Source organism: Pongo abelii, chromosome 6 (genome assembly GCF_028885655.2).
Source record: "Pongo abelii isolate AG06213 chromosome 6, NHGRI_mPonAbe1-v2.0_pri, whole genome shotgun sequence".
In the NCBI taxonomy this organism is placed as follows: domain Eukaryota; kingdom Metazoa; phylum Chordata; class Mammalia; order Primates; family Hominidae; genus Pongo; species Pongo abelii.
In genome coordinates, this window is record NC_071991.2 from 4,712,806 (window position 1) to 4,958,684 (window position 245,879).

The window sequence follows — 245,879 nt, forward strand, 5'->3', positions numbered from 1 at the left end:
AATTCTGTTTTTACCACGTCAGTAACAGAGGTCACAATTTTATACCTAGCTAATGGTTCTTTGGATCAAGTTCTTTCTGTTAAAATAACTTGATGGTTCTTGAGTTCATGCTTTTTGCTTCACAGTCACCTCTAGCACTGAGCCGACATCCCATGCAGTGAAAGATGGAAATGGTGTTTGAGAGCCACATCTGCCCCTTTCAAAGAGCTTTCCGCTGGGATGACCAGTTGTCCCTGATTGTGCAGGACTGAAGAGTTCCCCAGGATGCAGGACTTTTGTGGCTGAAACCAAGAAAATCTGGGCAAACAGGGATGAGTTGGTCGCCCTAAACTCTGTGACTTCTGCTTAAACACATTGACTGTAGCTATTTCTATGGTCACTTTGCTCACCTCTGGCTTCAAGGAAGGCTGGGATATGTAGATGTAGGTTTTTAGCAGGGCTGATTATCACCCCAGTCAAAAACAGAGTCCTGTTAATTAGAAGGAAGGGCAGAATGGATATTGGAAAGGCAGCTGGTGGTCCTGCCCTTTAACTCCAGATAGCAATCATTAACCACCCCGCAACATTGCCTGAGATCACATGGCTATCATTAGAGATGTGACAAGAAGCCAGGTCTTCTGCTGGTGGCCCCCATAGGATACACTGCCTATTTCTCTCTTTCAAACAATTACTCGTTTCTGGCAGCCAAGAAAGAAAACCATTTCCATATGTTAGCATTTTCAATCTTCAATGACTAATTATATTCCAAAGGTGAGAGGTTTATGCAGGAAAGCTTCCCACCATGTCTTGGCCAGTTACCGGGTGAAAATGGTCACCAAATGGAACCATGGCTATTTTACATACACACCATTTTTATTTCTGTGTTTGCAGTCATGCTTGGCTCTTTCTCAGTGGGAATTCTGGTTTTAAGATTTTAGTTTTGGGCTGGGGGCAGTGGCTCACGCCTGTAATCCCAGCATTTTGGGAGGCCGGGGTGGGTAGATTGCTTGAGCTCAGGAGTTTGAGACCAGCCTGGGCAACATGGCAAAACCCTGCCTCTAAAACCAGTACAAAAATTGGCAGAGCATGGTGGAATGTGCCTGTAGTCCCACCTGCTTGAGCCCAGGAGGCAAAGGTTGCAGTGAGCCGAGATCGTGTCACTGAACTCCATCCTGGGTAACAGAGTGAGACTCTGTCTCACACACATACACACACACACACACACACACACACACACTCTTTAGCGCAGATTTTAGTATTTTAGTTTTGGCCGGGCATGGTGGCTCACACCTGTAATCCCATAACTTTGAGAGGCCACAGTGGGCAGATCACTTGAGCTCAGGAGTTTGAGACCAGCCTGGACAACATAGCAAGACCCCATCTCAATTTAAAAAACAAAACAAGACTAGCCTGGGAAACATAGCAAGACCCCATTGCAATTTTTAAAAATTGTTTTAGTTTTGTGATGGGTTCAAGAATCCTGTGTCTTGTACTCTCTTTTTATTTGGTGTTTATCTGGTTGTTTTTTTTTCTCAAACATTAAGTATTGTTTTATCCTAGATGTCTTTATTCTAGGTTCTCTTTGGTACCTGCATTTACTCTCATTGACTTGGTAAGAAAATGTTTGTTTGGGAGGATTCCAAACGGTTAAATCCATATGCTGGCTCACTTTCATTTCAACAGCCAGGTGCTTCGGCAGTATGGCATTAATATACATAAAAAGAGGGAGGCAAACTTACGTCTCATAGATTGAATCTTTTTTACTAACTTTGGAAGACTCTCTTGGCCAGCTTGGTTTGTTCCTTTGAATCATGAATACGATAAACTGCAGAGGGAAAAATATGATCAATAGGTATCAGCCAAGGGATGCTCAGCCTTGTAGATTTCATGTATATTTTGTGACCTCCCCATAACGCATCATCATTGGAGGCTGCATATCTGCAAGGTACATACAAAATAGGCTGCATCTCATCTGCCTTCAATCACCACAGCACCGTGTATGTTTAGTACAACCACACTTCTTATAAACAGCCGAACAACAGGCTGGAAGCCAGGGCTTCTCAAATTCCATTTCCTTCTCTAGGATACGAATTTCCTCATAGATGTGGGAAGCTACGTTTCCTCTTTCCTTTCCTCTCACTTCAAAACAGTGAACATGTGAATATATATTTAGAGTAGCATGAGAAACAAGCAGTTCCTACATCTTGCATGTAATTCACTAATGTCCAATTTCATTTTCTCTCCTTGTCTGCATGTAATTCCTTCTTTCCTGTTCAGAGCTCTGAAGATTTGTAATTAAACTCCTACACTTGGTTTTTTTTTTACTTCAGCTCTGATTATAATTTTAGGTTGAGCCATATGAAAGTAATGACAATTAACCACATGTGACCTTTTTTTTTTTTTTTTTTAGATGGAGTCTCGCTCTGTTGCCCAGGCTGGAGTGCAGTGGCTCCATCTTGGCTCACTGCAACCTCCACCTTCCGGTTCAAGCGATTCTCCTGCCTCAGCCTACCGAGTAGCTGGGATTATAGGCGCCCACCACCATACCCGGCTAATTTTTTTGTAGTTTTAGTAAAGACAAGGTTTCACCATGTTGGCCAGTCTGGTCTCCATCTCCTGACCTCAGGTGATCCACCCGCCTCAACCTCCCAAAGTGCTGAGATTACAGGTGTGAGCCACCACGCCCAACCCTCATATTTGACCATATTTGAATGGCAGTTGTATCTGATTCAACCTAATTATAAGCTGCATACATTGAGATTGTGCTTATATTCACAGCACTGCACCAAGTTTTTACACATATAACCCCCAGTTAGACTGCAGATTCACATAAAGTGGGGAAACTGAGGCATGCATGGAGATTAAGTGATTTGACCAGGGTCGTGCAGTTAATAAGTGTTGGAGCTGCAGTTAAAACTCAGGGATCTGGCCAGGTACGGTGGCTCACACCTGTATCCCAGCACTTTGGGAGGCCGAGGCAGGTGAATCACTTGAGGTCAGGAGTATGAGACCAGCCTGGCCAACATGGCAAAACCCCATCTCTACTAAAAATACAAAAATTAGCTGGGAGGGGTGGCATGCAACTGTAATCCCAGCTACTCAGGAGGCTGAGGCACAAGAATCATCTGAACCCGGGAGGCAAAGGTTGCAGTGAGCCGAGATCACACCACTGCACTTCAGCCTGGGCAACAGAGTGAGACTCTGTCTCCAAAAACAAAAACAAAACAAAAGAAACGGAGGTCTCCCTATGTTGCCCAGGCTGATCTTGAACTCCTGGCCTCAAGCGAATCGGCCACCCAAAGTGCTGGGATTACAGGCGTGAGCCACCATGCATGGAAACTGGTTTCTTTGGAGAAGGGTCTGACTTCCTTATCACTGTTCTCACACCTCTCAAACACGTGGCTATTTGTCACTTCTGGGTAAGAGGATGTGCCATACGGCAGGACCTTATGATCTACATTAAAAAGCTGCTTACCATAAATCCACTTAAAATGGAAATCAAAACGTTTTAATTCTGTGAAATTTTGTGAGATTTGTGGGGAAAAAAAAAAATATGAATCAGACTTTACCTAGAAAGATGATTCCAATAAGTTGGTTTAACTTATGCTTCACTGAATTTAGTTCCTGCAAAATTTTTGCTAACTTTTAACAGCTGAGACAAAATGCGCATCTCATATAAATCACCCATTTTAAATATACAATGCAATGGCTTTTGGTATATTCACAGATCTGCACATCCATCAGCACAGTTTATTTTAGAACATTTTCTTTTTTGTTGTTGTTGAGACAGAGTCTCACTCTGTCGCCCAAGCTGGAGTGCAGTGGTATGATCATGGCTCACTGCAACCTCCGCCTCCGGGGCTGAAGCGATCCTCCTGCTTCAGTGTCCCAAGTAAACAGGACTACAGGTGAGCACCACCAGGCCCAGCTAATTTTTCTAGAGATGAGGGTCTCGCCATGTCACCCAGGCTGGTCTCGTACTCCTCGACTCAAGCAATCTGCCCGCCTCGGCCCCGTAAAGTGCTGGATTACAGGCGTGAGCCACCATGCCTAGCTTTACAACATTTTCATTATACCAAAAGGAAATTCCTCGCTCTTTAGCTATCACCTTCATCTCCCACATCCCCATCCCAGCCAGCCCTAAGAAACCACTAATCTGCTGTCTCTGTGGATTTGCCTGTTCTGGACATTTCACATAAATGGAACCACACACTAGGTGGTCCTTTGTGATTGGCTTACTTCACTTAGCATAATATTTTCAAGGTTCATTCATACTGTAGCATGCATCAGAACTTCAATCCTGTTTATTGCCAAATAATATGCCACTGTAGCCAGGTGCAGTGGCTCACGCCTGTAATCCCAGCAGTTTGGAAGGCCGAGGCAGGTGGATCCCTTAAGGTCAGGAGTTCGAGACCAGCCTGGCCAACATGGTGAAACTTTGTCTCTACTAAAAATACAAAAATTGGCCAAGTGTGGAGGCGGGTGCCTGTAATCCCAGCTACTTGGGAGGCTGAGGCAGGAGAATCGCTTGAATCCAGGAGGCAGGGGTTGCATTGAGCCAAGATCGTGCCACTGCACTCCAGCCTGGGCGACAGAGCAAGACTCCATCTCAAAAAATAAATGAAATACAATAAATAAAATTGCCTACTTTGACTTGGAATCGGAAGCCTGACTTTTTAGGTTCTTTCATCAGATCGCAAAGAAACCAACTGCCATTTCCACTGCTGAAGTCTCTCAACAAACATCACTGTGCATTGGTCTGGTCACCAATGGGTGTGTCTTTCCCACAAGTTCTTCCCACATTCTCAATAAAGAAGCAGGAATAATGATTGAAATTTTTCTTTTGGCCAGGCACGGTGGCTCATCCCTGTAATCCCAGCACTTTGGGAGGCCAAGTCGGGTGGATCACAAACTCAGGAGTTTGAGACCAGCCTGGCCAACACAGTGAAACCCCGTCTCTACTAAAAATACAAAAATTAGCCGGGCGTGGTGGTGCATGCCTGTAATCCCAGCTACTCAAGAGGCTGATGCAGGAGAATCGCTTGAACCTGGGAGGTGGAAGTTGTGGTGAGCCAAGATCGCTCCACTGTACTCCAGTCTAGGCAACAGAGCGAGACTTCCACCTCAAAAAAAAAAAAAAAAAAAAAATTAATTAATTAAATTACATTAAAAAAGGAAAAACAAATTTTTAATTGGTCTCTGCCAGGAAAAAAAGTAGCTTCCACTTAGCAATCAGCTTGTTTTTATCTTACGGAGAGTTAACCTCATAAGCGAACATGTTTCCTTCCTTGTTTGGGCTGCTAGTTAGCTCAGAACCAAAACTGGAATCCACCTCTCCCAACTACATTAAACTTTACGGTTTGTATTTTGTGTACTCACTATATGCATGGCTTAATCTTATATTTTGGTCAGTATTTCTCTGTTTTTCAGTTTTCTCATTTACTGATCTACTTTTATATTGTTGTATGTATGTATCTGAGTAAGCAATCAGAAATGCATTTTTTAAAATTTGAGTTCAGATGAACTTAACCACCATGATGCAATCGGCAAAAGTCAGACTGTGGGAAACTCTAATGAGCAAATGACCCAGTTTCTTGAAAGGGGAAGAAAAGGAAATGGATAGGGAAGCCTAGACTAAAAGCAATTACAAGAACCCTCATACATTGTTCTTGGGAATGTCAAATTCTGCAGCCGCTTGGGAAAGCAGTCTGGTAATTTCTTCAAAAGGTAAACATATACTTAGTATGTAACCCAGCAATTCCATCCCTAGGAATCTAACTGGAGAGAAATGAAAACACACGTCAAAGACTAGTCTATGAATGTTCATAGCAACTGCATTATTCATAGGGCCAAAAACTGGAAGCAATCCATGTGTCCATCGAGTCGTGGATTTATTCTTTTTTTATATATTTTACTATTTTTAATTTTTTTTTTTTTTTTTTTTTTTGAGACAGATTCTCACTCTGTTGCCCAGGCTGGAGTGCAATGGCATGATCTCAGCTCACTGCAACCTCCACCTCTCAGGTTCAAGCGATTCTCCTGCCTCAGCCTCCCGAGTAGCTGGGATTACAGGCATGTGCTACCACACCCAGCTAATTTTTGTATTTTTAGTAGAGATGGGGTTTCACCATGTTGGTCAGGCTAGTCTTGAACTCCTGACCTCAAGCAATCCACCCATCTCAGCCTCCTGAAGTGCTGGGATTACAGGCATGAAACACCTGAAGTGCTGGGATTACAGGCATGAGCCTGGCCCATTTCTACTTTTCTACCAATTTACCAAAATTTCTACCAATTCTACCAAAATTAGCTGGGCGTGATGGTGGGCGCCTGTAATCTCAGCTACTCGGGAGGCTGGAGCATGGCTTGGACCCAGAAGATGGAGGCTGCAGTGAGCTGAGATCCAGCCATTGCACTCTAGCCTGGGTGACAGAGTGAGATTCCATCTCGAAAAAAGTAGAAATAGTCAAGGAGAAAGCAGATGCTGGAGTGAGGATTGACTGCAACTGAAGAAAAATTTTAGGATGATGGAGGTATTCTTTTTTTCTTTTCTTTTTTCTTTTTTTTTTTTTTGGTGAGACAGGGTCTCCACCCAGGCTGGAGTGCAGTGGCACGATCATAACTCACTGCAGCCTTGAACTCCGGGGCTCCACCGATCCTCCCACCTCAGCCTCCCAAGTAGCTGGGGCTACAGGCACACACCACCAGACCCAACTAATTTTTTAAAATTTTTATTTATTTATTTATTTATTTATTTATTTATTTATTTATTTAGAACTGGAGTCTCACTCTGTTCCCCAGGCTGGAGTGCAGTGGCACAATCCTGGCTCACTCAGCCTCCACCTTCCAGGTTCAAGCCATTCTCCTGCCTCAGCCTCCCCAGCAGCTGAGATTATAAGCACTTGACACCACCCCCTGCTAATTTTTGTATTTTTAGTAGAGACAGGGTTTCACCATGTTGGCCAGGATGGTCTGGAACTCCTAACTTCAGGTGATCCGCCCCCACCTTAGCCTCTCAAAGTTCTGGGATTATAGGCATGAGCCACCACACCCAGCTTAATTTTTTTATTTTTTGTAGAGAGGCAGAGGTTGCAGTGAGCAGAGACTGCACCACTGCACTCCAGCCTGGACGACAGAGTAAGACTCTGTCTCAAAAAAAAAAAAAAGTTTTAAAAGACAAACTGCCAGACATGGTGGCTCACACCTATAATCTCACCATTTGGGGAGGCCAAGGAAGGACTGATTGCTTGAGGCCAGGGGTTCGAGAGCAGCCTGGGCAACATAGGGAGACCCCCTATCTCTACAAAAAATACAAAAATTAGGCCAGGCACGGTGGCTCATGCCTGTTAACCCCAGCACTTTGGGAAGGCCGAAGTGGGCAGGTCACCTGAAGTCAGGAGTTCGAGACCAGCCTTGCCAACATGGCAAAACCTCGTCTCTACTAAAAATACAAAAAAATTAGCCGGGCATGGTGGCGCATGCCTATAATTCCAGCTACTCAGGAGGCTGAGGCAGGAGAATGACTTGAACTCAGCAGGCAGAGGTTGCAGTGAGCCGAGATCGTGCCACTGCACTCCAACCTGGGCAACAGAGTGAAACTCCATCTCAAAAAACGAAACAAAACAAAACAAATTAGCGGGCCTGGTGGCACGTGCCTGTAGTCAGGAGGACCACTAGAACCCAGGAGGCTGCAGTGAGCTACGATCGCAGCACTGTGCTCCAGCCTGGGTGAGAAAGCAGGACCCCATCTCTAAAATAAATAAATAAAGATAAACTAAAGAGTCTTTTAAAAAACAAAAATGAAGCTCCGGAGCACAGGTCACTGACGACATCTGGCTGGAATGAGGCAGTGAACATCTAGTTTTCGCCTGCTCAGCATTCATTTCCCCTTCTGCTAACAGGAGTCAGGCTTTGCTTTAAGGAGTGGCCAGCCCTTCCCATGCAGCCTTCCACAGTCTGCCCCTCAAGGTAATATACACCGGTCCACCCTTAGCCCAGGCCTGGGCACAGAACCTCTGCTAAGCCGATCGCTGCTTGGGATCCCTCGGGGATTCCAGATTCCAGTCTCGTATAGAATGATGCAAGAAGGGAAGAGCTCAGAGCGGACTGATCCCTGTGGGGCATCCTGAGACACCAGCCTTGGGTTTTTGCTGCTGAATCCCACAGCAGCCCTGACTCCTGTCTTTTCTGAAGCCTGAATCTTGGCATTCTTCTGTTATGTGAACTACAGGCTAATACATTCCATTTTTGTTTAAGTTGGCTGGGGTTGGTTTCTGTGGCTGAAAACCACAGCACCCCATGGCAGAGCCTCTGCGGATCATCAGCTATTCTGTGTGCTTCTTTTCCTGGCCTGTCTTGGGCTGATACAGCTACACGCCCAGAACCCCTTGGACATTAAGACTTACACAAGCCGTGAGCAGGGCATGGTGGAGTGAGCCTGTGGTCCCAGCTACTCAGGAGGCTGAGATGGGAGGATCATTTGGGCCCAGGAGGTGGAGGCTGCAGTGAGTTATCATTGCACCACTGCACTACAACCTGGGCGACAGAGCAAGACCCTGTCTCAAAAAAAAAAAAAAAAAAAAAAAAATTTCAGCCGGGCGTAGTGGCTCACGCCTGTAATCCCAGCATTTTGGGAGGCCAAGGTGGGTGGATGGGTGGATTATTTGTGGTCAGGAATTCAAGACCAGTCTGGCTAACATGGGGAAACTCCATCTCTACTAAAAATAGAAAAATTAGGCCAGGTGGGGTGGCGCACGCCTGTAAGTCCAGCACTTTGGGAGGCTGAGGCAGGTGGATGACAAGGTCAAGAGTTCAAGACCAGCCTGACCAACATCGTGAAACCCCGTCTCTACTAAAAATACAAAAATTAGCTGGACGTGGTGGCGCACACCTGTAGTCCCATCTACTTGGGAGGGTGAGGCAGGAGAATCGCTTGAACCCAGAAGGCAGAGGTTGCAGTGAGCCAAGATTGCGCCACTGCACTCCAGCCTGGGCGACAGAGTGAGACTCCATCTCAAAAAAAAAAAAAAAAATTGGCCGAGTGTGGAGGCGGGTGCCTGTAATCCCAGCTGCTCGGGAGGCTGAGGCAGGAGAATCGTTTGAACCTGGGAGTGGGAGGTTGCAGTGAGCCGAGATCTTGCCACTGCACTCCAGCTTGTGCGACAGACCAAGACTCTGTCTGGAAAAAAAACAAAAAAAAAATTCCATGGGAAGCAGTAGCAGGGTAGGAAAATGTAAGCAGTAACGAATGAATTCCTGGAGGCTCCGGATGGACAAGTCTGAGTGTTAAAATCTCCAAGGGGACCCAGCCCTAGAGGGCTCTCATACTTTTGTGTTTTGCTCTTGAAGCCCTACCAGATTTTTACAGTAAAGATCAGAGAAAAACAAAGCCAAACCCTCATGCTTCAGCAGAGGGAAGCAGAACACAGACATTTTGAAATACACCAGAGCGCTCTGCTATTCTTTCCAAGGCCTGCCCTCAAGGAAAACTATCTTACCAGAGCCAGATGGATGGACTGGGGGCGTACCAGAGACTAACCAATTATTAATCTTGAATATGCCTTATTGTCCTCATTTATAAAACCGGGGTAATAGCTATAACCTCATAACGTTGTTGTGAGGATGAAATGATGAATGCTTGCAAAATGCTCTGAGCGGTGCCTTGGTACACAGCACCTGCTTGATATACATGTGTCTGACATCATCATTATTATCATCATCCCCTGCCCCCAGATGGGGCAGAGATGTGGACATCGGAGCAACTCTGGATCCCGATGGACGTCCAGTCCTCAAACTCAGTCCAGTCCTAGGGTTCCCAGTTGAGCAGCTTTTGGGAGCTTCTGTGAATCTGGTGTTTGGGCTGTGATGATTCTTGCTTTTCTCGTTTCCAAATCTATTCTTGCCAAATAAGCTGCATGTCTTGAGGTAACATGAGTGAGTTTCTGAGTGTCTCACACCCTCATTGACATTCTCTCTCTCTCTCTCTCTCTCTCTCTCTCCCCTGTCTCTAAGACAGCATTTGTCTCTGTCATCCAGGCTGGAGTGCAGTGGCGCTGTCACAATTCATGGCAGCCTCAACTGCCTGGGCTCAACTGATCCTCCTGCCTCAGCCTCCAGAGTACTTGGGCCCACAGGCACGCACCACCACACCCGGCCAATTTTTTAAATTATTTGTAGAGATGAGATCTCCCTATGTTGCCCAGGCTGGTCTCAAACTCCTGGGTTCAAACAATCTCCCTGCCACAGCCTCCCAAAGTGCTGGGATTACAGGCATGAGCCACTGCACCCAGCCAACATCATCCATTTTAATCCTCATTTTATAGTAAGGGAAACTGAAGCCCCGAGAGGCCAATAACTTGTCTGAGGTCACACAGCTTGTTAATCACGAAGCTGCCTCCAAAATTTACACCCCTCCCGTGGCACCATCATGCTGCTTTGATTTAACATAGCGATGCAAGCATCTCAGCCTGTTTTGCTTAACCTCTCCATCCAGGTTAGGGATGGACTGACTCAAATTGCTTCTATTGTTATCACTAGTATTTTGTATGGCTGTTGAATAAATGTATGGAACATCAACTGCCCTCATTAACTCCCCTGCTGGTATCCACACCCCTGTGTAGTCCCCTCCCATACTGAATTAGGCTGACTTGTGTAAACACTAGGCAGAACTAGACTTCCGGGACCAGATCATAAAAGACCCTCTGGCTTCTCTTTGCTCTTTCACGAAGTCCTTGCTGCAAGGGAAGCCATGTTGTGAGGATGCTCAAGCAGCCCAGTGGAGAGGTCACATGACCTCCCACCAATAACAGCACCAACTTCCCTGGTGTATAAGGGGCCACCTCAGAAGTGGAGCCTCCAGGCTCAGGTAAATTTCAGCTCCAGCTAACATCTTGATGCAACCTTACAAGAGACCCCTGAGCCAGACCCACCCAGCTGAGTTATTCCTAAATTTCTGAGCCACAGGAACTGTAAGATGATAAATGTTTACCATTTAAAGCCACGAGGTGAGGAGTCATTTGCCACGAAGCAATAAATGAGTAACATATAACACTTCTGTCTTTTTTCCAAGTCCCAACGCCAGTATATTTCATCAGGAATATTTTTCCCCATGCTTTGGTTTGAACATGTTTCCTGTGGTGTCAGAGTCAGATGTATATTTTCCTGAATTGGTGTTTAAGAAATATGTATGAGTTCTAAATGACGGGGTGGCTGTGAAAGAAAAGCAAGTTCACCTGTTGGAAGCAAGCTGAGGAAACAGGGTTCATCTCTCTTAGATTTTTAGGCTATGGTCTCGAATGGATAAGGAAGTGTTTCCACAGAAGATAATTCTGTGCCTTACACACAGGCACACACATGCATACACACACACACATACATGTGTGCACACTCATGCATGCACACACATGCACATATGCACACACACACGCACACATGCACACACACACGCACACATGCACACACACACACACTTTTGGTCTCCTTGTCTTTTGCAATGATACCAAAGTGCAGTACTTTTCAGGAATGGTCAGAGTTTTCATCACTGTGTGATGAGAAATCCTAGAGACTCAGTAAACAGGCAGGAAGCAAGACTGGGGACACAGGAAGGATCCTCGGAGGATACAGAAGCCGTAGGAGGTGACATTCAGTGGACAGGAAAAGGAAGAGGATGAGAAGACAGAAGAATGGTCCAAGTTCCCCGATCATTCGCCAAATAGCTACTAAGCTCCAGGTCTTCAAAGATTTCAGATTCTGAGACTTCTGTTTTGCTTCGTCAGCCTGCTTTCAGACTCAGCCAGTGCTGGGGTTCAGGGAATTCCATAAAGACCCTTTCTTGTGATGGGGCTGTATTCTGCTGCCTTGCACATGTCCACCTGGGAGCAATGGTCAAACCAAGGACCCTTTGGGCTTAAGGCAGAAGAATGACCCCATCATCGCTTCTTCGTGGGTCTTGTACAGCTACTGTGTGCTCGGCACATGGTGCATGGTGTGATTCCTAGATTTTGGAAGAAAAAGGAAAGACAAGGTGGAGGAATAGCGCAGCTATACCTCATTTTCTAGAGCAGCACCGTCCAATAGAACTTTCTGCAGTGATGGAAGTGTTCTTCCTCTGCACTGATCAATACGGTAGCCATTAGCCACCTGAGCCTAGAGGCTTTGCTTCTGAGGTGGCCCCTTATACACCTGGTGCTGTTATTGGCAGGAGGTCATGTGACCTCTCTACTGAGCTGCTTAAGCATCCTCACAGCATAGCTTCTCTTGCAGCTAGGACTCCATGAGAGAGCAAAGAGAAGCCACAAGGGTCTACTAAGCACTTGAAATGTGGTGCCTGCCATGGAGGAGTGGAATGTTTAATTTTATCTAATTTTAATTAGAGTGTAAGTTTAGGTAGTCATATATGGCTAGTGGCTTCTGAATTGCATGGCACAGCTCTTAGGCCTTGGTTTGGGTTTATAAACACAGTCTCTCTAAAGATTTATAAAAACTTTTGGCAGGGCATGGTGGCTCACACCTGTAATCCCAGCACTTTGGGAGGTCAAGGCGGGTGGATCACCTGAAGTCAGGAGTTCGAGACCAGCCTGGCCAACATGGTGAAACCCCGTCTCTACTAAAAATACAAAAATTAGCCAGGCATGGTGGCGGGTGCCTGTAATCCCAGCTACTCGAGAAGCTGAGGCAGGAGAATCACCTGAACCCAGGAGGTGGAGGTTGCAGTGAGCCAAGATCCCACCACTGCACTCCAGCCTGGGCAGCAGAGCAAGACTGCGTCTCAAACAACAACAACAACAACAATAACAAACAACAACAACAAGCTTTTAAATTGGCCAGGCACTGTGGCTCACTGAGTGTAATCTTAGTACTTTGGGATGCTGAGGTGAGAGGACTGCTTGAGCCCAGGAGTTCAAGACCAGCCTGGACAATATAGTGAGACCCTGTCTCTACAAAAAACAAATGTTTTTAAAACTAGCCGCAGCTGGGTGCGGTGGCTCAAGCCTGTAATCCCAGAACTTTGGAAGGCCAAGGCGGGCAGATTACTTGAGGCCAGGAGTTTGAGATCAGCCTGGCCAACATGTTGAAACCCCGTCTCTACTAAAAATACAAAAATTAGCTGAGCATGATGGCGAGTGCCTATAATACCAGCTACATGGGAGGCTGAGGTGGGAGAATTGCTTGAACCTGGGAGGCAGAGGTTGCAGTGAGCTGAGATCACTCAGACTCCATCTGGGGGAAAAAAAAAAAAAAAAGAAAAAGAAACTAGCCGGGCATGGTGGCACGTGCGTGTGGTCCCAGCTACTCAGGAGACCGAGGTGGGAGGATTGCTTGAGCCTGGGAGGTCGAAGCTCCAGTGAGCTATGATCACGCTACTGCACTCCAGCATGGGTGACAGAGTGAGAACCTGTCTCAAGAAAAAGAAAAGTGGCTGGGCGTGGTGGCTCACGCCTGTAATCCCAGCACTTTGGGAGGCCGAGGCAGGCGGATCACGAGGTCAGGAGATCGAGACCATCCTGGCTAACACGGTGAAACCCCGTCTCTACTAAAAATACAAAAAAAAAATCAGCTGGGCGAGGTAGCAGGCGCCTGTAGTCCCAGCTATGCAGGAGGCTGAGGCAGGAGAATGGCGTGAACCCCGGGGGGGAGCCTGCAGTGAGCCGAGATCACGCCACTGCACTCCAGCCTGGGCAACAGCGAGACTCCGTCTCAAAAAAAAAAAAAGAAAAGAAAAGAAAAAGAATAAATCCACTATTATATTTTTGTACAAGTTTTTGTGTCAACATAAAGTTTTCAGTTCACTTGGGTAAACAGCTAGGAATGAGATTGGGGGATCTTGCAGTAAGTGTAGCTTAACATTATAAGAAACTGCCAAGCTGTTTTTCAAAGCTGCTGTACCATTTTTTTTAATCTTTTAAAAAATATTTATTTATTTTCAGGCAGGGTCTTGCTCTGTTGCCCAGGCAGGAGTACAGTGGTAAGATATAGCTCATTGCAGCTTCTACCTCCTAGGTTCAAGGGTTCCTCCTGCCTCAGTCTCCCACATTGCTGGGACTACAGGCATGTTCCACCACATTCTGATAATTTTTTATTTTTTATAGGGATGGGGGTCTCACTGTGTTGCCCAGGCTGGTGTCAAACTCCTGGCCTCAAGCAATCCTCCTGCCTCGGCCTCCCAAAGTGCTGGGATGACAGGCACGAGCCCCCACACCCTTCTAGCTGTACCATTTTGCATGCCATTGGCAACGTAAGAGAGTTCCAGTTGCTCCACATTCTCACCAACAGTTGCTATTGTCAGTTTTGTTTTCTAAGGAATGTTAATAGTTGTGTAGTGATAGCTCGTTGTGGTTTTAAGTTGCTCCCTAATAATAACATTGATCATCTTTTCATATGCTTGCTTGTCACCCATACTTTTTTTTTTTTTTTTTTGAGACAGAGTCTTGTTCTGTCTCCCAGGCTGGAGTGCAGTGGCACGATCTCGGCTCACCACAACCTCCACCTCCTGGGTTCCGGCGATTCTCCTGCCTCAGCCTCCTGAGTAGCTGGGACTACAGGGGCCTGCCACCATGCCCAGCTAATTTGTGTGTGTGAGTGTATTTTTAGTAGAGATGGGGTTTCACCATGTTGGCCAGGCTGGTGTCAAACTCCCGATCTCAGGTGATCCACCCATCTCAGCCTCCCAGAGTGCAAGCATGAGCCACCGTGCCTGGCCCCATATACCTTCTTTGGAGAAGTATCTGTTCACATCTTTTGCCTAATTTTTAAATTAATTAATGTATTTTTAGAGGCAGGGTCTCGCTCTTGTTGCTCAGGCTGGAGTACAGTGGCACAATCATGGCTCACTGAAGCCTCGACCTCCCAGGCTCAAGCAATCCTCCCGCCTCAGTCCCCCGAGGAGCTGGGACTACAGGCATGTGCCACCACACCCAGCTAATTTTTGTATTGTTGTAGAGATGGGGTTTCACTATGTTGGCCAGGCTGGATTTGCCGATTTTTTAATGGACTGTTTCTCTAGATATTTTATTGCCTCTTTAACAATAAAATTAATTAAACTCCCTCTTTCACACAGCCTTAACTTTGTGTAGTGGTCTTGTGGATGGCTTACTGCCTTGGAGTTAATTTTGTTCCTTCTCATTTCTGCTACCAGCTTCACAGGCTTCTGCTAAGGTAAGAGCCTGGGTATGGTGGAGCTTGAAAAGGTTAACTCACTCTTCCTTTGTAACCCCCTTTTTTTTTTTTAATGGAGTCTTACTCTGTCACCCAGGCTGGAGTGCAATGGCACAATCTCAGTTCACTGCAACCTCCACCTCCTGGGTTCAAGTGATTCTCCAGCCTTGCCTCCTGAGTAGCTGGGATTACAGGCGCGTGCCACCACACCTGACTAATTTTGTATTTTAGTAGAGATGGGGTCTCACCATGTTGGCCAGGCTGGTCTCAAACTCCTGACCTCAGGTGATCCCACCCTCCTCAGCCTCCCAAAGTGCTGGGATTACAGGCATGAGTCACCACGCCGGGCTGCAACCTTTTTACTTTTCTTTTTTGTTTTGTTTTTGTTTTGAGACAGAATCTCATTCTGTCACCCAGGCTGGAGTGCAGTGGTGTGATCATAGCTCACCACAGCCTTGACCTCCCAGGCTCAGCCTCTTGAGTAGCTAGGACTACAGGTGTGCGCCACCATGCCTGGCCAATTTTTGTATTGTTTTGTAGAGATGGTGGGGGGTCTCGCTATGTTGCCTAGGCTGGTCTGCAACTCACGGACTCAAGCAGTCCTCCTGCCTCAGCCTCCCAAAGTACTGGTGTGAGCCACCGGGCCAGCTATTCTTCTTTTTTTGAGAGCATGCTTTGTGAAACAGCTTTCACATGCCCTCTGGACCTGGAGAGAGTGAGAGAAGAATTCAGTTTCTAACATCTTGGTTGGTCAATGCCTTTTTACTGGTCCTTTTTAAACCTTCCCTGTGGAAGCTACCAATATATCCAATGACTGACTGCGTAAGGAAAAAGGAATGGCAAATGATTAAATCCATGTCTGGACTTGTCAAGGTCACAGGGAGTTGGCCTCATGAACTCCTTGCAGTATTATTGTACAGTGTTTTGCTCCTTGGGGAAAAACATCATCTAGGTTTGTCAGTTTGTGCACAATTCTTTCTTTGTTTCTTTTTTTTTTTTTTTTTGAGATGGAGTCTTGCTCTGTCGCCAGGCTGGAGTGCAGTGGCGCGATCTCGGCTCACTGCAACCTCTGCCTCCCCGGTTCAAGTGATTCTCCTGCCTCAGCCTCCCAAGTAGCTAGGACTACAGGTGCACGGCACCATGCCTGGCTAATTTTTTTGTATTTTAGTAGAGACAGCGTTTCACCGTGTTGTCCAGGCTGATCTCGATCTCCTGACCTCGTGATCTGTCCCCCCTCACCCTCCCAAAGTGCTGGGATTACAGGCCTGAGCCACCGTGCCCAGCCTCTTTCTTTCTTTTCTTTTCTTTTTTTTTTGAGACAGGGTCTCATTCTGTCCCCCAGGCTGGAGTGCAGTGGTATGGCGATCTTGCTCACCGCAGCCTCGACCTCCGGAGCTCAAGTGATCTTCCAGCCTCTGTCCCCTAAGTAGCTGGGATCACAGCCATGCGCCACCACACCTGGCTAATTTTTTGTATTTTTTGTAGAGACAGGGTTTCACTGCATTGCTCAGGCTGGTGTCAAACTCCCGACTTCATTTGATCTATCCACCTCGGCCTCCCAAAGTGCTGGGATTACAGGTATGGGCCGCCTTGCCTAGCCTACAGTTTGTTTTTTTTTTTTTTTTTTGAGACGGAGTCTCGTTCTGTCGCCTAGGCTGGAGTGCAGTGGCGCAATCTCAGCTCACTGCAATCTCTGCTTCCCAGGTTCAAGTGATTCTCCTGTCTCAGCCTCCTGAGTAGCTGAGATTACAGGTGCCCACCACCATGCCCGGCTAATTTTTGTATTTTAGTAGAGACGCGGTTTCACCATGTTGGCCAGGCTGGTCTCAAATTTCTGACCTCAGGTGATCCCACCCGCCTTGGCCTCTCAAAGTGCTGGGATTACAGGCATGAGCCACCACGCCCAGCCTACAATTCTTTATATTTAATATTGTTAGGCCTATGGTGCCTGGAGGTACATACATGCCTCTTTTCATTAAATAAATCTGTCAGTAAGAAGTCAGAAGTCATCTCAGTGAGTCCAAAGGAAGAGACCGTATGAGGAGATTGTATGTAAATCTCTCTCTTTACAATTGTGGTAAAATACACATAACATAAAATTTAACATGTTAACCGTATTTTTTTTTTTTTTTTTTTGAGACGGAGTCTCACTCTGTCTCCAAGGCTGGAGTGCGGTGGCGCAATCTTGGCTTACTAAAACCTCTGCTCCCTGGGTTCAAGTGATTCTCCTGCCTCAGCCTCCTGAGTAGCTGAGATTACAGGCGCACACCACCACGCCCGGCTAATTTTTGTATTTTAGTAGGGACGGGGTTTCACCATGTTGGTCAAGCTGATCTCAAACTCTTGAGCTCAAGTATCTGCCTGCCTCGGCCTCTCAAAGTGCTGGGATTACAGGCATGAGCCACCGCGCCCGGCCATCTGAACCATTTTTAAGCGCACAGATCAGTGGCATCAAGCACATTCACAGTGTTGTGCAACCAACACCATCACCCACCTCCAAAATGTTCTCATATTCCCAAACAGAAACTCTGTCCCTATTTGACAGTAACTCCCCGTCTCCCCTCTCCCAGTCCTCGGCACCCAGCATTCTACTTTCCGTCTCTATGAATCTGACTGCCCAAGGGACCCCATAGAAGTGGAATCACATTTGTCTTTCTGTGACCAGCTTATTTCACTGAGCATAATGTCCTCAAAGCTCATCACTTCACATGTCACGTATGTCAGAGTTTCCTTCCTTTTCAAGTCTGAATCATACCCCACTGGATGTGGTACCACAGGGGTAAACGCACACTTGGATTGCTTCCACCTTCTGGCTTTCATGAATAAATAATGCTGCCGTGAACACAGCGTGCAAGGATCTCTTCAAGACCCTGCTTGCAATTCTTCAGGGTATAAACCCAGAAGTGGAAGTCTGCATTGCATCTTATGGGAACTCTAGTTTATTTATTTATTTATTTGTTTATTTATTGAGACAGAGCTTTGCTCTATCACCCAGGCTGGAGCGCAATGGCACGATCTCGGCTCACTGCAACCTCTGCCTTCCAGGTTCAAGCAATCCTCATGCCTTAGCCTCCCGAGTGGCTGGGACAGGTGCACACCACCACACCCAGCTAATTTTTTTGTATTTTTGGTAGCGACAGGGTTTCACCGTGTTGGCCAGGCTGGTCTGAAACTCCTAACCTCAGGTGATCACCCACCTCAGCCTCTCAAAGTGCTGGGATTACAGGTGTGAGCCACTGGGCCTGGCCTAGTTTTAACTTTTTGAGGACCCTCCATGCTGTTTCCCACAGAGGCTGCCCTGTCTTCCATTCCCACCAACAGTGTGTGTAAATGCCTTTGCAGGAAATCAGTATCTCCTGCATCCCTCTGCTTCTCTGCACCTCTCTCCTTTTGCCTCTCTCGCTGGTCTCCAGCTTCCTGAGCAACCTCCGCCGTCACTCTGACCTATTTCCAGTTCAGGATCCCCATGGCAGCTAGAGTGACTGCATTTCAGATACTGCATGTTGGTGTGCCTGCTGTCTTGCACTTAAAGCCCCTCAGTGGCTTCCCATTGCTCTCAGATCAGCCCCAGATCCTATAGGACCCACCTCAGCCCTTCTTCCATCCTGGTTCAGCTGAACATGGCCACTCGGTTCCACACAGTGACCACCTGCCTACCCTCCACGGCCCATCCTTCCTCCTGTATCACACACAGTTCCCTGGCAGGGGCACTGCCCTCACAGTCCCACGCCACTTCCCTAATCAGGCATCCCTTAGACCTCAAGGAGGAGCCCCCTGACTCTGTTTACCATCCCCCCACCTCAATCAAGCAGGTACTCTAGTTACTGCTCCTGCAAAAAATGCATTCCTTGGCCAGCCACGGTGGCTCACGCCTGTAATCCCAGCCCTTTGGGAGTCCGAGGCAGGCGGATCATGAGGTCAAGAGATCGAGACCATCCTGGACAACATGGTGAAACCCTGTCTCTACTAAAAATACAAAAATTACTTAGGCATGGTGGCGCACACCTGTAGTCCCAGTTACTTGGGAGGCTGAGGCAGAAGAATCACTTGAACCCCGGAGGCAGAGGTTGCAGTGAGCTGAGATCGCACCACTGCACTCCAGCTTGGCAACACAGCGAGACTCTGTCTCAAGAAAAAAAAAAAATGCTTTCCTTGCCTCCCAAACACTTATCTCTCCATGCACATATTCAAGACTGAGAGATGAGATTAATACCTATTTCAGTCCCAGACTGGAGTGTGAGTGTGCAGGTCAGGGAAGCTCCCGCCTTAGACAGGCCCAGTCTCTCGTCTACACTTGCACGTCACCATGCACCAGTCCCTCACCGGATGTATCACAGCTGTGACTTGATTTTACTTTTACTAGGATGTGTCTTTGATTTATGTCTGTATCTCCCCCTCGAATATAAGCTCCACCAGGGTGGAAACTGTGTCTCCTTTCCCACCCTTAATAATTCGTAAATGAGGGAAATGTGGAAACTGCACCGCCTTTTTAGAGGAACCTGAATTGGTAATGGAGGACCAGGCTACTGAAGTCGCAAAGGGATCCCAATGATGCCCACGTTTTCCACTCCCTGTTTTCAGCTAAGATTTCTCTCTGGGGTATTCTCTCAGATCTGTCTTGCCTGGATCTAGCGTATTGAATGAGTGAAGGGCTTCAAAAAGAGAGATAGGCTGGGTGTGGTGGCTCACGCCTGTAACCCAGCATTTTGGGAGGCTGAGGTGGCAGACTGCTTGAGCCCCAAAGTTGGAGACCAACTTGGGCAATATAATGAGACCCCGTCTCTATAAAAAAATTGTAAAAAGGCCAGGTGAGGCAGCTCACGCCTACAACCCCAGCACTTTAGGAGGTCGAGGCGGGTGGATCACCTGAGGTCAGGAGTTTGAGACCAGCTTCACCAACATGGTTGAAACCCCGTCTCTACTAAAAATACAAAAATTAGCTGGGTGTGGTGGCAGATGCCTGTAATCCCAGCTACTTGGGAGGCTGAGGCAGGAGAATCGCTTGGACCCGGGAGGCAGAGGTTGCAATGAGCCGAGACTGCACCATTACACTCCAGCCTGGGCGACAGATTAAGACTCTGCCTCAAAAAAAAAAAAAAAAATTAAAAATTAGTTGGGCATGGTGGCTCATAGTCCCAGCTACTTGGGAGGGTGAGGTGGGAAAATCACCTGAGCCCTGGAGCTTAAGGCTGCAGTGAGCTATGATCGTACCACTGCACTCCAGCCTGGGCGACAGAGTGAGACCCTGTCTCAAAAGAAAAAGACAAGAAAGAGAGAGAAGGAAGGAAGGGAGGGAGGGAGGGAAAGAGAAGGAAGGAAGGAAGGAAGGAAGGAAGGAAGGCAGGCAGGCAGGCAGGCAGCCGGGCGCGGTGGCTCCCGCCTGTAATCCCAGCACTTTGGGAGGCCGAGGCGGGCGGATCACCTGAGGTCGGGTGTTCAGGACTAGTCTGACCAACATGGAGAAACCCCATCTCTACTAAAAAAATACAAAATGAGCTGGGCCTGGTGGTACATGACTGTAATCCCAGCTACTTGGGAGGCTGAGGCAGGAGAATTGCTTGAACCCAGGGGGCGGAGGTTGCGGTGAGCCGAGATCGCACCATTGCACTACAGCCTGGGCAACAAGAGCGAAACTCCATCTCAAAAAAAAAAAAAAAAAGAAGGAAGGAAGGGAAGAAAGAAAGGAAGGGAAGGAAGGAAGGAAGGGGAAGGGAAAGAGGGAAGGGAAGGAAGGAAAGGAAGGAAGGAAGAAAGGAAAGGAAAGGAAGGAAGGAAAGGAAGGAAAGAAAGGGAGGGAGGAAGGAAGGAAAGAAAGGAAGGGAGGGAGGAAGGAAGGAAAGGAAGGGAGGAAGGAAGGGAGGGAAGGAAGGAAGGAAAGCGAAGGGAAGGAAGGGAAGGGAAGGAAGGAAAAGGAAGGAAGGAAGGGAAGGGAAGGAAGGAGAGGAAGGGAAGGGAAGGGAGGGAGGGAGGAAGGGAAGGAAGGAAGGAAAGGAAGGAAGGAAAGAAGGGAGGGAAGGAAGGAAGGAAAGAAAGGAAGGGAGGGAGGAAGGAAGGCAGGGAAGGAAGGAAGGAAAGCGAAGGGAAGGAAGGGAAGGGAAGGAAGGAAAAGGAAGGAAGGAAGGGAAGGAAGGGAAGGGAAGGAAGGAGAGGAAGGGAAGGGAGGGAGGGAGGGAGGAAGGGAAGGAAGGAAGGAAAGAAGGGAGGGAAGGAAGGAAGGAAAGAAAGGAAGGGAGGGAGGAAGGCAGGGAAGGAAGGAAGGAAAGCGAAGGGAAGGAAGGGAAGGGAAGGAAGGAAAAGAAAGGAAGGAAGGAAGGGAAGGGAAGGAAGGAGAGGAAGGGAAGGGAGGGAGGGAGGAAGGGAAGGAAGGAAGGAAAGGAAGGAAGGAAAGAAGGGAGGGAAGGAAGGAATGAAGGGGAAGGGAAGGGAAGGAAGGAAGGAAAGGGAAGGAAGGAAGGATCAGGGATTCAGGGATGGATCTCAAGTGGTCTTCAGCTACAGTAGAGTATGATGACGTTTAATCTGAGGGCTTAAGAATGATCAGGCCTGGCACTGTGGCTTACATGCGTAATCCCAGTGCCTTGGGAGGTCGAGATAGATAGATCGCTTGCGACCAGGAGTTCGAGACCAGCCTGGCCAACATAGCAAGACCCTGTCTCTATAAAAAGTAAACAAATTAGCTGGGCGTGGTGGCACTTGGGAGGCAGAGGCAGGAGGGTCACTTGAGCACAGGAGGTGGAAGTTGCAGTGAGCTATGATTTTGCCACCGCACTCCAGCCTGGGCGACAGAGCGAGGTTAAAATATAAACATATGTATTATATATAATACACACATATTTTATCTTCTATCTTACACTTTAGGGTTGGGGGCCTGAAGTGGCTGGGGCGGGGACACTGCTGAGGTCATCCGTCCCTTTCCCCAATGACCCAGGCTCAAAACTTTCCGGCTGGGCATTTCGGGGGTCCCCTGTTCCCCTCGGATGGAGGAAAGGGTGCCCGCCGCCTGCAGCCCCGCGGGGAGGGGGCGAGATGCGCCGGGCCCAGCTCTCCGGGGGAACCGCCGGCCCTGCCGGCACAGGCCTCGCCCCCAGCCCCCAGCTGGCGCGCGCCGCGTGGGCTGCGCTGGGCGGGACCGGCGGGCGGGCGAGGCGAGGCGCACAGTGGGCTGGGAGGCTCCGCTCCGCGCCGGCGCGATCTGGCCCGGGTTTCCGCGCCCGCCCAGCGCCCCGGCCTCCCCGCCCCCCGCGCCGGCGCTGCTGCCGCCGCCGCCGCCGGAGGCCGCTCGGAGCCGCGCGAACATGGCCGAAGTCGGCGAGGACAGCGGCGCCCGCGCCCTGCTCGCGCTGCGCTCGGCGCCCTGCAGCCCCGTGCTGTGCGCCGCAGCCGCCGCCGCCGCCTTCCCCGCGGCCGCACCCCCGCCGGCCCCCGCGCAGCCCCAGCTCCCGCCCGGGCCGCCGCCGCCGCCGCCGCCTCCGCTGCCTCCGGGCGCGATCGCGGGCGCGGGCTCCTCCGGGGGCTCCTCCGGGGTATCCGGGGACTCCGGGGGCGCGGGCGCGGCGCCGGCCCTGGTGGCCGCGGCGGCCGCCTCGGTGCGGCAGAGCCCGGGGCCGGCGCTGGCGCGGCTGGAGGGCCGCGAGTTCGAGTTCCTCATGCGCCAACCCAGCGTCACCATCGGCCGCAACTCGTCGCAGGGCTCGGTGGACTTGAGCATGGGCCTGTCCAGCTTCATCTCGCGGCGCCACCTGCAGCTCAGCTTCCAGGAGCCGCACTTCTACCTGCGCTGCCTCGGCAAGAACGGCGTCTTCGTGGACGGGGCCTTCCAGAGGCGCGGCGCGCCCGCCCTGCAGCTGCCCAAGCAGTGAGTGCCCCCCGCGACCCCCGCCGCCCGCACCCGGGGCTCACCCACGACCTCGATCTCTGAGGCCCGGGCCTGGGGATCCCCCTCCAGCTTCCTCGGCCTCGACCCCCACCCCCGACCCACCCCCGGTAACCCCCGAGCGGCCTGGACTCCGGGGTCAACCCCGACCCCCGCCTCCTGGGTCCCTAGGGTCACCCCGTCCCCGATTCTGGAGGCTCCGGCCTGAGGATCTCCTCCACTTTCCGGGGCCTGGATACCCCGTCGCTCCCGACTCCCACCGGCCTGGACTCTGGGGTCAACCCCGACCCACACCTTGCGGTTCCTGGGGTCACCCCTGACCTCATCTCCCACCGGCCTGGGCTCCTGGAGCCACCCATACCCCAAGCCGATCTAGCTGGGCCTCTTAGACCCCTGACCCAGATCCCTGCTGCCCCCCAACTCCCATCGACCTGGACTCCGAGGTCATTCTGAACTCCCACTGGCCTGGATCCCTGGGGTCATCTACGTCCCCACCCCGCCTAAACACGCAAGGTCAACCGCGACCCCACTTCCTAGGCCACCCCGGAGTCACCCCTGACCACTAACCCCACAAGCCTGGGCTCGCAGGGCCACTCCCACCCCAGCTCCACCCAGCTGGGTTACTGAGGTCACCCTGACCCCAGTCCCTGCTGCCTGGGCCTAGGGATCACCCTCAACCCTTCCAGGTCACCCTGGACCCCCACCAGCTTGGACTCCAGGGTCACCCCAGCCTGACCTGGTTCTCAGGACCACCCCGGACCCCCACCAGCCAGGGCCTCAAGTCACCCCAGTGCCTGATCCCTGCCGGACGTCCTGGACCCCAGTGGCCACCCCTGACGCTGTCTGGTCTGGACCCTTGGGCCACCCCCACCCCATCCAGTCTGGGTCCTGGGGGACCCCAACACACCCACCGAGGACAGTGGGAGGGTGTTGCTCCGGGAAGTGCGAGGTCCCTAGGAGTGTGGGCTGTGCTGAAGGAGCAGAGGCCTGGCGGGGAGGGGCGAGGACAGGAAGCCCGTGCCTCAGTTTACCTCCCCAACGAGTGCTCCTTGGATGGAGTATCGGGACCCCAAGGGTGAATTAGATTCCCCTGGGCTCGAGGTCGTCAGGGCAGAGAGACCTAGCTGGGCCTGGACGGCTGCCCAGGCCTGTCGGTGCCTTTTCGTAGCATCCCGTGGTCACCTCCCGCCCATTCCGGTTCCCTCCTTTCCAGCTCCACCGCCCTCCGCACCCTCTGCTCTGCCCCGGACCTCAAGGTCTGTTGATCAGGAGAAAGCCTGTTTAATTACTCATTTCCTCTGGAGCCACTTTCTTTTTCTATTTAGTGATTGCCTCTAACTCATCACCAGTGTTTATATTTCTTCAATGTGGTTCTTGTTCAGGGTTGTCTGTCTAATTACTCCCTTTTATAAACGCCGTGCGTCTGGGGAATTTTTGCTGGGGTAATTCCCAGGGCCCAAAGTTTGTGTCTGTAAACTTCTCCCCTTTTTTAGAGTCTTGGCATGTTTGGTTACAAATATAGCATTGAATAATTTAAAATGCAACATCAACAATGACTCACTCCCTCTTGGGGCGTGAGAGGGGAAGTATACCTTATTCTAACCGTGCTGAAAGGTGTGCATTTTGGTAAAGTCAGAACTCAGGAGATAACAAAGTTGTTCTTTGCCTCAGTTATTAGTGTGTTCTCTCTCTTCCATAACCAATACACTCTCTGTTTGGGGCCATTAAATGCATTTCCAGGCCACTCTCCCCTCCAGTAAGAAAATGACAGGTAGGCTCCCCAGGCCCCCCTTAGAGGCCTGCTTTACAGACGCACCTTTATATAACTCAGGTTCACTAAGTACTTCCATTAAACAGTCTTGTTTTCAGGTTTCCTGCCCCGGCCGTGGAAACAGGTACACTCCCGAGTCAGACCCAGCTTTAGTGAATCTTGAAGGAGGCTTTCACGGTATTTTTTTTTTCTCCTAACTCAAGCAGAAAAAATTTCGACCTCAAATCGTCTACGAATAGGCCAGTAGCAAGCCTGTTATTTATGAGATGTTATCAGTGTATACAGTCCTTGCACATTTATGCTCCAGGGAGCTCGTGTTCTCAGTGGGTGCATTACCAGGCATCGTGGTGGAGCTGTCAGGCTACACAGATGCCCGCCGGCTGACTTGGTGCATTAGATGTGCGTGAAGTGCTCGGTCCACTGTGCCTGTCTGTTTTTATTTGACTTCACCTGCACATATGAGCAATATCTATGTAGGCAGCAATGTAAAATTTACAAGAACAAAGCAAATGTGCAGAAGGAAAAACATTTAAGTGGATGTCCATGTCCACCCTCCTAGAAAAGAGCTATTTGCTTTTTTTTTTTTTTTTTTTTTTTTGTCATGGAGTCTCGTTCTGTTGCCCAGACCGGAGTGCAGTGGCTCACGGCAAACTCCACCTCCCGGGTTCAAGCGATTCTCCTGCCTCAGCCTCCTGAGTAGCTGGGACTACAGGTGCATAACACCACACCTGGCTAATTCTTTGTATTTTTAGTAGAAATGGGGTTTCACCGTGTTAGCCAAGATGGTATCCATCTCCTGACCTCGTGATCTGCCTGCCTCAGCTTCCCAAAGTGCTGGGATTACAGGCGTGAGCCACTGCGCCCGGCCTCACTTTTTCTTTTTCTTTTTTTTTTAATTTTAGAAAACTTACACCTAAGCAGTCACATATGTAGAACAGGCTGTCATAAACTTTTTTGGTTAGGTAAAGATTCCTAAGCCTGGCCGGGCTTAAGCCTGGACTACAGGCTCACGCCTGTAATCCCAGCACTTTGGGAGGCCAAGGCGGGTGGATCACTTGAGTTCAGGGGTTCAAGACCACCCTGGCCAATGCGGCAAAACCCCGTCTCTACTAAAAATACAAAAATTAGCCGGACGTGGTGGGTCGCGCCTGTAGTCCCAGCTACTTGGGAGGCTGAGACAGAAGAATCGCTTGAACCCGGGAGGCGGAGGTTGCAGTGAGCTGAGATCACGCCACTGCACTCCAGCCTGGGCAACAGAGCAAGACTCCATCTCAATAAAAAACAAAACAAAAAACGATTCTTAAGCCTATTATGTTGAAATTCATCAAGAAATTTTAAGGATTTCAGCGCAAAGAAGTTAGATGCGTAAGTTTTTGTCACCCTGAATGGGAAATTCATAGCCAAATGTCAGGAATTACTGTCTGTTTTCTCTCCGGGTTTGGTACCTGGTATTGCCACTGCTACTGGAAATTGTGAATTTCTTTACTGTAAACTACAAATTCTCTTGCTGTGTTGGAATGTGATTGCCTTGGACGTGCTTGGATTTGGTGGGAGGTCTGTTGTATTGGTGCCCACACCATCTTCCAAAGCTGTGTCGTCTGGGGCCACCCTCTTCACCTTGGGACAGGTACATGCCACACACACTTCCAGTAGAGTTCCCACTCAGGAAGGATGCCAGAATTCAACCCCTATTTGTTACTGGAAGTATATAATTCCAAATCTTCAGTATTTTTAATTATTGGCGGGGAAAAAAAAATGACTTGTGACCCAGCTTAGAGCTGATCTTGCTCCACTGGGTGTCTGACGCTACGCGTGGTGGGTAAGCTTTTCACCAGAGCTCCCAGGCACAGGGGGAGTGTGCGTGGATTCTGATTCAGGTTCGCTTGGTGTTGACTTGGAGGAACTGCCTGGATCTCCGTCATAGCGTTTCTTCTAGACCATAAGCTCCCTGTGGCTGGGGCCGAGAATTTATGATCTTTCACCAGAGACCTAGTGCAGGCACTGGCTCCTATTAGGTACGCAGCAACTGAGTTCTGTTTGTTGAGTGAACAAATTAATGACTAAATGAATTTGCGGCTTCCGTAGGAGAAAAACAGCGTCATCGATTTAGCCTGGTGTCCTAAAAGGGGACCATGAGCCTGTCATGGGGGGAATTCAGACAGCCTTCTTCGGTTACGGGGAAGAGGAGGGGGTGAGGTGTGTGTGTGCACATGTGTGTGTGCTGTCATTCTTGATGCCACTTAATTTTTTTTCTTTTCTTTTTTTTTTTTTTTGAGACGGAGTCTCGCTCTGTCACCCAGGCTGGAGTGCAGTGGCACGAACTTGGCCTCTGCAAGCTCTGCCTCCCAGGTTCACGCGATTCTCCTGCCTCAGCCTCCCTAGTAGCTGGGACTACAGGCGCCCACCACCACGCCCGGGTAATTTTTTGTAGTTTTAGTAGAGACGGGGTTTCGCCGTGTTAGCCAGGATGATCTCGATCTCCTGAACTTGTGATCCACCTGCCTTGGCCTTCCAAAGTACTGGGATTACAGGCGTGAGCCACCGCACCCGGCCTTTTTTTCCTTTTTATATAGTTAATGTGTCCAACTGAATTCTTGGTTTGTTTGTTTGTTTTTGTTTTTGTTTTTGTTTTTTTGCGACAGAGTCTCACTCTGTCGCCGGGGCTGGAGTGCAGGGGTGTGATCTCAGCTTACTGAAACCTCCGCCTCCCAGGTTCAAGCGATTCTTCTGCCTCAGCCACCCGAGTAGCTGGGATTATAGGCGCATGTCACCATGCCCGGCTAATTTTTGTATTTTTAGTAGAGACAGGGTTTCACCACGTTGGCCAGGCTGGTCTGGAACTCTTGACCTCAGGTGATCCACCCGCCTTGACCTCTCAAAAGTGCTAGGATGACAGGCATGAGCCACCGCACCCGGCCCCAACTGAATTCTTGATGCCACTTAATTTTGAATTTCAGTTACCCAATTCAAAATTCAAAAAATTTGTTTTCCTCATGAACCTGAGACCCTGTGCATATCCCATACTGGCTCTTCCCTCTTTCTCTAAAGCCTTTTCGCCCAGTATTTTTATAGTAAATGTGGATGGCTTGAATAATTACAATGAGAACAAGACTTCTATTTGTGGTAACTTTGAGTGGTAAGATTCATATGGTTGTCTTTTTTTCTTTATACTTTTCTGTGTTTTCCATGTTTTCTGAAGTGAATGTGGTTACTTTTTTAAATTATTTTTTAATTTTGTAGAGACAGAGTCTCACCATGTTGCCCAGGTTAGTCTGGAACTCCTGGCCTCAAACGATCCTCCCACATTGGCCTCCTGGTGTTGGGATTACAGGCGTGAGCCACCATGCCCAGCTGCTTTTTTAAAAACATACTTTTTATCATGGACAATTTCAAACAGACATAGAGTAACAAGCTTCCACATGGCTGTGGCCGGCTTCAGCAGCTATCATCTTGTGGCCAGGCTTGTTTTATCTCCACCCCCATTCACCTTTCCCCCTCGCCCCAGTTATTTAGAAGCAAATCACAGATGTCATCTTACTTTGTCTATAAATATTTCAACCAAAATTTCTAGAAGATAAGAATTCTTTAAAAAAAAAAAAACCACAGTGTCATTATCACACCTAAAAAATGAATAATCATTTCTTACTGTCCTCAGATAATCAGTGTGTAGGTTTCTCTTACCATCGGCATGGTTGTTTTTTCTTTTCTTTTCTTTTTTTTTTTTTTTTTTTTTTGAGATGGAGTCTTGCTCTGTCGCCCAGGCTGGAGTGCAGCGGCACTATCTTGGCTCACTACAACCTCCCAGGTTCAAGCGATTCCCCTGCCTCAGCCTCAGTAGCTGGGATTACAGGTGCTCGCCACCACACCCGGCTAATTTTTGTGTTTTTAGTAGAGATGGGGTTTCACCATGTTGGCCAGGCTGGTCTCGAAGTCCTGTCTCCAGTGATCCGCCCGCCTCAGCCTCTCAAAGTGTTGAGATTACAGCCCCCATGCCCGGCACCCTCCGCTTTTTTCTCATGGGGTCATTTGTTCTGTGTAGTTCCCCACACCTGCCTTTACAGATTGGATTCTGCCAGCATCCATTGACTATGTCCCTCCCCCTTGTCATTCCTGTAAACTCGTTACTAGACCCGGGAATTCCATTAGACTCAAGTGTTTTGCTTTGCTTTTTTGCCAGAACTGCCTTCTAGGTGGTGGTGCACGCAGAGGTGAAAATGTCTGGGTGTCCCCCCCAATTTGTAACTTCAGCAGCTTTTGGTGGTCATTGCCTGGATCCTTTAATTTGTTCTCACCTGTACTTTTTTTTTTTTTGAGATGGAGTTTCACTCTTGTCACTCAGGTTGGAGTGCAGTGGCACCATCTTGGCTCATTGCAACCCCCGCCTCCCAGGTTCAAGCAATTCTCCTGCCTCAACCTCCCGAGTAGCTGGGATTACAGGCATCTACCACCACGCCTGGCTAATTTTTGTATTTTTAGTAGAGAGGGTGTTTCACCGTGTTGCCCAGGCCATTCTTGAACTCCTGACCTCAGGTGATCCGCCCACCTCAGCCTCCCAGAGTGCCAGGATTGCAGATGTGAGCCACTGCACCCGGCCACCTGTACTTTTTTGTAGTTCATTTTGGCTGCCAGCGTCGGATACGTGGCTGGGTTGCCGTGCTCCACCTGCTGAGAGGCGTATTGTGAGTGGCAGGTGTTATGGATCACAGCCTCTGCATATGTGCCAGCAGAAAAAGTAATTGTAACCACCAAAGCATTTTACTACATAAATGTTTTAGCCCTATAAAAACATCCGGAGATCCTTTTGTCGTTCATGAGCATGACAATTGGGTGTTTTCACGCAGCGTGTGAGATGTGCCACCCTGGAACCTTGTTACAACGTCGCACATTACCTGTCTGACCTGAAAAATAATTAATAAATAAAACATACGGAAGCCAGTTTCTCATGGCTATTTCCAACTGGTCATTTGAAGAATATGGAATTAGTTATACAATTAGTTATACATTGTATAACCATCATAAAATTAGTTACAGATTGACATGACATTATCTTGAAATTAATGGGAAAAGTGCCCCAGACCTGGGGAAGTCGAACGCCCCACTACGTGGCATCAAGGACGGTCACGGCATTCCTCTTCTCCTGGGGTTTTCCCACCCTTGTCACTGCCCTCACCCAGTCCCCTTAGGTGACCCAGCGCCTCGGTGGGTCATGCTTGGCTAGTGCAGGAGTGGGCGTATGTGCTGAGCTGGGCTTTGCACTTGGGACAAGAAAGGGTGTCGGATCAGTCTCTTTCCAGCGGGTAGACGTGAAAACTCAGGTGGTGCTGTCTCGCTTCTCCCCGTGAAGGATCAGCCTGCAGTGCCAAAGGCGAAGGGAAGAGCTGTGATTAGGGAGGGTTGGTCTCTTAGTGAAGGAAGCTACAGAGGAGACAAAGATGGGCATCAGGCCCGACTCCTGAGACCTGGTGGCCCCAGGACTGGAGAGGAGCAGATCCAGGTGCAGGATATGCTGAAGGAAGGAACGTTCCCGTTGGGTGATGGTTTTGAGCCGGAGCCGGGGAGAACAATCACTGCTGCAGAGGTTGGAGGGGGAGCCGCTTCGCAGAACGGGGTGAAGCTTTAGTTTCAGTCCGGTTGGATCTTGATAGCCAAGAAATGAAATGCGGCATTTCCAAATAAAGGCTTTATTCTTGGTGTTTTGCTAGTTGGCAGTTATTGTGTATCACATATATTTGTTCCAAGTTAGACTGTCAACTTGTTAAAAGTTACTTTAAAAAGCTCTGTGGGCAAGTAGCAAGTACATTGGGTCGATGTTAAAAATATGAGCCACTTTCTAGTATTTGGTGTACGCTGAATTTTTTGGGCTTGCCGCCCATTTAAGAAAACTTACATAGAATTTTAAAAGTCAGTCTATGAGGAGGGTGTTGTCATGTAGTATTATTGAACTGAATTTAGAATATTTGCATGAAAGCCTTTGTCACACTGATGGAGAAATAGGGTTTGTGGGTGCTAAAAGTGTAGGATGTAGCGGTGTTCATATTTAGTACTTTTGAAAAAGACGCAGCTATGTTTAAAATTATGTGCTGAAATGAGACTAAAGCATTTGATTTGGAGATAGAGTAATTTACGATTTGCTGTTTTTGCATCTTGTGAATGTCAGAGGATAAACTTGCTAAATTAATGACAACTCAAATTGCAGCAATGCCTCATTTCCATAATTACCCTACATTTAAAGCATTTCATATTAAAATGAGAGGATTATATAAAATGCTTTTAGTTTGATTTCCTGGAAATAGGCCCCTGCATCGTGACTTGTTGGGCGATCTTGTACTTAATTTTCATTGCGACTATTACTTTTCACGAGTTTCTAGTTTCCTGGTAAAATGTTGCTGGGTAATTAAAAAGGATAAAAAACAGAATGTGCGTGTGAGTGTAGTTGGTGAATTTATAAAGCGAAACCAAGAAGGCGTGCGGCGTGCTGCCAGGAATCGGAGGAATCAGGGTTCAAGAACTCGCCTCACCTGACCCATTTCTACAGTGTTGACGATGTATGTTTTCCTCGGATGCTGTGAAGATGAGTTTGGGCATGTTTTGCTTTACTTAAACATAACAGTTCCATCATTAAATCATGAACTGCTTGCAAAGCGTAGCTTTTCTCTCCTAAGAATACTTTTCAGGAAGTAGACAAACTCATCAGTAGACATACAGAGAGCCTCCCTCTGTCTCCCAGGCTGGAGTGGCAGTGGTGCGATCTCTGCTCACTGCAGCCTCCGCCTCCTGGGTTCAAGTGATTCTCTTGCCCCAGCCTCCCGAGTAGCTGGGGTTACAGGTGCCTGCCACCATGCCCAGCTAATTTTTGTATTTTTAGTGGAGACGGGGTTTTACTACGTTGGCCAGGCTGGTCTTGAACTCTTGACCTCAAATGATCCACCCACCTCGGCCTCCCAAAGTGCTGGGATTATAGGCGTGAGCCACCACGCCCGGCCCAGGCTGTTATACATGATTTGATTAAGAAGAATCTCGTCTGCACTCAGTACTGCATTTAACCTTGCTGGGAAAGGGGTGAACTGTCTTCCATCTGTTTCCTCAGAGGACGCTGAGCTCTGATCATGTTGCCGCTCTGCCCAGAAACCTCAGTGGCTCCCGTGTACCCAGGGGGAGAGGCCCTGCCCTTCAGCAGAGACCCTGGTATTATGAAGCTGCTCCCCTAACCTGTTCCCCTAAGTGTCAAAGGGCATGGTTCTCTTTGGGCAGAATGGCTGCTGGACATTCTCTGCTTATACCAGCAATTCCCAGATTTGTTTTAGTCTCAGGGCCCTTTTATACTCTTATACTCCTACATATTACTGGGGACCCCAAAGAGCTTTGGTTTATATGGGCTATGTCTGTTGATGCTGACCGTATTAGAAATTAAAATATACATATTTATTTATCTATTCAAAAATAGTAATAACTCTATTTCAAAAATATTTTTATGAAAAAAAAATTATATAGCCCCCCCCACCCCAAGAAAAGAATAAGAGGTTTTTTGGTAGAACTGTAATGTCTGGCTTAATAGAAGACAGCTGGAATCCATGGCTGCTTCCGCTTTTAGTCGGCTGTGATGCGTGTTTAGGCTGAAGTACATGGAGAAAAGCCAGCCTCCTGCAGATACGTAGTTGGAAAAGGGAGTATTTTTGTAGCCTTTTCAGATATTGTGGATGTTCCTTGATACCTCACTAAAACCTGACAAGGGGTAGTTTCTTTTTTTGTTGTTTTGTTTTGAGACGGAGTTTTGCTCTGTTGCCCAGGCTGGAGGGCAGTGGCACAATCTCAGCTCACTGCAACATCCGCCTCCTGGGTTCAAGCAGTTCTCCTGCCTCAGCCTCCCGAGTAGCTGGGATAAACAGGCATGTGCCACCACGCCCAGCTAATTTTGTATTTTTAGTAGAGACAGGGTTTCATCATGTAAGCCAGCTGGTCTAGAACTCCTGACCTCAGGTGATCTACCTGCCTCAGCCTCCCAAAGTGCTGGGATTACAGGCGTGAGCCACCGCGCCCGGCTGGGTAGTTTCTTTTTATTTATTTATTTTTTTGAGACAGCGTCTTGCTCTGTCGCCCAAGCTAGAGTGCAGTGGTGCAATCATAACTCACTGCAGCCTTGACCTCCTGGGCTCAAGCAGTCCTCCTGCCTCAGCCTCCCAAGTAGCTGGGACCACAGGTGAGCACCACCAGACCAGCTAATTTCTTTTATTTATTTATTTATTTTTGGTTGAGACGGGGTCTTGCCGCGTTTCCCTGACTGGTCTCAAACTCCTGGCCTTAAGTCATCCTCTGCTATGATATCCGTAGATGTTTTATACTGTGTTACGTTAAAACCTATTGCTCTTTCATTTTGAATGAGTCTTTTGCCACCCCTGTGTGATTTTGTAACATCATACATTGGCCATTGGGAAGAATATTGATTGAGTTATGCAGATCTTCTAATGTTAATTATACAAAACAAAGTCTGTTTTATCCTGAGGTTCAGCTGATAGTTAATTAAACTTGATCCCTTCGAACCCAATAAACTCTGTTTTTAAAAACAGAAATCTTTTATAGGAGCAGGCTTTTTGTAGTCAGTTAATTTTTAAAGCTGTTTTAAAAGTTGAGTGACACGGCATATTTTAAATAGACTTTTTATAGAGCAGTTTTAGGTTCGCAGCAAAAGCATATTTTTATAGAAATAAAGTTACATAATTTAGTCATTGGCCTTGTTAGCATCTTGTGATATGACTTGGCTACATTTAGTATATTTTTTTAAATGTGCAGTAATTTTTTGATGATTTAGGGTGGCACAATTCATCCTGTTAGTTACTGCCATTATTTTCCCTGGGGGCCTCTGTCGCCCAAGCCGCTCTCTGATGGTGCCCCTGGCCTTTCAGCCATGGATGTGGGTGTCCCCTCCCCTGGAGAACAGCAGAGTGATGGGGGAGGTGGGACAGGGTTGGGGTGTCCCAGGTGAGTCCTGGAGTGAAGTCAGTAACAGAATTTGTCTTGGTTTTTTTTGTTTGTTTGATTGATTTTGAGACGGTCTTGTTCTGTCGCCCAGGCTGGCCTTGAACTCCTAGGCTCAAGTGATCCTCTAGCCTCTGCCTCTCAATGTGCTCAGGTGTGAGCCACCTCATCTGGCTGCAAATAATCTCTTTAAAAAAATAACAAAAGTGTTTTTTTTTGTAGAGACAAGGTGTTGTTGTCCAGGCTGGAGTACAGTGGCATGATCACAGCTCACTGTAACTTCTAATTCCTGGGCTCAAGCGATCCTCCTGCCTCAGCCTTCTGAGTAGCTGATACTACAGGTGCCTACTTCCATGCCTGGCTAATTTTCTTTTTATTATTTTTTATAGAGATCAGTGTCTCACTATGTTGCCCAGGCTGGTCTTGAACTCCTGGGCTCACATGATCCTCCCACCTGGGCTTTCCAAAATGTTGGGATTATAGGCCTGAGCCACGCGCCCAGCCAGAATGTGTTTGTATGGAGACATTGTTGTGTGGGATTTTTCATGAAACTTTTCTAGGTTTTTTTTGTTTTGTTTTGTTTTGTTTTTTACTTTGGAACATTTACATCAAAATAAGCAGACTTTCTGAAAAACTATGCCACTTTGGATAAACATAAAAATTCATTTTCTCCCTCCCCAGTCTGATAGGAACTCTTGGAGGAAATTTCTCTCTCTCTTTCCCTTCTCACTATAAATCACAGCAAATCAGCAGTACACAGAGAATAAAAGCAATCTTCTGCCTGTTCTGAAAAAGCTTTGCTTTTTGTGATTTGTATCACGAGGGTGAAAGGTCCTTACTGTTTTTCCAGACCTACAGTTGTGATAGAGGCTCCTCCCAGCCCCGCCCATAGACCCCAACAGTGCCCTGTCTCACAAATGGATTCTGGGTCTTGGTCTTTATTTTTGTTTTTGTTGGGGGCAGCATATGGAACCCAAAAATAATATCGTAGCCTAGATTTGGAGCTTTGTGCCAGCCTTGTCTGTAGGATGACCCTTGTGGGTCTCACCTGGTGATTGGGAGTCCACAGGGGTCAGTTAGTAGCAGGGAGCTGCAGGGCGCCTGTCAGCAGAGACCATCTCATTCCCCAAACCCAGGAGCCAGAGGGACTGACGCCTGGATAAATGCACAAATCGCCCCAGGTGGGATTAATCGTCTGTAGAAAACCTTCCCAGAAATACACCCTCCCATCCTGTGACTTGGATACAGTTTACTGTTGAAATTAGGGAACCTCCTGTGCCTTACCAAGAAGCTGTGGCTGGAACTTAGTCAATGAAAAATGATTTGTAAACTTAGTAACTCTTTGGAGCTGGCTTTGAAAGAATGTTTAAAATGATAGCTGATACTGCCAGACAACAGAACAGGCCGGTGTTAGCCATGAGGCTCCAGAAGAAGGAGAACTGCATAGTTTGTGTCCGCTACCTCTGCCCTTGGGATGGAGCCATTCTGTCTGCTTGGCCGTACAGCCCTGGCATTGGGAACAGTGATTCATCGCCGCTTGATGAAAACATCTTTCCCTTAAGAACATCCACCTCCCTCGGGTTGGAGTCCATGTTAACCAGGGAACACTTGCAGCCCTAATTTGGTTCCTAAGCTGCAAGAAGATTCTGCTAGAATATCCAGCTTCCTTTGCAATCCTCTTTTTCTCCGTAAATTGTGGTGTGGACAGATTTTACAGGCCTGCCTACCTTTGGATTGGCCAATCAGGGATGCCATGGCGAGTCTAGAACTTTCTGTGGTGGTAGAAATGTTTTATATCTGTGCTGTCCAACATGGCCGCCACTAGGCATGTGTGGCTGTTGAGTGTTTGAAATGTGGCTCAAGGCCGGGCGCGGTGGCTCGTGCCTGTAATCCTAGCACTTTGGGAGGCCAAGGTGAGAGGATCACCTGAGGTCAGGAGTTCGAGACCACCCTGGCCAACATGGCGAAACCCCATCTCTACTAAAAATACAAAAATTAGCTGGGCGTGGTGGCACGTACCTGTAGTCCCAGCTGCTCAAGAGGCTGGGGCAGGAGAATCACTTGAACCTGGGAGGTGGAGGTTGCAGCGAGCCGAGATCGCGCCACTGTATTCCAGCTTGGGCAACAGAGCGAGACTCTGTCTCAAAAATAATAATGATAATAAAAATAAAATGAAATGTGGCTCCAGAACTGAATTTTTCATTTGGCTTTAGTTTTTTTTTTTTTTTTGAGTCAGGGTCTCACTCTGTTGCCCATGCTAGAGTGCAGTGGTGCAATCATGGCTCACTGCAGCCTCTAGCTCCCAGGGCTCAGATGATCCTCCCACCTTCTCAGCCTCCTGGGCAGCTGGGACTACAGGTGTGTGCCACTACACCCTGCTAATTTTTATATTTTTTATAGAGACGAGGTTTTACCATGTTGTCCAGGCTGGTCTTGAACTCCTGGGTTCAAGCAGTCCACCCACCACAGCCTCCTAAAGTGCTGAGATGATATGCGTGAGCCACTGCGTCTGGCCCTGGCATTAGTTTTTAAGTTAAATTGAAGTGGCCATACACGCTGCTGCTTGGCAGTGCCCTTGAAGAGTTAGAGGTCTGTGAGTTCCCTGGTGACTGTTCATGGCCACTGCCTCAGTTTACCCCATTGACCTCAGTGGTACAAGTATGATTTTCTGCAGTTGGCTTTGAGGTGGAAATGATCGGGAAGGTCTGGTCAAGGCTATGGGACTTTGCAGACCTGCTGAAGTTGTCTGTGGTCACAAGGTGTCCTAAGGCAGAGAGCCTGCCCACCAGACCCGTGTTAAAGTGTCTTTATGAAATGTCTTGTGGCATGGCATGGTGGCTCCCACCTGTAATCCCAGCACTTTGGGAGGCTGAGGCGGGTGGATCACCTGAGTCAGGAGTTCAAGACCAACGTGACTAACATGGTGAAACCCTGCCTCTACTAAAAATACAAAAATTAGCCAGGCGTGGTGGCTCATGCCTGTAATCCCAGCACTTTGGGAGGCCAAGGTGGGAGGATCACATGAGGTCGGGAGTTCGAGACCAGCCTGACCAGCATGGAGAAACCCGTCTCTACTAAAAATACAAAATTAGCTGGGCATGGTGGCGCATGCCTGTAATCCCAGCTACTTGGGAGGCTGAGGCAAGAGAATCGCTTGAATCCAGGAGGCAGAGATTGCAGTGAGCCGAGATGGCACCATTGCACTCCAGTCTGGGCAACAAGAGCGAAACTCCGTCTCAAAAACAAAAACAAAAACAAAACTCACAAAAATTAGCTGGGTGTGGTGGCGTGCACCTGCAATCTCAGCTACTTAGGAGCCTGAGGCAGGAGAATCTCTTGAACCCAGGAGGTGGAGGCTGTAGTGAGCTAAGGATGCACCACTGCACTCCAGCCTGGGTGACAGAGCAAGACTCTGTCTCAAAAAAAAAAAAAGTCTTGTGCTGAGTCTGACACCTGACATACGTTAGGAGGGGAGGCTTCCATTTGTCCCTGTCTTAAACCTACTTCTTGAAGCGAAAGCAAAGAAGCAAATCATCTGAGAGGAGATTCCGATGGATAATAAAGAAGAGGGACAAGCTTGCTGATGTAGGGGGAAATAAATCGTTGAGGCCCTATCTAGCTTGGATTTACTGTGTGTATTGGCTGTGGGTGGATTACATATGAGCTCATAAATATTAATATTTTGCTCATGTCCTTGCAGATTTGTAAATTCCTTGATAAGCAGGTGTGTGTGCGTGACATGTGTCTGTCGTCTACCCGTCACAGGGTTGTACCAGGTAGCCTTTGCTTAATAAGCCCTTGGAGTACTCGTGCTTTGAGCTCATGGGACTTCCCCGGTGGTCATTAAGCATTGGTGTGAATACCGGGTATCTCCGTCTCCCAGAAGCTGCGAGTCCCTCGAGGGCAGGGGCTGGTTCCTTCAGGAGGCATTTCGTTCTCAATGCCTCGCCCAGTGCCAGTGAAGACACACTTCCAGGTGTCATCTGCTGTAACCTGCTAGCTCTCCTAACAGGTAAACCCCAAAACCTTGCCCGTGGAAAGTCCACAGTAGATGTTTCTGAATGGTGGGCAGAAAATGCCTCCTTCAGGCCAGGCGCGGCGGCTCCCGCCTGGAATCCCAGCACTTTGGGAGGCTGAGGTGGGTGGATCACTGGAGGTCGGGAGTTCGAGACCAGCCTGGCCAACATGGTGAAACCCTGTCTCTACTAAAATTACAGAAATTAGCCGGGCATGGTGGTGTGCGCCTGTAGTCCCAGCTACACGGGAGGCTGAGGCAGGAGAATCCCTTGAACCCAGGAGGCAGAGGTTGCAGTGAACCGAGATCATCTCGCCACCGCACTCCAGCCTGGGCGACAGTGCGAGACTCTGTCTCAATAAACAAAAAAAAGGAAATTCCTCCCTTAAGGTGCGATTCAGGGACCCAAGCTGCCACTGTCTGGAGTCCGGCGGCCTGGGCACGGCTGTGCCTGCTGCAGTGCTGTCTGCATCTGGAGGAAGAGAGGGAGGCTTAGGCGAGGCCAGGCTCAGAAGCAGCAGATCTCACTTCCACTCAAGCCAGTGACCAGAGCTCAGTCTCCGGCCACCCCAAGGGAAGGCAACGTGCTCAGGAAGAAGATGACAGTGGCCCGCTGAACAGGTAGCCGGTGTTCATGGCCAACTTTTCAGATCAAGGTAGCCAGCTGCAGCCTGTGGACCAGACCCTGCCAGCTGCCTGTGTTTGTAAATAAAGTTTTATTGGAATACACCATGCACATTTGTTAAGTGCTGTCTGTGGCTGCTGAGCTGAGCCGGAGACCATGTGGACCCCAGAGCCTGTGTTATTTTCTTCTGGCCATGCCCATTGGCCCTAGGCCACAGACTTCTACTCTTCCACATCAGTGCATTTCACCCTTCAGCAGCACCTTTTATTACCAATTTCTCTCCACATCGATCCGCCTGTGTTTCTTATCATGTTGAATCCTGGGTTTTGGGAATATGAACAGGATCTTTTTTTCTTATTATTTTCTAAAGGTTAGTGTTTACATACAGGAAAGGTAGGCTGTGTGTGTGTGTGTGTGTGTGTGTCTTTGGTATGAGTTTTATAGTAACTAATTTTTTTTTCTTTTTTTGTTTTGAGATGGAGTCTCGCTCTGTCATCCAGACTGGAGTGCGGTGGCACGATCTCAGCTCATTGTAACTCCACTTCCTGGGTTCAAGCGATTCTCTTGCCTCAGCCTCCCGAGTAGCTGGGATTACGAGGGTGTGCTATCATGCCCGGGTAATTTTTGTATTTTTAGTAGAGATGGGGTTTCACCATGTTGGCCAGGCTGGCCTTGAACTCCTGACCTCAAGTGATCCTCCTGCCTTGGCCTCCCAAAGTGCTACTTTGGGACTACAGTTGAGAGCCACTGAGCCCAGCCCTAATTTGTTATTAAAGTTTTACGTTTTGAAAAAGTTGCACGCCTCCAAAAATGTTGCAAGATGAGTCCAAATAACTCCTGCATGTCCTCTGTCCAGATTTGTTCATTTTTAGTGCTCTGCCATGTTTAGCATTTTCTCTATATATGTATGTTATCTGAGAGTGAGATTTTATATATGTATGTGTGTATATATATATCATGCCCTTTTTCTTATACCACAAGATGCACTTCTTAAGAATAAGGATTTTTTTTTTCTTCTCGCTTCATCATATGCAAGAATAAGGATATTTTATTCATGCCCACCCCAGGACACCCAAAAATGGGGTGGAGGATATTTTACATAATCACAGTCTGTTATTAAATTTAGGAACATTAACGATGATCCCATATGATCAGCTCGTGTGCAGTCCACGTACCTCTTTGTTGTTATTGTTGTTTGAGATAGGGACTCCCTGTGTCACCCAGGCTGGAGTACAGTGGCACGATCATAGCTCACTGCAGCCTCGACCTCCCAGGCTCAAGTGATCCTCCCACCTCAGCCTCCTGAGTGGCTGGGACTACAGGCATGTGCCACCACGCCCTGCTAATTTTTTTTGTGTTTCTAGAAATAGGGTTTCGCCGTGTTACCCAGGCTGGTCTCAAACTCCTGAGCTTGGGTGATCCTCCCACCTTAGTCTTCCAAGTAACTGGAACTATAGGCCTGTGTTACCACACCCAGCTAACTTTTTATTTTTTATGGAGATGGGGTCTTGCTGTGTTGCCCAGGCTGGTCTCAAACTCCTAAGCTCAAACAATCCACCCACCTCGGCCTCCCAAAGTGCCGGTATTACAGGCGTGCACCACCATGCCCGGCCCACATACCATTTTTGCCATTTGTCCCAGTATCGCCCAGTGCAGGGCTTTGTCCCCAGCTCAGGCTCCAGCCCAGGATGGAGTTTGGTGTGCTGCTGTCCTGCGTTTTTAGTCATCTGAATCTGGGACAGTTCATCAGCCCTTCTTTGTCATTATTGACCTTGACATTTTTAAAAACAGGCCAGTTATGTTCTGGGCTGGCTCTCCACGTACATTTGTCCGATTTGACAAAATCCCAGCTTCACTCAGGTTGAGCATATTTGGCCGTGGGACTCGTGGGGTCCTTATCCACAGGGTTAGTTTTGTTTTTTTTTTTCGAGACAGTCTCACTCTGTCACCCAGGCTGGAGTGCAGTGACACGACTCGTGGAGTCCTTATCCACAGGGTTAGTTTTTTTTTTTTTTGAGACAGTCTCACTGTGTCACCCAGGCTGGAGTGCAGTGACACAATCTCGGCTCACTGCAGCATCTGCCTCCCGGATCAAGCGATTGTCCTGCGTCAGCCTCCTGAGTAGCTGGGATTACAGGCACCTGCCACCATGCTGGCCTAATTTTTGTATTTTTAGTAAAGACAGGGTTTCACCATGTTGGCCAGGCTGGTCTCGAACTGACCTCAAGTGATCCACCCACCTCAGCCTTCCACGGTGCTGGGATTACAGGCATGAGCCACCACACCTGGCCTCACAGGGTTAGTTTTGATCACTCGGTTTAGGTGTTGTCTGGCTGGCTATTCCACCAAAGAGTTGCTGGTTTTTTTCTTTTGTAATTAAGTAATTTTTGAGATTCAGTACAAGTGTAAAATAGTAATTTTCTATCTAGTCACATTTACATTTCTGGTAACAGTTTTTTAATTCACGTGCTTGCGTTTCCTGGGTCATAATCCTCATGTGCGAATAATACTTCTCTTTGTTCCAGTATCTTAGATCTCATTTCTTTGTGTTGTCTGGTTGAATCAGTTAGGACCTCCAAATAACATTGACCAAGTACCATGATAATGGGCTCCTTCTTGTTTCTAGCTTGGAAAGAAACGCCTGTGAAGCATTTCAGAGTAAATATTGCTCTGGCTGCCTGAGAGCCATTTCCGTCAGGAGGCCTTCCCCGGTGCCTGGCTGAGCTTAGGTCCCACTGGTGTGCACTGCAGCACCCCACGGCACCCTGTGTGGCCTGTCGTTGTTTGTGGTTATATTTATCTGCGACATCCTGAGTTTTGTGGGGGCAGGACCACCACGTTTTTCTTGTTTATTGCATAACCTCAGTACATACCAATATGCTTGGCACATAGTTGGCACTTTGTAAATAATTGTTGGCAAAATGAATAAACAAATAGGAGAGATCTGAATGCAAAAATAACCTGGTGTAAGAAAGTGATCAGAAGTTCCATTAGCTTAGCTTCTAAAGGTCTGGCTTTTGCTGAGTGCCCTTGGGCAAGTGGATTGACCCCGAGCTCCTGTTTGCCCATCTGTAAAGTGGGCACACTTCCTTTCTCATAAGTAATTGTGAGAATTACTAGAGATACATTAGAAGTATTTACTGGGCCAGGTGTGGTGGCTCAGTGGGATTATGCCTGTAATCCCCTCCCAGCACTTTGGGAGGCCGAGGTGGGAGGATCGCTTGAAGCCAGGTGTTGAAGACCAGCCTGGGCAACATGGTGAAACCCCGTCTCTACAAAAATTACAAAAATTAGCCAGGCATGGTATCTTGCCCCTGTGGTACGAGCTACTCGGGAGGCTGAGGGGGAAGGATCCCTTGAGCCCTGGAAGGTCAAGGCTGCAGTGAGCTATAATCGCACCACTACACTGCAGCCTGGGCAACAGAGCAAGACCCTGTCTCAAAAAACAAACAAACAAACAAGTACTTACCTCAGTGCCTGGCACATAGACAGTGCTGATAGATAAACATCCTACATACATGTATCTGTGCTGCCGTCATCGCTGCTGTTACTGTCAAGGATGTATTATTCATCCTGTGATGTCAGAAGCGGAGTTTGTTGCAGGGCAGTGGGAAATGGCTGCAGTGCTTTGAGCTGCTCACGGTGGAGCAGACTGGCCCTCAGGTCTGCTGAGCTCCCTGCCCCAGCCTGTTCCAGCAGGGGTGGCCGCTCACCAGCAAGGCTGTCATTCCTAGACAGCATCTTGCACTGACTGGAGAACGGGCTTCCTATCTCCAAGCTCCCTGCAGCTCTGAAGGCTGCACGATCAGAGCTGAACAGTAGGGGTTTGTTTTCTTGTGTTTTTCTGAGCTGCTTATCTAGAGAATGGGATCTCAAAGGACGGGGGACTGGAAGAGACAAACTCAGGTTTTACCTTTACTTGGTTTGAGTAACGTTTGTCGGGTACAGAGACTGGCCAAAACTTAGGGAGGACACTGAGATAAGAAGGTTTGATCTCAAAACAGTCCTCAGTTTTAGCCACCGTGCCCAGCCAATTCATATGTATTTTAAAGTATTTTTTAAATGTGGAAAAGTACAAAGGATATGTAGCAAGTTACTATTGACCAGGCATGGTGGCTCACACTGGTAATCCCAACACTTTGGGAGATTGAGGTGGGAGGATCCCTTGAGCTCAGGAGTTCGGGACCAGTCTGGGCAACATAGCAAGATTCTGTCCCTGCAAAAAATAAAAAGTAAAAGGCCGGGCGCAGTGGCTCACGCTTGTAATCCCAGCACTTTGGGAGGTCGAGGCGGGCGGATCACGAGGTCAGGAGATCAAGATCATCCTGGCTAACACGGTGAAACCCCGTCTCTACTAAAAATACAAAAAATTAGCCTGGCGTGGTGGCGGGCGCCTGTAGTCCCAGCTACTCGGGAGGCTGAGGCAGGAGAATGGTGGGAACCCGGGAGGCGGAGTTTGCAGTGAGCCGAGATCGCGCCACTGCACTCCAGCCTGGGCGATAAGCGAGACTCCGTCTCACAAAAATAAAAATAAATAAATAAAAAGTAAAAAATTATCTGGGCATGGTGGTGCTTGCCTGTATTCGCAGCTACTTGGGAGGCCGAGGTGGGAAGATCGCCTGAGCCTGGGAGGTTGAGGCTGCAGTGAGCTGTGACTGTACCACTGCACTCCAGCCTGGGCAATAGAGCAAGACCCTGTCTCAAAAAAAAAACCCCAAAAAGCAACAACAAAACCAAATCGTATTTTGTACCCACTAAGAATCAGTGCTTTTTCACATTTTGTCACATTTTTTCAAGCCCTTTTTAAAGAGACACATGACAGATAAAATTGTCTGCCTTCCCCTCCCGTTTCTGTCCCTTCTCCAGAGGCAGCTCCTGGAGGAATTTAACCCTAGACCTCCTGCATATGTCACATATACATGTAGACATCTAAGAGGCATTTGTTGTTTGTGGTTATTTTTTTTTTATTTATTTTATTTTTTTGAGATAGAGTCTCACTCTGTCGCCCAGGCTGGAGTGCAATGGCGCAATCTTGGCTCGCTGCAACCTCTACTTCCCAGGTTCAAGTGATTCTCCTGCCTCAGCCTCCCGAGTAGCTGGGATTACAGGCACGTGCCACCACGCCTGGCTAATTTTTTTGTATTTTTAGTAGAGATGGGGTTTCACCATGTTGGCCAGGCTGGTCTCAAACTCCTGACCTCAGATGATCCCACCGGCCTTGGCCTCCCAAAGTGCTGGGATTACAGGCGTGAGCCACCGCACCTGACCAGCATTCATTGTTTAGTTCGTGCGAGTTTTCAGGTTTGCGTTAGTGGTGTCGTGACATCTTCTTCATGATCCTATTTGTGTTTTCCACTTCTCTGGAAAGACCGCTTCATAGGTTGGTGCCATCAGACATGCGTAACCCTAGTGGGTGTAGCCCCTCATCCTGGACGGGGCCTTGACGGGGCCTCTGGCTTCCTCCCCTGCCTTCCTCTTCTCAGCTCTGACCAGAGGGGATGGAAGCTTGTGTCCCTCTGGGGGACAGAGCCTGCCCGCCCTACCCAGCTCGGGTTCTGGGTTCCTGTGTCCCCGTCCCCAGGGCTGCGTGTCCTGCTCGTCCTCCTGAGCTCCTGGCCTGTGTCTCCTCCCGAAAGGCCGTCCTCAGCTCCCCCTGCCAGGTCCGGTTGGGGACCGAGACCCCTGGTTGCTTGCAGTGCTGGGTGAGAGCGCCTCTGTGTCGGGGGCTGGGCTGGGCTGGGCTGGGCTGGGAAGACTGGCTCTCTCAGGGGATTCCAGGGCAGGCGGCTGGGAGGGCGTTTCTGAGGAAGCGCTGTTTTAGCCGAGGTCTAAGTTACAGGCAGGAGCTGGCAATGACGAGTCAGGGAGACAGACTTCCAGCCATTGGGCCTCTCAGCTCTGGGATGAGGGGAGGGAGGAGGAGGACCAGAGGGAGCAGAGCATTTAGGATGTGGAGTGGGTAGGGTGTGGTGACAGCCTGGCTCTCAGGGCAGGGGAGGACAACTCGCTGAAGTTAGTGGCCCCAAGCCATGCAGGGCTGGTGGCGTCCAGCACAGGGCAGGATCCTGGCGTCCTGGCCCCGTAAGGCTCCCCCAGGGTGGCCCGACCCTGCTGCGCAGGAGGGAAAGAGCCACAGAGAGTTAAAGGTGCCCAGGAGACTTGGGTACGTTTTGCTCATCTTAGGGTTGGGGACAGAACATCACTAAGAATTGTTTTTATATCTGGCAAAACTAAAAGCTTGAATATTAAAACCAAATGATCCCGGGGAGAGCTGCAGCGGGGGACTGGTGCGCCATGCAATTCACATAGCGCTGCTCGGGCGACCAGGAGGCCCTTCGGTGCCCAGGAGGCACTTTCAGAGCATCGTGACTAGATAAAAGTAGGTGAAAATGGACTCGCAGCCTGCCGAGAGCTTTAGAGAGACTCCCCTAACAATGATTTAATCTGGGGAAGGGAGAAAAGTAACATGTGGCAGTCATATTACATCACGACCATGAAGGCTAAATGCTCCCAGTCACTATAAATACAGAAAACCAAACCTGGCAGGAAAAAATGCGTGTATACGTACCTCTACGTGTGGAAAACTGGCTACCGCATGCTTAACAAAACTTGGGAATGAATTACTACTCATGGTGAGGCTTCCGATCAGTGTCTAACCCTGGTAGCGTCTGCCAGTAGCCACACCGAAAGGGTCTACCAAGGGTACACTATGGGCATTTTTCATTTAAAGGTGAAAGATTTTTAAAAATGCATTGCTAAGAAACATCCCTGGCCGGGCGTGGTGGCGCACACCTGTAATTCCAGCACTTTGGGAGGCTGAGGCAGGTGGATCACTTGAGGTCAGGAGTTTGAGACCAGCCTGGCCAATGTGGTAAAACCTCGTTTCTACTAAAAACACAAAAATTAGCTGGGCGTAGTGGCGCACGCCTGTAATCCCAGCTACTCGGGTGGCTGAGGCAGGAGAATCACTTGAACTCACAAGGTGGAGATTGTAGTGAGCTGAGATCACACCACGGCACTCCAGCCTGGGCAACAGAGTGAGACTCTGTCTCAAAAAAAAGAAAAGAAAAGAAAAGAAAAGAAACATTCCTTTCATCAAACAAGAAATAAATATTTTTCAAAAATAAAAAAAATGCTCAAAGGATTACTGGGTACTTTGTGAATAAATGTTTTCCCTATTTTGGAATTGGATGAGCTAAGCTGGGATCCATGCAGCAGGAGGGATTGCCCTGTGTCCTAGGCAAGGCTGACATCAGTGACAGCAGCGTCAGGCTGTGCTCAGATCATGGGCCCATCTGTAGTTATACTTTTTAAATTTTTTTTCTTTTTTTGTTTTTCTAGAGACAGAACCTCACTGTGTTGCCCAGGCTGGTCTCAAACTCCTGGCCTCGAGTCGGCCTCCCAAACCAATCTATGTTTTATTCTTTTTTTTTTTTTTTGGAGACAAAGTCTGGCTCTGTCGCCCAGGCTGGAGTGCAGTGGCACGAACTCAGCTCACTGCAACCTCCACCTCACTGGTTCAAGTGATTCTCCTGCCTCAGCCTCCCGAGTAGCTGGGACTACAGGCACATGCCATCACGCCCGGCTAACTTTTGTATTTTTAGTAGAGACGGAGTTTCACCGTGTTGGCCAGGCTGGTCTCGAACTCCTGGGCTCAAGTGGTCCTCCCACCTTGGCCTCCCGCAGTGCTGGGATTACAGGCATGAGTGATCATGCCTGGCCTTAAGTGAGAATTCTTATGTGTCATTTCCTTCTGTCTTTCTCTCTCTCTCTCTCTCTCTCTCTCTCTCTCTCTCTCGTCGCCAGGCTGGAGTACACTGGCGCAATGTCTATTCACGGCAACCTCTGCTTCCCAGATTGAAGTAATTCTCCTGCCTCAGCCTCCCAAGCAGCTGGGACTATACAGGCTTGTGCCACCACACCTGGCTAATTTTTGTATTTTTAGTAGAGACGGGGTTTTACCACATTGGCCAGGATGGTCTCGATCTCCTGACCTCGTGACCTCCCCGCCTCAGCCTCTCAAAGTGGGATTACGTGTGTGAGCCACCGCCCTGGCCCTCACGTGTCATTTCTTTTTGTAGAAACCAATTTTAAAAGAAAGCCAATTTTAAGAGCTCAGCTTTTAGGTTATATATCTATATAAACTATATCATTTCAGACTTTCAAAATTTTATATATATATATGCAATCCATGCTTATAGAAAATTGAAAAATACAGAAATGTGAGCAAGAGAAAAGCCACATAGAACTCTCCACAAAGGTGACAGCGAACGTCATTTCAGCGCGTTTTCCTCCTGTTTCCTTTTAAAAAGATCTATAGCGGAGACTTGGCTGAAACCTTGTATTTGCATATTCACAACGGCTGGTGATCAGAATCACAACTGGTTAGGGGCTTAAATACTTAAAATAAAATACCTCTTTTCTGTGAATGATCTGTTTAAGTGGGTAAAGTGCTCTGCCACCCTAAGTTAGGAGTTTATATCTGTGACACTCCTTCCCTCCAGCTAAACAGCAAGGGGAGGCGGTTAGGGAAGTTCCAGGAATGCAGCCTCTGGCCCCAGAGTGGGGTGGGGCCGTGGACGCTGACAGTTGGGGGCCCAGCGGGGACAGTCCCAAGCAGCATGGCTGGGTGTCTGTGGTTCCCTCCTATCAAGAAGGAACCTCTCCATCCTTCTTCAACGTGGGCAGAATCCTGACACCCACCCCACCAGCTGGATGAGGTAATGCTGACAGTCACCAAAAAGCAAAATGTGATTTACAGTTCTGTCTAAATTGTTTTCGGAGTGCAGAAATGTAAAGGAGGTCTTCATCATCCTCGTGAAAGACACATCACAGGGTGAAACGTTCGAAAGCTATGTGAATGAGGCATGATTTCCTTTGTCAGTATCAGCCAGGTCATCGCTGACCCCGGAGTTGGGCTGACCTTCCTTGGCCGCCTGGATGCCGACCCCCGATGCCCTTGTAGCCTGGAACCGCTGGGTCAGCCTGTGCCTTCTCCCTCTCACCCCTCCGGGACTTCTGAGTTCCTTCTCCAAGGAGGGCTGTGCCCTAGACTTCCGGGCCACTTCCCTCTACCCTTCTCCAGGAAATAACTTAGCTACTTCATGCCCTAATTGAATTCCATTGCATTTTCTTCTTAAAAGACTAAAAACTAACGGTTGCTTCCTGCCTTTGTCCGTAACAGCCACCTTTCAATCGTAGAGAAGCAGCGATGTCTCCCCTCCGGGTTTCCCATGATGTCACGTTGCCCTCTGTTACCACCCCTGGTGCCGTGGACACAGACATTGCCCAAACGCTAACGGAGAGGGAAGAGGCGCGGGGAGCTCAGGGCGTTCGGGTGGTGTTCTGGTTGGGGGGACGCTGGTAAAGAGCAGGTCTGGCTCAGTGCTTATTTCAGGGAAAACTCTTGTGATGAATGGGCCATCCGGGATAAACAGATGGGACTGAGAGTGCAATTTACATAACAATTAAGCTAGTTTAGTACATCCTGCAATGCTGCTGAAACCAGGCCTCTCCCTGGGCGGGCTTTCCGTGTTATTAATCTACTTTATGACCCAGTTTCCCCAAATGGATAATTTCGCCTTGGTAGTGTTAAGATGTATTTAGCGACTCAGGTATCTGCAGCAGCGAGAGGGTGGATGTGGGAGTCGATGAATTGTCTCTTACGCCTTCCTCTCCGGGTGTGCGTGGAGAAGGCTGCCTCACTGGGTCTTTGCAGTTGGCATGTTCCCCGGTGCCATTCGTATCTGATTCATGCGTGTGCAACCAATACTCCATTTTCACTTTTTCTTTTTTTGAGATGGACTGTCTCTCCGTTGCCCAGGCTGGAGTGCAGTGGCAAGACCTTGGCTCACTGCAACCTCTGCCTCCTGGGTTCAAGCAATTCTCCTACCTCAGCCCCCCAAGTAGCTGGGATGACAGGGGCCTGCCACCGTGTCCGGCTAATTTTTGTATTTTTAGTAGAGATGGGGTTTCACCATGTTGGCCAGGCTGGTCACGAACTCCTGACCCCAAGTGATCCACCCTCCTCAGCCTCCCAAAGTGCTGGGATTACACCCATGAGCCACTGCGCTCAGCCTGTTTTCACCTGTTTTGTGAAATCTGAGTAAATGTGGAGGGAGAGAGTGCCCTGGCGCTGGGGTACCGCCTAGTAGCTGGTGGGGAATGAACTGGAAGGATGAGACCAGTTCCTTTTCCCAGCCTGGAACCTGCCCCACCCTCCAGGAGTGCTTGGAATGTGCTCTTTGAAGGGCCCGAGTCTTCCACCGAATAAAGGCTTTTTCAGATGCTGATTTTGGTGCTGATGCTGTGCGGCTTTGTTTGGGTTCAGTTTTTATCCTGGCTGGCAGAGAGGTCTCTAAAAATGAGTCCCCGTTGCTTTGTAAACATGACCTAGTTGCCGCAGTGACCCCAGCCACCCTTAGGAAAACTGGAAGCCCCTGTGGACCGGGATCCGGCCTCCTTCGTCCAGGGCTGCTGGTCTGGGGGAATCTCACCCACGGTAAATCAGAGTGGATCTTGGGAAGAGACCACTTCCTTGGGAAAGGTTGATTAGGTTAAACTCTAACTTGACCTTCAGTTATCCAAAGTCTCTCTCCAGGGTTAGGGTGGAATTTTATACGGCAGAACAAGAACTAAGATGACCGAGTTTAAGAAATTGATATCATAAAAGTAGAGCAATTTGCTCCCAATGGTATAAACTTGTGTGTGGCCTGGTAAGGAGAGTTCTCCCTGGTGTTTTTGTAGCTTCAGCGGGCGGGGAGGCTGTTCCCTTCCCGGGGCTCCCAGCCTGGGGTGAACTTCATTCCTGCCAGCTTCTCGGTGTCTGGGTGGATATCAGTGGCCGTCAAGTGCTGCTTTTAGAAAAGAGGCTGGTAAGGTGGCTCACGCCTGTAATCCCAGCACTTTGGGAGGCTAAGGCGGGCGGATCACCTGAGGTCAGGAGTTCAAGACCATCCTGGCCAACATAGCGAAACCCCATCTCTACTAAAAATACAGAAATTAGCTGGGCGTGGTGGCGTGCGCCTGTAGTCCCAGCTACTGGGGAGGCTGAGGCAGGAGAATTGCCTGAACCCGAGAGGTGGAGGTTGCAGTGAGCCAAGATCGCCCCACTGCACTCCAGCCTGGGCAACGAGCGAGACTCTGTCCCAAAAAAAAAAAAAAAGAAAAAGAAAAAGAAGAAAAAAGAAAAGAGGCTGGTGGGACAGTGTAGCTCCTGGAAGCCTCGCGTGGCTGTTGCTGTGCACACTGCGGGCCCGAGGCCCCAGGATCCCCCCATGCCTAATCCACGCTATTTGCTGCCTGGCATCCCCACCCTGTCACCCCGAGAATCCCCACTGCACGTTTTGGATCTGTCCGGGATCCCTCCTTGTTAGGCCAGGTCAGTGTGAGGCCGCCTACTGTGCCTCCTTCCCGATGTCACGTTGCTGCGTCCACGAGCCTGGCTTCCGCTTCCATTCTCAGGGTCTGGACAGGGCCAGGCTCTTCCCAAGCGCACAATCCACGTAGGCTGCTCATTTGGACTCGATGTCTCCGAGCAGCTCGAGGCTGGCCCACCGCTGCTGGCCCGCGACCCCTGTTGGCAGATCGAGGCTGGTCCATGACCTGGGCAGGCGGACCTTATCCGGGAGCCCTGTGCACAGTTGGTTTTGCAGCAGGCCCTTGTGGTCTGCTAGAAAAGGGGAGGTTGCAGAAGATTTTAACTTTGTTAAAATCATGAACTGATTTTGCCACAGTAAAGTGTAATTCACATGATACAAAACGTCAAATTGTGTTTTACGCCATTGGTTTGAACACTGGAGCGGTGAAGTTCCACAGTGTAATGATAATTCTTGGCGTTGAGTGACCTCACGATGGGCTGTCCATCTTCTTGCTGTTCAGCCAGCAATTCACTGTCTGTAAAATAGGTCCAAAAGCCGTCCCCACCTCCGAGGAGGGAGAGAGGATCGAATGAGTTCACTTAGAACAACACGTGACATATTTGAACACGGAAGCCTGTGTATTAGGCGTTAACATTGTTCCTGTGTGAAGGGGTAGAAGAGCAGGCAAAATCCATGATTTTTAAACATTAAATTGTGTGGCGGTCAGTTAGTTCAGAACCACTTCTTCTTACGGTTTTACTTGTATTGTCAAAAAATTTCCCAAAATTCAGTTTCTTGGTTTCCTCATCTGAATGAGAAGGTTGGCACTTAAACAGAATCTGTGACTTACTGTTTTGATGATTTTGGACGAGTAGCTCATCCGCTCTAAGCCTCAGTTTCCTCAGTCGCAAACAACACAAATGCCTGCTTCCTTTCTAAGGTAACAGAGGTCTCAGAAAGTACAGGATAGGCCAGTGTACTGGCTCACGCCTGTAATCCCAACACCCTGGGAGGCTGAGGCAGGAGGATTGCTTGAGCCCAGGAGTTTGCAGGCGGATCACCTGAGGTCAGGAGTCTGAGACCAGCCTGGCCAACATGGTGAAACCCCGTCTCTACTAAAAATACAAAAATTAGCCGGGCGTGGTGACGGGCGCCTGTAATCCCAGCTCCTCCGGAGGCCGAGGCAGGAGAATCGCTTGAACCCAGGAGGTGGAGGTTGCAGTGAGCCATAATCACGCCACTGCACTCCAGCTTGGGCGACAGAGTGAGACTCCATCTCAAAAATAAATAAATAAATAAATAAATAAATAATAAAAAAATAGCCATGTATTTTGGAGAAATGGGTGCAGCCAGGTGTGTGGCCTTCTGCCCCTTGTGGGACCACAAGGGAGGGTCACATTCAGGACGAGGGTGTGGTGGTGGCTCCGCAGCCCCAGCGGTGCCTGTTCTGGGCTGGTCTGCACGGGCCACGATGCTGTTCATAGAAGCTGAGCTCAGTTGGAGCCACCAGTTCCCACCACTGGGAATTACGGCCATTCCACATCGTGGATTTTTCCCATTTGTTTGTTTTCAGCTTGTTGTGACTCTTGTTCCTTCTCCTCGTCTGTGTAGTTCCTTCTGGGTAAAGATGTGTCTGTCAGCATTACCTGTTGACACTGTCCTAGCCACTGGGTTCTGGGAAGCCCCATCACGGTGCCTGAGCTTCACGGAGTTGCAGAGCAGCCTGGCTTTAGAGAACGCTTAGAGAAGACGGAGATTGATGGAGACGGCCGTCCATCAGCTGTGCAGGGCCAAGCTGGGCCTGGATCCTACTTAGTCTCCCTGACTTCTTCTACTCAAGCAGGATGTCCGTTCCTGATGCCTTGCCCCAGGCAGCATGTGCTCAGCTCTGCTCAGGAAGTGTTGTGCTGGTGTGCCCTCCTGGGTCTCAACACCTGGGGTTGTTTGCACAGGGTGGGAAGGCTGAGTGTCCTGGGAAGTGTCCATGGGATGTATCAGTCAGGGAGGCTGGGCGCAGTAATAAACACGCCCAGCATGGAAGGGCTTCCTGTAAGAGGGTGTGGCAGTCCGGGGGTGGGTCCCAGCCAGCCGCCAGCTCTCCTTGGAGTGATTCCTGGATGTTGAGGAGGGAGAGATCTGGAGTTAAGGAAGATGTGACCTTCTCAGTGGCCCTCAGACGTCTTGGCAAGTGAAGGGCGTGAAGAGGCGTGCCCCGTCCCATGGCCACTGGAGAACTGTCAGAAGCTCCTAGAGCAGTTGGATGAGGAGATCAGAGCGGGTCTCAGGAGGGGAAGTCCTCGGTATCATGTGGATGGGCAGTAGTGAGAATAATTACTAAGGGCGTCATACCCTCTCGTATCTGCATCACCCATAAGGGGTGGGCAGTGGTGCTGCCATGTCTTGTCAGGAGGCCAGCTCTGTGTCACCCACCAGGCTGGGCCCAGCCACAAGTCGGCAACGTAGTGCCTCCAGGGCAGATGCCACAGACCGTGGAGAAGCAACGCAAGGTCAGAGAGAAAAGATTGCGGCCGGCCGGTGTCGAGGCGGGGGACCCGTGAGCTGGGCCTGGAGCTGAGGCTGAACTTGATGGACTATGACTCGAGTTGGGATGGGGCAGGGACTCCGGGGGAGGGGCGGAGGGCAGGTGCTGCCGAGCAGGAGGGAGGACACGGCAGGTCACGGAGCCCACCAAGTCCGAAGCTGGAAGTTCAGGTTCTTTGATATTCAGAGGTGGATCATCTGTGCTTATTTTTATTTTAATCAGTCTCTCATTTTTTATCCACCATCTAATTGTGACAGCTTATTTGCCTTTATACCATAAGATGGGGAGGAGGGTCGAGATGAAATCCAAGCATCGTTTCCCTTCCCCGACGGTCGCCTCCCTGGGGTGAGACGTTCGATGTGTCAGACTTCATCAAGAGCATCTCCCGCCTCGGTGCAGTAATGGACTTGGAAACGATTTACTCCGGCACTTGGTTCCTGTCTCCATAAATGCGGCTGCTTTAAAGGGAATGTAAAAAGGGCTGTAAATTGGTATTGATTGCCGGTGGTCTTGAAGAACCCGAACTGAGGATTGACCGTTCCTTGGAGTGAAGGCTCCGCATTCAAACGCCTTTCACCTTACATCATCGTAATTGAGAAGGGAAAGGAGACGTGTTAGTTTCAGTTTGATTATTTACCATCAAGGCATAAACACTTCTCAGAGGCAGCTGAACCCATTTATCCTGCCCCGCGCGCTTACTTGAGAAGGAACACGGAGAGTTGTTGGAATCAAACCACCGCTCTCTGAATTCTGGGTGTATTATTGCAGTCTCGAAAAGACTGGTCATGTTTGTCTTTAAGTGTACCAGCGATCAGGCTTCTCATTTTACACCTCAAGGGTGTCCGATCCTCTTACCTCGCTCATCTGTTGCTCTCTCAGATAGGAGATACTTGGTTCTGTTTATGCTGCAGAGTGTGTTCAAATCCGTTTATGATTAAACACTGCTCAAACAGCCAGGGCAGGGTTTATTGACACACAGCGGCGTGATGAGGACGGAGTGGTAGGGGATGAATCATTGCTCTCTGTTCTGTTTATTTCCAGTTGACAAGAGGTGACATTTATTTTTAAATCGTGCTCAGAGCTCTGTGACTTCTGCAGAACTCCAAACGAGATTTCATTTTTAAAACAGAGTAAGAGGGAGGATAATGACCAATACTGGCAAAGGGGGCATCCCTTCTTCCTGGCCCCCTTAGGCCGATAACTCCACATCTGGAGCTCATAGATAACTTTGGTTCAGGTCATTTAATCCAAGTACATTTGTGGCTTGAAAAAAGAATTCTTTTCCTGCCCTATTAATTTGTTAGTTACTTACATTTTGAAATAGTCAACAAAGTTCATAACTCTGGTCACAGCCCATTGTGTAATTTTAAAGTCGTTGAAAATTATTTCTTTTCTGTACTGATCGTAACAGTGCTCTGAGCCAGGCCCCAAGCTAGGCTCTGGGGTTGGGGCAAGCTGGGATTCCCGCTGCACTGGGCTTGGTGTCGTGGAAAAAACGAAAGAATTAGACCACGGTGCAGCCACCGCAGCTTCTGGGCCAGGAAAGCCTTGTGAGGTCAGCTCCCTAAACAAGAGAATTTGCATAACCACCGTGTTTTCTTTTCTTTTTTTTTTTTTTTTTGAGGTGGAGTCTTGCTCTGTCGCCAGGCTGGAGTGCAGTGGTGCGATCTCGGCTCACTGCAACCTCTGCCTCCCGGGTTCAGGTGATTCTCCTGCCTTAGCCTCCCGAGTTGCTGGGATTACAAGCACGTGCCACCACGCCCAGCTAATTTTTGTAATTTTAGTAGAGACAGGGTTTCACTGTGTTGGTCAGGCTGGTCTCCGACTCCTGACATTGTGATCTGCCTGCCTCGGCCTTCCAAAGTGCTGGGATTACAGGTGTGAGCCACCGCACCCAGCCCCGTGTTTTCTTTTGATTTCTTTTTTCTTTTCTTTTTTTGGAGACAGAATTTTGCTCTTGTTGCCCAGGCTGGAATGCAATGGCGCAGTCTTGGCTCACTGCAACCTCCACCTCCCGAGTTCAAGCGGGTTCTCCTGCCTCAGCCTCCCAAGTAGCTGGGATTACAAGCATGCACCACCACATCCGGCTAATTTTTTGTACTTAGTAGAGACAAGGTTTCACTATATTGGTCAGGCTGATCTTGAACTCCTGACCTCAGGTGATCCACCCACCTCAGCTTCCCAAAGTGCTGGGATTACAGATGTGAGCCACTGTGCTCAGCCTCTTGATTTCTTACCCATCTTTAAGATGGTTTTTTAAGTTGTCTATTCTTGAGCCCTGAAAACTGGCCTGTAACTCCCCAATTGTCACCTTTACAAGACAGAACAAGGAGAGAACAGAGATCATCTTTTCACGTTGACCCTATTTTCACTGTGTGTGTTTGTTGAGACAGTCTCACTATGTCACCCAGGCTGGAGTGCAATGGCGCTATCTCTGCTCACTGCAGCCTCCCCTTCTGGGGTTCAAATGATTCTCTTGCCTCAGCCTCCCGAGTAGCTCGGATTACAGGTGCGTGCCACCATGTCCGGCTAATTTTTGTTTAGTAGAGACAGGGTTTCGCCATGTTGCCCAAGCTGGTCTCGAACTCCTGAGCTCAAGCTATCCGCCCACCTCCACCTCCCAGAGTGTTGGGATTACGGGTGTGAGCCACCAGCCTGGCCCCTGTTTTCACTTTGAAAGGAAAAGTTTAGGTTTAAAGACATTACTTTTGTGTGTGAAAGGAGGAGTACTTGCTTGCTTTGCTTTGTTTTTTCAAGGCACATCTTAAGGATTTTGGCTTACATATTTTCTAAGTAGGTGTTACATTCCCGCAGTTCAAAACTCAAAAGGTAAGCAGTTAAAAATTTGTTTTGTGTTTTTTTCTCTCTCTCATCTCAGTTTCCCTCCTTAGAGAATCAGTTCCCAGTGTCTTGTACAGGAAGGGCATAAAACCCAGATGTTTTGTCCACCTGAGTCCGATTTCTCCAGAGAGCTGCGATGAGCATCATGCTTTTGTGTGCTTTTGGGAAGTCTGCATGCACGTGGAGTTGTGTGTATTCGGGGAGCGTCTTGTTGTAACGTGGTTCTGCATCTTTTCCTTGGTACAGAACAGAAGCCACACACCAGCAACAATCAGAGGTTACATAGGCTTGGGGTGTAGCTTTTCTGATCAGATGAGTTTCACGGCTTCAGTACAGAAAATATTCAAAGCAAGTGCAGCTGGAATTGTGATATAGTGCACGGTGGAACTGTGATACGGTACATGGTGGAACCGTGACGATACGGGGCACGGTGGAACCGTGACGATACGGGGCACGGTGGAACCGTGACGATACGGGGCATGGTGGAACTGTGACGATACGGGGCATGGTGGAAGTGCGATGATATCGGGCATGGCGAAATTGTGATACGGTGCATGGTGTTTTGTTTCAAGGAGAGATCGTAAGTCATGGCTTCAGTTTGCTGGCAAAGTGTGTCTCAGAGTAAAACCGATAGGATCAAGCCCAAGTGTTCAGGGGGCTCAGCTGTGGGCGGCCCGTGTACAGGAGTGGGATTGCACGGTGGTCCAGATTGTCTGTGCACCCATCCCTGCCCTGCCTCCCTCCTTCTGGGGGGTTGGCTGGAACTCGGGCCCCGCTGGCTGGCGGCAGGAGCTGGAATGCCCGAGCTCTGAGAAGCTCTTCATCTATCAGCAGTCAGCTTTCCACTTAAGCAGAGCCAAGTTTAGAATGAATGAATAGGATATTTTGAAATGCTCTGGTGTTGTGAAATATGGAACTTTGCGAGTTCTTGCGGCCATCCCCTTTGTTCCCTGCCGTGACTGACTGGCAGGAACCAGGGCTTGCCAAGTCAGTCTGTAGTGCACGCTGTTAGATTGGTTGTCATTGGCCAAGCCAGCTCCAGGCACCCTGAGGTTCCCTCACAGCGAATCCACCAAAGAACGCTCCCATCCACAGCCGGCTCTTTGAATGTTTAAAGAAATGTAGGAAAAGCAAAACTCACAAGACAATCCTTCCAGCCACTGGTCACAGGATGGCCGTTGCTGAACTTCAGCATTGGCCACCAATATCTGCTGTCTGTGCTTAAAGGATCAAAAATGCAGACCTCAGCCAGGCGCAGTGGTTCATGCCTGTAATCCCAGCATTTTGAGAGGCCAAGGTGGGCGGATCACTTGAGGTAAGGCGTTCAAGACCAGTTTGGCCAACATGATGAAACCCTGTCTCTACAAATTAGCCGGACATGGTGGTGGGTGCCTGAAATCCCAGCTACTTGGGAGGCTGAGGCAGGAGAATTGCTTGAATCCAGAAGGCAGAGGCTGCAGTGAGTCGAGATTGCGCCTCTACACTCCAGCCTGTGCAACAGAACAAGACCCTATCTACAAAAAAAGAAAGAAAGAAAGAAATACAGACTTCAAGGTGGAGGATCACTTGAAGCCAGGAGTTCAAGACCAGCCTGGGTAACATAGCAAGACACTGTTTCTACAAAGAAAAATGTTTTTGTGGTCAGCTGGATGTGGTGGCACGCACCCATAGCCCCAACTACTTGGGAGGCTAAGGCAGGAGGATCACTTGAGCCTGGGAGTTCAGGGCTGCAGTAAGCTATGATGGCACCACTGCACTCTAGCCTGTGTGACACAGCAAGGCCCTGTGTCCAAAAAAAAAGAGAAAAGAAATACAAACCAGCAGAGTGGGCCACCTCCAAAAAGCCAGTACAGTGGGAGGGGCCCCAGATGTGTCACTGTGGCCCGCCGTGGCCACGGGCAGGGCCAGAGCCTGAGCCTGGGTCCTTCTCAAGACCCAGTGCTGGTCTTGGAAGCGGGTGAGTACAGAGGCCAGTGAGGGCACGGCAGGTGCCAGGTGGATGTGCTCCTTGGAAGCTGCGTGAGAGGGCTGTAGGCGTCTCCATTTTACTGGTTTGGAGCTGGCTTACATAGGCATCACAAAACAGATGTCTACAAGTTTTCATTTTATGAACTATTTTAAGCTGATTGCTTGATTTTTCTTTATCTTCATATAGATGAAAATTGGTTGGTTTGTGTCTGGCTTGTATGTGCAGCACATCCCCAGGTGAAGGGCAAGTTGTACCTGGTGGGAGGCGGTGGCTGGGAGGCGGTGGCTGGGAGGTGCATGGCTGGGAGGCGGTGGCTGGAAGGTAGTGGTGGGAGGCGTGTGGCTGGGAGACACGTGGCTGGAAGGTGGCTGGGAGGTGTGTGGCTGGGAGGCATGTGGCTGGAGGTGCATGACTGGGAGGTGTGTGGCTGGGAGGCATGTGGCTGGAAGGTGGTGGCGGGAGGTGCATGACTGGGAGGTGTGTGGCTGGAGGCATAAGGCTGGAAGGTGGTAGCGGGAGGTGTGTGGCTGGAAGGTGGTGGCTGGAGGCGTGTGGCTGGAAGGTGGTGGCGGGAGGTGCATGACTGGGAGGCATGTGGCTGGAAGGTGGTGGCGGGAGGTGCATGACTGGGAGGGGTGTGGCTGGGGAGGCATGTGGCTGGAAGGTGGTGGCGGGAGGTGCATGACTGGGAGGAGTGTGGCTGGGGAGGCATGTGGCTGGAAGGTGGTGGCGGGAGGTGCATGACTGGGAGGGGTGTGGCTGGGGAGGCATGTGGCTGGAAGGTGGTGGCGGGAGGTGCATGACTGGGAGGTGTGTGGCTGGGAGGCATGTGGCTGGAAGGTGGTGGCTGGGAGGCATGTGGCTGGAAGGTGGTGGCTGGAGGCATGTGGCTGGAAGGTGGTAGCGGGAGGCGTGTGGATGGAAGGTGGTGGCTAGAGGCGTGTGGATGGAAGGTGGTGGCTGGAGGCGTGTGGATGGAAGGTGGTGGCTGGAGGCGTGTGGCTGGAAGGTGGTAGCGGGAGGCGTGTGGATGGAAGGTGGTGGCTGAAGGCGCATGACTGGGAGGGGTGTGGCTGGGGAGGCACGTGGCTGGGAGGCGGTGGCGGGAGGTGCATGGCTGGGAAGCAAGTGTCTGGGGTGCGTAGCTGTAAGGCAAGTGTCTATGAAGCGCATGACGGGAGGTACTCCACCCTAGCCCCAGAGGCAGGGCCCTTCCCTGCACCTGACCTCACTGCCCGCCTGGTCCTGGTGGCCTCCTTGTCTCTCCGAGCATTGCAGCTTCATCTGCGCGAGGAGGCGCTTGAACCCTGCCTCTAAAGGCTGTTTATTCTGAAGCTTTGCTGCACCGTGTATGTTTAGTTACAAACACACTAGTCCATGCTCCAGGTGAAGACTGACCACCGCTGTGTGTTGCCCACGTCTTTGGGCTCTGGTCTCAGATTGGGTGATGGTTTTCTATTGTAAAAGTGGGAGAATATTAAGCATCTTTGCCTCGTCACGTTTTCTTCCTGATAAATGTCCACAGACCCTGGTTTATGTTTTTCACTCCCCCTGTGTGCCATTTTAGTGTTGAAGGAAAGGAAAGTGGGGGTCACTGCCCCTGGGGGCCCTCTTGCCTGTGTTCCCACCAGCTCCATGGACACACTTTCCATTTGGAAACAATTACAGATTCACAAGGAGCAGCCGATGTGTTGCAGAGAGTTCCCTGCACAGCCCACCACCCTCCTCCAACGCTTCCATCAGCATCACAACTGGGAAGTTGGCATCGGTGCAGTGTGTGTGGTTCCATCATCTCGTCCCGTGTGGCTCTGTGTGACCGCCACCTCGGTCACCACACAGAGCCATCCCCACCACAGTGGTCACGCAGCCATTGTAACCCTGGCAACCAGTAAATGCGCCTCCATGGCTGCAGTCTTGTCGTTCTGAGAAGGTTTTGGAAGCGGGCTCGTCCGCAGCTCCGGGCCATCTTTCTAAGTTGTGGGCCTCAGGAATGGATTCCTTTTTATTGCTGACATGCCACTGGGTGGAGGTTCCCCTGTTTGTTTAACCCCCTTGTCTACTGAAGGACATTAGTTTTTCCATTTTTTTGGCCTATTAAAAATACAATAGCTGCTATGAGCAACCATGTTTAGGTTTTGAGCGGACCTAGGTTTCGCTTGTCAGGGTAAATACCCAGGAGTGCAGTGGCTAAGGCCTGTCCTCAGCATAGGTTTTGTTTTTAAAGAAACTGCGGACCTCGCTTTCAGAGTGGCTGCCACATTTTACCTTCCTTCCACCCATATATGAGAAGCCCAGTGTCTCTGCAGCCTCACTAGCATTTGCTGTATTTGTTTTAATTTTAGCCATTCTGATAGGTATGCAGCTTTTGTTTTTTTGTTTGTTTGTTTGAGACGGAGTTTCACTCTTGTCACCCAGGCTGGAGTGCTATGGCACAATCTCGGCTCCCCACAACCTCCGCCTCTGGGGTTCAAGCAATTCTCCTGCCTCAGCCTCCCGAGTAGTTAGGATTATAGGCACCCACCACCACGCCCAGCTAATTTTGTATTTTTAGTAGAGACGGGATTTCACCATGTTGGTCAGGCTGATCTCGAACTCCCAACCTCAGGTGATCCACCCACCTTGGCCTCCCAAAGTGCTGGGATTACAGGCGGAGCCACCACACCCCGCCTTATTTTTTTTGTTTTTTGTTTGTTTTTGAGACAGGGTCTCACTCTGTTGCCCAGGCTGGAGTGCGATGGCACAATCATGGCTCACTGCCGCCTTGAACTCCTGGGCTCAAGTGTTCCTCCTGCCTCAGCCTCCTGAGTAGCTGGGACTACAAGCGTGCACCACTATGCCTGGCTAATTTTAAAAAAAGATTCTTTTAATAGAGATGAGGTCTTGCCGTGTTGTCCAGGCTGGTTGCAAACTCAGCCTCAAACGATCCTCCTGCCTCTGCCTCCCAACGTGCTGGGATTACAGGTGTGAGCCACTGTGCCTGGGGAGTGTGTAGCTGTCTTAGCTTTGTGTTTCCCTAATAGCTAACTACACTGCACATTTTTTTTTTGACAGAATCTCACTCCATCACCCAGGCTGGAGTGCAGTGGCGAGACCTTGGCTCACCGCAACCTCTGCCTCCTGGGTTCAAGCAATTCTCCTGCCTCAGCTTCCTGAGTAGCTGGGACTACAGGCATGTGCCACCACGCCCATCTAATTTTTGTATTTTTAGTAGAGATGGGGTTTCACCACGTTGGCCAGGCTGGTCTCAAACTCCTGACCTCAGGTGATCTGCCCACTTTGGCCTCCCAAGGTGCTGGGATTACAGGCTTGAGCCACCACGCCCCGCCTGCACTGAACATCTCTTCATGTGCTTATTTACAATCTGCAGAGGCTCTTCAGTGAAATACCTCCTTGTGTGTTTTGTCCTCGTTCTAACTGAATTGTTTGGTTTTTATACTGAATTTTGAGTTTTTCCTGTATTTTAGATAGGAGTCTCTTCTCCCAGCTTGTGACCTGTTTATCCTCTCATTGGATGCCTGTGCCCATCCAGAGCTTTACATTTTGATGACGTCCGATGTGTTGAGTTTTTTTTTTCTTTTATAGATCCTGTTTTTGGTGTCATGGCTAAGAACTCTTCACCAAGCCCCAGGTCCTAAAGGATTTTTTGAAATTTGAATAGTTTTTCCCTCATTGGTTTCTCCCTGGCTGCCTTGTTTCTGATTTTCAGAAGCCTGGTTGAGTTTCTTCAGGTTCATCCTGGATGGGGCTCACTCATCTTCAGTCTGTAGGTTTATCATTCTGGCCAAATCTGGACATTTTTCAGCCATTATTTCTTTGAGTGTTTTTCGCCTCATCCGCTTTCTGTTCTTCTTCTGGGATTCAGTGACATGCATGGGAGAGGTTTTGTTGTGTATGGTCTAGTGTGTCCCTGAGACTCTTAAGACTTGATTTTCAGCCTCTTTTTCTCTGTTGTTCAGGTTGGGTAATCTTTACTGTTTCAGCTTCAAGCTCGCTGATTTCTTTCCTCTGGCTTTTTCATTCTGCGTGAGCTCATTCATTGAGGTTTCATTTCAGCTGCTGTACTTTTTAGATCTAAAATTTCCCCCGTACCTCGGTGGGGATGGGCAGCCTGTGGCCAACTTCAATGCTGGCAGAGCCAGGCCGGGGAGGCTCCAGCCTCAGCCCCGTCTCTCCCCAGCAGGCAGATGCTTCCTGAGAATTAGGCAGACCTGTTGGAAACTGGCTTTGTATGCTGCGTGCCTAGCTTTTTACTTTTTTTTTTTTTTTTTTTGAGACAGAGTCTCACTCTGTTGCCCAGGGTGGAGTGCAATGGCGCGATCTAGGTACAATGGCGCGATCTTGGCTCACTGCAACCTCTTCCTCCTGGGTTCAAGCGATTCTCCTGCCTCAGCCTCCTGAGTAGCTGGAATTAGAGACGTGCACCACCACACCCGGCTAATTTTTGTATTTTTAGTATAGACGGGGATCCATAAAAGAAAAAAAAAAAACTCAACACACGTATTGGTCAGGCTGGTCTCGGACTCCTGACCTTATGTGATCCGCCCGCCTCGGCCTCCCAAAGTTAGCTTTTTACCTAGGTCTTTTTTGTCCTTCAGTTAAGTTTTGTAGTTTTCTCTGCATGGGCCCTCTGTGCCCCATCCCTTTCTTGCTTTACTCTGTCACTGTTACCGTAAGTGCTTTCCCAAGTCAGCAGCCTCCCTCTGCGTGTCAGGGCCCTGGAGGAGGTTCTCCATTCAGTCTGCACACTTGGCTCAATGCAGCAGCTCAGACTGGAGCTTGGATCCTGAGCATCGTGGGGGCTTTGCCTGTGTGTGGCAATGCACAGGGGCCTTGGAAACCCCCTGGAGCTCCCCAGCCTTGAGCTGCCGGCCTGGCCCTGTGTTGCTGCAGCCCACAATGGTGCAACTTTCTGATGACCTCGGTGAGAAGCGACCGTTCCCTGCGAACTCCAGCCTGTTTCCTGCAGGTGAGAGTGGCTCAGTAAAATGCCTTGAATTCTAATCTCCAGCCGTCGGCTGTCAATTAACCTAAACTTTAGAAAGAACTTTTTCTGAAACTTTGAGAATAAGAATAATTCTAGCTCTCCACTGATAAGAACTCACAGATGGCAGCCTAAGAAGGACTTTTCTCTTCTCTTTTTCTTTCTTTTTTTTTTTTTTTTTTTTTTTGAGTCAGAGTCTTGTTGTGTCACCTAGGCTGGAGTGCAGTGGTGCAATCTTGGCTCACTGCAACCTCTGCCTCCTGGATTCAAGCAGTTCTCCTGCCTCAGCCTCCCAAGCAGCTGGGATCACAGGCGTGAGACACCACGTCCAGCTAATTCTTGCATTTTTAGTATAGACGGAGTTTCACCCTATTGAGCAGGCTGGTCTTGAACTCCTGACCTCACGTGATCCTCCCGCCTCGGCCTCCCAAAGTGCTGAGATTACAGGTGTGAGCCACCACGCCCGGCTTGTTTTCATTTTAATATTTGAGTTTTGTTTTTCCAGATTAGATTTCTCAAATGTAAATGCATCCCTTTCTCGTGCAGCAGTAACGGGGACACGCACAGCCATGTTACTTTCTCCCAGAGGAGGCAGCCGGGGTGAGACGGGTGAACCCACTGCATCCCATATCCTCCACCCATCCCAGCGGCCTCCTGCCTGTGGGCGGGACGTGCTTGAGGAGGGGACTTTGGTGGGGCCTTGGGCTCTTGGTCACATCCTGCCCTGATTCAGAAGATGGCGGGGCAGGAGGTATCTGTGTCTCAGCAGATGCTGGATTTCATGTTCACGGCCACCTGGAAATAAGTGCCAGCACCATGCAAGCTGGCTTTGCATTCTCTGCCTTTCCTGAGCGTCCCTGCCTCAGATTCCCAAATCTGTTGTTCTAGAAACTCTCTAAGGTTTTACCCAGGTTCCCATTGTTGCCTCTTACGTACTTTGGCTGTCTGTATTTCCTAGGCTTAAAAACCATTCTCCTGTGAAGAGGCCTTCTGTGAGATCCTGGCCAGAGGAGGTCCCGTGGCCAAGCGGCGGTGGTGCCGGACATACACGGCAGGGCAGTGCGCTGCTGAGTACCAGTGGCCTCAGCACGGTGCCAGCATGCTGGGACGGGTACACTTGTGCCTGTTAACCACACGCCTGCCTGCAGCACGGGCACACTCGTACACAACCGGCACACATGCACGTCAGCCGCACACTCATGCACATTCATGTGCTGTCTCCAGTGTTTTCTGAGAAACGGGATTTTCCCTGGGTGAAACGAGGAAGTTGTAGGAGACCCATCTCAGATGCTCGGGTGCACATCTGGAGAGAGTCAACCGCCCAGCATGGCTTTTGGCTTTGAGGAATTCTGTTCCTTTGCTGCCCCCTTGGCCACAGGCCTCCACAGCCCTCTGCTGCGTCTCTGCTCCTTCTCCATCCCTCTCTCGTTTGGGCTCCAGTTCCCGCAGAATTGGCATCCAGGTGAGGTGCCTGTGGGCAGAGCTGTCTATGGGAGATGGTGTGGTCAGAGGCAGGGCAGTCATTGTAGGAAGAACCCCCAGGAGCAGGTGGCCGATGCAGGCACCTTCAGACCCGAGATCCAGACAAGAGGCAGCGCTGGGTTCAGATCCCCACACCACCTGTATTGGCTTGTGATCCCGAACAAAAACCGGTATTCCCAAGCCTGTTGACGATGATGGTAATGGCACCGTGCTCACTCCAACACCGTGGCTGTGAGCGGAGCAAGCTTCAAAGCACTGGGTGCAGGGCACCTGCTCGCAGGCACCCGTGGGGTGGGTGGACACCCAGGGCGGCTTGCACGTTGCACGTCCCCCGGCTCAGCACCGAGCAAGTGGGCCTGGACCCTAAAGGATGTGGCTGCCGCCTGACTCCAGAGTGACAAATATAGCAAAAGAGCTTGTTGGTAAATACTGCCTGAAAACATTGGCTTAATTTGTCTTCTCAAAGCTGTTTTTGTTTTCTGTGGGGGTTTTTTTTTTTTTTTGGACGTTCCCAGCTGACTAAATTTGCATTCTTCCTTCAGGGACCATCTTGGAATAATCTTGCTCAGCTGAATAATGTTGCAGACTAAAAATAGCAAATGCAGCCCCGTGCCTTCCTGTCGCCTCTCGGGTCCATCCATCCCGTCAGCCCACGGTGCCTCTACAAACACAGGTCCCTCCTTGCCGTGGTACAATCACCACGGCACAGGACTGAGCGTGGAGACTTGCAGCAGTGCAGGAAGCTTTTCCTTTCTCTCAAAACAGTTACTACCAATGTTTGTTTGTTTATTTGAGATAGGGTCTTGCTCTGTCTCCCAGGCTGGAGTGCAGTGGTGCAATCATAGCTCACTGCAGCCTCAACCTCCTGGGCTCAAGCAATCCTCCCGCCTCAGCCTCCCAAATAGCTGAGACTATCAGTGTGCACCACCACACCTGGCTTGACTTCTTTGTATTTTTGGTAAAGATGGGGTCTCACTATGTTGCCCAGGCTGGTCTTGAGCTCCTAGGCTCAAGCGATCCTCCTACCTCAGCTTCCCAAAGTGCTGGGATTACAGGCGTGCGCCTCTGTGCTCAGCCTATTCGATTTTTAAAACCTTAAATGACCCTGCGTCTTCTGCTGCCTACTTTTTCGAGGGCTTTTGGTACTTTGGATTGTTAAGTTGTGTGAGTGAACATGGTAATGATCTTGCCATAGCAGCTCTTGGTGCTCTGACTGGCTGCGCACCAGGCAGTGCCCGAGACCTCCCTGCTCCCAGCTGGGATTCTGTGCACATCCAGAGTTTGTGTTTTGGGGGTTGTTGTTTTTCTTTTTCTTTTTGAGATGGAGTCTTCCTCTGTTGCCCAGGCTGGAGTGCAGTGGTACAATCTCCGCTCACTGCAACCTCCGCCTCCTGGGTTCCGGCGATTCTCCTGCCTCAACCTCTCAAGTAACTGGGATTACAGGCACCCACCACCACGCCCGGCTAATTTATGTATTTTTTGTAGAGACGGATTTCACCATGTTGGCCAGGGTGGTCTCGAACTCCTGTTCTCAAGTGATCCGCCTGCCTTGGCCTCCCAAAGTGCTGGGATTACAGGCGTGAGCCACTGTGCCTGGCTCAGAGTTCACTTTTTCTTCGGTGGGGAGCTCTGACTTATTTCCCTCTCTGAAGCCAAGCATTTCTATTTTGTCCAAATGTGTCAATCAGGGGTCTGTGCCTTGTTGTGTGTGTGTGTGTGCAGCATGGCTCCACGGCCCCCATCCTAGACTGTGGTCCAGGCCAGGGCTCTGGGCTCAGCAGACAGCCGGGCTGCTTCCACTGGTCTGTGAAGCTTCTGTCTCAAGTCTCAAGGTGGCCTCAGTTTTCAGCATGGTTGCCGGTGCCCCGGTCATTATGTTTCCATTCCAGGCGAGAGAGAGGAGGGAGGGATGGTGGGTGGTGATCCTCTGGGTAGCTCTCTGCCCACCTCTTCAGAGACTCCCACGAGGGCTGTGCTGTAGGCCACACCCACTTTGCATTGCTGGCCCCCAGCTGCAAGGGGAGCAGGAAAGTCATCTTTCAGCTGAATGCGTGGCCACACAGAAAAATAGTGGGGACAGGGAGAGGAGAAGTGGGTTTGGGGGGCGCTCCGCCCTCCTAACCCTGCCTGCTGCCCTCTGTCCCCAGCAGGAGCTCCCCCAAGCCCATCCGTGCGCGGTGCACCCGCCACCCCGAGCGCCCTCCGTTCCCACCTTGCCCTAAACCTCACTGTGCTGTGCACGCTCGCGGTTCCTGCAGGCGTGTGTTCTCTCTCTGAATTGGTTTCATTGCACTGAAAATTGGGGTCGCGTGGGTAGATCGGAGCTGCCTCTTGAGAACAGCAGTGCCCAGGCTTTGGCCCAAGAGGCCAGAACGCCCCTTGGAGCACCGACCCCATCGGCTCCGGGAAATGCAGCGAGCACAGAGCCTAGTCGGGGGCGCTGCTTTTGTTCAGAAAGCAGTGGGGGTGATGTCATTGGATTTTTTTTCACTGCTATTGCCCAAAGTGAAACTGGGCTTAGTTGTTGTCTCAGGAGCCCAGCCAGCCAGGGGGACACGGCCTCCTGCCCACAGGCAGAGGCCCGGGGCCAGATGTCTGCTTTCTCTTTCGTCCGCAGGAGTGAGGAGCAAGGACCTCACTGCCTTCGCGCGGCTAGGCCCCTCCGGCCCGTCTTTGTGAACTGACTCGCCGGGACTCGCCCATGCTCCGGGCCTTTGGCTGTGTTGGGAGGACAGGAGCTCTACCGCTTGGCAGCGGACACACCCAGGCTGCAGACTGGCCCAGTGGGTGGCGATGCCACTTACATGTGATTTCTCAATCTCCGTCAACTGCCGTGGCTGCCTGGGCTGGGCTGCCCTGTAGGTTTCAGTTCTTCAGGGAAACAGGCTGGGAGCCAGGCGAGGTGCCCGCGCTCAGAGGGGTAGGGAGCCAGGGGCACATGTGCTGGGCGTGGGCTGGGGCCTCTGGCTGGTGGGGGTGTGTGTTTGGGCCTGGTGGGATTCCCCATATTAGGAAGGTGTGCTGAGCTCGGCTGCGGTGGCTGAAGCAAGGAAGTGATTTGTCAAGCCATTTAGACACTGTCCCTGTTTTCTTTCAACAAACAGAACTCTTTTTTTTTCTTTTTTAGGCAGCGAAGACCTTTTGCTCTCTGTTGGGATGTGATTGGGGTTTGCATTTGGGGGCTCTCTTGAGCTTTGCCACTGTCTTCAAAGATGGTATCTAAAGGGAAAGTGTTAAAATAAATAACTTTGAATTTGGATAGGAATGTCTGTGTGGTGAGGGACAGGAGGCTTCCGTGTGTTTCACTAGAACGTTCTTGTTCTTGGCCAACGAATGCTTTTACTTAGGAACGATGAGACCCGTGCTGCAGACCATCTGTTGGAGCTGGCCGTGGCGGGATGGCAATCACCTTCCTGGCAGGCCCCTCCTGGGCTCTGCCCTCTGCTTCTGAAAGCGTTTCCTCCACCAACTTTAGCAAAACTGGGCCTGGCAGATCATTTGAAGTCAGGAGTTCGAGACCAGCCTGACCAACATGGTGAAACCCTGTCTCTACTAAAAATACAAAAAAGTTAGCCGGGCACAGTGGCGTGTGCCCGTAGTCTCAGCTACTCAGGAGGCTGAGGCAGGAGAATCGCTTGAACCCGAGAGGCGGAGGTTGCAGTGAGCCAAGATTGTGACATTGCACTCCAGCCTGGACGACAGAGCGAGACTCCATCTGAAAAAAAAAAAAAACCGGGCCTGGGCCTTGGAGGTGCCTGAGTCCAGAAGACAGACAGCAGGAGCTCAGGCCTGCCATGTCGCTCTTGTTTCTTCTCCCCTCTGCAGGGCGGCAGCTGCTTTGCCCTCAAGTCCTCTCTTTTTGCCCACTCTATTCATAGGGGCAAATGATAACACAGGCGCTTTCCCTCAAACTCCATGTGTTCATACATCACCAGAGTGTTCAGAGAAGTGGGATATTTTGGTGAGTTAATCTACTTAATGTGCCTAGCACACAGTACCTGGTATATATAATAATAGCAGATGTTAGTTGTCAACTACTAATTTTAATTTTTTTTTTTTTTTTATAAACGGGTTCTTGCTCTGTCACCCAGGTTGGAGTGCAGTGGCACAATCATAACTCACTGCAGCCTTGAATTCCTGGGCTCAAGTGATCCTCCTGCCTCAGTCTCCTGGAGTAGCTGGGACTACAGGCATGCACCACTATGCCAAGCTAATGTTTTTATTTTATTTTTTTGTAGAGACGGGGTCTCGCTCTGTTGCCCAGGCTGGTTTTGCACTCCTGGCCTCAAGTGATCCTCCCAAAGTGTTGGGATTACAGGCATCAGCCACCGCTCCCAGCCTGTTATTATTATAGAGTTTCATGTTAAGGTTTGCAGGTTATTCTTTTACTTTATTTTAAAATTTTATTTATTTTTTTGGCAAGGGCGTCTTACTCTGTTATCCACGCTGGAGTGTGATGGTGCAATCTTAGCTCACCGCAACGTTCGCCTCCCAGGTTCAAGTGATTCTTGTGCTTCAGCCTCTGGAGTAGCTGGGATTACAGGCGTGCAGCACCACGCCCGGCTAATTTTTATATATTTAGTAGAGACCGGTTTTACCATGTTGGCCATGCTGGCCTCGAACTCCTGACCTCAGATGATCCTCCTGCCTTGGGCTCCCAAAGTGCTGGGATTACAGGCTTGAGCCATGGCACCCGGCCTGATTTTGCAGGTTGTTCTAAAGTGCGGTGTTTCTCCTTGCAGGCTTCAGTGCTGAGGGCGGCCTGCTGTCCGTCCCCGCGGCAGACTGGGCCCTGCCCCACTAGCCCGTCACTCCTTGAGGTCACATCAGAGTGCTCGCTCCTGGGTGGGAACCAGCACACGGAGGAAACACTTTACCAGAGTAAACGAGATTATAATTTGTTTGCCAGAGAACCTCTCCTGTGGCCACGCCTGAGCCTCTCCTGGGTCTGTCTGTGGTCCTCACATTGGTGCTTGGACACCTGTCCTTCGGGAGGGGAGGAAAAGTGGCCTGTAAAATGGAGACAGTCGGTGGCGTGTGTTTGCCGATTGCATTGGCATTGGTATAGACAGATATCGATCACTGCACAGACAGTTCCAGGGGCCCTCCCCCAGCCATGTTTAGTGGCACTGACCTCGGGCAGCCGGGCCACTAGGACAGCAACCAGGGGACTGCCCTGGCCCTGGATGGCAGCCGGGACCGGCTCAGAAGCTTCTATTTGGGGCAGTCCTGTTGGCAGCCCCCCGCCTTCAGTGGAGATGTGACACGACTTTCTTGCCTGCCAAACGTTCTCTGATTATTTGGATCATCGATCCTAACACAGCAAAGGCGGTATTGTTGCTGTCCTTTCAAGGTTAATCCAAGATCAGAAAAGTCTAATCATTTCTCTGTGGTTTTTGGAATTTCCAAAGAGCACCCAGATTTTAACCCTCAGTCCTCGGGGTTGTCCGGCTGCGGCCGTGCCGCTGTTGAGCCTTAAGCTCATTCCACCTCACATATAAACTTGTTTCTATGCATTTACCTCCTGGGAGACTCCACATTCCTGAAAGAACTGCATGGTTATGTACTCTTACTCGTGTGCACTAAAGTGCACGTGCTGTGTGTGTACTGACCCTCTGCCCTGTGGGAGCCACGTGCTGTGGGGAGAACAGACCAGCAGCAGATGGGACTCCTCCTCCAGGAACCTGCTCCCAGCTAGGCATGGTGGTGCAAGCCTATACTCCTAGCACTTTGGGAGGCTGTGGCAGGAGGATCGCTTGAGGCCAGGAATTTGAGGCTAGCCTGGGCAACATAGTGACACAGTGAGACCACGTCTCTTTTTGAAAAAAAAAGAAAGAAAGAAAGAAAAGAAAACGTATTCCTCCTAAGTCGGGCCTGAGAGTGAGTGTGGGAATTCAAGGAAGGCGGCCTAGATAGAGAAGGGGACCCTGGGGAACAGTCTTAGAGGACGCAAAGTCTACGCAGATAAACCAGCATCTTGTACTTAGTATCAGTCAGGTGGCCAGTGAATAATGACTGCGTGGAATGACTGTGGACAGCATTTGAGATCTGCAGATTAAGCCATTTTGACTTCCCAGAAGCGTTTTCTTAAATCAGCGTAGAGACAGAAGATGGAAGATAACTTGAATTGCTCGTCGCAAGCAAGCTCTGCCCGGGTCAGCCCCAGAGGGTTGCAGAACGCTGTGTCTGTGTCCGCTGTCTTAAAGAGTCCAGTCCATCTTTACGCGATCTTTTTATTTCTGTTTAAGCCACACAGCGTGGTGGGGAGCGGAGGTCATTTCGCAGCCTAATCTCCGATCCTCAGGATCCTCTTCGGGAGCAGCGGGCAGTGGCTTTCTCCTGGGCCAGGCAGGGTTGTCTGGGGAGTGGAATGTCTGCTAGAAATGCAGATCGCTGGGGCCACCGCCGTTTGGCCGTGTGAGTCATCTGGGGGTCCCTTAGCCTCCGCAGAGTAAAGCTGTGGGAGTCACCGCGGGTCCCCATGGTGGGATTGGGAAGCAGTCACCTACCAGATGAGCGTTGCTTCCGCGAAGGGAAAGGGGGGTGATTTTGAAGGAGCTGTGAACACCGAGGGTGCCGTCTTTGCCCGTGCTGCCGTGGGGTGCTCAGGACTGCTGGGCCCCGGGAGCCCCACCCGGCAGGACACACACCTGAGCCCCAGGGAGGGTGGGTGGCCATGGCTGTGCTTGGCCGCCTCTGTGGGGCTCCATCCTAATTCAGTGAGGTCTCTCGCCACCTTCCTCCAGGGTCTTCTTGAGACAGAGGCCGAGACTTCAGCTTCAAAAAGTAACCCTGGCTGGGCGCGGCAGCTCACGCCTGTAATCCCAGCACTTTGGGAGGCCAAGGCAGGTGGATCCCCTGAGCTCAGGAGTTTGAGACCAGCCTGGCCAACATGGTGAAACCCCGTCTCTACTAAAAATACAAAAACTAGCCAGGCCTGGTAGTGGGTACCAGTAATCCCAGCTACTCGGGAGGCCGAGGCAGGAGAATCGCTTGAACCCGGAAGGCGGAGTTTGCAGTGAGCTGAGATCCAGCCACTGCCCTCCAGCCTGGGCGACAGAGCAAGACTCTGTCGAAAAAATTTAAATAAAAAAAAGAAAAGGAAAAAGAAAGCCCGGCTTCGGTCAGACCGTTGTCTGCAATTTTCACCGCGTGTCACCGACTCGGCGTATGGGCTTGAGTATCTCACTTTCTTTTTCCAAATAGGACATGCTTATTTGCCTGATTACAAAAATAGATGCATTCTCCCTATTTAAAAAAATTAGGCCCTATGAACACATAAGAACTTATAAACACTAAAACTGTTACCGTGTTTTAATTCACACACCCCACGCACACCCCCACGTTGTTGTCACTGCGAGAACGGAGGGCCCGGAGCCGAGTACACTCGGCCAGGGTGCGTGATGAGCAGGCTCAGAGCTGTGTCCCTGACCACACTGCTACCCAGCTTGCCACCGCTGTCAGCCGTGGGGCTCAGGAGAACAAGGTTGCGGCATGGACCCAAAAGTGGAGTCACGGTTGCAGCTTTGGTTCCTGGAGGAGGGACGCAGGCCCAGTGGAGAGGGCGTGGTTTGCAGGCACCAGTGCTAGTTCTGTCTGTCGGGGAGGGGATGGACGTTTGTGTTGCTGTCAGGGACCTTGCTGACCCAGCCCCCGCCCCGCCTTCGAGTTTGTGTCTTATTTTCCGAAGCCGCCACACTTGAGACGTCCTTGCTGCGGGTTCATCTGTAACTTGTGTCCCTTCACTGCCTTGTACTGCTCTTAGCACGCTGGCAAAGACGGGGTCTCTACAACAGAGAGGCGCCTATGGCCGCAGCCACCTGTGTTCGTTTTGTGGGTGTCATAAATAAATGCCTTCCATTTTTAATAGAAAGACAGTATTTTAGGTTAAAAAATTTAAGGTTGTCAGAATTCTCTGATTTGGGGATTTTATATGTTAACGACGCTTTCAAAACCATTTCCTGAGGACGGGCGCGGTGGCTCACTCCTGTAATCCCAGCACTTTGGGAGGCCGAGGTAGGAGGATCCTTTGAGGCCAGGAGTTCGAGACTAGCCTGGGCAACATAACAAGACCCTGTCTACAAAAAATCAAAACCATTTGCTGAACAGTCTTATTTCTTGGAGGAGTTTAAGCAAACTGCAGGGCCTCTGGCATTCCAGTTTCAGGCCTTATCTGACGTGACCCACCCTGGGACCATCACCTGACTTCCTGTGCCTGCACAGAGAACTTGCTGGTAGGAGGCAGTGAAGGGCCTCCGAAGTGGTGGGTGGGCATCCCTGCAAGTCATGCTCTGTTGTTCCCCAGCCTTCCCTTGAGACTCTTGGGGGCCTGGGCCCTGCAGGACGTTTTCCCCCTGCCTCAGAGCCAAACCACTTAGCAGAACCAGGCGAGCCAGGTTTAATACTTTATCGGGTTTCCTAAAGACGCGTTGCAGCCTGCAAAATTTGAAAGTACCTGTTAATGAAGTATGTAACAGCTTTTGCCTCCCATTCTTGAGTCTTTCATTTCTTCAAGGACATGGTAGCAACATTTAAAGGACCTTTTGAAAAGAGAGAGGTGGCCAGGCACAGTGGCTCATGCCTGTAATTCCCAGCACTTCGGGAGGCCAAAGCGGGTGGATCACCTGAGGTCAGGAGTTCAAGACCAACCTGGCCAACATGCTAAAACCCCGTCTCTACTAAAAATACAAAAATTAGCCGGGCATGGTGGTGGGCATCTGTAATCCCAGCTACTCGGGAGGCTGAGGCAGGAGAATCGCTTGGACCTGGAGGTGGAGGTTGCAGGATTGCACCACTGCACTCCATCCTGGGCAACAAAGCGAGACTCTGCCTCAAAAAAAAAGAAAAAGAAAAGAAAAGAGAGAAGCCTGCTATAACACCATCCTTATCCAGGGCTGTTTTCATTTCTCCTTCCAGTCCTTGTCTAATAACAAGAATAACTGAAGCAAATTTTCAGTAACCGCTTGCTATGTGCCAGCCGTCCGGTCAGGACTGATGTTCACCGCATGGAGACCTGAGGCCACACGGAGGCCGGGCTGGCCAGAGCGGGGCTCAGATCCAGTGACTTGCCCAGGTGCCCCCAGGGCATCTGAGCAGCCCAGGCTCCAGCCAGGCAGGTCTGACTTCAGCTCCCTTGCCATGAGCCGCTGCACTGTTCCACTTGGTCTGCTGCTGAATTTATCAAGCTGTTGTAAACGTTTCCATATTCCCCCATGCATCAGTATTTAGCGAGGGCTCCTTATGTGTGACACGCCCTGTGTGCATCTGATGACGTTGCTTGGAATCGTTTGTTCAGTCCTCACAAGAACTCTGAATATGCACCGTCATTACCCCAGTTTCGCTGATGAGGGAAACAAGGCCAGTGCATGAAGAGACTGACCAAAGATCCTGGTGCCAACAGTTCTCCATTCATTCATTCATTCATTCACCGCATAGTCCACTGCAGCCTCCGCTGCCCAGGCTCAAGCCATCTTCCCTCCTCAGCCTCCCAAGTAGTTGGGACTATAGGTGTGCGCCACCACACCTGGCTAATTTCTTAAACAATTTTTAGAGACAGGATCTCACTGTGTTGCCCAGGCTGATCTCAAACTCCTAGGCTCAAGCGATCTTCCCGCCTCGGCCTTCCAAAGCACTGGGATTACAGGTGTGAACCACCATGGGATACAGGCATGAGCCACTGCGCCAGCCAATATGCATAGTTTTAAATGGCCATAGTAACACAAGGCTTCAAACAGAAGTCCTCAGGTCTCACTTCGCAGAGGCAGCGGCTTTTAAAGCATCCTGATTAACAGTCTGAGCTGCTATTCACTGAGTTTTCGCCCTGTTGTAGACACACATGGCTTTCTGTTAGAGAAGACAGGGTCTGGCTCTCCTGCTGCCCCTCCTCATCCGGGAGCCGCGGGTCCACGCCGCACGCCCCTTGCGTGTGTGCCTCTTTCCCGTAGCGCAGTTTCTTTATCTTCTTACTCGTCCAGCGTTCTCTGTACCTATTGTGAACTGATCTCTGGATGCTGACACACCTCTAGAACTCCGCTCAGCAGTTGGGTAACACGACATTCCTGTCCTTCAGTTCTCCTGGGAACCATCTCCTGAGAGCCCTGGCTCTCTCCTGCACAGCTCTGGGCTCCTGCACAGCTTCTGTTCTGGGGCTTTTCACCCTCTTCCTGGATTCTTTCAGTTAGGATGTAGTTTTGATTTTGCAACAAAGGTCAAAAATAACAAGCACCAAGTTTGTTTCTTTTTTACGTGACGGTCTTTTTTTTTTTTAAATTTTATTATTTTTTTATTTCAAGCTGGGGTCTTGCTATGTTGCCCAAGCTGGTTTCAAACTCCTGGGCTCAAGCAGTCCTCCAACCTCATCCTCCCAGAGTGCTGGGATTATAGATGTGAGCCACCATGCCCAGCCACACGTGACCATCTTAATGTCAGCTATGACCTGGAGGCACCAGACTTTTTCTATTACGTTGCTTGTTGTCCCGTTATGCAGTGCGCCTTTATGGCCCACCGTGGCTGCTCGGCACCTGCCATCACAGCAGTATCCGGCCATTGGGAAGGGGAGGAGTGAAGAAGGCCCTTGGTTCCTCATATAGACATGACCCATTTGTATCCCATTGACCAGCTCATAGTCTCATGGTTGCAAGAGGGGCGGAGAAACATGGTCTTCAGTTGGGTGGGCGTTTCTCTGTCTCCATGTTTGCTATAGAAGCAGGAGAGAAGGTGCTCTGGGAACGACAGTCTCAGCCACAGTCCAGGAAGCTGCCCAGTGTCCTCATGGGAACTGCATCCTGCAGGTATCGCTCGTGAAAACCGGCCTGGCGTCTTCTGGCCCTTGCTCTTGGGTCTGCTGTGTCTCTCACGGGAGTGGTGGCTGCTCTGAGGTCCCCGAAGCTGCAGGCTGGGTGGGACGGTGGGAGCCGTTCCCTGGTCTTTCCTCCGGCTGACGTCCTCTCTCTGGCTGTCATAACCAGCCCCAAGGGATTGTGGAAGCCACAGGAACCTCCCGGCACGTGCCAACCCTGGACTTCCCCCAGAGCTCCTCTGGGTGGCAGGTGCTGGCCACGCAGGGTCTGCCCTCCAGGTGCCGCGGGTGAAGCTTCACCTGGCGCAGGGAAGGCCATCAGACTTCCAGCTCGTCACCCGTGTCCTCAACCCCTAACCACGGAAGCAATGCCTGTGTTTTAACCTTAGTGACCGCGCAGCCCTGCTCCTAGGAGACACGCGACTCCACAGCAGTTAGGAGACAGCAGATGCATTCCTGGAGCTGCTGAGAAGGAGCAGCCTGTATGGGGTGACTCTAACTCAAGCCGTAGGCCTCCCAGACAGAGCCTCTGAAGCTCCTGTTTTCTTTGTCCTTCCTGGGACAGGTCTCATCCAGCCTATTCCTTTTGACGTTTTCTGAGTCACTTTAAACTGTGCAAGGTTTCCTGTTTCCCCTGGACGTGGCTCTTGTGGCCCTGGCCTTGGTGGGCAGGTGCAGGGCACGCTCCCTCCTTGGGAGGATGAGATGCTCTGTGGCTTCCACCGCTCCCCAGATCATCTGCTTCCTTCGCGCCCCGCAAACTCCTTTGCCTCAGTCCCTGTCTTCCTTGATGGGGAGATTCCCCAAGTGTCTGTTCCTGTGGAAGGGGAGGCGGCCCCCCACCCCTCCCGCTGCCCAAGTGTGTGTGGGCATTGGTGCATGGGGTTCCCTCCCTGGGATTTCATGGGGGGCTCAGGAAGGCTGGGTCTCAGGCTTTTCTCCTGGGCCATTGTCTGTTGACAGCTGGGCTCAGCTCTGGAAGCTTGGGGGGCCGAGAGCCTCCGGTCCTCCTGCAGAATTTCAGGTCACAGGGCTATTTTTGGTGTGAGATGTCACTCTCTGCTGCTTCTGTGTCGGGTGCCCTCGTCCAGGCCTCGGGTTCACCCCCTCCAGAAAGTAAACCCATCCTTCTGCTGGGAGAGACGGGGCGAGGGGACAGCAGTGGACAGGAGCGATCTGTCACATTCATTTTAAAAATCGCCTCTGGAAGCTTTCACGGGTTCTTCCTTCCCTCTCTGGTTATTTCTCTGTGTCTGAAATGATGACAATTGTATTTATATTTATATCATCGAGAATTAAGTGAGCTATTTTTATTTTCCTGACAGCTTTCTGTTTGGCCGGGCAGGTGGTAGGATTCGTGGCCTAAGGAGGGGATGGGAATGAAGGCACGTGACATGCCCCAAGTCACTCGGGCTCAGCACTGGTGGAGCGGTGGCCAGTTCCAGCTCGCTGTGTAGAGAGGGCTCTGTGGTCTGAGGCTGAGCCAGGCAGTGTCATCTCCAACCAAGTCACCAGTTTGGCCCAACTTCCAGGAGCCATCAGCTTCTGGGTGGACCTGGGAAAAACCCAGGGCTGGAGTAGACCCTCAGTGTGGGAGCTTTCAGGCAAGAATTCTCCCCAAAAACAGCTTGCCTGAGATCGACTGCACATACCCTACAACTAACCCTTTCCATTGTTCCAGTCCGTGGTTTTCAGCCATTCGCAGAGTTGCGCAGCCACCAAGTCAGCCTCGGAACATTGTCTTGACTCTAGAAAGAAGTCCCGCAGCCCTTAGTCATTTTCCATCCCCGCTGCCTGTTCCACCCGTCACTCCAGCCCTAAGCAACCACTAAGCTCCTTTCTAAGTCGGGCAAGAATGTTCTGGAGAGATTTCCTCCACAGATGGGCACTTGCTCTTACAGGAACCTCTCTGCCGGGCTGGTGGACGGAGATTTCTACCCTGTGGACACACTTAACCTTAGCAGAATCTCCACCGGTCAAGACCAGCAGTGTGTGTGGCTGGGTTTAAACCACTGTGCAGCACCTTCACGATGCAAAACGTGCCCGTTCAAACTCCAGCTAGAGTCCTGCACCTCCATCAAGATATTACAGGGAGAGATGTAACTGGCAAACTCCGTGAGCACGCTGGGGAAACATCTATTTAAAAATCAAGCCGGGTGCGGCAGCTCACACCTGTAATCCCAGCCTTGAGAGGCTGACGCGGGTGGATCACTTGAGGTCAGGAGTTCAAGACCAGCCCGGCCAACATGATGAAACCCTGTCTCTACTGAAAATACAAAACTTAGCTGGGCGTTGTGGCACGTGCCTGTAATCCCAGCTACTCAGGAGGCTGAGGCAGGAGAATCCCTTGAACCTGGTAGGCGGGGGTTGCAGTGAGCCGAGATCGCACCATTGCACTCCAGCCTGAGCGACAGAGCGAGACTCTTTTTCAAAAAATAAATAAAATAAAATCAAGTAGCATGCTTCATAGCATTTTCTCCTCCTCCTAGTAACGAGGACACCTGCCTCAGGACAATCACTGTTACGGCAGATACTATGAAAATATTTATTGGTAAACTTTAATTGGAAAACTACTATTACAGTAGGAAATTGTCTGTGATCTATAGATGGTATTAGATCCCTAGATCCCTGCCTGTCCTATAAAACATCATTTTGTTTTACTGAAAACTCAATATTTATGTACATATCATCTAGAATCAGTTTTTTTTTTTTTTTTTTTTTTAAGATAGAGTCTTGCTCTGTTGCCCAGGCTGGAGTGCAGTGGCACGTTCTCAGCTCACTGACATGGCCGCCTCCTGAGTTCAACCAATTCTCCTGCCTCAGCCTCCCGAGTAGCCGGGATTACATGTGTGTGCCACCATGCCTGGTTAATTTTTTGTATTTGTAGTACAGAGGGGGATTTTGCCTTTTGGCCAGGGTGGTCTCGAACTCCTGACCTCAGGTGATCCGCCCACATTGGCCACTCAGAGTGCTGGGGTTACAGGCCTGAGCCTCCGTGCCCAGCCTATAATCAGGTTTTTGAACTGGAAAGCACCTTTGAGATGGTGTCTTCTATTCCAACCATTCTGTTTTCTTAGCAAACATCATGGAAGCGCAGAGAGGTTAGATCGAGTGGTTCTAAACCAATTTTCTCTTTTGGTGGCGTTCACCTTTGTCACAAATCCCCACACCTTACGGCTCTCATTCCTGCTACAATTTGCTCTTTGAAGGGGAGAAGTCAAGCCTGGGAAGGCCTTTCCACCCCACTGGAGTTGGGGAGTGATTAGCCCAAGGTCAGACGGGCTCTGGCTGGTACCTGGCTTTCAGGTACCAGTCCAGAGGGGGACCATGCTCCTCTTCTGTGCGTGTGTGCGCATGTGTGTGTGCAAATGTCTTACCAAAAAACACCTCTTCATGTCTTAATATCCAAACCCCGATCTCCAGGATCCCCTTCTTCTTGTGACCTCAGTCATGGGCCAGAAGCCACATCTTCTTTCTACTTGGCCTTGATGGCTGCAGCGTGATCCGATCCCATATTAACACAGGGACTTTCACGACACAGAAAGTCAGAGGTCTCAACTGTGCCCTTCTGACAAATAGGAGAACATGGTTTGTTTCGTTGATTTGCAGTGGTTGAGGGAACTGGAGAAAAGAGACAAATGGCAAGGGCCATAGAAGCTATCTTTAAACATTTGTCGTCATGACTGCCATCGTGTCCAGCGCTGGTGGAATGGGTAGGTGTGTGTGCGTGGGTGTGTGTGCGTGCATGCATGCATGTGTGCGTTCATGTGCATGTGTGTGCATACATCCGCGCGTGTGCGTGCATGCGTGTGTGTGTGTGTGCATGTGTTGATACAGACATGGACACTGTGTTCATTCAGCACCGTCGTTCACAGCTGGAGTTCACCTTAGGTCCCCTGCCTGGACCCTCAGCCAGATGCTGGCCCCAAACCTCTCTCCTTGCTTCCCTAGGTCAGGGACACCAGGCCCATCCTCAGACACGAGCTTGGGTGGATGTCGGCTCTGGGACCCACAAAAGCTAACAGCCCCCAGGACTGAAGAGCCCTTGGGCTTCATAGAGCATCTTAGAAAATGGATGATGCAAGGCCGGGTGTGGTGGCTCACGCCTGTAATCCCAGCACTTTAGGAGGCCAGGGCAGGAGGATCACTTGAGGTCGGGAGTTCCAGACCAGCCTGACCAACATGGAGAAACCCTGTCTCTACTAAAAATACAAAATTAGCCGGGCGTGTTAGCACATGCCTGTAGTTCCAGCTACTCAGGAGGCTGAGGCAGGAGAATCGCTTGAATCCAGGAGGCTGAGGTTGCGGTGAGCCAAGATTGCACCATTGCACTCCAGCCTGGGCAATAAGAGCCAAACTCTGCCTCAAAAAGAGAGAGAAAAAAAATGGGTGATGTGGCCCAGCACGGTGGCTCATGCCTATAATCCCAGCACTTTGGGAAGCCTAGATGGTTGGGTCACCTGAGGTCAGGAGTTCGAGACCAGTCTGGCCAACATGGTGAAACCCCATCTCTACTAAAAATAGAAAAATTAGCCGGGCGTGGTGGCGCGTGCCTGTAATCCTAGCTACTCAGGAGGCTGAGATAGGAGAATTGCTTGAACCCAGGAGGTGGAGGTTGCAGTGAGCTAAGATTGCGCCATTGTATTCCAGCCCAGATGACAGAGCAAGACTCTGTCTCAAAAAAAAAAAAAAAAAAAAAGAAAAAAGAAGAAAGAAAATGGGTAATGGAGCTTTCTAGTCAAAATACTGATGCAGGAAATCTCCACTGGGCTGGACTGAAGAAAGTGTAAAGGACATCAGACGTTCCTCGCAATGTGACTTAAGAGGACAAAATTGTGGAGTATTTTCAAATAGCCTTGGGCTGCCCTTCTGAACCTTGGGGGTGACCGACCACCCACCCTTATCCCCCAAGATTCACTCGCTGGGCCGTGCCTCCCAGACAGCTTCTCATCCTGGAAACAGTCTCAGAGTCCCTTTTGTGTTTGGAAATAGAAACCTGGTGCCCACAGGCCTGACAGTGCCTGGCGCTGAACGATGCGGCCCGGCCTCCTTGGGGAGGCCCACCCTCCTCTGACCAGTGTCTCGGGGAGAATCAGGACTGGCCCAGTTGAGCCAGCTTAAGTGCCTGATTTTCTCTCTTCCATGTGGACAGCCTGGCTAGCAGAGCTATGGGAGGAGCCGCACATTTGTAATGCTGAGTCACTTCCTTTGAAGCGGGTCCCTGGGAAGAAGACGCAAGAGGACCCCCTGCTGACAGCCAGGCACCCTTCGTCACCCTCTGACCTGCTCCTCAGTCCTGTCTTTCAAAAATGCTTTGACGAAGAGCAAAGAGACTTTCATATGAAAGAGGGATGTTTGCACATGTCCATGCAGGATTTTAGGTAGATTTACTATTTAAACATTGCCGCATGTTTAAAAACACAGTCAGGCATAGACCCAGCAGCCTGGTGCTTCATGCAGGTTCCACTACAAGAGACCTTAGCATCTCTCAAGTATTGAATCACTTTGCCTGTCCTGAATACCTTCTGTACTCTGAAAAGCGCATTATCACCGGTGGCTTATGTACATTCTTTCTTACCCCACCTCCCACAATTTTAAACAAGAGCCTTTGCCAAACAGCTGCGCTGGCAGCCAGCGTTGCTTATCTCCGTGTGGGCAGGCTGCTGCTTTACATTGTTTCTGTTTTTGTTTTTGTTTTGTTTTGTTTTTAACTGAGTCCTGCAGTTAGCAACTTGATAGTTGCTGCCTCATCAGTTTAGAAATTGAAAGGTGAGCTGGATAAGTAATGCTCGGCTTTGTAAAAGGTGGCAGTTTCTTCAAGCCAGATGAACCTTGGATACTGTTCACAGCACACTGGTGTTGACTCTGACGCTTGTGGCTGGCTTTGTTTGCACTTGGTCGTCTCCAGTAGAAAAACCGAGGCTCACGGTTTTAAGCCCAGAACTGATGGTGAAGCCAGTCCATTAAGCTCTGGGTGGATAATGCACGCTTTCTGCGACTCCCGCCTGCCCGAGCAGGGGTGGAATTGCTCCTTCTGTCACATCTTCTAGGCAGTGGCAGGGAATCATCTTGAAAATGTCTGCATAGGTGGCTGCCGTGCTATTTCAGTCTTCCAGTGTGTCCTTTGAGAGGTGGTAGATCCCACCTGGGTGCCACAGCAGTTGCCCTAGCAGACAGGAAGTAGCCGTGTCTGTCTGGAGCCTGCGTGGGAGATGGCATCAGCGGCACTTGTCTGGGGATATTTATATCTCTTCTGTTCTCATGCACAGTAGAAAGACAACTGACGGCTGGGCACAGTGGCTCTCGCCTGTAATCCCAGCATTTTGGGAGGCCGAGGCAGGTGGATCACCTGAGGTCAGGAGTTTGAGACCAGCCTGGCCAACGTGGTGAAACCCCGTCTCTACTAAAAATGCAAAAAATTGGCGAGGCGCGGTGGCTCACGCCTGTAATCCCAGCACTTTGGGAGGTCGAGGCGGGCGGATTATGATGTCAGGAGATCGAGACCATCCTGGCTAACACGGTGAAACCCCGTCTCTACTAAAAATACAAAAAATTAGCCAGGCGTGGTGGCGGGAGCCTGTAGTCCCAGCTACTCGGGAGGCTGAGGCAGGAGAATGGTGTGAACCCAGGAGGCGGAGCTTGCAGTGAGCCGAGATCGCGCCACTGCACTCCAGCCTGGGCGACAGAGTGAGACCCCCTCTCAAAAAAAAAAATAAATTAGCTGGGCATGGTGGTGGGCGCTCGTAATCCCAGCTACTCAGGAGGCTGAGACAGGAGAATTGCTTGAACCCAGGAGGCTGAGGTTGTGGTGAGCTGAGATCGCGCCATTGCACTGCAGCCTGGGTGACAGAGCGAGACTCCCTCTCAAAAAATAAAATAAAATAAAAAAATAGAAAGACAAGTGACTTCCAAATAAGCCAAAGTCTCAGTTCCTAAGTGTCCTGATAAAAGCATCGAAACTGCTCCCTGGGGCCCAGGTTTGAGAGTTACGGTCCGGTTACTTAGACACACGGACACGCACCTTCCCTGGGTGTTGGCGTCTTCTTGAGTCTCCTCCTGCGCCTCACACCCGCTCCTCCTCCCGTTGCAGGTGTACCTTCCGTTTTCCCAGCACGGCCATCAAGATCCAGTTCACGTCGCTCTACCACAAAGAAGAGGCCCCAGCCTCCCCGCTCCGGCCGCTGTACCCACAGATCTCCCCTCTGAAGATCCACATCCCGGAGCCGGACCTCCGGAGCATGGTCAGCCCCGTCCCCTCCCCGACTGGCACCATCAGGTGAGCAGCCCCCCAGCCTGCCCTTGGGCCCCCAGGAGAGAGGGAGATGATGCGAGTGTGCCTGTCGTATGCAGCACCGGGCTCCAAATCTCTCTGGAAAACTGCACATGGCATGGAAATACAGAAAGTGTTGTACGTCCATCCGGGACCTGGCTGAAATCTCTGTGAATTCTCTTACAAAGGGAAGAATCACTACCTGATCATCACTTTTCCCACTGGAAGTTTTACATATTAGGGCTTGTTAAAGCAAGCACAGGTTTTGTGTTGTTTTTTTGTTTGTTTTTTTAAAGGACGTTGAAGATGGTTTTTTTGTTTGTTTGTTTTGAGACGGAGTTTTGCTCTTGTTGCCCAGGCTGGAGTGCAGTGGCGCGATCTCGGCTCACTGCAACCTCCACCTCCCGGGTTAAAGCGATTCTCCTGCCTCAGCCTCCCGAGTAGCTGGGATGACAGGCACCTGCTACCACGCCTGGCTAATTTTTTGTATTTTTAGTAGAGACAGGGTTTCACAATGTTGGCCATGCTGGTCTCGAACTCCCAACCTCAAATGATCCACCCACCTAGGCCTCCCAAAGTGCTGGGACTATAGGCGTGAGCCACCATGCCCGGCTGAAAATGTTTTAAAGTAATATTTGTCCACCAGGATTTGGTGAACTTTGTTTCTTTAAGCTTCATTTGTGAAAATTCTCTATGACCTTTTAGAAATTAATCTAGATTTGAAGAAAGTCCTCAAACTTCCTCATCTCTGGCATGTTATACAATGATAAGCCCCTGAGTAGGGGTTGCAGGGTGAAAAGTATAAACAGAGTTCTGTGTAGGGAGTGCCGGTGAGCCCTGGACTGAGTCACACACGAACCTCAGGCGACAGCCTGGATGCATGGCACACAGCCCTGGCCCTGGTCCTGTCATACAGGGATGCAAAAACAGTTGTGTACTTGAGGCTGGAGGGTTCATACATTCTTTAATGATTTACCTCTTCATTGCGGACATTTCTAAACGTGGCTGGCTTTTCTCTCCCCGCTGCACGTCTGTGGCCCTGAAGATGCGTGACCGCGCATGGTTTGGTGCCAGAGCTGTGGGTCCTCCGCAGCACCAGCAGTTTCTGCGTTGCTCGTGCGTCACCAGCAAAGGTCACCCCAGTGGAAAAAGCAGATCACATCTTAGGGCTGTTGTGAACATGGTGTTGACCTCACATATACCCTGAAAGGGGCTCAGGGCCCTCGGGGACATCTGTGAAGCACATTCTGGGCATGCTGGTCTGTTGGAGTGAGCGCCGTGGCAATCCCGGGCCGGTCACATCAGTCCCTCCCTGTTGATCTGCGCACTCTGCTGAACCCCGGCTGCACCTTGGCTTGCTTTTTTCTGTTTTTCCTCTTGCAGCTGTAGGAGAAGAAAGGGCTTTTGTTTGTTTTTCAGAGACAGCGTTTCACTCTGTCGTCCAGGCTAGAGTGCAGTGGCGCAATCATAGCTTGCTGCAGCCTCCCAACTCCTGGGCTCAATCGGTCTCCCCACCTCAGCCTCCCAAGTTGCTGGGACCACAGGCATGCACCACCACACCCAGTTAATTTTCTTATCTTTTGTAGAGACAGGGTCTTGCTATGTTGCCCAGGCTGGTCTGGAACCCCTGGGCTCAAGAGATCCTCCCTCATCCACCTCCCAAAGTTCTGGGGTTACAGGTGTGAGCCAACACACCCAGCCCATACGTGGCCTCCACCTTTTCAGGGTCCACAGTTAGAATTACACACTGGCTTCTCTTGGAACGCAGCCATCAGGGGCACGGCTCCTCTACCCTGCTTTGCCGACAAGTTACCAGTGGCCTCCTACAAGTTACAAGGTGGGAATCATCTCCATTTGAGTTGCCTGGAGTCGGCCTCCTTTTTTGGGAGTGTCTCTCGTGGAGAGAGACGTTCAGGGACAGTGCTGCTGCGGAAAGGCGAGGCCCCGGGCTCAGGCCGGGCATGGTCACCTGTGTGACTCTGTGCGGTCACTTCAGCCCCCCCACCTTCCCGGGCCCGGTTCTCGCCTGTGGAGCCAGTGCTGTGACGTCATGACTCTCTGGGATGATGATGATGATGATGATGGTGAATCCTAAGTGACTGAAAGCCTGGTGTGTGCTCACCTGGCCCTGTGCTGAGCAGTGCACATGCAGTATTGTATTTAGTCCATAGAGCTTTATGAGAGAATGTTCCAGAAGTAGATAGTGATGATGGTTATTCAATTTTGTGAATATCCTAAAATTCACTTTAAAGAGTGAACCGGCCGGGCGTGGTGGCTCACACCGGTAATCCCAGCACTATGGGAGGCCAAGGTGGGCGGATCCCTTGAAGCCAGGAGTTCAAGATCAGCCTGGGCAACATGGTGAAACCCCGCCTCTACTAAAAATACAAAAATCAGCCAGGCATGGTGCCACATGCCTGTAATCCCAGCTACTCGGGAGGCTGAGGCAGGAGACTGGCTTGAACCCAGGAGGTGAAGGTTGCCGTGAGCTGAGATCACGCGACTGCGCTCCAGCCTGGGTGATAGAGCGAGACTCCATTTCTAAGTAAATAAATAAATGGTGAATTGTATGTTATGGGAATTGCATCTGAAGAAAGCAGTTGAGCACCGTATATGTACTTAAGTCTTCACCTAGTACCACCTTAAAGGCGCTGTAGAAACAGTGGCCAAGACCAGCTCACGTGCTAGTGGGAGCTCACACCAGAAGAGGCTGGTCCTGCTGCTTTTGGGGTGGGCAGCAAAGGCCTCAGGTCCAGAGAGAAGCAGACCAGGGAGCGATCCGGGGTTCCTGGGGAAGGGCTAGGCCAGCGCCCCCTGCCTTAGCCTGGCGGTGGGTTATTAATCAGCAGGTTGTAATCCAGCTAAACAGAAACTTTTTTTTTTTTTTTGAGATGGAGTCTTGCTTTCCTCTGTCGCCCAGGCTGGAGTGCAGTGGCGTGATCTCGGCTCACTGCAGCCTCCACCTCCCTGGTTCAAGCAATTCCCCTGTCTCAGCCTCGAGAGTAGGTGGGATTATAGGCACATGCCACCACGCCCGGCTAATTTTTGTGTATTTTTGGTAGAGATGGGGTTTCACCGTATTGAAAGAAAGAAAAATGTTTTGGTTTGCTCCGGGAGGGGGCTTAAAAAAATAAAACTTTCCCAGCGTTAATCCAAATTTGCATAGTAAAGTCGCTTTTGTATTACAAGAGAGGTCATGGTTTGCGAAGGAGTGGATACCTGTGTTTTAAATTACGGCAGGGAAAATACTGTTTATTTTTATCTTAGCTTCAGGGGGTACACGTGCATGTTTGTGACATGGGTATATTACATACTTGTGGGGATTGCGCTTCTAGGGTTCCCATTACCCAAAGGGTGAACCGTGTACCCCGTAGGTCATCTTTCATCCCTCGCCCTCTCCCGCCTCCCCGCTTTGGAGTCCCAGTTTCTTGTTGTTTCGATCTTCCTGTTCCTGGGTACCCACTGTTCAGCCACTTAACAGCCTGCTCTTGTAAGCAAGAGCAGGCGCTGTGCGGTATTGTTTCTGAGTTAGTTCACTTGGGACAAGGGCCTCCAGCTCCATCGCGTTGCTGCCCAGGCTAAGATTTCATTCTTTTTTATAGCTGGGAGTAAAGAAATTTTGTACAGAGCACCTGAAGCTCTTGCGGCTGGAGCTGTTCTGAGAAGCTGGGTGGCGGCCTCCTGTGACCGCGAGTCCCCGTCAGGGGGTGCGAGCAGCTCCCTGGGCCTGCACCCGCCCTGCTCTTGCTGCGGGAGCCGGGAAGGTGGGGGGCCACCCCGTTCCCCTCCTTCCGCCCAGTCCTGTTCTTTGAAACCGCCCTGTGCAAAGACCGGATTCTTGTTAGGGAGAATTCTGTGCGGAGAAAGTAGTAAGTTAGGGACTGGCTGTCTGGCTTTTTGGCCTTCCATTGTTACAATAAAAGCCTCTCTGTTTACATCCGTTTATCTTAGCACCGTGGAATTCAATTGAGTGTTTAGAAACCTCAGAGGCCCTTGAGGTTTTGCCTGCCAAGATACTTTTCAGTTTGAGTTTCTGCTGTAGGGTGGAGCCGGCGTGTTTACAAACACTCCCTGCCCTTCCCTGCCACCTCCCCACTCTCCTGCTCTCTGGCTGCGCTCCCTAACAGATCGGGAGGTGGGAGCGGGGCCAGGCCAGAAGAGCTGGCTGCCTGCAAGGCTGTCCCCTCCCGGTGCCGCCCCGCCCCGCCCCCGCGGTGCCTGCCTTCCTAATTTGGTGTGCTTTCGCCTCGCCGGTCCTCATTGGCCGTGGAGTGGCTGCCTCGGTGTAGGCCGGGCTCGCCCAGAGCCCCTCATTCCCAGGAGTCGGGAGTGGCTTGGGAGCGGCTTTTTCCTGGGGGAGCCTCCCTGATCAGCTGCCCCTGCCCCCGCCCCACCCTCCGTCCTTCCTTTCCGTTTCTCCTGCTTTGCTCTCGCAGGCACTCGCTCCTTTTCCCAGGGTGGGTGGGTATGGGTGTGGGTGTGTGGTTTTGTGTGTGTGTGTGTGTGTGTTTTTCTGATTTATTTTTTTCTGCCCTGAAGTACTCCACCCAGAAAATGAATGAACTCTCTTTGAAATAAATTCTATCTTTAGCAGCAGTTTGACCTTTTCTTTCCTTTTTGCAAAGAAGGGTTTTTACAGGCCAGGCGCGCGGTGGCTCAGGCCTGTAATCCCAGCACTTTGGGAGGCCGAGGCAGGCGGATCACCTGAGGTCAGGAGTTCGAGACCAGCCTGGTCAACATGGTGAAACCCCGTCTCTACTAAAAATACAAAAATGAGCCAGGCGTGTAATCCAAGCTACTCGGGAGGGTGAGGCAGGAGAATTGCTTGAACCTAGGAGGCAGAGGTTGCAGTGAACCAAGATCGCACCACTGCGCTCCCGACTGGGCGACAGAGCGAGACTCCATCTCAAAAAAAAAAAAAAGTGTTTTTAGGAAGGAATTAAAGTATTTAATGAAAGAATTAAAGTAGTTAATCATTTTCTAGGTTCCACCAAACAGACACCAGTCTAAAAAGTGTTCCTTAGAGGTAGAGTTTTAAGAAAACTGCTGAAATTCAGTGAAAGGGCATTGCACAGAGAGTGACCATTTTTGCTTATGAGGGCAAGACTTCAGGAGCTGTTTCTCTTAAGGCTTTTCCTGATTTCTCCAACTTGGAGATCAAAAATGAAAGTAACTCTTACAATTCAGCGAAGGTCAGCAGTATGTAAATATACAGTAAAAATGCAGCAACTGACTTCAAAATCTTTCCCTTTTAATCATGATTTTTAAACACAGTTCTGCCTTACTGCTCAGATAACATTCAGTCCTAACTTGATTTATGTTGTTTTGTAAAGTTAGAGGTCTTCTGAGTTTGGAGGTTATTGGATCTACGTTAGAAATACTCTCCTTTTTATGACAAACTTTGGTTCCTTCCTGCAGGGTGATTCATCTGTTTCAAAGTTTCTGGTTGGCTGGGCGTGGTGGCTCACACCTGGAATCCCAGCACTTTGGGAAGCTGAGGCAGGAGGATTGCTTGAGGCCAGGAGTTCCAGACAAGCCTGGGCAACATAGTGAGACCCCATCTCTACAAAAAAAAATTTTTTTTAATTAGCCAGGTGCAATGGCTCATGTCTTTAGATCCAGCTACTCGGGAGGCTGAGGCAGGAGGATTGCTTGAGCTCAGCAGTTGGAGGCTGCAGCGAGCTAAGATGTCACCACTGCACTCCAACCTGGGCAACAGAGCAAGACCTTGTCTCAAAAAAATAATAATTAAAAAACACAAGTTTGTGGCTGCAGCCTTCCCGGTGTTTTCAGCAGGGCTGCAGGAGGATTGTGGTGCGAATGTGTGAGTCACCCCTAGCGGGAATCCTGCCTGGGTGATCTGGGCTGGCTGCGCCAGTATTTGCAAATCCAATGAGGGTCCCTCTTCCCTTGTCTCCCTGTCCCTGTCCCTGTAGGCCTTGCTGCCCCTCCCCACCCCACCCCACCCTACCCTCTTATGTCTTTTCCCAGCGGAGAACTCTGGGGAAGTAACTATTGCTTCCTCCACATGGGAAGGTTGGGACTTTCTGTCTTCCTTTAATTTTTCCCTCCTGCCTAGATCCCTTTGAGGGGCGACTTTGGTGCTAAAGTGTTGGGAGTTCGGAATGAAGCTGGGTAGGGAAGTCCTTGTGTTTGTCCGAATCTGTTGAAAGGACGTCCCCACCCCCGCCTTTCCTGTAATCTCAGGGAGGGTCCTAGCGCCCGACTTCTCAGGTCGACCTCAGGTGACAAGCGGCTTGTGTGGAGTAGGCCTGTTGCACTGCTTCTGTGCAGGCACATGACGCATGAGGACAGCCCTTCCCGGGTTCCACGAGCCTCAGGGGAAGCAGGAGGCGCCTACAGACACGGAGCTGACCCCGGAACCTGCCTAGCTGCGGGGCCGCCTCTCCGCTCAAGCACCCACTCAGCTCTATGAGGTCTATGCCTCACATGAGAGCAACTCCTGTTCAGGCCACCATGCTGGTTATTCTCACCAGGGCAAAATGCACTTCAGAAACAAGTTAATTTTATTTTTTAAATTATTATTTTTAATGGTGGTTCCAATTTGGGTTTGGGGGGTTGATTTTGGTTTTGTTTGTTTGTTTGAGACAGGGTCTCACTCTGTTGCCCAGGCTAGAGTGCAGTGGTACAGTCACAGCTCACTGCAACCTCAACCTCCCGGGCTCAAGCGATCCTCCCAGTTCAGCCTCCTGAGTAGCTAGGACTACAGGCACCCACCACCACACACACCCAGCTCATTTTTTATTTTTGTTGAGATGTTGTCTTGCCTAGGCTGGTCCTGAACTCCTGGCCTCAAGCAGTCTTCCCATCTTGACCTCCCAAAGTGCCAAGATTACAGGCGTGGGCCTGTTTTTTGTTGTTGTTGTTGTCTTTGTTGTTTTTGTTTTGTTTTGAAGCAGGGTCTTGTTCTGACACCCAGGCTGGAGTGCAGTGGTGCGGTCACGGCTCGCTGCAGCCTCGACCTCCTGGACTCAAGCGATCCTCCCACCTGAGCCGTGACTACAGGAGTGAGCCACTAGTTAATTTTTAAAAATAGCTGCCCAGCATTTTACAATGTCTGATTTATCTTAAAGGAACACATTCTTTAAGATCATTCTAAGAAATTCGCCTCTGAAAATTTTCTTTCCCTATTTATTTTTCCTTTGTCAGATTACGAAGAGACTATCTATCTATCTATATGCATCTTACAAAATGCAAACATTTCAGAAAGTGAAAATCCCCCCACAAGACACTCCCCAGAGCTGAGCCCTTCTCCCTTCTGTGTCTCTGAGTCGTATTCGTACGTGACTGTCTCTTGGTTTTTCCGTTTTAGATATTACACATGAGCTTCCTATATGGAAATTAAGGATTTAGCTTCCCCCCTCCTCATCCCAGTAAAGTTACATCATCATGTTTGGTTTACCTTGCATTAGTGTTTTCTGTATTAGAACTGTGTAGTGATTGTAACGCTTAGCCATTTCCTTCCTCGTACTTTTGGCTTATTTCCGCCACACTCCCCCCGCTCTTGGAGTTAAGAATGGCCTCTTCTCCCTTTACTGTGAAGGCCTTCCTCTGGGGCCCCTCTGACCACAGGATCATCTTCTCCACCATCCCGGGAATCCCCTCAGGAGGTGGTGGTGGAAAGAGGGCTGTTTCCTGATTCCCACGTCTTCCTCTTTCCTGATTTGTTCCTTTGTTTTACTAGAGTCCATCCCCCAGTCGCTTTCTGGGAAAGGGCACAGGAGACAGACTTTTCATTTATTTACTAATTTAAGAGACAAGGTCTCACTTTGTTGCCCAGGCTGGTACTTCTGGGCTCAAGCGAGCCTCCTGCCTCAGCCTCCCGAGTAGTAGGGACTACAGGTGTGCACCACCATGCCCGGCTAATTTTTGTATTTTTTGTAGAGGTGGGGTCTCCCCATGTTGCCCAGGCTGGTCTTGAACTCCTGTGCTCAAGTTATCTGCCCACCTCAGCCTCCCAGAGCGCTGGGATTACAGGTGTGAGCCACCTCGCCTGGACCGCCAGGTTCCTGTCCACACTTCTGGGACTGGCTATGCCTGGCGGGCCTCCTAGCTGAGTCTGTCATGCCTCTCCTTTCCTTTCTCTCTCTACTTCCTGAGAGATTTTCTCCAGTCTCTCCTTCCACCCTTTCTTGGATTTGTATTTCTCCTCTTTTGAATTCTTATTTTTTAATTTGAAGAGCATGTTCTTGCTCTGCAGGTGTGCTTTGCATGCCGTTCTTACTGTCTTACAGAGACGGCATCGTTACCTCCCTAGGGACGGGAACCAGTCTCGTCTCCTCCCGGGCTCCCGTGGCTTCCCTGGGTCCCTCTTCTCTTCTGTTTTGCACCATGTCCCACCTGGTAGAAGCTTCCTCAAACCACAGATGTGCCTTGGCCAGCTGTTGTGTTTAACAGCGAGGTCCTAAAAACCCTCTTAGAGCGGCTGGTGTTGGAGCAGGGGCTGGGGCAGGGACCCCAAGCGTCCTCCTCTGCAGGGAGGTTCCCCCAGGAGGCTTCAGGTGCCGCCTTAGGACACAAAGGACATCACAGACCCCCAGCAGCCTTCTCGCCCCTCCACTGCTCACAAGGCTCTGTCCCAGCTCCTTCCTCCAGCCCCTCCAAGCGGGTCCCATCTGTGTCTCTAGGGCTTCAGGAGGGATCAGGTCTCTTCTGACAGAGCACTGCCTTCTCTGGGCCTGCCGGAAGCGATAACCGTCCCGACCCCAGGCCTCTCGGGGTGGCCTTCTCTGCCTCAGAGCAGAGCCAAGGGCATTGAGGGTGGACTGGAAGGACCGCAGGCCTGTGCCCTGGGGAAGGCTTTTCTTGGGCTCTGGGGACGGAGCCCAGCTGGCGGCTCCAGAGGTGAGTTTAGGTCTGTCATTGGATTTGCCTTTCTCAGCGTGACTTCTCATCATAACGCGACCCAGCGACCCGTGTGTCCCACAGCCCATCCGTCCCTCTCCAGTCTCCCTGCACTGACTGGCATGTCCTGGGTGGTCCCAGCGGTGCCTTCTAGGCCTGGCCCCTGGACGCGGTGGAGGCTGCCCGGGGTGGGCCAGCACAGGGTTGCCCCTGCGAGCCCAGCTCCGGGAGCCCCCTACTCAGTCCTCCAGCTCTCTCGCCTGAGGCGGAAATGTGACTTGGGAATTGTCCTCCATATAAAGGAAGCAAAATCGGGGCCTAAGGGTGAGCTGCTTACTGTGCTTCTTCCCTCTCTCAGCCTCCAATCGGGGCGCACAGGTATTTGATTCCCGCGACGTCTGTGGGCTGTCGCTGTCCAGCCTCTGCGTCCCACACCCGGGCAGCTTAGGGACTGGGGGGGCCTGACCGAGGCCTGAGGTACTTACCCCAGAAGGAGTGATTCCCTGTTTCCTGGAATTGAGCTGGGGGTCCCTGTCGGGGAGCAGTGGGGTCCCCTCAGCTTCCTGCTCTTTCTCATTCCCGCAGGAGGAAATGTGTGCATGTGTATGCCATCGTTTTCAGCATTTTTTTTTTTTTTTGAGACAGAATCTCACTCTGTCGCCCAGGCTGGAGTGCAGTGGCACGATCTCGGCTCACTGCAAGCTCCGCCTCCCGGGTTCACGCCATTCTCCTGCCTCTCCCAAGTAGCTGGGACTACAAGTGCTCGCCACCACGCCCAGCTAATTTTGTTTTTTGTATTTTTTATTAGAGACAGGATTTCACCGTGTTAGCCAGGATGGTCTCGATCTCCTGACCTCGTCATCCGCCCGCCTCGGTCTCCCATCTTTTTTTTTTTTTTTTTTTTTGTTGTTGTTGAGACAGAGTTTCACTCTTGTTGTCCAGGCTGGAGTACAGTGGCACAGTCTCGGCTCACTGCAACCTCTGCCTCCCGGGTTCAAGCGATTTTCCTTCCTCAGCCTCCCGAGTAGCTGGGATTACAGGCATGCACCACCACGTCTGGCTGATTTTGCATTTTTAGTAGAGACGGGATTTCTCTAAATCGGCCAGGCTGGTCTCAAACTCCTGACCTTAGGTGATCTGCCCACCTCGGCCCCCACAAAGTGCTGGGATTACAGGCATGCGCCACCGTGCCTGGCCTTCAGCATTTTTTTTTTTTTTTTTTTTTTTTGAGACAGAGTCTTGCTCTGTCACCCAGGCTGGAGTGCAGTGGCACAATCTCGACTCACTGCAAACTCCACCTCCCAGGGTCACGCCATTCTCCTGCCTCAGCCTCCCAAGTAGCTGGGACTACAGGCGCCTGCCACCACGCCCGGCTAATTTTTTGTATTTTTTTTTTAGTAGAAACGGGGTTTCACTGTGTTAGCCAGGATGGTCTCGCTCTCCTGACCTTGTGATCCACCCTCCTTGGCCTCCCAAAGCGCTGGGATTACAAGCGTGAGCCACCGTGCCTGGCCCAGCATTTTCTTTAGATTGCTAAGGGAATGTTTCTGTGGACTCCCGGCATCAGACACGGGATGTCTTGATTCGTTTTCCAGACAGCTCCAAGGCCCCTGGCTTTGGAGCTGGGTGTCCCATCCCACCTCGGCCAGGTGCCCTCAGACCTGTCTTCCCCCAGAGCACTTTATAGCTCTTAGTGGCTGTGAGGCTCGAGCAGCCTCTGCTTCCCACCTCCCTCAGCTGCAGGCCTGGTATCGGGGGCCTTGGTATCAGGAGCCTGGTACCAGGCCCAGCCCCGTGGCCAAGGCCCGCCTGCGGAGGACAGCTGAATGGGGCTTATTGAGAGACGGGCTGCTCCGAGGGCTGGAGGAGCCATGTGAACAAACACATGTGGTCCCTCAGCCCAGGTGGCTGGAAAACCTCAGAAGCTGTGGCGTTGTACCTGTGCCAGCTGGAGTGACACCAGGATCTGGCAGCCCAGGCCAGGTCCAGTGTTGGGGAAAGTCGCGGAGAAACCACCCTCCTCTCTCCCCCGTGTTTGAGGCAGGCTTCGCCAGCCTTTCTTATTTCCACTTGAAATCATTCTTTGGGGAATGACAACCTTTCCTGTGGGTTTTACTCCATGAGGTTTTTTGTTTGTTTTTTTGAGATAAGATCTCATTCTGTTGCCCAAGCTAGTGTGCAGTGGTGTGATCATAGCTCACTGCAGCCTCAACCTCCCCGGCTCAGGCCATTTTCCTGCCTCAGCCTCCTGAATAGCTGGAACTGCAGGTGTGCACTACCATGCCCAGCTAATTTTTAAAATGTTAAAACTTTGTTTGTTTGTTTATTTATTTATTTTTAGAGACAGGGTCTTGCTCTGCCAGAGTGCAGTGGCACAATTATAGCTCACTGTAGCCTCAAACTCCTGGGCTCAAGCAATCCTCCTGCCTCAGCCTCCTGAGTAGCTGAGACTACAGGTGCACACCACCACACCTGACTAATTTGAATTTTTTTGTAGAGATGGGGGTGTCACTATGTTGCCCAGGCTAGTTTCAACCATCTGGGCTCAAGCGATCCTCCCGCCTTGGCCTCCCAAATTGCTGGGCTTACAGGCATAAGCCACTGCACCTGGTAAACACGAATTTTCTATGCTCTTTTGCAAAATAACTGCTGGGAACAGGAGCAGGTCCCTGCCACACGTGTTCGGCCATCACTGTTGTTGTGGAGTGCGGGGGGGGGGGGTGCCCCTCATTGGTCCTCAGGAAGGATCCAGGAGCCCGCCTGCCACCTCATGGGCCTCGGACAAGATTTTCCGAGCTGAGTGGCCATTCCCCAGCCTGTGGCCGGAGATCGGAGTGTATCTGAGTGACACCTCAGCTCAGTGGTCCCCAGCAAGGACTGACATTTCAGTTCTTCCTGCTGAGTCCAAGGGAGACGTTCAGTGGCTTTGGGTCTGGGACTGGGCGCACAGGCGCGTGCTGGCCCCGTCGTCTGCAGCCCCTCCGGCCATGAGGCCATCCTGCCTCAGCAGGGAGGTGTTTGGTTCCCAGAGGCCTTTGACAAAGCCGATTTTGGGGGCTGTGTGCTGTTATCAGTCAAAACCTTTCTCTCCCCTTCTCATCTTACTTGTAAGGTTGGGTTTTGTATTTTGGATTCAGAACTAAATTCAGAAAAAGTTTCCTTTTGACGATTTCCTACCCCGATCGAGCCATTTGTGGGTGTGCATTTAAGTTTCGACACGTGCGGAACTTACCCATATTTGGGGAGTCTGTTGGAAAAGAGAACGGGAATTCCAGATCAGAGTCCTTAACGTTCTGTGTGGGTGACACTGAGACCTTCCTGAAAATGCCCCAGACCTGAACTGATCATTAATGTCAGCTGTCAGGTTTTTCTTAGCCACAGGATTTTTTTCATTCATCCCCCTGCTCCATCCAAAAAATGTTTCTTGAGCCCCGCCTACACCCAAGGGGGCTCCTACTTAACCTAAGTTTTGGAGATCTGGGAGTCTTGTGCCTGGACAGTTGGGGAAGGATGTTCCAGGCAGAGGAAGGGGCAGCAAGGTGGGAGGAGGACAATGGACGACCTTCTGGATGGTTCTGGATGGCCTGCAGGGCAGTGCAGCAGGGAGCGTCCTGCCCGCCACAGGGGCTCTAAGTTAGCTGAGGGGGGATGTCAGCATCACAGATGGGTAGGGTCCATCTCAGGACGGGGCCAGGTGGGTGCCCATGAGCTCAGGACAGTGGAATCTCTTTCTCTTGGGAGGTTCTGCACCCACTCTTTGTGTCCTCATTGGCTTTCTCTGAATACCTGTAATAGAAATCATTTTCAGAAGCAAAACATCGGTTTGCTAACCGAAGCCTGCCTGAGTGAGTTAGGGAAGCAGGCCAGGGCATACCCCTCAGCCGGACGGATGCAGCCTCCTGCCCATGGTCCCGGCCTCAACCCAGAGCCTCACCTGCAGCCGGGGGTGTCTGTCACTCCCGGCCATCTGTGGTTGCTCCAGCCTGGGAGGGAGAGGGGATGAGGGCAGGGGCATCTCAGCGGCTCAGGGCAAAACCGCAGGAGTCGTCTCTTCCCCAGGGCGGTGTCTCCAGGAGAGCCACCTGCCATGCCTTCATCCTGCGGGGCGGTGGCACCTCCACAGCCTCTTTCCAGCATCTGCCTCTGTGACCGCACGGGGTTGTCCTGGGCCCGAGCCTTTTCCCACAGCGCCGCCTTGTGGACACCTGTGCAGGAGCCAGCAGCCCGCGGAGGCTACCTGCCCCGGGTGCACATCCTGTAGGGTGCACGTCCTGTAGGGGTGTGCGTTGGGGGAGCTGAGGAGGGGCCCCACAGAGCTGCCTGACCAGGTGCTGCCTTGGGCCCTGCATAATGGCAGGAGGAGGGCCCGCGGTGCTCTCAGCCCCCGAGCAGAAGTCATCACTGGAAAGAAACTTGCCTGCCGTTTCCAGCATCTTGTCCCTTTCGCTGCGTGACCTTGGCCGGGCAGCGTGATGGCACTTACAATTGGAAAGTGTGAGCTTCTTCCCCACAGCCCCACCCTCCAGGTAGGTCCTGAAGCCCTGTGCCCCACAGGGGCCCCCCTTTTCAGAGCCATGAACTTACAGTGTCCTTCTCTCTCCTCAGCGTCCCCAACTCCTGCCCAGCCAGTCCACGCGGTGCCGGCTCCTCCAGTTACCGCTTTGTGCAGAACGTGACCTCGGACCTGCAGCTGGCAGCAGAGTTTGCAGCAAAGGCCGCGTCGGAGCAGCAGGCAGACACATCTGGAGGAGATAGCCCCAAGGTCTGAGCCCACCCGGCGCCGTGTTGCACCTGGTGACCAGGATCGGGCCATAGTGACCCGGCGCGGGCGGCACAGACAGCCCAGGGCCCGCGGGCGTGTGCTCGAGGTGGTCTCAGCCCACAGGGAATGGAGCCGCAGCTGGTGGTAGAGCCGTCGGCCCTTTCTCCTTTTCGTGCCCAAATCATCCCCGTTGGTCATTTGCTGGTGACGGGTGGCTCCGTCACCGAGGGCCCCTCCCGCCATGCTCCTTGTTCATCTGCCGCTGGCAGCCTGGCGTCAAAGCCTTCATACAGCCCTTGAGAAGGATGGCGTTCTCCTTATAACTTTGTGTCTTAGTTCGTGTCTGTCCAACAGGTGTTTTCAAATTGATTTGTGGAAGAGGTGAGAAATTTCAGAATTAAATTATAATAAAACCAAAGTTTTCCTTCCCACGAGGCAAAAATGGCTGTTCCTAGTTGAAAGCAAGCACATTAATGGGATAGTTGGAGGGCACTGGGATGGGTGCCGTCGAGACGCGCACGTTCTCGTAGGAAGGTTCCTCCCCATCAGCTGTGACGGGTGGGTGGGGTGGACTCGGGGATCTTGCTGGAGCTCATCCCGTGAGCCATGTCTCTCCGCAGGATGAGTCAAAGCCGCCGTTCTCCTACGCGCAGCTGATCGTGCAGGCCATCTCCTCCGCCCAGGACCGGCAGCTGACCCTGAGCGGGATCTACGCCCACATCACCAAGCATTACCCCTACTACCGGACGGCCGACAAAGGCTGGCAGGTGAAGCCGAGTCCCCGGGGCCGGACCACCTCTGAAGGCCCTTAGAACATGAAACTAACAGGCGCATCGCTTTCCTTAAAACAGAAAAGGGCCGGTGAGGGGGCTCACGCCTGGAACCCTAGCATTTTGCGAGGCCAAGGCAGGAGGAAGATCAAGACCAGCCTGGGCAACATAGAGAGAACCTCTTTTCTACTAAAAATTAGCTGAGTGTAGTGGTGCATGCCTGTGGTCCCAGCTACTCGGAGGCTGAGGTGGGAGGATCACTTGAGCCCAGGAGGTGGAGGCTGCAGCGAGCTATGATCACACCTCTGCACTCCAGCCTGGGAGACAGAGAAAGACCCTGTGTCTACAAAGAAAAAAAAATATTTTTTTTTAACTAAGAAGATAAATATAAAAGAGAGTTGTTTTCACGGATGGCATATGGTACATCTGAAAGGCATTAGCACTGTGATACCATTGTGTCTAAATACTCTTTTTTGTTAGTTTCCTTCTTCTGAGTCCCAGAACTGAGAAGATGGGTCTATACCTTGTTAGATTTTGTGCTTGCTGTGCCTTACGATCCCATGTTAAGTTGGAAAAATATACCATATACTGTTAATAAAACAATCCACATGTCTGAATTGAGGATGGGATTGTAAGAGCTTTGTCCACACCAGCCATGACTGATGCTTGTTGCATTTGCCTGTATTTTCTCCAAAGTCAGTGCAGCCCATCCACTAGCTTTGTTTTTTTTTTTGAGACAGGATCTCGCTCTGCCGTCCCGGCTGGAGTGCAGTGGCGCGATCTCAGCTCACTGCAACCTTCGCCTCCCAGGTTCAAGTGATTCTTCTGCTTCAGCCTCCCAAGTAGCTGGGGGTACAGGCGCCCACCACCACACCTGGCTATTATTTGTATTTTTAGTAGAGATGGGGTTTCACCATGTTGCCCAGGCTGGTCTCAAACTCCTGACCTCAGGTAATCCTGCCCGCCTCAGCCTCCCAAAGTGCTGGGATTACAGGTGTGAGCCACTGTGCCCGGCCAAGACCCAGTGTTTTTTTGTCCCAGACGTGCTCCTAGACCAGGATCTGTCTTTCTGTTTCACTTTTTCTGTAAAGACTGGTAATGGCAGCCAGGCACAGTAGCTCACACCTGTAATCCCAGCACTTTGGGAGGCCCAGGTGGGAGGATTGCTTAAGCCCAAGAGTGTGAGACCCCATCTCAACTAAAAATACAGAAAAATCAACCCAGCATGGTGGCCCACGCCCGTAGTCCCAGCTACTAAGGAGGCTGAGGCAGGAGAATCCCTTGAACCCGGGGGGCAGAACTTGCAGTGAGCCGAGATCGTGCCACTGCACTCCAGCCTGGGTGACAGAGCGAGACTCCATCAAAAAACAAAAAAAGGTAAAATGGTAATGATGCTGTGTCAAATTTTGATAGGAATGACCTGCCCCGTGCCTCGGTGCTGCTCCCGTGAGGCCCAGCCAGCGCAGCACCAAGGGCTCTGCACAGCGGGACGGCCTCCCCTCACCCTGGTCCTGCATCTGTTTCAGATTTGAGGCGGGTGGGACTCGTTTTCTGATTTGCTGGTGACGGGTGAATATCTCTGCTTCCCTGCAGAATTCTATCCGGCACAACCTCTCTTTGAACCGTTACTTTATTAAAGTTCCACGTTCCCAGGAGGAGCCTGGGAAGGGATCTTTTTGGCGAATAGACCCTGCCTCTGAAGCCAAGCTCGTGGAACAGGCATTCCGGAAACGGAGGCAGAGGGGCGTCTCCTGCTTCCGTACCCCCTTCGGGCCTCTGTCCTCAAGGTAAAGCTCTCTGCGCGCCCGTCCTCCAGCTGTTAGGAAAGCTGAGCTGCCCTGGAGTTTAGAGATACGTGGCGCAGTCAGCCCTCCGGATCGGTGGGCTCAGGCTCAGTGTGCAGGCATGCAACTGATCACAGGTCAAAAATAGTCCAAAAAAAAAAAAGGCCAGCGCAGTGGCTCACGCCTGTAATCCCAGCACTTTGGGAGGCCGAGGCAAGTGGATCACCTGAGGTCAAGGGTTTGAGACCAGCCTCGCCAACATGGTGAAACCCCTGCCTCTACTAAAAAAATACAAAATTAGCCAGGCGTGGTGGCAGGTGCCTGTAATTCCAGCTACTCGGGAGGCTGAGGTAGGAGAATCGCTTGAACCTCGGAGGCGGAAGTGGCAGTGAGCCGAGATTGTATGTACTACTGCACTCCAGCCTGGGTGACAAGAGCAAAACTCCGTCTCAAAAAAAAAAACAAAAAGTAATACAAATGAAACAATACACACTACAACAGCTATTTACATAGCATGTACATTGTGTTAGGGATTATAAGTAACCTGGCGATGATTTAAAGCTTACAGGAGGATGTGCACAGGTTGTATGTAAGTGCGACACCATTTCTCTGAGGAACTTGAGTAAGCATCTGCAGATTTGGTACCTGCAACCCCCTCCCCTCAAGTACCGAGGGGTGACTGCTGGTTTCGGCACTTAAAGACTGCACCATTTTCTGTTTTTGTTTTGAGAGAATATCTCAGGACCAAGAACTCCTAAAATAGTAAGGTTACTAAGTAAGCCACTGACTGTTGTATTAAAAATAACATTTTAGTTCTTAGAAGTGGAAATGTGTGTAGCAATGGGGACGGTTCCTAAGGCCAAGAATAAATGGATTGCGGCTTGCGGTGCTTTTGGTAGCACTGAGCTTTCTGTTGCAGTGTGTGAGAGGACCCGGGGAGAGCCAAATCTTCGAAGGGACAGACGAGGGGTATGACCTGGAGAGCCCACAACCGCCTTTGCTTTTTGCAGATGCTGGGAACGCAGCTCTGCTGCAGGCGGGGTGGACAGACTCTCCCCCAGCCATCGCTGCCCACCTGCTGGGTCAGGGCCTCCCCTGCCCAGCTCGGTCTTGGCCAAGCCCAGTCTGGAGGAGCATGCACCGCCTGTGAGCGGCCTGGGCGGCTCTTCCCAGGTCGCCCATCAGATGAGCCCGTCCCAGGTGTGGAGGAGGAGATCTCCTGAGGGGCACTCTGGGAAATCCTTCCCCGTGGAAGGACACGTTAGCCTCTCATTTTGATGCGTCATCAAAATTCTGTTTCCAACACGTTTGATGAGAGATTGAAATATCTGAAAATTCATTTCAAGCACAGGGTCTGGCATTGTGATTCTCAGGTGAACTGGGCATATGGTTAAGGCAGGACTTGAAAAAAGTGTTTGAACGTCATTTGGAGCATTTCAACTGGGCATTTTAACTGAGCTCCAAATGATGTTCAAACACCCCTCTCAGGTAGAGTTTTCATGGTGGAACGGTTGCGCCCACCAAACAGAAGCTTATGTTTTTGGCACAGAAGGCCTGGGCCATTTTCATGGACACCTGGCTGGACCTCGGTGGAAGTGAACTCCGTAGGTTGTTGCATTTACTGCAACACCTCACATGATACCGTCCCCTCCCATGGAACGGAGCCTCCCCCGATGCAGCCCCCACTCAAGTGGAGTTTTAAAGGCTGGGTTCCGGTTACGGAGGCGTTTCTCACTGTCTGAATGGGGAGGACAGAGACGAGCTCCAGGGAGCCCGGGCGGGTGATGGCGCTGAGATGCGTGATGTCTCAGAACCATCCTCCCATCCCTCGGCGCGGGCGCTGACTTTCGCGGCCCTTCCCTCTCTTCCAGGAGCGCTCCAGCTTCGCCCACACACCCCGGGCTGATGTCCCCTCGCTCCAGCGGCCTGCAGACCCCCGAGTGCCTGTCTCGGGAGGGCTCCCCCATTCCACACGACCCTGAGTTTGGGTCCAAGTTAGCTTCTGTCCCAGAGTACCGGTATTCCCAAAGCGCACCCGGTAAGGAGCGGGCGGCCCTCTTGCGGGGTGGGGCGGGACTCGTGGGGGCGCGGGAGGGGTCACCGTCCGCTCTCCGCCCCCCGTGCAGGCTCCCCCGTCAGCGCACAGCCAGTGATCATGGCCGTGCCTCCCCGACCGTCCAGCCTCATGGCCAAGCCCGTGGCCTACATGCCCGCCTCCATCGTAACCTCACAGCAGCCCGCGGGCCACGCCATCCACGTCGTGCAGCAGGCCCCCACCGTCACCATGGTCAGGGTGGTCACCACGTCTGCCAACTCGGCCAACGGATACATCCTCACCAGCCAGGGCTCGGCGGGGGGCTCCCATGATGCGGCGGGCGCAGCCGTGCTGGACCTGGGCAGCGAGGCCAGAGGTAATGCAGCCGCGGCTGGCAGCCTTCGCAGGACCCTTCCTGGTGGTCCCGGCCAGCAAGTCCCCAAGGCAGCGCCATTGGCTTGGGCCTGGGGCTTGAGGAGGATGATTCTCTGCTTCTGCCTCTCGCTGCCTTGTCCCTTTAAATCAGCATGAGCTGGGGAGGTGGCTCATGCTTATAATCCCAGTGCTTTGGGAGGCCAAAGCGGGTGGATTACTTGAGGTCCAGAGTTCGAGGTCAGCCTGGCCAACATACTGAAACCCCGTCTCTACTGAAAATATAAAAATTAGCCAGGCACGATGGTGCGCTCCTGTAGTCCCAGCTACTCGGGAGGCTGAGGGAGGAGAATCACTTGAAGCCTGGAGGTGGAGGTTGCAATGAGCTAGATGGCGCCACTGCACTCCAGCCTGGGCGACAGAGCAAAACCCTGTCTCAAAAAAAAAAACCCATGAATCTCCGCAGATGCGTCCTTCCTTGTTGAATAGGGCCCTCGGATGCACATAGCTGCATCCTTGCCCTAAGGTAACGTTAAATTCAGTTGTGCTGCAGCCTTGCATGCATTTGGAATTTAGTATTTTCTGCGAGAGAAAGAATGAGCCTGGGAAGACTGTTCTTTTCGACTCCCTCGTAAGAAGACTTTAGAAGTCATTTAGGGAAAAAGTAGTTCTGAATTGCTAAAAGAAATCCGATCCCAGGGCTTGACGGGGTAGACACTGAACATGCAGCTGACCCCAGAAGCTCCTCTCCGGAACACCTTCAGTTAGGCAGCGCCCTCCTACGCCACTCCCCACCCTTGACTTCCTCTCTGCGGTGCTGTTTATTTCAATGTTGCTGTAATGAAACTGCAGTTTGGTGAAGGAAGGCCAAGTTACAGCTCTAATCAGGATCATTTCATTCCAAGTAATACATTTTCTTTCTCAGACTAAATTTGAGTTGGTTAAAGCTAAGGTATTTACAATACTGTTGTAGGCCGGGCACGGTGGCTCACGCCTGTAATCCCAGCACTTTGGGAGGCTGAGGCAGGCAGATCACTTGAGGTCAGAAGTTCGAGACCAGCCTGGCCAACATGGTGAAACCCTATCTCTACTGAAAATACAAAAAATAGCCGGGTGTGGTGGCAGGCGCCTGTAGTCCCAGCTACTCAGGAGGCTGAGGCAGGAGAATCGCTTGAACCCGGGAGGCGAGGTTGCAGTGAGCCAAGATCGCACCACTGCACTCCAGCCTGGGCGACAGAGCAACAAAACCCTGTCTCAAAAAATAAATAAGTAAGTAAAATATTGTTCTAAAACCCTAGTAATTTTCTTCCCAAACCTATTTCGCGCATGGGATTTTCCTCTAGCAAACCACTTTTTTCCCAGTGCCGACCTCACTTTCCCCACTTGGCCGACCTGCTGCCCAGGCGTCGAGGAAATCGATTGTCTCGTTGGCCGAGTGTGGTGCTGACTTGGTTCCTGTCCCACAGGCCTGGAGGAGAAACCCACCATTGCGTTTGCCACAATCCCCGCGGCTGGCGGAGTCATCCAGACGGTGGCCAGCCAGATGGCCCCCGGGGTCCCCGGACACACGGTCACCATCCTGCAGCCCGCCACACCCGTGACCCTCGGGCAGCACCACCTTCCAGTCCGGGCCGTGACTCAGAACGGGAAGCATGCAGTTCCCACAAACAGTTTAGCCGGCAACGCTTACGGTGAGGCCCTGGCCCTGTTCTCCACGCCGCATCCTAAGCTCTGTGCCTCCCGGTAGTCAGTGCGGCACGAGAATGTTCTCCCAGTATCACCCGATCCTCCACTCAGTTCAATTTATTGAGTACCTGCTATACTCCAGGCACTGGGATAATGCTAAGAAAAGAGGGTGGAAGGGGCCAGGCACTGTGGCTCACACCTATCATCCCAGCACCTTGGGAGGCCAAGGCAGGCAGATCGCTTGAGCTCAGGAGTTCGAGACCAGCCCGGGCAACATAGCAAGACCCCATCTCTACATAAGATTCAAAAACTTAGCCAGTGTGGTGTTGCACGCTCGTGGTCCCAGCTGCTCGGGAGAGTGAGGCTGTAGTCAGCTGTGATTGCTCCGCTACCTGCCAGCCTGGGTGGGTGAGCGAGACCCTGTCCCTTAAAAAAAAGGGGGGGAAAGAAAAGAGCGTGGAAGGAAAACCCAGATCTGCCCACTGTCTGGAGCTCACACTCCATGGGGTAAGGCAGGAGGTCGAAGGAAGGAGGAGAGTTGGGGTGCTGGGGTGCCAGGGCACCGGGTGGGGTGTCAGTGGGGTGGCTCAGGGCAGTGCATCTGTGTAAAGGAGTGGGGCAAGCCGTCGATGTCCAGCAGGATCCAGACAGCAACAAGAGGGACCTCCACCCGACAGGCTGGAGCCAGCAGAGACAGGGCAGATGAGGTGGGGAGGGGACGGCAGGGCCCGCAGGGAGCAGAGCGAGGGGAGCCGGCCTGCCTGGCAGGGGTGCACTGACCTCCGGTTCCTGCTCGGCGGCTTAGCCCCTGTGTAGGGGATTTGAAAAAAATAGCTGGGTCCTAACCAGACCCCAGAGTAACCCTCTTCTTCCTCCACTCCAGCCCTCACCAGCCCTTTGCAGCTCCTTGCGACCCAAGCGAGTTCGTCTGCGCCGGTGGTGGTCACCCGGGTGTGCGAGGTGGGGCCCAAGGAGCCAGCAGCAGCCGTCGCGGCCACTGCCACTACCACCCCAGCCACTGCCACCACCGCCGCTGCCTCCGCGTCTTCCACTGGAGAGCCCGAGGTCAAAAGGTCCCGGGTGGAGGAGCCCACTGGGGCTGTGACCACACCGGCCGGAGTGATCGCAGCCACCGGCCCCCAGGGGCCAGGCACGGGGGAGTGAGGACACCTGCAACGAGGGGGAGTGGGACTCACCCAGCGGCGACCCCAAAGCTGGACCTGGCAGCTCAGGCGGCCGCACCCACAGACGGAGGAGAACAGCCCGCGGCGGCCTGCGGGCATCAGCGGCACCTGGACACACCCAGCCCTTTCCATTTTATCGCCTGCCTTCCCGTGGTTTAAAACAAAAACACATAAACAAGTTCAGACAACTGATTGTATGATTCTGGGAATTCTTTGCTTTCATTTCCTTCTCCCTCGGCACCACCTCCTCTCCCCAGGCCTCCCTGTCGGGCATGGGGAGGAGGTTGGAGCTCAGCATCTCGAGGAATGTGTCAAGACAGCCCCTCCGCTCCACGCTGCACAGCCAGCCACCTTTGTCCGGGAGGACAGACAGAAACACAGCAAGGCACACACCAAGGCTACCGGGGAGGCCCGGGCACCGGACGGATGCCTGTTGGGGAAGCCAGGAGCTGCCGAGCCACGGACCGCCTAACAGCCTCTCGCCCGGAACGTGACATAGAGAGTGTTGGCATTAACTCGGGGGGTGACCGATTTCACTTCAGACCCCAAGTTTTTCTTTGTTTGTTTAAACATGGAATTCAGACTTCATTGTACACCTGAGGCAGACACAAAAGGGATCATGTATTTTTAAGGATTTCACCTGTTGACGGTCTGATGACCGGCCGTAGGTCCGGGGCCCCTGCTGGGTTTAATCCCCTCAAAGAGTAAACCTGCCGCTCTGTCTGATAACTTCAAGTAAGAGCAGCGGCTTCCTGGGTTGGCGTTCGCGGTGGAAGATTCCTAGCATGAAAGGTGGGCCTGGATCTGCCGGCCGCAGACATTGCGCTGCTGGGGACAGTCGGGGCCACTGCTCTGCAGACCAGACCTTCCCGAATTCTCCCGTGGCCCCGATGTCCCGGTGCTGACGGCCACACAGGGACCTAACAGTGCCAAACGCCATCTGCTCCAGCTGCTTTTTCACCCAGTTACAGAGTCCTTACCACGCCCACATTGATCTGCTGTTTTAAATTGGAACCATTTCTCCTGCCTGAAACTCCAGGGCCCCTCCCTGGGCCATCTGTGAGCAGAAGGAGACCCCACCCCAGCAGCAGTGGCGAGCAGGCCTGTGCCTCCACGCCCAGCCCCCGCCAACGCGACTGGTTTTGTTTGCCACACGGTGAGAACCGGAGGACGGGATGCTTCAGCCAGTTGGGTGGCTCTGGGGTCCCTGAGGAAGCCCCTTCTGCACTTCCATTAAGACGGCCAGTGGTGCCTGGATCTTTGTCACCGAGTGGTGTTGAGCCAGAGCTGTCTAATGCTGAGCCCAGCTCGGGAAGGAGAGAGGAGTCCTTCAGTGTGTCTTGGAGATGCGAAGTGCGTCCTCGTAAAGGTCAGCTGTGAGTTTTGCTGGCCGCTCCGGCGCTGGCTCTCCTGTCCGGGACCACAATGAGAAACAGCGACAGTTTCGACGCAGAGCTCCGGAAGTGCCTGAGGAGCAGTGGTTCTTGGAAATCGCCTGTCCTCCACATCACAGCCTCTCACCAGCAAAGCAGCCTCCGCCCGGGCCCTGGCGGGAGAGCCGCAGAGGGACCCAGGTGCCTGGAAGGCATTTGAGGGAGGTGGCTGGGCAGGTGTCTCCCTGAAGAAGAAGGGAGAACACTTTTCAAAGTGATTCTGAGGCAGTGCGGGAGGACACACGTGCTGTGCAGTGGAGTGGGGTCGCCCGTGGGCCCCATCAGAGTCCCCGTCCCCCAGGACAAGTGCAGAACCTCAGTGGGCACCCTCCTTCCACCTAGATAGAGAAAACCCCTGTTCGGTTTCCTTCCCCTGTTCCGTTGTATTTCTAAGCCCCCCAAATTGAGTCATTTCTATGGCACTAACCTGTCCATGGGAAATAAGTTCTTTGTGGAAGTCCGTACCTGTTGCCCTGGGTGAGGTTTCAGAGAAATGGGGGCAGGATGAACACAGCCGGCCGTCCTGGGTGCAGTTCCATCCGTGGAGGGTGAGAGATTGCGCCCCGTTCCACAGTTGTGGCGCCTGCTGTTGTCTGTGGGCCTTTTCTTTACGTGGTGCCTGGTGTGTGCGTGCATGGCGTGAGAGAATGGGGTGTGGTGGTTGGAGATGGCTCCCCGACACCGGTGCCTGTGTGGCCTGAGCCGGCGCCCTCCCGGGAGCGCCCGTCACGGGGGGCCTCTGTGATTGATTACCTGCTGCTGCTCTCTCCCCCGTGGTGACTGTACGTCCCCAGGGCTGCCCGTGGCCACCCTGATGGGGGACCTCTGTTTGCTTCTGGGCCGCTGCAGGTTGGCCTCCTCGTACAAGCTGATGTCTGCAGGGAGCGCCACGTGCTGGGATTGCACCACGTGTTGGTCACAAAGCGAGGTCGCCTCTTGGCCTGGTCTGCTCAGGCTGGCCCTGCCCCACTTGCTTTCCTGGCTTTTGAGACACAGCGCATTCTTCCTGTTAGCGGTGGCGTTCTCTGATTTCACTGCTTCATTGCCAAGGGCGTGGAAACGGGGGTGGTGGATGGAGCCGGGAGGTGGCAAGCACAGGACCCCTGGGCTGCATTCCGCCACGTGGGGTTCCACACTGTCTAGCTTCTGCGGGGACTGCAAAGAGGGACGAAGGGACGTGGTCCTAGGGGTCGGCTCAGACTTGGAGCAGGGCAGGGAGAGGAGGGCAAGGAGAGGAGGCCTGCGTCCTGGATCCACTGCTCTGGGCTCATAACCATGAGATTTTGAACGAGTCTTTGGTCATCTGAGCAGGTACCATGCCTGGCTCATGCCGGAACTTGTCTTGGAACCGGTAGCCAGAGGCCCTGGAAGTGACAGGGCCCAAAAGGGTTGCATGTCCCGGCCACAAAGCCCTCCCGGTGTGCCCTGAGCCAGCCCAGCAAGCGCCTCCCAGCCAGGCGCTTTCGCAGAAGCAAGAGCACAAGCCAGGGGGACCGGGAGAGCCTCAGCCCCCAGCCTGGGCGGCCTGTGACCCTGAGCCGTGTGGAGCCAGGACCCAAGAACCTTCTCTAGGTTCTCAAGGGTGAGCTGACCCGAGCAATGTGCAGGAATGTGGAGAGCAAAAGTAGCTTGATTCCAGCCCCGTTCTGGGGTCACTGCGGAGGCAGAGGCTGAGGGCCTGCTCTCTGGTCACCACGGGCTGGGGGCACGGTCCACAGCGGATGAGAACAGCAGGTCACAGTGGTGGCTTTGGGAAGGGCCCCTCCTGCTTTGCCCTGTTCGGAAAAGGGCTCCCTCAGAGCCCCTGGGCCCAGTAACCCACTTCTCTCTCCTGATTCCTGGTGGATAAATTGCCAGGTTTATCAAATACAAGAAGACACTCACTTTGGCTAGGAGGTAAGTCCCAAAAAGAACGTCTTAAGTAGAGCACAGGTATCCACTGAGGCCATTTGGTGGCTCCTGGGAAGTGGGGAAGCAGGGCCTGAGCGTCCCCAGGCTGCTAGGGCAGCAGCTGGCTCAGGGCACACTCTCTCGTGCCAGCTTCTGCCTCCAGCCCAGTGTCCACGGAGCAGCGGGGCCAGAGGAGCTCAGGGAGACCTGGCTGTCTAGGGCATGGTGCCCGGCATCCCGATGTGTGCCCGTCCTCAGCCACTTGTGTCTTTCTTTCCATGTGGAAGTTCTCCCGGTGACACCTGCCCTCCATTGAGGGTGGAATTTGTCACTCATGCCTTTGAGGGACCCAGATGGACCATCCCTCTTCTTCTTGCTTTCTACATTCCTAAAAACCTCAACGTTAATCCCTCACCAGTCGAGCCGAGTACGGCCTCGATGCTGGTGTGGGGTCCCCATGCAGAGACCCTCAGGTCCTTATCCAGAGACCCTCGAGGCAGTGCTGGGAAGATACTGGCAGGGGAGACCATGACCAGGCAGGTGGAGCCATGTATGTCTCACACCTGCCGCCCCTCAGTTTCCTTCCCGAGGTCTGGTGGGTCCTCTTTGGGATTTGCTGTTTATTTGTATTTCCCTTTTCTTTGGTTTAAGAACCATGCCAAGTGAAAATGGTGGGAATGAATTTCTGAGTCGCTGAGTGTTCCCTGCTCCTAGGTACCGCGCTCTGTGCTTCTCAAGCAGGGAGGAGATGGATTTGGTGGAGTTGGGCCAGGACGGGGGCCTCACCCTGCCCACTCCAGACTGCCGGAGCCCCCAAGAAGTTCTGAGCACAGCTGGGCCTCGCCTCCCTGGCTCCTGGGTCCGTTTTCTCTACTGGTTTGAGATCACAGGCATCATACAGCGAATGCTCTTGTGTCCTGTACATAAAGAGGGCCCTCCCTGGAGCACCCCCGGGGAGCTGGGACTCTCCAGAAAGCCCCAGTTGAGGGCTCCGTCTTGAGAGAGAGAAATCCCTTCTTTGGGCGATTCAGAGAGTTCAGGAGGAGGAGGAAGCTTTTCCTTGGCTTTGAAATCAGTGTTTTTATAGAGACAAAGAACAGACCTCAGTGGGAAAAACGAAAACGTAATGGAACACGGGGAGGCGGCGGCGAAGAAAGGATTTTCCCCTTCGCTTTCAGAGCTGGCGGGAGTGCAGGTCTGTTTTGCTTCAGAAGCCTCACATTCTGCTTTTGCCCTTGAGTGACTTCATGCAGGATGCGGAACTGTTGACCTCTCTAGAGAGGACACCCCAAGTCCATCCTGGGCTCCTCCTCACCCCTCTGAGAAAGTCCCCCTAAAAAAGGCTTCAGAGTCACCGGCGTGCCGCCTCACGTTGCAGGACGGAATCGCGCGCTCCTCGAGCTGGAATAAGTTACAAAACATGATTGTAAGGCTCTTTGCAAACACAGAGCCCCAGAATGCTGGATGGAGGCCTCCTCGGCCCTGCGGGCGACCTGGCTGCAGTAGGTCTGCTGTAAGGAGCCACCACGGGGACTGCGTCACACTCCTGATGAAAACGTGTTTACCCACAGCCTCGCCTCGAGCCTCCTCGACAATACCGCTGCGTCGAAGCAATATTATTTAATGAGAATACTTTACATTGCTCACATGTGCTGCTATGAAGACAGGATTAATCTGTAGACGGGACTCAGCTCCGGAGGTTCCTGGGTAATGTATTTTGGCTCTTGGAAATGAGGGTAGCATTTAGAATATAACAAATGGTCTCTCGCCCGCTTCTGTCCCTTATTTTTAGATTGTTTTCCTGCATCTTACAATTTCCTTTTCTTTTCAAAGTTCCTTTCTCCAAGCCTGTTTTTCAGTGCTCAGGACACGGTTTTCATCACATACTTACTGTTTTTTTGTTGGGTTTTGATACGAAAAGCTGCTACATTTGGTGACCAGAGGGAGGGTTTGGAATCTGTGCTTTGCAGGGGATCTCGGTGGGTACCGCGGCCCCTCGCAGGGTGGCGAGCGGGGTCCGTGCCTTGAGAAGGGGGCCCTTTCCCACGCCGTGCGGCTTGAATTCTGTCGGAGTTGAATCAGTGGAAAGGATTGTCCCATTAGAGCTGCTGCGTCCTTTCCTCTGTCCTCCCTGTCACCCAAACCCTGAAGTCACAGCTGCTTGGAAGAATGGGATTTTGGGGATACAACTACACACATTTCCCTCTGAACTGAAATTTTAAAAATAGACCCATTTCACTGACTTCCTATAGGGAAAATAGTTTCAGTCTTGGGTTGTCTTGTGAACCCATGGGCATGGGACCCTGTCTCTGCTGGGCTTTTCCGGCCCCATCCCAGCTCCTCCTCAGGCAGAGGCTGCAGCCCTCAGCTCTGCTGCTAGATGGAACATTTCAACTCCCTCCTGGAAGGTAGGCAGGGTGGAGGGCCCAGGGCTACGCCTGCCATGCGCCATGACCAGGGGTGCTACCTGGGGGTGTGAAGCTGGGCTGGCTTTTCCTGGAGGTGGGTGAGAAGGCTCTCCGGGCAAAACAGAATCAGAAGTCCACGAGAGAGAGGGGAGCAGGGAGAGTGGTGAGGAGGATTTGTCTCTGACTGATGAACCTCGCCGTGCCTGTCCGTCACATCCAAGTCTGTGCCAGCTGCTGGGAGGTCAGACTCCTGCCCTGAGAAACAGCCCAGTCCTTGGAGAATGAAACCCTGAGGGTCAGTGAGTGGAGGCCTTCCCTCGGGGCCGGCCATTCCCGGGAGGCCTGAGTGTGACCCGGAAGCTCTGCGGGTCACCAAGACTGGCATTTTCCTTGTATTTTTGTGCAGGGCTGAAGTGAGCATTCCTCCTCTGAATTGGTGAGCCTTTGGGATTTTTTTGTTTCTTTTACTCATCTTAATGGCTGGTTTTGGCTGCTCAGAGTATCAGAGAATATTACTAAGAGGACAGTCAGTTTATTTTTAGGCATCTTTCTTTCTGTCCAGGGAGAAACCCCTCGGAAGAATCTTAGTCACTCTTTGCACCTGCCCTGTCACTCTCGCCATGGGGAAAATGCGTTGAAAAGAAAAATACCAGGGCCAGGGAGAAGCCGTGAATGTATTTATTTGCTTTGGTGAAGCTGGTGAACACTGGCTGCAGAGGACCCCCGCCCCCACCCCGCTCCAGGCCCCAGTGACCCAGTTGCGTCTTAGGTTCCATCCTCCAGATTTCAGTCAACCAGAGGCTGCCAAAGGTGACTGAAGAGGTCTCGAAGTCACTCTGTCACCATTCTTTTTTTTTTTTTTGAGATGGAGTCTCGCTCTATCGCCCAGGCTGGAGTGCAGTAGCCCAATCTTGGCTCACTGCAACCTCCACCTCCCAGGTTCAAGCGATTCTCCTGCCTCAGCCTCCCAAGTAGCTGGGATTACAGGCACCTGCCACCATGCCCGGCTAATTTTTGTGTTTCTAATAGAGATGAGAGTTTTACCATGTTGGCCAGGCTGGTCTCGAACTCCTGACCTCAGGTGATCCACCCACCTCAACCTCCCAAAGTACTGGGATTATAGGCGTGAGCCACTGCGCCTGGCCTCTGTCACTTTTTTTGCTCCTTACCCAGTTTTTTTTTTTTGAGAGTGAGACTACAATGGGAAGACTCCTAGTTGGTTATTCTTTATCTCGGATTCTTTTTTCTGGAATTGTTTGCTCATTTGAGTTGTTGCTGGTTTGCCCTGTGTCAGACACAGCAAAAAGAGTGCAGGAAGGCTGGGGCCAGGGGAAGCGAAGTGGCTTCAATCCGGGCTGACAGCCAAGAAGCACTTTCCTCCCTTCGGCGATAGGACCTGCCCCTCCGAGTCTAGAGTTAAAAGCAGCTTCTAGAACTGGCCCCTAAGTTTCCAAATGTGTTGGCTAAGCTGAAATGAGATCTGTGACTCTGAATTAGACTTTTTGTTTGTTCTCTGCATGAAGTTCACAGGCCTGTACGGATGTTAAATTGTGTCTGTAGCCTCTAAATCTCCAGGTTAACTGGTCCAGATTTTTTTTTTAATCGGTAACAATGGGGATTTGAAATCAAATATTTGGCCAGGTGCGGTGGCTCATGCCTGTAATCCCAGCACTTTGGGAGGCCGAGGCGGGCACATCACCTGAGGAGTTTGAGACCAGCCTGACCAACATGGTGAAATCCTGTCTCTACTAAAAATACAAAAAATTAGCCAGGCGTGGTGGCGTGTGCCTGTAATCCCAGCTACCAGGGAGGCTGAGGCACGAGAATCGCTTGAACCTGGGAGATGGAGGTTTCAGTGAGTGGAGATCACGCCACTGCACTCCAGCCTGGGCAACAGAGGGAGACTCTGTCTCAAAAATAAAAATCAAATCAAGTATTTTAAGTTTGGCCCCTCTTTCTTTCAAGAAAGGCTTTTTGGATACCTAGAATACCTTCGTGTATGTGGCTTGATTTCTGTTTCAGGAAAAGGGGGGCGGGAGGCTAGACAACTGCTGTATTCCAGAGTCTGTCCTGAGATGTCGCTGAGTCCAGACACTTGGGCTGCACGTGCCCTGCAGATGACAAAGGCCGGCAGCTCAGCACACGTGCGGGAGGGGTTAAAGCCAATACTGAGTTTTTGTTCTTGTTGTTTTAATCTGAACGATTATTCTCCTGTAAAAATAATTTGGGAGGGGCGGGTGTTGTTCGGGGTGTGTGTGTGTGTGTGTGTGTGTGTGTGTGTGTGTGTGTGTGTGTGTATGTGAGTGTATTTTTTTTTTTTACAGTGGCTGCCTGTCTAAAGTATTTTTCACAACATGTTTGATTATCAGTGCTTTAAAAAGCAGCAGTATCCTATAAAGTGGAAATGTCAGTTCTAGAGCATTGGATGTGAAGTTCTGGTCATGTCACCTTGCGTGTCTCACCCTGGAGGAGTGAAGGTGGGCGCCCGGGGGGTGTGTGGCTGTACCCCAGCACCGGGAGGGGGCACGCATGACACCAGAGGAAGGGACAGCCCCACCCATGTCAACAGCAGGCGGCCTGTGTTTTCATTTCAAATGGGATACAGTATTTTTTTAATAAGGAGCCATACTTTTTTTTAAGAGTTTGAGATCTGAATGTGATTTCTAATTGTATCAGACGTTAATGTTTTAAAGCTATAACAAAGTTTAAAATTTCTACTTTTTGTTTTTCATTTATTTTAACTGTTCTTTTATCTATTAAATTGTTGTATGTGGATGGGGAAGTTTTGTTTCTCCTCTTAGCATTTGTTTCTATAACCAGAAATAAAATTCTATATTAAAGAAATGACCCGGAGGCTCCAGCGTGGTCCTTATGCGCAGGTGGCTACTGAAGGTGGCGGACGGACAGATGGCCTGGACACACAGGCTTCTGGTCCCCTGGACACACAAACACCTGGCCCCTGGACACATAAACACCTGGCTCCTGGACACACAGGCTCCTGGCCCCCTAGACATATGGGCTCCTGGCCCCTGGACACACAAACACTTGGCTCCTGGACACACAGGCTCCTGACCCCCTAGACATACAGGCTCCTGGCCCCCTGGATACACAGGCTCCTTGACCCCCTGGACACAGGCACCGGGCCCCCTGGACATACAGGCCCCTGACCCCTGAACACACAGGCTCCTGACCCCCTGGACACACAGACTCCTGACCCCCTGGACACACAGGCTCCTGACCTCCTGGACACAGGCTCCTGACCCCCTGGACACACAGGCTCCTGACGCCCTGGACACACAGGCTCCTGACCCCCTGGACATACAGGCTCCTGACCCCCTAGACATACAGGCTCCTGACCCCCTGGACACAGGCTCCTGACCCCCTGGACACACAGGCTTCTGACCCCCTGAACACAGGCTCCTGACCCCCTGGACACACAGGCTTCTGACCCCCTGAACACAGGCTCCTGACCCGCTGGACATACAGGCTCCTGACCCCCTGGACACACAGGCACCTGGCCCCCTGGACACACAGGCTCCTGACCCCCTAGACACACAGGCACCAGGCCCCCTGCTCCAGAAGCTGAAGGGCGGCTGCTGCTAAGGGAAGTCGCCCATAGGTCCTGGGTATCCCGTTCCTGGCTCACATAGGAGATGCTTCTGCAGGTGCCTGTGGCTCCTGGACTCGGTGACCCCCACCGAGAGTGCTCTGAGTGAGGATGTTTGCAGCTCCAGGAATGTGAAGACAACGTGTGTCTCTCCTCAGACATGGCAAAGGCAGAAACCAGCCGAGCCAACCCGCTGCTCCTGGCACACGCCCACAGCCTGGCTGGGGGGCACTTGCAGGTACTCGTTGCTGCCCCAGTGGCTCCTGGGCAACGTGGGTCCTTCCTGCTGGCCCTTGGCTAGATGAGAATTTCTACCCATGTCCAAGATGGGTAGAAATGTACGTGGGTAGAAATTCTCTCAGGCCTTGCTTATTGTAGGTGTGGGGCCCAAGGGGTGGGGATAGCATGGACTTTGGAACTACACAGACCTGGGTTCAAGTTCCTACTGTGTCCTTACCAGCTGTGGGACTTCAGCTTGCAATGCACTCCACTTCTTCATGTGCAGCACAGGCACCCCCACCCCACAGGCCTGGTGCCCAGAAGCTCAGCTGCGATGCAATCAGCCACTGTCTCTTCTGAGAGTCCCCCAGACTTATGAGACCCTTGGGTGTGTCTGTGTGACTACCTCCGACGGGAGACTTGATAGCGGTGCGTGCTTGTCACATGTCTGTCTTCTGTCAAGGTTCTGTAGTGTTTGCGTGTGACTCACTCAGCTCAATAACTTGCATTTTGCGATTGCACAGTTGCCCACAGTTGCAGCTAAAGTTTGACTGCTTCTCTGTCTTCCTTCAAGTTACTCCATTTCCATTGTAAAAGTCTAACGTAACTTTAACAGATTAGTTCTAGTTTAAGATGTCAGCCCAGGCTGGGCGTGTTGGCTCACGCCTGTAATCCCAGCACTTTGGGAGGCCAAGGCAGGTGGATCATTTGAGGTCAGCAGTTCAAGACCAGCCTGGACAACATGGTAAAACCCCATCTCTACTAAAAAAAAATACAAAAAATTAACTAGGCATGGTGGCTTGCACCTGTAATCCCAGTTACCTGGGAGGCTGAGGCAGGAGAATCGCTTGAACCCAGGAGGTAGATGTTGCAGTGAGCTGAGATCACGCCACTGCACTCCAGCCTGGGGGACAGAGCAAGACTCAGTCTCAAAAAAAAAAAAAAAAGAAAAACATTTCAGCCCAATAGCAAGCGTGAGTGAGAAGCGTATGTAGGCTTCCTCCAGGGAGCTGCGTCGGCTAATTATTAATCGCATCTTTCCTTTTTAAGGTGTTGTCGTCGTGTTTGTTTGCTTGCTTGTTTAGAGACAGGGTCTTGCCATGTTGCCCAGACTGGTCTTGAACTGGGCTGAAACGATCCTCCTGCCTCGACCTCCCAGTGTTTGGATTACAGGCGTGAGCCACCGTGCCTGGCCTTTTTTGCTTTTGATTAGGACAACCATTTTTCACTAGTGAGTCCTTAAAATAATATTTTACACTAATGTAAATATTTTGTAAGAAACAAGTCAAATATTACCCCTGGTAAAATTGCTTAAGGTCGTGTCTGTGTGGAGAGAGAGATTGATTCCTGGCACACAGTTGGAATCTCAGTTAAAAGTTAGCTGCCCTGTGAACCTGGGTATCTATACAACAAAGAGGGGTGCATCTCTCAGAACCCCAGAAGACATACAATTGTGCACTGCAGCTCTATTCGTTATTGTCAAAATCTGGAAACCAACCAAATATTCATGGACGAACAAGAAAAGCTAAGTACGGTATGATTCCATTTGCATGAAGTATAAAAAGAGGCAAAACTAATCTCTGGTGAGAAGAGAGACTAGCAGTTACTTGTGGGGGAGGGGAGTGGGCGTTGACTGTGAGGGGGCCACAGCGGGGAACCTCTGGGGAGCTGGAAATGGTCTAGGTCTTGAACTCAAACCATGGCAGGTATATTTACACCACAGAAATTATCAAACACAAATCAACTCCCGGCTCCCCACTGCCACCAATGGAGCCGAGGCTTAAGACATTTGCCAATTTACCACCGATTTCTAGAAATGTAAAAAGTCAAGTTCATTTAAGATTTGTGCGCTTTGGTGTAGATGTTTTACCCTAGTAAACGTTAAACACTGGCAGTAGGCTTTCCATAGACTACCTGTCACCAGCTTTCCTTTGCCAGTCTTCAACCTGCGGCTCCCGGGGCACCCGCCGCACTCCACCGACTCCCATCCACCGCTCACCATCCACCGATTCCCATCTCTTCATCCTCTGCACCAGGTGCCCTCAGACATCACTGGGCGCCTTAGGGCATCTCAAAGCCATGTTTGGAACTCCTGCAGGAAGCCCTCCCTCCCTCGTCCTCCTTCCTTCCATCCAGGGGTCTTCTCGGGGCTTATCCCTTCAAGGCCTAACCTTGACCCACCCTATCTACGCAACATTGATTCCCACCCCCTACCCTATTCCCCAGAACCTTCAGCAGTGCCTAGCGCAGCTAGGACTCAATCATCGCTTGTCCACTTAATGAATTACTCTTGGCACAAATTTCCTCGTCCTTTTCGGCCCCAGACAGACACCCCACAAACATGAAGTTACCCTTGATTTTTCCACTTTCTTCCTCCTGCCTGCAAATTCATCAATCACAGGTCTTGCAAATCCTACCTCTAAATGGTTACTAAATCTGCCTACTTTGGGGGCAACCTCCCTTCCCTGGACCACAACTGCACCAGCCTCCTTTCTCCCTCGGGAGCTTCCCAATCCATTCTCTCCCCTGTGGCCAGAGGTCAGTTTCCCCCTGGGGTGCATTTAAGCCACAGGAAGCAGATCACTGTCCTAGGCCCGCCCCTCCCCACCCCTTGGTCTGGACACGCTCTGGGCTTATCTTAGGCCCCAGTCCCCGAAGGCTTCCTCCTCCGGTTGGACCTCCGCCCAGGTCAGGCTGTGACAGCGTTTATCATGACGCCGGCGTGTCGCCCTGTGTCCCTCTGCCGTCTGCAGGATGGCAAACTTATGGCCAGGGCCCAGCACATCTTGAGCACCCAACACATCCGTTAGAATGAACAGAAACTTCCCCTCTCTGAGCCTGTGGCCTCATCTGTAAAACAGAGATCGCGAGATCCCATGAGTACCGTGGGGATTGAATGACGGATTTTTTTGTTTTAAGCAGGAGGAACAGCGCGGGATGGGTGCTCAATAAATGGGAGCTCAAAAAATCCCCAAAACTGCCCAGAGCCGTGGCTATTCCTTGCAAACTGCTGGACGCTGCTGGGCTCAGCTGGGCTCAGCCCACAAGCGGCGGAGTTTGTATCAGATTTTCAGGTCGTACTTAGCATAGGGACTCCCGCACGACAAAGCTGTTTACGAAACAGAAACCAGAACTGGGGCAGTGACACTTTGGGGCCAGCGATGCCCTTTCCCAAGGCCCCAGCCACCCAGTTTCCGCCGGAATGCTTTCCGGGGTCGAAGGGCGCCGGGCACCCAGAGTGCTGAGGTTCCGGGGTCGCGCGATTCCGCAGCTCCCAGGCGCCGACCCGGACCCCTGGCCGGGGCACCTACGCCCCGCCCCAGTCGCTCCACGCCAAAGCCCATTGGTCGGCAAACTGTCTCTCCTACCCACGTGATGCGGTACGTGACGCAGCCGCGTAAGGCTGCTGAGCTCACGTGATGCGGTCCCGGAAGTTGACCGGCGCAGCAGAGGCTGCGGAGCGTTTCCGTAGTTCGTGCGCGTCTGGCGGCGGCGGCGGCGGCGCGATGTTCTCGGCAGGAGCGGAAAGTTTACTCCACCAGGCCAGGTACGGGGCAGCTGCGGCCCCGGCCCTCCTTCCTGCACCTCTCCCTAGGGGCACATGGGGGTGGGTCTCACAGGGCAGGGGCTCGGGCGTCAGCCTTGCAGGAACCCGACTGGACCCTCCCTCGAGACTTGGGGATCGGGGAAGGCAACACGGCGGCCAGGCGTGGGGTGAGGAGGTTGGGGAGGGTCACGGTGGGTCCCCGGAGGAGGTGACACCTGAGCAGAGTCTTGGTGAGTGAAAGCAAGTGGGGTGGGACCCAGTCGACAGTTTAGTCAAAGGCTTGGCGGTGAGAACTCGGCGTCTGGCAGGAAATCGGGCATCCAGGAGCTTTCATTGCCTCACAGTCAAGAACGCAAAGTCACAGAGAGCCCGGAGGGCTGCTTAGGAGTAAGGCTGTGTGCCAGGCTGGGGAGCTGGAGGCCATCCGAGGGCTTTGGGGAACCGTGGGAGGGTTTTGTGACTTAGAAAGATCGCTCTTGCGCGGATGTATTAGCTAGGCTGAGAAATCATCCTCCAGGCTGGTTTCAGGCTGTGTCTGGACTCCCACTAACGAGTGGGTAGCGCCTTCCTCACCAACTAACCAGTCATGGGGCAAAACAGTGTAAGCCAAGACTGAACAGACTCACGGTCCACCAAACAGGCAAAGACTTCATGCTGCATGTTTAAAAGAAGAAAATGCTGACCGGGCGCGGTGGCTTACGCCTGTAATCCCAGCACTTTGGGAGGCCAAGGCAGGCGGATCACCTGAGGTCAGGAGTTCGAGACCAGCCTGCCCAACATGAGGAAACCATGTCTGTACTGAAAATACACACACACACACACACACACACACACACACACAAATTAGGCTGGCGTGGTGGTGGGTGCCTGTAATCCCAGCTATTTGGGAGGCTGAGGCAGGAGGATTGCTTGAACCTGGGAGGTGGAGGTTACAGTGAGCTGAGATGGCGCCACTGCACTCTGTCCCCTAGGGGACAGAGTGAAACTCCGTCTCAAAAAGAAAAAAAAGAAGAAAATACAGCCAGAACTACGGCCCCTTGGTAAACGTAAACAATCTTGGTGAGGCGGGAGGCCGAAGCAGGAGAAGTGCATGAACCCAGGAGGTGGAGGCTGCAGTGAGCCAAGATGGCACCAGCACTTCAGTCTGGGTGACAGAGCGAGACTCCATGTCAAAACAAACAAGCAAACCTGGATTCAGAACTAGACCAATTGGTGGGAAAGATTCGGATGGTTGAAATTGCTGTGATTATAGTGAGTGAGGTATTGAAAGCAGATTAAGTTCTAAAGTCCGAACAGGACAAAAATCTCTGATTAAAATAACCCTTAAGATTCCACTCATTAGGAAGAGGCTTGGTGAATATGCAGCACCATCTTCCAGCAGCTCAACATAGGCAACCTTCCCTTCAATCCTGGACAGATAGGTCATTCATGTGAATGTGGGGGCTGTATGAAAATGAAAAATACTGGCATCTCAGCATGTAACATGTTAATCCCAAGATCTTTGCCAAGAGACAAGGAAAAACACCCACTGAGAACTTCATTCCCAGTCACATTCTACTCAAGGTCATAAACTTGTGACATGAAAGACAAAAGGAAGAGTCCTCACTATTTATTTATTTATTTATTTATTTATTTATTTATTTATTTATTTTATTTTTTGAGACAGAGTCTCCCTCTGTCCAGGCTGGAGTGCAATGGCGCAATCTCAGTTCACTGCAATCTCCGCCTCCCGGGTTCAAGCAATTCTCCTGCCTCAGCCTCCCAAGTAGCTGGGATTACAGGTGCCCGCCACCACACCCGGCTGATTTTTTGTATCTTTAGTAGAGATGGGGTTTCACCACATTGTCCAGGCTGGTCTCGAATTCCTGACGTCAGGTGATCTGCCCAACTCGGTCTCTCAAAGTGTTGGGATTACAGGCATGAGCCACCATACCCGGCCGAGCCCTCACTATTTAAATACCTGTTTCTCGGGTGGGCAGGCATTTTTGAGGATAGAGTGTGGTTGAATTTCCCTATGTAACATACATGAGTTCTACAGTTGCCCTCTGTTAGGGTTTCAAGAAAGCTAATAATCTGTCAGGACTTACCAGTTTTCACAATATATGTAAGCCTGTGATTTCTGGTGATGTTTTAAGATAAATGACTATAGTTTGAGGGTTAAGGTTTGGAGCTGGCCAGGCTCAGTGACTGGCTCAAACGCCTGTAATCCGAACACTTTGGGAGGCCGAGTTAGGAGGATCGCTTGAGGCTAAGACTTCGAGACCAGCCTGGACAACATAGCAAGACCCATCTCTACAAAACAGAATGTTTTAAAAACTTAGCCAGGTGTGGTGGCAGGTACCTGTAGTCACAGCTACTCAGGAGGCTGAGGCAGGAGGATCACTTGAGCCAAGGAGGTTGAGGCTGCAGTGAGCTATGATCGTGCCACTGCACTCCAGCTCGGGTGACAGAGGGAGACCCTGTCTCCAAAGAAAGCCAAAAAGATTTGGAGTGAACTTTAGTTTCTCTCTAAAGGTGTCAGAGATACGGAAAGCAAGGGTGGAAAAAGTGATAAAAGATAGCTCCGTAAGCTGAAGGGTAAATGGAGAGACCGGGAAGCGAGTAACGGATGGGGGCATGGAGGGGTTCCCAGCAAGGTCCAGGATTTCCAGGAGGAAGAGCCTCAGCCCACTAGCTCGGGAGCTAGTGGGGCATGTTTCAGGCAGAGGGTCTGTGCGAAGGGACAGAAGCAAGAGAAACAGGACGTGGAGGCTGGAGAAGGAAGGCAGGGTCGGGGTCTTGTAGGTAGCGTTACGGTCTGTAGGAGTTTGGATTTGAAAGCAGTGGGGAGCTATTGAAGGGTTTGGGTGAGTTGGATTTTAGAGAGAAGCTTGAGACTTGGAGAAAATGCTGAAGGGAATTAAATCGGGATGAGGGGTTCCACCTTTCTGGGAAAGATTTTCTGTTGTGTGTATATATGTATATGTGTGTATATATAACTTATATTATGTATTATACATAACATATATATTATATGTTACATATATATTACATATGTATTATATATGTTATATATAATATAATGTACATAGTATTATATATATAAATATAATATATTTTATATTATATATAATAAAAAAAGAATAAAAAAAATTCCCTGGGCATGGTGTAGTCCCAGCTACTTGAAAGGCTGAGGTGGGAGAACCGCTTGAGCTAGAAGATCAGGCTGCAGGGAGCTGAGACTGTGCCACTGCACTCCAGCCTGGGTGACAGAGTAAGACTCCATCTCAAAAAAAATATATATATATATTATATATATATATAAAAAATATATTTTTTATATGTAATATATAATATATACATTTTTTGAGATAGAGTATATTACATATTATATGTATTAAATATATAATATATAATATATTATATATGTATTGTATTATATATTATATATAAAATATAGACTATATATTATACATGTTATATATAAAATATATATTATACATTATACATGTTATATATAAAATATATTTATACATAACATATAAAATTTATATTATACATAATATATATAAAATTTATATTATATATTATGTATAAAATATATTATACATAAAGTATATAATATAATGTTACATATAAAATATATACTATATAATAATTTATATTATATATAATATATTGTTATATATAATATATAATATAATACATATCATATATTTTATATAGAATATAGAATATATATTTTATATAGAATATAGAATATATATTTTATATAGAATATAGAATATATATTTTATGTAGAATATAGAATATATATTTTATGTAGAATATAGAATATATATTTTATGTAGAATATAGAATATATATTTTATGTAGAATATAGAATATATATTTTATGTAGAATATAGAATATATATTTTATGTAGAATATAGAATATATATTTTATGTAGAATATAGAATATATATTTTATGTAGAATATAGAATATATATTTTATGTAGAATATAGAATATATATTTTATGTAGAATATAGAATATATATTTTATGTAGAATATATATTATATATTTTATATTTTATATATGTAATACAATACATATAATACAATATATAATATATACCTTATATCTTATATATAATATATATTTTATATAATATATACATATATTTTTTGAGATAGAGTCTTACTCTGTCACCCAGGCTGGAGTGCAGTGGCACAATCTCAGCTCCCTGCAGCCTGATCTTGTAGCTCAAGCAGTTCTCCCACCTCAGCCTTTCAAGTAGCTGGGACTACACCATGCCCAGGGAATTTTTTTTATTCTTTTTTTTGTTTGTTTTCGAGACGAAGTTTTGCTCTTGTTGCCCAAGCTGGGGTGCAATGGCGTGATCTCAGCTCACTGCAACCTTCACCTCCCGGGTTCAAGCGATTCTCCTGCCTCAACCTCCTGAGTAGCTGGGATTACAGGCTTGTGCCACCACGCCCAGCTATTTTTTTTTTGTATTTTTAATAGAAACGTGGTTTTTCCATGTTAGCCAGCTGGTCTTGAACTCCTGACCTCAGGTGATCTGCCCGCCTCGGCCTCCCAAAATGCTAGGATTACAGGTGTGACCCACCATGAGCGGCCGAATTTTTTTATTCTTTTGTAGAGATGGGGTCTCACTGTTTTGCCCAGGATGGTCTCAGACATCTGGGTTCAAGTGATCCTCCCACCTCAGTGTCCCAAAGTGCTGGGATTACAGGTGGCCTGGGGAGGGCACAGCCATGTAGGGGGCCCTTCTCAGGGAGTCCCCAGAGTCCCCTGGCACAGCAGCCCCTTTGCGCATTATTGGTTCTTTCTTTTAAACTGGGATAGAAACCTAAAAACAGGCTTCCATTTGGGACTTTATTCAGTATCTTACCTGTGGCTTACTAGGGAGATTTTAAAACTAAGCCAATTAGTTATTTGAGTAAAAAAATATAATGGGCTTACCTTACAATATGTCATGACATTTGTTCTTTAATATATAAGATTTTATTTTCAGGCCAGGCGCGGTGGCTCACGCCTGTAATCCCAGCACTTTGGGAGGCCGAGGTGGGTGGATCACGAGGTCAGGAGATCAAGACCATCCTGGCTAACATGGTGAAACCCTGTCTTTACTAAAAATGCAAAAAATTAGCCGGGCGTGGTGGTGGGTGCCTGTAATCCCAGCTACTCGGAAGACTGAGGCAGGAGAATTGCTTGAACCCCGGAGGCGAAGGTTGCAGTGAGCCGAGATCGTGACACTATACTCCAGCCTGTGACAGAGCAAGACTCCATCTCGGAAAAAAAAAAAAAAATTTATTCTTGTTCGCATAAGCGAAAGGCTCATTGAAGACATCTTTTGAAAAGCACCTTATTCTAGAGTAAATTTCCTACTCTTGAATGAGACCCCTAAAAAGAATCAGTTTTAGTCCTTCTGCCCCGGGAATAACAAAATCTAAGTGCATGGCGTCTCCGTGAGTGAGATTCGTCATAGTGCGCTGTAGCGATGGATCAGGAAATCCCAGGGTGAGAGGAACCAGCTCAGGGAATCAGTGAATTTATCTCGAGAGCCATGAGCGGTGGAACCGTGTCCTTCCACACACTCGGCTTCTCTTTTCTAAAGCGGGATTTTCCCTGCTCCAAGGGTTATCCTTTTTTTGGTTCCGAGCAGCGAGTGCTTCTGGGTCCTGAAGTCCTCTTTTTTGTTTAGGGAGATCCAGGATGAGGAGCTGAAGAAGTTCTGTTCCCGGATCAGTAAACTGCTGCAGGCGGAGGACTTGGGGCCGGACACCCTCGACTCCCTGCAGAGGCTCTTCCTCATCATCTCAGCCACGAAGTACAGCCGGAGGTGAGTGTGGCCACAGCTCAGGCCGGCTCCTCACACAGTGGCCCCAGGAGAACCCAGCCCACGCCCAGCAGGTTACTGCAGATGCTCCTTGGGGGTTGAGTCATTTGTCCACTTAAACCAGTGCTGAAGGTCCGTCCTCATGTAAAACGCTCTGTCCATTGGCCCAAGGGTGGTGCCTGGCCAGGTGCTCTGGGGCGCCGGGTGCTCCTGCTGCGGTCGTGACGTGTTACCGCCCACCATGGGCATCTCGCCTTCCAGGCTGGAGAAGACATGCGTAGACCTGCTGCAGGCCACCCTCGGCCTGCCTGCGTGCCCCGAGCAGCTCCAGGTGCTTTGCACCGCCATCCTGCGAGAGATGTCCCCCTCTGACAGCCTCAGCCTGGCCTGGGACCACACACAGAACAGCCGGCAGCTGAGCCTGGTGGCCTCCGTGCTCTTGGCCCAGGTAGCGCAGCAGTCACCACCCCAGTTGGCACCAGATGGCTGCTTCCCAAGGAACAGGGGAGACAGGAAGCAGGGGCGCCAGAGCCGGCAGGTGGTTGCTTGTTCTAGATGCATCTCGGTGCTGAGTGCCTGGCACACTTGAGGCTGGGGCATGCCCTGTTGACTGGAACGGGGTCCCATGCCCAGCAGGCTCAGGAGAGGTGGTGGAGTTCGGTTTCTCAGACACAGCCTTGAGACAGCGAGTCAGTGGAGGCTGGGCCTCCAGACCTTCTTTTTGGGGTTTTTGTTTTGTTTTGTTTTTTAGAAGCAGGGTCTCACTCTGCTGCCCAGTCTAGAGTGCCATGGAGTGATCAAAGCTCACTGCAGCCTCGACCTCCCTGGCTCAAGCAATCCTCCCACCTCAGCCTCCTGAGTAGCTGGGATTACAGGCATGCATCACCACACCCAGTTAATGTTTGTATTTTTTTGTAGGGACCTGGGGTCTCACTATGTTGCCCAGGCTGGTCTTGAACTTCGGGGCTCAAGCAGTCCACCCTCCTTGGCCAGGAGTTCTTGCCAAGTCCATGTCCTCCCTCCCTCTGTGTCGGGAGCAGGCCTGGGCACTCAGCGTGGGGATCCTGGGGTTCACAGGCTGCCTTTGTGTGAGAGAAGCTGCTATCTCTGCTCACGGGTTGCCCAGGAGTGCAGAGTCTGCAGGAAGGTTGCGATGGAGCTGGGGTTTTCCCTCCATTCTCAGCCTGCAGCGTCATGAGGTGCCTCCTGCGCTGGGGTGCAGCCTGCGGTTGCTTTAGTTCTGTGTGGGCGAGAGCTTGTGGGCCCCGGCGTACTCAGGGTGTTGTACTTCGTCACTGGGGTCATCCTGGTTGGTGCCCAGCACCCTCACCTCACAGACCCCCTGCAGGCCACCTCCAGGCCTCTGAGATGACCTCGGTAATGCTGCAGTGGCTCCTGGCCTTTGTAACAAGATGACTCCGGCTCTTCTTGTTCGTTTCACCAGCCCTTCTCCTCAAGCAACTCATTTTTTTTTTTCAGTGGAAGATGATCTTGCAGAACTGCTGCCAGGTGCCAGCGGTGCACCCCCCGCCAGGCACGTGGCCTCCCAGCCACCCTGACGGCCCTGCCCCTGTGCTGGGTGTCTCTGGTGCTGCTCAGATGTTTTAGTATCTGGGTGTGCGGAGTGAGGTGGGTGGTTTAAAGACTGGGATCCACACTGGAGACCCCGCAGGACGGGGTGTCCTGTGGCTGCGATCAGGCCCATGGTGGCTGCCAGTGTGTTTTTAGCATTGAATCAGCTGTGCCCCCACCCAGGCCCCCTCCACCCTCAGCGATGCAGCTCCCAGGGAAAGAGGCTGGAGGCGGAGCAGGCACCTTATGGCCCGGGGTGGGCCTGGGCGTGACATCCTCCGTGCCACCTGCTGGGCCAGGGTCTCAGGGACCGATGCTTCTCAGGAGTGTCACACAGACTTCCGAAATGGAGGAGCTGGTCTCTGGCACAGGCCAGTACCCCAGCGTTTGCCCTGTTTGATTTGAAGGGTGACAGAAACGAGGAAGTCAGAGCCGTGGGCCAGGGTGTGCTGCGAGCGCTGGAGAGCCGGCAGCCTGAGGGGCCCAGCCTCAGACACCTCCTCCCCGTCATGGCCAAGGTCGTGGTCCTCAGCCCGGGCATCCTCCAGGAGGGTACGTGGGGCCCCTCCTAAGAGGCTGTTGGGGGTCTGCCTTCCCAGGTCCTTCCCTGAGGGCCCATGGTGGGTTGGGAGTGTGGGGGGCGGGGGGTGGGGGCACGGGGAGGCCCGAGGGCCTGGGACACTACAGGATTCTGTTTTCTGAGAAAAATCAGCCAGCATCCCAACGACCCAGGCAGCCGTAGGATTTAACCTCACCTCCCCATGCCACCCCACCCACTGCAGACCAGGCCACCCTGCTCAGCAAGCGGCTGGTCGACTGGCTGCGCTATGCCAGCCTCCAGCAAGGGCTCCCGCACTCCGGCAGCTTCTTCTCCACTCCCAGGGCCCGGCAGGTGAGGCTGGGACTGTTCTGCAACCGTGGGGAGCAGAGTCACAGACAACCCCTCCCCGGAAGCTCCTGTGCCCACAGTAGCCAGCCCTGCCTAACAGGTCCCCGTCGGCGGCTGCTGTGATTCCGCAGGGTCCAGGACGAGCCTGCCTCTGCTGCAGGGCTTGGGTCAAGCAGGGCCACGGTCCCCTGACCCGTGTGGCTCTGGGGGTCTGTGCGTGGGTTCACTCCCGGGGCCCGCGGAGCAGGGTGTGCGATGCACGTCTGCTTGGGGGTCAGGTGGGGACGGTGTTTTTGCATCACACAGGGCAGGCCGCTGCTTGGGCTCATGTTCAGGCGGCTTCCCCTCCACCTCCTGAGGAGCTTGTGCGAAAGGTCGGCGTTTTTCCCAGCCTCGGCCTCCTCCGCCCACTCCTGCCTGTCCTTCCCACAGCCGGGCCCCATCACCGAGGTGGACGGGGCAGTGGCCACAGACTTCTTCACGGTGCTCTCCACCGGCCACCGCTTCACAGAAGACCAGTGGCTGAACGTGCAGGCCTTCTCCATGCTGCGGGCGTGGCTGCTGCACAGCGGCCCCGAGGGCCCAGGCACCCTGGACACAGGTGCGCAGGGGGTGGGACGATGTCACCCGGGGTGGGAGGTGGGCGCACTATGGGTTGGTCGCGGGGGGACACAGGCGGAGGGGGGGGGGACTCAGGTGTGCCCAGGACGCAGCAGAGGTCGGGGCTGGACAGCACAGCCTGCTGACCTGGAGCTAGGCTGAGAGCACTCCCTGGCCACATCGTTGGGGTCCAGGGTCAGCACCGGGGATCCTCTGGACACCTCGTGCCCCTCATGCAACGTGCAGACGTGAGAGCTGCCATTTAAGGCAGGTGCCCTTAAGGTTGTTGGAGTGACGCCACTGAGTTCCTCCCAGCTGCTCTGTGGACTTGTTGGGGAAGAAGCCTCAGCCACCCTGAAGGGCGGCCCTGATGGGGAAGCTGCCGGGTGGGTGGACGTCCCGAGACAGTGACGCCTCACGCCCGCTGGGAGGGGCTGCGGCCTGTGCTCTCCTCCTGCCCATCCAAGCAGGGCAGCGGGCATGTCCCAGCCCGGGAGCCACACGTCAGCCTGCTGAGCGTTCCCATCTCCCGCAGATGACAGGTCAGAGCAGGAGGGCTCCACGCTGTCGGTGATCTCTGCCACCTCCTCCTCTGCCGGCCGCCTGCTGCCGCCCCGGGAGCGGCTTCGGGAGGTGGCCTTCGAGTACTGCCAGCGCCTCATTGAGCAAAGTAACCGACGTGAGTCCCCCACCCAGGGCACTGGCCTCCCCGGGGCTCAACCCACCTGCTCCGCAAGGCGACCTGAGGCCAGCACAGCTTCCCTGAGCTGCTGCTCCACAGAGGGGGTCCCTGGGTGGCCAGTTTGGAGCAGGGGCGTTTTTGCTTCTGGGGTCAGCCCCAAGTGTTCCTTAGGCTCCACCCCAGCCCCGCCCTATCCCGCCTCGGCCCCTTGCCTCAGTCCCACTCAAGTCCTCCTGAGGGCCTGTCCCACACCCCTGCTCCCGGTCCTGCCTGGAGCTTCCAGAGCACAAGCTGCCCCCTCATTGGGCCACTCCGAGGCTGAGACAGAGCCGGCTGACTTTTTTGCCTCCTTCCAGGAGCCCTGAGGAAGGGGGACTCCGACCTGCAGAAAGCTGTAAGTGGCTGGGGACTGGGGGACAGGAGGCGGTGACTCGGCCCATTTGACGTAGTCCGTGTCCCGCAGTGCCTGGTGGAGGCCGTGCTGGTGCTGGACGTGCTGTGCCGGCAGGACCCGACCTTCCTGTACCGAAGTCTCTCCTGCCTGAAGGCCCTGCACGGGCGGGTGCGCGGGGACCCGGCCTCTGTGCGGGTGCTGCTGCCCCTCGCCCTCTTCTTCCTGAGCCACGGTGAGCCCAGGACGGGGTGGCGCTGACTCAGGTCTCTGCTCCTGCCCTTAGTTTTAGGATGGAATTTCTTCTTCCCTTTTTTTTTTTTTTTTTTGATTGAATAGAGACAGGGGTCTTGCTATGTTGCCCAGGCTGGTCTGGAACTCGTGGCCTCAGGCGATCCTCCTGCCTTGGCCTCCCAAAGTGCTGGGATTACAGGCATGAGCCCCCATGCTCAGCTCATATTTCTTTTTGATGGATCGCTGTGCTAGATGTTGGTAATTTTTAAACTTTTGAATAAACAAACTCTCTTTGCTGTGTCCCTAGCCCAGGAAACCTGAAAGTCTAGGAACCAGCACCTTCCAAAGAATGTGCCATAGTTTGTGTGACTCATGAGCTGGCCGTGTCCCTGGGCGAGGGAGACCGAGTGCCGCTTCCCCAGCGTCCCAGTGTAGGACGCCTCGGAGCCCTTGGTGTCCTGGAGAGCAGGCCTGAGACTCAGGGCCCCTATCCAGCCACAGAAGCATGGCCAGGACGAGGTCAAGACGCGTGCGTCCGGCAGATGTGTGCCCTGACGGGCCCTGGTCTTGCAGGGGAGGCGGCTGCAGTGGACTCGGAAGCCGTCTACCAGCACCTGTTCACCAGGATCCCGGCGGAGCAGTTCCACAGCCCCTTGCTGGCCTTTGAGTTCATCCAGTTCTGCAGGGACAACCTCCACCTGTTCGGCGGGCACCTCAGCACCCTCAGATTGAGCTTCCCCAACCTCTTTAAGGTAAATTTGGGCATCCCTGGGTGCCAGGGCAGGGGCATAAGTCCCTGGGGCTCCTCCCCTCTTTCCAGCGGGGTTCAGGGCGAGTCATGGCTAAGCATAGAGCCCTGTGAGTCTCGGACCTGGAATGCGGGGTGCAGGGTGAGGTGGGGATCTGGGGTGCTCCTGCAGCATCTCGTGATCAATGTTACCGTCCAAGAACTCCCTTGTGGGTGTTTTGGGGAGGGGGGAGTGACACAAGACGGTGAGTTTGTTCTCCCAGCACTGGGGCAGAGCTGCCGGCTGGTAGGATCCTGCCCCCCTGGAAGCCCTGCCTGGTGCCTTGGGCACTTGGGTGCCATTTGCCTTTTTTTTTTTTTTTTTTGAGATGGAGTCTCATTCCTGTCAACTAGGCTGGAGTGCAGCAATCTCACAGCTCACTGCAACCCCCGCCTCCTGGGTTCAAGAGATTCAGCCTCCTGAGTAGTTGAGATTACAGGCGTCTACCACCACGTCCAGCTAATTTTTGGTATTTTTAGTAGAGATGGGGTTTCGCCATGTTGGCCAGGCTGGCCTCGAACTCCTGAACTCAGATGATCCTCCTGCCTTGGCCTCCCAAAGTGCTGGGATTACAGGCGTGAGCCACCGCACCCGGCCTGGTGCCATTTGCTTTTGAAGTGTCTTTTGCAGCCTTGCCTTGCTGTAAGGTCTTTTCAACCGAGGTGGGGAATCCTTTTCCTAGAGAAAAACCAGGACAGTGGAAAATTATTGACTTGTTGGTACGAAAGTAGATACAGGCTGGGGGCGGTGGCTCACCTACCACCACCTCAGCACCTCGGGAGGCCAAGGCAGGAGGATCTTGAGGCCAGAAGTTCAAGACCAGCCTGGGCAACACAGGGAGACCTCTTCTCTATAAAAAATAAACAGCCTCACATGGTGGTGTGTGCCTGTAGTCTCAGCTGCTCAGGAGGCTTGAGGTGAGAGGATCACTTGAGCCTGGGAGTTTGAGGCTGCAGTGAGCTATGATTGCACCACTGCACTCCAGCCTGGGCGACAGAGCAAGACCCTGTCTCAAAAAAATAAAAACGGGAGGAGGCAAATGTAGAAGTCCTCCTGGGGACTGCAGGTCTGGGACAGCTGTGGGGCCCTAGCCGGCTGCTCCCGCTGCTGCCTGCTCCGCTGCTGCCTGCTCCACAGCTCCAAGCACTGTCCGAACCGCTCCACTGTGCCCACAGTTCCTGGCCTGGAACAGCCCACCCCTCACCTCCGAGTTTGTGGCACTCCTCCCAGCCCTGGTGGACGCTGGCACAGCCCTGGAGATGCTGCACGCGCTGCTGGACCTGCCCTGCTTGACGGCGGTGCTGGACCTGCAGCTCAGGTGGGCCCCTCACCCTCTGCCGGCGCTGCCTCTCCCAGCCAGCTGGGCCCCCTCCTCACCGCTCCTGACCCCTACACCGGGGACACTCCTTCCTCTCCCCCAACACCCGACCAGTCCTCCCCTGCAAAGCCACCTCTGGGACAGGGTGTGTCTGTCACCCTTGGCCACTCGCCAAGGGCAGCCCCTGCACCCTGGAGTTCCTCACCCGTCTTCACGCCCAGGCCTGGAGCCTCCCATGCCCCCAAGCCCTTCCCGGCACCCAAGGTGCTGTGATGTTAGGGACACCTGCCGTGTCTCCCCCTGACGGGGGTGCTCTTGAGGACAGGGGCCACATCCCAGCTCGGCCTTGGGCGTCTGTCCACGCAGGTCATCACCGGCTCCATCCGAGAGGCCGCTCTGGGACACCTCTCTCAGGGCCCCCAGCTGCCTGGAGGCCTTCCGGGACCCGCAGTTCCAGGGTCTTTTCCAATACCTGCTGCGCCCCAAGGCCAGCGGCACCACTGAGAGGTAGGGGGCCCTCGGGCCAGGGGGCCACCGGGGGCTCAGAGAGCCAGGCCACAGCCACTGGGGTGGGGCTTGCTGCTCGGCCCTAGGCTGCGGCCAGGGTGCTTTGTGCCCCAGACAAGGCTGCGTCCCCGCCCTGGGGAGCAACTGTGATCACCATTATGGAGGCCCTGCTTCTGCAACACGGGTCTGCCGGGTGCAGGGCCTGGTCTCAGCTGCCCACATCAACCCTGATAAGCCTGGGGGTCAGCCCTGTGGGTGCTCCATTTTGCAGATGGACAAACCGAGCCTGAGCCCAGGAAACAGGAGGTCTGGGACTGGCCCACAGGCCTCCTGTCCTCAGCCCACGCCAGCCTTTGTCCCAATGGCTCTGCTGTCCCTGGTGCGCTGATGCCAGGGGTCTCCCCAAACCCAGGGGAGCAGGAGGTCATGAGAGGCGATGAACGAGGATTGGAGTGGCCTCAGCTGTGCGAGAGGGAGCAATGGCGACGTGGCCCCAGCGCCTGGCCCTGGCCTGCGGCACCAGGTAGGGGAGGGGGCGGCACTCATGGCCACGCTGTGTCCTCAGGTTGGCGCCACTCCACCAGCTGTTGCAGCCCATGGCCGGCTGTGCCCGCGTGGTCCAGTGTGCCGAGGCCGTGCCCACGCTGCTGCAGGCATTCTTCTCAGCAGTGACCCAGGTGAGCTCGCCGCCTGGGGCCCCCCATTCCCACGGGCCTCACAACCGAGGGGCAGGCCAGAGCCAGTGCTGTGGGGTCCCCCTGAGCTCTGCAGAAGGCTGCTCCCGCCACACCCGCCGTCCACGGCCACTCTGAGAGTCAGGGAGGCACAGGGACAGGGCTGCACATGCCACAGCCCCAGCAGGCTCCATCCTCCTGCCCCAGCAGGCCCTGTCTCCCATCCCCAGGACAGGGCAAGTGAGTGGCCTGGGCGCTGGCGGCACAGCTGGGGCCGGAGCAGTTTGTCCCCCTGCTGCCCCTGATATTCAGCATCCGCATCTGAGGCCAAAATAAAGGCTCCCACAGGCTGGTGCCCCCCATCCCCCCTGTTGCTGCTTCCCTCCTTGGGGAGCTCTACCAGCCAGATGCCAGTGCAGAGAGCCCGGGAGGTGGGCAGGCCGGCAGGGGGCTGGGCACAGGGCTGGGTGTCGCCTGGGCGCACCCTTGGCGGAGCAAGACGTGTCCCTGGCCTTGCAGAGCGGGAGTTGGCAGAGGAGCCGTGGAACAGAGGTGACACCTCTGCTGGGGGCACCCGGGTCGGCCCAGGGCTTCCCTCCCTGTGCCGGATGCTGCCAGCTGAATGTCTCTGTCCCTGCGTGTTGAAGAAGGCAGTGGACGAGGAGTCTCCAGCCCCTCAGCTGCCCCCCAGCCCTCACCCTGGCTTCACCCCCAACCTTAGGGCCTGTAGTGGGGGTGGGGCTGAGCCTGTCTCCCACTCCTGACCCCCAGGTGGCTGACGGGGCCCTGATCAACCAGCTGGCATTGCTGCTCCTGGGCAGAAGCGACTCACTCTACCCGGCCCCGGGTTACGCGGCCCGTGTGCACAGGTGGGTCCCTCCTGCGCCCCTGCCACAGCCCTGGGCAGGTGCCTCCTGGACCCCTCCCCCTCCCCTTTCCCTGCAGTGGCTTCAGCTCCACCCCTAGCTGGGCCCTCAGCAGCCTCAAACCCTGCCACCCCCACCCACAGCCCCACGCCCAACCCTGGGCACTTCCTCCCTGCCTCTCAAGAACATTCCCGTCCTTCCCTCTGCCGAGCCTGTCAGCTTCAGGGTTGGCTGGAGCCCCTCTTCCACATCCTGTCCCCGGGGGTCCTTCTCTCCAAAGGCCTGATGCATGCAGGCCCATCCTGGTTCCACTCTGAGCCCGGGCCTGAGGCCAGTGCCAGTGCCAGCCTTCTCCCCAGTGAGAAGAACAGTTCCTCTAGGGCTGGCAGTCGTCTGTGTTCCCCTATCTGAGGGTGCAGCATACACCTGCCACTCAGACACGTCCCGGGTCCCTCCAGGGGCTTGGCCTGAATGGGGTGGCCGGGGTGGGGATGGGGTCAGAGGTCTGCCCAGAGCAGGCGTGGACCCGGCTCTCTGGGCAGTGTGCTGAGTTCCCAGTTCCCGGCCCTGTGTACGCTAAAGCCCTCCCTGGTGGTGGAGCTGGCGAGAGACCTGCTGGAGTTCCTGGGCAGCGTGAACGGTCTCTGCAGCAGGGCAAGCCTCGTCACCAGTGTGGTAAGGCGGGCGCTGGCCTCCCCCAGCCGCTCCTGACCCAGGAGGCCTGGGTGGGGGCTGAATCTCTGTCCCTGGGCCTAGGTGTGGGCCGTCGGCGAGTACCTGTCGGTGACCTACGATCGGAGGTGCACTGTGGAGCAGATCAACAAGTTCTTCGAAGCCCTGGAGGCCCTGCTATTTGAAGTCACCCAGTGCCGCCCCTCTGCTGCCCTGCCCAGGTGTCCCCCCCAGGTAGTCACCGCGCTGATGACCACGCTGACGAAGCTGGCCTCCCGGAGCCAAGACCTGATCCCCAGGTGCCTGGTGGGGGAGGGAGAGAAGCCTTCTGGCTCCTGGGGAAGAGAGGTGGCTTCTGAGGTCTTCCCGTCCGGGTGTTGTGAAATGGTCGCAGCAGTGCAGGTCCTGGGTGGGCCCAGCTGGCTGGGCTGGGGTGGGCCCTGCTGAGCTAAAGCCACTCTGCTGGGCGCTTCAGGCCTGGCCCCTCCACACAGACCCCTGTCCTGGGAGGGGAGCATCTGCAACTGACGGTAGGGACCTTCTTTCCCCAGGGCCTCTTTGTTGCTGTCAAAGATGAGGACCCTGGCTCAGAGTTCAGCCACCAGCTCCACACACAGCAAGGAGGGCGCAGAAGCCATCCGTACCCGGGCCACAGAGCTGCTGACCCTGCTGAAGATGCCCAGCGTGGCCCAGTTTGTGCTCACACCCAGCACAGAGGTGTGCAGCCCCCGGTATCACCGCGATGCCAACACGGCCCTGCCCCTGGCCCTGCGCACGGTCAGCCGGCTGGTGGAGAGGGAGGCCGGCCTCCTGCCAGGGTGAAGGGACAGTGGCCAGGGACGCCGGTGCAGATTAAGAGCCTGGGGTGGCCAGCTTGCTACAGAGGCCAGGCTGATAGGAACTCAGGAGGGCGCGGGAGTCCTGGGAGAAGAGGCAAAGCCCAGGGTGGGCTTGGCACCCTCAGAGACACGCGGGGCTGGCCCCCTGCTCACCCTCTGGGCTTTGTCTCCGAGCCTTTTGCTCCTAGGCAACACTGAGCTGAGCTGAGGGGAGCCATGGAGCGGCTCTGATTGTGGCTGGGCTGGGTGGAGGCTGCTGGGTCTGTTTCCTAGTCTTTGTTTTTAGACAGTTGAGGGGCTGGAAGAGCTGCAGTAAAAATAAATCTCCTTTAATAAGCGTCTGTGTGAAGAGTGCACGATCGTTTCCATTACCTGCCCTGCACCCTGGGGAGAGGGCCAGGGATGGGAGCCCCTGCAGCTACTGTCAGTCCTGGAGGCTCAGCCTGGTGCGCCACTGCTGCTACAGCAACCAGGTCATTTGTGCACAGCCCAGAAGGCAGCGGCGCGAGTTCCCGGGTGTGGTCACCGCGCTGGGTGGTGCGCTTGGTCACTGCCCCTTTTGATGCCCCCGAATAGCAGTGGAGCTCAGAGCACTGGATTCCCGCTGGGTTTGCGGCCGCGGCCCCGGCCCCGCCACCTTCCTGGGCCCTGTGCTCCTACGCGCCGGGTCACCGAGGCACAGCTGTGTCCCACGTTCCGCCGGGTGCCTGGGACGGGCTCAGTCGCCAGGGGGCGCCGCCGCCCCGCGAGCCTTGCGCCCCGCCCCCCGCTCTGGCTCCGCCCCCGGTCCCCTGTTTTGCTCTTGCCCCGCCCACCTCCCCTCCGGCCTCGGCCCCACCCCTAATCCCCCATAGCTCCGCGGCTAAGAAACCACGCGCTGAAGGCGACTGCGGGGTCCTGCCCCTTACCCAGCCTCAGGACTACGGAGGGGGCGAGTGACGCGCAAGGAACGGAGCAGGGTACATCGTGCGGGCTCAGGAGCTCCCCAGATGCCCGAGCCGAACCGCGGGGTCCTCACCGCCACGTTCCAGCCCAGGAAGCGCTCGCCTGCCCCACAGCCTGGGCCTGGGGTCGCGTTCCGAGCTCCAGGGCGGGTGGTGTCCCCCGCGGCCTGCGAGGACAGCCCAGGGCCACTGAGCCGGGGCCGCAGGAAAGGCTGGCGCTGGCAGGCGCTTCCGTCGGCAGCACTGTGTTTGTGTTTCCACGTGGAAACACAGCAGCGCACGTGTAGAACTGTGCATACCAAGGCGTGCGTGCACACGTGCCTGCATGTGCACGGGTCTCGGGATCGCTTCCCAGCGCGGTGCACGACCCCGCCTGCAGCAGGGGGCGTGGGGGCGCTGCTGGGCTCATCCTGAAGCTCAGAGAGCGCGGAGCTGCCCCTAGCCTCGGAATGAGTCTCCCACTGAGTCCCCAGCTCCCCTTCTGCCCTGGGGCGGGGCTTCCCTGACCTGAAGGCGTCGGGGGTGTCCTGGCTCCCAGCTCCCAGGCACTCGTGGGGCCACCGCCCAGGCCAGCTGGTGCTAAGTCCGCAGCCCGTGCAGCTGCGCCGGGCTTAGGACGGGGAGTGTGACTTGAAGGGCCGCCCTGCTCATCCAAGTGACAAGAAGGAGCTCATGACCACAGGGCCTCGGAGGGCACCAACCCAGCCCAGGGAGGAGCAGCCTGCAGGTGGCCTCCAGGAGGCAACTGGGAAAAGGGCAAAGCTCACCAGCTCTCGACTTTTTTTTTAAATAAACTTTGAAATTTTAGAATAGTTTCAGATTTACAGAAAAGATGATGAACCTTAGAAACATTATATGCTAAGTGAAAGTAAGAGGTGACAGCGTGCGGGCAGTCCTCACAGCCCTCACTCGCTCTCGGTGCCTCCCCTGCCTGGGCTCCCACTTTGGCAGCACTTGAGGAGCCCTTCAGCCTGCGGCTGCACTGTGGGAGCCCCTTTCTGGGCTGGCCAAGGCCGCAGCTGGCTCCCTCAGCTTGCGGGGAGGTGTGGAGGGAGAGGCGCGGTCGGGAACCCGGGCTGCGCGCCATGCCTGTGGGCCAGCGCGAGTTCCGGGTGGGCGTGGGCTCGGCGGGACCCCGCACTCAGAGCCGCCGGCTGGCCCCGCCGGCCAGGCAGTGAGGGGCTTAGCACCTGGACCAGCAGCTGCTGTGCTCAATTTCTCGCCGGGCCTTAGCTGCCTTCCCGCGGGGCGGGGCGGGGCGGGGCTGGGGACCTGCAGCCCGCCATGCCTGAGCCTCCCCGCTCCCCTCCGCGGGCTCCTGCGCTGCCCGAGCCTCCCGGACGAGCGCTGCCCCCTGCTCAGGGTGCCCAGGCCCATCGACCACCCAAGGGCTGAGGAGTGCCTTTGGCGCAGGGAACAGAAAGGCAGCTCCACCTGCGGCCCCAGTCCCGGATCCACTGGGTGAAAGCCAGGTGGGCTCCTGAGTCTGGTGGGGACTTGGAGAACCTTTATGTCTAGCAAAGGGATTGTAAATATATCAGCACTCTGTCTAGCTCAAGGTTTGTAAACACACCAGTCAGCACCCTGTGTCTAGCTCAGGGTTTGTGAATGCACTAATGGACACTCTGTAACTAGCTACTCTGGTGGGGACTTGGAGAATCTTTATGTCTAGCTAAGGGATTGTAAATACACCAATCGGCACTCTGTATCTAGCTGAAGGTTGGTAAACACACCAATCGGCACCCCGTGTCTAGCTCAGGGTGTATGAATGCACCAATCGACACTATCTAGCTACTCTGGTGGGGACTTGGAAAACCTTTGTGTCCACACTCTGTATGTAGCTAATCTGGTGGGGACATGGAGAACCTTTGTGTCTAGCTCAGGGATTGTAAACGCACCAATCAGCGCCCTGTCAAAACAGACCACTCGGCTCTCTGTAAAATAGACCAATCAGCAGGATGTGGGTGGGGCCAGATAAAAGAATAAAAGCAGGTTGCCCCAGCCAGCAGTGGCAACACACCCCGGTCCCCTTCCACACTGTGGAAGCTTTGGTCTTTCGCTCTTTGCAATAAATCTTGCTACTGCTCACTCTTTCGGTCCACACTGCTTTTATGAGCTGTAACACTCACTGCGAAGGTCTGCAGCTTCACTCCTAAAGCCAGCGAGACCACGAACCCACCGGGAGGAACAAACAACTCCAGACGCGCCGCCTTAAGAGCTGTAACACTCACTGCGAAGGTCCGCAGCTTCACTCCCGAGCTGGTGAGACCACGAACCCCACCAGAAGGAAGAAACTCCGAACACATCCGAACATCAGAAGGAACAAACTCTGGACACGCTGCCTTTAAGAACTGTAACACTCACTGCGAGGGTCCACGGCTTCATTCTTGAAGTCAGTGAGACCAAGAACCCACCAATTCTGGACACAAAAGAATCCAGACCCAAGGCCACATACTGCATGACTCATGTCAGAGGTGTGGGAGCCAGAGCAACTGCATCTTGAATAGGGGCTGGGTAAAAACGAGGCTGAGACCTGCAGGGCTGCATTCCCAGGAGGACAGGTATTCTTAGTCACCAGATGAGATAGGAGGTCAGCACAAGGTACAGGTTCAAGATACAGGTCCCAAAGACAGTCCTGATAAAATAGGATGCTGTAGAGAAGCTGGCCAAAACCAAGACAGCAACAACGGTGATCTCTAGTCATCCTCGCTGCTCATTAGTTGCTAATTATAATGCATTAGCATTCTAAGAGACACTCCTACCAACACAGTGACAGTTTCCAAATGCCACGGCCACGTCAGGAAGTTACCCTATGTAGTCTAAAAAGGGGAAGGACGCTCAGTTCCAGGAAATTTTCATCCCTTTCCTAGAAAACTCATGAATAATCCACCTCTTATTTAGCATATAATCAAGAAATAACTCTAAGTATACTCACTAGCAGCTCATGCTGCTGCTCTGCCTTTGAAGTGGCCATTTTTTTTTTTTTTTTTTTTGAGACAGAGTCTTGCTCTGTTGCCCAGGTTGGAGTGCAATGATGCAATCTCGGCTCACTGCAACCTCCACCTCCTGGTTTCAAGCGATTCTCCTGCCTCAGCCTCCTGAGTAGCTGGGATTACAGGTGTGTGCCACCACCCCCAGCTAATTTTATTATTTGCCTTTTTTTTTTTTTTTTTTTTTGAGACAGAGTCTTGCTCTGTTACCCGGGCTGGATGGAGTACAATGGCGCAATCTCAGCTCACTGCAACCTCCGCCTCCCAGGTTCAAGTGATTCTCCTGCCTCAGCCTCCCGAGTAGCTGGGATTACAGGCGCTTGCCACCATGCCCAGCTAATTTTTGTATTTTTAGTAGAGGCGGGGTTTCACCATGTTGGCCAGACTGGTCTCAAACTCCTGACCTCAGGTGATCCACCCGCCTTGGCCTCCCAAAGTGCTGGGATTACAGGCGTGAGCCACCGTGCCTGGCCCACCCAGTTAATGTTTGTATTTTTAGTAGAGATGGGGTTTCACCATGTTGGTCAGGCTGGTCTTGAACTCCTGACCTCAGGTGATCCACCCACCTCAGTCTCCCCCAATATGCTGGGATTATAGGGATGAGCCACTGCACCTGGCCGTTTCTTTACTTTCTTTCTTTCTTTTTTTTTTTTTTTTTTTTTGAGGCAGAGTCTTGCTCTATCGCCCAGGCTGGAGGGCAGTGGTGCGATCTCGGCTCACTGCAAGCTCTGCCTCGTGGGTTCACGCCATTCTCTTGCCTCAGCCTCCCGAGTAGCTGGGACTACAGGCGCCCGCCACCACACCCGGCTAATTTTTTGCATTTTTAGTAGAGACGGGGTTTCACTGTGTTAGCCAGGACGGTCTCGATCTCCTGACCTCGTGATCTGCCCACCTCGGCCTCCCAAAGTGCTGGGATTACAGGCATGAGCCACTGCGCCCAGCCTGTTTCTTTAATTTCTTAATAAACTTGCTTTCACTTTATGGACTTGCCCTGAATTTTTCCTTGCTCGAGGTTCAAGAACTTTCTCTTGGGGTCTGGATCAGGACCCCTTTCTGATAACACTTACAGGAAATAGCCACAAGGCGTGTAGCCACAAAGGCAGAAAGTGGGTTTGTGGTTGCCAGGGCCTAGGGGCAGAAGGGAACGGGGACAGCCTGCTTAGTGGCCATGTTTTCCCCTTTGGAGGTGACAAAACTAGACAGTGGCGATGATTGCACAACCCTGTGAACGTGCTGCTTGCCACTGAATTATACACTTTAAATAGCTAACTGTATGTGAATTTCACTTTAATTTAAAAAGTGGTGACAACTGAATATGTACAAAGCGTAACAGGTATATTAATAGTAACAAGTCAATGTCGGTTTTCAGGTTTTGCTGCCGTGCGGCAGTGGGAGAAGCTGGTGGAGGTACACGGGACTCTGCTATTTTTGCAGCTTCCTTTGGATCTATAATTACATCAAAATAAAATACTTTTAAAACACAAAAACGGGCCGGGCGCGGTGGCTCACGCCTGTCATCCCAGCACTTTGGGAGGCCGAGGTGGGCAGATCACCTGAGGTCAGGAGTTTTGAGACTAGCCTGGCCAACATGGTGAAACCTGGTCTCTACTAAAAATACAAAAATCAGCTGGGTGTGGTGGCAGGTGCCTGTAATCCCAGTCAGAAGGCTGAGGCAGGAGAATCACTTGAACCTGGGAGGCGGAGGTTGCAGTGAGCCGTATTGCACCATTGCACTTCAACCTGAGTGACAAGAGTGAAACTCCATCAAAAAACAAGCAAAAAACAAAACACCCATAAGAAGTGTTACCTTTCACAGTGTTGTAGATTGTCTGGGGCCTGGCTGGGAAGTCGTTCTGTTCCACGTGGTGTCCCTGGGATCACTGGTAGGACTGCATTCGCCTAGATGCTCAGCAAAGCCAGAACAGCCACAGTGGTGGCCCTCACGAGTCCTGTACCTCAGCTGGCTGGGCCTCCCTGACTCCACGGGGCATCCCTTCCTTGGGTTGATGCCAAGAGCTTCTTTCCATGGGTGCTGAGTTCCAGGAGCATGAAAATAGAAACCAAAGGCCCTTGAGTCTGGCTTGGAAGGTCCCAGAATATCACTTATGCTACATCCTGTTGTTTGGAGCAAGTCAGAAGGCTGGAGAATATTGCAGGGAAGAAGAGATAAGCCCCCTTCTCTTTGTGGTAGGAACTGTTCGTGGCCACCTTTGGAAATACCTTGCCACTGTCTTTTCTCTGGCCACTACAGTCCACACCCCTTCCACATAAAAAATATACTCAACCCCCTTCCACCGTAAGGCATCAAATCAGAGTCCAGGATCCTGGGATCTGCACCAGGTCCAGAAATGCAGATCGTCCAGAGCTGTGAGACATTCTCAGCAGTGCTGACATACACGTTGTGGGAATTCTAGGAAAAGAAAGAGAACAAGGCCAGGCACGGTAATCCCATGCCTGTAATCCCAGCACTTTGGGAGGTCAAGGCGGGCAGATCTTGATGTCAGTTTGAAATCAGCCTGGTCAACATGGTGAAACCCTGTCTCTACTAAAAGTACTAAATTAGCCAAGCGTGGTGGCGGGCGCCTGTAATCCCAGCTACTCAGGAGACTGAGTCAGGAGAATTGCTTGAACCTGGGAGGCGGAGGTTGCAGTGAGCTGAGATCGTGCCACTGCACTCCAGCCTGGGTCACAGAGCGAGACTCTGTCTCATAAAAAAAAATTAAATAAATATTTATATTTTATGTAACAAAATATAAAAATATATTTATAAAATATATGAATATATTACATATATGAATATATAATATATTCATATATAATTGTTTATATAATATATTCATATATTTTACATATATCTTAAATATATATACCAACACATTTTATATATATATATATATTTTTTTTTTTTTTTTTTTTTTTAATCCAGTATTTTGGGAACCTGGCAGTGGTCGCCGTTTGGAGCCAGGCGCAATGCGGAGCCGCACACATAACTGCGGGTCGGCAGAAGGCGCGGGGCGGACGCGCTGCACCTCGCCGTAGCGCACACCAGGGGGCAGCGTGGAGCTGCACGAGGCCCAGGGCCTGGGACGGACCCAGGACACCGATTTGGGGACCCCGCGCAGACCTCTGTCCCCGTGAGGGGCGCATCTGCAACTGACTGGCCGGGACCCTCTTCTCCAGGGTTTCTCTGTTGCTATCAAAGATGACCCTGGGCCACCAGTTCCACCACAGCGAGGAGGGCGCGGAAGCCGCCCGCACCCAGTCCATGGAGCTGCTGACCCTGCTGAAGATGCCCAGCGACCCGCGCTGTCACCGCGATGCCGGCAGGGCCCTGCCCTGGTCCTGCGCACGATCAGCTAGCTGGTGGAGAGGGACTCCGGCCTCCTGCCGGGGTTAGGGCCGGTGGCCAGGGGGATGCTGGTGAGGATTAAGGGCCTGGGGCTGCCAGCCTGGTATCAGGGCCACGCTGGTGGCTTTAGTAGGGGAGACGAACTCGGGAGGGAGCAAGAGTCCTGGGAGAGGAGGCAGGGCCCAGGGTGGGCTGGGCGCCTCAGAGGCCATCAGGTCCGTCCACTTTCCAACCCCTGGGTGTCTAGACCTTTCTCTGGGGCCTGTGCTGAGCGGCGGGATCAGAAGTCCAGCATCCTCTGCCAGGTCTGGTCCCTGCTTCAGCTGGGAGGGGCTGCTGGAGCTGCTTCCTGCAGTGCCCTGTGTCTGGGCAGGGCAGGGGCAGGGAGAGTCAGTTCAGATGATCCCCTGATGACAGCTGTCACCGCACTCTCCCGTGCCCGGTGGCAGGCGGAGGACATGGGGAGCCCCTGCAGCCCCTCCAAGCGGCCCACGCCTGCTGCCCGAGATGAGACCCCAGCAGGGCACCCTCTAAGAATGGGAAAAATAGTTTATTGAACCGTACTTCTCCATTAAAGTCTTTAAACATAAAAGCTCTGTAACAAACATCACAACTTCACGTCATCTGCCGTATAAATAGAATCTACACCGAGATGCATGTTATCAACAGGCGTGTCCCCAAGGTGAGGCTCCCCACCCGGGACCCGACTTGGTCAGTTACAAAACAGGGATGAAGGTGGGAGGAAGCCTAGTGTCACCAGGTGGGACCGGGTGCCGGGCCTGTGGGGGTGTCCTCGCAGTCCCCCTAGAGAGGGGGCGTGCGGAAATGGATCTTCTTGGCTGTTTCCACGTCAGACTTGGCGACCAGGAACCGCATCTTCTTCCCGCCGTGACGGATCAGGTCCACGGCTCTGAAATCCATGCCAGACGTGGGAGTGGGCAGCAGGGCAGCAGGGGAGCCCCACAGGGTGCAGCCGGGCCTCTCCTTTACCCCAGGTCCCCTCCCCTGAGCAGGGCGTCTGGGAGGAGGGGTCGGGCGTGCATGCAGTGGGGGTACCTCAGGTAGCCGAGGCCCAGGAGGCTGCTGCCGTTCACCTCCAGGATACGGTCCCCCAGCGACAGGCGCCCGTCGGCCGCTGCGGGGCTGCCCGGGAGCAGAGTCTGGATGTAGAGCCCAGGGGTGCCCAGGCGCGTGTGCTGGGGACAAGCAGAGGCCTCAGAGCTGCGCAGGCCCGACTCTCGCTGTCCCCAGCGAGGACCACTGCAGCCCCTCCCTTGGCACCTACAGGCCTCCGCCTGGCATCCAGCCAGGCCCACTCATGGTTTCATGTGTCCCTCCAGAAAAGCAGTAGACACCACCGTCCCCACAGGCCCAGGACAGACCCTAAAGGCTTGAGGACAGAGGCAAGAGACAGCAGGCCCAGGGGGCGTGGCCGTTGGACAGGCTGGGTCCTCCGTCCCAGTTGCAGGGGCCAACCCCACTCTCCTCCCCGAAGGCCTTCCTGTAGCCACGTGGCCACACAAGCTGCTGCCAGGCTTGCATGAACAGGAGGGGCCAGGCAGCCTGCATGGGGGTGGGACAGGGGTGCTGGGCCACTCACCATCCCGTCGATCAGGCCCATCCCCAGCCCGGAGGGGCCTCGTTCCAGCTCCACCATGAAGACGTAGCAGAAGTCCTCGGTGCTGGAGCTGCGGCTGGACAGGGCTGGAGGGGACTCGTCCACAAGGGCTGCAGAGTCTCCTGGGTGGGGGCCAGGAAAGGTGGGGTGGAGTGAAGCGCCAGGAATCAGGACGAGGAATGGGATGTCCTGGCCTGGCTGCCTCTGTAGGGGGTCAGGGACGGGCCGGCCTCCTGTGGCTCCCAGGAGACACTGTTCAGGCAGAATGTGACCGGCAACCCAGACATTAGGGTCGGGGTCTGCCTGTGGGTGACACCTCCATGTTCCCTGAAGGAGCACCTCAGTCCCTGCCCCTGGCAGTCCCAGGACACTCGCCCCCTCTGGGGGCGGCTGTTTTCCGGCTCCAGGGCCCCACGCAGTTCTGTGCCGCCTCCTCAGCAAGCTCTGCCCTTTCTCCTCCTCCCTCCACACCCAGATGTGACCATGTGCACCCTGAGGGTTCCCACCGCTGACCAGACCGAGGCCCCAGGCCCTAGCCCAGCCCAGCCCAAGCACCTGCCCTGAGGGCCACCATCTGGTGCCCTCTCCATAATGGCGATCCTGCCGTGGGGGCACTTGGGTCAGAGATGAGCTGTGCACCTGAGCAGGTGGCCTGCCTGGGACCCAGCTCGGCCAGGTGGCCCCAAACCACAGGGGACACTCTGACTCTGCACACACACCCAGGACACTTCGCTCCTGCAGGGCACACCCAAGCCCCTCAGACGAGGCCAGGGCCGGCTGGTGCTGCCTCACCCTCAATGCCCTCCCCACCCTAGCCCAGCTGTGCACACATACTCATGCACACATATGCTCACAGCCATGCACACGTGCAGTTACACCCATGCACACATACCCATGCACACACACCCATGCACACAGATGCACACACAATGTACACCATGCAGACACACTCATGCAGAGATGCACACACAAGCACATCCACGCATACATGCACACACGCACCAGCACACCCACGCACCTGTGAGCACACCTATCCACATGCACAAGCACACAGGCACACACAGGCCCTGCCCCAGAGGGCTCCAGCTCCACCTCCTCCCTGAAGACCCCTGGGTTCCCCCCTCAACACATCCTCTCCACTGGCTCAGCCATCCCTTCCTCTGCCCGGTGCAGGAGTGACTCTGAGCCACTTTCTAGACTCTCTCCCTCCCAGATCACAGTGAGTATCTGTCCAAGACGTGTCAGCGACTGAGCGACCGTGTAGCCCAGCTGCTGGGGGGCTGAGCTGCCCCGAGTCCTCTTCATCTGGCCCCGTCTCAGGTTGCAGGTGTCTGTGGGGCTGGTAACGAAACCCAGGACCCCAAGGGTGGAATGATCCCAGGGGACCGGCCATCAAGGTGCTGTGTGGGGTCTGGGGTGGGTTCCCGCCTGAGCACCAGGCAGGCCTCACCTTCCGGAGCTGCACCCCGGAGGGCGCTGGGTCCGTTCCTCTGCCTCTCTGGGAGCGCTTTTCCACAGGGGCCGCCGGACTCTGGCCAGTCGGGGTCCCCAGGCTCAGGACCAAGTGGAGTGCTGGGAGGCGTGAGCAAGCAGGACGAGTCCGTGTGCGGGGGGCCAGTCTGGGAGCCCCCACGGCCGGGTTGCCTTCCAGGGGGTGCCTGTACCCAGGGAGCCCCCCTCAAGGCAAGAGTGCGCTCTGGGGCGGCTTCCCGGGCTGCTAGGCCAGGGTCCCTGGGAGCCAGGGGGCAGCTTGGGGCCTCCGGGTGACGGTCAGGGACCGTGTGGTGCATACCCTGGGGAGAGGAAGGGTAACAGCTCAGGCAGAGGAGGGGTGGCCAGCTGGGCACAGCACTTGGGCAACTGGGCAGCCTGCAGGCAGAAGGGCCGCCAGGCTGCGGGGCAGAGGTCAGAAAAGGACTCCTGCAGCCTGTGCAGCCTGAGACGCGCAAGAGGCAAAGGGGCTTCCCCGACATCCGGAAGCACGGCCTGCAGTGGGCCAGGACTCCCGGGGTTCCCGGAGCTAACGCCTGCTGTCCCCAGCCCAGCTTCCAGTCCTTCTCCTGTCCTCCCCGGGCACCTCGGGGCACACTGACTGGGCCCCCTCCCCGGGCACCTCGGGGCACGCTGGCTGGGGGGGCTCCTCCCCATGCACCTTGGGGCACACTGGCTGGGGGGCCCCCTCCCCGGGCACCTCGGGGCACGCTGGCTGGGCCCCCTCCCCGGGCACCTCGGGGCACGCTGGCTGGGCCCCCTCCCCGGGCACCTCGGGGCACGCTGGCTGGGCCCCCTCCCCGGGCACCTCAGAGCACGCTGGGTGGGGGCCCCCTCCCCGGGTACCTCGGGGCACACTGGCTGGGGAGCCCCACTGCCAGGGCTGCCGGGGCTGGCTCTGCTCCGCAGGCCCCACAGAAAGTGACGGACGTAGAGCAGGTGCTGGTAGATGCTGTCGTCCAGGCAGTCGGCTTCCAAGTTCACCTGGAAGCCCTCGCTGGGCAGGACGATGGGTGGGGGGTTTTCGTAGGACTCCAGGACATCCTCTGCGGGGGAGAGAGGATGCCCGTGATGGCCACAGGAGAAGCTGCCTCCCTCGCCAGGCTACCCCGCCCAACGGTGTGGGAACCCAGGGGCCAGCAGATTGAGCTCTGAGTCCCCTGCCCTGTGGACACAGGAGGCTGTGATCCTGGCCACAGTAACTGGCCCCACACCCTAGGACTCATCCCTTCTGAATCCCCGGCTGACCACCCAGTATGACGTCCGAGCAGCTCAGGACTGAGAACAAGGCCTTGTAGCCAGGAACCCTCTAGCCCCACTGAGCCGCTCTGCACTGGGCCTGTCTCTGCCCTGCTAGTCTCTGATGGTGTCTCCGGGTAACTGGAGCTCCCCCAGCCCCGCTGAGCTGGACGCAAGCTCTTCCCAGGTGCTCCCAGGGCCGGAGCCGACTGCCTCCCTGCAGGAATCACGGGACCCAAACGGCCTGTGCGGGCTGGTCTCTGTCCCCAGGAACACGAGCTCCTTTCAGGCGGCAGAAGAGTGCGTGCATACTGAGCTCCTAGCTCCCAGCACAGAATTCAGGCCACAGATATGAATCAATGTGGAGGGAGGACTTAGAAGGTGTCAGGTGGAGCCAGGCGTCCTGTTCAGAGATGTTCTCCACAGTGACTTGGGGCTGCGGGAGGGCATCCAAGGCCCCGTCGCCTCTGCGCCTCCCGCCATCCCGTACTGTGTTTTGTTGAGGTGTTATACGTAATGTGAATGGAGATGTGTGTATAATCTACACATTAAAATGCACCCCTGGCCAGGGGCGGTGGCTCACACCTGGAATCCCAGCACTTTGGGAGGCTGAAGCAGGCAGATCGCCTGAGGTCAGGAATTCGAGGGCAGCCTGGCCAACATGGTGAAACCCCGTCTCTACCAAAAATACAAAAATTAGCCAGGCATGGTGGCATGCACCTGTAATCCCAACTACTTGGGAGACTGAGGCAGGAGAATCGCTTGAACCCAGGAGGTGGAGGTTGCAGTGAGCCAAGATCGCACCACTGCACTCCAGCCTGGTGACAGAGCAAGACTCTCAGTCAATCAATCAATCAATAAAATGCACCCTTGGCCAGGCACCGTGGCTCATGTCTGTAATCCCAGCACTTTGGGAGGCCGAGGTGGGTGAATCACCTAGGTCAGGAGTTCGAGACCAGCCTGGCCAAGATGGTGAAACCCGTCTCTACTAAAAATACAAAAATTAACTGGGCGTGGTGGCGGGCACCTGTAATCCCAGCTACTAGGGAGGCTGAGGTAAGAGAATCGCTTGAACCTGGGAGGTGGAGGTTGCAGTGAGCTGAGATTGCACCACTGCACTCCAGCCTGGATGACAGAGCAAGACTCTGTCTCAAAAAATACAATACAATACAGTAAAACAAAACACACCCCTATGTATGCATGTACGCATATATATGCACACAGACCCCCCCGTATGGATGCAGGTGCATGCGTGTGCACATACATGGCTCAGGGATGCTTCCCCACGGCCGTGTACCGCCGTTGCTCCCTTCCTGGGTAGCCACACAACAGGGGAGGCCCCATCCTCCGGCTGCATGAGGAAACGAGGGGGCCTTGGACCTGAGCCTGGAGTTTGCAACTTGGGCATGGACTCTCAGCTCCTTGACTCCCCCGTCGAGGTCCCCGGATCCCCAGGTTGGGGACAGGGTGGGGGGTCCTCTGGGTGGAGGCTCCTCCACAGAGGTCCCCAGGAGAGAGGTCCCCCACACTACACTTCAGATGGGATGAGAGCATGCTGCCTCCAGCCTCGGGGCGAGTCTCCCACCAAGTCCCCAGCCCTCTCCTGCCCTGGGGCAGGGCTTACCTGACCTGAAGGCCTCGGGGCTGTCCTGGGCCCCTGGCTCCCAGGCGCTCATGGGGCCCATGGCCGAGGCCAGCTGGTAGTGAGTCAGCAGCCGGTGCAGCTGTGCTGGGCTCAGGGCGGGGAACGCGGCCCGCAGGGCTGTCCAGCTCATCTGGGTGACAAGGAGGAGCTCATGGTCACGGGCTTCTGGGTGCAGACCCCAGTCCAAGGAGGGACGGCCTCCACAGGTGGCCTGGGGGTAGCCAGCTGAGGGGAACTGTGGTCCTCACTCCCACCAGGGGCCATCTGTGAGGGGGACGGTGTCACAACAGCAGTTCACCCCTGGCACTTCCTAGGGCAGCTGCTCCAGGGAGAGGCCGGCTGATGCCATCGGGAACCCCCTGCCCAGGGAACCCACCCCCGTCTCAAGCAAGGGCCCGCCTCACACGACGGCCGCCAACCAGAGAAACCACTACTGGGAAATGAACAGTGAAATCAGATTCCTGCCTCCAACGGTGTGAAAGAAGTCAATCAAGTCGGCTAAAACCCTGCCTGGAAGGCAGGGACATTCATCATTTAGGTGACAGGAGGCAGGGAAAGCATTTGTTTGTTTTTTGAGACAGAGTCTCATGCTGTCACGCAGGTTGGGGTGCAGTGGCTCAATCATAGCTCACCGCAGCCTCGACCTCCCAGGATCAAGCGATCCTCCCACCTCAGCCTCCTGAGTAGCTGGGACCACAGGCTTGCACCATTATGTCCAGCTCATTAGTGTTTTTTTTTTTTTTTTTTTTTTTTTGTAGAGGTGGTGGGGGTCTCACTATGTTGGTCTCAAACTCCACGGCTGGTCTCAAATTCCTGGCCTCAAGTGATCCTCCTGTCTCAGCCTCCCAAAGTGTTGGGATTGCAGGTATGAGCCACTGCGCCTGGCACGGGAAAACGTTTTAGGCAAGACAAAAAGTCTACACGGTAAGGAAGGGTGGATTCCTCCAATAAAATTAAACAGCCTCTGCGGCCCGCTGGGACCTCCATCATTGTCCTTCTGGGGTTCCTTTCCCCAGCTCCCAGCTGGTTTTTATTTTCTGGAATTCATTTCTTCGGCTCTCTGGTTTGTCCTGTTTCTACGGAATAGATCTTCTAGTAGCTTCCCAAAAGGGGCTCATTGCAGGAAAACTGCTGCCCTGCCTGCTGGAACTGTCTTCACCTCCACCCTGGACTGGTCATCTGGCTGGCACAGAACTCCAGGCCGGAGGGAGTCACCGTTCAGATTCTGCAGATACTGTTTTGTCCCGTGACTCCTGTGCTGCTCATCCAAAAGCAACCTGAGTGCAAATCTTCAGGATCCGCCTTGTACTGATTCTTGTCTGGAAGCCTGTGGGTTCTCGGCACCCATCGTCCTGAAGTCCTGGGATGCTGAGTTTTGGTGCAAGCCCACTCTTGGCAGCAGCTCCTCCACCCCGATGCGTGGCTCTGGAAACTGCCTGCGCCGGCCTTCCCCGTACCTTCTGCCCCTCTGCTGGCTCTTTCTGGACTCCTACTGTTTGGATGTTGGCCTCGCTGGTGGGTCCCCCTCTGTTCTCACCTTTGCTTCCTCGCTGTTTCTCTCCCATGTGTTTTTCTGCCCATATCCAGGGGCCTGGGCTGTGGCTATCAGATGTCCACGCTGAAGGACAATCAGTGTCTCGGGCATCGTGCAGGAGGGGCGAGGGCACAGAACGTCCTCCTCCAACACCACCGGCCCCCACCACCCTCACCCCCTTACACACACTTCAAGAAAGCCTGGTTTGCCCGGAGGTGGTTCTGTTTGATTGTGAGTTCCTAGAACCTTCTCTACTCTCACTTCTGTGCTTGGTCCGGGGTTGGTGTCAGACGGGGCCAGAAGTCGGGGCCAAGAGATCAGCTTCAAGGGAACAGAACTCTCTCCTCCTTCCTCCCTCTCCTTCTCCCCCCTCCTTCTGTCTGTCTCCTCTCCCTCCTCCCTCTCCTTCTCTCTCTCCGTGTCCCCTCCCTCCTCCCTGTCCTCCTCTCTCTGTCTCTCTCTCCCCTCCCTCCTCCCTCTCCCCCTCCCTCTGTCTCTCTCCCCTCCCTCCTCCCTCTCCTTCTCCCCCTCCCTCCTCCTTCTCCTTCTCCCCCTCCCTCCTCCTTCTCCCCCTCCCTCCTCCTTCTCCCCCTCCCTCCTCCTTCTCCCCCTCCCTGTCTCTCTCCCCTTCTTCCTTCGTCTCCTCTCCCTCCCTCCCGCCCCCCCATCTCTCTCTCCTCCTTCCTCCCTCCCCTTCTCTCTCTCCCTCCGTCTCTCTCCCCTCCCTCCTGCCTCTCTCTCTCCCCCTCCCTCTGTCTCTCTCTCCCCTCCCTCCTCCCTCTTCTTCTCCCTGTCCCTCCCTTCTCTCTCTCCCCTCCCTCCTCCCTCTCCTCTCCCTCTGTCTCTCTCCCCACCTTCCTCCCTCCCCTTCTCTCTCTCCCTCCCTCCCCTCCCTCCTCCCTCTCCTTCTCTCTCTCCCTCCCTCCCCTCCCTCCCCTCCCTCCTCCCTCTCCATCTCTCTCCCTCCCTCCCCTCCCTCCTCCCTCTCCATCTCTCTCCCTCCCTCCCCTCCCTCCTCCCTCTCCATCTCTCTCCCCTCCCTCCCCTCCCTCCTCCCTCCCCTCCCTCCTCCCTCTCCATCTCTCTCCCCTCCCTCCCCTCCCTCCTCCCTCTCCTTCTCTCTCCCTCCCTCCCCTCCCTCCCCTCCCTCCTCCCTCTCCATCTCTCTCCCCTCCCTCCATCTCTCTCCCGTGCCTCCTCCCTCTCCCCCTCCCTTCTCCTCCTGTCCTTCCCCTCTTCCTCTCTCCCCCCGTCCTTCTCTCTCTCCCCTCTCTCCCTGTCTCTTTTCCCCCCTTCTTACTCCCTTCCCTACCCTCGCATCCCTCCACCCCCTCTCTCTCCCCACTCCTCACCCTCCTCTCTTGGTGGAGGGCTTTTCTTCCCGCCCTCTGCACAGCTTTTTATTTCTGCTTCCACAGTTTTATTTTCCAAGACTCCTCTTGTTTTCTCATGGATACAATCTTATTATTATTTTATGGATACTATATCTTCTCTTATTTTTATGAGGCTATAAGGGACTTTTTCACTAAGCTTCTCCCTGAGTTGTCTGTTTCAGGGGTCATCAAACTAGGGCCAGCGAGGCCTATTTTTATAGGGCCCCCAAGCTAGAAATGGTTTTCACGTTTTTAAAGGGTTTGAGAAAAACAAAACAAAGAAGGAGATGGGACAGAGACAAAAGGGGCCGCAAAGCCCGAAGTCCTCACAGCTTGGCCCTTTACAAGAAGCAGCCCGCGGCCCTGGTCTCTCCTTCCAACGCCACTGCCCCTCCGCGTCTCCTTCCAACGCCACTGCCCCTCTGCGTCTCCTTTAGACGCTCTGCTCAGGACGCGGGGCGCAGGGCGGGCGCTGCCCGGCCTCAGCGTGGGGTGGCCCGGCCGCTTCTGGAAGACCCCAGCGCTGTCCCCCGCCTCCTCGGGCTGTCACTGCCGCCTCGGGCCTGCCCATCTCCCGCAGGGGCACTCGGGCCTGGCTGCCAAGCTGGGCGAGAGGCCGGGGCCCGCTTTCCAGCATGAGATTCCTGCCATCGGCTCGGCCTAGTTTCCCCAGCCAGGAGAACTTCTGTTTTCAACGTTCTAGAAATATCCCCGCCCGGCTGAGCGGGGGGAGGCGGAGATCCTGAGTGTCGTTGCTGCCTCCTTTCCGTGCACACAGAAAACCACACATCTGACACGCACAAGCCAACGAATTTCCCTCGAGGAACACGCCTGTGTACCCAGCCCCCAAAACAAGAACCAGAACGTGGGCTGCGGCTGCTCAGGAGCCCCCAGGCCCGCCCAGGCACCATAGCAGGTCCCACCCCACTTCCAGCCCTGCAGACACGCTCCTTGAACTCGACTCCTTCAGCTCAACCTGCGCTTTCAGGAGTATTTTATATCTTATTTTATTTATTTATTTAATTTAATTGATTTATTTAGAGACGGGGTCTCGCTCTGTCGCCCAGGCTGGAGTGCAGTGGCGTGATCTCGGCTCACTGCAAGCTCCATCTCCTGGTTTCCAGTAATTCATGTGTCCCAGCCTCCTGAATAGCTGCCTAATTTTTGTATTTTTACACCATGCCTGGCTAGTTTTTCTATTTTTAGTAGAGATGGGGTTTCACTGTGGTGGCCAGGCTGGTCTCGAACTCCTGACCTCAGGTGATCCACCCACCTTGGCCTCCCAAAGTGCTGGGATTACAGGCGTCAGCCACCACGCCCAGCCTTATTTATTTTATTTTATTATTTAATTTTATGACAGGGTCTTACTCTGTCACCCAGGCTGGAGTGCAGTGGCACGATCACAGCTCACTGCAGACCTCCTGTGCTTAAGCAATTCTCCTGCCTCAGCCTCCTGAGTAGTTGGGAACACACATCACCATGCCTGGCTAATTAAAAAAAAATTTATGTTTGGAAAGATGATGTTGGGGTGGTCTTACTGTGTTACCCAGGCTGGTCTGGAACTCCTGGGCTCAAGTGATCCTCCTGCCTCGGCCTCCCAAAGTGCCCAGCCGACAGTGCAGGTGTGTCCGTGGCTCCCCGGAACGAGTTTGCTCAGTCACGTTGCTCTGCCATATTTCACTGTACTGAAGAGACTGCTTTATTCGTCCCTCATGTTGTTGATAAATAGAAATTGGGTTTTTCCCAGACTGGGGCGGTTACGAGTGGCACCACTGGAAGCATCCCTAAGCGGGCTGTGGCGAGGGACCCACGGAAGCATCTCCATCGGGGAAATTGCTCAATCAGAGCCACAGGTACTCGGTCAGCTACGGCCGACGCTGCCAGACGGCTTTTCAAAGTGGCGAGCCTCATTTACAACCTCACCAGGAACACCTGAGGGTTCAAACCACTGCACCTGCTCACCAGTGCCTGGCCTTCTTCCTTTCAACCATTCTCATGTGTTCGGTGTTTAAAACGCTGAGATTAGGCCGGGCGTGGTGGCTCACACCTGTAATCCCAGCACTTTGGGAATCTGAGGTGGGCGGATCACCTGAGGTCAGGAGTTTGTAGACCAGCCTGGTCAACATGGTGAGACTCTGTCTCTACTAAAAATACAAAAATTAGCTGGGTGTGGTGGCGCATGCCTGTAACCTCAGCTACTCAAGAGGCCGAGGCAGGAGAATTGCTTGAACCCAGGAGGTGGAGGCTGCAGTGAGCTGAGATCACACCACTGCAATCCATACAGCCTGGATGACAGAGCAAGACTCCATCTCAAAAAACAAAAAAAAAAAACTGCTGAGGTTTGTTTTTGCTTTTGTTTTTTAAGGCTAGTCAAGTGAAGCAATGGGAGTGGAGAAAAAAACCACAAAATCTGTAACTGGTTGTGATGAATTAGTTCTAAACACCAATACACTCGGACCAGCCTGAAATGTGGAGAGTTTGGGCTGCGTTTCTCTGACGATGAATGAAGTTGTCCATCTTTCATGTGTAATTCTCTTTTCTTACAGCCCCTTTTCGGGTTTTGCCATCAAGGTATTACTGGTGTTTTAAAGTGAGATAGGGTTTCCTCTTTTTCTACTTTCTGGTAAGAATTTGGGTACTGACAGTATTATTTCCTCTTTTTTTTTTTTTTTTTTTTTTTGAGATGGAATCTCACTCTGTCACCCAGGCTGGAGTGCAGTGGCACCATCTCGGCTCACTGCAAGCTCCGCCTCCCGGGTTCACACCATTCTCCTGCCTCAGCCTCCCGAGTAGCTGGGACTACAGACGCCCGCCACTGCACCCAGCTAATTTTTTGTATTTTTAGTAGAGATGGGGTTTCACGTTGTTAGCCAGGATGGTCTCGATCTCCTGACCTCGTGATCCGCCCGACTCGGCCTCCCAAAGTGCTGGGATTACAGGTGTGAGCCACCGCACCCGGCCTATTTCTTCTTTAATGTTTAAAATAATTCACCAATGAAACCATCTGGACCTTGAATCTTCTTCAGGGGAAAGTGTTAATCAATTTAATTTCTTTTTTTTTTTATTTGAGACAAGGTCTCATTTCTGACGTCCAGGCTGGAGTGCAGTGGCACAACCATAGCTCACTGAAACCTCAATCTCCTGGGCTCGAGGAATCCTCCTGCCTCAGCCTTCTAAGTAGCTGGGACCACAGGCATGCATCACCATGCCTGGCTACTTTTTCTGTGTGTATTTTTTGTAGAGATAGGGGTTCCGCCATGTTGCCCAGGCTGGTCTTGAACTCACGGTCTCAAGGGGTCCTCCTGCCTGGGCCTCCCAAAGTGCTGGGATTACAGGTGGGAGCTACCGCACCTGGCCTTTCAGTTACTCTAAAGCATGCAGGACCATTCAGATTTTTAACTTCCTGTTGAATCAGTTTCAATAAGTATTCTTTTTCTTATTTGTCCGTTTCATCTAAATTGTCAAATTTATCAGCAAAAAGTTGGTTATGATCTCTTACTACTAACTTTTAATTTTTAATATAGAATCTGAGTGATGGACTCCTTTTTCTGATACTAGCAATTGTGTTTTCTCCCTTATTCAACTTTCTATTTTTATTTTATTATTATTATTTTTGAGGCAGTTTTGCTCTATCACCCAGGCTGGAGTGCAATGGCATGATCTCGGCTCACTGCAGCCTCCACCTCCCAGGTTCAAGGGATTCTCCTGCCTCAGCCTCCCAAGTAGCTGAGATTACAGGCATGTGCCACCACGCCCGGCTAATTTTTGTATTTTTAGTAGAGACGGGGTGTTGCCATATTGGCCAGGCTGGTCTCAAACTCCTGACCTCAAATGATCCACCTGCCTCAGCCTCCCAAAGTGCTGGGATTACAGGTGTGAGCCACCACGCCCGGCCTCTTATTCAACTTTTCAAAGAACCAACTCCTGGCTTTATTGCTTATCTCAACCCTGTTTGCTTCCTAGTTCACTGATTTTTAGCTCTCATCCGTCATCTCCTCTGCTTTCCTTGGGTTTGATTTGTCGTTCTCTTTCTTGCCTCATGATTATTCATTCTCGGCCTTCCTTGTTTTCTAACATATACATATAAGGCTATAACTTTTCCTCTTAAGACTGCTTTAACTGCTCCCCACAGGTTTGGATATTTTGTATCTTCATTGTTGCCGATGAATTTAATGCTGAGTTGGGGTTGGCAAGCTTTTGGTGAGGCTCAGACGGCCTCTGCTTGATCCTCACCCCAAGTTCTTTCTTTCTTTCTTTCTTTCTCTCTTTCTCTTTCTTTCCTTTCTTTCTTTTCTTTCTTTCTTTCATAGTTGGGGTCTTCCTCTGTTGCCCAGGCTGGAGTGCAGTGGTGTGATCATAGCTCACTGAAGCCTTTAATTCCTGGACTCAAATGATCCTCCTGCCTCAACCTCCCAAGTAGCTGGGACTACAGGCGTCTGCCCCATGCCTGCCTCTCACTCCAGTGTTTCCACTGGGGGCCTGGTGTTTACTTCCCAAGGGGTCCTGGACTCTTCATCTCCGTCTCCTCTGTGCTGTGAAGCCACCACAGATTCCACTCTCCTTTTCAATGCTTTTGGTTCCGTTTTAAAGCCTCTCTCCATCGCACTCCCTGGAGATTCAGAATGTTGGCAAGTGTCTTAGGGAAAAGCCGGCCATGCCTGAAGTCTCTGAGCTTGCCTCTCTCCTGTGAGATGGCCAGTGCTGTGATATTCCGGTTTCTGTTTCCCCACCAGTGGCCCCTGCCTGGACAAAGCCTAGATTCTCAGCTTCACACTGTCACCTGCTCCCAGGACAGCAAATGTCCCCAGGGAAAAGCAACAGGAACTTCAGGTCAGCTCTTTGTGGAGGCTCACCCTCTCCTCATCCTTCAGGAGCTCACTCATGCCTTTCAACAGATGACTTTGTGTTTCTTTCCGGCTGTGCGGGCTGTCCTCAGTGGAACTGCAGGCTCAGCTGCACCATCCAAGCCTCAGTGCTTGCCACAATGTCTATCAACTCTTCCTCTGTTTTAGCGCCATCTTGACATTGGTATCCAGAGGTACCTGGTGCCACCAATTCCTGAGCCTCTTGGTGGCTTCCTGTAAACTGGGTTGCTTCTCAGGAGTCAGATTGCTTTTTTCTTTTTTGTAGAGATGGGGTCTCGCTGTGTTGCCCAGGCTGATCTCAAACCAATGGCCTCAAGCAATCCTCTCACCTCAGCCTCCCAAATCACTGGGAGGACAGGCATGAGCCACCGTGCCTGGCCAAGTCAGCTTTCTTCAATCTGCTAAGGCAGTTGCTCTTCACCCATCTGCTTTCTGCCTTCCAAAATCGCATTGTTTTTGCCTCCTCTACGACTTTGTCCTCATGGGTTTGTGGCATTAAAAAGCATTGCTTTACTTCTGTTTAGTGATACCGTAGGAGAAGCAAACTAAATTCATGGGTTCAGTCTGCCACATGTAGGATCCAGACAGCCTCATTTTACGAATTTTCTATAGTCAATAAAAATGCTTCACTTTTTTTTGTTGTTTTTTTGAGACAGGGCCTCATTTTGTCGCTCAAGCTTGAGTGCAGTAGTGTGATCTCGGCTCACCGCAACCTCTGCCTCCCGGGTTCAAGCGATTTGCCCTGTGGCCACTCTCACCGTCACCCTACAGCACGTTCAGCATTTTCCAGGCAGGAGAGGAAACCATCGGTCTGTTTCCATTAATTACCTGTGATGACTGTGTTGGGAGGGGGTGGTCAGCAGCAAGGGAGGCAGGGAAGGGCATGTCGGTTTCCCGTTGCCGTTGTGACAAATGCCCACACGCCTGGCGGTCATGGCCACACACTGCACACTCTCACAGCTCCGTGGCTCCACAGCTCAGCCGGGTCTCACAGAGCTGACAGCAAGACGAAGGCCCTGGGGGAGGATCCGTCTCCCTGCTCTTCTGTTTGCTGCCAGAATTCAGTTCCTGCAGTTGTAGGGCTGGGGTCCCGTTTCCAGACTGGCTATCAGCTGGGGCCACTCCAGCTTCTAGAGGCCACCTCACTCCTGGGCTCCTGGCCCCTCCTCAGCCTCAGAGCTACATCCCCTCTTCTTCCATTTCTCCCTGACCCACCCTTCTGGACTCGTCTGAGTGGACCGGGCCACCCGGATACCCAGGTCATCTCCGAATCTCAAGGTCCTTAATCGTATTCACACATACAGAGGCTTCTTTGCCATGTGGGGTAATACGGTCACGGGTCTCAAACATCTTTGGGCCATTATCCTGCCTACCGCAGGTGGACACGGCCATGGAATGGAGGCAGCTTTGCTAATTACCTACAGAAGCTTTGAGCTTTCCAGCCCAGAAGCCCCGGCCCGGCCCCCGGGCTTGGTTTGTGAGCCAAGGACCCACAGCATGTGGCCCCGCCCCTCCCCGCACTCGCCGCCTCCCGTGCGCACCCCTACCTGGATGAGCTGGGCCCTGGGTGTGGCCAGCAGATTGAGGGTGCAGGAGAGCTTCCGGAAGAAGTGCTCTCCCGCCGCCCCGAAGCCGGCGCTCCGCATCCACTCCAGGAGCTGCTGCAGGCGGGCGCAGGCCTGGACACCTCTGGGCCAGTGGAAGCAGCTCAGGGAGGGGCCTGTGGAGGGAAGGAGGGAGGGTGATGCCTGAGCTGCCCTCCCGGGGGGACACAGACATGGGCCTGTCCCCAGAGCCTGCCCTTCCCGGCTCTGGGCCACTGAGGACATCACAGCTCAATGACAGGCAGGAGACCTTCCCTCAGTTTTCAAGGCAACTGACCAGCCTTGAACCCCTCTCTGGAGCGGGGGTGCAGTGGGAGGTGAACGTAGCAGGGCAGGGTGGGCTGTGAGTGCCACTGACTCCACAGTGCAGCCCCTGGCTGGGACCCTCTCCTACCCCCACACACATGTGCCGGGGACCTGCCCCCGCCTGGGTCTCCCCATGCCCCCCAGTGACGCTGGCTGGGAGTGACCAGTGCTCCTGAGCCCCCCAGGTGATGGGGGAAGTCGCTCCACAAAGAAGGGTCCAAGGCCAGAGTCTGCGGCTGCACAGACCTGGGTTCCATCCTGGCTCTGACATGTCCACCGGGCAGTTCTGGGACAGTCCGGTGATGCCCTGAGCCCATTCCCTCCCTGTCACGGGGAAGGGGCCCCGTGCAGACCTCTTGGCCATGGCTTCTCTGAAACCCCGATGGGACCCTGGCTCCTACGGGATGCACTGTGGTGATCTGTCCCCCCTACTCTGGCCTCTCACCCCTCAGGGACACCAGATGCTCAGGGAGCAGGAGCCCGAAAAGGGCAGAGCCGCCCCCAGGAGCTGGCGAGGGAGGCGCCAGCAGCCATCACATCTAGGAATTTGAGCCCCCGACCCCCCAACCCTGCACGAGGCCCTCACCCCTGTCGAGGAGCTGGTTGAGGAGCAGTGTCCCGGAGAAGAAGAAGAGGTAGGCGAGCATCTGCGAGGCCACCTCGGGGTGCACCTGCAGCTGCCGCAGGAGGTCCAGGGCTGCCTGGTACACGGACACCACGCGGCGCAGCTCCTCGGGCAGTTCAGGGGCTGAGGACCAGCTCTCACGGCGCTCCGTCTGGAACGGCGGGCACTCCAGGAGTGCCGGGAGGCAGATGTACAGGGACTGGCGGGGGCGAGAGGAGAACAGCAACCAGCATTTCCAGGAGTGCTGGCGGCCGAACGGGGGGCCTGACCCAGCGAGCTCCCCACCCACGCATTGCTCGCAGGGACCCGGCCTCAGTAGCTTCCTGCTGGACAGGCCATGGCTTTGCAAATGTCCAGTGTGGGGTGTGGGGACACAGGAGCTGCCTGCCGGGGCTGCTGGGAGCAGAGGTGGGGTGCAGGGGGCTCGGGGGGATCTGCTCCTGTCGGAGGCACAGATGAACTCAGAAGGTGCACAGAGGTGGCACCTGGGGGGATGGGCTCCAACAAAGGGGCTGGAGACACCCATGGGTAATGACGGGAGAGCCACCACTTCCCCAGAAAGTGGCTCACCACACCCCCGATGCACCCCAAGCTGGCCAGGGCCACAGGGGGACCGGCAGCAGCACCTCTGGCACCCGTGGGTCCAGGGTGACAACAGGGCCACATCCTTTGCACCCCATGCTGGGGCCTCCCCCACCTCATCCCTGACCCTCGAAACACTGGCAGGAAGGGGGCGTTTCAAGGCGAGGGAAAGAGGGAGCCAGGATGGTTCTAGGGCTTCCGTGCGACCTAAGGAGGAGCAGGTGTGGGGGGTGCAGCTGGGCCTGTGGAGAACCTGCAGCCACTGCTCCCTGCTGAAGTGGAGCTTGTCACGGTCCCCTCCCTCAGCCCCCCAGAAGGCTCCTAGGAGAGCCACAGGCACAAGCTTGACCCCCACTTGATCCCAGGAGCTGCCTGAGTGCAGAAGCAGTGCCCATCCGTGCACCTTGGAGACGTAGTAGACGCACTGCTGGAAGGCGTACAGCACCACCTCCTCCAGCACCGCCATGGCCTCCTCACTGGCCGTCAGCGTGCAGGAGAACAGCGACTCCTTCGAGCCTGCGGGGAGACAGCCACACCGATGCTCACAACGGGCACAGCACTCAGGAACGCAGCAACTCAGCAAGCTGCCAGCTCTTTCCCTGCCGCAGGCACCGCCCAACGCGCCCATCTGGAGTCCAGATGCGATAAACTGGCCGAGGGACTCTGGGCCCTGGCTGGGACGAGCGCAGCAAACCGGCCGCTGCCCTTACCTGGGGAGGGGAGCGCTGGGGAGGGGCAGGAGGGGTCCAGACACCCAGCGTCTCAACGCCCAGACCAGCCCAAGCGCTCATTCACTCCCACGTTCTGGATAAGTTTCCTGTTACAACCAACTGCACCCAACATAGCAGGTCCTAACTGCCTCCCCATAGGTTGCCTCTCACTCGCGACACGGGTCACAGGACTCTGGCAGCAGCCCCCAAGTGGCCGCCACTCTGTGGAATCATAACGGTCTTTTGGGAAGAAAAAGCCCAAATCACCTATTTCACCCCCACCCCCGGGTGTCAGCCAGGGCGGCTGGAGCTGAGGCTGGGGGGAGCTGCCCATGGAGTGGTTCCTGCCGTCTGGGTGGGGGCTCTTGTGAAGGTGAGAAGCTCCCGACAGGGTGGAGCCTTCCCCGGGGGTTTCCAGAAAGTGAGGGGACATGTGGTGGTCTCAGTGACTGAGGGTCCCATCAGCACCCGGGGAAGGGGCCAGGACCCTGGGCGTCCCGCCTTTGGGCGCCTTCATTCTCTCCCAGGACTGTGGGCAGCCGACCACGGCGGTGTTCCCAGTGCAGCCTGGTAGGCGGCCACAGCTCCCCTCCTCTCCTTCCTGTGGGGCCTTCTTCCAGGAGGGGCAGAGGGGCCGCACCGTGGGGGCTGCCTGTCCAGGCCGCTAGCCAGGGCTGCGTGGGCGGCGCCTGGTGAGCCAGGCCAACACTCACCCCAATGTGGGCCTCCCAGGAGCACAGGCCCTCAGCTGCCCCTCTGCCGGGCAGACTGCACCGGAGGCCGGCCCACTCATGGCCAGGACAATGCTGTGCCAAGCCCCTGGACAAGCCCCTGTCACTTTCGCTCTGCAGGTCCTGGTGCTCCTCCTTCGGGGGCTTGGGGCTGCCTGGCCGCTATCCACCAAGCCCGCTCCCCGAGAACCTGTGAGGCCCTCCAGTGTCTGCACCACAGGGTCACATCTGGGACCCATGCAGGGCAGCTGGAGGGACCCCGGGGTCCAGGGTAGTAAGGGGCTCTCGGGCTCTGCCAACCTCAACTCTGCGCCCAGAAGCCTCCAGGCCTGTGCAGACACACAAGGTGGCCCGAAGGCGCCCACAGCGAGTGCCAGCCAAGGATATTCACAGCCACGGCAGGCGGGTCAGGAGGCTGAGCTCTGTCCCGTCCACCTGTCCTGGTGCCCTGACCCCGGCTGCCTCAGGCTGCCAGGTCTGAGAACCCAGCCCCACATCACTCCCTGGGCAGGGGCGGGGCGCTGGTGGGAAGAGGGAAACGGGGCGTGGGAATGACAGGAGAAGGTGGCAGGGACTATGCTGAACGAAACCACAGAGCAGCCTCCAGCCACCCCCCACGGGCCTGAGACTCCATTTCTTCTTTCATTTAATTTTTGGTAGAAATGGGATCTCGCTATGTTGCCCAGGCTGGTCTGGAACTCCTGGGCTCAGGCAATCTACCCGCCTTGGCCTCCCAAAGTGCTGGGATTATAGGCATGCACCCCTGTACCTAGCCCTGAGACTCCATTTTTTTCTCTCTTTTTTTTTTTTTTTTTTTAAGACAGAGTCTCACTCTGTCGCCCAGGCTGGAGTGCAATGACACAATCCCAGCTCACTGCAGTCTCAGCTTTCCAGGTTCAAGCGATTCTCCTGACTCAACCTCCCAAGTAGCTGGGACTACAGGAGCATGCCACCACGCCTGGTTAATTTTTGTATTTTTAGTAGAGACGGGGTTTCACCATGTTGGCCAGGCTGGTCTCAAACTCCTGACCTCAAGTGATCTGCCTGCCTTGGCCTCCCAAAGTGCGGGGAGGACAGGTGTGAGCCCGGCCCTGAGACTCCATTTCTAAACTCCCTGAGATGCTCTCCCTGTGGTACCAGGGCTGGTGGGGATTTCTGAGGATTTCCGATGCCCACAAGCCATTAAGAGGACATACCAGCCAGCTGCCCCTGCCCTGTCCCGAAACTCCAGGACCCCTGAAGAAGCTGGCCCTGTCCCTAAAGAAGAAGGCGCTGAGCCTCAGCCATGAAAAGAATCCGAGACGCACACGATGGTGTGAGGCGGCGCGGGAGGGGCCTGGGTCAGAGCTTTGGACAAAACAGTGTTTGGGGAATGACAACAGCCACGTGACCCGCTCTCGGGACGCGACAGCCCTGCTCTCCGAATTCTTCCCACAGACATTTCCTGCAGAGGGTCGGGAGGCTGACGGGGCTCTGCCCCTCCGGCCCCTTCTAGGGGCTATTTCCCACTCTGCTCCCTGGCGCCTGCCTGGCCCTCGACACCCGGAGCCTGCAGGCATCCCTCGGCCCCGACTCCCATCGCCAGGCCAAACACTACTCAGGCCCCTGACCAAAAATAACTTCCTCCCAAGACCAAAGGCAGCAGCTCCATCAGCCCGGAGCAATTTTTCCCATGAAGAGCAGCCAGCACGGGGACCACATGGGACCCAGCTGCCTGCGGCCACCAAACCCAGGCAGCCACGAAGTCACGTGGAAAGTCAGCCGGGGACTCGCCAGAACACAGAGCCCAAAAGTCACAGGTCCCTGAGCTGACTCTTTCCGTGGGGGCCGGAACAAAAGGGGCTCCTAAGCTGGCCTGTCCCCGTCACACGGAAGGACCAAGTGCACTGCAAGGTCAGCAAGGGTCACCCTTGGCCGGCCGCAACCCCGGAGTTGCCTCCATCCCAGGGCCACCTGCTGGCTGCAACTCCAGCCCTGGAGGATGGCGGAGTCAGGTCTGCAGGGAGAGGCGACGGGCACTGCAGTCCCGGGAGCCCAGGAGCCCCAGGGAAGCCTGCAGCCAGGCAGCTGGAGGTGGGAACCTTGCGTGGAGACTTAGGGACCCACAGTCGTTTACATCACTTTCCAGGAAAAAGCCAGAGGAAAGGTCTACCCTAGGCCCAGGCCCCATGGACAGGCAGGGGCTGCCCCATCACGTGGGGGCAAGGGCACAAGCCAGATGCCCAGATGCCCACCGAGGCCAGGAGGGGTTGACACTACCCCCACATATTCAAGGCAGCCCCGATTCCCAGACTGGGGAGCCCCTGGCAGGTCCCCACATCCCCTTCCCCGTGAAGGAGGGGAGAAGGAAACAGTGGGAAGGAACCGTGGCCGGCAGGAAGGAACTCGGACAGATCCCGGCCGGCTCTGCCTCCCCCAGGAGCGGGGGCCCCACCCCGCAACTTCATGGCCAGGGCCAGCCCAGCCTCCTCCACGCACCCTCAGTCCAGCCTGGTCTCTGCAGCCCAGCTCCTGCCCGGAGGCTGAGGACTGGGCCCCGACGCACTGTGGGAGCCTGTCCCACCACAGGGTCACTGTGCAGATGCCTCGCCCACCTCCCTCTCACCACCGAGAGCCCCTCCTCTCAGGAAACCTGCCCCTAAGGCATGGGGGCGGGGCACAGCAGGGTCCCAGCAGCCCCAACGCAGCGTGGCCAGGACCTCACCTGGCCTTGTGTCCTCTGGGCTGTCTCAGATGCAGCCACAGCCACAGCCCCCTCCCAGGGACGGGGACACAGCTGAGCACACAGAGACCCCGCAGCGTCTGGTAGACTGAGCGTGTGGGAGCTCCTGTCCTCTCCTTGCACACCGGGCCTGGGCCTCCATCGCAGCTCAGAGACGCAGCCCGGGGCAGCTCTGAACGCGCCACTCGCTGACCCGGGTCTTCCAGAGGCCGGACCACCACGCCACGGCCACTCAGGACCCTCTGGCACCGGGCCCGCCTGACCGCCCACCCCACAGATGTGAGGGCAGTGGGTGGACAGCAAGGCCCTGGGGGCAGAACCAAGGCCTCCCATGAGAGGCTCTGGCCCCCAGTCTCCTGGGCCCGCTCCTTACTTCCGCAGCACAGCGGCACAGTCCTGCTGCCCCGTCTGGCTGCATTCCAGGCCCCACACAGTCCCTAGCAGACACACCAGCCGAAATCCTACCCCGGATTCCGGGTCCAGCCCCATGCCACCTTCCTCACGAAGCCCCTAGACTGCCCTGCTGGAATCCCTCTCCCTTAGTATTTTCAGAATACTTCCTACCGCATTTCAGAAATCCTGAAATGTTGGCCAGGCACAGTGGCTCATGCCTGTAATCCCAGCACTTTGGGAGGCCGAGGCGGGGTGGATCAGGAGTTTGAGACCAGCCTGGCAAACATGGTGAAACCCCATCTCTACCAAAAATACAAAAACTAGCCGGGTGAGGTGGCGTGCTCCTGTAATCCCAGGTACTCAGGAGGCTGAGCCACAAGAATCGCTTGAACCTGGGAGGCGGGGCTTGCAGTGAGCCAAGATCGCACCATTGCACTCCAGCCTGGGTGACAAAGCGAGACTCCGTCTCAAAAAAAGAAAAAGAAATCCTTAAATGTGTATTTCCCACATCTTAATCTGTGAAACCGACATAATCTACAATTTCACAACAATGACTGGCAACATCTGTCCTTCTGGAATAACGGTGCGTCTCAGAACGGGTGGCGGTCTCATGGCCGACGCCCTACCTCCCCTTACATTTGGTTCACGGTGGCATCTGTGTCTCCCCTACTGAGTGACCTGTGTACCCCCCGGGCCCTCCTGAAAGCAGAAGAGTGGAGCTGCGGTCAAGGGGACGCCACCGCAGGGAGCACACAGGATGATGGGGACAGACTGAGTGCCAAGGCGCTCTGGGGGGAGGTGCCAGGCTGGCCCATGCCACCAGCACCAGCCTCACAGGCCGTCCCCGAGCAGCTGATACACGGCAGCCCAGGGGCTGAGGAAGCCCCCGCATGAATCCACCCCTGCTATCATGGACAACTCGGTCCCGAGGACGGCAAGGAGGTGCCACACTCCCCTGCCTGGGGTGCTGGTGGCGGGAACGGAGGGCAGCGCCAACCGTACCTGTGATGTCCAGCTGCTCCTCCATGCTCTGCATGTAGAGTGGGCATTTCTGCTGGATAAAGTACAGGAGCTCGATGGAGTTAGACATCCAGAAAAGAATGGGCTGCAAGTCTGGAACCAGATCAGCCATGGCGCAGCTGGCCAGCGAGATGGGCTCCTGGCTACCAAGACAGAAAGACTAAGAGTTACGAGGGGACCCGACACTCGGGAGGCTGAATCTACCACTCTTTCTGCGTAAGGATGCGCGTTTTCATGGGACGCTGACAACAACTGCAACCGTCAACCTGACACTGCTGGGCGGGGACATTTAACAATACGTGTACCCGCCTGGCACCTGCCTATGACACCCGACAGCCAGAGGCCCCTACAAACCTAGCAGGGAGACAGCCGGGCGCCACAGCCATTGGTAAAAAACTTTGGTAAATAAATGGCTTGCATGTCTTCTCTTTTGGAATGAGATCATAAAGTGGCTGTGAATGCTGAGAGAATGTGCGCCAATATGTGTGTGTGCGCGTGTATGCGTGAATGGGGGTGGGGGCTGGTCCACGGTTTTTAGAACAAGAAATGTCAGTTCCATTATATTATTTAAGTTAACAAGGTAATTACCAAAGGAAGTAAACAATTATAGAGCTATTTTGGGAGGTGCACAAAGGCAAAATGAAATGCTACTTTATTAAAGCAGGAAGTCAGAAAATCACGTGTAAATTCCATGAATTGCGGGGTAGCAGGCAAAGCATGCGATTTGAAGACTCAGAGGCAATCGTTAGAAACCCAAACTGAGGCCAGGCATGGTGGCTCACGCCTATAATCTCAGCACTTTGGAAGGCCGAGGCGGGTGGATCACCTGAGGTCAGGAGTTCAAGACCAGCCTGGCCAACATGGCGAAACCCCGTCTCTACTAAAAATACAAACATTAGTTGGGCATGGTGGTGGGCATCTGTAATCCCAGCTACTCAGAATGCTGAGGCAGGAGAATCGCTTGAATCCAGGAGGCCTCCCAAGTAGCTGGGACTACAGGCATGCACTGCCATCCCTGGCTAATCATTTAAAAACTTTTTTTTTTTTTTTTTTTTTTTTTTAGAGACAGGGTCTTGCTATGTTGCCCAGGCTGCTCTTGAACTCCTAGCCTTAAGCAATCCTCTTGCTTTGGCCTCCTAAAGTGCTGGGATTATAGGCATGAGCCACCATGTCTGGCCCTGATTCTGTATCCATGGGGTTTCATTGTTACTCTGAGTAACAAAAGCAGAAGTAACTCAGGCCCCTCCCTTGCCAGCCCAATGCAGGTAGAGGTGGGAGGGCGCCCTTCCCTCCCAGGCCTGCTGCCTTCCGGCTCAGTGCTCCCTTTTCAGGGGATGACGGCATCATCAGGGCTGCCTCCTCCCTCAGCGGCAGCCTCCACCGTCAGGCTGGCTTCCAAGCTTAGAGCTCCCAAACCGTTTCTCCCGCATCTCTGGCACCAGCTGCAGGATGTGTCTATCTGGTGTGACTTGACACTGCCTTCTAGTGTCCTCAGCCAGCCTCTTGGAACGTCTGAGGGGTGGATATGGCGAGGCTGTGCTGAGGTGCCCAGGTAATTCCTCATTTAAAATGCCAGCCACACATCTTTCTCACAGGTTCCTCATCTGGTCCATGCACCAGCTCAGCATTAAGCCACTGGACAGGCTGCCTGGGATGCCCCAGCGTCCTAGCAGCTCAGAGGACGCATTCATCCCTAAGCCTCCATAATCGCACCTGGCAGACACAAGTAGCCGTGTGCCCCTGAGCAGTGAGCAGAAGGGATCCTTTTGCAAACAGATCAAATCACGCACATCTGACTTGGGTCTGCCTGGGGTGTGGAGGGCGGCCCTGCTGCCTGCCCCGTGGCTGGCCCGGGTACCCCTTGTCACCTGTGTCCCTTACTGGGGGGATTCTAAGGGGTGAGCCAGGTAGCTGCCACTCTGCTGGCCGCAGGGCATGGTGCCAGCCCAGTGCCTGACCCCAGGCCCGGGGCAGAGCCAGGCTCAAGGCTGGACGGCCGTCAGAGTGACCATCACGTGCGCAGTCCCAGGTGTGTGGACCCGGCCTGGGGTCCTTTGAAAGGTGCCAAGCCCACAGGAAATGTCGCCAGGACCTTAAGGCAGCCGGTTTGTGAGGGCATCTGGGAAGGGCTGAGGCCCTGTTTTCCTCCCTGTTCTTTCCTCAGCTGGGCAGCCAAGCGGGGCTGGGGGAGGAAGCCCAGGCTGCGTCCCAGACTCTCCCCGGTGCCCAAAGTGTTGACTGCTCTCTCTGACGTCACTTCACTTTTGTCCACAAACAATGTTGACCTCTCTCGCGTGCACACACCCAGGGAGGGAAGAAACTGGCCTGAGACCGTCCCTCCTGTTTTTGGTGGCTAAGCAGGTCCACTGCCTGCTCGTGTGTCTGGCACAGCTCAAAGTCCTGCTCCTTTTTGCCCATTCTGGACACTGGCTTGAAGGATACACATGTCTGCAGATGGGCAGAAGGAGCTTTTTATGCAGTTAAAGAAGGATTTGCTGGGCTCTTCAGAGACTAATTCCATCTTGTTTTCAACATTTGCTGCCCTTCTCAATTTCACCGGAACCTGGAGGGTAGACAGGCTTCTCCCGGGAAACAAGTGACCAGGCTTTGCAACTGGTGTTTCGGGATCAGACTCGGGCCAGGTTGGCGCTGAACGCCCCCACCTGCCAACCTGGAGCCACGTGAGTGAGGGCCCAGGGAATGAAGAAGATCCAGCCCATCCTACCCAGGCCATATGGACGGAGGAGCAGGTCTGGTGGCAAAGGAAAACCCAGGTTGTTCTAGAAGAGGGCAAAGGGGAAGGGGGCCCAGGGAATGAAGAAGATCCAGCCCATCCTACCCAGGCCGTGTGGACAGAGGAGCAGGTCTGGTGGCAAAGGAAAACCCAGGTTGTTCTAGAAGAGGGCAAAGGGGAAGGGGGCCCAGGGAATGAAGAAGATCCAGCCCATCCTACCCAGGCCATGTGGACGGAGGAGCAGGTCTGGTGGCAAAGGAAAACCCAGGTTGTTCTAGAAGAGGGCAAAGGGGAAGGGCGCCCGGGCGGGGACAGCACAGCCGGACAGGAGGAACAGGCGCAGCTGGCTGGGGCAGTTCTAGAAGAGGGCAGAGGGGAAAGGCACCCAGGCGGGGACAGCACAGCCGGACAGGAGGAACAGGAGCAGCTGGCTGGGGCAGTTCTAGAAGAGGGCAGAGGGGAAGGGCACCTGGGCGGGTACAGCACAGCCGGACAGAAGGAACAGGCGCAGGTGGCTGGGGCAGTTCTTAGAAGAGGGCAGAGGGGAAGGGCACCTGGGCGGGGACAGCACAGCCGGACAGGAGGAACAGGCGCAGCTGGCTGGGGCAGTTCTAGAAGAGAGCAGAGGGGAAGGGCACCTGGGCGGGGACAGCACAGCCGGACAGGAGGAACAGGCGCAGCTGGCTGGGGCAGTTCTAGAAGAGAGCAGAGGGGAAGGGCACCCGGGCGGGGACAGCACAGCCAGATAGGAGGAACAGGCGCAGCTGGCTGGGGCAGTTCTTAGAAGAGGGCAGAGGGGAAGGGCACTCAGCAGTGGCAGCACGGCCCGGCAGGAGGAACGAGAGCAGCTGGCTGGGGCAGGCTGGTCAGGGCGTGGGTATCTCCTGCGGGTGGAGGGAGGCACTGGAGTCCCACTCCTGGGAACCAAGGCGATGGAAACACTCGCAGGGCCCACAAGGAGCACAGAGACCAGAGCGTGGGCCGCTGGCCATGGACTGTGCATGCCTGTCGTGTCCATCAGGAGAGGACCAGGGAACGGCGTGCCCCCAAAAATGGGTTAGCCACATCCACCCACCTGGAGAGGTCGTGAGTGAGAAAGCAAACCACAGACAGCTCAGCCAGCGCCATCACACCCAGGAAGAAAGGAAGAAAGAAAGAAAAAAAGGAAAGAGAGAGAGAAAGAAAAAAGCCGGGTGCAGTGGCTCACGCCTGTAATCCCAGCACTTTGGGAGGGCGAGGTGGGCAGATCACCTGAGGTCAGGAGTTCAAGACCAGCCTGGCCAACATGGTGAAACCCCATCTCTATTAAAAATACAAAAATTAGCTGGGCGTGGTGGCATGTTCCTGTTATCCCAGCTACTCAGGAGGCTGAGGCAAAAGAATTTCTTGAACGAGGACCCGGGAGGTGGAGGTTGCAGTGAGCCGAGATTGTGCCACTGTACTCCAGCCTGGGCTACAGAGCGAGACTCCGTCTCAGAAAAAAAAAAAAAGGGAAATGAAATGGTGAATATGTTGCAGGAAACTGTTAAAAGTGCTCCTTGGGGCCAGGTGTGGTGGCTCACATCTGTAATCCCAGCACTTTGGGAGGCTGAAGCGAGAGGATCACTTGAGTTGTGTCTCTACAAAAAAAATCAAAAAATTAGCCAGGGCATGGTGGTGCATGCCTGTAGTCTCAGCTACTCGGGAGGCTGAGGCAGGAGAAACACTTGAGCCCAGGAGGTTGAGGCTGCAGTGAGCTGTGACTGCACCACTGCACTCCAGCCTGGGCAACAGAGTGAGACCCTGTCTCAAAAAATAATAATTAATTAATTTAATTAAATGAAGTAAAAACAAAGAATTATTTGAGACACAGTAGTGTTAAAAGCAAGCTGAAGCTGGAATAATGTCAGTAATAAAATGAAAGCCCGGAAGTGAGGATGGGGGTCAAAGCATCCTAAGATCTAGTGTTCCACAAAAGGATGAAGATATTAATATTTTCAGAATTACTTTGAAACTAATAAAGAAGGAAAAGGGGAGTTTTTAAAAATCCAGTCAGAAGCCAGTTGCGATGGCTCACACCTGTAATCCCAGCACTTTGGGAGGCTGAGGCAGGTGGATCATGTGAGGTCAGGAGTTCGAGACCAGCCTGGCCAATATGGTGAACCCCCGTCTCTACTAAAAATACAAAAATTAGCCGGGCGTGGTGGCAGGTGCCTGTAATCCCAGCTACTCTGGAGGCTGAGGCATAAGAATCGCTTGAACCCGGGGGGCAGAGGTTGCAGTGAGCTGAGATCGAGCCACTATACTCCAGCCTGGGCAGCAGAGCGAGACTCCGTCTCAAAAAAAAAAAAAAAAAATCCAATCAGATAGGAAAATATAAAAACTAAAGGCAAAATGCACAGAAAATAGTGCGAAACAAATGGTAAAAATGTGGCCAGAGACATCAGGAATGGCAATAAACCTAAATAATTCGACTTGCCCATTAACAAAGATAAGTCAGGTGAATAAACAATGGCTTTCAAAACATAAAACAAAAGGACACAGAAAGGGTGAACGTAAACTTTCCCTGGTTCCATGTACGGGCATGGAAAAAACTAATGAGGCGAATAGTAAACCAGTGAAAGGGGATGTGGTACTCACCCCAGGGAAAGAAAGATTCTAGGCCAATAAGAATCATCAGGACAGGCCAGGAGCGTGGCTCACGCCTGTCATCCCAGCACTTTGGGAGGCCAAGATGGGCACATTGCTTGAGGTCAGGAGTTCAAGACAAGCCTGGCCAACATGGTGAAACCCCGTCTTTACTGAAAATACAAAAATTAGCCGGGCATGGTGGCAGGCGCCTGTAATCCCAGCTACTCAGGAGGCTGAGGCAGGAGAATCGCTGGAACCTGGGAGGCGGAGGCTGCAGTGAAATGCGATTGCACCACTGCACTCCAGCGTGGGCGACAGAGCAAGACTGTCTCAAAAAAAAAAAAAAAAAAAAAAGGGCTGGGTGCAGTGGCTCACGCCTGTAATCCCAGCACTTCGGGAGGCCGAGGTGGGCAGGTCACCAGAGGTCAGGAGATCAAGACCATCCTAGCTAACACAGTGAAACCCCGTCTCTACTAAAAATACAAAAAATTAGCTGGGCGTGGTGGTGGCAAGCGCCTGTAGTCCCAGCTACTCGGGAGGCTGAGGCAGGAGAATGGTGTGAACCCGGGAGGCGGAGCTTGTTGCAGTGAGCAGAGATCGTGCCACTGCACTCCAGCCTGGGGGACAGGGCGAGTCTCCATCTCAAAAAAGAACAAAAAGAAATAAAAAATGAAGTAAACCAATCTTCATTAAAGAAAGGGATTCAGCCAACACGGGTCTCCCTCCCTGAGGACTCTGGCCCAGATGTTCTTCCAGCAAACCTTCAGGGCCAGCCCTCACCTCATACAAACTGATCCAGAGAACTAAGAAATGGAGAAAGCTCCCCAATTCATGTTCTGTGAACCTTGTTACTAAAATCAGACAAGGACAATGCAAAAAAAAAAAAAAAAATGTAGACCAATTTTACGGATAAATTCAGATGGGAAAATCCTAATTAAAAGATCAACAGTCAACATCACTAATTCTCAGGGAGATGCCAATCAAAACCACAACGAGACGCCACCTCACTCCTGTTAGAATGGCCATTATCAAAACAATGACAGATCACAGGTGTTCGAAAGGACTGCACGCTGTTGGTGGGGATACAAATTAGTACAACCTTTACAGAAAACAGTATGGAGGCTCCTCAAAATATTAAAAATAAAGGCTGGGTGCAGTGGCTTACGCCTGTAATCCCAACACATTGGGAGGCTGAGGTGGGAGGACTGCTTGAGCTCAGGAGTTCGAGACCAGCCTGGGCCAACATAGTGAAATTCCATCTCTACAAAAAACACAAAAATTAGCCGGGTGTGGTGGCACGCACCTATAGTCCCAGCTGCTTGAAGGCTGAGGAGCGGGAATCGCTTCAGCCCAGGAGGTGGAGGTTGCAGCAAGCTGAGGTCGCACCAATGCCCTCCAGCCTGGGTGACAGAATGAGACCCTGTCTCAAAAAAAAGAAAACTTAGGAATGTAGCACTCCACGTTAACAGATTAAAGGGGGAAAATATGATGATCACAGATGCAGAAAATGATTTAGCCAAATTCAGTGGTCATTCACAATTTGAAACACAGAAAACAAAGACTTGAGGCAAGCAGGGCAAACAAAATGTTAGTAATATTAAATCCCAAATCATCATCATCATAACATCAGTTTCAGGCGTGGGTTCACGGGTGAGTGACGGAGTCTGTACTGTTCTGTGTTTTGGAAGTGATTCATTATTTTACAAAGGAAAAAGGAAAAGGCCCCCAGGCGTGCATGAGGGATGGAAACGGCTGTTTTTAGGCCCTAACGAGGATGGTTCCAGAACGCACAGCACAAGCGCGCAACGATGACGGTTCCGGAACGCACAGCACGAGCGCGCAGCTGCAGCAGGGAGGGCCCGGGCCTTTCCGTCAACGAGGAAGCTGGGTCCACCCAGAGCTGCACTTCAGACTTCAGGCTGCCCAGCAAACAGGCGCTGGGGTGGAAGGTTCCAGTCTTCCCTGCACCTCAGCACTTAGGAGGATGAGGGCTGGGTACATTCCCATCCCCTCTACACCCTGCCTCAACACTAGAACTCCAGATGTCCTGGAGCAGAGCCCCAGAGGGAGGCCACGCCTGTTCCTGGGCCCACTCCCAACTCCCATGCAAACTTCTCCTCAACACTGAAAGCCCACAAGATGCCAGGTGCCACTGTAGGGGCCTGGGCCTGGACCACCTCCTCGCCGTGGGTCAGGCTGTCCGTCACCCTTCGATGCTGTCCGGGGCCTGGCTTCTATGGAGCCTCCTCCTGTCAGGCTGGGAGGCAGAGCCTGGGTCCCTCACGCAGTCCCAGATCTCAGAGGCCGGGACCCACCCCCAGTGCATGGCATCGGGACCTGGCTCTGGGGAGCGAGTGTTTGCCAGTGAAAGTGGAAGGTGTTCGGAGCTCAGCTCTCCCTGGGCCAGGCAGTGGGGATGCTGAGGACTCCAGGTCAGTGGTCCCCAAGCTGTCCCATGCCTGTCCCTCCTACCTTTGAAAGAAGGATGGACCCAGGGTGGACATCAGCAGGCACATATGGCAATAACAGGCTTTATGGATGGACCATTTTTGGTAGGTGAGGCACTCACAGGGTTTGGCTGTGTCCCAACCCAAATCTCATCTTAAATTGTAGCTCCCACAGTTCCCACATGTTGTGGGAGGGACACGGTGAGTGGTAACTGAATCACGGGGGCGGGTCTTTCCCGTGCTGTTCTCCTGATAGTGAATGAGTCCTCACGAGATCTGATGGTTTTAGAAAGGGTGGTTCCCCTGAACACACTCTCTCGCCTGCCACCATGTAAGATGTGCCCTTGTTCCTCCTTTGCCTTCTGCCATGATTGTGAGGCCTCCCAGCCACGTGGAACTGTGAGCCCATTAAACCTGCTTCCTTTATAAATTACCCAGTCTCGGATATGTCTTTATTAGCAGCGTGAGAACAGACTAATAAAGTCACGGATGGGAATCACACAAACCTGTGTACCACAGCTTGACTTAAGGGGGTGCTGCCAGCCACTCAGCCTGAGCCCCCCAGACGCACCCCCTCCCTCACTGCCTAGCATGGCCACCACCTTCCACTCTGCCTTCGTCAGTGTCATCTCACATGTGTATCTTAAACAGGATAGCTTGGCTGTGAATATCATACGTGTGTGTGTATGTGTGTGTGTGTGTGTGTGTGTGTGTGTGTGTGTATGCATTTAACCATATCACAGACACTGTGCTGGGTGCTTTTTCCCAACAGTGTCTTGGATTCAGCTGCACTGAGAGAGCAGTGGCTGAAGGTCATTTCCTGCCACTGGGAGGAGACAAGTGGCGGCTTCAGCTCCGGTGCGGACACACTGCCCTCCACCAGCAGGTGTCTCTCTAGGGCCCACTCGAGAGCGGGAGTGTGGGCCGCAGGGGCCGCGCGTCTGTATCAGATCGACCGAATGGTTTCCCAAGTGCCCCAGCAGTGTCTGGGGTAGAGATAGTGCTTTCTGTGCAAACAGCCATTGGAGAGTGGTGGTGCACTGCCCTACCTCTAACCCAGGAGCTGCGCCTTTCCCTGAAGGAGCAGGTTAGTTCTAACACAGAATCAGGGAAGAGTGAGAGGGGAGAAGGCTCAAAAGAGGGCCTCGTGCAGCCATAAAAAAGCACAAGATCAGCTGGGCACAGTGGCTCATGCTTGTAATCCCAGCACTTTGGGAGGATGAGGTGGGTGGATCACATGAGGTCAGGAGTTCGAGACCAGCCTGACCAACATGGAGAATCCCCGTCTCTACTAAAAATACAAAATTAGCGGCCGGGCGCGGTGGTTCACACCTGTAATCTCAGCACTTTGGGAGGCCGAGGCGGGTGGATCACGAGGTCAGAAGATGGAGACCATCCTGGCTAACACGGTGAAACCCCGTCTCTACTAAAAATACAAAAAAAACAAAAATTAGCCGGCCGTGGTAGCGGGCGCCTCTAGTCCCAGCTACTCGGGAGGCTGAGGCAGGAGAATGGTGTGAACCCAGGAGGCGGAGCTTGCAGTGAGTCGACATTGCGCCATAGCACTCTAGCCTGGGCAACAGAGCAAGACGCTGTTTCAAAAAAATAAATAAATAAATACAAAATTAGCTGGGCGTGGTGGTGCATGTCTGTAATCCCAGTTACTCAGAAGGCTGAGGCAGGAGAATCGCTCGAACCCGAGAGGCAGAGGTTGCCGTGAGCCGAGATCGCATTATTGCACTCTAGCCTGGGCAACAAGAGCGAAACCCCATCTCAAAAAAAGAAAAAAAAAGAAAGAAAGAAAGAAAAAAAAAAAGCAGCATGAGACCATGTCCTTTGCAGGGACATGGACGGAGCTAGAGGCTATTATGCTTAGCAAACTAACGCAGGAACAGAAAACCAAATACCTTCTCACTTACAAGTGGGAGCTAAATGATGAGAACACATGGACACAGAGAAGGAAGCAACAGACACTGGGGCCTTTCAGAGGGTGGAGTTTGGGAGGAGGGAGACGATCAGGAAATGTAACGAATGGGTACAAGGCTTAATACCTGGGTGATGAAATCATCTGTACAACAAGCCCGCATGACATAAGTTTACCTACGTAACAAAGCTGCACTCGTACTCCTGAACTTAAAATAAAAGTGGAAAATAAATAAACTAATAAAATTGTGAAGATTCTAAAAAAAAAAAAAAAAAGCCAGGCACAGTGGCTCACGCCTGTAATCCTAGTACTTTGGGAGGCCAAGGCAGGTGGATCACTTGAGTTCAGGAGTTCAAGACCAGCCTGGCCAACATGGTGAAACCCCATCTCTACTAAAAGTACAAAAAAAAAAAAAAAAAAATTAGCCAGGCATGGTGGTGCGCACCTGAAGTCCCAGCTACTCGGGAAGCTGAGGCAAGAGAATCCCTTGAACGTGGGAGGTGGAGGTTGCAGTGAGCCAAGATTGCACCACTGCACGCCAGCCTGGCGATAGAGCAAACAAAACAAAACAAAACAAAAACAAAAAAAGAAGACCTCACCCATCCAGTTTTAAGGGTGCCCTGAAGCAATTTCCCAAAACTCAGAGCTTCCCAGGGTAATGACTAAAGAATCAAAAAAGGCCGCTGCTTGGATGGAAGGACAAAGCCCGGAGCTGACCCCAAGGCGTGGGGAGACCCCTCAGGACTTGGCTCCCCCGGGAAGTGTGAGCCTCCGGGACCTGCTGCCCAGAGGCGGGCACGATAACCGGGTCATACTCACAGTTGCGCCTGCTTCTCTGCTAGTTCTTTGGTTTTCTCCTACAATGACAAAGCAGGAGAAAAAGCAAGTGAGAAAAACAGGCTAACACAGGGACACGTTCAAATACACATTATACCATCGACAGGAAAACAAGCCATGCTGCCCCAGGCATCCTGTGTGACGCTGACTATTTATTCAAGCTGTGCTGGAAAGGACGTTTTCCATGTGACTTCAACATCTTCCCATTCCATTACCGACTATGACCTACAAGTTTCCTACAATACAGTATCTCACAACTCTCTAGCTTATATAACAACCGGCTGTTTAAAAAATAGTAGAGGCTGGGCAAGGTGGCTCACGCCTGGAATCCCAGCACTTTGGGAGGCCAAGGCAGGCAGATCACTTGAGGTCAGGAGTTCGAGACCAGCCTGGACAACATGGTGAAACCCCATCTCTACTAAAAATACAAAAATTAGCCGGGTGTGGTGGCACATGCCTATAATCCCAGCTATTTGGGAGGCTGAGTCAGGAGAATCGCTTGAACCTGGGAGGCAGAGGTTGCAGTGAGACGAGATCACGCCACCGCACTACAGCCTGGGTGACAGAGCAAGACTCCGTCTCAGAAAAAAAAAAAAGAATTATTCTTGCCTTAGTAGTAAGTTATTATCCAGCTGAACGTAACCTTGATGGCTGAGTGCATGTAGACTCTAAGCCTGTATATTTGGTAAGGAATGAGGACAGGGCAGTGGCGACAGTTGCACATTCTCAGGAAACAAACGCGCAAATGACATTTGCATGGGATCCGGACAGCACCCAGTGGAGGCTTCGGATTCCCACAGTGGGTGTGGGGGGAAGAGGTGGACTCAGGCTGGGTCTGATATCTATAAGCTCAATCCCTGGACCAGGCAATTCACATGTGGGAGCCTCTGTTTCAGAGCCTGTACCATACGGGCAGGGTGAGCCCTAGTGTGCTGCGGGGAGTGGGCCAGCCACACAGCGAGCCCCAGGTGGCTGGGACACAGGCTGGGACCCGGGTCCCTCAGCAAGTGACTTATGACCCACTGGCTTCAGTTTCCCTGGCTGCGACATGGGATGTGGCATCCACATCGTCAAGGTGGTTGTGATAAAGAAATTAAACAGCGTTTGGTTTGCAAGTAAGTGCCTGGTGCAGAGGAGACTCGGGAAATGACACTGATCGTTCGAAAACCCATGACCTCTGGCCAGCAGGTAATTCTCGGTCACAGCAGCCACGATGTGGACACACACTACAGGGACATCACCTGGCCCTGTGTCCGTGACTGCACAGAGGGGACACGGGCACGCTGCAGTGGTACTCCCATCAAATCCCACGCCAGGAACCCGAGGGGACGAGGCACAGACACCCGGATTACAACACCCACGGTGCACAGAGACGGCTCCCACTGACCTCTGGACAGGGCAGCCTGTGCTGGCTTTTACTTTTTAAAAGTCTCAGACATTTAAAATGTGGATTTCGATATGAGAAACTGATGAGGTTTCTACACAGTCAAGTGGTTCCCCCTTCCCATGTCTGCTGGGGATAAGCAGGGCCCAGACTGGCGAGGGTCTGAGGGTCTCTGAACGAACTTGAACAACTACGAGTTGTCCTTTGGGTCCCTGGGAGCCAAGTCACTGTGGGGTGGGGCCCAGCGGGGGGCCATAACTGTGTGATGCCTGTTCCAGCACTAATGGGCCCAGGGCAGTCCTGCTCACTGGCGGCCACACTGGATTCCTGGGGACACTGGCAATGCCTGCAGCCACGGGTGTACGTGCATGTGTGTGTGTGTGGCGGGGCGGCGATGCCTGCAGCCACGGGTGTACGTGCATGTGTGTGTGTGTGTGGCGGGGCGGCGATGCCTGCAGCCACGGGTGTACGTGCATGTGTGTGTGTGTGTGGCGGGGCGGCGATGCCTGCAGCCACGGGTGTACGTGCATGTGTGTGTGTGTGTGGCGGGGCGGCGATGCCTGCAGCCACGGGTGTACGTGCATGTGTGTGTGTGTGTGGCGGGGCGGCGATGCCTGCAGCCACGGGTGTACGTGCATGTGTGTGTGTGTGTGGCGGGGCGGCGATGCCTGCAGCCACGGGTGTACGTGCATGTGTGTGTGTGTGTGGCGGGGCGGCGATGCCTGCAGCCACGGGTGTACGTGCATGTGTGTGTGTGTGGCGGGGCGGCGATGCCTGCAGCCACGGGTGTACGTGCATGTGTGTGTGTGTGGCGGGGCGGCGATGCCTGCAGCCACGGGTGTATGTGCATGTGTGTGTGTGTGGCGGGGCGGCGATGCCTGCAGCCACGGGTGTATGTGCATGTGTGTGTGTGTGGCGGGGCGGCGATGCCTGCAGCCACGGGTGTATGTGCATGTGTGTGTGTGTGGCGGGGCGGCGATGCCTGCAGCCACGGGTGTATGTGCATGTGTGTGTGTGGCGGGGCGGCAGTGCCTGCAGCCACGGATGTATGTGCATGTGTGTGTGTGTGGCGGGGGTGGCAGGCGTGTGTGTGTGTGGCGGGGGTGGCAGGCGTGTGTGTGTGTGGCGGGGGTGTATGTGCATGTGTGTGTGTGTGGCAGGGCGGCAGGCGTGTGTGTGTGTGGCGGGGCGGCAATGCCTGCAGCCACGGGTGTATGTGCATGTGTGTGTGTGGCGGGGGTGGCAATGCCTGCAGCCACGGGTGTATGTGCATGTGTGTGTGTGTGGCGGGGGCGGCAGGGGGTCACCAGCATCTAGGGGTGGACGCCAGGGATGCTGCTGGATCCTCTGCAATGCACAGGCCAGCCCCCCAGCAAGGAGCTCTCCTGCCACAGTGTCCACAGGGCCGGGGATGAGAGAGGCTGGCCTGGAGGAAAGTTTGTCAATGCACAAAAGCTGACGGGCCCTGCACCTCCAAACTCGGATCAGGGATGGCTCCAGTGGGTGTGTGCTCAACCAGCCCCTGGCAGCAAGCACATGGCACCAGCACAGACAGGGGCTTCTGGGGCTCTTGGGCAGGGGCCTGTGAGAGCTATCAATGTCACCTCAGCCTCGTGGTGCCCAGGCTCAGAGGCAGCTCACTCTGGCATGTGACAGTGCTGGGCCCAGCTGGACCCCAGGGAGGGTACAAGCCCAGAGCTCAGGAGGTGACCTCGGACCCCACGCAAACCCCACCCTCAGGGGCAAAGGGCTGCAGCTGACACCTTGGGTTCTGGGGCTGCTTCTGGTGGGGCTGGGGGGTAGCTTCTGTGGGGCTGCTTCTGTGGGGCTGGGGGGCAGCGACAGGCAGGGAAAGGCCACCCTGCACTCAGCGGCACAGCACCGTGGGGGTCAGATAGAGGAGCTCCTGCCTCCCAGCCGGGGCCAGCTCCGGGCCCCCTCCTCCCCTAGACCGGCACAGGACCCAGACCGCCCACCCCAGCACACTGACCCAGACAGTCTCGCGGATCAGCCTGGCTATCTTGAGCAGGAGCTGCCCGAATGTGCCCGGCTCGAAGTGGGTGGCCGAGTGCTGGATGCAGAGGCATAGGAGGAAGGCGGGGGTCAGCTTGTGGTCGTCGCCCCCCGGCTCGATCAACGTCATGATCCTCTGCAGCAGCGTGTCCTCCAGGTGGGGCTCAAACTCCAGGAGCAGCTGCTGGCGCCGGGGCAGGGCGGCCTGAGTAGGGGAGGAGGCTCCCTGGGCCCCGAGTGCGGCCCCGCACAGCCGGCAGCTCTGTGGCACAGCCCGGAGGCGCGCCAAGGCCCGGGCGGGCAGGGGCTGGGCCTGCGCGGGGTCCTTGAATAGCAGCAGGTAGTAGAGCCCCAGAGAGAGCAGGTCCCCGTGGTGCAGCACCACGGTCCTGCGCCCCACCTCGGAGAAGTTGACGGAGATGGGCGCCCCGGGGATGGACTCCAGGACCAGCCTTCCCCCGGCCTGGCCGCTTTCCGGGAGCGGTTGCCGGCGGATGGTGCAGTGCAGAGGCAGGATGTCAGGGGCCGAGAGGCTGATGCTGGGCTTGCTGGAGGGGGTCCGCTGGCCCACCGTGTGCCGGTCCCGGTTGAGCACATACACCAGGCTGTCCTGAAACAGAGACTCCGCTCAGGGCAGGCGCAATGCGAGCAGCACACGGGAAAAGCGGCCCATCTCTAGTCACTGGTTGCTGAAGCAGGGTGGCTGGGCTGCTGTCGCCACGGGCTCTCCCTGTCCCTGGCCACCCCCACACCAGAACCCCGGCAGCTCTCAGGAACCTGCCCGTCGATGTCCGGGCCCATCCCAGAGGAGGTCGGTTTCCCAGAGGAGCACACGAGAGACCCAGGAGAGACCCAGCTTTGAGACAGCGACAGGCCAGGTCAGGGCTGGCCGGGAAACAGGCACTGGTTCTACAGACCGAGCCAAGGACTACATAACTTCCCCCAGGTCATCCCCAAAACTGTGTGGGAGCACTGCCACCTGTGTGAGAGCACCACCCCCAGTGTAGGAGCACCGCTGCCTGTGTGGGAGCACCGCCCCCAGTGTGCGAGCACTGCCGCCTGTGTGGGAGCACCGCCCCCAGTGTAGGAGCACCGCCGCCTGTGTGGGAGCACTGCCGCCTGTGTGGGAGCACCGCCGCCTGTGTGGGAGCACCGCCCCCAGTGTGGGAGGGAACACCGCCCCCAGTGTGGGAGCACTACCCCGAGGGAAGATGCCACCTAAAACCTGGGCACGGGAGCCCTATGGCTGTAAAGTGCTCATGGAAATGAGCAGCAAAGGAGCTGGTTGCCCAGGAGGGCGGGGGTGGGGCGAGCAGGGGGCGGGGAAAACAGGTGTCTGGCAGGGCAAGTGTCTGGCAAGGTGAGGCAAGGTGGCCCTGCGCCTGGCATTTGCTCGGGGCAACAGCCTGCCTGCTCTGATGGAAGTGGTAAGAAACGGCTCTGGGCAGGTGGGGGTGGCATGGGCCTTTGCTCGGTGCCCCCTCAGAGAATGTGGCCACCAATTGGTGACTCAGCAGCCCCCTCGCCAGGAGCAGGAAGCAGACTGGCCCTGGCCACCTGCCCATGCCCTTCCCCAGAGCCAGGCAGAAGACACAGCCTGGGAAGGCATGAGGAGTTCTCCCTGAAGGCGCCTGGTGCTGAGGGCACCCACTCAGGGACTGCGGAAGTGAGGAGCCCCCACTGCCGCCCATCGTGGCCTGGACAGGGAAAACGTGGATGACTCCACATGTGCCCCCGCCACCCCACTCCACAGACTCGGCACAGCCAGAGGGGCTGCAGCCACAGAGCTCTCGGCCGACTGGGCTAAAGGCAGGAGGAGGCCTTGACTTCTGAGTCCCGCCTGCTGTCCCCGCAGTGGCACCGGGCAGTGGGTGTCAGGAGGGGAGGCTCACGTGCTGCTGGCTGTAGCCCTGCAGAAGGAGCAGGTGCGGGGACTGGTACAGCGAGTACCGCATGGCGTCTGGGCCGGGCTCCTCAGGGCCCTGGGCGGCAGCGGGCAGGGCGTTCACTGGGCTCAGGCTGGTCTCGCTGACTGTGCGGCGCAACCGGGGTGGAGGGGAGCTCCGGGCATCCCCCAGGGCCAGGGCCGGGGTTCCCTTCGCACGACTCCGCTGCAGCCTCCGGGCCTGGGCGTTTATCCCTGGAACAGAAGCAACACAAGGTGAACAGTTAGAAGTCTAATAGCACCAGGGCTGGGCACGGTGGCTCACCCCTGTAATCCCAGCACTTTGGGAGGCCGCGGTGGGGGGATCACCTGAGGTCAGGAGCTCGAGACCAGCCTGGCCAACATGGTGAAACCCCATTTCTACTAAAAATACAAAAATTGTTGGGCGTGGTGGTGCGCATCTGTAATCCCAGCTACTCAGGAAGCTGAGGCACGAGAATGGCTTAAACCCAGGAGGCGGAGGTGGCAGTGAGCTGAGATTGCACCACTGCACTCCAGCCTGGGTGACAAGAGTGAAACTCCATCCCCCGCCAAAAAAAATAAGTAAGTCTAATAGTGCCCATGTCCTGGGTCCTCCTGAGTTCAAATCCCACTAAGCCACGTCTCCTAATGCCTGTTACTGTTCTGTCAAAACAGGTCTGACGGAGACTCAAGGACTCTGCCCTCTAGCCACGCCCCTCGAAAAACCAGACAGTGCCTTGGCACCACTGTGGCACCCGCAGGACAGTCTCAGAGCAGGCAGCCTGCCTGTCAAATCCTCAGGCTGAGGGGACCATGCCTGCCCTGCAGCAGCCCAGGGTGGCACCGCGGCCTGCCTGACCAGCCAGCACCACGACCCACAGGGCCTCAAACCACAAACGTTTTCCCACGGCAGCCTGGGCCTCTGCAGGGTCACCACGCCGCCTCCAGAGCCCCGCCCCATCCATCTGTGCACCAGGTGAAACTCCCCTGGGGGGGGTGCTCTGATGAGATGAGACGGAGGACTGGTCATCATCCTGCCCCCACTTTACAAGGAGGAGGTGTCACTGTGCCACGTCACCCCAGCCCATGGGGCTGCCGATGGCCTGCTCCTGCAACAGCATGGCTGCCTCCTTCCCAAGGCTGCCTCTGATACCCCAGGCCAAAGCAGGCACACACACAAACACACGTGTGCATACACATGCCCACAAATACACATGCACCCACACCAAAACGCATACACACATGCACACACATGCACCCACACAAAAACACACATGCACACACTCATGCACACACATACACACACACCAACACACATGCACCCACACACATTAACACATACATGCACACAAACATGTGCACACTTCAGAGATAACACAAACCCTTAGAAGACTTAATATCTCATAAATACAGACACACTGTCTAAATGCACGCTCTGGGAAAGCCAGCCGGCTGCGATAGATGAAAACCGCTCACCAGTCCCCAGCTGACCCGGCGTTGTCTTTTCTGAGCCCTCTGCTGAGTTCCCTGTACGCAGCCTTTCAGGTTAAGATCCGTCCCCATCTGTGGCAGCCTTTCCTCCAGCCATTCCCAATAAAACCAAACAAAAGCCGGATGGAGGGAGGCGGCAGCTGGCCGAGGACGACCCTTACCAGCGCCAGCGGCCCCGCCGTCCTTCCCAAGGCAGCCGGCAGCCTGTGCATCTGCAGCCCGCAGGGGGCCGGGGCATGAGGGAGGCCGCCCAGCCGCAGTGCAAGGCTGCTGGGCTGGGCTGCTCACCGCCCGTACTCCTGCCGGCTGCAGAACCCGGCCCAGCCTGGCGGGCAGCAGGTGCCCAGCAGGTGGGGCCCAGTTCCCCTACCTTGTCCCAGCCGCCACTCCCACAAGCGTTACCAGCCCCACAGCTCAGCCTCATTGCACAACTGTGGGGCCAGATCCAAAAGAAGAACAAAAACAGCTCCAAATGATGCTCCGGCCCTCAACTTTCTCCCAAATCCGGGGCCAGGTTGCAGGAGGTGACCTCAGAGTGACCTGCTGGAAGTCCCAGGGCCATGGGGCAGGAAGGGTTGCTTCTCCTCCTAGAGTCCCAGGGGCTCCCAGAGGACCTGGCCACAAATGCGGCACAGGATGTCCCAGGCCTGTGTCCCCTGGGGCTGCAGCCCCAGGCAAGTGGCTCGAAGCTGAGTGTACCCTGCTCCTCCAGGCAACGCTCCGCAGCCTCCTGAGGCCCAGGGCTGGGCTCTCTGCAGGTTGGAACCAATGCTGACACGCAGGGGCCACTCCCAGGGTCTCCTTTCTGGTGCTGGGTAGGCCCGCATGTGTGCAGAAGGGCCAGGCTGCCAGCCTTCAATGAGGGGCCAGAGGTGAGGCCTCTCCTCTGGGCGGTGGCGCTGTCCCTGCACCCAAGGCCACAAGCATAACAGAGCCTCCCTCTGAGTGCAGGTGTGGGGGAGGTGAAGCAGCAGCAGCGGCCACTGCCAATACTGGCACGGCTGTGGGCATGGCCAGTGTGGACAGCAACTGACCAAGCCACTCTGCTCCTCAGTCCTCTGCTGTGGAACAGCCAGCAGGACCCGTGCACAAGTGCACACGTGCATTCAGCACTGCTTGAGTTAGAAAAGCCCAGAACCCACCCAATCGCCCCCCACAGGGAGTCGCCATGCACGGGAGGAGAGCTCTGCAGAGAGAAGACCGTAGCCAGCTGTGTACATGACCACAGGGTGAAAGAGCAAGCTGCAGGTAACACGTGACATGACGTAACACACGAGATGACGCGTTGGCTCAGCTTTTTTAAAAGCACCTAAAACACCACTGTACATCGCTTATGGTTTCTATATATGTGCATGCAAAGCTATTTTTTACCCCAAAGTCATTCAGGAGTAGGTTGCTTAATTTCCATGTAATTGTATGGTTTTGAGCAATCTTCTTCGTACTGATTTCTATTTTTATTGGGCTGGGGTCGGAGAGTGTGCTTGGTCTAATTTCAGTTTTTTTTAATTTGCTGAGAATTCAAACAAACGTGTTTTATGGCCAAGCGTGTGGTCAGTGTAGAGCTATTTTATGAAACGGCAATGCACACAGTGAGTTTACCACATGGTGACTGTCCTCAACAGGTAGCGGCGGAAGCCCAGGGGTGGTGGAAGAAATGACTTCAATTTCATAGGATTTAGTATAGTGTCCAGTATGTAACAGAATATATGTTATATATAATTTATGATAAATATATTATCATAACTTTATATCATGTTTGACTTATTTCATTTTTTCAAACTCTAAACAAATACGATAAAAATCTTTACCTGTCAAATCTGGGAGGTGGGAACCCAGGTGTCAGGTAAATGTAACTGATGATACTTTATTTTTAAAAACTTTTTTTTGTTGGTTTGTTTTGAGACAGAGTCTCACTCTGTCACCCAGGCTAGAGTAGCAGTAGCAAAATCTCGGCTCACTGGAACCTCTGCCTCCTGGGTGCGAGTGATTTTCCTGCCTCAGCCTCCCAAGTAACTGGGATTACAGGCGCGTGCCACCATGCTAGGCTAATTTTTGTATCTTTAGATTAGAGACAGGGTTTCACCATCTTGGACAGGCTGGTCTCGAACTCCTGACCTCAAGTGATCTGCCCATCTCGGCCTCCCAAAGTGTTGGAATTACAGGCGTGAGCCACCGCGCCCAGCATAAACACTTTTGTTAAAGTAAAAATCACAGAAGTTTGAAAGGCCTCTTGCTCACGTGTGGCTTTGTGACTTGGCCCTGTCCCAAGATGAGGTTGCGGGAGATGGGACCCCAGCACTCGTGTTCCCGGGGGGTCAGCTGTCAGGCTTGTTGGGGGCCGACATGGCCTCCCAAGTTCCCATAGAGAGTGCTGCAATCGTGCCCTGTTTGTGCCTGACCTGATACAGCTTCGTCACCTAAGTCACCTGAGTGTCTCGGTGCTGTGCAGACCCAGGGCGGATCTGCCTCAACTGGGACAGAAATCGCCCCCACTTGGCCTTTGGGTGGAGGGAGACAGGAGCTGAGGCACGTGGAGAGCATCTCTCACAACACTGACCCCAGCCACCTTCAGAAGCATCGCATGGCGCCATTGCTAGACACACAGCATGGAGTTTTCAAGGCCCTCAGACCCGACAGCACACTGCTCAGGAAGGGGAGGCCAGGGCTCTGCAACTTTAGGGACTGCCTGATTTGGGGGTCTTATACAGGTGTGCTCTTTGCCAAGAACAGGGTCACCCCAGGGGCCCTTATGCAACCAATGGGAGAGTCCGCCAACCCGAAATAAGTTCAGTGAGAAATACATCATCAAGAAACCACTATTTCTGGCCGGGCGCAGTGGCTCACGCCTGTAATCCCAGCACTTTGGGAGGCTGAGGCAGGTGGATCACAAGGTCAAGAAATCGAGACCATCCTGGCCAATATGGTGAAACCCCATTTCTACTAAAAATACAAAAATTAGCTAGGTGTGGAGGCGGACACCTGTAGTCCCAGCTACTCGGGAGGCTGAGGCAGGAGAATCGCTTGAACCCGGGAGGCGGAGGTTGCAGTGACCCGAGATCGCACCATTGCACTCCAGCCTGGGCGACAGAGCGAGACTCCATCTCAAAACAAAACAAAACAACAACAACAAAAAGAAACCACTATTTCAAAACAAATGAATTCTAATAAAGCAAAATGGCAGGACGGCCGCAGCCTTTCATAACAGTAATTTTAGATGGGAAGTTCTTCATCTTAAATAAAGCGCCAGACCCTGCAGTGGGTGAAGGAGACACCTCCAGGCCGCAAGCCAGAATACGCCCATGTCTTTTGTTGCCGACCCCATGTGAGGGACAAGACGGGCCGCCTGGTTTTAGCCGAGGTCAGCTGTGGCCCCAACGCCCTCGTCTTCTTCAAGGATCCCTGGGAATGCTCCTGCCCTGGCGTGACTGAGTTCACTGGGATCAGAGGTGCTGCATAGGTTTGAGGGATGCCCAGGAATCTGTAATAGTAAATGCCATCTGGAATTTTCTAGAACACAGCAGCCAGGGAGAGGAGCCACTGCCAGGGCATTTCCCCTCCCCAAAAGCCCTGTCCACAGCAGTTCCTTACAGGGAGCAAAGTGACACCCACAAGCACTGAGAGAGCTTGGTGGCAGCATCCAGTTTGATCTAGTGTTGATTTCAATCCTTCTCAGGATAAGTGTCTGTCGGTTCCTGCAGAGGAAGCTGGCGGGTGTGGGTCTCCCCTGCCGCTCCTTGTTGATCCGCTCTAGTGGAGAGGCAGAAAAACCACCCGGCCCAGGAATAAGGCGGGGTCTGGGTAACTAAGACCTTGGTGGGCAGCCCTGCTTTACCCCCAGCAACCCTCAGGGACCTGCCTGGCTCCAAACATTTGCTAATACACGGGGTCCCAGCCTCAGAAGCAAAATGTACACTTTCTGACATTTTAAGAAGATAACATAAGGCCAGGCCCAGTGGCTCACGCCTGTAATCCCAGCACTTTGGGAGGCTGAGGCGGGAGGAGGGCTTGAGTTGAAGCCCAGGCTGATCAACATCGCAAAGACTCTACAAAAAATACAAAAAATTAGCTGGGCGTGGTGGTGTGTGCCTGCAGTCCCAGCTACTCGGGAGGCTGAGGTGGGAGAATCACCAGAGCCCGGGAGGTCGAGGCTGCAGTGAGCTATGATCACGCCACCGCACTCCAGCCTGGGCAACAGAGCAAGACCCTGTCTCCAAAAAAAAAAAAAAGATGCGACAAGGGCAGAGGCTGGAATAGCAGTGCAGGCCTCGTAAGGGACCGTGGTTTGCAGACAAGCCTGCCTGGCCATGAAATGTCTGCCTTTGACACTGGGATGGAAGCAGTAGAAAGTGCAGGGCGCCGGGGCAATGGGAAAGATGGGGATGGGACGGTCATTGTTAACATCCTTTGTCCACTCTCACAGCAGAGGCCGTAGGGAAAGGGCGCTGAGCTCCATGTCCCTGAAGCCCTGTTAGCGGCCTTCCTCCCCAGCCTGGGCCAAGCCGAGCTGCTGAGCACAGCCTCATCTCCCAGGTGAGGTACTCACTGCTGGAGGAAGCGGCGAGGGGACAGCATGCAGCCACGGCCACACGGCTTTGTCTAGGCCACCCCCCTCCCCTCCTCGAGAAGGCAGTGCCTAGTGACCCGCTGCTGGCAGAGAGGGCAGGGCTCTGTGTGCCGGGGGTGCACAGGGAAACTGGACAAGCAGCTGGTGACCGTCACCAGCTCCCACGGACTCTGAACAGCCCTGGAAAGAAAAACACAGGCTCTTCCTGAACGTCGCTCAGTTCCTCTATAAACTCAGCCGGCAGCTTTCACCTCTTGATCCTGTTTTCTCTTCCCTCCCTCGCGGCTGATGGTTTGGAATAATGATATATACAACTTGGAACCGTTTCTGTCACCCATCCCCACTCACGGGCCTCGGAGATGAAGTGACTAAGACTGGAGACGGAGGGGATAATGAAATGCTCCTGGGCTGGGGAACTTTACCACTATTGGGGAACCGGAGACCATTTTACTTATTTGCTATGTTGCCCAGGCTGGAATGCAGTGTGGATTCACAGGCGTGGTCACCATAACGCCCTGCAGCCTCGAAATTCTGGCCTCAGGGCCTCAGAATAGCTGGGCCTATAGGCGCACACCCCCACGCCCGGCAAGAAACAATTTTTTTTTTTTTTTTTTTTTTTGAGAAGGAGTCTTGCTCTGTCACCCAGGCTGGAGTGCAGTGGTGCCATCTCAGCTCACTGCAACCTCTGCCTCCCGGGTTCAGGCGATTCTTGTGCCTCAGCCTCCTGAGTAGCTAGAATTACAGAAGCCCACTACCCCCCACCCCGCCAGCTAATTTTTTGTATTTTTAGTAGAGATGGGGTTTCGCCATGTTGGCCAGGATGGTCTCGATCTCTTGACCTCGTGATCCGCCTGCCTCGGCCTGCGAAAGTGCTGGGATTATAGGCGTGAGCCACCGCACTCGGCCAAGAGATGATTTTAAAGTGGCCCCTAGTAACAGCCGGGGACACGCTGCTAAATAAACTCTGCAGTTACTGCTGCAAAACACAGAAGTCAGAAGGGCCTGAAACGAGTCTTCTTTTAGCTGAAGCACCCTTTTCTAAGCTAGCCAAGGACACAGAGCCGTAAGACCATCAAGCAGTCCTTGAAGGAAAATCATTTCAAATGTACAAAAAAGAACTTCTTAGGCATAATTTGGTAAGCACTTCTCTATGCCATGGCCAACCTGACTCTGGGCATTTTGCATCTAATTCCATTTTATTCTCATTATAGAAACCCTACAAAGGCTGGGCGCGGTGGCTCATGCCTGTAATCCCAGCCCTTTGGGAGGCCGAGGCAGTTGGATCACCTGAGGTCAGGAGTTCAAGACCAGCCTGGACAACATGGAGAAACCCCGTCTCTACCAAAAATACAAAAACTAGCCAGGCATGGTGGTGGGTACCTGTAATCCCAGCTGCTAGGGAGGCTGAGACAAGAGAATTGCTTGAACTCATAAGGCAGAGGTTGCAGTGAGCCAAAATCACGCCACTGCACTCCAGCCAGGGTGACAGAGTGAGACTCCATTTCAAAAAAAAAAAAAAAGCCCTACGAAGGAACTGTGGCTAGACAGGAACATATTAGCCTCGTTTTGGGAACCAATTCTCCCATTAGGGAAACAATTCTAGGGAGAATGTATATGTAACTTCCTCTTGTCATCACGAACAAGACAAGGATGCCTGCTGTAACCACTTCTCTTCAACTTTGTACTAGGTCCTAGCCAGTACAACAGGCAGGGAAAAATAGAGGAAAGATACAGGATTGAAAAGAAAGAAGTTGCCAGGCGCAGTGGCCAACACCTGTAATCCCAGCACTTTGGAGGCCGAGGCGGGCAGATCACGAAGTCAAGAGATCGAGACCATCCTGGCCAACATGGTGAAACCCTGTCACTACTAAAAATACAAAAAATTAGCTGAGTGTGGTGGCACACGCCTGTAGTCCCAGCTACTCGGGAGGCTGAGGCAGGAGAATTGCTTGAACCCGAGAGGCGGAGGTTGCAGTGAGCCGAGATCGCACCACTGTACTCCAGCCTGGCAACAGAGTGAGACTCTGTCTAAAAAAAACAAGAAAAGAAAAGAAAGAAGTTCAATTATCATTATTTTGCAGACAATGTGATTGTGTATGTAGGAAATGCTAAAGAATCTATGGAAAAATTATTACAATTAACAAGTGAATTTAGCAAGGTGACTAGACATGGTGAATAAGCAAAGTTCAGGCTGTTTTGTTTTGTTTTGCAGACAGGGTCTTGCTCTGTCACCCAGGCTGGAGTGCAATGGCACGATCACAGCTCACTGCAGCCTCCACCTAACTGGGCTCAAGCAATCCTGCCTCAGCCTCCCAAGCAGCTGGGACTACATGTGCACACCACCACGCCCAGCTAATTTTGTATTTTTTGTAGAGACTGGGTCTCATTATTCTGCCCAGGCTGGCCGCAAACTCCTGTGCTCAGGCAATCCTCCCGCCTCAGTCTCCCAAAGTGCTGGGATTACAGGTATGAGCCACTGCACCTGGCCAGTAATATATTTAAAGATCAGAAGCAAATCATGTCGGATTCATGACCCAGGAGTTAACCACATATGGCCCCTGAGTGCTAGGATTGAGGAAAGGGACCAAATTAAGAAACAAGGGGTGTTAGAATTTGACCTACGTAGAAAAAAAAAAAAAAAGGAAGAAAGAAGCGAGAGGTATCTTGTATATGAAAATTATATTTACAGAATACTTTAGAAACCTAACCTAAAGAAAGCTAATGTAGGCTGGGCATGGTGGTTCATGCCTGTAATCCCAGCACTTTGGGAGGCTGAGGCTGGAGGATCACTTGAAGCCAGGAGTTTGGGAGCAGACTAGGCAACACAGCAAGACCCCAAACCCACAAAAATAAAAGGATGAACCAGATGTAGTGGGACACACCTTAGTCCCAGCTACTCAGGAGGTAGAAGCAGGAGTACCACTTGAACCCAGGAGATGGAGGCTGCCGTGAGCTATGATTGTGTCACTGCGCTCCAGCCTGGGTAACAGAGCAAGACCTCATCTCTAATAAATGAAGTCAGAAAATGAAGGCATATTCTGAGAAAACGCCAGAACCCCAGCTCTAATCGATCAATAAATGAAGTAAATGAATGCATACAGTAAGAAAACACCAGAATGAAAAGCACCAAAACGTTGAAAATGATTCTCTCCGGGAGGTGACCTGACAGGTGATTTCTCCTCCTTGATACTTTCACTTACTTTCCAAATTTTCGGCAAATTGAGAGGTTCCATTTTTTTAGAGGGGGAAGAAATTTTTTTTTTACATACTCTAGGGTATTATTTCCATGATGAAACTTGGACCGCCTCACACTAATTAGAGTCTAACTCAGGGAACAACAATTGCGCAACTGAAAACCTAATTAAGATAATGGGTAACTGAGGAGATAAAATGCTTAAGCCATTTGTTAGGCAGACACAGATGGAGACAGAGCTCTCTGGGGCTGTGCCGAGGAGAGAGTAGCATGGCGTAACCGAGAACTTTCTCCAGCCGAAACCAGGGGCCGTAGCCATTTACCCTGGGAAGCCTGTGAGCCCTTTCTTAGAGAGGGTCACGGTGACCAGCAAAGCACAGTGCTGCTCACCACGTCCAGCATGGCGCTGGGCACGCCACCAACAGTGACAGCCCTATGGAAGGCGCTGTTTCATCTCAGGCACCACTGCGTATTTGTCTCTTTTGTCCCAGAGCTACAATCTTCTTCTTTTTTTTTTTTTTTTTTTTTTTTTTTTTTTAAAGAGACGGAGTCTCGCTCTGTCGCCAGGCTGGAGTGCAGTGGTGCGATCTTGGCTTACTGCAACCTCTGACTCCCTGGTTCAAGTGATTCTCCTGCCTCAGCCTGCTGAGTAGCTGGAATTACGGGCGCCTGCCACCATGCCCAGCTAATTTTTATATTTTTAGGAGAGACGGGGTTTCACCATGTTGTCCAGTGTGGTCTCGATCTCCTGACCTCGTGATCCGCCCGCCTCAGCCTCCCAAAGTGTTGGGATTACAGGCGTGAGCCACCGCATCCGACCCTATTGTTTTTTAAGTATCTTGAGTTTTAACTTTGGTGGGGGAGTCTTCCCTTGCCATCTAGAAAATGATTCCAACTCCCTTCCCTCCCCTGCATCTGTCATTTTTTTTTTCTTTTCTTTTTTTATTTTTTTGAGACAAAGTCTTGCTCTTGTTGCCCAGGCTGGAGTGCAGTGGTGCCATCTCAGCTCACTGCAACCTCCGCCTTCCAGGTTCAAGCGATTCTCCTGCCTCAGCCTCCCAAGTAGCTGGGATTACAGGTGTGTGCCACCATGCCTGGCTAATTTTCATATTTTTAGTAGAGATGGGGTTTCACCATGTTGGCCAGGCTGGCCTCAAAACTCCTGACCTCAGGTGATCCACCCGCCTCGGCTTCCCAAAGTGCTGGGATTATAGGCATGAGCCACCGTGCCCAGCCCCAACCACATTTTTTTAATGGGCAAGGATTTGAATAAACATTTCTTCAAAGAATAAATATACATGGCCAATAAGTACATTAAAATACAATAAAAAATGCTCAACATCATTAGTCATTTGGGAAATGCAGAGGAAAACCACAATAAGACACCACTTCACATCCACTACCATGGTTATAATAAAAAAGCTAAACAGGCCAGGCGCGGTGGCTTACACCTGTAATCCCAGCACTTTGGGAGGCCACGGTGGGCGGATCACTTGAGGTCAGGAGTTCAAGACCAGCCTGTCCAAGATGGTAAAACCCAGTCTCTACTAAAGATACAAAAATTACCCGGGTGTGGTAGCAAGTGCCTGTAATCCCAGCTGCTCATGAGGCTGAGGCAGGAGAATTGCCTGAACCCAGGAGGCAGAGGTTGCAGTGAGCCAAGATCATGCCAATGCACTGCAACTGGGCAATAGAGCAAGACTCCGTCTCATCAAACAACAATAACAAAAAAGGTAAACAATATCAAGAGTGCAGAAAGACTGGACCCCTCATACACGATTGCTGGAAAGTAAGATGGTGCAGCCATTGTGGAGAACAGCTTGTCAGTGTGTTAAAATGTTACACATGAATTTACCTGTGACTCATAAGTTCAACTCCTAGGTATATGCCCAAGAGAAGTAAAAAATACATGTCCACGCTAATGCTTATGCACAAATGTTCACGGCAGCATTATCCAGAATAGTCAACAAGGGAGAAATAATCCAAATGTCCATCAACAGGTGAACAGATGAACAAAATCTATCCATATGATAGGCTACTGTTTAGCAATGAAAAGGAACAAAATACTGATGATACCCCTTACAACATGGATGAGCCTCAAAAATATTATGCTACGTGAAAAAAGCTACATACAAAAAAAAAATCAAAAAACAAAAAACACACAGGTATGACTCTATGTATATGAAATATCTGGAAAAAGCAAATGTATAGAGCCAGAAAACTGATCAGGGGCTGCCTGGGTCTGGGAGTGGGACCAGCAGACTGCTAATAGACACAAAGGATCTTTTGGTGATGAAAACGTGCCGGCTGGGTGCGGTGGCTCTCGCCTGTAATCCCAGCACTTTGGGAGGCCGAGGCAGGCGGATCGCTTGAGCTCAGGAGTTCGAGACTAGCCTGGGTAACATGGTGAAACCCTGTCTCTACCAAAAACACAAAAATAAGTCAGGCATGGTGGCACACATCTGTAGTCCTAGCTAACTCGGGAGGCTGAATCAGGAGGACTGCTTGAACCTGGGAGATGGTGGAGGGTGCAGTGAGCTGAGATCACACCACTGCACTCCAGCCTGGGTGACTGTCCAGACTGGGTGACTGAGTGAGACCCCGTCTCAAAAAAAAAAAATTGCTAAGACTGGACTGTGTAAATTTACTAAACTTTGTAAATTTACTAAATTTACTAAAAATTTACTAAAAATTCATTCAATTGTACACTAAAAACAGGTAATTTTATGGTATAAAATTACCATATTATAAGAGGTATAAAAATACCTCTTATAATAAAAGTTTAAAAAAAAAAAAAAACCAACAACTACATTTCTTTATGTCATAAGCCCCCAGTCCAACAGAGACAAGGAAGATAGCTCCAAGAAGCTGAAATTGATAAGATATCGAATATATCTGAACATCTTAAAAGAGGGAAGACAATTAACAGAGTGTTACGGGAACGCGGAAATAATGAAAAGTACCAAGGAAAAGAACAGACAAGCAAGAAGGACAATAATTATCTACAAAGAAAAATAAAACTTGGACAGGAAGGAAAAACAATATTTGTATAGACCCATCTTTAGTTGTGAAAAGCTATACATCATAAAAATGTAAACCCTGATTATTAATCTAAAAAAAAAATGGCTATATTGAGACGATCGGGCAATAGGAATTGGAAATTTGGAGGGGGGGTGGTGAAAAGACCTAAGTTCTCATTTTCCATTGAAGGAAGTCATTAGAAAATGTCTGAAATTTTTAAAAATCAAGACATAGTAGGACACATTTGTTAAAGACGGAATTAGGCCGGGCGTGGTGGCTCACGCCTGTAATCCCAGCACTTTGGGAGGCCAAGGCGGGCAGATCACCTGAGGTCAGGAGTTTGAGACTAGCCTGACCAACATGGAGAAACCTCATTTCTACTGAAAATACAAAATTAGCCGGGTGTGGTGGCACATGCCTGTAATCCCAGCCACTCAGGCGACTGAAGCAGGAGAATCGTTTGAACCTGGGAGGCAGAGGTTGTGGTGAGCCAAGATCGTGCCATTGCACTCCAGCCTGGGCAACAAGAGGGAAACTCTGTCTCAAAAAAAAAAAAAAAAAAAAGGGAATTAAAAGCCAGAACGAAACAGTTCACAGTTGAAAGTGGTTGTGGGGAGTTCAAAACTGGGAAGAAGGAACGGCTATGGCAGATAACTGCTGTTTTGCTTTTAATTAGTAATGAGAAAGTATTGCTTTAACTGTGCACATATATATATAACTTTGGTGAAAATAAGTAAAAATTTTTAAGTGTACACAGTTTTCATTCTACTGCAAGAACGAATGAATGAATGAATGAACGTTGATAGGATCAATTCCATCAACTCCTAAACACACGTGTTTATCTTTTAACACCTCTGGAACTAGAAGGCATCCTGTATTCTGTGGAATGTCAGCCAGGCTGCAGCGGTGAGGCTAGAACTTGGTTGTTGTTGCCTGGGGCGAGATTCTGCAACATTTCAGTTAATTCAGGACCATCCAAAGAATGAACATACCTTCCAGCTGTTATCTGCAACAAACTTGCAGACTGAATATGCAAGTGCCGTGGAAGAACGTACTAGAGACAGCAGGGGATGCCACATCACCAATCCTCTTGAGGACAAAGAAAATGATACTGTGTGGGGAGTGTGGACAGGGACGGCTCTCATTTGAAAAGACTTAGACTCTAAATTCATTTCACTCCTGCATACCTTTCTGCCTACACACAAAACGAATACAGATCAAAATCTGTGTTGAAATAAATCTTTAGATACAACATAGCTTAAGTATAAAAATAAAAATCCTAGGTAATAAGAAAGTATTATGTCCTAGTTTAATTGTATTTTTTATGGTGGTTAACACTGGTGATCTTACTACTGATAACTTCTTTGGTGAAATATAGTATATGTAGGAATGTATGTTGCAAAATTGTTCCTAACAGTCCCCAAATACACAGAGTGTCTCGTCTACACCAAGGAATATTCCATAACCATTAAGATGAATGAATTGGAGGTATAACACACGATGTAATTTCCAGAGAGGATCTGGTATGAAAATACAGAAAACTAAGTATATGATTCCCTCATTATTTTCTTTTTATTTTTTTCTTCATTCCTTTTACTCACACTACACAGATGATCCCTTTAAAAAAAAAAAAAAAAAACCTTTGACAGAAAGAACCCTGTATGTATGTATATACATGTGTAAGAAGTCCCCTGCAGAATAATATAAGCACAGAGAAAGCATGGAAAGTCACTATGGTGGGCAGAATTCTAAGAGGGCTCCATAGTCTCTGCCCCCTGGGCTCACTCTGTGATTATGCTGCATGGCAGAAGAGATTCTGTAGATGTAATTAAGGTTGTCTATCAGCTGACTTTGAGATATGGAGATTATTTGCTGGGCCGAACCTAATTACATGTTCTCCTTCAAAGCCCAGAGCTCTCTCCAGCTGGTCACGGAAGAGAAATCAGAGAGGTTTGAGGTGTGAGATGTGTGTGATGCCAGGCAGTTCTCCAGGGCATCACAGGGCAACCTGACAGTCACTGGGAGCTGAGAGTGGTCCACGGCTGTGAGCCAGTGAGAGAGGAGGGGAGAGATGCAGAGACTTCAGTCCTAAAACCACAAGGAATTGAACTCTGCCAACAACCTTGTGAGTCTGAAAGAGGCCCCTGAGCTCCAGAGAGGAAAGCAGCCCAGCCGATACCTTGAGTGCAGCCGTGTGAGACCTGGGCAGAGGGTCCAGCTCTCCCGTGCCCGGACTCCTGACTTGTGGAAAATGTAAGTTAAATAGTATAATTTTAAGCTGCACTTGTAGTTGCAAGTAATAGAAAGCAAGTTCAGGGCCGAGCGTGGCGGCTCACACCTGGAATCCCAGCACTTTGGGAGGCCGAGGAGGGGGGATCATCTGAGGTCAGGAGTTCAAGACCAGCCTTGCCAACATGGTGAAACCCCATCTCTACTAAAAATACAAAAAAAAGTAGCCGGGCATGGTGGTGCACACCCATAATCCCAGCTACTTAGGAGGCTGAGGCAGGAGAATCGCTTGAATGTGGGAGGTGGAAGTTGCAGTTAGCCAAGCTCATGCCATTGCCTGGGTGACAAGAGCAAAACTCCATCTCAAAAAAAAAAAAGAAAAGTTCAGATTTTAGCGCCAGGAAATGGGGTGCTACTGTAACAATACCTAAAACATGAAGGTGCTTTGGTAATCAGGCAATAGGTGGAGGCTAGAAGGACTCTGAGAAGCAGGATGGGAAAAGTCTACATTCCCTTGAACAGGCTACTAGGAAATGTGCACAGTAAAGACACTGCTTCTTTCTCAGAATACAGTGAGAACTTTCCTAAATCACCTCAGAGAAAGGCAAAATTGCTGCAAACAGCAGAAACCTAAATGCTCACAAGGCTGCCAGTGAAGGCTGAGAAGGAAGTGAGGGGCATGTTACTGGAAACTGGAGGAAGGCGGATTCTTGTGATGTGAGGGCAGGGAGTTCACTGAATATGTCATCCTGCAGTTGCTGGAAAGCAGAATTTGCAAATGCTGAACCTGAAGAGATGGCCAAGGAGGTTTCCAAGCAGAGGGTAGAAGGTGCCACCTGGTTTCTTCTTGCTGCTTATGGTGAGAGGCAACAGGAGAGAGAGACATTAAAGAGGTGTTCAGCAAAAAAAGAACCAGGACTGGGCAAGTTTGAAAATGCGCAGCCTTTCCAGATGACAAGAGATGCCAAAAGTCAGAAATGGCTTCTGATGGGACGCACAGAGGAAAAACCAAGTGTGGGCCTGGACAACCCTTTGCTGAAACCCAGGAAGACCAAAAGGTCAGGGTATCTGGCCACATAAATGACTCAGTAGAGTAAGGGTGTTCCTCATATATTTTTCTTAGTCAAAACAGAGGACCTCAAGGAAGTTCAAGAGCACTGTCCCTCCACCATCTCACCAGAAGCTGAAAGTAGAGAAGGGATTATCTCAGAGACATTTATGGATGTGGCTTCTGTCTGATGGAGTGAATTCTCATGAAATCCTCATCCGGCCCACAGGCTCTTCAGAAAATTATACCAGCAGAAACACTGGCTGGCCTAGACTAAAGGGAACAGAGACACTGAAAAATGAAGGGGGTGGCTACAGACAGGAAGTGGCTGATAAACATGCTACCGTCCATGCAGAGGGAAAGATGACTCAGAGGATGAAGCCAAGATCCCAGAGCGTGGCACCAAGAGGACAGAGGGCAGAGCTGAGAGACTAACCCCAGGCCTTGGAACGGAACAAAAGAACTTCCACTGGAATTTGCCTCACTAGAGTTCAAAAATGCTTTGGGCCAGGCCAGTGGCACCTTTTTACCTTCCATTTTCTCCTATTATTTATTTATGTATTTATTGAAACAGGGTCTAGCTCTGTTGCCCAGGATGGAGTGCAGTGGCATGTTCAAAGCTCACTGCAACCTCAGACTCCTAGGTTCAAGCAATCCTCCCATCTAAGCCTCCTGAGTAGCTGGGAACACACGTGTGTGCCACCATGCCTGACTAATTTTTTATTTTTTGTAGAGACGGGGTCTTGCTATGTTGCCCAGACTGGTCTTGAACTCCTGGTCTCAAGCCATCCTCCCACCATAGCATCCCAAAATGCTGGAATTACGAGAGTGATCATTTCCCCTCTCTTCTGCTGCTGCTGCTGCTTTTTTTTTTTTTTTTTTTTTTTTTTTTAAGACAGAGCCTCACTTTGTAGCCCAGGCTGGGGTACACTGGCACAATCTTGGCTCACTGTAACCTCCGTCTTTCAAGTGGTTCTTTTGCCTTAGCCTCCCGAGTAGCTGGGATTACAGGCATGTGCCACCATACCCTGCTAATTTTTGTAGTTTTGGTAGAGATGGGGTTTCACCATGGTGGCCAGGCTGGTCTCGAACTCCTGACCTCACGTGATCCACCCGCCTCGGCCTCCCAAAGTGCTGGGATTACACGTGTGAGCCACCGCACCTGGCTCATTTCCCTCACTTTTGAACCAGAGTGACGGTTACCCTATGCCTGTCCCACCCTTGTAAGTTGGGAGGGTTGGGGCAGATACTTGTGTCTTTAGTGTTACAAGTCCACAGATGGAAAGAAATAGTGCCCCAAGAGTGGTACTTAATGGATTATACCCAGAAGCTCCATTCACACCTGATTTAGATTAAGATGATGAGATTTTTAGACTTGAACTGATACTATAATAGGATGAGACTGGGGGACCTTGAGATGGGGTGAGTGCGTTTTGCATGTGGGTGTAACTATGGATCACTGGAGGCCAGAGGGCAGACTGTGGTAGCCAGAATTCTAAGATGACCCCCAGTGACCCTTGCTTTGCATAACCTGCCCTCCAACCTTGAGTGTGAGTGGGAACTGTTGGTGTCATTTCATGATTATGTTTTGTTGTATGGCAAAAGGGATTTTTGCAGATATGTAAATAAGTTACTCATCAGTTCACTTTGGGTTCATCAAAAGGGAGATTATCCAGGTGGGCCTCACCTAAACACATGAGCCTTTTAAAAAGCAGAAAGGAAGTCAAATACTCAAAGAATGATGGAGATTCCATGTGCCACTGTTGACTTTAAGATGCTGGGGGTAGGCCGGGCATGTTGGCTCACACCTGTAATCCCAGCACTTTGGGAGGCTGAGGCGGGCAGATCACCTGAGGTCAGGAGTTTAAGACCAGTCTGACCAACATGGAGAAACCCCGCCTGTACTAAAAATACAAAATTACCCAGGCATAGTGGCAGGTGCCTGTAATCCCAGCTACTTGGGAGGCTGAGGCAGGAGAATCGTTTGAACCTGGGAGGCGGAGGTTGCAGTGAGCCGAGATCACGCCACTGCACTCTAGCCTGGGCAATAGCAGCGAAACTCTGTCTCAAAAAAAAAAAAAAAAAAAAAAGACACTAGGTGTACATGGAAAGTTATTTGGAAGTGATTTTGAACTTCTAAATATATGTGTGTTGTGAAAGAGAAGACTATCATTGCCATTTACTAGACATTCTCTCCTTCCTCTTAATAGCATAACCCCTAAGCTATTGGTGAGGTGATGTACCCAGCTAAGAAAAGCGACATTTTCCTGTCTCCCTTGCAGGTAGGCACAGCCACGTGACTATGGTGCAGTCCGTGAAAGATGAGGGGATGCCGCCATTGGGACTTCTCTGAAAGCTCCATAAGTGAGCAGTTTGCAGGTACACCTTTGCCCTTCCCCGTCTTCCTTCTTTCTTCCTGCCTTCAATGAAGATGTGATGGCAGGGGCCCTATAACCATCCTGCATCTTGAGGTAACCCTGAAGATACAAGGCATGCACTAGAATGATGGGGCGGAAAGTAGCAAAAGCCTGGTCCCTGGTGACAGGAAAGCCACGTTACCAGCCCTGAACTTAACTGTTAGGTGAAATAAACCTGTATTGTGCCCAAGCTACTCTAACCTGGCTAAATGCAATTCCAAACTGATGAGGAGGCATTAGGTGGGGTTTTCTGTTTGTTTGCTTTTGTTTCTGGGGAGGGTGGTGTTTGGTTTTTGTTATTGTTGATAAAGAGGTTATCACTTTGGGCCAGGCGCGGTGGCTCACGCCTGTAATCCCAGCACTTTGGGAGGCCGAAGCGGGCAGATCACCTGAGGTCAGGAGTTCGAGACCAGCCTGGCCAATATGGTGAAATCCTGTCTCCACTAAAAATACAAAAATTGGCTGGGCATGGTGGCGGGTGCCTGTAATCCCAGCTACTCGGAAGGCTGAGCCAGGAGAATTACTTGAACCCGGGAGGCGGAGGTTAGAGTGAGCCCAGATGGCACCACTGCATTCCACCCTGGGCGACAGAGCGAGACTCTGTCTCAAAACAAACAAACAAACAAACAAAAACAAAAAGATACCACTTTGGTATTGGTCGTTTAATTATATTTCACACATATGAAAGCATTTGTAACTTAGACTAATAACAAAACGAACACCATTTCATCCACCACCCAACCTAAAAAGAATGGACTAGTTCCAGAATCACATCAACCCTCCCAAGCACATCTTCCTGCCTGTCGCCACCTCTCACCCTACCAAAGGGAATCACTTTCCTGGATTCCATGTTTAACGTGGCTTTTTTCATTTATAGTTACACCACACATTTTTGGAACCCTAAATTATACCGCTCTACTTTGCTTATTTTGAAAGCTTATATAAATGGTGTCACACTCTGTGCATTTCTCTGCAATGTGCTTTTCCCTCAACATGATGACACACAGCTAACGTTGACGCAGGTAGCTATGGTTTAATTTCACAACTTTATGGTATTTATTGCACGAATATGCCACCATCCAGCCATTCCCTCATTGATGGATATGTGGATTGTTTGGAACTTTAGGCTACTACAAAACGTTGACATAAACACTCTCATACTCATTTTCAAATGCTTCCTGACTTTTCTACCACCACGAGAAATACCAGAGAAAATATGGTAGTTAAATGGCACACTGGAGGTAAACCAGAACGTGTGTAGAATTCTGGACATGGCTGTGGTCCCACAGACTCCGGTCACCCCAAAGACTAAGGGGATCAGTAAGATGAAGTACATCAGTGTCCCACAGCACGAGGGTGAAGACCTACAAGGAGGCTAATTGGAACGCAGAGTGTGGGCCCATCAACTGTGCTAGATAAGACCAAGCTGCTTCCCAAAGGGGCCAAAACAATTTGTACCATGTTCTCATTGGCACCATGTTCGAGTTTCCATTGCTCCTCATCCTCACCATACCTACACACTGTTAGACTTTTTTATTTTTGTAAAAAAAAAAAAAAAGAAAGAAATACCTCTCTGGTCTTATATTGCATTTTTGTTGTTACTACTGAGATTGGGCTTCTTTTCATATTTATTGGCCGTTCCTAGCTCCTCTTCCGTGAAATGCTTATGCGCTTCTTTGGCCCATTTTTAAAACTGGGTTGTTGGGGATTTTATTGTTTTCATTTTTTGAGACAGAGTCTTGCTCTGTCACTCAGGCTGGAGTGCAGTGGCATGATCTCAGCTCACTGACACCTCCGCCTCCTGGGTTCAAGCGATTCTCATGCCTCAGCTTCCCAAGCAGCTAGGATTAGAGGTGCGCATGATCATGCCCAGCGAATTTTTGTATTTCTAGCATAGAAAAATACAAAAGGTGGAGTTTCACCACATTGGCCAGGCTGGAATCAAACTCCTGGCCTCAAGTGATCCGCTCACCTCGGCCTCCCAAAATGCTGGGCTTACAAGCATGAACCACTGAATCCAGCTTTTTTTTTCTTTTTTTAGACAGACTCTCACCATCACCCAGGCTGGAGTGCAGTGGCGTGATCTCAGCTCACTGCAACCTTCACCTCCTGGGTTCAAGAGATTCTCCTGCATCAGCCTCCTGGGACTGACAGGTACATACTGGGACTACAGGTACGTGCCACCACGCCCAGCTAATTTTTGTATTTTTAGTAGTGATGGGTTTTTGCCATGTTGCCCAGGCTGGTCTTGAACTCCTGGCCTCAAGCAATCCACCTGCCTCGACCTCCCAAAGTGCTGGGATTACAGGCATGAGCTACTGCACCTGGCCTGTTGATCTTTAAAATAGACTTTTTCCTTTGTCATCCTTAATATATTCTGGATAGTAATCATTTGTCAGTTTTATCTTATCACAAAATCTTCTCCCAGCTTAGGGCCTGTTTTTCAGTTTCTCACTTTTCACTGTTCATTCATTATCTGATGAACAAAATCTCTTAATTGTACCAATCTCTTCTTTCATGACTTGAGCTTTTCTGTGTCTTCTTTATGCTATTTGTTACTTAATTTCTAACTTACTGTTCTGTGGTCAGAGAACATGTCCTATAAATCAGATACTTTGAAGTATGTTAAATATTACTTTTGATATAGCAAAAGGTTAATTTTTGTGCACGCCCAATGCTTACTTGAGAATATGCATTTTCCAACTGTGGGGTAGAAGGTTCTATAATAAACATTCACCAGATCATTGATGGCAAACAATGGCTGAGGGGGATGGGTGACAAATCCAGCCCTGGCCATCTGTTTACATATTGTCTATGACTGATTGCCCTCTACAAAGGCAGAGTTAAGTAGCTGTGACAGAGACCGGATGGCTTCACAAAGCTGAAAATATTTACTATCTGGTCCTTAATACGAAAAGTCCACCAGCCACTATACTGGACTGTGTTCAAAAACTGTTTCCCTTCTATTTTTATCTGCTTGATATCAATTAATGAAAGGCTGTTTTGAAATCTTCTATGATAATGACACATTTAGCAATTTCTGTTCATCTTTGTTATTTTATGTTGAGGCTGAGTTATTAGGTGCAGACAAGTTTTAAATCATTAAATGTTCCTGATGCGGTAGGTCTTCTATCATTAATGCATGGTCCTCTTGCCCTTAATAATTATTTTTGCTCTGACACCTACTTGAATGACGTTGTTATTATACCAGCTTCTTTTCATTAGCATGCCTTTTTTCCATTCTTTTGGTTGTGTCTCTTTTAAGTAAAACAGCATACAGTTGGACTTGGTTTTCCCATGGAATCTGACCATCTCTGCCTTTTTTAATCAGGAAGTTTGGTCCATTTATTGTAGTGACAGATATATTTGGTTTCATTTCCATGACCATAGATTGTGTTTTCTTTTTACTCTATTTTTTTGCATGCTTTCCCCCTTTCTTTCTTGCCTTCTTCTGGATTCAGCGTAACTTCATTTTTTACCTTTACTTATTTGAAATTTTAACCTTTTCATGTTTCCCTAAACATTATTACATTCTAGACTTAGTAAGGTCGAAAAGTTCATCAGTGTCTCTACCCTCCTTCAGAACAGTGTAAGTACATCTGAATTCATATCTTAGATTTAAATCGTACTATTATCCCGTATTTTAGTTTCACTTTGCTTGTTTGCCATTTATTTTTATTGCATTTTTAATGGAGAAATAAGTCATCTGTTTTCGAAACAGTGCTTGAATATACCAGGAGTATAGATACCATAAAACAAAGCAAACTCCACTCACTAGGTACATCACATGAAAAAACAGTCTGACATTCAGGTAATAAAAATTGGAAATAAAAACTCCCAAGGTTCCAGCTTGGTAAAACAGACACAGTTACAGGTAATGTTTAATAAACTAATTTTTTTCCCAATGTGTAAACAAAATGACCAGACTAAATTTGTGCCTGGCCATTTCAACCTAACGCCATAGCCATTCAAAATATAGATATTGTGCACACTTCACCCGATTTATTATTGTCGTGAAAGGGCAAAGATGTGAGAAAAAGAAATACTGTATACTACATATCAGAAGGTAATGGTGAAAGAAAAGTCTCTACAGCCTAAAAGGACATGACTATATTCCAACTTTGGAAAATTAATGCAGAAGGACAGGAAAGGAGTTTAAGTAATTGCAGTTTAACATGAAAAGTGCAGTTAGAGGAGGGACGGGAGGGGTTAAAGCAAGGCTAATTGGAAAGCCTGTTAAGTTTGCTGTCTAGATTAAGAAAGACTCAACTTTCATTCATTCACATCTGTTGCCCCTCACATTTCCTAATCATAGATGCTCTACTGCTTAATTATGAGGGATCTTTTTTTTTTTAACTTAAAGTATTGCTGATCTTTTGTAGACTAAAAGAGCAGAAAGCCAGTAAGATGTCAAGTGCCTGCTAGAAATTACTTTTTTATGTTTCTACATGTAAAATTTAGAGATGAATTTTGATAAATTGTTTAAAAATAAAAATGTGTTTAAAATTCTGGAAGAAAATGCCTTTTTGCTTATGTGTGCAATTGGAAATTAACTTTCCTATAAGGAGGTATTCTGTGGAATGTACAAAACTTCTCATATGCAGCGATCAAATGGTCATCCAAGATCAGAAACACATCTCATAGACATTACATTTAGTAAAGTTCTGCTAAAATGTGCTGTTTCGTTGTAACCAATATTTGGGGTTTTGTGCCATGTGGCCACAGGATTGTCAGTTTCACATCACGGTTTAGAGAATATTATTCTTTTTTTCTTGTGAAATGGCACATAAGCATACTGTGTGCATACAAGCAAAGAGAAGAGAGGGAGGTAAAAAGCCTTTTTGTTTTAGGACTAATGATTGAGGACAAGAGAATATGGAGCTTTGATAGCTCAAAGAAAATGTTTGATTGCTGATTACTCTCTAAAACAGTTCTACAGATTAAAACCAGTGTGTCCTTTCTCCACAGTGTGCCATCAAAACCAAAGACCTACTAACGGTTGTTTTGATGTCAAAAACATACCCTAAAGTTGACATTTCATTTTAAAGGATTACAGCTACCTCATAGGGACTGAGCTAGATGTACTTTTATGCCTTCTCTGAAGTATAGTACACCACTGCACAATGCTATCCAATTTTAAGATTAATAGTGAAGAAACCTCTTCAGGGAAAAATAAAATTCACTAATTTGAAAAATCTAAAATTAGTTCTACTTTCTAATAAAAAATATAAAGTGCCTCATCAGTATAAGGAATTCTGATACCAGTTTGTATTGCAAATTTTCCCAACAATGCATCAAGCATAAATCCAGTCCAGATGTCAGTCACAGGTACAAATATAGCTGAAAGGTTTTTTCATTTTAAGGGCAGTAGTCCTTTGAAATAGTTAATGTAACTGTTGCTGACACATTAATAACAGTACCTCTAGCTGTCACATACTAATGTGGACTTCTGATCAAGACTGGCCCAGTAAAGGAAGTTACCAAATGAGCCTCAATCTATTTCAAGTCATATCTAGTCCCGTACCCCTCATTCTCCTTCTTTAGTATTTGAAGACTACAGGTTGAGTTGGCAGATATTGTTCATGGACCCTTGAGGTTGTTTTTAACCATTCAACCTGTTTTACTGAATTCTTGATAACAGGAATTGGATTTGCAGGGAGAACGGGGATACTGGAAAGATCTATACTGATGTTCCCTGAGAGGCCAACAGAGAAGATGCTGTCTGAATTTTTCTAATGGAGTTGTACTTGTCTTTGTATTTTCTCCTCTTCTGTTTTGGTTTTCTTGGTCCTTTCTTCTTTATGAGGCAAGAATATCCTCTAGACTCCAACTATAGGATTAGATATGTTTGTTGCTGAGTTTCCTGAAGGTCTGGATGGCTTATGAGACGTGTTGAAGAAACAACTCTGGCGACCATGGCCTTTGGTGATGGAGAAATGGCAGGTTGAGAGACAGCGTGAGGAATACTCTCGTTTAATGCAACCCCTGAACTTTCACTGGTATTCACCTGTTGCAAGGAAATTTCAGTAGCCTGTATGTTAGCCACAGATGCTGTCATTATAGCCAGAGCAGGACTGTTTCTACCCTGAGAACTGCTAATCAATGGGCCTGTCTTCATAGTGCTAGTAGATGAAGGCACAGACATGCTGTTTTCACAGCCTGCAGACAAGCCAAAGGGGCTGTCGTTCAAATCTGTCAATCTTCTACCTTCTGTTGAGTGTGCTTTCTTGTCCTGAAGCACATGATGAGGCAGCAGCTGGTGAAGTTCCTTTCTTCTTAAATGCATTGCAGTAATTTTCATACCCATCTCAAACATCTTACTATTCATTGCTTGCCTATAAACAGTATCTGTGAAAGACTGGATATCATAGGTGAGATCAATGCTGAGAATTTCAGAGTTTTCTGGCTTTTTTAGCCCTAACCCAATCACCCACATTGTACGAAATTCTTCCTTATCAGGATTTTCTTTGGGTGCTGGAAATGACTGTGGATTCACATGTGCCAGTGTAATAAATTCATTCTTCTCCAAGCTCCCAACCAGGATTCGGATCTTTGATTCCACCAAGCCCACCCATTCTAAATGTTGTTTTTCTGTTGATGCACTTGCCAGAAGTATAATATAATGCTTGTACTTTTGAAAGAAGCTTGGAGCTTCAAAGAGTTTGGACCACTCCGCCTTACTTAGCAAAATCTCATGTGTGATAGCAAGCCCCTGTTTAAACTCCTCAATCATGACCATCCTGGTTGAAATAGACACGTTGTACGTGGAGTTCTGCTGTGGGTATGCTGGTGTGATGATAGGCATAAGATGGTACCTATCACTGGGATTTACTCTTGGGTCCCATACAGGCAAATTAAGATTCCGTTCTTCAGGCTCCTTCAGTAATACTGGGTTTGGCCATTCCCATTCTGAAAATACCAAGAAGAATTTCCGTACAAGAGTTGACGCTACTGCATTTGGATAAAGCTGACAAGTTCTTGCTACTAGCATGGCCCAGGAAACACCTCCGAGGAAACCTAATATATTGGAATAGATATTGTGGCACTTGGCCCACAGTTTGATGGCTCTCAGAGTCAACCTGAAGTTGTCAATGTTTGGCACTAGATGTAAAATTTCATCGGTTACCCGGCAACCATTAAGGCTTCTTATGCATCTAATATCTAAATTTTTAAGTAGACTGTCATCTCTTAGGTCCAAATCTTCTGGAATAGTCTGTAGTGCTAATCTTGCAAATAAAATATCAATCTCTATCCCATCAAAACACAGTTTGATAACTGGCACAAATGCCTCCTCAACAGCCCTTAAATCTTTTACTTCCTCCTGTAGTTTCAGTTTAGCATAGAATGAGGTGAAAAAGTCGCTTCGATCCACATGACTTGGTGCAACGCACAAGGCGTCAATATCTGCGCCTTTCGTATGTACTCCCAATCTGTAAGAGCCAAACGTAAAAATCTTTCCTCCAACGTTTTCAATTACAGACTGGGGAAGACTCTTGCTTTCACTGATTTCGCGTATCCATTCCTTTACCAGATTATTTAATTTTTCCAAAACTAAAATCCTGCGCTGCAGTTCCCCTTCCTCTTCGAAGACCCCGAAGGGCCTGAGGGTTTCTATTAGCCTCTGGGTGAGAAGGCAGTCCGTCTCCTTGGGGACCGCTAGGCTGATAGGCGAGGAGATGCCATAGCGCTTCGGCGGCGGCGCCGGCTGCGGTGGTCCTTGGGTTGTCACCGGAAACGGCATCATCTTTCAGCGCCCGCCCCGCCAGGGCACGTCCCCCACCACCGCGACCTTCGCGGCCGCCGCCCGGGTCATGATCCGCTGAGGCGGGAAGGGCAGGGCTTCTAGCTGCCCTGGTCCGACCCCACTCCCGCTCCCGCTGCGCGCCCGCCGCTTCAGGAGCTTCTCCTCCTTCCCCTCAGCCCCAACATGGCGCCAGACCCCTCAGCGGCCGCGTTCCAGAACCTACCGTACACGCGCGGGCGCCTGCGCACCCGCCGCCAGCGCGAGGGCTCACGGGAGCCACGGCGTTCTGGGCTGGGGCTCTTACCGCTGCGCGGGGGGGCTCTAGATGGGGGTGGGGAGGGTTCACGTTGTTGATAACCGGCCAAACTCAACCCTTTATTGCCACTATTTTACATATTTGCCCAACTTTACCCATCTAATTCTTTGCTCTCCAAGCCCCTTGACATCTCAGATGTGCATCCTTATTGGGGGCACCCTCAGCACTCTTCACCCTAACATGCACCCTTTGGAAGTCCAAAGACCCCTTCGTGGTGGGAACCCGCGGTGGAAAGCAGCTTCTGTCTTGTTTCTTGGGCCGTTGCTGGACGTTGGTTTAGCTAGGGCAGCATTTCGAGGTCAACATTTGTGTTCTGGCCATGCTTTAAAGGCGCGATTCTACTGTCCTCTGGTTCCCGTTGAGAATTCTGCAGCTGGGTGAACTGCTGCTCGTCTGTCTTTTCTTATGGCAGCTATAAAAGTCTCTGTCCCTAGTGCCCTGTGATCCCACCACTGTGTGTCCAGGCATAGATTTCTCTTTAATAAATCTTACCCAGGCTGGGCGCGGTGGCTCACGCCTGTAATCCCAGCACTTTGGGAGGCCGAGGCGGGCAGATCACCTGAGGTCAGGAGTTGGAGACCAGCCTCAACATGGAGAAACCCCGTCCCTACTAAAAATACAAAATTAGCCAGACGTGGTGGTGCATGCCTGTAGTCCCAGCTACTCGGGAGGCTGAGGCAGGAGAATTGCTTGAACCTGAGAGGCAGAGGTTGCGGTGAGCCAAGATCACACCATTGCACTCCAGCCTGGGCAACAAGAGTGAAACTCCATCTCAAAAAAAAATAAATAAAATAAAAAATAAAAATAAAAAATATAATATTACCCAGGATACACTGATTCCCGAATCAGAAGTCATGCTTTTTATGATCTCCAGAAGCTTCTTGGGCACTTCCTCGGAATATGTTCTCCAACCTGTCTCCTGATTCTCTTCATCTAGACACGTTGTCAACCTTCTCACTCTGTCCTCCATGTCTCTTAAGCCATGTCTTTCTGGGTGATGCCAGATTACCTCCAAGTCCTCTCTTCAGTTGTATTTAGTCTGCTGTTTAAGCATCATTGAAATATCCACTTAAATACTTAATATTTCACTATTTTGTTCTTTTCCAAGCTTCTCTGCCTTTTAGATGGCATTCTGTTCTTTCATGTTTTTCACTCTAACTTTTATTTCTTTAAACGTGTTAAACATACTTATTTAGTACTCTATAATTATTCTAATTCCAAATGCTCTTGAGAAACTGTATAGTTTGTCGTTGTCCAAGAACTCAGAGTGGTGTTACCTCTTGTGTCTTGTAATTTTGGATTGTGAGCTCATTTCCGGTGAGGCTTGGAATGCCTGTGTAGAGGCTGTGTCCTTCCAAAGAGGATTTGCTTTGTTTCCAGTAGATGTTCTTGTACACTATAGAATTGCATACAGTGTAATTTCTTATCCAGGGATTATCCACAACATCTAGGTGGTGCAACTTTGAACCCCAAATACATGTGAGAGGACATGTGGTTTTCAATTTTAAGGAATAGTCTTTAGTTTTTCCCACCCAGGTCGAGAGAGAGAACTTCCTTTGCCATCTCCTTTCACCAGCTAGCAGATTCTTCTTACTCCATTTTTTCACTCAATGCATCACCCTTTGAGGATTCCAGTTGTATTTGGAGGGGTCTCAATTCTAACTCCCTACCTTTTAAGGTCCCAAGAGCTTTCTGTCTCTTCTTGGACAGCTGCTAAACTTAAGTTTCTCAGTTTCCAAGACTGGCAAATGCTTCTAGGGCGGTTCTAGTTTCAGAATCAGCTAAAATTCTGAGGTTTCAAGGTATCTCTTTTTTTTCCACCCCTAGAGATTTCCTTTATTTTCCTGGGTACTCAGCTATGCATTCAAAAAACTGATTTCTTATATTTATCCAACATTTCCAGGCACTTTACATAGAAAGATTTTCCAGGATAATTAATCCCATATATTGCCAGAAATATAAAAACCTTCTTTTTAATCCATTTCAACATTGGCTTACATGCTCAAAAACAGCCATCAGAAAGGACTTTGGTGACCTCCATGTTGCCCAATCCATGACCCCAATGATTTCCATCTTCTTTGACCTATGGTAGCTTCATCTTGGCCTCTGCGGCACCATACTCTTTATGTTGTCTTCCACATGTCTGGCCACTCCTCAGTCAAATTTGCTGATTCCTCCTCCTTTACTTGACCTCTAAATGTTGGGAGTTCCTCCAGTTTCCATTCTAAGCCCTCATTTCTCCTCACTGCATGTACATTCACTGCCTGGTTAATCTGCTGAGTTCCACAGCTTTAAATACCACTTACTTACAGATTAATTCATATTTTAATCAGACTCTCTTCTGAACTCCAGATCCATATTATCTGACTGCCTGTGGTTGTCACCTATATTTGGATGTCTTTAACTTAACATAGTTTAAAGAGAACTCTAACTCATCCTCCCATAGTTTGCTTCTCTCTCAGTAGTCTCCATTTTAGGAAATGGCATCTCTTTCTACCCAACTCTTGATATGAGAAACCTGGGAGTCATTCTGGACACCTCCCTGTTTTGCATCCTCAACATTCAATTCATTTACAAGTTCTGTTGATTTCACCTCCAGAATATACTTAAAATCCCTCTACTGCTTTCTACCTGTTCCCTTATAACTCTAGTCCAAGCCACCATCAACTCTCATTTCAACTTCTACAACAACTGAATTAATCTCCTATTACTGACCTTTTCAAAGTATTCTCTACCTAGGAGCCAGAGTCATCTTTTAATCCCTCCAATGACTTCCCATTATATGCAGTGTAAAATCCAAAATACATAACAAGCCAGGTTGATCTTTCCCCCAACTATCTGTCTAGCCGCACCTTCTGCAACTTTCCCCTTTGCACCAGCTGCAATGGCCTTCTTGCAGTGCCTGCCTTTGCTTCATTCTCTCTCATCCCTGGATCTTCACACAATGCTGTTCTCTCTGAATGCTCTTCCTGCCCCACCGACTGCCCACTGCTCTCTACCTGGTTGGTGTGTTGTCATCTTTGAGACTGGCTTACATTTCACCTCTTCAGAGTGAATTTCCCTCACCCCCATTCCAAATGAGCACCTGTGCTTCTTTTTCATAGCACATAAAACAACTTGTAGTTCCAGTCATGTACATTATGACATTTTGGACAACAGACCATATATACAATGATGGCCCTGCAAGAATACAATATTGTATTTTTACTGTTTCTTTTCTATGTGGTTTTTTTTTTTTTTGGTTCCCAAGTTTTATTCAAAAACTCATACAAAATATTTCAGATAAATGAAATTTAATCCTTGTCTTCCTCCTCCTCTTCGTCCTGGTTAATCTGGAAGTAATGTAATTTGTAACTCTCTTTGCTGTTAGCAACTATGCGTAGCCAATATTCTTCAAATATTTTTTGTTGAGATATTTCAAATACCTTTTTAAGAAAGGGACCTCGGATGTCACGGTGATCTTGCTCTTGCACCTTTCGATGGTCACCACCCCTCCACCAAGGTTCCCAGCTTTTCCATTCACTTTGATCCTTTCTTGCAAAAACTGCTCAAAATTGGCAGCATCTGTGATTCCATCTTCTACGAGGTGAGTGCAATCAAGAGTGAGCTTCAGAACCTGCTTCTTTTTTTTGCCCCCCTTCACCACAAGGTTTTTCACAGGAGCCATGGCAGCAGCAGAGGCAAAAAGGGAGGTGAGTGAACTCCTTTTCTGTGTTGAGATATGTTTAGACACACAAATACTCACTGTTATGTTCTAATTACCTTTAGCATTCAGTATACAGAAATATACTGTACAGGTGTGTAACCTAGGAGCAATAGGCTATGCCATATAACCTAGGTGTGTAGTAAACTATACCATCTAGGTTTTTGTAAGTCACTCTAGGATGTTCCAACAATGACAAATTGCCTAATGATGGATTTCTCAAAACATATCACCATCATTAAGCAGTGCATGACTGTACATGTTTTTTGAGTGATTATATCTGTGTGTGTGCGTGTGCATGTGTGTGTGCATGTGTGTTTTAAGAGACAAGGTCTCTTCTGTTACCCAGGCTGGAGTGCAGTAGTGCGATCATAGCTCACTACAGCCTTCAACTTCTGGCCTGTCTTGCCCTCCCAAAGTGCTTGGATTACAGGCATGAACCACTGCACCCAGCCACATCTTTGTTTTGATTGCCTGCTAGACTCTTGACTCCATGAAATCATTTATTTATAAATCCATGAAATGGATTTGTTTTGTCTATTGCAACATATCCAGCGCCTAGTCAAATGCCTAACACAGAGTAGCCAAATTTTACTTACGAATAAATGAGAACAAAAAATTATTTCTCATCCAAGTCTCTGGCAAATCAATATCTAGAAAACCTGTTTCTTGAGTTTTGATTAGATAGAGGGGCAATTTCAAATCTATACATTGTGACCTTGGGGAAATCATTTAATTATTCATTTCACAGCTGCTCACAAAAGACAGCTACAGAGTTTCTATGGCTGCATTCCTATAACACTCCACTCCACTGCAATGCCTTTTGATTTGAAAGTGTCTCCAGGGGAGACTTATCCTGGGTCAGTGAGGGGTGAGGAGAGCAGCACAGTCAGTGCTATGGTTTGGATAGAGTTTGTTTGTCCCCACTAAAACTCATGTTGGAATTTGATCCCAAAGGGGCAGTGCTGGAGGTAGGCCTAGTAGGAGGTGTTTGGGTCATGGGGACAGATCCCGCATGAATGGCTGGTACTGTGCTCACCGTAGTAAATGAGTTCTCGTTCTGGCAAGACCAGATCGAGAATGGATTGGTTTCCAAGAACAGTAGCCTGCTATAAAGCCAGGGTACCCCTCAGGTTTCCCTCTTTGCACCTGTCTGCTTCCCCGTTGACCTTTTCTGCCCTGTGATGATGCAGCACAGAAGCCCTCACCAGAAGCCAGGGCCATGCCCTGGAACTTCACAGCCTGTGGAACCGTGAGATAAATAAACCTCTTTTCCTTATATATTACCAGCCACAGGTATTCTGTTGTGGCAACAAGAAATGGACTAAAGCAGCGCCCAAAGGTGTGGAGGGGTACACAGGCACATGAGGCTTCTGAGGAAGCTGCTGTCCAGCCGTGCTCACCGGGAAATGACATGCACATATGCTCTGTAATCCAGCAGCTCCATTCCCGGAAGAATGCCTCTGAGAACGCTGCACAAGCCCTCAACAGGTTCATTGTGTCACCGTTTTAGTAGGAAGAAGCTGTACCCAATTTGAGTGTCTGTGCTTAAGGAAATGAATATGTAGTACAGGTATATAATGGAAAACTATGCATCAGTCAAAAGCAAAGAGCTGACTAGAGCACCATGGGTAGGTGTCAAAAACAATGTGAGGCCAGGTGTGGTGGCTAATGGCTGTAATCCCAGCACTTTGGGAGGCTGAGTTGGGAGGATCACTTGAGCCCAGGAGTTTGAGACCAGTCTGGCAACATAGTGAGGCCCTGTCTCTATGTTTAAAATAAATTAATTTAATTAATTAAATGAAAGAAAGAAAGAAAAAGAAAGAAATGTGAGTTACAAAAGGAACAATGAGCTTTATAGCTCAATCTCACTTAGGTAAATTAAACATATACAAAATATTATTTATGTCTTAAGGATACATATGAATCCAAATATATGAAAGGTAAGTTGGAATGGTATTCATTAATACACCAGAGTGGGTTCCCAATGACTGAATGACAATGAAAAAAGAAAATGATCCTATCCATCCACCAGAGCATCTGCCAAAAGATTGGAAACCCACGGCCACACAAAGCAGAGAGAAGCTTGGCCCTTTCTCTGCACTTACTTGTTCCCCATATTGGTGAGATGGTTGTCTTCCATTAGGCATTCAGTCATGGCTGCAGGCCAGAGTAAACTAACTTTCATAACCTTGACTTTGACATCATTGGTTTCTTATCCTGGGGAAATGAACTGTTTTTTTTTGTTTTTTTTTTTTGAGATGGAGTCTTGCTCTGTCACCCAGGCTGGAGTGCAGTGGCGCAATCTTGGCTCACTGCAAGCTCTGCCTCCCGGGTTCATGCCATTCTCCTGCCTCAGCCTCCCAAATAGCTGGGACTACAGGAGCCTGCCACCATGCCCGGCTAATTTTCTATATTTTTAGTAGAGACGTGGTTTCACCGTGTTAGCCAGGATGGTCTCCATCTCCTGACCTCCTGATCTGCCCCTCTCGGCCTCCCAAAGTGCTAGGATTACAGGTGTGAACCACCACGCCCGGCCATGAACCGTTGTTTTTTAAATAACATATATGTATACGTGTGGCAGCCTGTGGATTAGCTATCAGCAACCCTCACAACTTCTTTGCCTTGTACTAGAGGATGCAGAGCCAAAATCTTTGTCCAGCTTCTGCTGCAACCAGAGCCAACGGTGGGTGGCAATGGTATTAGTGAAGCTAGACTCCCCTATCGTGTGTGTTAGCCACACTTGCTTCACCTTCTTCCAGCTGCAAACTTGTACCGCTTCATGTTTTCTGGTGAATGTTTTGCCATTTTCTTGCTGATCTTTAGACATGCATTACTTTATTCTAGTTATTCATCACATCAGTTTTAGATATTGCAAACATTTTCTTCTAGTATATCACCTATCTTTTATCTATACAGTGTCCTTGGTCAAACAGAAATTTTGAATTTTGATATAGTCAAATCTATCTACTTTTTTTCCTTACAGATTGCACTTTAAAAACAAAACAAAACAAAAAACAGGCTGGGCACAGTGGCTTATGCCTGTAATCCCAGCACTTTGGGAGGCCGAGGCAGGCAGATCAATTGAGGTCAGGAGTTCGAGACCAGCCTGACTAACATGGTGAAACCCTGTCTTTACTAAAAATACAAAAATTGGCCGGGCCTCATGGCGGCTGTCTGTGATCCCAGCTATTCAGGAGGCTGACGCAGGAGAATGGGCTGAACCCTGGAAGTGGAGATTGCAGTGAGCTGAGATTGCACCACTGCACTCTAGCCTGGGTGACAGAGCAAGACTCCATGTCAAAAGACAAACAAACAAACAAACAAAAACAGATGAGGTCTTGCCCTGTTGCCCAGGCTGGAGTGCAGTGGTATGATTGCAGCTCACTGCAGCCTTGACCTTCTGGGCTCATGTGATCCTCCCACCTTAGCCCCCTGAGTAGCTGGGACTACAGGCCTGTGGCACCACACACAGCTAATTTTCATATTTTTTTGTAGAGACAGAGTCTCATTATGTTTCACGGGCTGGGCTCCAACTCCTGGCCCAACTGATCCTCTCACTTCAGCCTCCCAAAGTGCTAGGATTACAGGCGTGAGCCACCATGCCCAACCAGTTTGCACTTTTTAAGCCTTCTTTATGAAATCTTTCATTTGGCTATATAATTTTACCTTTGACATGTAGGTCTCTGATGCATTTAGAGGAAGGACCCAATTTCCTTTTTTTTTTTTTTCCCATATAGCTGAAGCCAGTTATCCCAACATAATTTACAAAATTCTTTCCCCAGGATTTATGATGCATGCTATAGCCCACCCAATTCCCACAGGGTATTTGGTCTGCGTCTGCACTCTTTCTTCTGTTCCATTGCTTTATTTGTCTGTTCCTGCCCCTAAAACCACATAGTTTCAATCACCATGGCTTTAAGGTATGTCTCAAGACTAATAAGGTCAATCCCTCCCATCCTTGCTTGTCTTGTTCAAACCTATCATAGGCATTCAAGAATCTGTCTCTTTCGCAAAGATGGACACTCAGGCCAGGTGCAGTGGCTCACACCTGAAATCCCGGCACTTTGGGAGGCCAAGGCAGGAGGACCACCTGAACTCAGGAGTTCAAGACCATCCTGGGCAACACAGGGAGACCTCATCTCTACCAAAAAAATAAAATAAAGAAATAAGTCGAGTGTGATGGCATGTGCCTGTGTTCTCAGCTACTCAGAGGGGCTGAGGTGGGAGGATCGCTTGGGCCCAGGAGATCGACGCTGCAGTGAGCCATGAATGCACCACTGCACTCCAGCCTGGGCAACAGAGTAAGTCCCTGTCTCATACAACAAAAATAACAACAAAAACAAAGACAGACACCAAGTCTTGCAAGGGCAGCACGGCAGGGAAGGGGGCGCAGGGCGAACTGACCTCTCAGTCTGTATATATCTGAAACCTCTGAAAACAATTCTGCCACTGAAACCCTCAAAACAAAAGAAAGATACATTCTCTATGTCAGTATATTCTCTAAAACCATGAGAGACACTATTCAATATGATTTAAACAGATCCCAAAACATCTTTCAACCAACATTATAGGTCACTGTTGGGAACCAACAGATATTAACATTTTTTTTGTTTTATTTTGTTTTGTTTTTTTGAGATGGAGTCTCGCTTTGTTGCCCAGGCTGGAGTGCAGTGGCACAATCTCAGCTCATGCAAGCTCCACCTCCCAGGTTCAAGCAATTGTCCTGCCTCAGCCTCCCAAGTAGCTGGGATTACAGGTGCCCACCACCACGCCTGGCTAATTTTTTTGTATTTTTAGTAGAGACGGGGTTTCATCATGTTAGCCAGGCTGGTCTGGAACTCCTGACCTCAGGTTATCCACCCGCCTCGGCCTCCCAAAGTGCTGGGATTACAGGCGTGAGCCACCGTGCCCGACTATTTTATGTCTTTCAAACATTTCACACCAGTGACAACATCCCTCTGTGTTTTTGGTGTTAATGCTAAACTCTGTCAGTGGCCCCTTATGGAACATAGCTGAACGTCACCCGAGTCCCCAGGGCAGAAGGGGGTGCTGCCCCTCCGGGACTCACTTAGCTCAGGGGACAACAGGGCTGTTAACGGTGCCTCTATGATCAAACTGAAGGTTACTGATTTTTTAAAAGTCTACGCAGTAAACTGAAGGATGAAACCAGCTGTGAGCAACTAACCATTTGACTTTATTTTCTCTTTGAATTGGAAATGCTCAAACATGTCTTTAAAGTTGAATAACTTTTCTAGTTTTACGCTGGTGAAAAAAGGTTTAGGGTTGTTTTGTTTTTAGCCAGACCACATACAATGAACGTTTCCCACGGTGACTCTGTCATTGGGAATCCACTGGAAGGGAAGTCCCAGTTAAGTGGCAGTGAGTTATTCCCATGTAAAAAGAGGAAAAGCAATCCTTTCACCTCCACTGTGCTAAGATAAGAGTTATTTTCAAGTCAGAGTCATAGCGGAAGAAAAATATTTCAAATGAAAACAACCACAAAGAGGTTTGCGGAAAAGGGAGGACAGAACTCACGGCACCCCATCGGCAGAGGAAGGCAGCAGCGCTTCCCAGGTGCACACAACAGTCCCTGCGGCCCGAACACCCCTGGCTGTCATCAGGGATGCCAAGTCCTGCTGCCTGTCCTGAGTGACAAGGTGGGACGACAAATGCAAACTAAGAGCTGGCACTCAGTGACAACACAGACCTGCCACCCGCCTGCCAGCTCCATCGCAGCGCTGGGGGCAGAAGGGCAGCCCACCACGCCGCTGGGTGGCCAGGGCTGCAGGTTCCTCCATTGCTCAAGCCACATCCACATGCCTGGATGGCCACACCATCCCCATACCACCGTCCCACACACACACAAAGAAAACGGACCCCACTCTGGAGTCTTGCAGACGCATAGGCGCTGAGACCCACAGAGGGGCCTCCTCTCCTCAGGGCACCAACCCTTCCACAGGTATTTAATAAGCACCAACTGTATCCCAGACATTGGATGGCTGTTTTTCAGTCAAAAGCCCAGTGAGTGCTGGGGTGGTGTCCCCAGCTTTGTTTAGCCTGAACCTTCCTGGCTAAACCTCGGCGGCTTTACAAACTCTCTAGGGTGCCTCTTTACAAAGGGGGTATCCAAAGCCACGGTGATGTCCCTGTCTCCAGGAACGCATGAATGCCAAGACTCTGCACGTCACCATCCCTAAGACCCTGGACTTGCCAAGCACCCCAGCCCCTCCAAGAGTGGCCCAGGAGAAACGAATATCGCCACTGCGGATTGGGCCTGAGGGCCTGGGGCGGGCACTCAGCCACATGGTCCCAGGGGGCAGGGGCTGGTGTGGCCAAGTCCAGGCAGCCAGGTCCAATACTGCAGCTCTCAATCGAGGACAGGTCTGCCTCCAGGGAACAGCTGGCCATGTCTGCAGACATCTTTGGTTGTTACAACTTGGGGGTGGGGGCACAAGAGCCAGGGACACTGCTCATCGCCCTGCACCCACGGACGCCTCCCTCAGCAAAGATGCCCCAACCTAAAATATAACGGGAGGAAGGGAGAAAGCAAGGAAGGCCAGCCCTCCCGGGGCTCTGCGCGGGTTTAACACTCACCCCTCCTGCAAAGGCAAACCAACCCTTCCCTCACCGTTCCCCAGCCCCTGACAAAAACCACATGGCCCTGCCATCGCCCCTCCCCAGTGCGCCTAAGTGACTGCTGTCTTATCTCCGTGACAGGACCCAGGCCCTCTCCGCGGGGCACCAGCCCTAAATACCAGCCTTCTGGGAAAGGGGAGTGAGAGCCACTTCCAGCCCGGCCACACCTCCAGCACCAGCCTCCTCCTGGAAGAGACCCTCTAGGTTTTGTGACTCTGGAAATCAGGGGGAACCTGGAGGCTATGAGAAGGCAATGTTTATGGAAAACAAAAACCCACAGTGCCTGCGTGCATTCCTACAGATGGGTAGCAGTGAACTAAGTGATGAGTGAACCGGCAGGACGCGCCTGGCTGATGCCTTCCCCACCTGACTCCGCAGGGGAGTCTGAAATGAGAGGCAGGGGAGAGGCCTGAGAGGCTCTGGCAAAATGCTTCCCCTGAAGTGGCGCAACCCGTTAGCCCAACCCAGAACCAACATGACTCTGTTTTTCTTTTGAGTCAGAGTCTCGCTCTGTCGCCCAGGCTGGAGTGCAGTGATGCGATCTCAGCTCACTACAACCTCTGCCTCCCGGATTCAAGCGATTCTCCGCCTCCCAAGTAGCTGGGATTACAGGCGTGCACCATCATGCCTGGCTAATTCTTTTGAATTTTCAGTAGAGACGGGGTTTCACCATGTTGGTCAGACTGGTCTCGAACTCCTGACTTCAAATGATCTGCCTGCCTCGGCCTCCCAAAGTGCTGGGATTACACGCGTGAGCCACCGCACCCGGCCAAGTGTGATTCTTACCGTAGGAGCAATAACTGGAAATTATTGAAAAACAGTGTTACAGAGTTGAGCAACCTGGGGCTGGACTCGTTAACACACACGTACACGGGCAGACAAGCATGCACACACATGCACACTACACGGACACACACACATGGATACACGTGCACACCACATCACCACATGCACAGGCCAGGGGTCCCTTCCCTTTCTCGCCACTTTTTCCAGGTGAGATCGGACTGTTCTCTCACCAGGGAGCAGGCACAGCCCCACGCTGGGTCCTCTGGGGAAAGAATGCAGGAGCTGAAGGGGCCCTGGTGTGCGCTGGACCTCACTGGGCCTGCCCTGCAGGGGCAGACGCGATCCTGCCATCCCGCCGTCCTTCTGAAACTACACCACCCACTTCAGTAGGATTTGTTTCACTGCAGCCCCCCACCTTCCCCAAAGGGACACGGTGACACATGCCCCACACTGAGGGCCGCTGTCAGGACAAACAGGCACCACAGCAGCCCCATCGGTGCCCAGGGAGGCGCAGGACAGGCAGGCTGCTGGAAGGCGCAGAGCTCACCATCACTGGAGGTATGTAATGGAGAGGACACGGTGGGTGTTAGGAAAGCCTCCCCAACACGATTCTTCCACGTCACTCCAGCCTGAGGCAGGCTGGCGCCCACGGCTGCTGGAGAAGCTGCTACAGTGAATAACCCCTCGGCTTCCCACCTCCTCCCCTTCTCTCTCAGTCGTTCCCCTTGGAGGGGCGAGGGAGGAATCGCCTAGTGCCGGCTGCAAACTCACTCAGGGGGACACGGGACACAACAAAGGCTCAGCGCCCTCCCCGTTCCATGCCTCCAAGCCAGCAGGAGAGACCTCTCAGAGGCGGGTTCCAGGGATGCGCACAGAGGCCACCTGCAACCCACGGAAAGGCCGTGCAGGTGTCTCATGCAGGGAACAGTCCCGAGTGGGAGACTTTGCATGCGTGCGCACCTGTGTGGACATTTCTGTGTCCAGGTACCCACGTGTCACTACAACAACCGAACATGCTCTAGCGCAAAGCTTCTGGGCGCGGGCCCATTTGAGGCAGGGCTGTCCGGCGACAGTGGGGTCTGTGCGGGGTCATACCCAGTGGAGCCTGGCTTATCCACATGGGGACCCCCCGGGTCTAGCCTTCCCCCGGCTCCATGCAGAGGCTCAATAACCGTTCTGTAATGAACAGAAGCATGTGTGCATGCCTCTACCAGCCGCTCCATCTCAAACCACCCGGCCGCCTCGGTGAACCTTCTTGGTATGGCCGAGGGTCACAGGAGTCCCTGGGCCACAGCCAGAGAAGGTCAGCAAGGAAGGATGAGTCCCCGAGGTCCAGGGGGCCTGCTCTGGGTAGGTAACACAACCCGCTGCAGCCCAGATGAGTGTGTCAGTACAGCTGGGCAGCCTGATGGACTCTCTTTGGCGGGTTTCAAAAACCGCCACCAGCTTAGACAGGCTGTGAGCAGAGGCGCTTTCGCTTGCCATGAATAATTTAACAGGAATGATTCCAAAAGAAGTGAGTGAGCTTGGCCGGGTGCGGTGGCTCACATCTGTAATCCCAGCACTTTAGAAGACCAAGGCGGGCAGATCACCTGAGGTCCGGAGTTCCAGACCGGCCTGGCCAACATGGTGAAACCCCATCTCTACTAAAAATACAAAAATTGGCCGGGCGCGGTGGCTCACGCCTGTAATCCCAGCACTTTGGGAGGCCGAGGCGGGCGGATCATGAGGTCAGGAGATGGAGACCATCCTGGCTAACACGGTGAAACCTCGTCTCTACTAAAAACACAAAAAATTAGCCAGGCGTGGTGGTGGGCGCCTGTAGTCCCAGCTACTCTCGGGAGGCTGAGGCAGGAGAATGGTGTGAACCTGGGAGGCGGAGCTTGCAGTGAGCCAAGATTGTGTCACTGCACTCCAGCCTGGGCGACAGAGTGAGACTCCGTCTCAAAAAACAACAACAACAACAACAACAACAAAATTAGCCAGGCATGGTGGTGCATGCCATAATCCCAGCTATTCAGGAGGCTGAGGCAGGAGAATCGTTTGAACCTGGGAGGCAGAGGTTGCAGTGAGCTGAGATCATGCCATTGCACTCTAGCCTGGGCGACAGAGAGAGACTCCATCTCAAAAAAAAAAAAGAAGCATGTGAGCCTCAGACAAGCTCCTGTCTCCTGCAACATGCACTCTGGCCCCACCGTCCTACACTGGCAGTCACCTATCAGCTGTGAAGAAGGCGGGCCTTCCCAGGGGTCCTCCTCGCCCGGTGACACAGAACGCAATGGCCTCAGGACAGGCCAGGCTGATCCCCAGCCACACAGCAGCAACGCTGGCCCGTGCTCTGCAGCCCCAAGGTGGCCCTGTCCCACTCGCTTTTTGCCCTCCGCTTGGCAGAGGCAACGCATGGTGGAAGAATGACCAAAATTCTGTGTCTGACATTGAAGACCCTTTGTTCCTGTGCAGAAAACATCCCACCACGCGCCTCCTCCCTTTCGGGTTTCCTGGCCTCACAGGAGGTCTTTTTGAATCAGGAGGGAGGGACCCCATCTCTGCCACTGGATCACCGGTCCTTCCAAGAGACCACTGGATCATGACACAGCAGGGTCAGGATGAAAACCAAATCCCAGAAGCGGCGACCTTTGGGTGGAGGAAGGATCCCCGGTTGCAGGCAATTGGGGGTGCTTGTCTGAGCAGACTTTAAGGGCCATAATTAAAGAAACCACAAGTTACTCTTTTTATTGTTATTTTTTTGAGACAGGGTCTCACTCTGTTGCCTGGGCTGGAGTGCAGTGGTACAATCCTAGCTGCAGCATCTGCGGCTCAAGCCATCTTCCCACCTCAGCCTCCTGAGGAGCTGGGACTACAGGTATGCACCACCATGCCTGGCTAATTTTTGTATTTTTTGTAGAGATGAGGTCTCTCACTACGTTACCCAGGCTGCTCTCAAACTCCTAGGCTCAAGCGATCCGCCTACCTCGGCCTCTCAAAGTGTTGAGATTACAGGTGTGAGCTACCACACCCGACCACATTTATTTTATTTTATTTATTTACTTCTAGACTGAGTTTCATTCTTGTTGCCCAAGCTGGAGTGCAGTGGCACGATCTCAGCTCACCGCAACCTCCGCCTCCCAGGTTCAAGCGATTCTCCTGCCTGACCCTCCCAAGTAGCTGGGATTACAGGCGCCTGCCACCACGCCCCGCTAATTTTTGTATTTTTAGTAGAGATGGGGTTTCACCATGTTGGCCAGGCTGGTCTCGAACTCCTGACCTCAGGTGATCCACCTGCGTTGGCCTCCCAAAGTGCTGGGATTACAGGTGTGAGCCACTGCGCCCAGCCAAAATTTTTTTTTATGACACATACCTATTAAGATAATCAACTTCTTTCCACCAATTGAATAAATCACCAGACACAGTGGGCCCCAGGCCCCGGGGCTCTCAAGCCCTGCGGCAGGCGCTCAACACCGCCCCCGCTCTCGGCACTCCTCGGGCGGACAATGATCGGCTGCCCGTGGCCGGGCCCTCCTCAGGAAGGCCTCCCACCGCCCAGGCACCCACAGACCCGCGGTACACCGAGAGCACCATGGTCACCTCTGCAGACCTTGCAATCTGGTAACACCATGTAGGTTTTGGCCTGGGACGGATTCCTTGATTGTCTTTTCACTGCATTGCCCCAAAAACTCCCCGACAAGGTTGCAGGTGCTAAGGGACTTGCCGGGACCCTGTATTTAACAAGGCGTGCGTGGTTGCTGTGGTCAATGAGATGACTGCTGGACAATAATCTGAACAGACAAAAGAACAGATGTGGCCTCAAATATTGCAAGAATATACCAGGAGCCTCTGAGGAATATCAGCCAGCCTCCTGCCGCGTAGACAAACTACGACTTCCCAGACAACTGAGGTGAAAAAAGTGAATTCAAGAGGAAACCTTCTTTGGAAGGCCAAAGTAGGAGGATCGCTTGAGGGCAGGAGGTCAAGACTAGACTGGGTATCACAGCGAGACTCCTGTCTCTACAAAAAGTAAAAAATTAGCTGGGTGTGGTGGTGCACCTATAGTCCTAGCTACTCAGGAGGCTGAGGTGGGAGGATCACTTGAGCCCAGGAGGCTGCAGAGCTGTGGCTGCGCCGCTGCACTCCAGCCTGGGTGACAGAGCAAGACCCTGTCTCAGAAAACAAAAAAGGAAGCCTTCAAACATCCAGGACACGGGCTCCGACTGCCTCCCGCCGAGTGAGCCCGCCCCACACGTGTCCCCTGCACCACTCCCTCTCCCGCTTCCCCGGCTGGCCTTCTCAGCTCTCAGGCCCACGGCTCTTCCTGAACCTGTGGCCCTCCTCACCTGCCGTGATGGTGTCCACCTCCTTCGCTGCCAGCTCCTCCACGTCTGACCTCTTCCTCAGCTCAAACCTCCGGGATAAACCTTCTCGGGGTTTCCATAATTCCTGGATCAAGAGGGGCTTCTCACTGTCCCCAAACACCCGAAAGCACTGGGCCTGCCACCGCTGCCCAGCATCGCCGGCTCGGCCCACCACGTCACACAGCACGTACTGGCCGGCCTGCCTGGGGTCCAGGGCGTACCGCTCCAGCGCCTCCTTCACCAGCTCACGGGCGCTGGAGGTGCCGGTGGCCAGGACGCTCTTGTAGTGGGTTCCTGTGCAGACACTGTCCCCAAACACCTTCAGGACACCAGGGGCTGAGAGCTGGGTGGAAAGCTCGGCGGGGTCATCGCTGGCGCCCAGGCTGGAGAAGGTGGAGTCCAGGTCCCGGTACTTGTAGCTCAGCGTCCGGGATAGCATGCTGGACAACAGCTGGCTCTGCCGCTTCAGTTTGCTCTTGGTGGGCGGGGACATGATGAAGTGTGTCCCATAAAACATGGTGGGCGAGGCTTCATGGATGAGGACAGGGGGCCTCAGCCAAAGGATGTGGGGAGGCCGTGACCTGGGAGAAAAAGTGAGAGAGGTTAGTGTCAACCATCGTGAGCACCAAGAGCAAATGAGGCCACAGGCGGTGGCTCCTGCCCGTCATGCCAGCTCTTTAGAAGGCCAAGGTGGGAGGACGGCTTGAGCCCGGGAGTTCCAGACCAGCCTGGGAAACATAGTAAGCCCCCAACTCTACCAAAAATTTAAAAATTAGCCAGGCATGGTGGTGTGCACTGTACCCACTGCTCTGAAGGCTGAGGCTGGAGGATGGCTTGAGCCCAGGAGTTGAAGATTGCAGTGAGCTATGATCGTGCCACGGCCCTCCAGCCCGGGCAGCAGAGCAAGACCCCATCTCAAAATCTAATGGACATAACAGGCCGTGGGCATCCTGGCCCTGCAGACCTGCCACCAGAGCACCTGAGCAGAGGAAGTGGCTGGAGCCTGCAAGGCCACCAGAGGCAGAGAGGACTAAATGGGCTGGAGCGCCCTTCAAGGAAAGCCATTACTGGGAAACACAATGAGGTCGCCTAGGTAAGACACGCTCCGCTGCAGGGCTTGGATTTCTGGAAAGTGCTGGGCGTAGCGCCCGTGTACAGTGAGCGTCAAGGCGCGCCCCACCCGGAGCCGCCCCCAGCACCGTCACAGCCACAGAAGAGCAGCGGGCAGCCCGAGGGCAAAGCTTCGCCTCTCCGTAAACCCCGTGTCTCCTACCCCACAGGCTGCGACGTGGGAAATGGGTCACAAACACAGTGGAACCAGGAAAACAGGCAAATCGCAGCTAGTTAACAGAATCGACCATCAGACATTCCAGATGCAAACCCTCAGAATCTACCCCTCCGGGCAAGAGACCCGTCCTGGCTTGAAGGAGATGCTCCCCGGGATGGCAGCATTGAGTGGCCTCGCAAGCACAGCAGGCACAAAGGGCCCCTCTCGAGCCGGTGCAGGCATGGCCGGAATGCGTGCGTCCCGCCCACCACAGGCCGCGGGTGCCTGGCGGTCCAGGCCACAGAGATGCAGTCTCCTGGAGAAACTGGAAAACAGCCTGGGACGCGTTGGTGTGTCATGAAATCACACTTCTAATGTCCTTAGTGTGCCCAGGGCCAGGAGTTCCAGATGGTTTCTCAGTCTCCCTCCAGAACCTCTGTGGGGGCAGGAGGGCAGAGAAAAAGGAAGGCAGGTCTCCGATTTGTAAAAGGTGAGGCTGGACCAGAAGGCACAAAAATACTGGAAAACTGCACACACATCTCCCCATTACTGTACCCCACTTCCATGCTCATGTTCTCACCAAAGACAAAGGCGGCAGACGAGTGAGCCAGGAGGAAAGCCTATTTTCTGGAAAGCTCTGGAAAGAGTGGTCCGGGTCCCAGTGAACACAGCACGGGTCGCCTGCCACCGTGACCGGGGTCAGTACTAAACTCTGCAGCAGTCCACTGACACTGTCCAGGCTTGACTCACTCGTCGCACTGCGGGCACTGCAGAAGGCTTCTGGAAAGGACGGTGGCTGCCTAGGGCCAGAGAAAGCAACCAGGGAAGCCCTCCAAAGAAAAGGAGCCACACTATCCCTTAGGAAAGTAAACAGTGGAACCGTCCCGGCCTCCAAAGCTGACACTGGCCTCTTTCTAATATCACCGGGGCGTCGGTCATCGTCTCTGGAGCCTCTCACTGCCAGCCAGAGCTGTCATGGATGAATCCTGAAATCAGACCACCACTCGCTTCCTCCAGAACCAGCCCAGGTCAGCCAGCAGCTGTGCTTTCTCCAAGGACCTTGAACTCTTCAGAAATACTTCCAACAGCTTCGCACACCAAAGACTGGGTTCCGAACGCGGATGTCTGCCCTGTGGGGTGGGTGGCTGGCCCTTCTCCTGTTCCTATAGCCCACAGCTGACAGTTCACCACGGCAAACACTTTCACTGTGCCTGGCTTTCTGAAGAGGTGAATTTGCTGTAACAGGTGTCACGGAGATCCCAGTACAGGTCATAAGCAGATGGAGCCTTGAGGTTCCATCGAGCCAGGCCATAAAGGAGTAAAGGAGCAAAGCCTTTGTTTCTCTTCCTCTGAGGAAGGTGCAACGAGTGTCCTTGTCAAATCCTAAGAAGCTCAGAGCCGGCCGCAGCTTCCCCCATGGACTCATCAAAGGCCTCGGTTTCATTTACAACAAAAGCATTTTCAGACAGTGCTCACATCACAAACGTGCGGCCTGGCCTGTGCACACCACACCAGCGGCTTCAAATCGCCCTCGAGTCTGACCTCAGCCTCCTGTGGTCAGTTTTCAAAGTGCGTACTTGGAATCACAGAACAAAACCCCTCAAAGAGCCTCTCCAGCCAGCACTTATTAACCATCCATGAGAGCTGCACAACCCCGCTCTCAAGCACCTCTGCAGACGACCCTGGCTTAGAAGCCTCCAGGCAGCACACACTGGCAGAGGGTCAGCCACCACCTTTTCATAGTGGTCATTTCCAACGGGTTCCCCAGGGTGCCAAGCCAAACTGCAGGTGGTGGATGGTACAGCCTCTGCCACCAGGCAGCTGTGGCTCAGGAAACCTCTGCCTCTGGAGAAGTCTGAATGCCCATATAAATATGATACCAAAAACTGGGGAAGCCCCCTCCAGGCAGGAGGAAGCCCACATCACAGAAAAGCCATGAAGCAGAAGCAAGTATTTAAAAGGCCAAGGCGGGAGAATGGTTTAAGGCCAGGAGTTCGAGACTAGCCTGGGCAACATAACAAGATCCCAATCTCTATAGAAAATAAAAATAAAAAATTAGCTGGGCATGGTGTGCACCTGTAGTCCCAGCTACTCGGGAGGCTGAGGCAGGAGTTCCAGGCTACAGTGAGCTATAATTGCACCACTGCACTCCAGCCCGGGCAACGGAGTGAGACCCTCTCTGTTAAAAAAAAAAAAAGATGGCTGGGCACAGCGGCTCACGCTTGTAATCCCAGCACTTTGGGAGGCTGAGGTGGTCAGATCACGAGGTCAGCAGATCGAGACCATCCTGGCTAACACTATGAAACCCTGTTTGTACTAAAAATACAAAAAATTAGCCAGGCGTGGTAGCGGGCACCTGTAGTCCCAGCTACTTGAGAGGCTGAGGCAGGAGAATGGCATGAACCCGGGAGGCGGCGCTTGCAGTGAGCTGAGATCATGCCACTGCACTCCAGCCTGGGTGACAGAGCGAGACTCTCTCTCAAAAAAAAAAAAAAAAAAAGACAAAAATTGGCTGGGCGTGGTGGTTCATGCCTGTAATCCCAGCTCTTTGGGAGGCTGAGGCGGGCAGATCACTTGAGGTCAGGAGTTCAAGACCAGCCTGGCCAACATGGTGAAACCCTGTCTCCACTAAAAATACAAAAATTAGCTGGGCATGGTGGCGGGTGCCTGTAACCCCAGCTACTTGGCAGGCTGAAGCAGGAGAATCGCTTGAACCCCAGAGGCGGAGGTTGCAGTGAGCCGAGATCGCGCCACCGCACTCCAGCCTGAGCAACAGAGTGAGACTCTGCCTCAAAAAAAAAAAGACAAAAATTATAAAAAGGCCCCCAAATACAATGGAAAAGTGAGTTGATATTTGGGGCCCAGGGGTGGATATACGTTTTGTAAGGTCTGACATTTACGTAATTCTTCTTTAATAAAAAACAAATAGAAAATTACAAACACATAACTGCTAGGTCCCCTCCCAGGGCCTTGGAAGCTTGAACTTCAGAAGTGTTGTTCCCCCCATTCCCCCCACCCCTGCTTTTCCCACAGTTTCTGGAGCTGGATTCGAAGGCAGAGGCAGAGTTAGCAGCATCAGGAAACGGGAGAAAATGTAAGCAGAGAGAATGTGATTGACTCCTTTCCAATAACTCCTTCTTAAGCCCCCAGAAGTCCCTGTTCACACAAACCTTATCTGTTTTGGGATTTTCAGAAAGCATTTCTCTCCGTTTGGTCATCCTCCCTGGGCCAGACCAGAGGGTGCCCACTTGTTCACACGCTGCTTGCTTCCGAATCCCAGAAGGCGGAGCCTGGCCTGTTTGTGAGAATGGGATGGACTCGTTTTTTAAAAGGCCAAGGGGAGTGCAGGAAAATCCGACCGGGCGGAGCACGCCCTGGGTAACCAGATCTGTTTTTCTGGAAGTGCGACCGGCCTCTTCTGCACCATTCGCTCCTCCGTGACACAAATACTTGGGGAAAGCGCAGGGCTCGGACAACGAGGGTGTGGGGCGCTGGCTGGTGCTGCTCTTAGAGAATGTTTTCTCTTGTTCTCAAGGAAGGGTCCAGTTTCTGATGAAAAACAAGCTCAAGTCCCAGCGGCGAGTACAGGGAGTGAGGTCAGTGCCGCGCTGACGACATGGGTGGAGCGACCTCTCTGCTCCAACAGGACAGTGTGGAACCCATTATCATTTCCAGCAGGAGGGAGAACGAAGCGCAGACTTTACACACTCAGCTCTCTCCCCTCCTTCCATGAATCCTATCTTTACAGCCCCAGCCCGAGCCACCCTTTCAAATGCAAACATAATTCAATCAGATTTAATTCTGACCTGCTAGCTGCTGGAGAGGGGACTGACTTGCCCCCCAGCAAAAGGGACTTTCAAGACTGGTTCCGGTCTGCAATGCACAAGAGGTGGCCCATGTTAACCGCGGGACACGAGCAATCAGATTCTTCTGTGCAATTCAGATTAGCCAAACACTTGACAGGCGACAGGGCAAGGCAGGCTGGTCCGCAGCCCCGCCAGGGCCCTGCCAACCCCACCAACAGGCTCCTCCTGCGGGGCCCCAGGAGCTCGGCTCAGCATCTGTTATCTTGGATGCAGTATTTGTCGAGGGGCTGGAAATGGTACATAAATAGCCGGGAAACAATGCTTTGAGCTGGCGCACGAGTGGGGATCGGGCTGCAACCGGGACGGGGTATGTGCAGGGGACGTCTCGCCGGCCCAGGTGGGAGAGCGCGCGGAACCCTGCGCCCCGCTCCCCCGCTGCGCTCCCCGGACGAACGTCCCCCTCCAGGGCACAGCCGGGGAAACTGAGGGCCGAGAGTCCCCTGGAGTTGGGGGTCCGGGGCCCACGCGGACAGCCAGGCTCAGGCGCTCGCGGGGGTCGGCAGCGCGGACCCCCGGATCCCCGCAGGCTGGGCCGCCCTTGCCCGCGCTCGCCGGCCTCCGGGTACCGCCCCCCGGTCCAGGCCGGGACCCGAGAGCCAGTCGGTTCCCATGGCAACTGGGCAAGCCTGCCCTCCGCGCCCCGACCCGCGGCCGGGAGTGTCCCCGAGCGCGCCCCGCGGCCTCCGCGCCCCGGGCCCCCGGCAGCGGCCGAGCAGCGCCCCTTACGAGCCACCCCCGGTTCCGCAGTCACTCCTCGCGCACCCCACACTCACCTCCGGCACAACCCGCCGCGCCGCCACGTTCCCGCGCTGCTCCCACCCGCCGTTGGCTGGGGCCGGCGCCCAGACCCGCGCGTGCCGCGGCGCCTCCTGCCGGCAGCGCAACGGGCGGGGCGGGGCCTCAAGGGGACGCGGCCACAAAGGGTGGGGCGGGGGGGTAAGAGGTGGGCTGGAGCTGGGCCTCGGAGCCCAGTAGGCAGATAGAAAGCCTCGAGGAGGCGGGGTCTCCAGGAGAGGGGCGGGGCCAACCTGCTAGAAAAGGCGGGCTGTGCTCTGGCGCCTCCTGCCGGCCGCCCAATGGACGGGGATGCTGCCTCGAGGGGGCGGGGCCTCACCGGAGAGGCGGGGTTTTGAAGAAAGGGGTGGGGCTGGTTGTGGAGAGGCGGGGCTTGCAGCCCACCCCACAGCCTGCAGCTTAAGGAGGGGGTCCCCGGAGGAAAGGTGGGGCCAGTTCTAAGTCCCTGAGCTGATTGTGGGCTCTGGGCTCCTGCGGTTGGGTGGGCTATTTCGAGACAGCACCTTCTAGTAGCCCAGTGAGTGGGTGTAGGGGAGGGTAGAGCTGTGCCCCCAATTAGAGCTGTGCCCCCAATTAATGAACATCTTCTAAGACATCAAAAAGGAACAAGGGAGGAATTTCCTCTCCCCTACCATCTGTCTCCTACCCAGAGTTTTAAAAGACAAATCAGGTCATGCCATTCCTGCTTACAATTATGCAAAAAAAAGACCAGGTCAGCTCTGGGGCTCCGGCCCCAACTGCCCTCCCTGGGGACTTGTTTAAAAAGCAGCTCGTGTCCTCGGCACTTTGGCTGGAGTTTCCCTTTGAGGAATGTGTGCTAGACCTGGGAGATTCAGGTGGCTCGGAATATCAATATGCAGAATCTGGGCCTCAGGAGTGAACCTTTTTGTGGACAGCTATCGTGTTATGATTTCCGTAGTCATGACCCCATATTCGCGATGGAGGTCGGAGCAGACATTGATGAGTGTGGGAACAGACATTTATTGACCACCTGTGTGCCAGGCCCTAGGCAACTTTACCTAGGTCACCTCACTTAATGCTCACATCAACTCTTGTGAGACAGAGATGTCTGAGACATTCCAGGCCTCCCCTTTCCTCCACCTATCACCTGCTAATCCTAAAGTCCACCTCCTAAACCTTTTCTAATAAAAAATACTGCCTCAAAGTCAACACAGAGAGACAGATTTGAGCCAGGCTCCTGTCTCCTTATTGATCAACTCACAATACGGACAAAAAAAGCTTTTGTCTCAAAAACTTAATTCAGTAATATTGGCTTTTTTTTTTTTTTGGAGACAGAGTCTCATTCTATTGCCCTAGCTGGAGTGCAGTGGTGTGATCTTGGCTCACTGCAACCTCCACCTCCCAGGTTCAAGCGGTTCTCCTGCCTCAGCCTCCCAAGTAGCTAAGGTTACAGGCGCCTACTACCACGCCCACCTAATTTTTGTATTTTTAGTAGAGATGGGGTTTTGCCATGTTGACCAGGCTGGTTTTGAACTCCTGACATCAGGTGATCCACCCACCTCAGTCTCCCAAAGTGCTGGAATTACAGGCATGAATCACTGCACCTGACCAAGATTGGCTTCTAGCAGAGCAAGCATGGAACCCTTTTGTTCAGTAATACTCCGATTTTTCAGATGAGAAAATAGAGACGCAGAGAGGTCAGGCTGCTGGAGGTAGAGACAAGAACTGAGCCAGGAATACAGGACCCTCCGTATACACACCAACCTCCTCGCCTACCCCAGGAAGGGATGCTTGAAAGGAATGACGTGTTTGAATATTTCATTCAGGTGCTCATGAAGAGACAATGGTCAGAGCTGAAGGAGAGCCTGGGTTCAGGCCTGGGTTATCCTCCTGAGATATTCCTCACCCTGCTTCTGGCCCATCTCCCACACTCCCCACATCCTTCTTCCACAGGCGGTCAGATAACTACAACCCATGGGCCAGATCTGGGCTGCCTTCTGTTTTTGTAAATAAAGTTTTATTCAAACACAGCTACCCTCATTTGTTTAGATATTATCTATGACTGCTTTCCTGCAACCAGGATTTTACAGCCCCAAATATCTAAAATATTATCTGGCCCTTTATAGAGAAATTTTTCAGATTGCTTCTTGATCTAGTAATGCTGATTTTTTGGTATGAATATGCTGTTTCATGCCTCGAGATCTTCCCTGAGGCTGGTCCCTTGACCTTGAAACACCTTTCCCAACTGTATTAGATTACCTGAGCTGCTGTTAAAAAATGCCAGATCGGGTGGCTCGAAAAACGGAAATGTTTTATCTGGCAGCTCTGGAGGCTGGAAGTCCAAGGTGAAGTTGTCAGCAGGTTTGTCTTCTTTGAGGGCCTCTATCCTTGGTTTGCAGATGGCCACCTTCTGGCTGTGCCCCAACATGGCCTTTCTTCTGGGTGTGCACCTCTCGGCTGTCTCTTTGTGTGTTCAATCTCCTCTTTTTATAAGGACACTAATCATTTATCTTAGTCACCTCTTTAAAGGCCCTGTCTCCAAATATAGTCACATTCTGAGGTATGAGGGGTCGGGGCTTCAACAAACACGTGAATTTTAGGGGGACAAAATTCAGATCATAACAGCAAACTTCATTACCTGGCTAACTTCTTTTTATTTATATATATATAGAGAGAGAGACGGAACCTTGCTCTGTCACCCAGGCTGGAGTGCTGTGGGACAATCTCGACTCACTGCAACCTCCACCTCCCAGATTCAGGTGATTCTCCTGCTTCAGCCTCCTGAGTAGCTGGGATTATAGGCGCCTGCCACCACACCTGGCTAATTTTTCTATTTTTAGTAAAGACAGGGTTTCACCATGTTGACCAGGCTGGTCTCGAACTCCTGACCTTGTGATCCGCCCACCTTAGCCTCCCAAAGTGCTAGGATTACAGGCATGAGCCACTGCACCCATCCGCTAATTTCTACTCATCCTTTGAGACTCAGACAAGGCGTTTCTTTGGTAGTAGCCAACCTCCAAGATGGCCCCGGTGATTCCCACCTCTTGGTTTTCATGCTCCTGTATAGGCCCATGTTGAATAGGCTGACTTGTGTAACCAGTAAGATATTGCCAAAATGACATTGTGACTTCTGAAACACAATAATAAAAGACGTGACTTCTGCCCTTGCTCTCTCTTAGATCAGTAGTTCTGAGGTCAACCAGCTGCCATGTTGGGAGGGCACTCAAGCAGCTCTACAGGGGTCCATATGGTGAGAAACTAAGGCATCCACCAACAGCCAGGCCAACTCGCCACCCATGTCAGTGAGCCATGGTGGATGTGAGTCCTCCAGCCCCAGGAGACTTTAGGTGACCGACATCCCAGCTGGAGTCCATTGAAGGACCCTGAGCCAAAAAAGCTCCCTCCACCCTGCAGCAAAGCTACTCCCAAATTCCCAACCCTCAAAGACTATGAGATGATAATTTTTTTTTTTTTTTTAGATGGAGGCTCGCTCTGTCGCCTAGGCTGGAGTGCAGTGGTTCAATTTCAGCTCACTGTAACATCCACCTCCCGGGTTCAAGTGATTCTCCTGCCTCAGCCTCCCGAGTAGCTGGGATTACAGGCACCTGCCACCACCTCCACCTAATTTTGTATTTTTAGTAGAGATGGGGTTTCGCCATGTTGGCTGAGCTGGTCTCGAACTCCTGACCTCAAGTGACCCACCCACCTCAGCCTCCCAAAGTGCTGGGATTACAGGCATGAGCCACCACATCTGGCTGATAAATGTTTATTATTGACCTCAGCTACTAAGTTTTGGCAGCAGTTTGTTATGCAGCAATGGATAACTAATACCTCTTATCCAGGAAGATCTTCCTGTCTCCTAGACCTGGTTACACGTCCTCTTGTGTGCGCCCACAGTCTTTTATTTTTGTTACCTTTTTATTAAGCAAGTCCACATCAATCACACTATGTTCCTTAAACCTAAACCAGATGTTATTACTCCTCCACCTATAACCCTCTCATAACTTTTCCTTTTGCACTTAGAATAAAGTAGGTTTGCAAAACCTGGCTCCAACTGCTCTCCTCCTTGGCCTTGGATCTCCAGCCATCAGAACTTCTTTCCTCACGCACTCTGAGGTCATCTCCCTTCTCCAAGATCTTTCCTCTTTCGGTCTCCTTGACCCCACAGCCTTCCCTCTGTGTTTTCATGCTGGGCCCCTTCCCAGAGCAGAAACTCATCTCCCTTCCTGTCTTCTGAGCACCTCTTGACCATCACCCCCGAGTCATTCTCGATTTTATTATCTATTTAATTTATACATATATATATAAACTAGAGAGATTTAATTTATATATATTTATATTTATAAATACATAATTTATATATATTTATATTTATAAATACATAATTTATATATATTCATATTTATAAATACATAATTTATATATATTCATATTTATAAATACATAATTTATATATATTCATATTTATAAATACATAATTTATATATATTCATATTTATAAATACATAATTTATATATATTCATATTTATAAATACATAATTTATATATATTCATATTTATAAATACATAATTTATATATATTCATATTTATAAATACATAATTTATATATATTCATATTTATAAATACATAATTTATATATATTCATATTTATAAATACATAATTTATATATATTCATATTTATAAATACATAATTTTTATATATTCATATTTATAAATACATAATTTTTATATATTCATATTTATAAATACATAATTTTTATATATTCATATTTATAAATACATAATTTTTATATATTCATATTTATAAATACATAATTTTTATATATTCATATTTATAAATACATAATTTTTATATATTCATATTTATAAATACATAATTTTTATAGACATTCATATTTATAAATACATAATTTTTATAGACATTCATATTTATAAATACATAATTTATAGACATTCATATTTATAAATACATAATTTATAGACATTTATATTTATAAATACATAATTTATAGACATTTATATTTATAAATACATAATTTATAGACATTTATATTTATAAATACATAATTTATAGACATTTATATTTATAAATACATAATTTATAGACATTTATATTTATAAATACATAATTTATAGACATTTATATTTATAAATACATAATTTATAGACATTTATATTTATAAATACATAATTTATAGACATTTATATTTATAAATACATAATTTATAGACATTTATATTTATAAATACATAATTTATAGACATTTATATTTATAAATACATAATTTATAGACATTTATATTTATAAATACATAATTTATAGACATGTATATTTATAAATACATAATTTATAGACATGTATATTTATAAATACATAATTTATAGACATGTATATTTATAAATACATAATTTATAGACATGTATATTTATAAATACATAATTTATAGACATGTATATTTATAAATACATAATTTATAGACATGTATATTTATAAATACATAATTTATAGACATGTATATTTATAAATACATAATTTATAGACATGTATATTTATAAATGTATAATTTATAGACATGTATATTTATAAATGTATAATTTATAGACATGTATATTTATAAATGTATAATTTATAGACATGTATATATAAATGTATAATTTATAGACATGTATATATAAATGTATAATTTATAGACATGTATATTTATAAATGTATAATTTATAGACATGTATATTTATAAATGTATAATTTATAGACATGTATATTTATAAATGTATAATTTATAGACATGTATATTTATAAATGTATAATTTATAGATATTAAGTTTAATTTATATATAGAGAGAGAGAGAGACAGAGCGAGCATGAGAGAGAGAGATAGGGTCTTGCTCTGTTGCCCAGGCTGTAGTGCAATAGTGCGATCATAGCTCACTGAAGCCTTGACTTTCCAGGCTCAAGTGATCCTCCCACCTCAGCCTCCTGAGTAGCTGGGACTACATGCCTGGCTAATTTTTTGGTTTTTATTTTTCATAGAGATGGGGTCTCCCTATGTTGCCCAGACTGGTCTCAAACTCCTGGCCTCAAGCGATCCTCCCATCTCGGCTCCTGAAGTACTGGGATTACAGGTGTGAGCCACCACACCCGACCACCTGTTTTATTTAATTCATAGACTTTATCACCATGTCAATGTATTTGCTTATGTATTTAACACACACTAGAATTTGTGTTTTTGGAAAGCAAGGGCTTCATGTGTCTTGTTTACTGTTATACTTGGCAACTAGCAGGTGCTCAATAAATACTTGTTAAATAAGTAGATGAAGGAATAGATTTCCATCCACTCTCATCCCCTCCCTCCAGGGAAAGTCCAAAGCTGTATTCATCTCCGTATCCCGGCATCTGGCTCCTGGGCAGTTTTTGAACTGTCAGGTTAAGTATCTTTGGAAATCCACTGGGCAAAAATAGAGTGTTGAGCTGTCCTGCTTGGCCACCAGAGAGTGACAGAATCCGGGAACTGACTCCAGGAAAGGACCTGAGCCCAGGGGAAAGGGATCTGGTTAAGGTCCAACGTTCCGGTGCCCAAGGGATGGCCGTCCAGGGGCAGAGACTGGGCTTTTTCGGGGCCCAGAGGAGAGAGGAGGCAGGCTTTAGGAGGTGCACGGGGAGCATTAGATCCCAACCTTTCCTTCCCAGATTGTTACATCTGGTATCCCTAGAGGGGTGTGGCAGAACAAGTGATTTAATCCTTGGATTCCATTCTTCAGGCCCTCCACACCTATAAATAGCAGTGCTTGTGGCTCATGCCTGTAATTCCAGCACTTTGGGAGGCCAAGGCAGGAGGACCACTTGAGATCAGGAGTTCGAGACCAGCCTGGCTAACACAGTGAAACCCCGTCTCTACTAAAAATTTTAAAATTAGCCAGATGTGATGGCACGCACCTGTAGTCCCAGCTACTCGGGAGGCTGAGGCATGAGAATCGCTTGAACCCAGATGGCAGAGGTTGCAGTGAGCCAAGATCATGCCACTGCACCCCAGCCTGGGTAACAGAGCAAGACTCAGTCTCAAAAAAAAAAAAAAATTGTTATCACCTTCAAAGGAGAGACCACACCAGCTAGGCAGGCACGCCCCATTCTCTCCTGCCCCTGGGTCTCAGCAACCACCAATCCACTTTCTGCCTCTGAGGCCACACCTCTTGTGGATATTTCATATAAGTGGAGTCATACAATATTTGACCTTTTGTGTCTGGATTCTTTCCCTTGGCATAGTTTTTGAGGTTCATCTTCTTTGGTCTAAATCTGAAACTATTCTAAAATTTCAAAGTTTATTTCAAAACATTGAGAGCAGGTAAGCCCTGCAGGTTGCCTGTGGCTCTAGAAAGCTGGGTTTGAATTAGCAAAGTTTGGGCTCAGATCTGCTCCACGTGCTTCCATATTCTGGGAGCAGCACTTACCAGGGGCATGGTCTTCTCATGATAGATGGCAGAGATGCAAGAGGCCAAGCCAAACCACATGAGTTTATCTAAAGCATCTGCTAATGTTAGATCCACCGACATTTCATCAACCAAAACAAATCACATGGCCGGGTGCAGTGGTTCATGCCTGTAATCCCAGCAATTTGGGAGGCCAAGGAAGATGGATTACTTGAGTTCAGGAGTTCAAGACCAACCTAGGCCACATGGTGAAACCCCGTCTCTACAAAAAATACAAAAATTAGCCGGATGTAGTGGTGCATACCTGTAGTCCCAGCTACTCAGGATGCTGAGGTAGGAGGATCAGTTGAGCCTGGGAGGTGGAGGCTGCAGTGAGCTGTGATTGCATCACTCTACTCCAGCCCAGGCGACAGAGCAAGACCTTGTCTCAAAAAACAAAACAAAACAAAAAAGCAACAAATCACATGGCTACTCAACGTCCAGGGGTCAGGATAGCATGCTCTTCCCAAGCTGGTAAGTGGCCATGTCTGGGATGAGGAGGAAGAAAGATGTGTGAACAAATCATCGAATCTGCCAGAGAGAACTAAACACTCCACCTCCACTCTGTATGGTGGACATCATTATGTCTGCCCACTCTGTTTTTTCAGAGTTAGGATCTCACTCTGTCACCCAGGCTGGAGTGCAATGGTGCAATCGTAGCTCACCAGGCTCAAGCAATCCTCCTGCCTCAGCTCCTGAGTAGCTGGGACCACAGACATGCACCACCACACCCAGCTAACATTTTTTGTTGTTTGTAGGGATGGGGTCTAGCTATGTTGCCCAGACTGGACTCGAACTGCTGGGTTCAGATGAACCTCCTGCCTCGGCCTCTCAAAGTGCTGGAATGACAGGTGTAAGCCACTGCACCTGGCCAAGATGTTTTTTAAAAGATGTGCAATCTCACCACTGTGAAAGGGAAATAAATCTTGGACCCCAAAATCACTAAACCAAAGGGAAAAGTCATGCTGGGAACTGTTTCAGGTAAACCTGCTTCCCATTTTATTCCTAAATGATAGCTACAAAGATTTAAAAAAAAAAAAAAAAAAGCTACATACCTCCCTCACAATTTATCCACAAGGAAATTCCTTGTGGGCCTCAAGATCTTTATCCTAAAACAATTCTGTTGAATTTCCCCCGGCAACATACATTGACAGCTGGTCTTCACAGGTGTGGGACAAAGGACAGAACTCGAAGTCATCTCTCTGCCCACTGAAGACAAATGCATATCTGATTGCTTCCTCTACCCTAGTGTGTATTAATAAAAATGCAGATTCTTGCCGTGCGCGGTGACTCACTCCTGTAATCCCAGCACTTTGGGAGGCCAAGGCAGGCGGATCACGAGGTCAGGAGATCGAGACCAACCTGGCTAACACGGTAAAATCCCATCTCTACTAAAAAGACAAAAAATTAGCTGGGCGTGGCAGCGGGTACCTGTAGTCCCAGGTACTTTAGAGGCTGAGGCAGGAGAATGGTGTGAACCCGGGAGGTGGAGCCTGCAGTGAGCCAAGATCGCGCCACTGCACTCCAGCCTGGGTGACAGAGCGAGACTCTGTCTCGAAAAAAAAAAAAAAAAAAAAGCAGATTCACTAAGCCCATCGAAGGCATAAATGACTATTCCTCTACCCAACTCTCACATGTAAATTGCGTATTCAGTGAAAAACTGATCAAAGACTCAAAAGAATATAACTGTTTGAGGCTGGGCGCGGTGGCTCGTGCCTGTAATCCCAGCACTTTGGGAGGCCAAGGCGGGTGGATCGCTTGAGGACTGGAGTTCGAGACCAGCCTGGCCAATATGGTGAAACCCCATCTCTACTAAAAATAGAAAAAATTAGCTGGGTGTGGTGGCGCATGCCTGAAATCCCAGCTACTCGAGAGGCTGAGGCAGGAGAATCTCTTGAACCGGGAGGCGGAGGTTGCAATGAGTGAAGATTGCTCCACTGCACTCCAGCCTGGGCAACAAGAGCGAAACTCCATCTCAAAAAAAAAAAAAAAGAATGCAACTGTTTGTCTCCAATCTATCTATCTATCTATCTATCTATCTACCTACCTACCTACCTATCATCTATCTATCTATCTATCTACCTATCTACCTACCTATTTATCTATCTATCTATCTATCATCTATCTATCTATCTATCTACCTACCTATCTATCTATCTATCTATCTATCTCTATCTAGCTATGTTCTGGAAGCGCCCCCTGCTTCAAGTTGTCCCACCTTTCTTGATTGAACCCCTGTCCATCTTACACATACTGATTGATATCTCATGTCTCCCTAAAACATATAAATCCAAGCTGTACCCCAACCACCTTGGGCGCATGTCGTCAGGACCTCCTGAGGCTGTGTCACAGGCACATCCTTAACCTTGGCAAAATAAGCTTTCTAAATTTATTGAGACCTGTCTCAGACACTTTTGGTTCACACCATGAAAAATGATAATTAAGTGAGATAATGCAAATGTTCATTAGCTCTATTGGACCATTCAACCATGTGTATATACATTTCAAAACATCATGCTGTACGCAATAAATACAAACAATTTTTATTTGTGAACTAAAAGAACAAAATAAAAAATAAATCAAGACCGGGTGCAGTGGCTCACGCCTGTGATCCCAGCACTTTGGGAGGCTAAGGTGGGCAGATCACCTGAGGTCAGGAGTACAAGACCAGCCTCGCCTACATGGTGGAACCCCGTCTCTACTAAAAATACAAAAATTAGCTGGGCATGGTGGTGGGTGCCTGTAGTCCCAGCTACTCGGGAGGCTGAGGCAGGAGAATCTCTTGAACCTGGGAGACAGAGGTTGCAGTGAGCCGAGATCGCATCGCTGTACTCCAGCCTGGGTGATAAAGCAAGACTCTGCTCTAAATAAATAAATAAATAAATCTGAAAAAATTAATTAATTAAAAGTTGTGCAAGCAGGACAGGTAGAACATACTAACAGTGTTGATTTCTAGGTGATAGAGTTTATGACTAATTGCAATTTCTCTTTTTTTTTTTTTGAGACGAAGTCTAGCTCTGTTGTCCAGGCTGGAGTGCAGTGGTGTGATCTTGGCTCACTACAACCTCTGCCTCCTGGGTTCAAGCGATTCTTCTGCCTCAGCCTCCTGAGTAGCTGAAACTACAGGGGCGTGCCACCATATCCAGCTAATTTTTTGTTTTTTTTGTTTTTTTTTTTTTTTTTGAGACGGAGTCTCGCTCTGCTGCCCAGGCTGGAGTGCAGTGGCATGATCTCGGCTCACTGAAAGCTCCGCCTTCTGGGTTCATGCCATTCTCCTGCCTCAGCCTCCCGAGTAGCTGGGACTACAGGTGCCTGCCACCACTCCCGGCTTATTTTCTGTATTTTTAGTAGAGACGGGGTTTCATCATGTTAGCCAAGATGGTCTCGATCTCCTGACCTCGTGATCCACCCGCCTCGGCCTCCCAAAGTGCTGGGATTACAGGCGTGAGCCACTGTGCCTGGCCAATTTTTTGTATTTTTAGTAGAGATGAGGTTTCACCATGTTGACCAGGCTGGTCTCGAACTCCTGACATCATGATCCTCACGCCTCTGCCTCCCAAAGTGCTGGGATTACAGGCGTGAGCCACCGCACCCGGCTGACTAATTGCGGTTTCTAAGATAGCCACCTCAATACATAGATCCCTTCCTATGCACTCGTCTTGCTGTAAGAGGAGTGGATGTACCTCTATCAAGTGTGGGGGAATGGAGTCTACGTGCCCTCCCCTTGAACCTGGGAGGACATTTTTAGCTGCCTTGAGCAAAAGTGTTACTGGAAAGGCCCAATCCAGACACCAGAGAAGGTTCTTGGACCCCGTGCAAGAAAGAATTCAGGGAGAGCCCAAAGAGTAAAGTGAAAGTTTATTAAGAAACTCAAGAAATAAAAGAATGGCTACTCCATAGGCAGAGCATCACCAAGGGCTGCTGGTTGGCTATTTTTATGGTTATTTCTTTTATTTATTTATTTATTTATTTTTGAGACAGAGTGTAGCACTGTCACTCAGGCTGGAGTGCAGTGGCGCAATCTCAGCTCACTGCAACCTCCACCTCTCAGGTTCAAGCAATTTTCATGCCTCAGCATCCCAAGTAGCTGGGATTACAGACATGCACCACCACACCCGGCCAATTTTTGCATTTTTAGTACAGACATGGTTTCGCCACGTTGGTCAGGCTGCTCTTGAACTCCTGACCTCAGGTGATGCACCCGCCTCGAACTCCTGACCTCAGGTGACGTGCCTGCCTCGGCCTCCCAAAGCACTGGGATTACCCGTGAGCCACCGCACCCGGCCCAGTTATTTCTTGATTATATACTGAACAAGGGGTGGATTATTCATGAGTTTTCCAGGAAAGGGATGGGCAATTCCCAGAACTAAGGGCTCCTCCCCTTTATAGACTATATACGGTCTTGACATTGCCATGACATTTGTAAACTGTCATGATGCCAGTGGGAGTGTCTTTTAGCATGCTAATATATTATAATTAGTGTAAGCAGTGAGGACAACCAGAGGTCACTTTCCTCGCCATCTTGGTTTTGGTAGGTTTTGGTCGGCTTCTTTACCACATGCTGTTTTATCAGCAAGGTCTTTGCGACCCGTATCTTGTGCTGACCTCCTATCTCATCCTGGGACTTAGAATGCCTGAACCTCCTAGGAATGCAGCCCAGTAGATCTCAGCCTTATTTACTCAGCCCGTATTCAAGATGGAGTCACTCTGGTTCAAACACCTCTGACCAAAGAATATGGCAGGAATGATGATGCATGACCTCCAAGGCCAGATCATAAAAGGCAAGGGTCTCCCAGCTGGCTCTTTCTTTCTCTTGAGACACTTGCCTTAGGACCTAGCCGCCATGTTGTAAGGAAGTCCAGGCCACATGGGGAAGTCCAGGCCACAAGCAGAAGTCACATGTGAAAGCATATTAAGCATGCCTTTTTAATTATTTCTGATAGAATAAAAAGTCTGTTTGGACACCTGGGGCCTTTCTGATCCTGGAGGGACTATCCCTCCCAGGAGTAGCCAATTCCTAGAGATAGTAACAGAGTGGCTTTTTAAGCATGCTTTTCATATGCAAACAAAGCTATCACAGCTCACCCCCTCCACCTCCTCTATTGGGCTATCAGATTCCAGGCCAATATTCCCCCATCCTAATCACCCCAGGGCCAGGTACCGGACATCTCAGTGAGATGGGATGGTTCCCCTGACCTTGACTCCCTTCGTGGGCGGGAACTGGAACAGATTGTTTCACTCAGCCCGCCCCTGGCCACTCCTCTCGAGAGGCAGCGTGCAAGCTAGCAAGTGCAGGAACCAGAGGGAACGCACACTGGAACCGGCCAGTCATTTGTCTCTGGTGGGAGCAGGCTCTGTGCGGACCCTGCAGCAGCGTCTACGCCCCTGCCCTCTCGGCACCCAGGTTCTTGTTCCGCGTCCAGGAAGAATCAGGTCACCTAAACGAGTTGAAGGGTAGGTAGTGTATGCGGAGGATTTTATTGGGTGATGGATGTGGCTCGCAGCGGAATGGGGAATTGGAAAGGGGATCGTGTGGGAAGAAAATGATCTTTCCCAGAAGCTGCACTGTCTGAAGTTAGCCTCATTTAAACGTACTCTCTGACTGTCTGCCACTTGTATCCCCAACGCTCAACCGCTTGCATCAGCCAGCTGAAGCCTTTTTTTTTTTTTTTTTTTTTTTTTTTTGAGACAGAGTCTCACTCTGTCACCAGGCTGGAGTGCAGTGGCCCAATCTTGGCTCACTGCAACCTCTGCTCCTGGGTTCAAGCGATTCTCCTGCCTCAGTCTCTGGAGTAGCTGGGATTACAGGCTCCTGCCACCATGCCTGGCTAATTTTTGTATTTTTAGTAAAGATAGGTCTCGCCATGTTGGAGATGCTAGTCTCGAACTCCTGACCTCAGGTGATCTGCCCACCTCAGCCTCCCAAAGTACTGGGATTACAGGCGTGAGCCACTGAGCCCAGCCAGCTGAAGTCTTTTTATGGACACAGGATAGGGGTGGGACGGGCCAAAATGGCAATTATTTGGTGGGGGGTTGGGGGGTATGGAGAAACGGGGTCAGCTGTTTTGACTTAGGGCTGAGGTTCCAGGCTTGAGGGTGGAGTTTAGCCAGGAGCCCAGCCATTCTTTTTTTTTTTTTTTTTTCTTTTTGAGACAGTCTTGCTCTGTCGACCGGGCTGGAGTGCAGTGGCAAGATCTCAGCTCACTGCAACCTCTGTCTCCCGGGTTCAAACAATTCTCCTGACTCAGCCTCCAGAGTAGCTGGGATAATAGGTGCGCACCACCATGTCCGGATAATGTTTGTATTTTTAGTAGAGACAGGGTTCATCATGTTGGTCAGGATGGTCTCAAACTCCTGACCTCGTGATCTGCCCATCTTGGTCTCCTAAAGTGCTGGGATTACAGGCGTGAACCACCGCACTCCACTGAGCCCAGGCATTCTGTAGCATCAGGACAACCTCTGCACCCCAGAAGCTGCTTCAATTACTCAACTATCAAATCCTAAGCCTGTTTAGCATGCCCTGCCCACTCTGTCCTGGGAAATCATGACAAAGACTCCTGCCCACGTTTTCCCATCACTCCTCCCTGACCAAGCCTTGTGCTTCCCCACATGGCCCTGCATGGTGTGATGTGCCCCCTCCTTTTGGGATCTGTGAGTAACAAACGATGTTTTTGGCGGCAATTGTCACCTGTGATCTGTTGGTCTCACCATACCTGAATAATGGTAAAACCTACATTTTTATTATTGATTTTTGAGACAGGGTCTTGCTCTCCTGTCTCAAAAATAAATAATAGGCCAAGTGGTGGCTCACACCTATAATCCTAGCATTTTGGGAGGCCGAGGCGGGTGGACTGCCTGAGCTCAGGCGTTCGAGACCAGCCTGGGCAACACGGTGAAACTCCGTCTCTACTAAAATACAAAAAATTAGCTGGGTATGGCAGTGTATGCCTGTAGTCCCAGTTACTTGGGAGGCTGAGACAGGAGAATTGCTTGAACCCAGGAGGCAGAAGTTGCAGTGAGCCCAGATTGGGCCACTGCACTCCAGCTTGGGTGACAGAGCGAGACTCTGTCTCAAAAAAAATAAATAAAATAAAACAGGGTGTTTGGCCAACTTTCCCAGCTGGGTCCCTAGCAAGCCACCAGCATCAACCAACAGATGTGTGCATGAACACGCCTTCAACTCATTCCAGCCTCCACTTCCACCTCCTCTAGCTGAGCCCCAGACTCTAATTCCTGGCCTGTGAAAACCACAAAAGACATAGATGACTACTGTTTGAAGCCACTATTTTAGGATAATTTGTGATATGCAGTAATAGAGAGCTAATACAGGAGTTTTCATTTTCTTTGTCTTTTCTAAATACCCCATTTTGTTTTTTTCTTTAGTGTTACTCCACCCCCATTTATATCAGCAATAATTATCCCATTTTCTTTACTTCTTTTTATTTTTTCTTTTCTTTTTTTGTTTTTTTTTGAGACAGAGTCTCGCTCTGTCGCCCAGGCTGGAGTGTAGTGGCCCAATCTCAGCTAACAGCAACCTCCGCCTCCCGGGTTCAGCCTCTGCTTCAGCCTCTGGAATAGCTGGGATTACAGGCACCCACCACCACAGCCGGCTAATTTTTGTATTTTTAGTAGAGACGGGGTTTCGCCATGTTGACCGGGCTGGTTTGGAACTCCATACCTCAAGTGATCCCCCTCCTCAGCACCCCCAAACTGCTGGGATTACAGGCATGAGCCACCACGCCTGGCCTTAATTATCCCATATTCTACAGTGAACAGAGATCACTTTTATAAAAATAATTGGCAAGTGTTACATTAAAAAAAAAAAAAAAGACAATTAGGCCAGAGTGAGACATCTTGATTTTTTTTTTTTAATTTAAGTTCTTTCTACTCCATTGGAAACAATAATATTCAGCAGAGGGATTATTCTTCTTAATATAAATGTTTATCAAATACTGTGTTAATACAAAATAGCAATTTCACAAACACAGAAAGGGTCCAATACCAGCAGGACATTTTTTTTAAAAGTCATGCTGCAGACACCACTCTCAGACACTGTAGACGTTATAGGTCTATAAAAGTGAATATGAAAGAATCACACAGTTTCTGTTTCCCCCCACCCCAGAGAAAGGCCTTAAGAAGCAGCAAGGCCTGCACCTGCAGAGGTGGGAAAGCTCCTAGCGGAACCTGGCAGTGTAAACAGGACTGGTGGGCAGTGCATTCGGTGAAAGTCCAGAGCCTGAAATTTGAAAATGCTGATGGAGGCAGAGTAGCCCTTCCAACATTGGGTGCCCTCCTTCCTTTCTCCAGTGTATTTAATCCCTTTCTTTCTTTCCTTTTTTTTGAGACAGAGTCTCACTCTATCACCCAGGCTGGAGTACAGTGGTGTGATCTCGGCTCACTGAAACCTCTGCCTCCCGGGTTCAAGTGATTCTCCTGCCTCAGCCTCCTGAGTAGCTGGGATTACAGGTGCCCACCACCACACCCAGCTAATTTTTGTATTTTTAGTAGAGACGGGGTTTCACCATGTTGGCCAAGGCTGGTCTCAAACTCCTGGCCTCAAGTGATCCACCCGCCTTGGTCTCCCAAAGTGCTGGGATTACAGGCGTGAGCCACCACACCCGGCCTATTTAATCTCTTTCCCTTGCCTTCTAAACCCTCCTGACATAATGCTGGCTTAAGTTCAGGGCCACGCTGCCCACTGGGTCTCTAGGACCACGTAGCCTCAAGGTCCCCCACGAACATGGGCCAACACGAAGACAAGAGGCCATAAAATGTGATCCTGTATTCCTCCCAGTGGGGTCAGGGTTCTGGGTAACCAGATTCTTGGAAGCTCCTAATTTCTTTCTCCTTACCTGTCCCCACATGGCCTGGGGGCACTCTGGCTCCCAAGGTATGACACCATGCTGAGCCCTGCCAATTGCAGCAAATAGACACTAAGCACCGATTACCAACAACTATGGCTTTCTGGGAATGTACCACTAAGAACAGCTTTCAGAACTTAGGATTTAGACCCACTCATGGGTCATAACATCAATTTGGTGGGTTGCGACCAGCAATTTGAAACAATGACATAAGATGGGATGGGATAGGATAGGGTAGGGAAGGATAGAATAGGATAAGATTGGATGGTGCTGGGATTTGTGTCCCTCCAAATTCTACGTTGAAAACCTAACTCCAAGGTGATGGTATTAAGAAATGAGGCATTTGGGCAGGGCGCAGTGGCTCCCGCCTGTAATTGCAGCACTTCAGGAGGTGGCCAAGGTGGGCAGATCACTTGAGGTCAGGAGTTCAAGACCAGCTGGCCAACATGGCGAAACCCCGTCTCTATTAAAAATACAAAAATTAGCTGGGCGCCATGGTACACATCTGTAATCCCAGCTACTTGGGAGGCTGAGACAGGAGACTCACTTGAACCTAGGAGGCAGAGGTTGCAGAGCCAAGATCACACCATCGCACTCCAGCCTGGGCAACAGAGTGAGACTCTGTCTCAGAAAAAAGAAAGAAAGAAAGAGAGACAGAGGAAGGAAGGAAGGCAGGAAGGAAGGAAGGAAGCAAGCAAGCAAGCAAGCAAGCTAGGAAGGAAGGAAGCTAGGAAGGAAGGAAGCAAGCTAGGAAGGAAGCTGGGAAAGAAGGAAGCTAGGAAGGAAGGAAGGAAGGGAGGGTTTGGAAGGTGATTAGGTCAGGGAGGCTGTACCTTCATGAATGGGATTAGTACCCTTACACAGGAGGCCTGAGAGAGCTGCTTTGCCCATGTATCAGTCATGGGAGGACACAATGAGAAAACACCACCTACCAACCAGGAAACAGCCCTCACCAGACGCTGAACTTGCCAGTTCCTTGTTCTTGGACTTCTCAGCCTCCAGAACCATGAGAAATAAATTCCTGTTGTTTATAATCCACCCAGTCTATGGTATTTTGTTATAGCAGCCAAAATAGACAAAGGCTAGGACAGGATACAATAGGATAGCAAATATCAGAGCATATCACCAAAGTCAGTCCCATTTCAGTAAACTGGAATCACTGTGGAAAATGTATTTTTCTTTTTTTTTTTTTTTGAAACGAAGTCTTGCTTTGTCGCCCAGGCTGGAGTGCAGTAGCATGATCTCAGCTCACTGCAGCCTCCGCTTCCTGGGTTAAGCAATTCTCCTGCCTCAGCCTCCCGAGTAGCTGGGATTACAGGCATAAGCCGCTGTGCCCAGCTAATTTTTGTATTTTTAGTAGAGATGGTGGGAGGGAGTTTCACTCTGTTGGCCAGGCTGGTCTCGAACGCCTGACCTCAGATGATCCACCCACCTCTGTCTCCCAAAGTGCTGGGATTACAGGCATGAGCCACCTCGCCCAGCCTGGAAAATGTATTTTTTTAGTATGGGTCTTCAACAAAAAGGCTTGAAAACACTGCCCTACAGGAGTAAACAGAAGACGGCTGACCTCTGCCACCTGGACCCCAGGTGATGAAATGGGCGGGTCACATGATACACAGGTAAACCCAACACCTAACCGTAAGGGCTGCCGGCCCCAGCCAGGATGTAGCACCCTCCCCTTTTAACAGTGCAACAGGGGCAAAAATCCTTTTGAAAGTCCATCAGGAAGCCAGATGTGCAAAGAGAAAGTTGTCAGGACAAGCTGAAGGTATGTGAGCAGACATATCTCTGCTCAGACCTGTGATAACCAGTCATGGCTGCGCCGAGTCCAGTAGATCCCAAATCCTCATCCCAAAATGCCAGATGGATAAAAACAGTCACCTATGTACACACTCATAATGCTTTAAACAAAATATTGCCTAGTTAAGGTATCTAAATGCCTGTTTATCATGTGGGTGCTGGTGGAGAAAGCTCTGCACAGAGATGGACGCTATAGGAGATAGGCCCACAGCTCACAGCTCCTTTCTGCCCAATCAAGCCCCCAAAACAAAGGGTTTGCCCAGAGCTGAGGTTGCAAAGGCTGCCAGGCCACACAGGAGGCTTTGACCACAAAGTGTCCTTGCCCACCAGAGAGACTTCCAGCCTTTGCCAGTTCCCTGCGGTGGCCTGATGGGAGGCAGAGGCAGAGAACATCAGTGTTTGTATCTTCAGACCTCTCAAAGCTCAGGAAGAACTGACAAAATCAGGGATCCAGCAGCTAGGACACGGGGTCGCTAGGAGGACTTAGGGAAATGGCCTTTACCTGCCTGGACTCTCAGGGAGCAAAACAGCCAGGTGTTGTGGAAAGAAGCATGTGACCTCCAAGGACCTTGAGCTGAATTCCAGGCCCTGCCTGCACCAGCTAGATGACCCTGGACACGTCACTTAAACTGTCTGAGCAACCTCAGTGTCCTCATGTGGCTCACGCCTGTAATCTTCGCACTTTGGGAGGCCGAGGTGGGCGGATCACTTGAGGTCAGGAGTTCGAGACCAGCCTGGCCAACGTGGTGAAACCCTGTCTCTACTAAAAATACAAAAATTAGCCAGGCATGGTGGCAGGTACCTGTAATCCCAGCTACTCAGGAGGCTGAGGCAGGAGAATCGCTTGACCCTGGGAGGCAGACGTTGCAGTGAGCCGAGATTGCACCACCACACTCCAGCCTGGGTGACAGAGCGAGACCATGTCTCAAAAAAAAAAAAAGAAAAGAAAAAGAAAACAGTAATTTCATCTTGCAAGGTTTTGGAAGAGCAAAATACAAAAAGAGGGATGTGAATGTGTGCATGTTCATAAGTGCGCATATTATCTGTTATATTGGTAAGAAAGGGGATGGTGTGCAGAGATGTGTGCATGAGGTGCAGGTCGTGGTGTGCCTGTAAATTAGCTCTCCAAAAACAGGAAGCTCTGATCTGTAGCATTCGCCCGTCACCATGGTGTAAACACTCACACCTTGGTTAATTTCACCCTACCAGTCTTCTAATAACTTGCAAAAGCCTGAATATGTAACAGTCGGTCTCCAGGGTGCCCTAAGGATGTAAGAACACTGATACCTTCAATGACTCCTCACCTCCCACCCCAGCAGTGGAGCAACATGAGACGGGATGGTATACCCTCCTCATGTAAAATGCTCATGGCTCTCCCTCCAGCAGCTTCCCCCCCACAATCCTTATCCCCTCTTCTGCCACCCACCAGATCAGCAGCAGAACAAGTGTGGGACTCCTCCTGCTTCCTCCTCTCCACACCTTGCTCTTCCTGCTAGGGTTGACTGTTCTATATCTTCCATATAAACCAGCTCTCCGGGCCGGGCACAGTGGCTCACACCTGTAATCCCAGCACTTTGGGAGGCCGAGGTGGGTGGATCACCTGAGGTCAGGAGTTCGAGACCAGCCTGGCCAACATGGTGAAACCTCATCTCTACTAAAAATACAAAAATTAGCCTGGTGTGGTGGCGGGCGCCTGTAATCCCAGCTACTTGGGAGGCTGAGGCACGAGAATCGCTTGAAACCAAAAGGCAGAGGTTGCAGTGAGCCAAGATTGCACCACTGCACTCCAGCCTGGGCAACAAGAGTAAAACACCATCTAAAAAAAAAAAAAAAAGAAGTGGGATATAGGCCGGGTGTGGTGGCTCACACCTGTAATCCCAGCACCTTGGGAGGCCAAGGTGGGCAGATCACTTGAGGTCAGGAGTTTGAGACCAGCCTGACCAACTCGATGAAATCACGTCTCTACTAAAAATACAAAAATTAACCAAGTGTAGTGGTATGCGCCTGTAATTCCAGCTACTTGGGAGGCTGAGGTAAGAGAATCTCTTGAACCCAGGAGGCAGAGTTTCCAGTGAGCCGAGATCATGCCACTGTACTCCAGCCTGGGTGACAGAGAACTGATCTCAAAAAATACATAAATAAATAAAATTTAAAAACTAAACAGAAAAAACTCAAACCCTGATGTGTGTATAGCACTTGTGGATCATAATCTCCATTTGATAAATCAGGAAACTGAGGCACAGAGAGGATAAGGGACAGGCCCAAGGGTCTTGCACACTGGTTTGTGGAGAGCTGGATTTGGGTCATGTCTGACTGGCACCAGATTCTGGACTCCTACAATACCGTTTCTGAGAGTCTCCATGACACAACTGGCCCTGCACAGGGACCCTTTGGGGCTGGGTTTGTTGTCACCAACTTCACATCCCTGGCTTCCCTGGCCAGGCTTCACGAGAGTTACAGCTGGGAAGTGGCGGAGCGGGAGGAGCCTGCACCTGGCTTGTAGCATTTGCGACGACCAATTACATACATTGTTTTTCATCCTTGGCAATGCCACTTTGGCAGCACAAAATTGGCCCTGGCATGAGTATTTACACTATGGAAATTGACAATGCTACACATCAGAGGTTTTAAAACAATTATTCTTTTTTTTCTTTTTTTGACACGGAGTCTCGCTCTGTCACCCAGGCTGGAGTGCAGTGGTGCAATCTCGGCTCATTG

At 51.6% G+C, this 245,879-nt stretch overlaps 4 protein-coding genes, 1 non-coding gene and 1 pseudogene across 12 annotated transcripts; 3 read left to right on the forward strand and 3 right to left on the reverse strand.

Moving 5' to 3' along the window:
* Positions 1–15,041: 15,041 nt before the first annotated feature.
* FOXK1 (forkhead box K1) lies at positions 15,042–103,343 on the forward strand. Of its 2 annotated transcripts, XM_054545665.2 has the most exons (10): positions 15,042–15,129; positions 22,818–22,984; positions 81,450–81,635; positions 95,100–95,256; positions 95,877–96,023; positions 97,620–97,813; positions 99,682–99,848; positions 99,937–100,221; positions 101,684–101,908; positions 102,787–103,343. In XM_054545665.2, the coding sequence occupies exons 2-10, from the start codon at positions 22,836–22,838 to the stop codon at positions 103,065–103,067; spliced, it is 1,791 nt and encodes a 596-aa protein (XP_054401640.1). In that variant the 5' UTR covers positions 15,042–15,129; positions 22,818–22,835; the 3' UTR covers positions 103,068–103,343. The 2 variants fall into 2 exon arrangements, with proteins under 2 accessions (XP_054401640.1, XP_024097047.1); XM_024241279.3 differs by lacking the exon at positions 15,042–15,129 and having other exon boundaries at positions 22,409–22,984.
* LOC112131322 (small nucleolar RNA U13) lies at positions 29,569–29,672 on the forward strand. Its single transcript, XR_002913419.2, has one exon. It is a non-coding gene; the product is annotated as a small nucleolar RNA U13 (small nucleolar RNA).
* A 12,673-nt stretch (positions 103,344–116,016) lies between the features above and the next one.
* AP5Z1 (adaptor related protein complex 5 subunit zeta 1) lies at positions 116,017–132,385 on the forward strand. 4 transcript variants are annotated; one of them, XM_024241309.3, is made up of 17 exons: positions 116,017–116,191; positions 121,882–122,019; positions 122,278–122,464; positions 123,996–124,140; positions 124,371–124,480; positions 124,910–125,078; positions 125,613–125,756; positions 126,116–126,153; positions 126,223–126,385; positions 126,958–127,136; positions 128,348–128,490; positions 128,857–128,997; positions 129,563–129,674; positions 130,443–130,540; positions 131,080–131,212; positions 131,294–131,508; positions 131,761–132,385. In XM_024241309.3, the coding sequence occupies exons 1-17, from the start codon at positions 116,064–116,066 to the stop codon at positions 132,029–132,031; spliced, it is 2,514 nt and encodes an 837-aa protein (XP_024097077.2). In that variant the 5' UTR covers positions 116,017–116,063; the 3' UTR covers positions 132,032–132,385. The 4 variants fall into 4 exon arrangements, with proteins under 4 accessions (XP_024097077.2, XP_054401637.2, XP_054401638.1 ...); XM_054545662.2 differs by lacking the exon at positions 128,857–128,997 and having other exon boundaries at positions 116,042–116,191; XM_054545663.2 differs by lacking the exons at positions 131,080–131,212; positions 131,761–132,385 and having other exon boundaries at positions 116,082–116,191.
* A 5,403-nt stretch (positions 132,386–137,788) lies between these two features.
* RADIL (Rap associating with DIL domain) lies at positions 137,789–225,270 on the reverse strand. Of its 4 annotated transcripts, none has more exons than XM_024241292.2 (15): positions 225,051–225,270; positions 219,127–219,725; positions 177,631–177,878; positions 175,716–176,348; positions 172,324–172,361; positions 161,772–161,932; positions 156,617–156,729; positions 155,593–155,830; positions 154,644–154,816; positions 145,304–145,454; positions 143,287–143,486; positions 142,400–142,742; positions 140,932–141,071; positions 140,388–140,527; positions 137,789–140,241 (listed from the first exon to the last, which is right to left on the reverse strand). In XM_024241292.2, the coding sequence occupies exons 2-15, from the start codon at positions 219,659–219,661 to the stop codon at positions 140,136–140,138; spliced, it is 3,219 nt and encodes a 1,072-aa protein (XP_024097060.2). In that variant the 5' UTR covers positions 219,662–219,725; positions 225,051–225,270; the 3' UTR covers positions 137,789–140,135. The 4 variants fall into 4 exon arrangements, with proteins under 4 accessions (XP_024097060.2, XP_054401635.1, XP_054401636.1 ...); XM_054545660.2 differs by lacking the exon at positions 225,051–225,270 and adding an exon at positions 223,582–224,635 and having other exon boundaries at positions 138,908–140,241; XM_054545661.2 differs by lacking the exon at positions 225,051–225,270 and adding an exon at positions 220,992–222,439 and having other exon boundaries at positions 138,908–140,241.
* Positions 196,635–203,351, reverse strand: PAPOLB (poly(A) polymerase beta). The gene has a single exon (XM_024241294.2). The coding sequence runs from the start codon at positions 203,349–203,351 to the stop codon at positions 201,438–201,440; it is 1,914 nt and encodes a 637-aa protein (XP_024097062.2). The 3' UTR covers positions 196,635–201,437.
* LOC100431883 (large ribosomal subunit protein eL22-like) lies at positions 200,852–207,334 on the reverse strand (annotated as a pseudogene).
* Positions 225,271–245,879: the final 20,609 nt, after the last annotated feature.

Bases quoted from the DNA above. Each gene is read 5' to 3' on its own strand.
- FOXK1 (XM_024241279.3), top strand. From the start codon at position 22,425: ATGGCCGAAGTCGGCGAGGACAGCGGCGCCCGCGCCCTGCTCGCGCTG. The intron at 100,222-101,683 runs GTAATGCAGCCG...CCTGTCCCACAG, and splicing joins CCTGGGCAGCGAGGCCAGAG to GCCTGGAGGAGAAACCCACC. The intron at 101,909-102,786 runs GTGAGGCCCTGG...CCTCCACTCCAG, and splicing joins TTTAGCCGGCAACGCTTACG to CCCTCACCAGCCCTTTGCAG.
- PAPOLB (XM_024241294.2), bottom strand. From the start codon at position 203,351: ATGATGCCGTTTCCGGTGACAACCCAAGGACCACCGCAGCCGGCGCCG.
- RADIL (XM_024241292.2), bottom strand. From the start codon at position 219,661: ATGTTTTATGGGACACACTTCATCATGTCCCCGCCCACCAAGAGCAAA. The intron at 156,730-161,771 runs GTACGGTTGGCG...GTCTCCCCGCAG, and splicing joins GGAGCAGCTGGACATCACAG to GCTCGAAGGAGTCGCTGTTC. The intron at 141,072-142,399 runs GTGAGGCCTGCC...GCCCCCACCCAG, and splicing joins CCGGGGTGCAGCTCCGGAAG to GAGACTCTGCAGCCCTTGTG.
- AP5Z1 (XM_024241309.3), top strand. From the start codon at position 116,064: ATGCGGTCCCGGAAGTTGACCGGCGCAGCAGAGGCTGCGGAGCGTTTC. The intron at 124,141-124,370 runs GTACGTGGGGCC...CACCCACTGCAG, and splicing joins CCCGGGCATCCTCCAGGAGG to ACCAGGCCACCCTGCTCAGC. The intron at 128,998-129,562 runs GTAGGGGGCCCT...CTGTGTCCTCAG, and splicing joins GCCAGCGGCACCACTGAGAG to GTTGGCGCCACTCCACCAGC.